This window comes from Athene noctua, chromosome 2, assembly GCF_965140245.1.
Source record: "Athene noctua chromosome 2, bAthNoc1.hap1.1, whole genome shotgun sequence".
In the NCBI taxonomy this organism is placed as follows: Eukaryota; Metazoa; Chordata; class Aves; order Strigiformes; family Strigidae; genus Athene; species Athene noctua.
In genome coordinates, this window is record NC_134038.1 from 6,323,602 (window position 1) to 6,611,959 (window position 288,358).

The 288,358-nt window shown below is 42.1% G+C and overlaps 2 protein-coding genes across 2 annotated transcripts; both read left to right on the forward strand.

The window, feature by feature from the left end:
- The first annotated feature begins 5,620 nt into the window (after nucleotides 1–5,620).
- Nucleotides 5,621–223,730, forward strand: COL22A1 (collagen type XXII alpha 1 chain). The gene is made up of 64 exons (XM_074901126.1): nucleotides 5,621–5,717; nucleotides 10,480–11,046; nucleotides 49,744–49,818; nucleotides 68,524–68,635; nucleotides 77,531–77,654; nucleotides 79,684–79,959; nucleotides 81,025–81,105; nucleotides 81,698–81,811; nucleotides 82,391–82,435; nucleotides 87,680–87,733; nucleotides 88,525–88,560; nucleotides 111,147–111,200; nucleotides 112,525–112,578; nucleotides 117,519–117,572; nucleotides 120,414–120,458; nucleotides 125,175–125,228; nucleotides 127,047–127,100; nucleotides 127,803–127,814; nucleotides 128,853–128,888; nucleotides 130,554–130,583; nucleotides 131,484–131,537; nucleotides 132,455–132,508; nucleotides 142,326–142,379; nucleotides 151,594–151,647; nucleotides 152,008–152,061; nucleotides 153,035–153,088; nucleotides 155,478–155,531; nucleotides 155,958–155,993; nucleotides 159,939–160,001; nucleotides 161,249–161,302; nucleotides 162,348–162,389; nucleotides 164,251–164,283; nucleotides 167,606–167,659; nucleotides 167,953–168,006; nucleotides 169,147–169,200; nucleotides 171,227–171,280; nucleotides 172,863–172,916; nucleotides 173,901–174,005; nucleotides 174,524–174,568; nucleotides 176,705–176,782; nucleotides 185,201–185,236; nucleotides 186,144–186,197; nucleotides 194,727–194,771; nucleotides 195,219–195,266; nucleotides 197,183–197,296; nucleotides 197,476–197,529; nucleotides 199,699–199,752; nucleotides 200,495–200,548; nucleotides 202,264–202,317; nucleotides 203,621–203,674; nucleotides 204,498–204,551; nucleotides 205,633–205,686; nucleotides 206,285–206,329; nucleotides 209,531–209,584; nucleotides 210,554–210,607; nucleotides 212,563–212,616; nucleotides 215,570–215,641; nucleotides 217,386–217,421; nucleotides 217,742–217,786; nucleotides 218,092–218,271; nucleotides 220,412–220,478; nucleotides 221,863–222,045; nucleotides 222,412–222,489; nucleotides 223,439–223,730. Exons 1-64 carry the CDS (start codon nucleotides 5,621–5,623, stop codon nucleotides 223,624–223,626), a joined length of 4,809 nt encoding a protein of 1,602 aa, XP_074757227.1. The 3' UTR covers nucleotides 223,627–223,730.
- Nucleotides 223,731–231,895: 8,165 nt separating this feature from the next.
- On the forward strand, nucleotides 231,896–232,696 carry LOC141958280 (uncharacterized). The gene has a single exon (XM_074901127.1). It carries the CDS (start codon nucleotides 231,896–231,898, stop codon nucleotides 232,694–232,696), a length of 801 nt encoding a protein of 266 aa, XP_074757228.1.
- Nucleotides 232,697–288,358: the final 55,662 nt, after the last annotated feature.

Here is a 288,358-nt window from a genome sequence, read left to right on the forward strand (position 1 = left end):
TGTTTCTAAGGCTGCAAATTGGAGCATGCAAACATTAGGAAATGCCCATGCTGGGTTAATCCAGTCCCCCTTGGACTATGCTTCATGGCTCTCTAAGACGCTTGGTTACTCTCCTCTGTATATTTTTTCCCATTCAATTCCTGTCTCATTCTGTCTCCTAGACAGATACCTGTCACTTAGGAAATGGCTATTTATTATTTTTTCCCTCCTAATATTTCAGTATGGACTTTATTTCTTGCACAATCAAACTTATTTCCAATTGCAGCAATATTAATCATTCACGGGCCTTGGTAGTTCCAGCACCAAGTACTTCAGGGCAGTAATAGAGTTCAGCTAAGGCAAACTGATGGGTTTGTATGGTCTGCTGATCTTTTCCCACCACCCTATTTCATCTTCTATAAAGCTGACAGATCACTTTGGCTAGCATTCATGCTAACCATCTCTCTGTGTCTGATCGGTTTTTTAGGGATTAGGGTAGAAGTTGATCTTGAGACATGATATTTCAAAAGAAGAGAAGAAATGTCTCGGCCCCTGCAGCCTCACTGGCACTTAGAGCAGACGTCGGAGAGCTGTTTGCCAGCAGGGTGCATGAATGTCCCCATCCAGCACAATGTGGAGCTGCTGACAGCCTCCTCCTTGATTTCAGCAGACTTTGGATCAGTTGTAGTTGAACAAGGTACCTCAGCAACAACTCTTGTGTTAGCAGAGAATTTTCTGCCCTATTATTCGCACGGGTTTTGAAATAATGCCCACTGCAATCAATGGCCCTCTTTTCATGAACTACAGTTGGCTTTGGATCAGGCTTGGGAGGATGCATATCTTCCAGAAATGCCATCGGATGATTTCTTTAAAATGCATCGAACAAAGATATATGACCTCATGGGCTGATCAAGGGGAAGAAAGTCCCATCTCTCTTTTACATGGTTGGCTTCCTGCTCATATCAGCAATAATTTAGATAATTAAATTGCTTAGTTCAGTAGTTGGAAGAGACATGATCAACAAGCTGGCTCTACTGAGCTGTCAGATATATTAGTGTTCTGGGATTTTTTGTTTTTCTTTTTTTTTTTTTGGTGTGTGTGAAAACTTGTATAATTGGACACTGTCTATTTCACCCCAGGTTAACTTCTTCTTCAGAGGAACATATCAAAGACATTTAAGATCACATACGAATGCCAGCATAGTTAGAACATTTTATGGCATACAGTGATGTTCAGCAGCAGCAGATGAATGGATGAAATTAAGTGCAATAATAGTATCAGCCCACCTTGAATTTAACAGTAAGACGAACAGTTCACTGGTATAATTTAGTAAAATGTAAGTAAAAGCTCAGATATGTTAACGAGCAGACTAAAGTCAGTAGCTGGACATGCTTTTTACATTCAGCCTTAAATCACTGATCTTTGTACTGTCCCTGTAGGGTCTTTGAACTTTTGCTCACCTGAGGTAGAAACAGTTTTATTAACTCACACTCCTGAAATGCTCATCTTACTATTGACTCCAGTTTTGTTTTGTTTTGTTTTATTAATGTTTGTGACTGAGTCACACCTCTGACGGATGAAAGAGATCACAGAAAGTGTTCTGGTTTTTTCCGTCTGTAACTCACATGGTTTTTGCTGTTGGTGACATCTTTCAAACCAGGACAGAAGAGCAGTCTTTGGAGAGGCTGAGACAGAGAATAGCCAGTGCTTGTGCTTAAATGGCTTGTCCTAGAAATGGCGTCAAGTTTGCATCTCTACCACATTCTTTGTATCCCCTTCTTTTCCCTTTATTTCTCCAAGATGCCGTTTCTAAACAGTTTTGCATCTGTTATTTCATATAAGTTTTTCCTCCGTGTCCCCTGAATTAAAATGATGCAACAGCATTCTCTGAGAAATAAGGTTAGAACAAAGTCATTATATGTCTCTTCAGGATCAGGCTCTGGCAGGGCAAAGAATGAGCAGAATAGAAAACACCATTGTCTTATTTGCAACAGACAGGGGTTTAATTTTCTAAATAAACTGATGTCAAGATATTCTTTGACTTTGGTTCAGTCAGGAATAAACCCCATGATAAAATGCAGCCCAGCTATATGGTTTCGTTCTGGATATGTATGCGATTCTTGGAAAGCAGAGCCCTAGCTGTATTCCCAGCCTCAAGGGATAAAGGTTGAGAAGACAAAGCAGCATCTCTTAAAATGTAGGAGTTCAAGGGAAGCTCAACAGTGAACAAAATATTAAAATGTGTTTGAGATGAGAAGATCCAGTTGTCCTTCAGCTTTTTTTAAATTCTGCTTTTTATAAGCATGTTTACTTATTGTTCAAAAGTAGAGAGGCCTTACCATAGGTGCTCACTGACCTAAACCTCTGTACCAACCTCCCTGAAAAAGCCATACTGAAGTTGAAGGTTATATAGAGCTTGTGTCTATCTTCTGTATATTGTTTGTTCAGCTGTGAGGAAATATGAATACCTTAGTACAATGCCTGTATTTTAAATATTGAGAGCTCACTTTTAACATTTACTAGTGTGCTTCTTAGCCTGGATGCCATTCCCACATTATGTTTGCATGTAGCCAGAATTATTCACTTCTTTTTTTCCCATCAAACTATTAAAAAAGGACCTCAGACACAGAGCCCGCAGTTTGGTAATAAACTTGGACGTCATAGGATTTGTTAGTTCTTTTTGCAATATCACTTAATACATCTAAATGTGTCACAAGGGAATTTCAAAGTGATGTTTGTGAGACAAAAAGAAAAGAGGGGGTATTTTTAAAGGATGTGCTTTGACTTAGGCCACTTTGAGGAAATTATTCCCACATTATAGGCTGAACTAAAAATAATAATAATAAAAAAATTTGTTTTGTTGGACATTTGGAAATAGGGTCAACTAAACAAAATTTCTTATTCCTGGATCACTCTGAAGCCTTAACAATTCGACTTTTGGCTCCTTTTTGACCCTTTTTCCTGGAAGGGGAAATAAATGTTAATCAGCTGCTGTAGTCTCAAACTGGGCTCAGTCTCACAATGACAGACTGAGGTGGGAAAGAAACCAGTGTGGAAAACCCATTACAAAAAATGCTTTATCTCCAACCTGTCTTCTAATACCCCTGAAGACTTCCTTGCCATGATATGAGTCCTGTTGATGTGAATGGGGCAATTTTCTCTCACTGATGTATCCATACATAAAGCAGCTGCAAATTAAGAGACTTGGTTCAGTTCTTCATGTATAAAAATGTAAAAAAATGATGTATTTTGGCCTGAATGAAAGAATAATCTTGAGCCACGAATATGTATTAAAGCCACCACAGGTAATCATTATAGATGTTAAGCAGATATTCTGATTTGACCTGTTTTTTTTCCCCACTGCTTTCAATCTAAATGCCTGTTCTGGATGCCTTTCAGCATTCATAATGCAGCAATAAGCTCTTGAAGGGTTTTGGCAAAGAGCGAAGAGGAATGACCCCTTAGAGACTCAGCTCTCGGACCTGGTCGTGTCGGTAGTCCTTCTGCTGGGGCAGAAGTCATGCGTGTACCAAGTGAGCCACGACCACCAAGCTCCCTGTAGCGCCACATATGCTGCCTGTCAAGCCAGTGTTGGTCCATTCCGCTGCCGTTCTGCTGACTGACACCAGCTGCTGCTCTGCTCCTTTTATCCTGGCCTCATGTGGGTTAGCAGCTGGCAAAGACTGTTTTTAATATTGTATTTATAAAACTTTGCAGCCGTGCAAGCCCAGACACAGAGAAAGGACTTTTTGAGCTCTCAGCACTGGCAGTGCAGAATGCCGCATGGCAGATCTGGTTTCCCATCTCTCACTGCCGCCACTAACCAGCTCTCCCATCACTAGTGCCAGAAAACAACATTTCTGAAAAAAAATACACGGGAGGAAAAACCTCGGGCTGAAGCCTCCCATAGCTATTTTAAGTAATGCTTGTCCTGATCCCTCTGCAGGCGGCTGCCTGATCCGTGTTTCAGTAATGTACTTATTTACAAGGAAATTCTAACTACTGTAGGGCACAGTGATATTTTCATGCCCTTTTTACCCTGCAGCCTTTCCCAGCTGGCTCAAACCTGAGCACCTCACTGTCTTGCAGGGACACCGTCTGGCTGAGGTGTAAACTACAGCACCTGCTTGTGCCCTTTGGATTTAGGGATGGTACATGCATTAGGATGCTTTTTTAATTTTTTTTTTTTTTCTTGCATTTATGTTCCATTGCTGGCAGATATTTCCAATTTTTATTTGCAGGGTTTATTATATGTATTGTTTTTCTCCTTGTCTGCATATGATGTGGACATTTGAAAATGTAGGAGCCTGTGTTTTGTCCTGGAAGTAAGGATTTACAGCTCTGTCTCTACAACTGCATGAGAATTTCCCCTTTTTATTTCCTAAACCAGCATGACATGCCCTTTGTTTCTGAGATACATGGTAGAGATAGGCCCAACATTTGACTGATCAAGACTGGTTTTGCACAAATTCTGACACCACCATTCTTTTTGTCTGTGATTCCCGAAGAACCCTATTGCACTGAAAAGAAATGCAGTGATCTAAAACATACAGTGCAGCAATGCAGCAATGATCTAAAACATACAGTGTCCTCTTCATGCCTGTTTTACCCGGCTATCAATAGCAAGAAGCTGATGTGCATGTTAAAAGACAGAGGAAGTGGAAGTTCCCTAAGAAAATGGATGAAGAAATCTGCATTAAAGAGGAAAACACAGATCTGGGAGCTGGGAGAGAGTTTTCCAAAAGGATTCCTTAGGCAGTAAGAGCTACAGAGTGGAAACTGTTCTATCCTCTGTATGTGTACACAATGGATACACTGCAATGATTTTATGATCTAATAAAACAACAGCAATAAGTCAATAACAATTTTTTTTAAAAAAGAAGAGAGTTGATCTAGTGTTAGAAAACAAAGCTAAATTTTTAACAGTCCAGGCACTTTGCCTGGCTTGTTACAACACTGACTGGCTTCAGTCAAGGTAAACTCAAACCTTAAATTGAAGATCATCCACCTGAGCTTTTGTACTTCTTTAAACTAAATAGCTGAAAGATGTGATTTGAAGCTGCTGAGTTTACTCCTGTAGAGAGGGACTGATGGCAACAAATAAGTACATGAAAACAGCCACATATTTTTAGCGTTTGTCATTTCTGAGGCTCCAGAACTGAAAACAGCAATGGGTGAAGTGGCAACCAGTTGTGTGTGACTTGCAGTGGTTTGTATCTTGGCACTGCTTTGTGTATCTCCTAATGATGAATGCATGGGAGGGCCAGGTCAAGAATGGTTTCCACTCCAGTGCATTGATTGTGTAGTTGGCAGTGGGCTCAATTAAAGTATAATAATCTGGTAATGTCTCTCCTGTTTCCATTCAGGCTGCTGCACACTGAATAGAGCTAGTGAAAGACTATAGCTTTTGAAAGTAGGTGAACTCCTGCCTCTTTGTCTGAGTGGTTTGCGTCTAGTCAACTAAAATGACAGGCAGAAGAAACTACTCCCCAAAACGTTGCTCCCATGATTTGCGTCATTACTGCTGTTTGCGTTTCTATGAGATAACACTTGCTCTTTATTTTCCTTTCTAGGCTACAGATTGGATTGCTAGCGAGCTCCTCACCACGGAGAAAAGACAAGCTGATGTGAGAAAGGAGATATGGAGATATCCATTATGGGAAGATGCCGTGTGCCCCATCTCCTGGTTCTTCTCACATTCGTGTTCAGCAGGGAGAGAACTGAGGCACAAAGAGCAGGTATGCGCTGTTCGGCTTACTGCCTCGTGCTAAGTAGCTGCTGGAGTTTTTTCATGGCTGAGAAGAAGCTATTGTTCCTAGGAGGAAAACAATAAAAAACCCAAGCAAGACATTTACTGCTGAAAAGACATAAAATAGACCTTCGGGATGGAGAGAGCTCAGGGATCAAAGTTATGATTTACCTAGGGTCTCTTGTTCTGCCGCAGGCTTAGAAAGGTCAGCTCAGCTACCCACAGCAAGGGGAGCAGCATAGTTTACGCTGGATGTGATTTGTTTACCCCGCACTGGCATGAAGATCACTTCTTCCATTGCCTTCAGTAGGTGTCACATTAGACCTGGTCAATCTTCTATCTGTCTGAGACTTTTCTAGTGAGCTGAACAGGGCCAGGGCACTGTTCATACCCTCTCTTGGTTCATGCTGTCTAGTTGCGAGCGTGGTCCCTGGCTTGGCTTTTGGTCTGTGCTGAGGAGCACTTCTCCCCCAATGCCACTGAATGCATTAGAGGATGGTGCAGCTGAGGGACTGTTCCTCCAGGCAGTCTTGACAAGGACATGTTCTTTTTTTGAGGGGTAGTAGGAAGAGTTGAGTTATTTGGCTGTGAATTATGCTACACCTCGGGGACAGAAAATGATTCTAGACCCACACAGTTTCTTGGTATAAAAGCCCAAGCATACTTGGAGATGGAGGCTTTCTCTCTCTTTTTCTAGGAAAGATGCTATTCTGTAGGCTTGGGTAATTTATAGGAAAGAAAAGGCTTTTTTAGACCTCTCAGCCTAAGGAATAGCCGCTTTACAGTTTTGTTATGTGATCTATATAAGACTTTTTGGATGAAGTTTAACAGAAGGTACTTAGTAACCAAACAAAGTGAAATCATGTTTTTTTCTGCCTGTGGATCAGTCACAGGAAGAATATGGTGGTATCACCTATGTTCAGTCTGTGACTTCTTTAAATATTTTGGGGCTTATGGCTTGTTTGTGAACTATTTTTAATAGCAATATTGCAAAACAGTTGACTCAGTGTCTGGGTGGATGAACACAACTCCTGGAATTATGCTTCCAGAGAGTATTCCTGTAATTGTGAAACTGGAAGTTCACTTTCTTTGAATTATCTCCCATATTCCCTTAACATTAACTGTTTCTGCCGGTAAACAATATTATTATAGCCTTCTTGGAAAATAATCATTTTTGTCCAACAGTGGACATTATCGTGCTAAAAATGCAGATTAATATTTACTAAAAGCTTGCCTGCAGTATTTCATTGCACTGCCATCAGGACTGTAAGCAAAGAATCACTGACTCTAAGAAAATGATCCTGAAAGATCATCTTTTTCTTCTCTGCAATACTGCCTGAATAGGCATCACTTTTTATACCTTAACCCCTCCTTTGTTTTAAGGCTCATCACCCTTGAACACAGGCAGGATTCATTCTGTCTGTTCTGTTTGTTTTTAAATTGCAGTCATCTCACCTGCTGAGAGTCATTAAAATAAGCAACAGGAAGGTCTCTACCTTGTGAGTTTTATACTCAAACCTTTATATTCTCTATTCGCAATTAATATTCTTTCAGACAGAATAGATTAATATGATAATTTGAGGGGGGGAAATTGGAGATTTCTTGCTTACCTTTTACTGTCATATATTTTATCATTCGTATTCTGCAAAAATCAAGCAGAACTGCACTTGACAGTCTTGCCAATACACACAGATGTAATGTAACTTACATCCCATAATATAAAATGATATACAACATCATCTCCACACTCTGATTACCTTTAAGATAGTTTTTCCAGCCAGACCTTTCTTGCTCTATGGTTAGAGACAAGCATTCCCTCACTCAAAAAATGCCGTCACAGAACACGATCCTGTGTGGACAGGTTGTTTCCAACGTGATCCCATGGATGAGTTGTTGCCAATGTGATCCCAATTCCACATCCATAGGTTGTTTCCATAGACATTGAAGGAGCAGCAGCTCCTGGAATGCACTCTGCTACAGAAGTTAACACAGAAACAGATGATGCTCATTTTTCATCATCACCTGCACCACACCGGGTGTATATTCAACCACTCTCACAGCCATCATGCAATACCATGAGCACCATACAGTGTTATAAAGCCTACCTATAATGTCCTTACTCTTATCTGAAGGCAAATTCTCATCATGTGGCTGAGCTACCTACATTCTCCAGTGCAGTGGGCTGTTCTGGGATTCCTGTCCTCTTCAGGGCAGTTGCACAGCCCCAGGATGATCAAAAGCACCAGAGCTAATTTGCGAACTGTAAGGTCAAGTTTGGATATGGGAGAAGACTTTGTGTCCTTCCTGTGGCTCAAATGCTGGAACTCAGTGAGGAAATATAGCAACAGCATTATTCTCCCCACTTTGGGTAGGATGATTCATATTTTTGTGAGCTGGCTGCCAAGCAAGAGCTTGACTGGATGAACTGTGTATGGTACCTCCCTATATTTTGGTCTGTTCCAGGGAGAAAAGTCCTGGTCCTCAGCTACTATCCACATTGGGTGTGTTTACATCAGTGCTTTAGCTCTGGTCAGGCGTGCAGCAAGGAGAGATGACTTCCTGGGGGATGGCAGGACAGGGTCTCACCAGCCACCGCCTGTCTCACCACCCCCAGCCAGGGAGAAGGGAAGGCTGCGGGATGATAGCCAGGCTCAACTGACAGTCTAAATTCCCAGACAAGCTCATAGTGATGAAGCAGGTCCAAGATCAAGCCAGAAGCATGACAGACAGTCAGGGTCCAGATCAGGTCCAAAGACAGCATCCAGGGTCAGCCACACCCCAGGCAAATCCACAGAGGTGAGGCAGGTCTGAGGTGAAGCCAGGAAATCAGTCTATGGTTCAGACAAGGGACAAAGTTGAGAGCCTCATCTTAAAAGCAGCTTCCAGGGGAAGAAGAGATGGGTCTTTCTTGAATGTTTCCAGAAGAGCTTTCTGAGGAACTCACCTAAGGTCAGGGAGCCATAGCATCCACACCCTAGAGAAGAGGTTTACTCTCAGGGCCCCGACAAGGATTTCAAACTTTCACAGGGAATCTTCCAAGCATCTCCACTTACTGTGCATCGGTTCATATCATAGAGCAGTCCTGGACTGACTTCTGATGAAACTGAATGACAAGATGCCCTTCAGATGCACATATAATGGGTCCCAGTCACTGATGGACATTTAGTTGCTGGGACCTGGTTGGAACTAGTCTGATGTGAGTGAAAACATGCAAACCGTACAGTGGGAATGTCACTTCTTAATGTATGGAGAGCTGAAATGTCCTCAGTGGGCATACCCTGGAGTTATGTGTTCTAACAAATACTCTCAGATTTTCTAATCAAGGTCAGTCCAGGTCAGAGCCCAGAGGAGTTTATTAACATGGTTGTGATGGGAACAGTTGGGGGGAATCAGTGTTCTGCAGTGAAATAGGAGTCAACAGAACAGATCTGCTCTCAGTGAGTATGGGTAGATGTGTGCTACTATTAGCTACGCAATTAGGTCAGATCCTGGTAAAGCAGTAGGATTTAAAGGCAACTGCCAACAGTTTAGTGTCCAGATAGAAAATCTCCAGTTCAGTGGAACATAGAAAAACTCTGTTACTCTGAGAGAAATAAAGTGTCACAGGCACTGATATGGGCCAGCTCTCTGTCCTGTATCATGTTATATGTGCTCTGTTCTCCACATGATTAGTCAGATTATTTTTTACCATTGGTTCAAACAAGCAGTTGCACTTTTGAGATGACATAAGAAGTACTGGAGAAACAATAGTTGGTGGTTGTGACAACATAAAAATTGACTTTGTAGAGCAGCTTTCAATCTTAAAACTCGTAATTTGTTAGGGATTATGGTCTATAATAGTGAATTAAATAAACATATGTGTATATATACTTCTTTTTTTTTTTTCCAATTGAGGCATTATGTTGATAAATCTTTAGCATCTGTGGGACATTTATAAATCTACTGCCTCCTGGTTTGCATATATTCAGAAACAGCTCGAAAACATCTCCTGGGACATCTACTTTCTCAGCAAGTGGTTGACAAATATATGGCCCATCTGCCTTCACAGGGCAAGCAAACTGCCATGAAAATACGTTTGCCTTTTGGATTACATAGGCTTCAGATTACAAATATCATGGCTGGAGGCAAAAGGGTGGTTGTGGGGGTAAGTGAACTCTTCCCTTACAAAGCAACTGCCCTTTGTTGTCAAGGAAGCCATCCCAGTATTCAGTGAGTCATCCTTTAGTCAATAGTCAATGGCAGGGAGCCTCAAAATGAAAATAATCTTGTTATAAACTTGCTTCACCAACATATCATGCTGAGCAAAAGAACTGCTTCTAGCTAAGCATAAATAAATCATAATGCTAATGAAAGAGGGAACATGAAAGCTTCACTACTCGTGGTCAGCATTGGCCTAGGCAAGGTCAGGACAGGTCTCTTGATCTGCCAAGGTCATTTCAGAGCAGTGCCTCAGCAAAGGCACTGCAGTGAAGTTTGAGGAAAATAGCTTCATATGCAGAGGCAGTTAGTAGTGTAGGAAGAGAAAGGCTTTGCATTTCAAAGTGAAATGTGTGCTGATCTGTAGAAGTCCTGAAACAGATGAGGCGAATCACAAGGAAGAAAGGCTGAGAATCTGCACTTTCCCTGCAGGATAGGGAGAGAGTTTGATACCTCCTATAAATTGCTCTTTTGGAGCATGCCTAGGGAATATTTGATATGTCTTGTACTCTTCTTTCATCTTCCCTTAGCAATATTTTCTGCCACTCCTGCAGGTTGCAAGAATGTTCATTATGACCTTGTATTCATCTTGGATGCCTCCTCCAGTGTCGGAAAAGAAGATTTTGAGAAAGTTCGGCAGTGGGTGTCTAATTTGGTGGAAACTTTTGAAATTGGCCCAGACAAAACCCGTGTAGGTGTGGTGCGATACAGTGATCATCCAACCACAGAGTTTGACCTGGGAAAGTATAAAACCCGTGAAGAAATCAAAGAGGCTGCACGAAAGATTAAGTATTATGGGGGTAATACAAACACTGGAGATGCTCTCAGGTACATCAACACCTACAGTTTTTCCAAAGAAGCTGGCGGGAGACTTAGTAATCGGACTGTTAAAAAAGTGGCTATCCTTTTGACTGATGGAAGGAGCCAGGATTATGTCTTGGATCCAGCCTCTGCGGCCCATCAGGCTGGGATTAGGATCTTTGCTGTGGGTGTTGGAGAAGCCTTAAAAGAGGAACTTGATGAGATTGCTTCAGAACCCAAGTCTGCTCACGTGTTTCATGTCTCTGATTACAACGCTATCGATAAGATTCGGGGGAAGCTGAGAAGACGTCTCTGTGAAAGTAAGTAGAGCTCCCAGTTCTTCTACACAATTAGAATTGTAATACATTCAGTTAGCATATAGGTGTGAAAAGCTGTGATTGTTTTCTTTTATACTTATAATTCTATGTTGATAATTCTTTATTTTAGAGTCTTCCACTCTGTAAGATGTCATTTTACTACCTGGTGATGAAGTGATCACATCTGGGTTGTTTTGCCTAAGTCAGTATTAAATACAGGTCAGCTTCCAGTTATCAACTAGAGAGCAAAATGTGAATTCCCTTTTGGTTTTGATATATTTAAATTACTTTATAATATTTTGGACTACTGAAGGGTGACATTTATACTCAGATTTTGATTTATTTTGTATAGGAACTTCCCCCCCCCCCTTGTTTTATGACATTGTACTGTGAAGAGAGTGCTCTGGATGCTGCTGAGAATGACCCTTTAGGAAGCAAAAGGATACTTGTGTTTTTCTGCCTTTCAGTATTCCAGCTCTCATGGCAACTGGTGCTCACTAGTGCTCTGGTCATCAATCACATAAACCTTGGTGACGTTTTGAATGACTTTTAATGGAGAACAATGTGTGAAATTCACACGGAATAAATGAACTTTGAAATTCCAGCCCCTTGGTGAAGAAGACTGTAATGGCATTATGGCTGGTATCTCCCAGCACTTTAATGGGAACAGCAATCACATAACCCTTTCTCCTTCCATCACTGATAAATAACTCTCTTGTTCTTAGTGCCTACATAAAAGCTACCTGGTTTTGCTGCTTTTTGCACTGTGAGTTCTTTGGATCAAAATCATGAGACACCACTCTGGTTCCTACAATAGTTGACTCCCCGTGTGATTCTGTGACACATGTCAGCATTCCAGTGACCAAGTCTGTAGACTGGCAAATTGTGTTACTGTCAGGTTTCAGTAAGGTGCCAGAAAAATAGCAGGCCTTTGTTATGAAGCTCTTTTATTGCTCTCTGTGACCTCCATTTGCAAGAAAATATGTGTTAACATAATGCTCTGGGCTTCTGGATGCTTCTTAAAGAATGGCTAGCACAAGCAGGTATAAAGCAGCAGTATCAAGGCGTGACTGCTTTTTTGCAGCCTGAATAAAAATGAGTATGGATAGTGTAATCCAAATTATGGATATATGGATAGTGTAATCCAAATACAAGTGGAAGTCATGGTCGATACTGACTGTAAGCTATGCAGACTGAAGGAGCTTGGTCTTTTTCCCTGAAAAATGTAATCATATGCACAACTAGGGTGTAATAAGGAAGGGTAAACTCTTCTGGTGGGCAGTAACTTCCTACTGCAGCTACTGAACACTCACAATGTGATTTTCCTTCGAAATTCTATTACTTTCCTTTTCTAAAGCAAGTGTTTTAAGTACTTTGTATCTGGGTCAGTGTTTGTCAGCTTCTCAAAAAAATCATTTATCTGTCTGTCAGAGTATAATGCCATTTGTCTGTGGCTTTCTGAGGCCATACTAATATCCACACGTGTGGGCACACCACTTCTCATTAGATTGCAAAGGATTACTGGGAGCATCCTTCATCCTGAGGGGTAGCAGTCACTCTCCAAGGTGTTTATATCCACCTACACTAGTGGGTTTGCTGGGTAGACATAAAACCTTTAAAAGGGTAAGTGAAAGGTTTAGTTTTATGAGATACAAGGAGCTTTTAAGGGGAAAACATACTTGTGGTGAGTAATCTTGGCTGAATGCCAGGTGCCCACCAAGCCGCTCTGTCACTCCCCTCCTCAAGTGGACAGGGGATAGAAAATATGACAAAAGGCTTGTGGGTCAAGATAAGGACAGGGAGAAATCACTCATCAGTTATTGTCATGGGCAAAACAGACTCGACTTGAGGAAATTAATTTATTACCAATCAAATCAGAGTAGGATAATGCAAAATAAAAACAAATCTTAAAAACACCTTCCCCACACCCCTTCCTTCTTCCCAGGCTTAACTTTACTCCCAGTTTTCTCTACCTTCTCCCCCTCAACGGTGCAGAGGAATGGGAAATGGGGGTTGTGGTCAGTTCATCAAACTTTGTGTCTGCCGCTCCTTCCTCCTCAGGGGGAGGACTCCTCACACTCTTCCCCTGCCTCCAATCGAAGGCTGCTAAATGGATTGCTTTCAGTGTAAGGACAAAGGGAATCAGACAGCCATCAATGAACATTAATAAGGAAGGCATCAGAGAGGAGGGAATTAGTGGAACAAAGAGCGAGTGGATAATGTGCACATAGTGAGGATCACTCAGGCAGAGATGTAAGGATGCTAACAGTGACAAGGGCAACTGAGTATCCAGGTGCATGGGACACAGTGTATGCAGGTGGATTTGAAGAAGTGGATGCAGGTAGAAAGAGGAGTTATCAACTAGGCAGCGAACACAGGTGCAATGGAGTGATTTCCACAGCAATAGCAACTCAAGAAAGGTCTGCTGTGGCAGTTCTGAGGCAGTGTTCTTCTGAGCCAAGAACTCTGGTGAGATGGTCTAACGTCCCTAGATCCTTCATTCCAGCCTTGATGGGGGACATCACGTTGTCAGTGTCTAGCCTCAGTCCCTCTTTCTGCAACTGGAGCCCAGTTTTATCCTGCTGGACATAAAAAATAATTTGTTCTGTTCCTCTGTACATCAGTCTTTTCTCCTTGGAAGGCTGTTACATATCTTCCCAAAGTCTTTTCTTTCTAGATTTAAAGCAGGAAAACTGTTCATTGGCAGAATCAGGCTTGTCATACTTAGTTATTTTATTTATTGTTTTGCATGCAACATGTTTTTAATAGGTATGATTAGATCAGGTCTAAACAAACAAGAAATTCTTGCTGTCACTGAAGCCAACACTGAGAGCACAGGTGTTAAAGTAGAGATCAGGCAACTTTTTTGTTACTTGGTTACATGAGGTGGAACTGTTTCTGGGGGGTGAGAGAGGGCTGGTGGAAAACAGGACTAAGTGGTTTCTTGTGCTTGTGCTGCTTTTAAATTTCATGTTAACACAGTAGGAACAGGAAAGGAGTTCACTGTAGGGGCTATGCCTTATATACATATTTAGAAGGTAAAACTTTTAATAGCTGTTGTAGTTAACTTTCTGTGGTTTTAATGACAGCACTGCATAAAGTGGGAACATACGAACCACCGGGTGGGTGGAGGACGTGACAAGGGCACATGCCAAGCTGCTATGTAGTTTGTGCTCATTCTAAGACAAAAGCATATATTGCCACAGCCAAGCTAGTGTTTTAATAGATATAATCCTTTGTGAGCTCCTGAGAGATGCATGAATCAAAGAGCGGAAATGGTAGAAGATTTTTTCTTTGATGAGTCTTCCAGTCCTTGTACTGCTGTACTACTGAAATGTGAAGAATCATGAAGTGTTTAAAATACTGGATTTCATGCCAGCAGCTGTTCAGAGTGACTTGTCTCAGGTCTCACTGGACGTCTGTCCTAGACTCAGTCATTCCAATCTTGCTATATTCGATGGAATTTGTTGCTAATAACATGACATTAAGTGCATTAATAGCATTTGAGCTCTCATTTGATCTTGTGGAAGTAAGCATAGCAGAACTGAAAAATAACATGTCTGCTCAGTGGGACGTTGTGGCAGTGGGAGATATTTTTGCCAAACATCTCCATTACATTCTGCACTATAGTTAGCAGGCAAAAACAGGAGATGCTTTCACAGGAAAGCAGGAGAAGTATATTCTGCTAAAAATTCCAGAGATGCTACACGCTTCCTAAATAGCGTTTCTGCTTATATGTTGTAGAGATAACAACAGGGAGCTATGGAATATTTAAAAATATACTAGAATCTGCTTCTGGTAGGTAAATAGTAGGTTTATGCTCGTCAAAGAGAGCTAATTGCTTTGATTTCAACCCAGATGTAATTTAAGTCTGGATTTGATAAGTTAGTGCATGTACAAAGTTTTCAACATGGCTTGAAACTGGTAGCACTGGTGTTTAACACTATCATCTGACATTTCAGCCTCAGTGATGAAGACTTTGCAATGGTGACCTAAAACACCCGTACCTGCTCAGAGGGAATTGTTTCTTAAAAACACTGATTGCAGTGCTTTGGGTGCTGTAATATTTGAGTTGATTCTGTTATCATTATGCCAGCCAGGTGATAAGATACAGTTTGCAAAGCTGAGCAAAATCATTCTCCAAAAACATTCTCACTCTTTACTGACTCCGTAATGCAGAAGCCTGTGAGTTGGCACCTTCAGAGTACATGGTGTGTCTGTGCGATTACTAAGCCTCTGCTCTACTGCAAAAATCAGATTTCACAACTTGGAAATAAATTTGGCTTGAGAGGTACAGTCTCAGATAAGATTTAGGTGGGTTTTTTTCTACAGCTAGTAATAGGAGAAAAACAAGCAGATGTTTTCTGAGGAAGTACCATAGGAGTACTGTGCTCTGCTTTGGTCTATATCCAGCAGTGACTTTCATGTATAATGTAGACGTTTCTACAACCAGTTTTTAGTTGTCTGTGAGCTTGATGAGCTCCTTGCCACGATGAGTTCCTCTGCCAGTATGTGGAAGACCAAAGGACTGTGTCATCATATGAATCTCAAATGCTTTGCAAACACAAGGAGCTGAAGCTGAAATGTTTCAATGACTGGTTGGTACCAATGGTTTGTCATTGATTTCAGTTGATATAGTGAGGCCTGTGATAAAATATCAAAACCAGTCACATGTTCAGATGATTCATAACATATTTTTTTTCTATTTGTACATGTCTTTGTTGACTTTGGGTTGTGTATGCAGTGCATAAAATATAAGTCTTATTCTACCACTGTACTGTTTCTGATGCAAAAGGGCTTCCAGCCTTCAAGGCAACCCCTTGAACACCATTCAGAGTAATAGTCTAGAAGATTTACAGACATCTTTTTTGAAGTCAGCTTTGCTCAAGTTCATGGTATGTTCACAGAAGAACGGCAAGCTGTTTCTTCTTGACCTTCAAGTGTTAAAAATATCTCATGCACAGAGACCATGACAACGGGTAGGCATCTGAATTGCTGTATGTTGACTGACAGTTCCTAAGGGACTTATCGATATAGTCCAATCTCACATGCATACTAAAATAACAGATCACATCAGCACCTAACAGTATTTGCCTAACTGTTGACCTCCATTTTATACTTCCTGTTGAAGTCTGAGATTTCACTGTAAAATCATTCATTTCTATATATCTTTGCATTAGACATCACGGAATAGGAAGGGAACTTGAACTAAACAAGCTGGCAGGGGTGAGAATATGAAGGTATTTTAATGAACTCAGTTGTGGTAGTTGTTTTAATGCTTTTAGTTTGTTGAGCAGAATTTCTGGACTTGGGAATTTGTAGACTGATTTTACTTTCATAGATGGAGTATGACTCTATTTGGGTTCTTCAAAAGTTCAGCTGTAGTTCCAAGCCTTGCTTGGTCTTATTGCAAGAGCTCTTTTTCATTGTTGTGATGGCTTGTAGAGAGCTCTTACAAATGTGAACATAGCTTCTTGCCATCTGGCAGAACTTGGTACATGCCACAAGTGCACCTATACATTTACTTGGAAAAATTTGTGGCACCTACCTCCATGCTGAATGGAGAGAAAATTGAGGTGTTTTGGAGTAATAACTGATGCCTAACAGACTGGTTAAAGTCTGATTAGCAAAATATGTCCCATGAAGATAATCTAACTCTTGTGCTTCAAGCTCATGTATACATCACACCTGTCACAGGCAGCATTCTTAGTAGAACATTCCACATTTGGCTGCTTAAGAGTATACCCAGGCTAAGTGCAGCTACGAACATTTTGATTCTCACTTGAAAATCTAGTCACTTCCAGATGGTTTTGGAAGTCTGTTAAAAGCTCAGCAGACAACTGCTGCATTTTTAAAAGCTGCAGCTAGGCAGTGATCCAGCTGATATCACCTCTGATATCTCCTGTTGCTTCTTGATGCTCTTCTCCCCCAGCTGCAGTGGTGGCTTTCTCAAACTCTGTAACATCTCCAACTTCTCACAATCTCTCATGTCACAGATGACAGGATGGCTGGCTAACTGCTGTTTCATGTGAAGGCATAAAATGCCTGTGACAGAATTTCCAACTGATTTAACTTTTGCTTGAAAGAGAAGGAAAAAAAAATCACCTTTAATGGATGATATACTGGGAGGAGGTAAAATATTTAATGTGTTTAGTGGTGATGACATTACACAAATTTCTTCTGCCATGGGATATGCTGAAGGACACCCTGGTGTCTTGGATTATGGCTCCAGGAAGCATAGCAAAGGTATTCTTTCTCTCTTACAGCATTTTTTGTTTTCAAATCAAATGCTTAAAACTCTCAGATCTCATTTTCCACTTGATCCAGTCATCACCAGCTTAGAGCAAGATGGTTCCAGAGCTGGTGTCTGACAGGCAGAAGTCCTTGAGCTCAGGGAGTGTACAGTGGCTTCTGGTTGGTCCTCAGTTCCTCCACAGATCATGTAGAAGTGGCTGTTTACCCGTATCATGACTACAGTTCTGTTCTTCTACTGTGTAATCTCCATATAATTTAAATTTTACATGCCCAAAGAAGGGCAGCAAAGCTGGTGAAGGTTCTAGAGCACAGGTCTTATGAGCAGTGGCTGAGGGAACTGGCATTGTTTAGCCTGGAGAGAAGGAGGCTCAGGGGAACTTTATATCGCTCTCTACAGCTACCTGAAAGGAGGTTGTAGTGAGGTGAGTGTTGGTCTCTTTTCCCAAGTAGCAAGAAGTAGGACAAGAGGAAATGGCCTCAAGTTGTGCCAGGGGAGGTTTAGATTGGATATTATGAAAAAATTTTTCACTGAAAGCGTTATCAAGCATCATAGCAGGCTGCCCAGGGGAGCAGTTGAGTGACCATCCCTGAAGGTATTTAAAACGTGTAGATGTGGGTGCCTGGGGACATGGTTTAGTGGCGGACTTGGCAGTGTTAGGTTTATGGTTGGCCTCAATGATCTTAAAGGTCTTTTCCAACCCAAATGATTCTATGATTCTAAATAACTCCCTATTTTGCTTGAAACTCTGAAATGAATAGGTTAATTCTGAGATTAGCAGCAGTGCTGTTTTATGACCAGTTGAAGCCAGACCCACTGCTAAAAAAGAAAGTTGTATGGTTACTAACTTCTTTCTCCCATCGACCAGCGCAGGCATTTATGTGGCTCCACCATGAGCTACAGCAGGTAGCCAGTGAATGTTCTTGTTTTCTTTCCCAGATTAGTTTTCACTCTGATTTAGTTCACCATGCAGCCACATGGACATTTGCTGTTCCAGGGGAGGAACAGGCATGAGGTGAAAACAAACAACTAGGAGTAGGAGGAAGACCTCAACTGTGTCATTTGATACAATGCTTGTTCATGTCAGCTTGATGACCATTAGCTAAGGACTTCAGAAAGCTGAAGACGATCCTCCATGTGCTCCCACTGTGAATTTGAGCCTCTGCTCTGCTGTCCTCTGGTTTAAGTGTGCACAATGTGGATTTCTAGGCAGGTTCTTCCCATTCAAGCTCCACTTCTAGGCTTCAGCACAGCTTGCTTGCCTTGAATAAACAGCATTTTAAACAAAAATATCCCACTGCATACGGATCTCTTCATGATTCTGTTCCATTTTCCTTAAATAGGCTTTTCAGTATGCATAATTATTGCTGCTTTACTACTGACTTAGCTTCTGGTTGTTCAGGGGTGTAGCTGTAATGACAGAGCTCTCCCTCCTTGGACAGGCGCTGTCTCTGACTGGGAGCATCTTGCTGGGAGTCATATGAGCAAGCTGACCACCACCTTCACTTAGATAGAGACTGTCTGTCAGTGCCTCCAGGCAGCACTTTGATATTTCTATGATCCTTCACCCCAGTAGATTCTCTTCCCCAGAACAGATGTTATCTCTGTTAAAGTTTTGGAAAGTGATTTATTGATTTATTTTTTTTTACCTTGTACATTGGAAAAAGCAATGTCTTAGACATTGCCTTCAGGTGAGGAGAAAATTCAGCCTTGCAGCAGCTGTGGCCTGATTTCTTCTTTTTGCTTAAGGGATCAAAAGCATGAATCCAACAGCCAGCCAAACAGACTTTTAGAAAAAAGTATGTGGCAGAAAATGGTGTTTCTTCTGCTCTTATACAGCTGAGGAGTCTGTTCCAAACCTGAAGCTTCATACAGACTGCTGGGAACCTTAATAAGGGACTCTGAAGGTAGAAACGTACTAAAATGAGATCAATTAAACCTTTTGCTCTTGCCTTTCTTATCTCTAGGTTCTTTAACAGTTATATACAAGTAGTAACATCATAAAGCATGGACAAACACTTTACATAAAGCAATGAATCTCTGGACTGCCAACAATCTCTTGTCTGAAATCACAGAATCTAGCTGAATGATAACATCTTCCCTACCTTGTAATAGTTTTTCTTGCATTTCAGACAAGAAATCTCTGTGAACAATGTTTGATGTACAGTAAAACTAATTGTAAAGGCAGAGAGAAGATTAGACTCATGACAAATAAAAGTAAGTCCCAGACATTAGAAAGAAACATTGAGACAATCAGGAAAAGTATGGGTCTCAGTGGCAGGAGAAATTACATCTTATGAAAAAGTAATGTGGCGTTTAGAGAACAAAAAGAGGAAAAATATGGTGTCTATGGGAGCCATTTCTAAATAGTGTAGGAATGAAAGAGAAATACAGAAATAGGAACAGGCAAAAAGCCGGAACATATTGTCATGTGCTGAAAGTTATTAGTAGCTTGTTTTTCAACACCGCCTGCAGCCCTCATTGATTTTGCAGGAGCTGTGGGTGCTCAGCACTTTCAAAATGAGGCTGTGGAGCCCAATACTTATCCAGCTGCAATCAGAAGGAGGCTTTCTGCCTGCTCTGGTGGAGTCCAAATGATGGGGTGAAAGACAGGACTCATCCTTAGGGCAGCACTATCTTCGTGTTTGCTTTCTGATGGACTGATAAGGAATTCTCAGTAGAAAGGATAACCTCTGAAGCTGGGCAGATGCTCAGCAGGAGACCAGGGCAAGGCACACAAAACCCTCTGAGGTTTCGCGTTTAGTTACAGGCTTTTCTGTGCAAGAAAAACAGAGAGACGAGGACAAAACCCTTTCTGTGTGTCCTTCACAAAGCTAAAATGTTTTAAACCTCAGCAGCTCTTGTGCTGTCAGGGCTTTCTTCTTCATTAACAGGCCCTAAACTGACCTCAAACTGAAAGGACACCCCTTAATGTTCTAGGACTGCCTTTTTTTTTTTTTTTTTTTTTTTTTAATTTTTATTTTTATTTTTGACCACTTTATGTAGCAATTCCAATAAAAATCCAATGGTATCTTTCAGCACAGGCTATAGATGGAGGTGGACCATCACCTGCCCTGGATGGGTCAACCTGTATATTAAAGATTTCCTCTGCTCTCCCTTAATTTGGGGATGTACTTCTATTTAGGTTATGGAAAGCCAAGTCTGGAGAGTTCTGTGGAGGTATAGTTCCAGTTCTGTGGGTGGAGCTGGTAGAATTTACTGCAAATGCTAGAGAAGTGTGAATGTTTGTCAGAGCATGCAAAAGCCCATACAATGCATTAAAGGTCCCATCATAGCATTTTATAATTTTCCCGAACCCCACATTTTCTGATGAAATTGATGTTTCTGTAAACCCTCTATAGCAATGGTGAGCTTGGTCTCTTAGGGCTGTCTGTTGCTTTCTTTTTAACTTCTGACTCTATGTATTCAAGCCAATGATGAAAAACTACAATGAGAGCTGTGGATCCTAATATTCCAGGCATTGAGGGAGCTTGAAGGTACCACGGGGGGTGCTGGCTCTCATGGGAGGGAGGGACACAACTGTTGCTAGTCACAGACTGCCTGTGACACTTGGGTGAAAGTTTAGCACAAAAACTCTGGCACGGATAAATATCTACTTTCTCATCGAATAGCTTCACTGGAAAAACTGTGACCTTTCACAGGACTGAATCGAGGTATTAGCATCACCTGAAGGTTAAACTCATTTTTGGAAACAGTTTCAGAGGCAGAAGTGAACTATAAGAACAAAACTGTGCTCGGACCTAGATAAGCTGTCACATTGCCACTTGAAACAAAATGGGCAGGACCACCTATTTCTAAGATCTGGGATGAAACCATTGCTTCCAGTTCTGCATCTTGCTGAGCTGTTTTTAGAAGCCCGTGTTTTTTATCCCTGTGTTCAGGACTGAAGGAAAACTTGTCATTTAAATTTCTAAAGGGCTTATTTTGCAGCTGTAGGTAGATCTCTGATACATATAAAACTTGTGTCGACCCTCTGCAAAAGAGATCTTCATATTATTACTGAAGTTCAAACTCAAATGACATAACCATTTCCCTTTTCACCCTTTGTTAATATGAAGTGGTGCATCCTTTCGTCTGTGGAAGTTTGTAAAGATTCTCAGCCCTTTCTGCTACTGAATTACAACTTCTCATTTTGCTTTCAAATGAACTGAGCCAACAGGCAAAATGGAATTGTAATGTACTGGTCTGCTGAGAATATTTCTTCCCCAGTGGTAGAGCTGCAGTATGATTTAGCTGGTGGTCTATTTTTGTTAGTAAATTGTAGGGTTAGTGTTTCAATCCCATCAAATTCCCTGCAAGTTACACCCAAATACCAAATTCCTTTTCAAATCAGTAATCTTGTTTATAAGGTGAAACAAAAGCAGTGGGAGCATTCTGAACACCTAGGAGAACTGCTTTTTGATAAAGTACTAATTAGGTTCTTTAAAATGCAAATAAGAGATTGTAGCAAGCTCTGCTATATTAATGTAGTAACAAATGATGGAGAACAGTTCAGAGTTCTGCATAAAATGCCTTTTGGCATGCTCTCCATTTTGGAAACTGTGAGTACTACTGCTAATGCTGACTAGAAGTAGGGAGGGTATCTTTCAGGAAAAGTAGCTCAATTAGATACTGTGGGTTTTGTCACTTGTTATCCTAAACTGTTCAATAGCAGTCTCGTGTGATGTCAGGTGGGTGATTTGAGCCCAGAGGGCAACTGAGCACCATGCAGCCACTTGCTCACCCCTTCCCCCTCAGGAATGGGGAGGTAAATATAAAGTAAAAGGCTTGGATATCGAGATAAGGATAGGGAAGGATGAGTCACCCATTCTGGATACAGGTAAAAGACAGACTCATTAGGGGAAGAAAAAGAACATCAGTTTAATTAGAACACTAACGACCACAATTAACAGACAGTGAGAAGCATTTCCACATGTTAAACACACCTTCCTCTTACCCCTCCCTTCTTTCCTGGCTCAGTTTTGCTCCCAGTTTCTCCACCCACTCCCCCCAAATGGTGCAGGGGGGCAGGGAATGGGGAGTGCACTCAGTTCATCACCAGTTGTCTCTGCAGCTCCTTCCTCGTCGCGGCAGGGGGAGGACTCCTCGCGTTCTTCCCCAGCTCCAGCATGGTGTTCCATTCACAGGAGACAGTCCTCTACCAGCTTTCTCCAACGTGAGTCCTTCCCACAGGCCGCAGCCCTTCCCGAGCTGCTCTGGCGTGGGTCCCTCCTGTGTGTTGCAGTCCTCCCAGCGCTGAGCTACAACAGCGGGGGCTTCTTCCCTCAGAGTCCCAAACTTCTTCAGGTGCAGTCACCTGCTCCAGTATAGGGTCCTCCATGGGCTGCAGGTGAGCATCTGCTCCACTGGTCACCTCCAGGGGTGGCAGGGACACAGCCTGCCCTCTCTCTGTGGGCTGCAGGGGAGTCTCTGCTCTGGCACACCTCCTTCCCTCATCCTCCTCTCTTCCTCTGACCTCAGTGTTCGTGGAGGTGTCCTCCTCGCAACCCCTCCTTCCAACTCCAACTCCTCCTCCCAGGTTCCCATTCTTAAATATGTTATCACAGACGTGCAGCTGATTTGTGGAATACAAACTCTACAAATAGTTAGAAAGCAGGTATGTTTACTCCAGCACCGGGGTGCAAGGGGATTTCTCCACAAAGCTTGCACACCCGGCACATTTTACTAAAGACTTATAGAGTGTGAATATAGATACCTATTAATTGGATTACATAACACAAGCATACGTATGCATGAGTAAGGCTGGGTTAATTCGAAAGGCTGGTGTCAGCGGTTTATGTTCTCTTTGCACCTGCCCATTGCCTCCTGGTGTGCATCTTTGGGGGTCTTTGGGAGGAAGGCCTATAGTCTTTCTCACCTTGTACTTTTCCTTGGAGCATGCGCAGATTTTCTTGGCCAATTTCTTGAACAACAAGAGTGATTTCAGCCGGTTTGCTCATTCTATCTTATCTAAAAGTACCAGTGTATTGATTTCTACAGCCCATATATGGCTATCTATTCATTAAAAGACTAAACTATTATAGTTAGAGCACATCTGCTTTACAAGGACAAGAAACATATATTTGTGGAACAGTATTTCTTGGTAAGTTTCCACAGAAAACTGCTCTGTTTTGAGGAACACGGTAGTCCTTGGTAAACTTCCACAGAACGGTCAGGGCAAGCAGGATTATTAAGCAATATTCAGAAATTATTATAAGTTGCTATAAGTAATTAAGTTGCAAAGCAGGTGATCATTTCCTTGTATCACAGCCACCATCACTAACTGGCTCAGTCTTGGTCAGATGAGGGTCTGACTTGGAGCCAGGGGAGATTTAAAAAGCTTCTCACAGGGGCCACTGCTGTAGCACCCTCCCCTACCAAAACCACACATAAACCCATCACATCAGGTTTCAAAACTCTGTTCATTTCCTTACAGCTTAATAGTCAACGTTTAGTGTCAGTTTGGTTATAATTTCATCTGTACTCTAGAAAATAAAGAAATTTATATATAAAATAGACACATATGGGTGTATGTGTGTGTGTAAAGGCATATATTTCTCTATATATAAACTCTGGAAAATAAAGCTGTGTCCTTTCAGCCTGAAGCATCAGTCTTTTTTTTTACAGTGAGGTAGATAAAAAGCCATAACACGTTAAAGCCCTAGTGAAGATGAAATACGGGACATTTTTACTGCACTGTAACTACACACGATCAACCCAATCCACCACCTCTGGGCAAGACTTCGTTTAGCTACACTGCAGTAGAAATCACTGTGCTTTGTTCCTCCAGGGTTTTATAGCAAGATGGATGGCATATATTAGTTATCTACTATAAAAACCTCTCAGTTTTGGCAGTGAAGACATAACATCTCTGTGAGTGGCTGCAATACTAATATGACAGAAGTAGGATGGTGCAGTAGAATTTTAGTCTCTAGTGCTAACACTTTCTGGCAAATGACTCTAGTAGCTTGAGGGTGTTTCTGAATTTAAAACAGATGTTGGATCAGAACTGAGATCCATAAACTGAATTAAACAAATGTTGGATCTTAATATTCAAGTATCTTCAGTGGGATCCATATCATCTAACTGCAGTGGACTGGAAGTTATTTGTCTAGACTCTTTTGATAGTCAGTGGAAAGGAATAGACACCTCCAGAGAGTGATTCATCCTTTTGTAAGAAGACTGTCCAAGACAGGTGGTGGCATGATTCAACCTCTGAGTGCCTATCTCTTTTCATTGACTTTTGACAGAGCTTAGATAACTTGCTCACACCAGATTCCTCATTTTGACAGCCAAAAGCAAAAGAGTTTAATTTTTCTCCACCGTGTTCTGGGAACACAATAATATTTAGTTCCTTATGGCAGTAAATCAGTCTGTTGGGATTTACATCACTGATGCAGATACAGGCCGTTGTGGTTGCAAGCTCTGCTGTGTGTGTTGCATTTCTCATCTGACGCTGCAGTATTTGTGCAGTTGCAGGAGACAATGCCAGTTTAGAGAACTATTGTCAACTATTGCCATATGTTTTGGGTCAAACACTGTACTGCTAAATTTACTTCATTCCTAAGGGACTACTCCTGTGAGAAGAATGGTTTTCTCTCCCTTATCTTGGGCTTCTTCCTAAATGTTGTGATAAACTGGCCCTTGAAGTAAAGTGCATGGTGATGCTACCTGGTGCAGTCTTTTGACTCATTATAGCAAGGAGATAATGCTTTAAAAAACAACTAATGGCTGAAATACAATTAAGAGAAACAGAGGAGGAGACAGATATTTTAATTAATGTTGTTGAAAGACACCTTTCCTGCAAATAGCCCCCTTTTTTTTTTTTTTTTTTTTTTTTTTTGGTGTTAATTGAAGCATGAAGGTTGCATCCTGAGACAGGCCTGCAAATCCGCTCCTGCTTAATGATCTTTCTGCTTTTCACTGTAACAAAGTCAGACCCCAAAACAAACTGTACTCTACTGGAATCAAAATGGGAAGGATGCCAGCTCAGACCAGCTCTCATGTTAGCCAAGTCTGTGTTACTGGTTCATACCGGTTGGCCTCCCATACAAACAAGCTAAGAATTCACTTGTAGGACACGGTGAAAAAACCCTGTGGAAGAACTGCTGGTGCATCCTGTGGGTTTGGGGCTAGGAACTTGAGTGGAAAGCTGGCAAATGACTTTGAACCAGGAGAGTTCCTAAGGATGGGTTTAGATAATTAAAAAATCTTAATTCGAGTTTTTGATGGTTTCACTGTGAGTGCCATTCGCAGAAGTGTCCATGTGAAACGGTGGCTCTGTGGTAGTGTCTGCTGGAGGAGAGCATGGCTTGTTTTGAATATTTTGGCTCTTGCATATAAGCATGACACACATAATAAGGATCATGATAGAGAGGGGATGTGTTCAGGGCTAACAATCCCAGGGGACTGAAGTGATCCAGACCAGCCTTTGAGTCTCAGATCCCTGAAACCCAGTCTCAATGCTCCCTTGGTGTAACAACCCTGCACAACTCCAGCAGGGGTAAAAGAGGTCTGCTTGGCACTTTGGAAAAGTCACTTAGGTGTCTAGATTAAGAACCTTGGATATCCATTTTTTCCCAATTCCTGACACTATATTTCCCTACATATATTGTCAGTGCGCAGCCCCAAAAAGCTTTTTAGAGTGAAAACACTGGGCGTAAAGCTCGGGCCCTAGTCCAGCTTATTAACAACCTGCAATCATGACTCCCCTTCCAGAGAAACGACACCCATTCTACACTTGTGGACCCATTAGTTCAGAGCTCACTGCTTTAATGAAAAGTATAACAGAGTATAAAGCCAGAAGGAAGTCATCATTATCTCAGCTGTAACGCATAGGCCGCAAGACTTACTTGAACTGTGTGTGTGCAACATCTCATGAAAAAAGGAAAATGTCCTAGAAAATTTACTGTGTTAGTTACAAATCAATATATTTGGGGAGGTATCTGCTAACTGTTCCTCCAAGCTATCAGAGCTCAGTGCTGGAATAATGAGTCAAGCATGTTGATTTTTAGCAGATCTGTTTAAGGACTAGCGTAAGATTTGCAGAGCTACAAATCTTTCAGAAATTCAACATCATTTCCATTAGCTGTTCCTATTTCTCTTAGCAAGCATAGCAGCTGATGCTTGTCTTGTTTACCTATCTAATAAACTGTTCTTTGACACTGCAGTGGCCTTGATAGTATGAATTAATATTAAGTAAGAATTAATTACCTTAGGCTAATATTATATTTATAATGTATTTATCACCAACTGAATATTTACATGCTCACAGCTTTATCCTGTGGGACACTGCACTTTCACACAATGTAAGATGGTACACGGGAATCTCTTTAATTTATGGCTGGTTCATAACCAAGGACTTTTATCATCTTTAATTAGCAGTTTATCCCAGTGGGTCGTGTTGGGTTTTTTTGTTTGTTGGTTGTTTTTGGTTTTTTTTTCCTAAATCCTTTTGAATATCATTATTTAGTTAAAAATACTGTCCTGGGTACTTGCTGGCAGCACAAGAATATAGCATAGGTCCTCTAAACAAATGCAATTAGTGGATGGATTGCTACACCCTGCCACCACATTCAGCTCTACAAACTATTTTTGAGTTGATTACATCTCTCAAGTAATTTGGCTTTGGAGGTGGATGTGTTTATTTGTTTTACAGCAGGGGTCCTGTAATAAAGAAAAGTCTCAGCTTTTTTCTTTGATTTTCAGGAGCACATGCCTTGATCATAAAATGTTATGCTGTGCTGAAATTTCCAAACGCATCTCTTGGTCTCACAGGAACAAGAAAGTTTTTCCTTGTTCAGATCCTATTTCAGATTGTTTCCTTTTTTTTTTTTTTTTTTTTTTTTAGTTCTTTTAACATTCATGGTCTTAGTTTAGATTATAACTAAAGCAGTAAGTTTTATTTTGGGACTCTCATCTGGAGCATGGAGTAGTTTCACTCATCTGTGTTTATGCTCAGTAATATCTCACTGCTAATTTTTTTCTGTGAACTAGTAGTGTAGCAAGATAATAATTGTTTAATTAACCAAACATCTCAGTAAGTATGAGACCGTGATTTGCCACAACTTTGTACAGCTATTTACATAAATTCTGAGTTATTTCTAGTGAATCCAAAGGTTTTCTTGAGCTCACACAATAGGGCAGTAAAAGATCTCAGAAAAAAACCCACTTTGTTGAGCTGATTTAGATGTGGTGCAGTTCCCTTCCTTATGGGAAACTCTGAGGATTTTCCATAAGTTTGATGTACCCAAGCAAAAAGAGGATGTGTGTTGGGGCTTAGAGATCCTGGTGTCATATCTAATGTCTTCAGTCCTCAAATAACTTTTGTCCTGCTAGCAGGGAAGATAGGTGAAACAGCTTTAGAAGTTCTTAGGAGATTGTTCCTCACTCCCAGCTATGTGTGGAGGTACTGCGTATGGTGCAGGGGAGGATGACCCTACATCTTCCTAGTGTGCTCAGCACAGTCCAGCACTCAAGGTGGACCTGATGGACCTGGCCTGGTTCTGTAGGTTTCTGGATGGTGTTTCTGCTCATATGTCTTCGACTGCTGATTGACAGGCATCACCAGTGTTGTGCCAGGACGTTGGTGCAGTTCAGGAATGATGCAGGAGTACTTGAGGCTGTAATTGTGCGAGGCTGGCCCTTTCATCTTCTGTTCTTTTCTTTTTTCTTCTCAATAATTGTCTTCCCTTCACCACAAAATGTACAGGAGGAAAACAGCTTTTCAGGAAAAGTGTTTTGTACCCGTAACTCTGTGCTGTGGTGGAATGGGAGGAAGAAATGCCAGGAAGGGCAGATAAATTTATGCCAATAAGTTCACAGTCACAGAGGTTGGTTTGTCTGTGGTTTTTCTCCCCCCACCCACACTTCATTATAGCATAAGCTTCCAAGTAACCTGCTGTCACCAGAAGGCAATGGGACTGAGGGCACCAAGGGCACTCCCCTCTGCATCTTCTTTGCCCAGGGAGCCACTGCCCGTCATTGTGTGGTTTCAAACTGAGCGGGAGATGAAGTGTTGATCATGTCACTAAGTGGAAGGTGCTGGCTGGTCATCTGATTGCAGATATGGGCCCTTCCTGGTGGTCACTGGTGGGGGACTCCACATCCCCCATGGACTCGAGCATCCTCCACAGTCCTACCTTGAAATTAGCTTCTTTTGATGTACAGGGTCTATCCAGCATCCTTTCTTTTCTCCTCTTCTGCACTCAGTTATTTTTATAGCATCCACTTTTTTTTTTTTTTTTTAATGTATATATATGCTTTTATTTATATATATATATTTAACTGGAAGTGAATCAAGTGATTTTATTTCAGTAAATGCAAATAAAATGTAGGGAATGGAAACCACAGGGCTGGCTAAACATGCTATTCATGCTGGGTGGATCTGTGCTCCCGCGGGGGGAGTGGAGTGTCCTAATTTCAGAATAGTACAGACGAGTTTTCATTAAATCAGTAGAAGTTTAATTATATAATTTTGGATGGGAAAGTGGAGAATGTAGACATGTATCTGCAATGTATCTATAATTATATAGTAATGACTGTAATTTTTGTTGTGTTTTTAGTGGTGGGGATTTTTTTTGACACGTTGTGGATGATTTTCCTAGGATTGATAGGATTTATGAAAAAGTAGCTGAAGTCAGTGAAGAGAAACTAGTGTCTGGGCGTTTTCCTGTTCTTAGGCTGAGCTTTTCATGTCACTTTCTGTCTGAAATGTCAGGCTGGATGCTAAGTTTGATTCTCCCTACACTTTTGGGTTTATAGCTGAGGAGGAACTGTGCTAGGGTGATAGCGTGGAGAGGGTGTTTAATGTTATCTTTAAGAGAGGAAAACGTAACACAGTGCTTACTCGCCTGCAATTCTGCTTAGCAGCATGTAACCTTCCCTGCTGGATACACTCATTCAGCTATGGCAGCTCTTTTCAATGAAGGTGAAGCATAAAGACATGAAATCCAAATGTGGGAGGTGGATACTCTCTTAGTTAAAATGGGCCAGCTCAGGAAGTGATTCTAGGAAGGTACACCACCACAACATTAATTCAAGAGCAATTACATTTAGCAGTTTATCTATGTGTATAAAGTAGTTAATGCAAAGAATATATTGGATCTACAAGTGCAGCTTTATATTTGTCCGGACTGATACTTTGTGTTGAAAACTTGGGCCTGCTCAGTGTTTGTGCAAGGTGTTAAGAGATTCATGGTGCTGTGGACATGGTGCCAGCACTGCCTCCAGTAGAGATCCATTCAAACACTGTCCTGTCCTTAGCTGTTGTTTGCCAGCCCTCCTTTCAAATCAGGAGAGAAGGTGTGCCTATAGTCTAGTCTTGTGTCTCTGTTTTCTATGCACAAGTCCAAATTCATTCTCATTCAGTAGTTACAGCAGGTGTGAATCTGCCTCATGGTTAAAAGAGTTGTTTCTGACTGGGGATGAATCTGGCCTTTCATCAGAACTTTGCTGCCCAGAGATAATGCTGCTGTTCTCTATGCTCTCAGTGTTTACTAAAATGACTGTAAAGTCTCTCTGGAGATTCTCACCTTTAATATATTTGGAGAAACATGATCTCAGTAACATTCTGATTAAAAGAATGGACACTGTGGGTTTTATATTTATCCTAGTCTAAGGAAACAGTTTAAAATATACTCCTTTAGAACAAGACTGCCAGTCTGTTTAGTGTGTCACTCTTTGCTTTGGGCTGAATCTGAATCTTACCTTTAAATTACTCTTTTGTTTGGAGTTGTAAATGACCATGCACTGACTTACTTAGAAAATTCATGCCACATAAAAAACTGGTATTGCTAATGACCAAAATTCCCAAGGAGAGATTAATTTCCAAACAAGCAGGTATTGCTGTGGGACATGAGAAGTCTGATGTCTTGTGCAAGAGACCTTGATGCTGGTTATAGTTTTCTGTAGCTGTAAAATCTGTGAATCTGGCAGAGAAACGAAAAACTCTCTTTGTTGAGAGATCACCAACATTATCTGAGCAAGCGTAGCTTTTTCCCAGAAGAAGAGCCACCACAGCATCTCTCAGACTCTGAGCTGTCAGGTCCTGGTGGGAGGGACATTTAAATCTCTAAGTGTGTATATGTATAGGGTGATTTGCAGCATCTTGGCCCTAGCATGGGTGGAAGATGGGAAGAAGTAAAACATGGAATACACATCCTTTGATTAGAAAGCAAACTGTGCTTTAACAGAGATGATTAGAGAAAAATTGAAGACTTTGTCCATAAGGCAGTAGAATGGTTTTCTCGTATGATGGCCTGGAAGGCTGCCAAGATGTTTCTCAGTAACTAATTCTGAGTCATTTATGGGCACAGAAAACAACGCCACATATCTAACACTTAACGGGGAAAAAGGGCATATGCTCATGCTGGTGATCACTGCAGAAAGCAAACTCTTGCTTTCCCATGCTGTGTCCATTTTGTTCCCCCTGGCTTGTCTGCTTCCCAGAGAGGCAGTGGTGGACCAATTCAAGAGGAACTGGCCTTGGGACCGATCATTATAAAGACAGTTTCTCTGTGAAGCTATTGATGTGATGGCTTGTGGATGGCTAGGAAGGAAGAGATCCAAGATGGAACAAGTCTACCTTTGAAAGGACTCAGTCCTGCATTGTCTTACTTCTTATATGAAAATTCCCTCTTTCTGAACACCATATATCATATAAAAACTGTCCAAAGAAGTGCCACTGTGTAGGCCTTTGTAGGATGGAGTCACTACCGTCTGGAAGGCATTCTGCCTGTGTCTCCTCTTGTTTCCCAAGACAGCTACCACTAGTAGCTTAAGGCAACGTGCTGATGGAGCTTAAGCTACCAGTAGTAGCTACCATGGGTACATAAAGACTTAACATGTACTTGTCTCCTTTGTGCTAACTGAGCCACATGTCTGCTGGTTCTAGATAGATCAGAGTGAGCTCTGGGATTGAGGTAACCACTTTAAATAAGGCATCCTTCTCTGTGGATGAATACGATGAGGCGTAGTGGTGGATAACCGGATTCTGTATGTGCATGCACAGTGGAGCAAGGAGAAATGCAACCCAGAAGGATGTGCTGAGTTAACACAGGTCCTTGGAAGCTACACTACTGCTAGTATAAGGCCTGGGCACTGTCCCACCATAGCCCATGGGACACTTGGTGGGATGGGTTCACTCTGTGCTAATGAGCTTCTTCTAAACAATGACCAGACATGGTTCAGGGAATAGCACAGTCCCAGGCCAGGAACCTTTCCCTAATAGGCAGTGGGAATGTGGCATCCTGTTTTTGGATGGATGGGAGCGGGGAGAATAATTTGGCTCTATGTTCTTGACCTTTTGGCCAAAGAGTGAGTTAGGTTTGTATAGAAACATAGAAATGTTGAGCACTGTAAAGCAGATGGGATGTTTGAGTGTGGAAGCATTGGGCCATACTACACTATTCTGGGGCATGGGTGGGGGTTCCCTCAGCTAATCCTGAATGCTGTCATTGTTCTTCCTTTAGCAGCACAGCTATCAGGTTTGTAAGTCGTCCTTATGCGCATCACATCCTTCACGGTGTCTTCTTCTATGTGGATTTGGGGTTTTGTACAGTGAACTGCGAAGTCTAATCTGAGATGTTGCTGGGCTGAGAAGCTCAGTAAAATACAAAAGCTCTGAAACCTCACGGCCAAAGCCAAGAATGTGATGTATATCACTGTAAGGGTTTCTCACTGTTTACCAAGCCAAGGCTGTTTCTGACCTCTCCATGTGGGGAACTTGAGGCATGCTGCCTTTCCTGCCTCCTTCCTTTGCTCTCCAGTAATTCTGCGTCAGCCTTATCTACATTAATGTCCATTCACCTGAATGTTTCTGTATCCTCAGAACGAGTTTCGGGGGCTAGCAGCCATAACAGGACACATCACTCTTTCATAGCAGGCCTTGGTCATTAGGGATAGGGCTTAGTTTGTGGTGTCCTATGTTGTGCTTTTAGCTTTGTTTCTCTGCTGTCAACAACAGCAGCAGTTGGGTGTTCGGAAAACAAAACACCCAGCTACATTCTGCACTCATTTACATTGATGTAAATCCAGATTAATTTCACATTAATGAATGAGTAACTAAGCAAGAGAGTTGGCCTATCACCACGCTTAGCATTAATTAGTATTTTTCTTACCAGTGCCTGCAGAAAAGCCGATCTGTTTTGTATTCTGATCTGAAAAACACCCTCTGGTTTGTAGTAATTTTCATCACCAGCATGTGTGTCATTCCTCTGGGTTTCCACAGCTGCTTAGAACATCCTGTTGCAGGACAAAATAGTTTAGCCAAGCTGCTGGCACTCAGCAAGTGTGGGGCGCGGAAAGCTAGGCTTGCTCTCTGCCATGGGGACTTCCCTGGAATTCATGCTGGCCTCTGTTTGCCCATAGCTGGTTTTTGTGATAGCCATTTTTCATGCAAATAGACCAGCTTTTGTGAAATTCCAGCACAGACCTGTGTGAGTGGCAGCTGTGCTCTGCAGTAAGGGTAGCTTTCCCTTTGTTGGGAAGGTTGGTACTTGCTCTCGGTTATTCAGAGACTCAATTAAAGGAGGAGAGCTGTGGTTATTAGTTGTGCTCACTGGGGCAGAGCACAATGAGGTCGGCTCGGTGTGCGAGGGAACCCCCTGGATGGTTCAGACAGCTCAAGCCTCCAAAAGACCCAGGGGGAAATGGGGAGGGGAAGACGACAAAGCTCCGGGTGCTGGTGCCAGGCAGGGACACTTGGACTAAACATGCCATATGCAGTCCCGCTCTCTGGAGGGGATGTGGGGCAATGCGTGGGAATGGTGCTGGTGCCAAAAAATCCTGGCAGTGGGGCCTTTGTTCATTGGTGGTATTTGCTGAGCTGATGGATCCCGTTTCCATTGCCCTGAAGCAGAAGGTGGCAAAGGGCCAACTGGTCCACACTGGGACTCGTGGGGTGTGTTTTGGAGTTATTTGAAGTTTTTTTTAAGAAATGGATTAACTTCCTTAGCTCTATTTTCCATCCTCTGCATTCTCCTCTCGTGTATTCGGCATAATTTTTATAATGAACTTATACTTTTTGCCGCTTCATGCTTTTGGCCACTCTAGCTAATGGTAATTATACAGAATATTTATAATCTTATCAGAAAGCGCTAATGAAATGCTTTAATGTGTCTAGCTATAATCTTCTAGCAGACTTCAACATTGTTTCTTCCTTCACATACAAAGTCCCAGCCCAGTATGTGCCCTGATACACTTCTTCAAGCACAGACTCATTCTCCTGTGATCCTCGTCCAGAAACAATTTCTTCCTCAGGTCAGCACATAAAATATCAGCTCCCCAGAGTGGTACCTCTTCAAGCCAGGCCAGGTAAATGTGCACAAACCTTCAGAACATTCAGTAAGGCGCAGGTCTCTCTTTAAGAGGGGAGGAATCCAGCCTGCAAAATGTACCTGGTAGCTTCCTTAGGCATTGGAGTCCCAATGATAACATTAGCTCCTCTTCCAGTTCTCCCTCTATGTTGGTAATGTTTGCAAGCCAAACCTCAGTGAATAGGCAACTTCCCTAGTAAGTAAAGCTGCTATACGGTTTGCCCAGGAGGGACAGAGGCTATGATCTAGGCCAAGTAACAACTCTGCATTGATCACTAGTTGCATTGCTGTCTAACTCCTCTGTAACACACACCCACACAACTTCCCCAGTGCTCCTGGATATTATGGGCAACTGGGAATGATCCTTGGAGAGCTTTGTTTGCCAGGTGTTTGTGAGCTCTTCTGGCAGTGCCCTCTTTGTGTGTAGAGACACATGAACACCCCAGCCAAGCTCTGTCCCTGCTCCTCTCTGCTTTTGTTTTGCATCGTGCCCAACACACTCTGTATAAAATATGGGAAATAACCACTAAAGTGCTCCAAGGATTACTTCTCCAGGTATCGACTATGCTAGTAATAATCTGCCTCTGTGCTAATGCCAAAAAGGGGAGTAATGTCTGAGATAATAGATGTGATAGGGAAAAAAAATAAAGCAGTAGAGCCTGCTTGGTTCTCAGTGCCTGTGTGGCTCTTTGGTGCAAGGAAAGCGTCTTTGTTTTAGTGATGTACAAAGGCGTAGTCCAGGGTGCTTCTGAAGTTGCATGACTGTGTCCACCCAGTGCTGTGCTGGAGCCAACTGAGTTGAGCTGGACTGAGGAAAGACACGGTGGGTTGTGCTGAAGAGGACCACAGTGGATCCCCATGCCAGGTGATGTGGAGTGAGGTTGGGGAGCTGACTGTGAAATCCCACTTCACAGCTACATAGCCACACCTGATGCAGCAGTTCCCAGAATATACTCTGCAGAAGCGTCACTTAGGAAGAAAAAAATCCAAAAGGAAGAAAAGGAATTGTTACTTGGTCTACATTTGACATGCAGGTTCCAGGGGTCCTTGAAAAAAAATGAGGGGTGTGCAAATTAAAAAAAACCCAAACAACACTGAACCTGTGGGAATTAGGGCTTTAAAATATGCAGTGACTCTGCAAGGACACCTTCTGGAGATTGGTTTCACTACAGGAGGCATTTGATGACAGCAAATGTGTCCTTTCGAGTCCACAAGAGCTTTTTCTGAGATTGCTTTCCTTCTCAGACTGGAGAGGAGTGTGCAGGATGAGCAATTGCTGGAAGCTGTCCTTCAGGACTCATCAGAGGCTCTTGAGCTGAAATACTGTACTTCTGTCTGCAGTTTTTATTTTATTTCTGATTTAAACATCAGTTTCAAAGCACTCTTTCCTAACTGGCGGCAAATAAAATTATCTGCCTCCTGCACCATATACCCCTATATGCATGGGCTTGTGGCCATTACATTGTGTAGAGAAAGAAACCTCTCAGAATCGGTTTGGGACCTCTTAATTAAACACCTGTCATAGGGAAAATGCTAATCCATCAAAATGGAAACTTCCTAGGAAAAGCCAATTTGGATAAGTTTTTGGTGATGAAGACAGATTGGGAAAAGGTTTTGAAGTTATTAAAATGTCCGTTTTTTGGTTTTTTTTTCAAAGTGAAGAAGTTCTTTTTTCAGTCCAAATTTTCAATTACTTAATATATTATAAAAAGTCAGTCCAAACCATGTTCCCCTTCAGAGAATCAGTGCGCTTGGCTCCCTTAGAGAGGAACCATGGGGACGGGTACAATTGTGCCAAGTTTGCAGGTCCTCTAGAGGCACCGATTCTCTCACACTGTGGTGCACCTTTTGTAGCTGTGTAGCTGAAACTTTTACAGCTTTAATTCATCCTGGCATGTCTATGTGGAGGCTTGGGTTGTATTGCTGGCAGACTAGCAGAAGAATAGCACAATTTGGCTCCAGGCACATGAATAAGATGGCACAGGTGTACTGCAGAGTGTGGCAGTCCTGTATTATGGCACAGGGCTTGATAAATGGGAGTTTATCTGGCACAGGTAGGCTCTTAGTGGGGAATAAAGACTGCAGAATCCAGAAGCGGGGCTGGAGCTGATGATTGATACTCACATGCTTTCTGTCTCTTGAATCGTTTCCGTTTTGTACTCTGGGTTGATTCTCTCCCTCTCCTCTTCTTGCAGGGTGGTCTTGTCTGAAGCATCATTTCAGCCCTCTTTTTACTCCTTAAAAATGAGTGATTGGAGTTTTTGAGTAGGGAAACCTCTGTTGGGGGGGAGAGGAAGAGGGAGAATGCATTTGAACTATGTGCATCTGGCGCGAGGAACAGAGCTCAGGTTGTGCCTGCTTTGATTTATAGTCCCCAAACACTTGCTTTCCAAGCTGCCGTTGTCCCATCCTTTGTGTAGTGGAGAGAGGAGGGGGCAGGTGCCCTCACAAGAACTTCCCACTTAGTTGCTTTTCTTTCAGCTGCTTTTAGGCTTCAGAGGAGAGATTCCTGCAAGTGCCCATGGGAGTGAAGTGCCCGTATCTTAGGCAAACCTTAGGAAGTTTGGGCCTGGTGGCATGTGTGGGAACTGGCAGGTGGATAAGGCTATTTGGATAAAATTAGTATTGGACTGAAGTGATCTTTCAAAACATAAGTCGGAAGTGAACCCAGTGCTTTCAGCATGGCATTTTTTTAAGTGTGTTTGAGAGCTGTAAACCCCAAATATCACAGAATCACAGAATTGTCTAGGTTGGAAAAGACCTTGAAGATCATCCAGTCCAACCATTAACCTAACATTAACAGTTCCCAACTACACCAGATCCCTCAGCGCTAAGTCAACCCTACTCTTAAACCCCTCCAGGGATGAGAACTTTGCCACTGCCCTGGACTGCAACCAGGCAAACTGCAGAGTTTACTGAGGTTCATCCAGGTCCTTCTGCCTGGATGTTAATTTATCCTGCTTCTTCTAAGAGGAAAGTAAAGTCACTTATTTATCTTAAAACCCCCTCTATTTTGCAAAGGTGAAGTTACAATTCTTTGCAAAACAAAAACAAGCTCTTAACCAGAGTCATTTTATATTTGTATGGAAATTTCCTTGCTTTGCTCTTGTGATATAATTATACTGCTGCTGGTTAGAATCCCAAAGCCACTGTTACAGTGGCCCTCAAAAATACTCACATGGAAGACGATACTGTTCAATTTGAAGTTGTATAATTACACTAAAAAAGTAATGTCAGTCAGAGTCCCTCTTAAACATGTCCTTGACCTGTAGTTCTCTCTTGAAAGTTATTTAAGAAAAACTAGGGTATATTTATTGATCAGCTGAAAAGGCATCAGCTTTGAACCAGACTGAGTCTAATTCATTCACTTTTGGAACTACTGCGAAGTAATAGAACGCCATACCTGGATTTCTTGTTATTATTCTGGACAAGTAATTATTTTTATAGCAAGTTTACAAATAAAATTTCAAGTCTTCATGGGGTTTGCTTTTTTAAAATCAATTATAAACCCTAACTTGGCATCTCACCATTCTGGCAGTGCTCAGATTAGGAGACTCTACACTCTTGTCTCTTGTGTTGTGGCACGTGGGAGGATAATGGACAGACTGGCCTGTGCCTCCAGCCAGCAGTGGAAACTGATGGCTTCAGCAGATCTGTAGCTGTACCGCTCCGCTGGGCTCATTTGGGAAATGTACCTTTCATGAATGCCGAGTGCAAGTGAGATTGATGGGGTTTTATAGCAGAAATATTGTAATGTTCCTATTCAGTGAGAGCCAACCTGCCGAAGCTTCGCGCTGAGTTTATTTTTAATCTCGGTTGTTTCAATTACAGGACTAACATAGAATTGCTACTTTATAAACCAAATGAAGCAAAAACACCTTACTCTCTCGTGTCAATAGTGTTTTACAACATTTGAGTCCACCCTAAAACAAGCCATTGCTACAAGAGATTTAGCATTTTTTGTTACTATTTCTACCATCTCCCTGTTGTGTAATTTGCTGCTGGCAAAATTTTGCTTCCATATTAGTTGTTTAATAGCACAGGAATAAAGATAAGAGAGATCTGCTTCTGTTAGTGGAGATGCTTCTCTATTTCTACAATCAACACTTGCACGTGTAGTATTGATCCTTTTAAGTTTTTAAAGGAGTATAAGGCACAGATGTTTCAGCTCAGCTCTTCATACTGAACCATAGAAGTCTCGCTTGTTCATTACATTGGTGGATATTGGAATTGATCCATGCCCAGTGGTGCAAAATCACCTTGTTTTGTAAAACTTCATGAGTAAGAAGGGGAGAGAGAACAATGGAATTTTTGGATGCTTGGCAGTTCTGCTCCTGTGAGGTAGTTATCAGATTACAGTTTCCCTGGAGTGGTCTCTGTGGCCATTCACAGACGGTTCATCCTCATCTACAACCCTGGTGAGGCACCACTATATGCTTATCTTCTTTCTGCACTTTTGGGATCCTCACTTTGGTAGGTGGTGTAGCTTTGTCTCCCCACAGCCAGGTGAGTAGTACCTTTAATCCTTGTTCTTCATCTGAGACACAGGGGCAAGCAGGAAACTTGCTCAGCCTTGTAGCACCCTGCACTCTCCAGCCTAGGAAGTACAGGCAACAAATGCAGCTAAAATTGTCCCAAGTTGCCCCGTAGCTGGGTCAGGAGTGACATGGTCCATCTGTTCCCATAGAGCAGCCACTGGGGAAGGGCCTGTCTCTGTGGCTGCTGGCTCTTGGAGGATGTGCTCCAACTCAACTCCATACTGTCATCCTGTTGAATGATAGGTCATCAGCATGAAGACATTTTCATGGCAATTTATCTGCTAAAAGGCAATGATTGGCCATGCAAGAGAAACCCTGTGGTTCATTAGGATCAAGCACACTTTTCGTGATGAAGCTTCATCTCTTTCCCAAGATGGGAGAACCAGAGAGAAAGGGGTGGACTCGTGCCCCAGAGTGGCAGTCGGTGCACAGCCTGGGTGGAAAGCGTTGCAGCTGCTAATTGCTTTCCTCAAACTCTTGTGCTGTTTGCCGACAAGCTCCTTGGCACGCAGTCTGTGTATTTGTTTAGGGGCAGACACAAGCAAATTAGCTTGGAAGTGCCGAGGCCTGACGCTATATTCATAGTTCCCATAGTGCCATTTATTCCCTGTGGGAATTATGTGCAAATTAATTCTGTATGCTGCTCATTTAAATGGTGCTAATTACATTAGCCCTCTTGACAATATACGTCTGCTGTCAGCTGTCCAACGAGTTTCTTGCATTTATGTGGGTATGTTAGAGAGGTAGAGGACATCAGTGAATCCTGCAGTGTAGGTATCTCTTGGAAAGATGAGTCCTCACCAAGATTCAGGAGCTTCTCTAGGAAATTTTAAAGGACATCTGAAGATGGGCCACGGGTTAGAGTATGGGATCAACCTGGAGATATGGCTGTTGGGCTGTTCAAAATTCCCTGTGTTGGTAGGGTTTTGTAGTTGTCACTTCATGTGTGCTGCTGGGGGGTGAGTACCCATAGTAGGATGGTCCCTTTTGGAATCAAGATCTAGAGCATGGGACAGTCAGAAATGAGAAATAAAAAAGGCAGTGGAAGGAAACAAAAGAAAAGACAGAAGCTTGGATTCAGGGTAAGAAGGTGGCATAAATGCATAGCACAGCCTGCCACATTGTGGGGAAAACAGTATTTTTCAAATTTATGTGAACAGTTCTGGTGCAAATGAAGCAGGGCAGGAAGCAAAGTGCAGGAAAAGAATTTAACAATGTTTTTCTTTTTTCATTTTCAAAAGGACTTCAAGTGTTTTGCAAATGCCAGAACTCCCTATATTTCCCTTGTCCCTACTTAAATAGGATACAACATTTCTTGGCTGTGCACTCAGCCCCTTTCCCACTTTCTTGTTTGAACTGCATGCATTTAAAAATTGGTGACCTGTGACCATAAAATGAATTTAGTATTTTTGCCCAAGAGGCTCCTTTTGATCTTTATTACAGAGCTCTTAGCAAAGGATGATATTTACAGGCTGTATCTAAACTAGTAACCGTAAATGTGGCCAGAAGCATTCCTGGGCAATGTAATACCCTTATCTGCATCGGTGTCTGGCACATTTTGGCCCAAGTGACCTAATACTTTCTTGTAACATTTTTAGGGCCCAGATGGGTATTTATAACATACCAGGCAGCAGCTGCCTTGTTTTGGAGGCTAAGACCATTTGCTAGCATAGACGTGGGCTCGAACACGCCTTGGCCTTAGGAGGCACCCAACCATGCCTGTTTTAATTGGATAGGTGTAAATGTGGTGCCTTTGGTAGATATCTAACTTGGGAACCATGTGTCCTCGTATTCTGCTGTAACCAATAGGAATAGGTTAGCTTTTTCAGGGGTAAATCAGGGCACCTGAACTGGTTTTCTGCTCTGAATTGCCCTCTGAAGGAGTCAAAGAAGAGCATCCTCTTGCCTGGGACCTTACATGTACACTTAATGAATGCTCTCGGGGGTATAATACATAGTAGTGGTTTTGCTTGCCCTCTGTGTGGAATGTGACATCTACTGAGCAGTGCCAGGCACTGAATGTGTGGTTACTCGAAGAACCACATTTTCTGGCTGCTGTGCTGATAAAAGGGGAGAGAGCCCTGCAAATACAGATATCTACACTCCCACTGCAGTGACTTGGGACCTACTCAGCAGCCAGGGTTTGTTTGAAAAGCGATTCAGCTGGGTGTTGGTGCATTTTTAGAATAATGTTTTAGTGGAAAAATGTGACAGCCTTGGGATGCTATGAGGAATAGGGTGGGCTGTAGCTCTGTTTGCTCAGTCTGTGAGCTGTGTTGTAGGGAGGGTTTATTATTCCCTTCCCATTTCATCATAAGCATTTATGAGGCTCATCACTGTGGTGACAGAGTGCCTTGGTGTGCCAATATGGAAACCTCATCCAGAATCAATGCAGGCATTATTTGAAGGGGAAAAGGCAGAATCCACCTTGGCTGCAGCAGCCATGAATGGTTGATTTTCATGGCACCGATGGACTTTAAAATTCACAGTGTGAAGACAGAGTGTGATTTCAGAAAGGAAGTGAGAATTTCATAAGGCATTAAACTGCAAGGTGGAATCATATAATTGCTGTGATGCTGTTTTACCTACACCTTGCTACCAATTATAATGTTAGTATTGAAGCAATTGCAGTATCATTACACTGTCAGTGCCACTACTGTAATTGAAAAACATGCCATTTTTTTTCCTTATAAATTTGTTTCCAAGAGTGGGTGGCACTTTAAGGGTCGGTTCATTTGCTGGGAAGGAACATCTGACAATTTACATTTGCAAAAAGTATTTGGTGAATATGGTCAGAGCATGGAGGTATTCTTTTAAAAGAAGTATTTTTCAAAGAGTTGGGAAAAAAAGAAAAGTTTAAATGTTAAGGCTTCATAATGGTCTGTGTACAATGTTTTATTAAAGAAAAAAAGAACAAATAAAGGTAGTGCTATATATAGGAGTCACTTTCGCCATCAACTGACTGCAGGGAGTTAAGTGTGCTTAAGGAACTGCTGCACAGAGAACTGTCTAAGTAATTGAAGAGCAGAGCTAATGGGGTCTGAGAAAGCTCCTCTGAGAAACTACTGTCATGAAATCTTTTTAACTTTAAGAAAAAAATTTCTAACCAGGCCTTTCCCCTTTAAGTGTAGGCTTTGATGGGAAAATTTGTTTCAGTGTAGAAAAAGTTTGCAACATTAACCACAGAAAAAATGGAGCATGCCCCCCCCCCCCATTCCCCCCATCCCCAATCCTCCAAATGTCTCTTTCTTGCAAGGTTATTATTGTTTAGCTCTGAAAAGCACACAAGATTCAGAGTTCATCTTTGGAAAGTGGCTAAAGAAAAGTTAGTTATTCCTTGCAAATATTTTGAAGTCTGGTCTAAAGTTTTGGGCAACAGCTTTTAATTGAGGCCTGCATTTGCCAGATTATTTCCTTGTCCATGGATAGAATTTATGGTGGGCTAAAGATCGCTGTCAGGGGATGAGCCAACTCACATGTTTAGGTTGACAATATCACGTTTCTTGAGAGAAAGTGGAGACTTTCTGTTGTGAGAATAGAATAATGATGGAGATGGAGGGAGTAGCAGAATTTCTGGCAATGCACTGGATGCTGCTGAGATTCTGGAATCCTAAAATTCTCAGTTTGGGGAAAAAAAAAAAAAAACAAACAACAAAAACATGGTAATAAATAATGTTTGCTTTAACCTTCTTGTGTTTCTATTCTCACCTCTCTACTTTATTCTTGTGTAACTTGACAGCTACACGTGTTCAGCATTTATTATACACAAGTCCCTGGAGGAGCCCTTGGCAGCTGAGGGCTTACTTATTCTTGAAAGAATAAAAATGAAAATAAAGAAACAGTTCAAGCAGAGTCCTAAGGACAAAAGGATGGATTGCTGGCAACTGGGTTTGTGTTTAGCACTTTACAGGGAAGGTTTCTCAATAGAAAGGCCTAAGGAGCAGCAATATCACACCATTCCTGGGCAGGGATCACTGTAACAGACAGGATGCCGCGACTTCAGCAAAACTCTCCAGGTGATGGAGTTGCTGTCAAATAAGTGGTTTAGGGAGCAGCTACTCAGATTAGACTCTTGGACAAGGCAGTTCTTCCAATAGTTATGTTCTTCCTACAGTACAAATAGAAGCTGAGATTCCTAAACTTGCGGGTGAAGGGGGAACACCATGGTCTGTCTGTGTGGGCTCCTGCAGCGTGGGCAGTCCCCCCACGGGGTACCTGCCCGCTGGGTCTGGCTCAGTTCCTGCTCAGCCCCAAGGCAGGTGTACGCACAGACTGGATCTGGGGTTCTCAGCAGAGAGAGAGCCTCATGTCCTCCTCAGATAAAACAGTCCAGAGGTGGAAAAAGGAAATATCAGAAAGGAAAAAGCGCCTTATGGTTTCAGTCTGTCTCCATTCAGTTTCAAGGGAGAATTTGGCAGATGTAATAGCCCACTACCTACAGTGCAAAATAATTTTTCTTTTTCTTTCTTTCTTTCTTTCTTTCTTTCTTTCTTTCTTTCTTTCTTTCTTTCTTTCTTTCTTTCTTTCTTTCTTTCTTTCTTTCTTTCTTTCTTTCTTTCTTTCTTTCTTTCTTTCTTTCTTTCTTTCTTTCTTTCTTTCTTTCTTTCTTTCTTTCTTTCTTTCTTTCTTTCTTTCTTTCTTTCTTTCTTTCTTTCTTTCTTTCTTTCTTTCTTCTTCTTCCTTCCTTCCTTCCTTCCTTCCTTCCTTCCTTCCTTCCTTCCTTCCTTCCTTCCTTCCTTCCTTCCTTCCTTCCTTCCTTCCTTCCTTCCTTCCTTCCACCACTCCCCCGCCTCTTTCTCTCTGCTCTTTCTCTTTCTCTTTCTCTTTCTCTTTCTCTTTCTCTTTCTCTTTCTCTTTCTCTTTCTCTTTCTCTTTCTCTTTCTCTTTCTCTTTTCCCTTTTTTCTATCCTAAGTTTTTGACTTAGCTTGGAGGCAGAGACTTAAAGTATCAGATCATTCACATTGTTCTTTTCCAAACTTGCAGCCCTATTATTACAGTTTCACGACAATATGTTATTAATGTTAATTTAATGCTAGTGCAAGTTCCTGAGCTGACATGCTCTTCTGACATGTCTTTTACAGTGCATATACTCTGTAAGACGTACTGTCTCTTATAATTTGAAAATATTTAACAGCTTCGAGATTTTTTCATAGGGAATATTCTAAAGGATGATATATAAAATTCAGGCTTAAATCACTCATTATCATCAAACATATCTCAGTATGATTTGCTTACAGAAAAGGGTGTTTCTGCAGTTAGATCACTTTCAGAATACTCATTGTGCTTCCTTGAACAAGAAGCTCATACAAACCAAGTCAGTTTGTTTAGTGCTGAGGAGCATTTCATGGTTATAATTCAGAGGAGGATTTCATGGTCATATGAAACAGGACAGAAAGCTACACATCCTTCAGGTTCTTAAGCATATTTATGATGGGAAACACCTCACTTAACCTGCTTTAAAATAAAGCATCTTTTGCAAAAGAGATACTCAAGTTTTGTCAATTTTCAGTGCAGAGAGCGGTGCATCCCATCCTAAAACTGGTGTTCAAGCCACCTGTAGAGGATGCTAAAATAGCTCAGAATAGGTAAGAGTTTCTCAGTGCCCAATGTATTGCATCAGTTTTTGGTGTGTTCCCTCTGAAATGAAGCATTGCAAAGATCACAGTCTGTCTGTGACTAAGGGTACCTCCTGAGGGTGTATTCCTCAGGATGCTGGAGAAATTAAGCCTTTTGGGGTAATTTAAAGCCTTTCCTGTCTATGTTGTTCTCTAAAACACCACTTAGAAGAGGTTATTTATCTTTCTGACTGTAAAGAAAATGTAGGGAGAGTAGTCTTTCTATGCAAATGGTAAACTTTGTAAATGCTGATCCTAACTATCTGCTTTCATCAAAACTAATTAATACACAACCAGGTGCACAATCACTGTAAGATGTGTGAGAATCTTTTGAAAGCCTCCCGGATACATTTTCCATAAGCAAATGTCCCCAGTCTTTGGAAATGATATAATCCCTCTTTGACACATACACAGTATCTATTTTTCGTGGAGATTCAGTGGTCACTATGACTACAATAATTTTTTCCAATATTTTCTATTACTCATTTATACGTAAGTAGCTCCCACAGCAGACATCTTACCCAATGTACCTCTGTTGCAGAGGACCTTGTAGGTTGAAGGACCTTGTAGATTGGAGCAAGGAAGGAGAGGGATCAGGGTGGAAAAACAGAGTCCTTGATGTGACATGTGCATCTCCTGCCAGTTCTGTGTCTGTGGTTATCTGTAAAGATCACCTCAAGAGCTGGGCATGTAAAAATATGTTGTCCTTGAGTCAGCAACAAGACTTGTGGGAGGCTGAACTGGATTTTGTCTTCTCTCACTGATGTAGGATCTGCAAACTGTTCTGAACAATTTGGAGATGTGTGAAAAAAAGATTGAAAAAGGAGGCTACAAGTTTCAGATGGTTACCTTGCATTGAGTAAGTCATCTCCTGTGGAGTCTGTCTCTAGAGGAAGGGAATGAGGTTGTAGGTGACAGCCCTGAATGGACCTTTTGGTTGTAATAAACAAGTGACTAGGAGAATTTCACCAGCCATCCTAACAATACATACAGTCATCTTCAGCAAGACAGGAATACTAGAGCATAACAATTCTAAAAGAGAAGATACCTGGGAATCATAGAATCATAGAAGAGTTTGGGTTGGAAGGGACTTTTAAAGGTCATCTAGTCCCACCAACCTGGAATAAGCAGGGATATCTTCAACTGGATTGGGTTGCTCAGAGCTCTGTTCAACCTGACCTTGAATGTTTCCAGGGATGGGTAATCTACTACCTCTCTGGGCAATTTGTGCCAGTGTTTCACCACCCTCACTGTAAAACATTTCTTCCTTATATCTAGGCTAAATCTACCATCCTTTAGTTTAAAACCATTGCCCCTTGTCCTATCACAACAGGCCCTACTAAAAAGTTTGTCCCCATCTTTCTTACAAGGCTTATAGGGGCCCCTTTAAGTACTGGAAGGCTGCAGTAAGGTGTCCCTGGAGCCTTCCCTTGTCCAGGCTGAACAACCCCAACTCTCTCAGCCTGTCCTCACAGGGGAGGTGTTTCATCACTTTGATCATTTTTGTGGCCTCCTCTGGACATGCTACAAGAGGTCGATGTCTTTCCTGTGCTAAGGACCCCAGAGCTGGATGCAGCACTCCAGGAGCAATCTTGTGTGAGGGGAGTAGAGGGGGAGAATCCCCTCCCTTGACCTGCTGGCCACACTTCTCTTGATGCCGCCCAGGATACAATTGGTTTTTTTGGGCTGTGAGCGCACATCATCAGTTCACATCCAGTTTTTCATCCCCCAGTACCCCCAAGTCCTTCTCAGCAGGGCTGCTCCCAATACATTAATGCCCCAGCCTGTACTGATACCGGGGGTTGCCCTGACCCATGTGCAGGACCTTGCACTTGGCCATGTTGAATTTCATGAGATTCACATGGGCCCACTTCTCAAGCTTGTCCAGGTCTCTCTGGATGGTGTCCCATCCCTTAGACGAGTCAACCATACCACACAGCTTGGTGTCATCTACAAATTTTTATACATACAGCTTTGTTGTACAACACTAATTAAGGGCTTTGAAATGATGATGATGTATTGCTATTAAAAAATGAAAAAAAGTATTTATATGTATAGCTATGGACGAGTTTGCCTGAGCTCTCTCACAAAAAAGTAATAATTGACATCTAAGCCAGTGAATAAAGTATAAAAGAATGGGAATTAGTATGTATACCCATTCGAGGATTACAATTTTATGAGAAAGAGGTCATCTCTAACAAAACTGATTTCTTTCTGTGGAGAGTTACAGTTTGGTTGATATGGTAACTACCTAGATATAATACATTTGTTCTTAGGCATTGTTATTGCGCATTGAATGACATTTGCATTAAAAAGTAACACTCTACAATGGATTAAGAGCTGATTGATCTCATGTAGCAGGTGTCAGTGGAAACTCATCATTTCTAGTGCAGCTATAAAAGCGATATATAGCAGTTCTGGTGTTAATAAAATTTTCCGTGAACCACATGGACATAAATGCAAAATCTTTGCTGATAAAATTTGTGGATAAAGCAAAGGATTGACAGAGTATTATATAAAGTTGAGGACAAGAAAGCTGTTTTAAACAATATGTATTTAAAAGCAACTGCAACCTCATATAGATTTCAATGATGTGGGCAGTGAGGTTGTAACAAGGAGCAGTGGCTGAAAGCTGAGGTCGGTCTGTTGTATCTTCTCTTCCGCAAATCTGTAAATGTTTACAGATTAGTAGAGTTGTAGCTGCAGTGCAGATTTTATTACTCTTTCTGCCAGTTGTGATGGATGCTCATAGCTGCAAATCCTCCGAGCACTGAGTGTTTGCTCAAAGATTGGCCTGACAGTAGCAGAAAGAGTAGGCATAAACACTCTTCTTTGATGTTAAAATGTTCAGCTCTACCAGGGATCTCACAGAAAGGCTCCAAAGGAGAGGAACAGCTTTTCTCTTGCCTTTCCTATCAGTATACCCCTGGGTGTAGCACGAAACGTGATCGCCAGTTGGGACCGATTGATGTGCTGTCCATCAGGCACACTGACCCTTTGGACACAAGTAGCCGTGCTGCTAACTTGGATGGTAAAGCACTAACCCGTTTTGTGCCTCTGTGAATTATTTTGTAACTGGAAAGTGAGCATTAAAATAATTTTCTTTAATTTGTGATATATTTATGCTTGTGCCTTAGATGCAGACAGGAAGGGAGAAGCCAAAAGGAGCACAGGACATTCGTAAAATGAAAACCAAAGTGAGATCACAGTTCTTTAATAGGTAATAAAAGATTTAAAGGACACAGCTGAAAGAAGAGAATAATATTATTAACACTGGCTTTTCTATTTTTTGTGGCAGGACAGTTCTGCACCAAGGCCAAGCACATGAGTTTGCTGTATAGTCCTGGTTCCAAAACAGCACTTAAAACTAGGAAGATTTTGCTAGCTCATGCTTCCTTGCTAGGATGCCATGGTTCTTTCTTAATCGGACCTGGCGGAGGGTGGGTGATGTCATTAAAGACTGATGTGATAATTTATATATCTATAATTCAGACATTAGCTCCCTGTTGCCTGAAGAGGTGTACTGGTATTTCGTTCCTCCCTGTTTATCTCTCAGGAGTCCTGGGCAGCAAAGGTGAATGACATTTTGTCATTTTATTCATGCCTTCCATTTGTTTAGTCTTTATTTGGGGAAACTTTGCTCATTTTGATTTCTTAAGTGCCTTATTTTACTGTATAGCCATACATCTGCCAGTTCCAAGACTGGGGCTCAGAAGTGCTATTTACTGCACTGACTCAGTGCCTGTAACCAGAAGAGCCTTTGTTGTTAACAAAGCCAAGATTTAAAGGATCAATATAACACCTGCACAGGGCTTCTGACACTTCTAAGCAAATCTTTTGTCAGTACAGCTTAGTTTTGAATTGGAATAGAGGTGGCCTAACTTTGGCTCTTGCAAGTCTTAGTGGTTTAAAAATTTTTCAACTTTTAAAGTTCGCCTAGCAGAGGAAAGCTTCCCTATTGTGTTGGGAAGTTGTGCAGACCTCTGATGGAGGGTGAACTACCACATGGTTTCACCTGTCTAATGTTAAGACATAAGAGTGTTTGAGTGAAGTATCCTGGCTTTCAAAGCAACAGGCATCAGGGAGCAAAAGAGACCTCTGGCTAAAATTTGCACAAAGTGACCCTGTGCATTAATCAGTATTGGCTCCTGGTGTTGTAGGAAAAAAAAAAGTGACTACTATGAATTTTATGTGTAGAAGCAGCAGCCCTAAAGATGGTCCAATTAAAATCTCACATGCTCTGGATAACACACACTTGCATGAGTGATCAGGTTTTGGTCTCCCCCAGTGCTGCAGCAAAGGGGTGACTGAATAGGTTTGACTGCTTTTGGTTGCTGTGTTGGCTGTTGGGGCTTCTGTCAATGGCTTTTACATTCCCCTTACTTTCCACTGAGATGAGAGTGCCTCATCTGCAGCTGATAATCTGGACCGTAACTTCATTAGCACAGTAATGCAGGAAATATATCTGATTTCATTGCTAGGCTTAACAAAACATTGTGGAATATTAGATTTTTTACTGAGAAGCAGGAAGCAGGAAGAGAAAGATAGGGCTGGCAATGTCCTCAGAAAAGTCATTTTTATCTCATGATTTTGGATGTAGCTTCACAAACACTTCAAGGTAAACCTGCTGTAGAAGGCTTCGGAGAGTCGTGTGAGATTATGCCCCATCGGTAAGGGCACTGCCTGGGCTTGGGTCACCTTCAGCTCCTGGCCCCTATCCCTTAGGGAGCAGTTGGCCCTTGCTGCTCCTTTACAAGCACAACAATTAATGATACTGAAGGAATAATGAAGTAAACACCAGGTGGAGATGATGCTAACTACCATATGCATCAAGATGAATACTGCAACTGCAGAGAATATGTGTATTATCATGTCTGCAACCAGGCAAATGAAAGAATGGGACTTGACTGTCCTCACCTGATTGGTTTTTAAATCAGGGAAAGGGCATAAATGCGTGGCTGTACAAGCTGTGAAAAGTCAGGGATTCATTTTTATATTCTCATTAAACTGATTCCTTGAGCTACCTCTCCTCATTGTTTACAAGTGTGCAATTACCTATTGATCTGGGAAAACAAAGCATAAATAAATGTTACTTCAAAGATATGGCAGGAAAGAGGTAGATAGGTAAACAGTTCTCTGCAGAAAAGCATTTCCTTGTGTCTGTGTTGACACTCACTGAGAGCATGAGAAATGGCTGACAAAGGCTGGGTATTTTCATGACTTATTTGAAACCTCTGTGTAGGGGTGAATATTCTTCAAAATTTTAGTCATATTTAACTCTGCTTTCTGCTTGAGCAGACTCAAGGAGCAGACACAAATTGTCATGGTCCTGGAGGAGTAATAACAGGGAATCACATGTAGTACAGTAAGATACAAGAGGGTGGGCTTCACATTTTGTCTCTGACCTTGGTATGACTCAAGTCACTTCATCGTTCTGTGCTCTGGATTCCCTTTCCTGCTTTAGCACTTCATGTCTGCGGTTTTTCTGGGTAGGAGCTGTCCTTTCTGAACAGTTTGGGCAGCACCCCAATGTCAACCGGGCCTTCAGAACTTCCCTTCCAACCTCAGAGTGGAATCATATTCTATATTTTCATAGGCTTTTGTGACTTTCATGCAGTTTTAAAGACCGGTGAAGCAGAAAAACCCAGAGTGATGACCTAGCTGAGGAAAAGGCTCAGCTCATCTATGCTGTTTGGCTTCTTGGCTGGCCAGTCAGCAACAAGTGGCTTAAAACCAAACATAGTGTATTGGGTCTCTTGCCAGCATGTGGTTAGGGGATAGGATAGATGAAGGATATTCAGCACATACAGAGACTGGGAAGAGAATTATCGCTGTAGGACCATGTACAAGTGTTGGATTTTTTCCAGGAGACCAGCCTTTGTTAGTTCCAAAATTATTTTTGTCCTGGAAGCTTTGTTAGCTTCTAAAATTATGTGTTTACTTGTGATAATTCTGTACTGGTTCTTTTGCTTTTCAGATGTCCTGTGCCCAAATGTCCACGTGGAAGGAGATCGATTCAAACACACCAATGGGGGGACTGATGAGATTCCAGGTAAAGAGACACACTTTTCTGCTGTACATCTGGGAATTGAAATAGTATAACTGTATGTTTCTAGTGTGATGTTCTGATTCATTACCCCTCTCCTAGTTGGAATTTTCTTAATCCAACACATATTCAGTGGTGGAGAAGTATATTAGAAACTGCGGGGCTGGAAAAGAGTTATCTGTTGACAGTTGACAGAAAATTAATGGTGAGCTTTCTTTTGATATGACAGCAAATTAAAAAGCTAGTGGAGATTAGTGCAGTAGATAGAGGAATGCAATAAGTCTTGGAGATTACTTTTTTTTTACCACTCCACATTTGATGGAATTTGATGTCCATTAATATGATCCACGATTATTGTGAGATGTCCAAGCACAATGGAGATTACCACTCAAGAAATGCTTATATATGTGTATAATAATAAAAAATATTTTTTAAAAAAGAAAGTACCAAGAAGAACTATCTTTTCTGAAACACTGGTGAAATATCAAGATGAAAGCCAGTGTGCTGATATCTCTGCTTTTCTGAGTGCTGATATATCTTTCCAGCCAGCTGAAGGACTTCATCTGTCAGATATATGCGGGGGTTGTGCCTCTTTTCTAGCCCCCCAAGACTGTTTAAGCTGTTGGCAGAGAAAACCTGCCCATCAAAGATGTACTAGGAATATCTGTGACTCACCCAAGAACATAAGTCACTGCAGGGGGAGGCTGGAGGTTCTTCTGCAACTTGATTATGAGTAGAAATGGTCAAGGTCCGACAGCTCTGCTTACTCAGAGTTTTTTCATTGGGGGATTTTCACTGCCTGCACAAAGTATCAGTTCCAACTGTGCTGTCTGTAGGCAGCTTATTTTGGCTGCAGTCTGATTACATCTAAGCCTGTGATAATGCTGGGTGGTAACATCTTTTCTGGTTGTTAGTCCCAAATACCCATTTTCAACTGCTATTGCTAGGTCTTGCATTAACGTGTTCTGACAGTCTCCCTGTCACTGGGCTGTGCAAACAGTGGAGCTATTCAGCATATAGCTCTACTGATTCTGAATGAACCAATTTGCAGTGGAAGCTGCAGCTCAAAATGAGTAGGAGGATAGTGTCCCTCCTCAGATGATCATCTTCTATGTGATCCTTCCCAGAAGAATGGAGTTGCAAATGACTGCCTATGTCTAGTTTATCTGAATTTTAATTCAAGTGCTAAATAATAGACTCTATGCTTTTATCTGACGTCAAAATATGTCTTCTATTGAGCAGTGTAAAGGACAAGAATCCCAATTCAGGTCTGGCTCAAAAGTCTTTAGTAATGTGAGGTGTAGATTCATATATATATGTATATTTATATATGCATATACATATGCTCTTCTGTATAGTTTTTAGCTTATTTTATTTTTACCTTCAAATCCCACTTCCCTCTTAGAAAGTAAGTCAATATTTAGCATTTTAACTTAAAAAATTATTTTGCTGTCTTAGATCTGTAGACTAGTTAAGGTTGAAAGGGTCTTAGGGAAATCATGTTGTCCAATCTCAAAGCAGGGCCTACTTCAAAGTTAGAACAGGTTGTTGAGGACCTTGTACAGTTGAGTTTTGAGTATCTTCAAAGTTGGACGTACCATGGGTCCTCTGGGAAACTGTTCCAGTTTTGGTCATTATCACACTGATTTTTTATTTTTTTTTTCTCTAGTATCTAAACAGAATTTAACTTACTGCAACATGTCTGTTCCCCTGGTTGGACTGATAGCATAGGGCTGTCACTTATTTGACCTAGGGGAACCTCTGTTCACTGTACAGTGTAAACATTCACACAGTCACTGTGCCATGCAGTGACTTAATATCAGGATTGTTACAGTATTTAATTAGAGTGACATCTCTGGCCCCTCTCCGCCAATACGAGAGGATTTGTAGAAGGCTCCTGATTGCTCCTGTATGGTGAGACAATAATGATTTCTTTCTCCTCCTGTTCCTGGTAATTAAGCCAATGTACGCCTCTTTGGAAAAAAATAAATGGATATTCTGGGTCTGTTAAGGGTCATTGTGCTGCTGGAGGTGGGTCCGTATAGGACCAAAATGCCGTTCCACTCCTTATGTACTCCTTACATACTCTATAGCATTTTCTGAAGACTCTGGCCCCTGGGCCCAATTCAAACAGAAAATTGCTGCCTTCTCCCAGCTAAGGTAGCTGAAAAATTTATGTTGACTTAGTGCGTGGTGTTTCCTCTTCCAAAAGGGTGTTTGGTGCTGTTAGTTGTTGCTGAAAAGCTTTTTTTGGTATTCTGCCCCAAAGAGGACAGCACTCCAGTTCTGAGGAGCATCCTGCTTCCTGCTCCCTCACGCTTGTGAGCACAGTTCAGCTCTGGGATTTCTGTGGGGTCACTGGTGACAGCCCTGAAGGGGAGGCTGTTCCTCTGCTACCCAGGTCCTCATATGTTCAAGGATTTGAAGTTAACACCTGTGTCTTCTGCTCCGCTTGGAAGCTTAATGACAACCAAAATTGATCCTTGCACCGTAGGCTCCTCACACACAACTTCATAGCTACATCTTGCACAAGCTTATTTCTAGATGGATGCAAAGTACAGCACCATGGAGTGGAAGTTGCAGTAAATTTCATTTTAGGGACAGGGAAGACTGGGTTAAAAAGCTTCTCAGATTAAACACCTCTTTCCTCTCTTGGACAGACAAGACATCAGAATCGAAGGTAAGAGGGACAAAAGTCTTTCTGGGGATGTTTTTTCATATATTTTTATTGGTTAAAATTCACCGGCAGATGACACAGGCAGTTGTTTCATGGAGAACATCACCAGCGTCAGCACTTTCTCGTATACCCTACCTACATACAAGTTATAGCCTGACCCCACTACCCTTAAGTCTGTGTCTGCAGTTAAATGAATGCGAATTGAGTCACTCTAGATTAGTAGAAGTAAAAATAGAAGCTAGATCATAAAATGAGCTATTCAAGTACAAACTTTGGGAGATGAAGGGAACCAGTGGTGTGACTGAGAGATGGAAGATGTGTGGGATTTTGTTAAGTCAGATGATGAGAGTATATATGAGTGAGGGTAGGGAGGATGGCTCCATGCATAATCAAATGAATAACTGCATCAAAAACCACATTATGAGCTGGAGGGGAGCCAACAGAATAAACCGATACTTTCTTTTTAAAAGGCAGGTGATTTTTTTCTTTAGATAAACAGAACTAAGTAAATCTCATCTATCTGGACTTCAGCAAGCATTTGTTGGAGTACTGTATTGAAAGTCACTGCTAAAGTGAAAATGGTAGAGATTAATTATTGTTGTAAAGTGAGCCAGAAACTGGCTAGCAAAGAGATAATGATCAAGTTCCTAGGAAAGGGAATAACAAGTCAGAGCACAGACAGTGGTGGACCTCTTCAGGGTCCAGTTTTAGGTCTGATCTTCTCTGGTTGAGTTTCCGCTATATAGATTGGGATCAGAATATTGTTCAAGGAGGAGCTTATTGCCCTCAAAACCTGGGAGTTTTTCCAACTGACTTGGGACTGTTAGTTTAAACGTCCTGTTATGGTAGGTATGGGTCAATAACAGGACTTTGTGCTATAAACTCATACTCTGGAAACTGATGATGTCTTAGTCCACATGTTTGTAAGTCATAGTGCTGTACAGCTGGGGAAAAAGGCAAAGATCATTACTGGATGAGGTAAAGTAGGTCTTGTAGAGATAGGGAAAAAATCATGAAAGCGGACAGGGTTTTGGTTACTGCTTATCTAGAAAAGTGTGCTCAGACCTCCTCAGCTCAGGAAAGATGGATTCAGCCTCCAGGAGCTATTAGTGTGTTCAGGAGCCAGAGAGACTATTTTCAAACGGGAGATTAAAAAAATGGGTTTGGTTAATCTTGCAGTGTGCAGGTGGAAAGGGGAGATACTATTGCTTTCTGAAAATAGATCAGGGGAATAGCAGAAGGGAGATAGGGGAATCACTCAAGCTAAAGGACAAAGAGTATAATAAGAAATAGGTATCAACTGTTTAAGAGATACATTCAGGACATGACAAGAGGTTTCAAACTGTCAAAGATATGAAGTACTGGAACAAATGGTGAAGACAAATAAACAGTGATGGACCGTCATGAGTCCTCTCATAGCAGAGGATTGTACTCTATGACCCTCTGGTATGATAGCATTTAAATAAAAAATCACTATCTCTAGCATTCAGTAAGGGCTGCCACAGTGAAATAGGATTGCATGGGGTAAGAATATATAGGCACCTTTACTGCTGATACAAATTTTGGCAGTGAAGTGAAGCAGCATCTGCTTAACAGTTCATAACACATGAATTCAGAATGTAAATGTTGCTGCATGCATCAGAAGTCACACAGGGAATTTTGAAAGAAAGCAAGAAATCAGGTTAGAATGCCAGGATAAACACGGTTTCTCTTCCAGAAAGTCTGATATTTTAAAGCAATGCTTGACGACACTTTGAACAAAGTTCTTACAACATCCTTGTAGGTACCATGTTTTCTTTTTATCAAGTAGAGAAATGAAGACAAAAGAGGCTTTAACTCATCTGCCCTGAAGTATTCAAAATAAAACCCCAGTTGTAATACTTATCTCTTAGATTGGTTTGGTTCCATCAGCACTTAACAAAGGATCATGGCCTACTATTAATCATGACCAGGCAGGAATACACCGTGATAACATTTTACACCCTGAAGATGTCCCCCTTGTGTGTTTTTATGAACCACTCTATTGCACTGAAGCCACTCATGAAAGTTATTGAAAACGAATTATACTTCCTGAGTTTTTAAAACTTCACATTTGAATTATTTGTATTTTAAACTAGACCTGCAGGACATGGGATTTGATTGCAGAAATCTGGATGATGTCTAGAATTAAAAATGGCCTGAGCTCTAGTCCTCAACTTTATCCACCAGAGCAGATAATACTCCTCAACAGATACTGACTGCTGTTTTCAGAGGGAATCTGCCACAGAAGTAAAGGAAGACTTGAAATGATATCCATAAGTGCTAAGCGAAATTAAGGATACTTCCAACCACTACATCACATTATACATCTCATACAAGCCACACTGGATGGTGTTAACGGGGCAAGGAGGGAACATAAAAACCATGACTCTTAACTCCTAAGTAGTCACAAAGGCTGTATGTATGAAGAACAGGAGAAATTGCATTATGTCTTGTACCACAAATAGACCTCAGCCTCTAACTCTCTTCCCCATCGCAGAAACCTCCCTGCGCAAATGAGCAAAGTGCCAGTGTATTTATGACCTCTGTGTTTTTCTGTAGCTCTATAAAGGATGTTTGGGCATTTTACGATAGAGGCACTGGTTGTAAAACTAGTATCCTACAATTATAGACTGCAGTGGCTGGGTTTAACTGTCAGCATGTCTCCAGTGTCCTGTGGTTTGCAGCACAGGGTTCACATTCCAGAGATGCCAGTGACTCACCAGCTAATTATAATATCCCTGGGACTATTTATATTTGCCCAGTAAAACACATGGTAGCAGGAGGAAATTGGAGTGTCCAGACTGTTGAACCTGCAGAACAAGCACATTAGACCGATGTCCTCTGGGGAACATTTTTGAGGTGCCTATGTGATGGGCATTTTTACGTCCCTTTGCACTTGGAAGTCTGTATTGCTCCTCTCAGACTCTTCTTGGGAAGCCCCTGAGACACATGTGGAAAATGCACAAGTAGCTGCAGAAATAATAGTGTCGCTGTCTGCAGGCACTAGATGCACAGACACAGCGGTCACCAGCAAAGTCTGCACATACGCAGTGACAGTGAAGCTGGCTATTCGTGTGGGCACCAGCTACTCTCCTCTCCATCCTCGGTGTTAAACACTTATAGGCAGGACTCGATGCAGCTATTATGTTTATGGGAGTTGGGGCAGAAGAGCGAAGCTTTGCTGTGCCATGGCACAGGCACTTTGCTGTCATTTTTTCAGTGACCCATCACTAGGCAATGACAATGGGGATAGGTCAAGAGCTTCTTATCTCCTCCTTCCCTCCCCAGTTGCCCTAAGAAGTCCCCCATACAAAATTTCATAAAGAGTAATTAGCACTGACTTGAGTGCTGGTGTTCTTCATTCTCTAAGGATCTGGAAAGCTGAATGTTAAGTGGGGTTCCTGAGACACATACATCTGGCTATAGTTGCTGTATATCACAGAATCGTCTAGTTTGGAAAATACATTGAAGATCATCCAGTCCAACCATTAACAGTTCCCAACTCCACCAGATCCCTCAGCGCTATGTCGACCGGACTCTTAAACCCCTCCAGGGATGGGGACTCCACCACCTCCCTGGGCAGCCCATTCCAACGCCCAGCAACCCTTTCTGGAAAGAAATGCTTCCTAATATCTAGTCTAAACCTTCCCTGGCGCAACTTGAGGCCATTCCCTCTTCTCCTATTGCTTGTTACTTGGTTAAAGAGATTCATCCCCAGCTCTCTGCAACCTCCTTTCAGATAGCTGTAGAATCCATGAGAAGTAACAGGGAAAGTAGCAGCTGACCTGTACCTATAGTCCTAAGAGTCATTTCAGTCTCCTGTAACCTGGAGAGAATGTCTGGACTTGTGCCATGGGGTGGACTTGTCCTCTGGGCTGGTAGGTGGGATATGTTCAGTGCAGGTGACCTTACGAGTCTCTTTTAGCTTTGCTTTCTAGGAGTCTCTCTACTGTGCAATAGCTAATCTCATTATAGCCAAGATCATTGCACTTAAAAGATCTTTGAAGTTTTTCAGAGGGTGCCAAATGATTCATCCGTGTTCAAGGATATTTTAATATCCAGTAAGTCCAAGAAAATGAGGTCAAGCAATCATCTATGGCTTCTAAGTGTAGTCATTGCAGTCCTATGGGCTAGCTCTAACCTGCGCATTAACCGTGTGCTGTGGCAAGCCCAGTGTCCAGGCCCCCCAGTTATCCAGCATGGGGACCCATGGTTGCTTCTTTTGGGCTTATGTACTGCTACAGAAACCAAAGAATTGGGAAGTGGAAGTGTGCACCCCAACAGGGGGTAGGGTGCCACCAAATGTGCATCTGGATTAGAAGCCTGGAAAAGCTTCCTGCAGAGTACAAATAGCCCCGTTCTCATCAACAGAGCTGGGTTGAGGAGTTTCTTGAATTAAAACCCCATGTTTTAAATTAATCTTTTTCCTAGTATGGTCAGAAATGTAGCTATTACCCAACATTCTGGATCTCAGTGGACTTCTGGCACTGTGAATGACCTGACCAGCGCTAGGCATCAGATCTGCATTGGGGCAGGTAGCCTGGCTGAGCTGCTTAATGGCAGTGTGAAACGTGGAGAACAAATGCTGAAATTACTTTAGAGTCTGCTACTGCAGGAAGAAAACTGGTAACAGCTGAGAAGTCCCTGTGAAAGACTTTCCCTGGTCTGAATCCCAGCAGCAACAAATTCTGACTTCTGCATTCACATAAAAGACTTAGCAGGGGTTAACCATGCACAGGAATGTGCACACTAAGCATTCAGATCTACCTTCATATTAAAAAAATAAAAATAAATCTACACCAAATGCTTTTTTTTTTTTTCTTTCTTTTAATGTAGCAGTATTTACTTTCTCCCAGAAGTTAAACAAGCCTTGATTTTTTTCTTATTCCAGTGCATGTGAGCTTGATGAAAAGGAAATAAATACAATTTTTAACTATTTGTAGCCCAAGAACCAACCTGTCCTTTGGCTATAAGAAGGGTAATACATTGACTTACCATGAGGTACTTCCAGGTATTTCTCAGTCCAAATACTTTAGATTAATTCTACTTCTGAAAGACATGCATGCAAAAGAGGGGCCTGGATATACCATCCCATAAATTCTTCATCAGTGCAAGCTTTTTGGCCATTACGCACACATGATGAGAAGAAGGCACATATACAATTTCAATAAACACCTCCTAACAATTAAATCAGCCTGTCTGATGTGAATGGTCCCTGAGAACAGCTCTGGCCAGGTTTTTATGTACTTACATATGTCTAATTTGTTTTGTACTGATCATCAGGCATAAAGCAAGCACTACAGTCTCTTAGAGAGCAGTCCCTACCTGCTTTCATAATAGGCCTTGTTTGTAGCACCTGAAATTAATGGGAATATTTTTATTTTCATGAGTAGCAACTTGATGGTTTTTTTTTACAGCCCGGGTAGTAGCATTACAAGGAGAATCTAGTAGGTTATGTCTTAGTAAGGTGTTTTTCCTTAAATACCTTTTCTTACCCTAAAAATAATACTAGCCTCTTGTATGAGCAAGCAGTAAGAATTGTTGGTGGTTATGTTGATTTCATCAGTCCTGCCACTCTGCTCTCACAAAACTCATCCATTGACATTTTTCTCAGCTATACGCGTAGAGATCTCTTGGGTGCTACCACAAAACCTTTATTCAAAGAAGTCTAGAGTCCTCCCCTCTCCACTGTTATCCCAAGTGATGAGTTTGCAGTTATGCCATTTTATGGATTTCCAGAGGAACACAGAGCACCTTAGGGCCCGAGGAACTCAAGAGAGAACTTCAAAATAGAGGGACTAATTAAAATCAGAACGTAATACAAATACTCCTGGTAAGTTCAGCTGGTGCAAGACTATCTGGCATACAAGGACATCAAAGGAATAATGAACCTCTGTTTAATCTTGTAAATCACTGAAGCAGGAAAGGAGCTGAAAGAGGGCCCATGGCACTAAGCCAAATGTCTATCACTGAGAAAATGGAGAATGACTTCAGCACAGAAAAGCCTTCAGTAATGAGGCAAAGAGTTCTGTGTCAAAACCAGCTTTCAGTGTTGTTCAGTATGCCACTAGCAACTGTCCGAAATCTGAGAGGCAAAAGGGTAAGAGTGGACTGATGTAAATAAACAGAACAATTCATCAAATTAAGTGATGTGTTATTAACGTGAGATCAGGTGTTGCAAGGTGCTGCCTCAGAGGCAGCCAGTGTAGACATGCATTTATTTCCTGCTTTTACAACAGGCTGGGGATCAGATTACAACAGCCCATTCCACCAGGTGGGATGGCTATAACTGTGTATTCATTTATTTACTTGTAATTTTGACCTCTCTTTCTCTCATACTGTGTGTTTGGACTCGTTTTCTTTCTGGTTTTATATCCCTTGCATCTTTCCTGAAGTGCTGTCTTTCCCATGTAAGGGTACCAAGCGCTATGCTGATGTCAACTTGCTCTTCTCCCACAGTCTATCTGTTTTTGACTGAAGCTTTAGGCTGATGTTTCTGAGGCAGAGTGACCCGTAGTTCAACCCAGTGACCACCTGCTCACCTGCCTCACTGCCTTCTGATGCTTTGCTTGGTTTCTGAGCTGTAAGTGTGTCACATACCTCAAGCAATGGCCCTGACCTCGATAATCCCAAATGTGGATTCGTGCTTGAGCTGAGATCAAGCTCTTTTTGTGATCTGCATGGGATTCCTGTGGTGCTGCTTTGCAAGCACCAGGAAAATGTATAAATTGTGTCTCCCAAGTGTTGCGATGCAGAGGAAGCAAGCCAAGGTCAGTACACCAACAGCCTGACTGGTGGCATCGTGTACTGGGGGTAAATCAGGTTTATTACTGTTACAGAACTGAGACCGTCTGAAGGGTCCTCTAAGCCACTTTATGGAGTGTCACCTAGAAGGTAGTAGGCTTTCTGGAATATACCTTCTTCATGCTGGTGTAAGAGCTGCTCGGTGTGCTTCAACAAAGCCTCATTATTAGCTTAAGCTCTTAGCTGTTCTTTCCTCACTGAAATCTGGTGGATCTGGTGAGAAGGAAATCAGACCAGCACAAAGTACTGCTTAAATCCCAACCATAACATCTGTGGAAGAAAGGGCAACTGGTTAATAGCAAGAACCTCTTTAAAACACTCCTGAGGCCCTTTAATCTATAGGCTTTGGCAAATTTTATAGTTCCAAAATTCCCTTGCAAGCTGCTTGTAAAATATAGCAAATTAATTCTTTTAATGGCTTGTGCAACCCCTTTACTCACCACACTACTTCATGCAGGGTTTGTGGGCTGCCAGTAAATCTCTCTGGGTTGTTTCTCCAGAGGTGCAGTCCTTAATGCTCTGGGAATAAATCAGATAACCACTGCTGGCTGATGATGCTGAATCAAACCGTTGAGCTGGGAGTGCTAGATGTGGGGTGAATTATCCATGCAAAAAATAAGCTTCTGTTTTTTCTGTCTTTGATGGAGAGGTGAACTAGAAGGGAATAAAACAGTGCGAGAAGACAGAATTCTTATCTGTTGTAAGTCTTTGGAAATCAGTTCTTTCGACAGCCAGAGAGTTAAAAAAAATTAGTCCAACAAAAGACTTTCTTTCAAACCCCTTTATACAATCATTCGCAATGAGACAGATCTAAACCCTATCTTTGCTGCAGGACTCTGACCTTACCTGTTGTCTAGATTATCACAGGCAAACAAGTGACATCTGTGTGCCCCACAGGGATGCTGGGACAATGTGAAGATACAGTGTCTGATTGCTTTGACATTGACTCCAGGGTTGTTATCATAGATATCTCACCAACTCAAGCAGCTGGTCATCAAGAAAGAAGAAAAGGACTTTCTGATTGCCTCCTGCCAGCATGCCAGGAAGACTAGGACATTGAAGGATGATAGCATCAGTATGCTCCTCACCCCCTCCTAAATACTACTTCTTGTTGCCAAGTGGAACTGTGATTGGGGCAGTGATGTACTGATATGGATGTAGGTAATTTTAATGTGGTGGAAGAGCCTTGGAGATGGAGACTTCAGTGAGCTCTTAAAAATATCCTTAATATCTGATGCTCTGTCAGCTCTTGCCAGGATTTCCTTTCCTGTGGAGGAAGGAATGTCAGGAACAGCAAAAAATGCTGTAGCAGATGACGGATACTCTAACAATAAGAGCAACACATGTTGAATAAAGTAGTAAGTCTCCCCTTCAAGGTTTGGACATCTTTACTTCAATCCCAGCCCTGAACTGAGACACATCTTGGTTGTCCAGAAATAGCTGGTTTCAGCCTAGAGCATTGTGGAAGATAAGGATGACAAAGGATATGGTAGAAGAAAAATACCCCTCACCTACACTCTGACTTAAAGTAACCAATTGCCAGACATAGCTGGTTAAATGCACTATTTAACTTCAGAATATGGCATGATAACTTTTTTTTTTTCTGTTATTTTTAATTATATATTAGCACAGAAAGTACCTAAGACAGGTAACAAAACTGAGGACTACTTGTAGTAGTAATAGCCTTGCAGACCATACTGGAGGAATTGAAAGGGATGTTCAGGATCTAGTGAACGTGCAGGCTCTTCCTTGTCAGCACAGGCAGTCCATGAAAGCTTAACTTTCAAGACTGCAGAAATGTTAGGCAAGAAAATTGATAAGATCTTGTATTGGCTAAAAGACTCCCGAGTGATACTGTTCTTCCTAGGAATTTATACACTCCTCTAGTCTACCATAAAGTTTATTGCCATTGACCTCCCTCTAGTAAAAGTAACATATGCTGTTTTATCACAGGCAATACAGATTGCTATTTTCAGAAGTCTCTGAGAACCAGTAGCTGATGACAACCTCCCTGACCTTGGTTATTGGTGATACTCCATCAATACATTAACAAGGCTGATAGCTGAGAGTTTAAGCAAGACCAGAGTATGGAGCATTTCCTGCAAAAGCTGCTTTGTTTTATGTTAGTGCTTGTGGCTGGAAATCGTCCATAATAAACATATTCCAGACACATCACCTGAGGCTCTGATGGCCAGTGCCTTTACTGATTCTTCTCTCAACTGCTTTCCACAATTGCATCCAGGCCACTCACTCATCAAAAACTTTCACAGTTAGAAGTAGCCCAGAAATTTTCCCCCTGTGGGTGTTACCTTGGGCTCCTTGGGAATGCAAAGCAGGGCACTTTTCTCAGAAGGTTTCTTTAGGCTAAAGAAGAAGTTAATGTCTCTGTCCTACTTTGAGAAGACTTTCCAAATGTGCACACAGCAGTGTTTTCTATTAAAATTTTATTTTGTTGCTACGGTTTACTGGGTTTGAGTGCTCTTTTTATTTTGGGGGATTTCTTGCCCCTGAACACAGGACAGACAGGTAAATGTCAACATGCACGCTAGCTGCCACAATGCTGTCCATATCAGATCCTTAATGGAGTCAGGCAGAAATCCAGCTCATATTCAGGGCAACCAACCATGGCCCGTTTAGTCTGGTCTTGAAATAATTACCTCGAAACAAAAGTCATAGGACCACTGGGCAAGTACAGAGCTGTTTGATCGTCCTTTGGCCATGCTTTAGGATGTGGTTAGGTGCAGTGTGGAAATCACACACAGAATCACACAGAATCGTCTAGGTTGGAAAAGACCTTGAAGATCATCCAGTCCAACCATTAACCTCACACTGACAGTTCCCAACTACACCAGATCCCTCAGCGCTGGGTCAACCCAACTCTTCAACCCCTCCAGGGATGGGGACTCCACCACCTCCCTGGGCAGCCCATTCCAACGCCCAACAGCCCCTTCTGGAAAGAAATGCTCTCCTGACATCTAGTCTAAACCTTCCCTGGTGCAACTTGAGGCCATTACGTCTTGTCCTAACACTTGTTACTTGGTTCAAGAGACTCATCCCCAGCTCTCTGCACCCTCCTGTCAGGGAGCTGTAGAGGGCGACGAGGTCTCCCCTCAGCCTCCTCTTCTACAGACTAAACCCCCCCAGTTCCCTCAGCTGCTCCCCGTACGACCTGTGCTCCAGACCCTGCACCAGCTCCGTTGCCCTTCTCTGGACACGCTCGAGTCATTCAATGGCCTTTTTGTAGTGAGGGGCCCAAAACTGAACACAGGAATCGAGGGGCGGCCTCACCAGTGCCGAGTACAGGGCTCAGATCCCTTCCCTGTCCCTGCTGGCCACGCCAGTGCTGACACAAGCCAGGATGCCATTGGCCTTCTTGGCCCCCTGGGCACACTGCTGGCTCCTGTTCAGCCGGCTGTCAATCACCCCCCCAGGTCCCTCTCTGACTGGCAGCTCTCCAGCCACTCCTCCCCAAGCCTGTAGCGCTGCTGGGGGTTGTTGTGGCCCAAGGGCAGCCCCCGGCATTTGCCCTCAGTGAAACTCCCCCAGTTGGGCTCAGCCCATGGCTCCAGCCTGTCCAGGTCTCTCTGCAGAGCCTCCCCACCCTCGAGCAGATCAACACTCCCACCCAACCGGGTGTCATCTGCAAACTGACTGAGGGTGCCCTCGATCCCCTCGTCTAGATCATCAATAAAGATGTTAAACAGGAGTGGCCCCAACACCCAGCCCTGGGGGTCACCACTCGTGGCCAACTGGATTTAACTCCATTCACCACAACTCTTTGGGCCCGGCCATCCAGACAGTTTTTTACCCAGCAAAGCGTGTGCCCAAATCCTTCTTGTAAAAGAGAATCTGATTACATATTACAGCTAGATGATGTAGAAGTTGTCCAGTGCCAAGTTTTGCCATCCTGTCCCTGTGACAGGCAGATCTGATGGTGTTTTCTAATTCTGGAAAAATGGGTTGCTTCCTGTAAGGGAGTTATTACTTGCAAGTAGAGAGGCATTTGGCTGATTTGATCAGTGGGGCAATTCATAAGAAATTGCTTTCCAAGCCAAGTATGCTGTTAGGAATCTGAGCTTCTTTTTCAGGTCACTATTTTAATTTTAATGTTAATGGACTAGGGTGTGCTACTTTTCAGGAGATGCAATCATGTTAGAGGGTTTCAGTGGCCCCATATTATTATAGTAACTATAATGAAGTAGGAGGCATGATCAAAGAGCGTTATTCATCTTAATAATTGCCATATTTATGGTATTACTGATTAAATAGTTTATAAGCCAATTGAGAAAACACACCTGCCTTGGTACACAAAAGAACACCTTTCAAATCAAATCAACTGAGAACAGGAAAGTCCTACCCTTTCATCCTGTGCTTGAGCATGGTGCAACAGGTAACAGTAGCTTTGTCCTTGCTAAATTATGCAGGAATATTCTCTCCCGTTCACTTGTGGTGAGGACTGTGAAGCTGTGTGTAATATCTCATCTTCCCTATGGCACTGATAATGTGGTCCCTCCTTGGTGGTGAAAAAACCAATGGACAGCCCAAATTTCTTCTGTCACTCCAGCCCAGGAATGCTGTACGACAGACTAAACAGCCAGCGAGATGTCTGGGGAAAGATCTAAGTGTCTGTTTCCACTGCACTGTTAGCAGCCAGCCACTGCCAGGTGAAAAATCCTGTTCATGTGTTGGAGAAATTATTACAGCATTGTCTCTTTTTTAAGTTACCACTGTGGTTCTAGACTAAATTAAAAGCATCATGCTGTTTCCCTCACAATCCCAGTTCCAGTCCTAAAGTCAACAAGGGAGCATACTCAGTACAAAATGCTTCCAGGCACATGAAGTAAACAAAATAATAATAATGATAATAAATACTATATATATTTTCTTGTCCTTCAGCTGGAATAATCTTAGAGGTTACTTTAAAGGATAATTTAATTTGGAAGTTTCCCTAGGTGTCTTTTCTCCAGTCCCACCTGGGCAATCTTGACTAATTTCTCAGCTTGAATGACAGTATTTTATATTTGTTTGTTTCTTCTCCCACTTAGAAATGGAGTGGTATCTGTTTAAAGACACTCTTACAGTGAACGGTCAGGATAGCAAACTTAAGATATTGCTAGTCTGAATTTAAAAATCTGCAACCTTTATTCAATCCTGATGGCAAATGAGACAATGTAAGTTTTGTGTCTTTGCTTAACATTTTTTTCCTCTTTACTTCTGCTTCATTCACTGCACAAAATGGATAGCGTTCCCTACAAGTAGAGTATATCTCACCCAGCTTCTGCAATCTGAAAATTACTGTCTGTATGGGCTCCCTTTCTGCTGAATGGAAGAGGTAGGCACTGCCAAGTAGTAATTCAGTCTGTCTTTAAGTAGGTCTGAGACAGATGTGATGAGTTGTCTTCTTAGAGACTTCTATATTTATCTGCTGACCCACAAGGGAACCGAGGCAACCTGCATACATCAAATGTCTCCTTTTCAGACAGCTAAAATTAGGTGAGATGTATCTCATCCTCAGCATAGTTCTTCATTGTTTAGTGTCTAGCCCAATGCCACATTTTCTGTAATGCTATTACAGAATCACAGAATCCTTCAGGTTGGAAAAGACCACTGGGATCATCGAGCCCAACCATCAGCCCGACTCTACAAAGTTCTCCCCTACCCCACATCCCCCAACATCTCATCTGAACGACCCTTAAACACACCCAGGGGTGGGGACTCCACCCCCTCCCCGGGCAGCCCATTCCACTGTCTGAGCACTCTTTCTGTCAAAAATTTTAGCCTAATGTCCAGTCTAATCCTTCAGCAACCAGTGTCCATTACCTCCATGGGATTTGGTTGGCAATGGAGGATCTAAGAGTGGAGGTTATCTCATCAGCTATAGACCTTTACTGGGTGAGTTTAGCATGCAGCCTGAGCATCCTAAGCTCTCTCTATGTCACTGGAGAGAAGCACACACTTTTGCATCTGTTTTAATATGAGATTAATCTTTCTCTAGAAGTGCCCGTATTTGAGTTCTCTGTGCCTAACTGAATGAGAATTGCTGTTATTGCCCTGTCTAGAGAGCTGCTATTTAGGCAGATGAACCCCATGTGAAGTGCTCTGTGAACATGGATTAGTTTGTTTCATAGCTCCCCCTAAGGAAAGTGGAGGCAATATCTGAATTTGACACAGAACAAATTAATAGTGTTTTGCAAACAAAACCATTTGCTGATTTTAAGTGTGGACTCTGACACAGCTAGAGCTTAACATTCCTGTGGACCTACATGGAATTTTTCAAAGAACAACTCTCATTCATTCTTTAATGAAAAATATATCAAGAAATGTGTGATTTGCCAATCCACAGCCTGAATAAGGAATATCCTATTATGATTTACCTGTGTGCTTTGTCCAGTACCAAATGCAAATGAGATATTCTAAGTTGTGCGCGTGACTTATTTTCATTATAGCACGTTCTGTTTGCAAAATAGTTTAATAAATTTGCATGTGTTTCATGGTGTTACTTAGGCTTTCTAAACGGCAAGTTAGGAAATCTCAAAAAAAAATATTTTTTTTTGATTAAATCTTACTCTTAACTTGTTTCCACTGGAAAAGCATGCTAATGTGCACACCCTCGCAGTTGCTCATGAAGTGAATATTAGCTTGACTTGTCAGAGAAAGATGAAAGCAAGTTTGGGTCTGACCAAATGATGGGAAAACTTAGCAAGAAGTTCTTGTCACTGTATCTTGCAGTTGTGTACTTTGAGCAATGGAGCTTTACAGGCTCCAGGAGGTGAACAATACTCCACAGCTTGAGGACTCTGGTGACTTGTCATTGCAACGTCACTTGAGCAGCTTTCAGCCTTCACCATCCACAGAGTCCTTATTATGTCCTTACAACGTATAAAAGTGGCTTATAGGAAAGATGGAGACTTTTTACCCAGTGAATTGTTAACAATTTCCTTTCCAAGTCAGTGTGATCTTTTCTTACCAGCAACGTTCCACTGCCTGCCTCACATTTTTGCGGTTGGTGTAGATGAGGAATGTGTACTGCATGGTAAAATGAGCTATGGGAGAGCTTATATGGACAGGTCATACTGGTTTTTATGTGATAGCCAGGAGGGAGCTCTCGTGTTCTGGTAGGGTCTATTTGCTATGATTTGTAGCTGCAATCGTGAATGATTACAGTATGTCAGAAGGCTGTATCATTAGAGCTGTTGCAGAGGTGATTATGAGGTGGAGCCATGAGGCCCAGGAGCATCTTAACTGCGTTATTTGCCCTCCTGAATGTCCAGTAAAACTTGAAAATTGAGTGGGCAGGAGGGAAAAGCTGTTGACAGCCAGGAAAGTCACTATAATACAAAAGACTTCAACTTGGCACCAGGCAACCATTTAAGTCTTTGCAAACAATTAAGATTATATTTCCCCAGAAAAAACTATTTCTTCAGAAAAAGTTCCATGATGGAAGCTTTATGTTTTATTTGCTATCTGCTGTCACATCTTGATTAGTCTGGGGACTGGCCCACACATGTTTATTGCACCTATTTATTCACATAAATTTGAAGAATAATATCATTAGGTAGGTGCCTTTTCCTGTTGCAGCTGTTTTCAAGCCCTGCAGTGACCTTCAGCCTGAAAGTTTCATGAGGGCAACTAAGAAACCCAAGAATCTTAGGGCCCAGTTTCACCACACAAAAATATTTATTTATCCTAGAAAAGATTTAGTAGATCACTAACTGAACAAAGCTAAAAGCACTGCCATGGTTTAAAATTAGTTTATCAAAATAGGCTTCTCTAATATCACCAGATTTGTGTGCTGGAGTGACACACACGTGAGTTAGCATGTGTAATTGTGCATGTGTGAGGGAGTGAAAAGGTTGGAATAGCCCAAATAAAAGAAAAACACAGATTCTCTGCTCAGTTGCTCACAATCTGCTTTTTGCAGTGTCATTGCCTCGAACTCCACAGTGTGTTTGTTTCTGGGAGCGGCTGTTAGTTTGGATGTGCATCCCGTGGAGCCAGTTTGGAGCTAAAAGCAGGATGGTTGCATCCACACAGCACTGCACCTTCAGGAACTAGATGCGTTCAGGAGTGTGGCACAACTGTACCTGCACTGCCCCTGGCAGGGTTTAGCAGCTGGGACTTCATGTCACAAAAGCATGGATTCGTTGTGTCCGGGACCATATTGACACTGGAGCTGAATATACACGTGTGTGTGGTTTATGACTGAGCTAATAACTCTTATCAGAACACAGTCAGAGGCTTTACACGAATATCTGCATTCAGGTTTAATAGCTCATGATAATGATGAGTTGACTTGACTAAGAATAAATCATATTAAAATGATATGAAAAGTGTATATAGTCAAGTACCTTGGACTAGCAGTTTTCATTAAAGCGATGTACTTATTAGAGTGGATTCAGAGGAGGACCATGAAAATGATCAGAGGGATGGAAGACCTCTGCTATGAAGAAAGGCTGACAGAGTTGGGGATGTTCAGCCTGGAGAATAGAAGGCTCCAGGGAGTCCTTATTATGGCCTTATAATCTATAAAAGTGACTTATAGGAAAGATGGAGACTTTTTATCAAGGCCTGTAGTGACAGGACAAGGGGCAACAGTTTTAAATTGAAAGAAAGAAAGAGAGTAGATTTAGATTGGAGATAAGGAAAACAAAAAAATTATGATCAGGGTGGTAAGACAATGGAAGAAGTTTCCCAGAGCAGCTGTGGCTGCCCCCTCCCTGGCAGTGTTCCAGACAGGTTGGACGGGGCTTTGGGCAACCTGGGCTAGTGGAAGGTGTCCCTGCCCACGGCAGGGGCTGGCTTGGAACTAGATGATCTTTGAAGGTCCCTTCCAACCCAAACTATTCTATGGTTCTCTGTTTCTATGAATAAATGTTTCAGTCTGCACCTGTGCATTTTTCTACATAGGGATTAATGAATTCTACAGCATTCTCAGGGTGTTGTGGCAATGCAAACAATAACTATTGATTTCTGGAGAACTCTGTTCTAATCTCTCCAGGACATGTTGCAGTTTGAAGTTATGCTTGTTTCTCAGTTTTTGGAATAAACAGATTAGACCATGTCAGAATTTTGTTCTGGCTTTTCCCAACAAGAACGAGGTTAATCTCTGAAGTGATGTGTTTGTGGGCTAAGATAACTACCTAATTACAGCTGAAAACATGTCCCACTGCCTGATCAATGTCTCGTATTTACACTTCCACTATGGACAGGATTTAACCTGATGGATTCGTTCAGTGTGAAACAGATTTTTGGAATGAAAGAAAATGGAATTCAGAGCGCTTATGTACGACTTGGAAGCTTCCCTGTTGTTCAGAAAACTGAGTGAGTACCCTGTTTTTTCACTTGATTTTCATCCGAGCCTCTGCTTTACATTATTTTGTTCCTCTAGGTTAACCTAGAGCAGTTGTCTAGTACCTACACATATATAGCTGCTTTGATTGGTTCTTTCAGTTCAGCTGGCACAGAATTTATAAAATGTGGTTGGGAGCCTCCACACCAGATGCTCCATCCTGGTAGAGTGTGAGCTGGTTTTGGTGTATCTCAGTGGTTGTGAGGAGCAGTGTCAAGATGTTCACAAAAGAATTTAGGGCTTAATAAATAGCTTCTAAAAGGAATATTTGGTAGCACTCCCATTGAGATATGTTTTTGCTAATCACAAGAGACCAGTTCCTAGTAGATATTGTTATCAGGTAGCTAATATGGGTTTTGGCCTTGTAAAAGAATGAGCAATTTTTAATCCTGTGTCAACATGGATTGAATCCTTGGAGCCTTTTATGACCTAAGGCTGCCAGTTGTGTCAGAGTCTATCAGAACAGTTTCTCTTTGTGTTGTCATTTGAGTCCTGCTAGCATTAGCCTTGAAAAGAGTGAGTGCAAAATTTCACCGAGAAACCATGAGCCATAGATTGAATTGTCATCATTAACATTTTTGCAGTAAATTTCTCTGTGCTGGTTTGAACTTCAGCTTAAAAAATCGATAGTAATTCTTTTCCTTCTTATGGATGAAGGCTGGTATTTTTTATTCTGTTTTAGACCCCTTACTCTGCTCACTGCATCTTTGAGGTTGTCCTGTGACTTGCATTTACTTGATTTCACAATATTTTTTTCATCCTGGAGCCAACCTGGCTTGATTTGCCCTTCTCCTCTCCCCCTCTTTCTCCATATAAATGCACAACCCTTTAAAAAAAAAAAAAAAAAAAGTAAAAAGATGATATACTGAAAGGAAAACTGTTTGCTCTAAAGTCCATAAATGATGTCAAGTCTCAGGGTAAGTAAATTCACGATCCAGGAGAAGGCCAGCCAACTGAAGACACCTTGGTCTTGATAAGCAGTATATACATAACTGGGAGGGGGGATAAATCTATTTTGTTTGGCTCACAGTAGTCTCTGGGTAGAATCTCTGCTTGCTGCAGCTTGTAACAGCTAGTGGTAGTGTGCTTTATCATTGTAAAGCATTACCACCAAGACTACATAGAAAGAAGCCCTTGAAGCGAGGAAGCCCAGTTTGAACTTAAGTTCTGGGAATGATGATGTACTGAATCTGAGCTCTGGGTGATGCTGTGACAAATAGGACTAGAGCAATCCTTGGGTGTATAAGCAGGTACTGTCAAGTAAGAGCTGACTATCTCTGTAGTCATATAGAATGGGTTGGGGTGGAAAGGGACCTTAAAGATGTAGTTCCAACCCGCTGCCATGGGCAGGGACACCTTCCACTAGCCCAGGTTGCCCAAGGCCCCGTCCAACCTGGCCTTGAACCCTGCCAGGGAGGGGGCAGCCACAGCTTCTCTGGGCAACCTGTGCCAGTGTCTCACCACTGTCACAATGAAGAATTTGTAATGTCTACTCTAAATCTACTCTCAGTTTAAAAATGTTAACCCTTGTTCTATCACTACTCTTCCTGACAAACAGTCCCTCCCCATCTTTCCTGTAGCCCCTTTAAGCACTGAGAGGCTGCCATAAGGTCTCCCCGGAGCCTTCTCTTCTCCAGCTGAACACCCCCAACTCTCTCAGCCTGTCCTCACAGGCGGGTGCTCCAGTCCCCGGAGCATCTTTGTGGCCTCCTATGGCCCTGCTTGAGCAGGTCTGTATGCTTCTTATGTTGGGGGGCCCAGAGCAGGACACAGCACTGCAGGGGGTTCTCATGAGAGCAGAGTGGAGAGAATCACCTCCCTCGACCTGCTGGCCATGCTTCTCTTCAGGCAACTCGGTCATCACTGCTGGGGTGCTATGTCAAGTCTTTGTTTCCCTAATTCAGTTTGAAAGTTTAAAGAACTGTGAAGCAAGTCTAATAGCATGAAATTAAAGAAGTGCAGTGTAGTCAGGTAAAATTAAGAAGCGGTTACCAACTGAGGTGATTGTTCTCTGCCAGAATCTCTGGGAAATAAAAATTTAGTAAAGGGTCTTTGGTGCTAGGGATAGTGGCAGACTAAAGGTCAGTGGCTACCTGTTAACGACATCAGAAAACAGTATGGAAGAAAGGTACGCTTTTAACAATGAATGTAATTAACCACTGGAACAAGTTAGCACAGATTACAGAGAGTTATCTATTTGCATTCCTTTTTCAAATTAAGAGTCGAAGTACTTTGTTATTGTTTCTGTTGTTGTTTTCCCAGGAAGACTTATGGAGTGAAGCCAGACAACCAGCTATGATGACTTGCACCCATTTATTTGTTGCTGTTGTTCCTAAAATAAGTAGAATATTTTATTGCCCAGGACAATAAGAAGTAAAACATCCTTAATTGATAGATGGAAATGACTAAGCGTACTTTTTGAATAATTAACTGAAACATGGAATTAAAGAAGAACTTTTATATTTTCAGCTTTCTGTATTTTAACTTTCATACTCCAGTGGTTTGGGAATGAACCCATGAAAGGTGTCTGCATATTTGGTTCATTTTAGCCTTTGGATGTCAGGATTCTGAGATGGTGCATATAGGGTCATTGCTCACAGAAAATCAAATCCTTTAAAGCTGCACAAAACTGATAACTGGAATAATAAACAAAACAAAAACATCTGTCCTGTCTTGCAGATAACCTCAAGCAATGTTCAGCAACTGATAGCAACATCTCATAAGTATATACAAAATCATTAACTGAGTAATATATGTAATTCACTTTATTATCTGCTTAAAGCATTTGTATCCTTTTATATAAGCACTAGAACTTTTAAAAAGTGACAACTTCTCTGCCTGGGATATGTACCTATTTATTTTCCAGTCTGGAGACTACAACTATGAACTTTCTTCCTTTTTTTGTGGTGAGGCGTCCTGTGATGGTTCTGTGAACAAGCAAACAGCAGCCAGGAACTTGTCTGCAGTCAATACCCTGGTCACTGATGGACTTACAGGTCTCTATAGCTGGCTGAGGGCTGGTCCATAAATGTGGCTGGTGCTTCTCCTCACTCCTCAGGTAACAGGCTGTCTTATCATTTGCTCACGGTTCCTCAGTGGATCTTCTGGCTACAGCTGTGCCCCATATTTCTGGTTTTGGGTACTAGGTCTTGTTTCTCATTACTGTTTTCTTGGCCAATGCCAAGATTTTGACTCACTATCTTGTTCAGTCTTCCATCTGTTTCTCTTAGTCCTGACTCCAGAGCTTTCCTTCTTGACATATCCATCCCTCAATTTTGTCTTACCCAGTCTAGGTCCAGACTGGCTTGGTCCTCATCTCAGCTGCCACCTCACAGAACTTCCTGATGCCTGACCTAGCTTCTAGTCATGTTCTGTTTGCTCTTTATATTGGTACACTGCTCTCTTCCCCAGTTTCCGAGTCTTGGGTTATTTTGGGCATGAATACCTTGGTGTATTTGGCCGGGGACTCTGTCTCATGACATCAACATTGACTTCAGCTACGTGCCTTGGGTTTCTTTGTGAGCCCTTGCCTTAGTGTCATCATTTGTTCTGCTCCACAGAGAAGAAGATTCTACACAAAGCTACCAACTCCTCTGACACTAAACGTGAAACCTGTTGAATGCTTCCTTGTTCCTCACTTGTTCTCAAATGTATATTTCACATGAAGAACAGCAGAGACAGCTAAGATTCTTCAGCTTGGAGAATAGAAGGCTTGGAGGGGAGCTTATCCATGTGTATAAATTCCTGATGGGGAGGAAGCGAATAAGATGGAGCCAGAATCTTCTCAGTGATATCCATTGAGAGGACAAGAAGCAATGGGAAAAAATTGAAATCAGGAAATTCAATCTGAACATAAGAAAACCCTTTAGACTAGATGATCTCAAGAGGTCCCTTCCACCCTCAACGGTTCTGGCATTTATAAGTCAATGTTCCACCTTCCCCCCTCTCTGCCAGCCCTGTCTTTCCCATTCTCTTCCACCATACCAGAGGCAGCTGTTAGTCCTGCTCTGTGACCTGTCCCAAAATTTCTCATGGTGCTGGAGTTGGAAAAAGACCAAGATACTGTGCTGAATTCAGGGATGAGACACATCATTCCTTTCTCTAAGAGAGTGGTGAGAGCAGACTCCCAGCTGAAGGATCTTGCTGTGGCCCCAATCTGATCTCATGACCTCTATTGCCAGACAGGTGCTTGTCATGTAGAAGAATAAACATGTGTATCCAAATCTGCTGTGAAATGAGTAGATATATATCTATTAGGAGCACACCTGAGGAGTTCTTTCTAGGTTGCTTCTTAACTAGCCAATGAAACAGGGTAAATTCATGGACCCCAGAACTAGACCCATATAATTTGTGCTCTTCACCTCTTCATGTGTTCATGTCAAGTTAGTTTTGGCTGATGTCAAGCAATGTTATCCCAGACAATGCCTGGGCCTGGTGTGGAGGATGAAGCATGCCAGACACTGCTGCCCAAAGGCAGTTTAGATACAATCACTCTCTTTGGGAAAGGAGCATTTGGCTGAACTGCACTCACAGCTAGTGAATGGACCCTGACCATTATTTACTACAGTGGATGTAGAGTCTCTTACTTTTAACAAGCTGAAGGAGATTAAGCATGACTGAGGTGGAATGACTGAAGGCTTTTTTTGGTCTTTTAGAGAGTAAAAGACTGAGGGGAGAACTGGTAAACATACAAAAGACTGCAGCAAAGAGTGGAGAACAGGTTGTTCACATGGTTCCCTGTGGAAAAAAAGTTGTTTCAGGAAGATTAGACTGCAACAAATGAGATTTAGGATAGACTTTTTCTGTAGCATGTTTGATAGTGAAGCACAGAAAGAAATTACCTGGAGAGGTTGTGTCTATTCCATCACTGAGGTTTCTGAATTAGAGGCAAAAAAAATGTCTGCCAAGGATGTATGGGTGGAGTTGATTCTGTGTTATGAACAGTCTGATAGCCGTTTCTTTTCCTTTTGCCTTTTTTTTTTTTTTTTTTTTTTTTCTTTTGGCTGTCATTTTAAGAGCCTCTGGTGATGTGATGCATATGGAAATGAACAGGCTTTCTCCAAGCTTGTTTTGCAGAGCTTAGTGACTTACATTTCACATTAGTAGTTTTTAGCTGTTGTAAAAGTGGTCAGATTTCCCAAATACATGAATTATGCTCTTCCTCACTGAATGCAGACACCCTGTTAATTGTTGATAAATTCAGTGTCTGAAATCAGAACTTATTTTTCTCCATTGTGTTATTATTACAAATGTAGGATCTCATGCTGATTGTCACAGATGTAGGCTCTTGTGCCAAGCAAAGCATGTAAGGAGTCTATACATTGAAAACGGGCAATGGCTAAAAGAGCCTGGTTATTCCCAATTTTTCTCTGTGGAAATTGTGATTCGCCTGACCTTCTAACTGGGTTAATTAACTCTTAGACTAACCTGCAGCACTGGGGGATTCTCTTGTCTTGTAGTTTTATAAGAGCCTCTTCTGCAATCTATCCTGTTGTCAGAATTATAGACCAAGGAGATGGCAGAGTGCTCCCTGTAGGTACCAGGCATTCAGCAAAGCTCCATAATATGGATCATCAGTTCAATTCAGCCTTGAGTGAAAGAAGGAAATAAAACATTTCTGGGGACAGCAATTCCTGCCCTTGGATTCCTAAGTAAAGCTGAACTTCTAGATGGAGCTCACTTTTTAGAGAGGAAATGAATGAAAACTCATAAACAAAGCTGTTATTTATGCGGTAATACATCTCTAAAAGATGCAGAGACCAAGGACTGAAGAAACAGCTTTTATCATATCTTCAGAGCAAGGAGAGTGTCTTTAGATTTTCTTTTGGCATGAAGCCTTTCTCTGTTGGGAACTTGCAGCCAGTTCTTTGGCACCTTTAGAAATCAGTTAAGGGTGACAGGTAATAGGTCATTATAGCTTTCTATCAGTTTAAATCTAGCTGATGGGCCATTTGTCAGCCTCTGTGTGATGAGATGTGGCCAGACTCACAAGGATACTTAGGTACCTAACTTCCAGTTATTTCTGTGGGCATTAAGCATTTGAAAAGCCTCTTTCAGTTTAAGCTCACATGGTCATATTCCTGTTCCCATCTCAGAGTATCCAGAAACACTGTCTTAGCACAGAGGCCAGCAGCGGTCTCTTCCAGATTTGGTTGTGAGTTGTCAGGCCCAAGGCTCAGCGTGGTGTCTTGGGGCATTAATTTTAACCTCCCTGCTCTGCAAAGCAGTGATGCTACAGTTACAGCCACTGCCTTTAATTCATGTTTGGAACCAAGCACACCTCTATATGCAGAGTTGAAAAATACATTAGAGACAGGCAGCACTGAAAGCATGTGTCCTGCTGCTGTTGATGTGATGACAGCAAATGTAGTATGGATCAGGAATAGAGCAAAGCACCCCCAGAACTGTAACTCTGCTTCCTTGTGCTGCCACTGGATTAAATGAGGAACCATTTCTCTGCTTGCTTTTCATTCAGGAGGAGGTTGGAATTGTTGGTGGTCTGTAGCTAGGAGAGTAATTCAATAGTGCTGTCTGTGCCCAAAATGTGAATCAGAATCCTAAAGGGCAGGACAGAGAAGGAACTCATTGAATCCTGTTGTGACAGTGAAGATAGGTGGTGAGTGAGTGAAAGTAAATGTCCTAGGCATGTATGCTGAAATGACAGAGGTTGAGGAGCTCAGGCACAGGGAAATGCTCTCACTGGCAGCACTCTCATGCGGAAACGTCCATTTTTTTTGTTCAAGAGCATGGAGCAGTAAGCAATGCCTTCTCAGCTAGCAACATTGCTGAAGCTTCTTGCAAGGGTGTAGGAAAAGAGACCAAACTGTCAGTGATGTTAAAAGCTGGGGCATGCATCCTCAACTTTGACAAGCTTGGACACAAGGAGTGCAGAAAGGCATTTTGACGGGAAGTGTGCACTAAGGCATGGCAGTGGTGAAGGAGACCTGGCGGGGTGCCTAGTTGGGAGGGCTGATGTGACTGATCTGACTCTCTCTTGCCAAACACCCTGTAGACTTTCTTGGTGGCTTTCAGTGCCCTAGTCATGCCAGTTGTATTCTCCATGGCAACTATGCCACAAGACTGACAAGCTGACATGCTTCTTGTTCTGTGATGAAGGGAGGGAGCATCTGGCTACTTTGTGTGCCATGGGAGAGGTGGGTGCTGGTGTGAGGTGGCTCTGTGACCAGGGAGGGCTAGTTTGTGAATAGCTAGTACCAAGAAGTGAGACAGCCTTGTCTGCTCTGTTAAAGGAAGGATTTTGTAAAGGAGATGGTGGGACCCTGGTTCAGTTTTCTCTAGTGTTGGAAGACTTCAGTGTCTGTGTCCCCAGAGGCAAGACCAGCTGTGCATGGGCATTTTATATGGCAAAAGCCACAGCGGTGAATGAAACCACAGTGTTCTGAATTTTTAACTTGGTTAAAAAGATAGGAAATTCAAAGCACAGATTAAAAGATGACTGAATATTTTGCAATTAGGAAAGTTTGGCTTTCAACCTTTGCTGTAATTGCAAAACAAAAGTATTTTGGAAATCTTGAGGACTTTTCGCTTCAAACACCAGCAGCCAGTTTTGTGTGCCCTTGACTGTGCCAGTTCCTACATAGTGATGGATTATGTCAAGTATTCCTTAAGAGAATCTCTCTTCATTGTTTTGCTCTTCATTAATTGCTGCTGTTGAGTTTTGTTTTCTAATGGGTGCTTATGCCTGACTGCTCAGATGTCCTGAAGCAAAGATGTGATATTTAGGAAGGGTTTATTTAGGAATGAGGCTGGCTTGGGCATGGGGAACAACAAAGTTAACTGAGACTTCAGCTGGGAAAAGAGATGGCTTAGAGGCTTTATAAGCAAAGTTTGCAAACTCGTGAATAGCATAAAAAATAGAAAAAGAATGAGTTCGTCTTGTTGCCCCTTTAAAGAACTGAGCTAGGTCCTGAACAAACAAGAGGAGACTCGTTATACAATGGGTAGCAGAGCTGTGTGATTCCTTGCCAAAGGATGTTGTGAATGAGTTTACCTGAATTCAAGGGGAGACTGGAGAAATCCATACAAGATAAATCCATTAAAAGTTATTAATATAGAAAGTTGTCTCTGAATTTTACCCCTAGACTCCAAAGACTTGGAGGTAGAGGGGATGTGTTTGTTCTGTTTGGTTTTGTTCTTAGGCATCCTGTAATGGATAGTCACAAAACAATAATGATACTAGGTTAGTTATCCCTTCTGCCCAGGCCTGCATGCTCGTGTTAGGGTATGTTTTTATCTTGGGGCTGAGTAAAACAGTGGTGATTTTGGTTACTTCAGACTTATGCATGGATCATGGTGTCACACTGAGTAAATTCTGCCTAATGTATTTGCAGTGTTTGATTTGAGAAGGTTCTTCTGTCCTCTGAAGTCATCAGCCAAGGAACATCTTCCACAGGCCTGAAGTGTAGTGCCTGTTTTGGGGCAAATATTAAAATATTTGTTGCTATAATTGGATACATTTATAGAGGGTTTCAGGTGTGCATGCCCATTCTTAGATGTCACAGGTCTCCAGTGCATCTGGACAAGAACAGGATGATTTTCAAGTTGCATGAACTGAAGCATCAAGTGGAAAACAACTGTTTTGACATGATGGATACCAGACTGCAGATTTTCACTGTTTCTTAATTTGAGAGCTTCACCATTGGAATGAAAAAGGGCTCCTCAAGGACAGAACCACCTGGAGGGCACAAACTCACATTCATCTGTCTGCAGGCTGCCAAATGCAGCAGATTTTGTAGGAACTATATGAAACTTTGGGAAGAGTTGCTGGGAGATACCATGAGTTTTAGAAGTTCTGCACTTCACTGCTAAGCCTGATATACTCCTTTTTTTTCCCCTCCTCATGCCAGGGATGTGTTTCCACAAGGTCTCCCTGATGAATATGCCTTCGTAACTACCTTCAAATTCCGGAAGGCTTCCAGGAAAGAAGATTGGTATATTTGGCAGATTATTGACAAGTACGGCATACCACAGGTACAAGGTCCTTTGCAGCCAGAAGAACAGCCTTGTTTCTCTTTTGTTGTGTGAATCAGCTTTCTTACCTTAACCTCCCACTCCTTTTCCTTGTGGAATAGTGAAAATCCCTTTACCTGTTTTCAGTTCATTTTACTGGAAATCCTTTACCTTTAATTCAAACCTTGAGGGAAGGTTTGCATAGACCTTGATTGTTGTTACCATGCAGATAGATGTGTTTGTTGGAAAGGGGGAGAAAAATATCCAATCCTTGCTTTTGAAACCACTTTGGGGTTTTTGGTTGTTTCGTTCAGGTAGTTCTGTTTAGGGAAAATATTTTGCCTCTTGGGAAAAGGTTTGCCACACAGATGTACTCCAGAGCAGTGAGCTATGTCAAGTTTTGCACAGACTTCTAGATATCTTACAAAGTCATGATGGGTTCTCTGCATAGGATATGGATGTAACCCTTGAGTCCTGACTGCTGCAGAATTTATCTAATAATTTTTGTCAAATACTCCTATGTTTTCAGAAGAAAAATACTAGGAGAGTGTAATAAAGGGCTGTCTGTTCCTATACGGCATGTTCTTAGCAGCATGCTATAGTTTAGGGGTTCGAGTGTGCTTGAAGAGGGAGTGGTTAGGATGGGCTGTATGTTTTTCTGCTCAGTACAAACATGGTGCTGATGGCATTTGCCCTTAACTCTAAACTGGGCTGTCGGCATGAGCTCACATAGCCAGGTGACTCAGTATTACTGCTTTGGGACTGGTATTTGAATGGATTTTGGGAACTCACAGTGAAGGATAGATACGGTCTGAGGACTTATCTAAGTAAGTTTCAGACAATGGCAAAACGTTTATGTGAAAATTATTATCAGCTGCATTTTGTTAAATGAAACTATTTATTGTGCTATGTGCATTCCTAATTCCTGTGGAGTGAGAATGTGTGTATCACTCAGTATTTCTTGGAGACAGATGAAGACTTGAACTGCTTAGGTGTGGAGAGAAAAAAAAAAACAGTTCAAGGTTATCAGTAATATTTTGAAAAGTCCCTTAAATTGTGGTGCCAAAAGTGCCTTAGAGGCTCATGAGCCTTGTTTCACATAAAGTTGATAGTGGTTTGGCCACTACCTTGCAGACCTGCATAGCTTACAGACTGCAGACGCTTCTGAGCTAATGCTGATCTGAGCTGGCATTTCCAGCCAGCACGGTGCTCAGCAGCATGGAGATGTTGGGTCAGATCTGGAGTCAGCCTACCCTGGGCTGCTTACATCAGACACAGCTCGGTGCCGATGTGGTCAAACCCCTTCCAGCTCTGCAGCTTGCCGATGCCCTGTTTGTTCCCTCTAGCTCTGTGCTATGCTGCATTCCCTGCTGCTTGCTTATAACTGCCTGACTTTGGTAAAAAAAGAAATCAATTTGTAAATTAACTAGAAGTATAATGTCTTCAAAAGCCTATTTTTGTGTGCTCCGTAGCTTGCAACACAGTGGGGGCGTGTAGCTGTAGTTTTTTGTTCAAAGCATCTGAAATAAAGTGTGGGTGGTGCTACAGCTCAGCAGACTGCTTTCATGCCAGGCAATAAATTATTTGTCCATGCCCCATGGCACCGTTGAGGACATGTGATGGGACTAAAGAGCACAGAGCCTGCTGGGAAGTAGTGGAGGAGTGCACAGGACGGAGGGATCCAAACAGGTTCACCTTTATCAGTCTGCCTTTGGGGAGATGCCCCTGACATGTGCTACCACCCAACCATGCCCAGGCATTTCCTAGGAGACATCAAGGTGGCATGTCAAGGGTTGTACTCACAAGAGAAGGCTTTAGATGGTCATGGGTCTGCACCCAAGCCTGTGCCCTGCCCCATCTTACTTATTAGAACAGGTTTAGGCTCCCTGTCCATATCTCACACAAAACTCTGTCCTCTGCTCTTTGCCTGGGCTTCTCACCACATGCTGTGCCATCCCTGACTTTGGGGTGTCAGTCGTGATGGAAGGCAGGCAGGAGGAAGGAGAAGGCTTTGTACTTTCTTAGCAAAATCACTTCTGTCTGCTTGCAGGTTTCAATCCGACTGGATGGAGACAACAAAGCTGTAGAGTACAATGCCATCGGGCTCACCAAGGATGCTGTGAGAGTGGTCTTCCGAAATGCACGAGTCAGCGATCTTTTTGACCGCAACTGGCACAAAATTGCCCTCAGCATTCAGTCAAAGACTGTCTCACTTTACATTGACTGCAGACTGGTACAGGTGCTGCCTATTGAAGACAGGGAAAATATTGACATTCAAGGAAAGACTGTGATTGGCAAGCGCTTGTATGATAGCGTCCCCATTGATGTAAGTACTGTGTGTTCCAGTTAGAGCTGGGGTAATGTTCAGCATTGGGTTTGAGCATGAGAATGGGGTTTTGGGGGTTATGCTGTAATTGACCCCTTTCCTGAAGCAGCATCACTGACACGTTACTTGTGTTACGTAGCTAAGACAGATTGGCGTCTCATCATCTGCAAGACTTGCTGTCTTTTTATGTGAGACTGACAGTATCTCCATAATAGTTATTAAAAATGAGAAATCCATTTCATCTTTCTGTCTAGTCCCAGAATGTACTATAGTTAAAATCAGAGACAAAATCATCCACAAATACCATCAAACAGGGTACTGAACTACAGATGTAAAGGTCTTTTGCTGTCGGATCTTGGCATTATGAATATTTCCACCTGTGATAGCAAGAGATGGGGAAAAAAAAAGAAAGCTTGTTAACTCAGGAGAGACATGATATATTCTCAGTTCCTCAGAAAAGATACCTGATACAAAATACTCTTGCTCCAATTGAACTGAACATGAGACTTGCAGGTTGGACCTGATTGTCCAGTATCAGTGTCAACCTGATATAAGTTATGCATGATTGTTTGGTGTTTTGAGACTTCTGTAATCTTTCTTAGTTGTGCAAAATGGATGGAATGTGCATATTAAATGTGCTAATAGCATTTCTCGCACAGGGGTAAATGGTCAGAAGCTGCAAGGCACAACAGGAGAAAAACAAACTTTATGTCTCGATGAAATTCTAGGAAGGATAGAGGTGGTCAGAATATGTCTCCTCAGACAGAAATTTGGCCAGGACATGGGGAGTAGCATGCCTCCTTATTTGCATGAAAACCTGCACCAGAATTTTAATAGGCATATTCAGGGTCTCATTAGTTCAGCACTCTTGGAGCACGCTGAGATATTTGTCCATTATTGATAGAGAGAGAGAGATATTGACTACAGGATCCATAGAATCACTATGAAGTTAGCCCCGTCTGGTTTTTGTTTGTATTCATCTGCACTGTTTGTATCCAAGCAAAAGGACATGTGGTCTTTAATAATTCACTGTCTCTGAGACTATTGCCTCACTTTGTCTTCTAGTTTGATCTTCAGCGGATGGTTATTTACTGTGATTCTCGGCATGCTGAGCTGGAGACCTGCTGTGACATTCCCTCTGGACCAGTAAGCTTCTTTTTGTCATTCATTCATTTTCACATCAACACTCTTTGTTGAAATCTATTACATAAATCAGGGAAGTCTGGGCAGTTTGGGGTTATAATTTTTTTAATGATGGTGAATGAAATAGCTATATAGTTGGTAATGTAGCAGTGCCAGAAGAGGACTGCTGCAGAGGGATGGGTATGAGGAATTTGAAGTTTCCAAGTTCCTCTTTCCTTGTGAAACTGTCAGGGGAAACAAAACCCTGAAGTGATGATGGAACAACAGAAATGCAGCATGAAATATTCAACATATTTCCCACTGGTTTTATTTGGGAAGAGCTAAAACAGTGCCAGTTGCTGCTTAGTTTCCTGTGCCCAACTCCCATTAGAAACTTCCACCCTCCTTTCACTCTTCTTCCCTTGGTCTTGGTTAAAGAGATTCATGGCTGTTTTTGCCACCTTTTTCCCTATTGCTTGAATGAATGGCTTTTGTGGGATTTCGTTCCTCACTAGGACTCATTTAGCTGTGCGTATGGCAGTAATGCCTATGTGGTTTCTCTAAAGCGGGTGGAAGAGGAATCTTTCTAGAAATGACCTTGGGTGTTTGGGTGCAGTGCCAGGTCACGGTCCTGACGGAAGCGCCTCCCCTGGAAGTGAGGCCCACTCTTGGCAGTGAGCAAGTTGGTCATCTCAAGACTTTCAACTGCTCCTGTCCTGCTGGACAAAAGGTGAGTGTTGAGATGAGTTTGTTTTATTTGAGACATGCTGGATAGGTTTGGAAATGACACTGTGCAAGTGAGTTATAAGAAGGGCTGTATTTATTTGATAAGTACTTTAACACCTAGAGGTGGAAAGTACTACGTAGAAAGAGCCAGGCATGTGTTATTGATAGGTGGGATGTCTGTAGATGTAATGGCAGCCTAACCAGGTGTTTTCTCTTTACCTAACTGAGTGAATTTGATTGTGCTGGTAGTCTGGTAACAACCTTGAAATCAAAGTTGTTATTCTTATCCAGCCCAGTTATGTGCATCCTTCTTCAAATAAAAAGGAAGAGATTCTGAAGGTAGATATAGCCACACTGAAAAAATCTCATACCTTTTAAAAGCAGTGTGCTTGCTTGTACTGGCTGTGACTGGGATCTCTGAGAAGCCAGCTTCATTGCCACTGCTCTTGAGGGCATGTCAGTTTTAGTCTGTTCTCCACTAAAAACCAAAAACATTTTTTGCCCTCAGTTGTTGTAGGATTGAGCCCCTTGCTTTGTTATATAATGAGAAGATCATTCTGACTAATCATGTTTTTTGTCTTAGGGGGAGAGAGGTCCAATTGGCCCTGAAGGTCCTAAAGGTCAAAAGGTCAGTAATATGTGCTCATTTATTTGGTTAATAAAAAAAACAACAACAAAAAGTTTCAGAATAAGTTCAGGAGTTGAAGATTTTGAGAAATCTTTTTGAGTCAGTTTGGCATATGACTGAATTCAGATAGTTTTGGATGAGCCCAGGACTGCAGGAGCCTCTGGCCATCTTATATCTTTGCTCTAGGCTTGCATTTGAGCTTCTCTGTGGCTGCTTTGCGTCATTCTTAGAGTAAGTCTGTTCTAAAATCTTTTCCTGTGGATTCTAAACTGGCATTTTCTAAGTCTGTCTTATTCAGTTTGTCATGTACAGCTTTCATAAGTCAGCTGGAAATCCATGTGCTGCTGCTGTGCTGTGCCTTGCTCAGCAGTACTAGATATCCCTAGGTTATCCCTAGCAACCTCCCAGTCACACTCCTCAAAATTTCCTGAGACTAGGGTAAAGGATTAGCCACAATGTATTATCCTTAGCAAGACTGTCTGAGTCATTGTCTGATTGTTAATATAGGCCACATTCCTCAGTCGTCTTCTTCCTAGATAATAGGGTAGGAGAGTGGTTGTGATGGCTGCTTCAAGTTTCACAGTGCAGCCTCTATGTGATCCTGCGTATTCTGCAAGCCTCTTTGACATGCATGTTTATACAGCACACACACATTTTCCTTCTGTGCTTGGTTACAAATAGAGCTGTGAGGCGATTGACTTCAAGGGAGCACTTGCACTGAAAGAAAACAAAGATTCACAACATTGCTGAAGAGGTGAAAGCTGGTGGTGTTGGTGATTCCTAGTTTCACCACGTGTGTGATTAAAAAGATGTTTGGGAAGAATTTATATTCAAACCTATTGCCATCTGAATCACTTCCACGAATTTGGTCACTGAGTTTATACCTGTTGAACAAATGAATCATACCCCACCAAAAGTTACTCAGTTATGGAAGACTGTGAGAGGGGAAAGGAGAAATCTCTGGGTCTTGGAAGGTCAGACATCCTCGGCAATGTTTTGTGGATTTTTTGGCAAGGCTTGGTCTGCTCTCTGCAGGGAGAAGTTTTGGATGATGAGGAGACGTGTTAAGAGTATGTTTTCTGCTGGTGTAAAAGAACACGAGTTCATTAATGTTCAGATGTGCCTGACTGAAACTGCAGAAAATGTTATATAAATAGCAGCTTTCTATTTTAATCTGTGACAGCCTAAATAATGATGGTCTCTTTTGAAGAATGGCAGAGCCATGACTGTTGTGAGGAGGTTGCAGAAGGACGATGAGGATAATAATAAAAGCACCCTGGAGCAACATCCCGTTGTCTTTGACCACTTTGACAAGGTCTATGTGCTGATGAGGATGTCTGTACTGTCTAACATGGCATGCTGCTGGGCTGCAGGAGATACTAGTTGGTTACAAAATAGTGTACATCCAAGTACAGCATCAGCAAGTTTTCTGTAACAGATCCTGAAATGGCTGTCCCACTGCTGTAGGTGGGCTGCTGAAGAGCTCTGCAGATGTCTGTGACTTTTCCCTGGCTGTAGTGGTCCAAGACTCAAGTACAGCTGCGGCAAGACTGTGTCACAGTCTCAGGGAGCTGGGGATGATGCCGTTTAAATCCAGGCTCTGACAACAATTTGGTACAAATATGATGATTTGAGACAAATTACTTAGCTTCTCTATTTGCTAAATAAGGCAAGTAATCAATTTTGCTCCTGAATTGCAAAGATGTGATTAAATAACGTGTACCACCCTTGAAAGCAGTTCTTGCATAGTTATTGCCAAGGACCAGCTTGTCACAGTCTCTTCTCTATGTGCAGGAACAACTATCTCTCTCCTCTTCTCTCTCTGCAACATTACTGAGCTACCTGGGCTAAAATACTGGCCATGGGGAAGAAAGTGAATGCTATTTACAACTCTCCAATATTACCACTTGGTACTTTATTAAGACTAAAGCCCCACAAAACTATGAGTGGCTTCTGCATTATGTGGTTTTAAGTATCCATACTATTTTTTAGGAACATTCAACTTGGCTCCTCATTTCTAAGGTGCAAGGGTTGTGTAATGAGGAGGGCTGTAAAGGATTTTTAAGATTTCTGTTTGTTAGTTGAATCCAAGAGCTATGGCTTCAAGAAACACTAAAAAAAAAATATTGCAAGGTCTTTACTATACTCAGGTTTGATTAAAACATGCTAACAGGTGAGTACAGCATAAGACCAAGCATTAATTGACTAAATGAGAGAGGTGGGAGTAACCAAATGAATAAGGAAAGAAATTATCAGAAAAACGTGGAAACAGAATGAAGTCAGGACTCTTAGTCAAACTTCATCATTTTCTTTATAGACATCATTGCTACTGTGTAGGTCTTATTTGGGATGAATTGCAAAGTTGAAATCTACCCTAAATAACTGAGGCCCAAGGGATATTCAGGTAGGCTGCAGGTATTTGAGAATTATCCAGAAATATTTTATAGGCTGATAGTGAGAAATGCCCTGTAAGAGACTATGTGGCCATGTATGAACCCAGGAAAGCAGCTGGTTCAGAAAAACAGCACACAGGTGGTGGGAGTCACCTGAGAAATGGGTCCCACCATGGGATACTGATGGGGGCAGAAGTCAGTGTTAAAAAAACAGAACACCCGTTTTGCTCCCAGACAGGCATCTTTGGAGAAGTTGACAAAGGCAGGAGAACTAGGAAGTTCCATCTCTAAGCTAAGACAGTTTTTGGGTTTAGTCTTGTTTTGTTTTCCCTAAACCAGTAGTAGCTGATGGCTTTTTCATTCTTTATCCAAAGAAGGAATAATGGCTAAGTGGTTCTTCCCATTTTCTTTAATAAAAGGTCAGTTTGAAGGTCTGTTAAGTAAAGTGAATGTGGCTGTTGTCTATCTGAGATGAAGATGTAGAGACTGGTGTTCAGGCTCTGATATCCTGAGCTCCCATAGCATATTCCTTCTTTCAGGGGAGGAGGTTTGGACAGACTTTTCTTACGGTACCATCTGACCAGTGGAAACATTTGCAAGTGTATAACCAGTGTGGGAAGATAATGAGTTTCTGTTCCTCTCTAATTTAAGTCTCCAAAGGCAGGGCAAAACAGGAGCACTTGCTGTTATTAGAAGAAGAGAAAAAATCCCTCAGAGATGAACACCTCAGCCTCCATTACCCATGCTGCCAAACCGAGGGTAATGCATGGAGACACAGCACGCATGTTTTGGAAGCAGATACAATAAAGGATGGTACTGGGGAAGAGGGAGACGGGAAATAGCTTTGGAAGAATTGGCTAACATGCCTGAAGCTGAATCCTATTGATAAATTTTAGATGCTAATGACAGCCCAATCTAATTTATTTTCCTCCTGCACTCAGTCTGCGTGCTGTGTTGTTTGCAGGCAGCCAGGCTGGCTGGTTGGGGCACTGAGATGATGGTCAACAGGCTTCTGCTCTCTTCCAGCACTGCTATCGATCCGAGTTTTTTCTCTAAACACTTCTCTCTGAGATCTTTTTTTGTCCATATCATAAAAATGACATTGCTTACCTGCCTTTGGGAAGTTTGTGAAGTCCAGTGTATTAGACATGCTCTAGCAGGATGGGTTTTTTTCCTCCAAATTAGAAAGGAGTTTTGGTGTACTTTACGTGACTTAAGAGACAGTTGTGTAAAAACTTTTATGAATTTTGCCACAGCCGATTTGAATTGACTGTGACATTGGTTTTGCATATATTCTACTTGCTCTATGAGATTTCTTTCTTTTGCACAAAAATGATAAAGAAAGAAAAGTTCATATTTCCTGTGCTTTCAAAACCCTACCTTCATCTGGGGAAGAGAAAGCCTGATCCCAACAAACGTTTCAGTGTCTGGTACAGCTAAGCACATTTTTTTGGGGGGGGCATAGACCAGGACAAATTGAGTAGAGCCACAAAATGAAATTCTACTGTGGTCCATGTGGGGAGATTTGGGGAGTGCAGGCATCATTGGATTTATTGCTGCTGTGGTACTGGAGGGTCCTGCTACAGGTCTGAGACTTTTATAGCTTGATGCCATGTCTAAACAGAAGTCCAAAGTGCCTAAACTCCCTACAAGCAAAAGATAATGAGAGGAGCAAATAGGTGAGGACATTATATTTGTTAGTGATGGATGGGGAGCTCATCACAGCATGTTTCTGGTATATTCCTTTTGGGTAAGAATCAGGTAGGAGCTAGGTAGAGGCATGTGGGCAGAGCCCTCTGCTCCCTGGCAGCTCCTGCTGCTACAGGAATTAAAGGAACTTTAATTAAGTTAAAGGAACTAGCCTTAAACTAGTCTCAGTAACGGGTATATCCTCAGCTCGTCCTTCTTTCAATTTTGTGACTGCAGAGCAGTATGTGAAAATGATTTGCAGGTATTTTTTCTGCACTTGCTGATTTTGACACTACTTTTAGCTCTCTGTCTGATGAATACTTATGAAATGATGCATCTTCTTTGATTCTTTATCCCTTTCACCCCTGTCCTGTTTTGGAGACAAGTGAAAAAAAAGTTTTGCTTGGTTTCTGATTGACTTTTTTTATCTTTTCCTCCTTGTGTATTTGCCCCTCCAGTTTTCATTACCCACTATAATTTGTATGTTTTCAGCTGTCTTCTTTCTGTGTTCCCTCTCTCACAAGCAAGGAGAGTGACTCTGTGTGTATTGCATGCTTCTGTGAGGGAAAGGAGTTAGCTGATCATGAAAATCTAGCATGAATAAAAACGGTGGGTTTTGACTTTTTTTAAAAAATAGCTCTAAAGTATTTAAGTATTTAGAGGTTTATCTTTTCCACATTTAAGGTGTGCACCTTCTGGGTCTTATGCAAACCACCTTTCTAAGCCGTTCCTGGCTTGATAGAACATAAGGACTTCTGAAGCACCTCACAAGAGAAAGCTCTCTGCCTTGCCAGTGTACTCTGAAGGCCTCTAGCAGTATTTTCATATGAAGAATAGAATATAAAATCAATCTGAGAACTTGGACATTCAAGTCAATATAAATGCAATGAGGTACACCCAGTCCTTACAGCAGGAGCTGTAATCTTGGTCATAAAGACTGGTGGGACCAGAAATGTCCACAGTCTCAGTCAAACCCTTGTTGCATTGCTTCCCAAAAAATCAAAGCAATGGAAGGCTGGCCACAGAATACAAACACTAATGTGATACACTTCACGGATGAGTCCAACAGGAGGGTGTAAGAGGAAATCTCATTTGTTATTTCTATGACTGTCAAGAAAGGAATTAACTAACTTTGTGGTATTAACACCCTTTCTTTTTCAAGGGAGAACGTGGCAGCCAAGGGCTTCCTGGACTCAGAGGAGAAAAAGGAGAGTCAGTAAGTAAGAAATACCAGAATGATTTTATGTAAGAAGATGGAAATGCAATTAGTTGTTTTCTCCATTATGGTGAGAACTTGCTCACAATGTCAATGATGTGCCCTGTTGAATATGTTCCCTCTGCTGTGCCTTAATCACAGGGGAAAGCTGATCTTTCTGGCAGACACTGTCATTTTTTGGAGGGGGGGAAATAGATGGGTTCATCCCTGGATACAGCTGATAACTGACTTAGTGTTTGCCATCTAATTAAAAATGTAACTTGGTTATACTTGATTATAACACAGCTGCACATCTAATGGGGACAGTATGAGGCAACTGAACACAAAGAAGATGCAAATCTCTTTAAACTCTTTTACATTCAGATGACCAAGATACAGCTTTCCCCAGCTGCAATTAACGCAAATGCCAGACAGAGGTTTCAGGCGAGAAAATCTTTAACCCTATGTAAAATTCATTGTAATAAGGGTTGTTGTCATCCTTGGTTTTGGAAATGAAATATTAGACGCTGCCCCAAAGAGAAAATAAGATGTTTTCTTGACTGAAGTAGGAGAATTGGGGTATGTTTTCTATTTTATTTTGTCTCTGAATTACTAAAAAGGAATTATGCCCAATGAAAATTACTTTCCCTTTAGTATCTGTCCTGTGACTTGTGTGTGTATATATATATATGTGTGTGATAAATATGGATAGATATATCTCAGATATATAACAAGGAAAACGTGAAATATATATTTATAGTCATTTGACCATGCTATCAAATGTACCTTTTCCCCTCCTCTTTCATTTCTAGGGCAGACCCTATGGCAGAGGAGAAAAAGGAGAAAAGGTAAGTTCTAATCCTTCACTAGACTAATTAAATGATTAAACTTGCTGTTGCCTTCCATAGCTTGAAGGTTGCTTTTGGAGTACACAGAATGCAAGAAGTGCGATACAGTTAGATCTTTGTGGGGAACTTTTATATTGTGTTATGCTTCCTTCTGCAGAAAACCTTTTGCTTTTCCTCTTTGTGTTCTTTGAGTTTCCTTTTGTGCATTGGCCATGTAAAATGCTATCAAATTGAAATGATAATCTTTGCTTTGTGTAAGCAGCAGTGAGCTTGTGGAGGATAATGCAGTAAAGCAACTGTCTGGAAGGATGAAAAACAAAGGGAAAGTATAATTTTGAGTTAATTGAATTTTCAACAAGTTTAAATTTGAGTCATGAGGAGACTGCCACACTGTCTCTTTTTGTTAGATATTTTCATTAATACCCTGAAGGACAAAAGCCAGAGTATTTTCTTACTGAAAATGTTAGGTAGGACAGAGTATTAAGATTTGGAGGTTAACACTGAGGATACAGAGTAACCACTGAAAATAGGTAGGTTATCTATCTTGGAAAATGCATTCAATGGGAAACAAGTAGCATAACAATGTGAAACCAGTAGCGTAACTGGACTAATTTGCATTAAAAATATGTCAGTTTCCAGGCAATTATGGCTGCAAACTTCTCATTCCCCACAACAAAATGAGGCTGCAGGCCTAGACCGCAGAGGTGAAGTAGCTCTTTCTTTCTGTTGCTCCATATCACACCTGGCTGTGGATGTTTTTCTTATCACCAAACTGAAATTTCAAGTTGTGGAGAACAATGGAAAAAGATTGACAGGAGGGTCTAAGAGATAGATGGATGTATTAAGGAAGAAGTCATGAAAATGAGATTAAGAATCTGTGGAGCTCTTTTCCAGGGGGTCTGTGGCTACCTGATTGCTCAGAGAATTTAAAATAATATTGGCTTGTGGTCTGAAAGGAAGAACGCTTCACTACTGAGAACATGGCATTTATGGCCATTGCATCTTCTTATTTGTTCTTTCTATGATTATGATATATTGATTGTATATAGTGGTGATACATCATGCGAAATTACAGTCTAAATGAGGGTTGTTCATGGCAGGAAATATTATTGAGCCAGGCTAGAGACATGGGGGCCATAAAGCACACATTTCTGCATCCATCTTCCTGCAGTCCTCCCACTGACAGCCACTATTTAGCCTTTGAGACTCAGGATTCAGCCTTTGGAAACCAGCTCATGTTTGGCAGGTGGTGAGAGTCAGCAGTCTGATGGGAAACATGAAGTTTACAATTTGAATTGTGCTGCAGTTGAAGCAAGTTCTTGTTTTCTTATGTTTTGATCTCTGCAGAAAAGTGTTGGAAAACATCACTCCATCTGTATTATTGTCATGCCTAGAAAAATAGGTCTGCAAGACTGGATTGGAGGAGAAAAAATAAAAAGACCCCACAGTATGTGCAGAAATTCTTTGACGGGGATAGCCAAACAACATTGAGTGGTCCGTACAAATGTGTAGTTACGGACATCCCTGAGTTTGTGTCCAGCTTGTTTCATTTATTTGGTACTCCTGCCAGTCAAGGCAGTTTGTCCTCATCTGTGGAGGAAATGTATTTGGTACCTGGTGTGTTTGTGCCCCATGTCTGCCCAGTGGCTGTGTCACCACTGTTGATGATGAAGAGAGAGCAAAGATATATCAACTGTACATTGTTGGCTTGATTAAAAAGGGAACCTGGGGGTATAGAATATCTCAAGTTGGAAGGGACATGTAGGGATCATTGAGTCCAGCTCCCTGCTCCTCACAGGAGTACCTACAATTAAATCATATGACTGTTGTCCAGATGCTCCTTAAACTCTGACAGGCCTGGAGCCGTGACCACTTCCCTGGGGAGCCTGTTCAGTGATCAAGCACCCTCTCAGTGAAGAGCCTTTTCCTACTGTCCCATCTGAACTTTCCCTGACGCTGCTTCATCCCATTCCCTTGTGTCCTATTGCTGGTCACCAGAGAGAGGAGATCAGCATCTCCCCCTCTGCTGCCCCCCTTGAGGAAGTTGTGGGCTGTGATGGGGTCACCCCTCAGCCTTCTCCTCTCCAAGCTGAACAAGCCAAGTGATGTCAGCTGCTCCTCGTAAGTCTTGCCCTCAAGGATTTTCACCATCTTGATTACCTTCCTCTGGGCACACTCTAATATTCTGATGGCCTTCTCGTATTGAGGCACCCAAAACTGCACAAGTACTCGAGGTGGGGCTGTACCAGTGCCACATGGAGTGGGACAATCACCTCCTCAAAAGGCTGGCTATGCTGTGCTTGATGCACCCCAGAATACAGTTGGCCCTTTTGGCTGCCAGGGCTCACTGTTGACTCATACTCAACTTGCCATCAACTCAAACCCTCAGACCTCTTCCTGCAGGGCTGCTTTCCAACTTCTTATCCCCCAGTTTGTATGTGCAACCAGGATTACACCATCCCCGGTGGAGAATCCTGCACTTGTTCTTGTTGAATTTCATACAGTTGGTGACTGTCCAGCTCTCTAGTCTGTCCAGATCTCTCCATAAGGCCTCTCTACCCCCAAGGTGGTCCATAGCTCCTCCTAGTTTAGTTATCATCAACAAACTTACTTAGTGTAAATTTGATTCTTTCATCCAGATCATTTATAAAAACATTGAAGAGCACTGGCCCTAAAATTGAGCCCTGGGGAATGCCACTGATGACAGGCCACCAGCCTGATGTAACTCCATTTACTATAACCTTTTGAGCCCAACCCATCAGCCAATCGCTCACTCAATGTATTACGGAGTTGTCTAGCTGTGTGCCGGACATTTTCCCCAGAGGGATACTGTGAGAGATAGTATCAAAAGCTTTGCTAAAATCCATAACCAGTGATATCTTCTGGCTTCCCTTGGTCAAATAGATGGTTGACCTTGTCACAAAAGGAAATTAAGCTGGTTAAGCAGGACTTTCCCCTCATGAACCTGTGCTGGCTGTGACTGCTGACTGTGTTGTCTCTCAAGTGTTTTTCAATAACTCCCAGAATAACCTTCTTTGTAATTTTACCAGGCACTGAAGTGAGACTGACAGGTGTATAGTTGCTAGGGTCTTACCTCTTACCCTTTTTGAAGACTGGAGCAACATTTGCCAGCTTCCAGTTGACTGGGACCTCCACAGACTCCCAAGACCTTGCTGCCATGCCGCAGCCTGTTTACTCACCCTGGTCGTGGATTGCTAGTGCTCCCCAGGGGCTTCTTGTATATGTGTGGGGGGCTTCGCTGCCATTGCTCCTGGTCCCACTCAGGTCTTCTCATTTGCTGTGTCATGAACTGTGGGCTCTTGGTGGGTCTCTCCACTCCCTTCAGGTTCCTCTGGTTCCAGAAACCCCTCTGTGCACCATGCTGGAGCGCTCCACAGCCGACACCACGACACCAGAGCTGCATCAGTGATGTATTTGTGTGTATAATTTTTCCTGAACACAAAAGATCATTTTCAGGTGCAAAGGTGAACCCTCAGCAGCAGAAGGGGATAGGACTGTAAGTGGGGGGGGATCAGCCATGCAGGCAGCGTGCATACCGAGGATGGCTATTGCATGCAGGGGCGGAGTACCTTGTCTGTGTCTTGACATCAGAAGAAATGCCTACAAGAGGGAAGTAGCCAGAACCACAGGGAGTTGGGGTGCAAGTGCCTGCGGTGCTAGTTACCATCTATACGCCTGAAAAAAAGAGGAGAGCCTATGAAATTAAACCCTTCCCAGATAGGAGAACACCTGAAAGGAGAGGATTCACATGGCATTCTCTTTGCCTGCTGCATTGCAAAGACTGCATGAGCACAAATTCTTTTTACTCTGGCTGTGACAGCTTTATGTTTGCTTGATTTTTATGGGTACAGGCCAGTGCTAGGAAACTGGATCAGAGATGCTGGAATTTGAACAGCTGCGGTCTGTGCAATCATTGCTGTTCATGTGCTGTGGGCTCCTTCATAAGGACACGGCTCACATCCTAAGTGTTGATAGAGTGAAGTTATCTCACCTTTGAAAAGACTGAGATGACAAAATTACTATTGTCCCCTCATAGTATTGCTTTCCAGCTGTGCTAGTGCCAAACACCTGCCAGATCATGCTGTTGCCAAGTATTGTGTGTAGGGCAATTATGTGAGGTCTGAGGCATTTGTTAGAGGGCAAATCCTGTGCTTTTCCAGGACAGCAGAGGCACTGGCCTTGCTTCTTCAGGCCATTACCTCATTATATCACTAAGTTGAAACCAAAATGATGCTTGTTTTAGAATACATAGCATGCCAAGAATGTCATTAGTGGTAAACCAAAAGATAACAGCAGCTGTGGCTAAAAACCTAATTCATGTCGACGTGAGGTCTTGTGTGACTTTGAAAACCAGGAAATTCACTGTGATGGCTCAAGCAACAGCCCAGCATGTTTTTCCAGGCCTAAATATCTCAGCCTGGTAGAGAAAACTTTTTATGAAGAGAAAAATGCATGTGCAGACCAAGTAATTGTGCATAGATATAAAAAAAGAGAATAATGTAAGAGGTGCTCTTGTGAACTGCTCTCAAGTAGGTTTCCTGGTTAGGTGTGATTCAGCTGCCACTCCTCCAAATTAGATCTTAAATTTCCACTGTTGACTGTCATCTTTCAGCCCTTGGAGTGTTTAACCCCTATGGCATTAGATGTAGTCTGTCATATTTCTGCTCATAAATCTGTGTCCCTTTGCTGTGTGTTCATTCGGTGGTTTTGCACATGCTTATGCTTATGAACTGATTATTAAACACGGGCAAATACCCAATTCTATAACATGATCACCATAAAAGGCAATGTTTTGGCTTTGTTCTGTAGGTTATTCAAATATTGCTAGATATTTGAATATTTGCTAGACCAGATGGCCTGTTCCTGCAAGGGTTATAACTCAAATCTTCAAACCTCTGTTGATCCAAGAGGAGTAGGTGCAGGAGAGAAGTGAGAACAGAAGGAACAGCTGTTGAACATTTTTGAGGATGATTCAAGCAAGACGGGGTTTCAGTGACTCTTGATCAAAGTCAGGGTAATCATGTTTGACAAGGGAGGTTCTGTACAGTATGAGGTCTGCATTCCTGGGGCACAGCCATCCACATCGTGAGCTGGCCTGCCTTTCTAATGCCTCCATACAAAGTTTAACTTCATAGAATCATAGAATCATAGAATACCAGGTTGGAAGGGACCTCAAGGATCATCTGGTCCAACCTTTCTTGGCAAAACCACTGTCTAGACAAGACGGCCCAGCACCCTGTGCTGCTCAATCTTAAAAGTGTCCAATGTTGGTGAGTCTACCACTTGGGGAGATTAGTCCAATGGCTGATTTAGAAATCACAGAGGTTTTTAAAAACTGATGCACTTGTCTTGCAAAGTACGGAGTATTATGCAATGGTGCTGAGCCACCTTTCTAGCATCCTAAAGGCCAACAGTAGTGAGAAGACTCCACAGGTGGCAAGTCGCTTAGAAAAGTGATGACTTTGGAGAGGACATGATGAAAACCTGTATGGAGATATCAGTAGGAATTTTAACTGTTTCTTCAGTTATATAAGCTAAGGGAAAGCAAATCAAACTATCTGGTAGCAAGTTTAAAATGAACAAAATGAAGCTGCTTTTCATACAGCAGGTACTGGAGCTCCTCTTCGCAGTCTGCTCTGGAGGTTAAAATCTTGTGGGTTTAAAAAGGTGCATGTGTTCATTAAGGAGAGAGACCTGTAAACATCTCATCAGTACAAAGACATTATCTCTGCTTCAGGACTTCAGCAAGTGATAGCAGTATAGTAGGTGAGAGAAGTCTCCCATGAGGCTGCTGCTGCAGATGGGATAGGAGCTAGCTAGACCTTTAGTCTGACTGCTGGTAGCTGTTATTGGTCTTTTGAACAGCTCTTGACTATTCCTAAGAGCCTCATTATTCAGAAGGGGCCAAAAGTTTCCATAGTCCACTGAGGGCTTGGGCCAACAGTTTATAGCTATTGAAGAGTAGGAAACATAAGAAAGGTGTCATTAAACTATTGGGTCAAGTGATCACTACTGTGATTTTCCACAGGAAACCAGTCTGTTGGAGGAGAAAACTAACCAGAAGCACCCACCTTCTGAAGAGGTGGTGGATGAAAGTTTCATTATGGCTTACACTGGGACTTCTCTCACTAATGCGTTTCCAAGAATATAGAAGCTTTCTTTTAGTGCTTTATCTGTTTCCCTTCATGCTAATAATCACACATGCAGCAGTGAATATGAGAAACAGCTTCAGTAGATTAAGTCTATATTCTCCTAACAGTGTTTTTTTACATGGTAATGACTTGCTCTGATAAAAATGCAGAAGGATTATTATAGGATTTCTTATGAGAATAAAACCTCTGAAGTGGCTTGGCTTATTACAGATGCAGTGACTACAAGACCAAGCACAGAGAAGAAAAGCAGGCAGATAGTTATGACTCTGGGCTAGGCTGCAGGAGACTCAGGCTTAAAACTTTACTCCAAGAGGTTTTGTTGACCTTGGGCAAAGCAGCTAGTCTTTATAAAATGTAAAATAAAGCTGGAGAACCAATTTCCTTCAAGGCTTTGTATATCTTGCCTGCTAGATCCTTTAAACAAAGGCTTTGCTTCCCCTGTCTTCCAAATTGGAGTTATCACCATTTTTAGGGCTTCTTGAAAAGCTGCAGAAATCTACCCTGTTAGATAGAGTCTATCCACGCAGAGCCCTGTGCTCTCTGTCTTTGCCCTGAGGCAGCTGAAAGTAAGAAAGATCTAACCTGAAAGCCATGTAACTTTTTTCCCCCAGTGCTGTGCTGTCAGAGGGATTTAGCAAATTAGCACGAGCACAGTGACTCTGGGTCGGGCCTGGCTAGCATCCAGTAACTTGGGGTACAAGAAAATGGGTGCAGTTCTGCCTGAAAAAGGTGCCACAGACATAGCTGCAGTCTGATACTGCATGCTGGTTTGATGGCAAAGGAGAACTTTTGCTTGGATATTTTTAAGAGATGTATTTTGGGACCAGAAGGGCTTGACTTGGTTGCAGGTAAAGGTCAGGCTGGAAGTGGTGTTTTAGACATACAGAGCTATAATAAAGTTTGAGAGTCAGGTCCCTGAGTGTCAGGATGCAGCAAGGACCAGCTGTACCGCAAGTGGAACGGAGCTGGAAACAATACCATGTCTGACAGGGCAGGGACCTCACCAGCCAGGGCATATCCCAGAGCACTCCAGCAAGGGAGCAGGATGGGTCAGCAATGGTAGCCAGGTTGAGCTGAGTCCAGATCACCAGACTGATCCACGGTCATGAATCAAGTCTAAATCCAAGCCAGGAAAGTGGTTCTGCAAGTCCAGGTCGGGATTATCAGGGTATGTGGCCAGGTCACTGCAGCTTAGTTCAAACAAAGGCCAAAGGTGGGAACCTCTGCTTAAAAAAAGCTTCATTGCAAAGGAGGGGGACCAACCATCTGAACTCCTAGAAGCAGGACATGCTCTCTGAGCACTTACACAATGTGGAGCCTGAGCTTTCACAGACTAAGAATTAGTCCTTATTCTTACAACTTCCAAATAAAACTAATTGTCCCTCCAGGAGATTACATGTGTCCTTTCCCTGCTGAAACCTTGAGTTGGGTGCAGGGAAGGTGCTCCATCTAGGTTACAGGCTGTCACATCTCGCTCAGATGAGGGAGACGAGTGACTCAGATTTGCAAATCCCCAGTGGAGTGGACAACAAGTCTTCAAGTCCAAACATTTGTTAACTACCCACAATGTACTAATTGAACACACGATAATTGTCTAAGTATATAGCAAGTTGGGTCAAGCAATACAATATGCCTTGAATTTCTTAATGGGAAAGGGAAAAGAGGGAGATAGAGGGAATGGGGCAATACTGATCACCAGTCTGGGTTCCTGCGCTGATCCTGACAGTGAGGGTTCCAGGAGGTGGCAATCTTCCAGGGGGGGAGCCTTTCTTTCCCCCCGCTCAATTTATACAGACTTTCCTTGGGTCCATCCCCTAGGACGACCCATATACCTACGTATCCCATGTGTGGGGAGGGGGAAGGTGCTGCATGGGATGATATAATTAGCGTGATTTTGTTAGTCTTCGTTAGCATATCCAGGGGTGTTAGCTTTAATATGCATTTCATGGATAATGAAGCAAAGTTCATCCACTGGACAGACGGCCCTTGAAATCTGACCAGGTGCTCCAGAGCAGAGCTGTCCTGTCTCCACAGGACTCCCCCCTTTAGCTGCACCCTGTGTTACTGGGGCAGCCTTATCAGCTCTGACCTCCACAGAATGCACCCTGTGACTCATAGTTTTGTCTTGGGAGTGTTTGAGGCATTTCTTCGATCAGCCTCAACTGTTGCTTTCCCTGGCTGTTTTTCTTAGTTTCTCACAGGCCTGGTTTCTTGTCTCTCACACAGGCCTTGTTTGGGCTGCTGTGGTGTTCAAACATTGTCACCAAGTCCCAAAACTCTTAAATGCCACCCAGTTTACCTAGGGCTGGTGAACTGAAAGGTGTCTCTGAGAGTCTAAGGAGGCAGCAGGAGACTTTGTGCATCAGCATCCAGGTTGGGGGGCCGTGCTCTTTCAGCCAGCACATCTTGACAGTAACAGGATGGGAAAACATCTCCAAGTTTAGAGATTCTATTGAGTTTGAAATTTGAAAACAAAGCAAAACCCCAACTGCCCAGTAATTGCTGTTCCTTGGAGACAGTGGCTGTGCAAATATTGCCTTCTCGGGGTTTGGTTCTTAGCACTCAGATCTTTTTACTTTATTGCAGAATAAAAAATAATGTGAGCATAGCTCAAACTGACCTGGTAATGAAAAGTGAAAGTGCAATATCTGCAGGTTTTTTTCTTACTATTTTTTGTGCTGGGAATCATCTCTCTCAGGAACCATTCCTGGTTACAGACTTCATCTGGTTAAGGTCACTCAGCAATTAACTTCTCAGTCCAGCACTTAAACATCTGTATGATAATACCTCATCTACTTCCTAAGGCTGTCATGCAGCTCACTGGAGTCGTCTGTATCTGTCATTTCTTTTCTGAATCTTCTGGTTAAAAGGTGAGGCATATTAATGTTAGTATCTGCCTTAGTACTCTGAGTATGTTTGCATCCTCTTGTGTATGCAGGCAATTTCAGTTTGCTCGTTGAGTATTTTTGAGTCCTCTTAGCTGTAGTTAAAGTACATTCTGCACAGCTAAATAACCACGGTTTGATGGAGTTCTTTTTCTTAACAATAATTAGAGGGTTTTAGATAAATTCTGTGGTTTTCTGTGACCCAGAATAACAGCTGCAGATTGTAATAAACAACTCGAAGCCAGATCACATACTAATTGTGCATCGTGACAGCTTAATTCTCCGCAGTGCAAGAATACTAGTAACTTGGGGTTTTTTCCTTACATAAACTTAGAGAAAATTTCTTCCTTTTCAGCACTGGCCCCTGGCTGGCAGGTACTTTGCTAGTATATAATGACATCTACTGGCAATCAGAAGTTTTCAAAATCTCCAGCACTTGTTTCTTTAGAGGATTTCTCTGCCAAGATCCACTGGCAGTGTGGAAAGGAAGCACATGAAGAAGATTTGCCAACTTTGTGCTTCTTCTGATAGAAGAGGTGGGGGGAGGAAAACGGATTGCCTTGATCCTGTCATTGATAACTGTTGTTTGAATGTGGGATGCTCTTGAGAGTGATATTGTGGTGGATAGATATGGATTAGCTGCCTGTTAGGTGCAAAATAAAAAAAGCTTTCCCAGCAGTCTGGAGCATACACTCTGAAATGGATCTTGTATCCTAATGAATCATGGAGAGCTGAAGCATTAAACAAAGCAAGTTGCTATCACCAGTTTATCAAAGGCATCCTAAGTGTTCCCTGCCCCTCTTCCTGCTACATGTTTTCTCATCTATCTAGTTAAGAAGCCAGATTTTCCCCTTTCCACTGATCAAAGCTGTTGCCAAGCTGCGTTTCCTTGTTCATGGCTGAGAAAGTGCAGGTGCCTTTTTCATGGTCTCTCTGGAGGTGCAGGTGAGGGCAGGTGAGACCATGGCAGCACTGTGTTTCATGCTGTTCTTTACTTGCCCAAGTACAACTCTGAACATCTTTAATTTCCTCTTTTCAGTCTCTCACCCTTTTTCTTTAAGCACTGCCTAGAGATTTTATGTCTCACAAAGTCCAGAAGTCCTGTTGTCTCTGGTGTTAGAAAGATGGTCAATTGTGTGTCAGACCCTGCTGGTAGTAAACACCCATATTGTAGGAAGTACCAGATGAGGAAAATGTGAGGGTTTTTTTCATGAGAAATCTTTCCTTTCCTGGTGAAATGGTGAGTCGACCACTAGTGGTTGTTATTTCAAGGGAATCTGATGTGTTTTGTGTTGTGAGTGGGTTTGGGTCTCTGGAGACTCAGTCTGAGGCTTTGGCTCTATATCCTTGACTCCATAGGGGATCTTGTCTTTAGCTCTTCTCCTTCTTGTACCCCAGTGCTCCCATAAGTAAAATGGGAAGAATGATCATAACCTTTGTAATGCACTCTGAGATTAAAAAGACCTAGGGAGGAGCATCACTTTATGAACAAATATGTCTGGTTGGACCAAAATAGTTTATAATCTTGTCAAAGACTTGACTGAGCAGCCTCAGGTATGTTTGGTGGCTGGCAGAGGTGTATAACTGCAAGTTATAAGTAGGTGGTGATAAGACTTCAGGCAGGATGCTGTCCTAGTTTGGGCATGACATTTCAAGAGATATATGGAGAGATGTTACCCATTGCAGAGCACAATGTGAAGAATGATCAGTGATTTTCATATTTAACCAACAGGGAAAGTCTGAAAGGACTGGACTCTATAAGGAGGGTAGAAATCATGGACTCGATGATGTGGTTAAACTTGAGGAAAAGCATTCTACGTATTTCAGTCAGGCGCTGGAAGAGACTCCAAGGGGTGAATGTGAAATATCGATAGAATCTTAGAATGGTTTGGTTTGAAGGGACCTTAAAGACTGCCTAGTTCCAACCCCCCTGTCATGGGCAGGGACACCTTCCACTAGCCCAGGTTGCCCAAAGCCCCGTCCAACCTGGCCTTGAACCCTTCCAGGGAGGGGGCAGCCACAGCTTCTCTGGGCAACCTGTGCCAGGGCCTCACCACCCTCACAGGGAAGAATTTCTTCCTTATATCTAACCTAAATCTATCCTCTTTTAGTTTAAAAGCATTATACCTCATCCTATCACTGCACTCTCTGATAAACAGTCCCTCCCCAGCCTTCCTGTAGTCCCCATTTAACTATTGGAAGGTCTCAATAAAGTCTCCCTGGAGTCTTCTCCAGGCTGAACAACCCCAAATCTCTCAGCCTGTTCTCATAGGAAGAGTGTTCCATCCCTCTGATCATTTTTGTGGCCCTGCTCTGGACCCGCTCAAGCAGGCCCGTGTCTTTCCTGTGCTGAGGATCCCAGAGCTGGACACAGCACTGCAGGTGGGGTCTCACCAGAGAGGAGCAGAGGGGCAGAATCCCCTCCCTCAACCTGCTGGCCACGCTTCTCTTGATGCAGCCCAGGATACAGCTGGTTTTTGGGGCTGTGAGCGCACATTGCCAGTTCATATTCAGCTTTTCATCCATCAGTACCCTCAAGTCCTTCTCCTCAGGGCTGCTCTCAATCCACTCATTGCTCAGCCTGTATTAGTGCTTGGGATTGCCCTGACCCATGTGAGGACCTTGCACTGGGCCTTGTTGAACTCCATGAGGTTTGCACAGTCCCACCTCTCCAGCCTGTCCAGGTCCCTCTGGATGGCACATCCCTTCCCTCCAGTGTGTCACCCACACCACACAGCTCGGTGTCATCGGCAAACTTGCTGAGTGTGCACTTGATCCCACTGTCCATGTCACCAACAAAGATGTTAAACAGCACCAGTCCCAACACCAACCCCTGAGGAACACCACTGGTCACTGCTCTGCGCTTGGACATTGAACTGTTGACCACAACTCTTTGAGTGTGACCATTCAGCCAATTCCTGTTTCCTTCTGGAAAGGGCCCATATTTTCCCCAGTCTTCTTTTTATCACTGACATTCCTATAGAAGCTTTTCTTGTTGCCCTTGACATCCCTGGCCCTTTAATTCTATCCCTTTAATTCTATCAGGACTTTGGCCTTCCTAATGTGATCTCTGTATGCTCAGACAGCTTCTTTATATTCCTCCCAGGCTATCTGTCCTTGCTTCCACCCTCTATAGGCTTCCTTTTTTTGCCTTTGAGCTTGTCCAGGAGTCCCTTGTTTATCCATTCAGCCTCCTGGCATTTTTGCCTGACTTCCTCTTTGTTGGGATGCATCGCTCCTGAGCTTGGAGGAGGTGATCTCTGAATATCAGCCAGATTGAGCCCCTCTTCCCCCCAGGACTTTATTCCATGTTACTCTGCCAAGCAGATCACTGATGGGGCCAAAGCCTGCTCTCCTGAAGTCCAGGGTAGTGAGCTTGCTATGCACTCTCTTCGCAGCTCAGAGGTTCTTGAACTCCACCATTTCATGGTCACTGCAGCCAAGGCTGCCCTTGAGCTTCTAAGTAACAGCAGATGTTTAGAGCAGATTGTCACTGGAATTTGGAGGACCCCAACACACTACTCTTCTGCCCTAATATGCTCATCTCAGAGCTACTGAAATTTTTGAGGGGTGTGTGGAGATCTGAAGGGTCAGGAACTTCCCAGAAGTAGAACAAAAGGACTTAAGAGATTTTTCTCACAAGACAAAGTAACAACAAGACCAGAACTATTTTCTGTGTGCTATTTAAAGATGTAAGGACATAAATGAATCAATGTCATGATACATGACTGGGTTATTTTTCTACTTCAATGAACACTTTCCCTCTAGCACTGGGCAAGCTGTCTGATCTTGAGCAGTGGCAGATGCCAGTAAGGAGCATCAGCTTGTACTTTGATACAAGGAAGTTTACAGAGCAGAGCTATTATGTTTTTCACTGACAAATGTATGTTTAGTTGAGGACTCTCTTGCCCCAACCATACGAACAAGAAAAACTGGAATTTCAGGAACTACTGGTTGGATTCCAACCCATTGTAGTCTAGTTTATTTCTCAGATTATTCCTCTGTGTAGTACGATTGTGGGACCAACTGATGCCAGTTATCTTTTGACTCCTAATCGGTATGGTCAATCATAAACAGATCTGCAATCATTTTGACTATTTCTTAATTTGAAGAATTCAGCAACTGATTGAGCAGCTCTTCTAGCTGTTGAACAAAAGTATTTAAAACACAACATCTCTCCCCTGTTCTCTATGCAAAGTAAATGCTTTCTGCAAGTAAGTACTCCACTTGGACCGGTCTTGATGTTATAGGTCAACCAACAGTTGAACAGTTGCCAAAGGTGTCTGACCACCCCAGTCCTTCAGAAATCCCTTATAGAGTGAGTGAAAGTATATCACGGTGGTGATGCAACTGGTATGAAGCTAATGAACAGGATCTTGGGCACCAATGACAGCTTTGAAATCTTTAGGATGTTTCCAGACTATTCTGAACTCTAGTGACCTTGATCAGGTTTATGAGTGACTATGTTGCAAATTAATTGCAACAAAAAATTGTTTTACCTTTTGTTTTACGTTTTACCATTTTGATGCCAAGGTGGAGCATTGGATTTCTTCAGAGAAAGGTATCTGTTCGTATCCCTGAAAAATGATGCACCTGCTCTCCCCAGAAGAACATTCAGTGAGTAGGGTCATATGGTGAAGGGTCAGATGGTAGTGTCCATGATGTTTGTGATAAGGTTCAAGGGTTCAGAGACCTTTGAAAGACAAAGTGTCCTGAATTTGTACTTTTTGGGGACAACTGACTTCTATGCAGTGCATTAAATAAAATCTCTGATATGCTTGCAGTACAAAAGAACACCTGTAACTATCATTTAACCAGCTGTCTTCATACTGGACTGGGTTTCCTGATAGACTAGCCAAACTTTCTACTGACCCCTGTGTATCTTGTCCACATGACCTTTCTGTTTATTAAATCAGAATATAATACAGAGACCCAACAGAAATTTTCTTCATTTCTTAGAATTAACTAAAGTGAACTCCAAGTTGAGATGAATGTCTTATTTCTTGTGGAAACAGAAGACAATGCCAGTTTTGGTGTGAATTTTGCCAAGATATTAATAGGGGTTTAGCATCATAAGACTAATAGAATACTGCATCTGAGCATTGGAGAATGTCAGCCATTTGTCCTGCCTGTCTGGTCAGCAGCTTTTGAAAATGGAGCTGAGTGACATATATCTACTGCAGCTCTATCTCTCAATTGATCTGCAGATCATCCCTGGCTTTTAATTAAAACTTTGTCTTTGCCTCATCACTCTAAAAAAAGACAATATTTTTCAAGAAAATATTTATTTTGTATATATGCTGGAGACAAAGCTCTGAAATCTTTCATTTCAGCCTCCTGGTAGCTCCTGAATGGAAAAACCTAGAAAAGAAAGATGTTACATCCTTCAGACCATGTGGTCTCTTGGAATTCTTCTCAGGCATTTGAACCTGAAGACCACATTCAACCTGCTACACCTCTTCTGTCCTCCTTCACTTTTCTCATCAAACAGTGAAATCAGTTAAGTGTGTGACCAGGGACCAGCAGTAGGCCACCTACCCATGGTCTTCTAGTTTATTCTTTGTCAACATCAGGTTGCCAAGTTAGATGCAGGACAAAGAGACAGGAAAGAGCAAGAGTAAACTTATGGTTAGGGCACTGATTTAGGACACAAGAAATCTGGAGTGAGTTTCTATCTTTGTCCCAGACTGTGACCTTCCATATGTGTTCTGCTCAGTTGTACCTCTGACTTGTCACCCTCGTGAGATGAAAGCAATATTACAGTTGCTATAAATTCCTTCTCATTTCACAGGGGTGCTGTGAAGTTAATTAACAAAGGAGAGAGGGGTGTGTTAATGGTGAAGTAGTAATAACACTGCACTGTTCAATTTTGCTTCTGTTTCCATTTTATCTTGCCACTTTTCTTCTGTTTCTCTTCAGCTCTTGCTATTTTGTCTCCTACCTTGGATATAGATCCCCCGGTTTGCGCAGCTGTCAATATGCTGAGTGCATGATTCATGGTGTTCTGCTTGGCAGATTTTTGAAGGTCTCCCAATGACACCTTTATTGATGTTTTGTGATAGAGTTAGAAATTTTTATTTCATTTTAGAATTAGAAAAGTGCCACTTCTTTGTTATATGTAGACCAGTTTGGAAGAGAAAATAAAATATATAGAATTGATCTTAGAATGATCTATCTTCTGTCATCTTCTCTGTAAGCTGAAAGAAAAGTCCAGTGATTTACTCAAATTTGACAGGCAAATGAGAATCTAACCATGTGTTTTGAACTGATTTTTTTCCCATTATTTTCTTGTTTAGTTTGCTCTCATTTTCATTAACGTAGGCCACAACCCAGAGTTTGAAATAAAATATGTGATTATAGACTACAGCTGTTCTCGAGTTGGAAGAAATATTTGTAAACTTGGCAGCTGCTTGAGGAGCTGCAAGTGGAGGAAAGAAAAGCAGTTAAACTTGAGTAGATTGCTTAAAAACAACACTGAGGGATTATTACTTTGTGTGCTTTTGATGTCTCTCTAGGAGCAGGTATTACTGAATTTTTGTATCTCTGTATCTTTCCATATACCTGCAGATCCCTTCCTTCTCTAATGTAGGTCTCTCTTTTCAGAGAAATTCTGCTATGAGGCTGGATATGGCAAAATCACTGTATTAGTTATTATCACTCTGAGGAATCATATCATCTAACAATTAAAGTTATCCACTTTGTAATTTCATAGTTATGTCCATTCAGCCATCTGAGGATCTACATGGGATGTAGATATAATTTGGTCACAGACCATATGCATAATGTTCAGGCAATTCTGCAGGGTGGCGAGGCTCAGTATAACCCAAGTGAGGTGAATTGTTGGATGATATGCAATAAATGAAACTATATGTGCATGTGATGAGCATGTCGTGGAAAGTTTAAAAAACCCCCCACCCTTCATGATCACGGAGGGATGACTAACCTATGCCTGGTGTGGTCTGGCAAATCCATGTGACAGTGGTGTGCCAGGATCCTTGGTGTACCAGGATCTTTGCTCAGTTGTCGAAATGGAGTAACTGCTGATGTACACAAGCTGATAAAGGAACCTCTCTGGGTGTGTCTGTACTTCCCCAGTTCACCTCTGTATTTTTAATGGATAATACACTTGAGGACAATGGGAATATCTTTATTCTTCATGATGTCAGTACTCTGAAGCAGCTGAGATTTGCCTGTGCTCTGAATTTCCTCATGATGTGGCATTTCCTTTGTCCATTGGATCTGGACACACCATGTACCCATGCAAGCCCTGCTTTGAGACCCCCCCAGAAGGACAATAGTGTTTAGGCCTTGCTCTGTATCCCCTGTGTGGCTCTGGTACTTCCATTAAAAAATAAATACAAGCAAATTCAAAATGCTATCCTTTTTACTGAATTCTGCCTAAGCTTTTTGTTTTAGTATGGCTCAAGAAACCTTGCTAATTTTCTTGGAGAATTTATATCAATTCTTTGAGGAATGAAAGATGGAGCTTTCAGGATGATTTGTCTAGTGCTACATCCTTAGAGCTTTCAGTATTCAAAATTTTAGGAATTTCCTAAGCCCAGCTGCCACATTTGTTAATGCACTTCCTCACAGGTACAACTACCTACACATTCAGTTTTTTCCACAAAACTATTGACAAGAAAGCCATAGGTCACCCTACCTATAGCATAAAACTATTCCAGAAATTGTGGACTAAGCCTAAAGGAAGCTGCCTTAGAAACTATACTCTGTTGCCCTCCTCTTCTGCCTTTGCTGCTTCTTCCCAGTTTCCTGAAGAGCCTGATCCTTGTTGCCTTCCTATTCTGATCCAGATGTTTCTCCAGAAAGGGACAGCCTTCAAGGTTCAGATATCCATAAAGTAGATGGGTGGCAGTAGAAATGTGTGGCATAAATAGGTAGGTGTGGTTTACATCTCACCACCAGAATCTCACTGAGTTGAAGCTGGGAATGCAGCCAGCCTGTGGGTATATAGTATTATTTTTATCCCACTCAGTGCCACAATCAGGTTTGGCCTTGGTACAAGGAATGCCATAAGCTTTTCTTCCCCAGGGCTTGGTGCCAGCTGCCAGAGCCTACCCGTTCTCCCACTGTGGTGCCTGGATCCTTCAGCACAGAACACTTTCAGACCATGTCTTCTTGGCAGCTATTTCACCTTCTCTCTGTCTCCACTGTTTCTGTATTATATTTACACATTGCTTGCAGTTTTAAACTGAGCTATGGAGCGTAGTGACTGTCATTTAATATTTATTCATACAGTGTCCAGCAGAGTGACCCAAGCAGGGAACAAATGAGGCGTTGCTGTAATGCAAGTAAATAATTGTAGAAGAACTACTGAAAGGCAAAAATATGGCATTTGTAGAAATATGTAGTTACCTGTGTGCTACATAACCTCTGGATATTCACAGTCTGTGTCAGTGTATAACTTCAGTGCTTGCAGTACCTGCCTGCTTCTCTTGCTCGGCCATACCTGCTTCTGTGTGACCAACTGCGCTTCACAACCACATGGCAAGAGAAGTCCTCTGGTTGCTTTAGATCAGAGGGCAGCTTGACAAATCTAGGTTCTTCTGATGGATATTTTGTCAACGGTGAATTAATGAAGATGCTTATTCTCTTGCTAACTTTGTTGGAAATGTTCAGTTAAAGGCTACTGGCTGTGCAGCACAGAGGATGAAACTAAGCGTAGTGGATAAGAGAAAGACAACACGCTCATGAGTCTGGAAAAGGGAAAGCACTCAAGAAAATTGACTGTAACCTCCCCAGCAAGAACTCCTCTTGAACAATGTTGTTTCAGACCCCTGTGACTTCTTCTTTGGCCAATTTTGTCATACTCTAATTGCAACTTTCCCTGGCTTTAGAAAGAGTTTTCCAGGATAGATGCCCTGGCAGAGTCCCTCAATCCACAAGTGCTGGAGAGAGAGGTGAGCTCTTTTGCTAACCCAGCTACCCAGCTGACCTGACTGGAGGGGTTGAGGGGAGGGAACAGACACCTTTTGGGTTCACCAGTACACCCTTAGGTCCGAGAAACATGCTGAGCACGATGCTTGGGATTTTACCTGACGAAAAAAAATCTGGTGGGCAAGTGAAAAGATGATTGTTCTGCAATGCAGTTCATGAGGTTAGATAGTTAAAAAAAAAAAAAAAAGAAGAGTTGCTTGGTGAAGTAAATTGCTCTGGCAACAGGACTCTGTTCCAGTTAGCTTCATCCTCTGTGGGGGTTTTGGCAAGTGGCTGTGAGCTGAGAGTGCAAGCTGTTGGTTGCTTTTCCATCCCTGTCTGTCACAGCTACTTTGGCACTATGCAAGCACAGCAGCACCGATGCTCTTGTGCTTTCTGCTGTTTTCTGCTGCTCACTCCTGTAGGTTACGCAGTTTACTTCGTGAACGTGAGCATTTTGACACAGTAACACAATCTCTTCTTGTACTTTTACTAAGGCTCAAACATCTGCTAAACCTACCCTTACCCTGATGGTTTTTTCTGCTCAGTGAGGAATACAAAGCATCTGACCAGGGTTAATGGGGGTTCAGTGGAATGAGCAGAAGTAGGAGCCCTTTCCATTCTGTAGTCTGGTGGGGCTCAGTGGTGGTTCCCCTGGAGATGTTAAACCTGTCTCTAGAGCCTAGGTTGCTTCTGTGCAGTTTTCTCCTTTGGGAAGAACTGCTAAAGCTGTTGAATACTAGAAGATTTCTACTGCAAGCAGGAAAAACTCTGTAGCTTTATTTCCAGCTCTGCCAGGCTGATGTGTGACGTGGAGCTGCTTTGGGTTATGCAGCAGGACAGAGGTGATGGCAGTTGAAACAGGTGAAGAAAATGTCTTTAGTGAGCTCCTTATAATACTGGGCCTTGCTGGATCACACATTCCCAGAGCACGGTGCATTTCTGAAGCCTTTCTTCCCTGCTTGGTGACCCTGGTCAGTGGGTGGCAGTTCAGGCTGACCAGCTGTCTCTGGCACAGATTGTCACCAAGTTGGGCACATTCCTGCAAATGCCCATGCAGCCTCTTGGCTGTGAGGGCCAACGGATCTGCTCTATGCTTCACTTCTTTGTAGGCAGCTGCATGAGAGCTGTTAAAAGTCAAAAGGGTAAAATCACACTGCTTTAGTTAATAAAAAAAAAAAAAAAAAAAGGCAAAACAAAAAGCTGTTTTCTCTTCCTGGGATGCTATTGGCCTAGGAAGCAAGTTTCCATTTGTATGTGGGGAATGAAGTGACCTTAGTGTTGGAGATTTTCAACACCAAATGGGATAAATGCGAACAACTTGCTCTGAATTCACTGTTGATGGTGCTTTAAGTGGGAGTTTGGACTTGAAACTTCACAAGGTCCTGTCCAGCATGAATGACTCTGAGCAATGTGCATCAGACTTACTGACTGATGCTCTGATTATTTTGTTCAGCTGTGGAAGGAGTTGCTACTTCATGGGGGTGGGGGGTGGGGGAAGAAAATAAGCTAATTAACCATATTCTTACTTTGCCTAGAAAAGACACAAATTCTCCTACCTATGGTGCACACTTTGCCATGGAACAGCAGTTCCTTCAAGTTATATTGACCTCTTAGAGCAAATGATTTCCTTAAAAATCACATTTGCTATTTGATGGGTTTTCTGTCTCATTAGGGAGCCATTCAAATACAGCAGATCTAATTTTTACCACTAGCTGCATTGCAAATTCTAGACAGAGTGCTTCGTGAAGGTTCAGTTAGCAAGAAATGTGATTATAAAAGTATCTAATGACTTCAATTTGCATATACAGTATAGATACTTTCCAGATACTGTCTTTTATTAACCTTTAAGTGCCAAATATACCTAGAAATAAATAAGTCCAGATTTTGTCGTACTGTCTGACATTGACTAGAACCTTGTCCTATGAACACATCCATCTAAGTCTGCTGGACTACTCATGCAGGAAACAAACACCACAAAGAAGACTGAGAATGGCAGAATTTGGCCTGAATTTATCTAAATATGTAGTAGTCCATATTTATATACAGGCAACTTAGGAATATGTGCACCAACTGCTTAGCCACTTTAACTCTCTTTCAACAGGATTCTTCTATGTTCTTACATTTTTTACAAAGGCTGGTGGGGAAAAAGCTCTCAGTCACTTCGTTTTGCTTTGTGGTACATCAGTTGCCATCAATGCTAGTGGCTTTACATCCCACGTATGGATGTCCACTGTTTCAGGTAGCAGAGGCACTGGGAACAGGGCATTGAAGGACTCATGCCACACCTCCGGTAAAGTCCAGCAATGCTGGAACCTGCGTGCTGTCAGTTCAGAGCACGAACATGCAGGACAGACATAGGCAGGCTACTGGATCACAACCAAGTACCCCACAGCAATGGGCATAATCCTGCTCCATTCACAGAATTCTGACTGAAACCTGCTCTGAATCTTTGGTGAAGTTACCTGTTGACTAGGAGAAGTACTTATTGATAAGGCCTGAATGGAGTGGCTTGCAAGGTTACATTTTGGACTGGTATGAGCAGGTAAAGGGGAAAAAATTCCCACATTTGTGTTTTTCCAAAAATTTCCATGCTGTTGGAAATTTGGCCTGACAGTAAGCTGGCCATGCCAAATCTCGAGTCCCTATGTTTTGAAATGTGGCAACAGGAGAGTTTCTCAGTTAAATGTTTCTATGCTTCAAATTTATTTAACAAGTATAGGTCTCTAATCTTGTTCTTGGGAAAAGGCTGGGTTTGGATGGTATTAACAAAAAAAAAAAAAGGGGGGGAAGGAGGGATCAGCCAGAGGAAGAATGGAAATTTGAAAATTAACCTGTTCAAATATGGGCAAGTTACAGGTGAGCAAGGTGGAGAAGCTGGCCTCAACTCTCAACAGGTGAAAGCTGTGCTGTCTAAAGTACACAAATATACCACAGAATCATATGGCATTTCATATCAGGTATATTTTCCATCGGTATTTTAGGGTGAAGAAGGTCCTCCTGGATTTCCTGGATTGAAAGGGGATAAAGGAGAAAAAGTAAGTTCAAGTCTTGATTAATTATACTGTGAAAGTTTAAGTTTAAACTATTGTGTAAGGCTAATTAAAACAGACCCTCTTTTAAGTCTTTTGTTTTACCTGTTTTCTTGTTTTGTGTTAACGTATTAAGAAAAGGAGACTATGCTGTTATACTATTTTTCAGCAAATTGCACCTTAAAATCTTTAAACCTGTTCATGATTCTCATCCACATTTGACAAATGTGTGGAGAACTCAAGGGCATGGACTTTGTGTAAACTTTGTAAAACTCTAAAACAAGAGTAGAAGAATGAAACAGAACAGAGATCAGTGCTAATGCCTCCACGGACAGAAGCACTGGTGTTTCTTCAACATAAGACATGGAAGGCCAAAGATTATCATGTCCTTTCTTGCACCAAATTTAATAACTTTTGAATTCAGATAATCTCTATCTGCTTACTGTGTCATAATTTTAGAAAATAAAATTATCCTGCACCTGCACCAGGCTTGCCCTGTCAACGAGCATTTACTTTGGACACATTTGTCAGATATGCCTTAAACAACATTTACAGAAGGGATTTTAGGAATTTCAAGTTTTTCCTGTGAAGTAACAAATGTTCAGGACTGCAAGGCAAGATCCTCCTCCAAGTAATACTTAGCAAACCAGCTCAGTTTAACCGGAGCCCAGAGTGATAGTTTGCAGTGCCTATGTCTGTTTCTCATCTGAGCCTTTTTTACAATACATTTAAAAAGAAAGTGCTGCAGTGCCTAGAAGTAAAAATACCAAGCCAGTTCCTCACTGTGCACACTGGCTTGCTTGTTGTGTGTCTATTGTCTTTCCATTCTCTTATTTGTTCTTTAAATTGCCAGCTGCATGCAGAAAAAATTGCCTTTTCCCCACATTTGCTTCAGTCCCCATTAGCTGTGGTGCTGCCAGCCTCAACATATTTAGTTCCTTTTGTCCTGGTGCATAGGAAAATTTAAAACGTGGTGCCTGGTTTTCTGTTTCTTTGCTTTCTACGGCTTTGTACATTCACAGCTCTGAGACTTGCATCCCAATGGCCACGGTAGTTCCTGAGGACTGCTTGAGTTTTTCAAAGGCTTCTTTTCTGTTTGCTTTTAGGCTGATTACTTCTGTGCATTATAGCTGTGTCTAGAGGCTTCTGAGATTTGGGATGGATGCTGTACAAGCAAGGAGTAAAAAAAAAAAAAAAAAAAAATTAGTATTTAGTTACAAAACACCAGTTTTTTGAGGCAATGGAATGGTGGACAGAGAGGCTGAGAGGAGATGATATTAAGATGACTCAAGGGTTACATATCTAATTAGCTGCAGAGCTTTTATATTAATTTATTCTTAACTCATTTAAGTGGCCAGGAGTGCCTAGTTTCTCATTAACAGCTCATCAGTTGGCCATAGTGTGTTAATGTCAGTAGCAGCTCCTCCAGAGACTGTAAATAATAAATATTTGCTTTGAAATGATTGTCCTCATTCTTTATTCTTGTCTTGATGCGTTACTCAAGTCCTTGCACTTACAATGGGTGTTAATATTGTGCTGATGATAATTCTTTGTCGTTACAGGGGTCCCTGGGCTCACCTGGCCCCCCTGGGAAGGATGGAGCAAAAGGAGAAGCCGTAAGCCTTTTTATTCCTCCCGTGTAATCCTTGCTTTTCAGTGCAAGGCAGGCAGTGGAAATCAATCTGTATTGAGTGGAACATGTCTTGGGGATTTGTATGGCCATTTTAGGAGCAGCAGAAACAAATGGTAGGAGGTTAAGAGCCTCAACACTCTCCCTCGCACATTTGCAGGGATGGCAGGTGTCCTATGGATTAGCCATCCTGGGAGGCTCCCGGGATGGCTCTGTTACCATTCATTAAGATGGGAAGCGGGGCAGTCGTGGCAGCCTGTGGTTTGGGACCCGCTGCTGCGGCTGTGTTGGTTAATAACTGCAGCTGCAGAGCCTGGCTGTTTGTTTTAAGTCTGGCAAAGAGTCATCAGATAGTGGAGATGACATGGGGTACAGAGGACTATCTTGTGCTTCTACAAAAGACAGAGGTTAGAGAAATAAGTGTCTTGGTCACAGAAGCAAGGACATGAACTCCTTTTGTGCACTGCTAAAAGCTAAGAGCAAACGAAGACGTGCAGGGTTAGCTCGGAGAAGAATGCAGCATGCCAAACATTGCCTTTAAGAGGACTACAGTTGAAGCATAAAACCACAAACACCTTTTCCAGTTTCTACATAAATGTGGTTTAGAGCTTTCCCTCCTTTCCCCTGCTTGATCACCATCCCTTTGAATTATCTTCATCCCGATGGTGGAACTTTATAATCTCATTCACTGTCCCTTTGTGGAAGCGACTGGAGGAACGGGCTTTGAAAGGGCAGGATACACAAAAGTAGTGATATAGAGCAGAAAAGGTTTTTTTCCTGTTACTTACATCCTGTTTCTGCTTTGTGCCACAATTGTCCCACTTTGGAAAAACTGTACTAATTTTCTAATAGCTTCCAGATCTGATGCAACTCCATCACATCACACGTGACATGGCCTGGGATTGAACAGTGACATACTTGGGCTTGCAGAATTTCTTATAGGATGTGTTTATTGCACTGAAAGGTCACTGTTCAAGAACAGATACATCATGTTATCTCCAAGGAATCCATGTTTGTAGACTGTAGTTGGTGCAAGCTGTTCACAATTTCGGGAATTAATTTCTTGCTACTTAGGTGGTTGTGTCTGAAGAGCAGATAAACAACTGCTTCAGCTTTCAGTTTGTCTCTTCCTGATTTTATTTTTGCGGAGAAAGCACAACGCAAACTTTCAGATCCTTGGATAATGGTACTCAGGACTGTAGATATTGGAACTTCCATTTCTAATGCTGTATGTAATGACTGTTTTGACCCATCGCAGCCTTTATATATAAAGCATTAGCATTTACCACTGATATTGCTGTCACTTGCAGGGTGAACCAGGACAGCCAGGAGCTTTTGGACTGCCTGGGCCAGCAGGTCCAAAGGTAAACTTTCCATTTCTTCTTTTCACGGGCAGGCATTTTTTTAACTGACTTTTTATATGTGTGGATTGCTTGAATTACTTTTTGTTTATGACTTTTGATATTCTCACTGGTGAATGAAGAAACTCAAAATGCTCATTTTCATCAGGACTCTGCTAAGGTACTGGCAATTAGGCAAGGTATGTAAAAAGAAGAAATACTTTTTGTTCAATCAACAGCATAGCTGGAGAAGGTGGAGAGAACATGTTTTGGGGCATATTAACCTTGTTTCATGTCTTCAGTAAGACTTCCCAACTCTCACAAATATTCAGGTGAGAATTATTGTCCCTACTCTACAACTGGAAAAATAAAATAATCATGGAGAGATCCTGGCTTGGATATTTTTGCCTATTTTGGGAGCTTTACTTTTGCACCAGTAGACAGTGGCATAATGATACAGAACTTGAGACAATGCTTATATCACTGGGTTTTCTTCAAACAAGGTGCTTCTAAATGAAGATCTGGTGAGACAGCTGTGTCAGAAATGTGCCTTAATTCTGAAGCCCTTCTCCTGAGCAATTCTTTAACCTCCTTTCAAAGTCTCAACTCTCCTTGCCTTGTTCTCTGGTTACTGAGGGGATAACTACCCCTCGGGTGTTTTCAGTCTTGTTATAACACAAAATAAGATGGTGCACTAGATTGCCAAGTGTGTTTTCAGGGGCATCATGTACAGCAAGTTCAGCTCAGCCTATGAAAGGTGCTGCAAGGCCAACAGACTGATTGCCCAAATTTACTTCACCCAGTTCTGTTCCTGTGCAAGACCTTTGAGCACCACATCTTTCTGGAAGAGCCATATCTAGTCATCTAAACCTCCCCACAGAGTTCACTGATGCCTTTGTCCTCAAATAGGAGTTAAGTACCTGAACACCTTCCCAGATGTAGTCCTGACTGCCAGTTGTCTCTGTCTAGAGAGGACTCTAGGAAGCGTTTAATTTATATAGGTCCTTCTGGGCTCCTCAGCTATGGAGAGGCCCTTTCTTCAAAATGTCTTTTCTTTTTGTAGAGGGAAATGTTCATCATTTCCTAAAGTCTCCTCAGGAGGGTATCGGAACTAATGGTGTGCTTGTGGATTAGCAGAAATACTTGGCAGCCATCCCACGGTTCTCTGCGGGAGCCATATTGCCTTCAGCAACACGAAGGGGTTGAGTGTGGAAGCTGCATGGCAACATGTTCAGCAGGGGATAAATGACAGCTGCAAAGCAGGGCTGGGCTGAGCTAAGTGGAGGCACTCTGGATATTGTTTTCTCCTTCAGTGGGATTTGGGAGTGGATGAAATGAACTGGATTCCTCATGCACAAAAACCTGTCAGCTTCATTTCTCCTATCGTATAAATATCTATTTACATATTTTCTCTCTGTCCTACATGTTTCCCATAGTGGAATTGAAAACCAGTAGACTATACAATGCTCCTTGTGGTATGAAGTTCCTCACCTTTGCTTTGCAAAGCTTTTACAAACCAAGATGAAATGAGGCATCTACATCTATTTCCAGGAGGGCTTGATCCTGGAAAATGCTCTGTATTTCCCACATCGAGCATGTATAGTTCAGCCGAGTAAAGAGACAATGCTGAATAGAATTTCAGCACTGTGTGGTGGGCAGGATAGGTGCTTGTGGGGCTGGACCTAAAGACATCTGACTACACAGCGCCATGTGCTCTCAGGAAAGAGGTGAGCTTGGATAACCCCAGCCTCTCAGCTACAGTGGCTAAATATAAAATGATCATGTGCTTTCAGTGACTTTTATTTACTTCAGTGGGTGCGCTGGGTATATGCAATGTCCTTCAGCTGGATTCTGGCCTGAGCTGTTTTAAGGAACAATCATGACTTTGCTGACAGGGCTTTAAAAATATGAATCCACACTCCTTTACTCTTTGGTAAAAAGCCCAACCACCTCACCAGTGTGGAAGGAGATCTGTAGAGACGGGCAGAGTTGGCAGAGAGGTCACATCTCCAACTACTGTTGTAATGACTGTTTTTTTTCCAGATCACTTTTTAAAAATTTTTATCATCAGCATCAATACAGTGGTTCTGGGCTCTACCCCAAGCTCCATGGAGAGCTACCTTGCAGTTTCTCTGGTTGATTGGGATGTGGTCCTTCCTGGCTCAATCCATCTTCATTTGAGTCAAGCCAGGCAAGCGCAACGCATGCTCAGCAGCTGTATGTGCACCCCAGGAAATTCAGCCCCCTATTTATGTGCTTGGTTGAGGGATTTCCAGTCTTTTGCCTCTGTGGGAATTTCCATAACTTCTTTGAAGGAGGTGCCTTGCAGCTTTTACAGACCTCATTAATTGTGTGAAGCTTCCAGTAGCACAGATAAGGGTCCTACAGACTTCTGGTAATAGGATTTAATTCACAGAGGTACCGTAATGGATGATGAGCCCATTGAAGAACATGTATGGGTTACAAGAATAAAATGGCCTTGGTATGTCATCCCTGGCTTTACTGCTTTTGCTGCTCAATGAAGTCACCAGGGGAGATTGTTCCTAGCTCGGTGTCTTCATCATCAAAATGTATGGGGGTTTTGGTGGTTTTTTTTGTTTGTTTGTTTGTTTGTTTTTTTCTGGTTTTTCATCAAACTTGGTGGGTAAACTTCATTTCTCACCAAGAAGGATGTATGATCTTGCTGGCTATGAGCTGGTGGAAACAAAGAAGAGCTCTCAATGTCAGCCTTGTGCTAATAAGTGTTGGACCTTCTGGTTATGGAACATGCCGTGGTGGGCTAAGATGGCAAGAAATATCCATTGGTCAGTGGAGAAAGCTCCCATATAAATATGTGGGACCTGGCAGGCTAATTTCCATGGAGTAAGTTGGTCCAGAGAAAAAAGGCCATAGCTCAGGTCCCTCAATATATTTTGTAGCAGTGAAACAAAGCTTGAATTTTTGAGACCAGGCCCTTTAGCCTATATAATTCTGCAACAAATATTCGACCTTTTCCTTCTTTTTTTTTTTTTTTTTCCCTGTATCTTTAATAACAGGTTAATGAAATTTTTTGTGGCTGTCATTGCTATGGCACTGACATAGCTATAGCATTCCCATCTGAACTGACAGTTATCTGCACTTGATAGAAAAAACAGGGAGAAGGGAAAAAATCAAGCCTTTGAAATATAAAGTATTAGGTAAGAGTTTCATTTTGACAAATTTCCTTGTTTGCTTCAGCTGTCGAAGGTCTCATACTTCTCTGGTTTACCAGACATGATCTCAGCACAGACCTTGAGTGGGATCAGCAAGTCTTCTCATCCAGACAAACCCAGTTTCTCTATCTATAACTTTTGCTGAGTATTATAACCATGTTTTATGTAATGGTACTGAGTTGGACTTTGATAATTTGGACAACTTGGAACTGGCCTCTGTTTCTGTAGGGGTTTTGCCTAGACTTTGATAGTGGTATTTTTCTGCAGGCTGAAGGGAGAGATTTAAGTGCATGCCATGCCTGCTGCTCTCCCTCTGCCATTGGAGGACTTGCACTGCTTCTTGACCTTGCAGAGGTCCTCAGGTGCCTGATGTAGACATCCCAGAGCCACCTTTGCTTGTTCTTAAACCCAGCTCTTCTTAACCTGTTTGTGAATCTCCCCGCTTCCTGAGTTTGCCATGTGGTTTGCTTGCATACTTAGCACAGGTTCAACCACTTTACAGCTGGGCTGATGAGCTGAACACAAGCTTCAGGAATCAGCTTTATCTGCTTTAACAAGTCAAGTCCTCTCTGGCAGAGAGAAGGAACAGTTTTGGCAATGCACTCCGTAAAGCGGTGGTGAAACACTAGCCAAGTACATTCCAGCCAGTCTGCCAGGTCTGTGCTTAACTGGCTGCTCCAAATGACATTGTCATTTGGGCTAAGGCAAGTGTAAACAGTGGTGTGACATGACCAGCTTCCTGGGCGCTTGCACTGGGACAAAAAAGTGTCAGTTTTGCTAATAATTCACTGCAAACACATCTTGCATTTTTAATTATATATTTTTTTTTAATAAGAAACATCTCTTAATATGAAATGTATAAATGGTTTAAAAATGAAAACTTGATCTCTTTTGAAGCCTTATCCACTACAGCTACCCAATACAGGAGTTAGCCAGATGAGGGGAGGGGAGAAAGGAAATAAGTGAGAATATAATCAGTCAAATAGATGATACAGGATGCCAAACCAGTTCTCATGGTCAAATTTTCAGGCCCAGGCTGTCTCCATAGGATGGCTCTGAGGGCTGGGCCTGTTCAGCTGAGGATCCAGACCATTTGCAGGCATTGTAAGACACAGAAAAGCACATAGTGAGAGTGCTCTCTGTCTCAGTTTACCTTCTCCAGGGAGAGAGTCAGTGTGCAATCAGCTGAAGGAGTGCTGAGAGGTACCTGATCCCCTTGTATTTCTCCCACTTATGCTGAAAATAAACATTGGAGAAAAAAGTTCTAATCTGTTTCTTTTCATTTAATCTTCAAAATATATAACATTTTGAAATCTGTGGTTCATTTATGCTGGGATATGGCCTTTGCTACAGCATTTGCAGCAATGTATGCTTGTGCTTTGTTCCACCAATACTGTGTTCAGGAGCCAAGACAGGGCTCAATCACCCTGCACACAACAGGCAGGCAACAACTGATGTTGCTAAAACTTCTGAAATAACGTGTAGAGGAACCTGCATGGGACAGTTTGCCTTTGTAGGGCAAGACTGAAAGAAAGATAAAACTTGATAAGGTATGAGCGCTGGGGACAGAAAAAAACATTGGGGTGTCACTTAGGGTGAGTAGCTGGAAAGTCCGACACTGCTTTCTATGTTAGTGCTGAGAGTCAAGAAGCTTCAACAGCCCCCTGTGAGCCTAGGAGTGCAAAAGACATTTCTGAATAACTGTTTTTGTTCTTTATTTATTTATATGTGAAACAGTTTCTGGTGTTTTACTGTATCTCAATTCCTTGCCAGGGATCCGAGGGAAAACAAGGTCCTCCAGGAATTAAAGGATATGTAGGTGCACCGGTAAGTCATGTGAAATTTTTACCACTCTAGAACCTTCCTCTGTTCTTTCAGTGTGTTCTATTCAGCTATATATATTTTTTTATTATTAAGCAATATAGGGTATGTCTGACCACTTAGCCGTACTATGTCCAAATAGTGACATCTTCTTGACTTCACTGAGTTTCTTCTGACTTCTTTAAATGAGAATAGACCTGTATCCAGGATAAAGACATGTCAGTAGAAATTACTTTGTTACTGAGATAACACCTGGTGATTTTGTGATGCTTCCACTGTAATGTAATTGCTTTGGTCTGTGTTGATGCACCATTTATATGGTGCTCAAAAAGTTCAACATAACACCAAGAAAAAATTCTCAGCAAGTTTCCAATCATATTTTCAAAACTGTCAGGGAATAGCCTTTGGGCTCAGTGGACAAACCTGCCTTGAATGAACAGACAGCAAGACCAAGATAAATCAGATTTTATCAAGTTAACATCTCTGTCTTGTGGTTTCACCTTGGTAATTATGGAGGCAGCCTTTAAGCTGGTGGTGCAAAGGCTGAATGGATTTTCTGAGGTTTCAGGACCCAACTTGGTTGGGGCAACCCCTGCTATCAGTACAGGCTGTGGGATGAAGGTATTGAGAGCAGCCCTGAGGAGAAGGACTTGGGGATGCCGGTGGATGAAAAGCTGGATGTGAGCTGGCAATATGCGCTCACAGCCCCAAAAACCAGCTGTATCCTGGGCTGCATCGAGAGAAGCGTGGCCAGCAGGTTGAGGGAGGGGATTCTGCCCCTCTGCTCCTCTCTGGTGAGACTCCACCTGCAGTGCTGTGTCCGGCTCTGGGATCCTCAGCACAGGAAAGACATGGGCCTGCTTGAGCGGGTCCAGAGCAGGGCCACAAAAATGATCAGAGGGATGGAACTCTTCTCCTGTGAGGACAGGCTGAGAGAGCTGGTGTTATTCAGCGTGGAGAAGGGTCTGGGGAGACCTTATAGTGGCCTCCCAATCTTAAAGGGGGCTTATAAGGAAGATGGGACAAACTTTTTACTAAAGCCTGTTGTGACAGGCCAAGGAATAATGGTTTTAAACTAAAAGAGGGTAGATTTAGCCTAGATTGAGGAAGACATTTTTTATAATGCAGGTGGTGAAACACTGAAACAGGTTACCAAAAGAGGTGGTAGATGCATAATCACTGGAAACATTTAAGATCAGTTTGGACAGGGCTCTGGGCAACATGATCTAGTTGAAGATGTCCCTGCTTATTGAAGGGGAGTTGGACTATGTGACCTTCAAAAGTCCCTTCCAACACAAACCGTGCTATGATTCTATATGACTGTACATCAGTGTGCTTTAGTGGCATACCAGACGTACTTAGGCACTGAAAGATTTCCTTGAGCTGGCTGAGGACTTACTTTACCACTCACTACAAGGGGGTCCAACGTGTTCAAAAGAGCTTGAGCACTTTTGTCTTTGCACATGTTCATGCCATTTCCCTGCACAGTCAAAGGCTGAAGTTGTATTAGGCTTGAAGATGATGAAATTAATATGGGGGTGGCATTACCTGCCCATATGAAAGATTCTTGCAGTATTAATGAGGTGAAAGGACAAGCTATGTGAACACTTCCTTTCTGCTCCTTGAGTCTCCTTTTTGTGTGAGAAGCAAAGCACTCACGTGGTGCACCATTACTGAAGGTCCTATCCATTTCTGTCATAAGACTGTCACTTGGATTGGGCTGTTGGGAAGGAGCAAGGCAATAATCATGTACTCATAGTTATTAGTGCATTAAAGGAGTCATCTTTTTAAACTTCTTGCCATTTGCTTTTTGGAAATAGTAGGGTTATTTCTTCGCAGTGTGGGAATCAGTGCAGGCTTGGTTTGGGTTGTTAGAGATGGATAGATGTGTACAGAGTTTGCTCACAGTCAACCATAGCCTGAAATCTGAAAATCTTAATTATCTAAATCATCCTAAGGACTGAATAAACTCAGACATGTAGCTCTCATTAGCTTGGAGGTAAGCCTCCACTATAAAGTAAATTGAAGTTTAAATACAAAGGTATTATTGGAGTAAGAAACATTTTAAGCTTTGGCAACTTCAGAGAGTTCACTACTGACTGAGCATATTCATCTGCCTGTAGCTATTAGTTGGTTGCACAGTTGCTACAATAAAGGTAAAATACAAGATGCTTGCCGTGCCAGGGGAAGGTGAAATCTGTTCCTGCCCATTGAGTCGATTGCCTGTGTTAGCATCAGTGTCTTTCATCAAGCTAAGCCCCAGCAAATGGTTCTGGTGTTCCTGGGAGGAGATGAATTATGCAGTCCAGATGAACACTGCCATCGGATTCAGAGCACAAAAATATGCTTGGGCCTTCAGGACAGGGATTATCTAGCACTTGCCAGTTCTCAGAGGTACCTGCTGTCTGCCTAGCTACCTCATCCAAAACCACCAGGAATGGGCATTCTTGCTTGTTTATGCGATAGGTTTTTCCATCAGTATCGTCCTCTACCTAAGTCCTCATTGTTTATGAGCAACATGAAAAATGCAGAGCACTGGTTGTTTTCCAGACCATCTGCAGCTGTGGTGTGTTCCCTGTCCCTCCACACTGCTGTTGGCAGGAGGGTTGTGTGTCTGCAGGCAAAATAATATTACAGACGTTCTTGGGCCCGCAGGTCATGCCTGCTCTGTAAGTCTGCTTAGACCACGCTTGTGGCCAACTTTGAGGACTGGCAGCACGGGGAATGTCCTTGAGGTTCACTTGAATAGACTGTGCAGATGTGCACAGAGATTTGCTGGCTAATTAGAGGAGATAACTATGCCTCGATTTTGACTGAGCTTTATAATCTCTTGCTTTTTATTTTTAGGGTCTACAAGGAGAAAGAGGAGAAAAGGGAACACGAGGAGACAAGGTATTCTTGCTGCATGCTAGGAAGAGCCGGTCTGCTCTTTGCCTTTGCCTTTTAGGTGGGGTGGGCTGTACTGATGGTGGAGTTTCCTCACTGCGCTGTACCTCCCAGTGCTGTCTGGGTATCACCTCCCATGGGCATCCAGGAGGGCTTCATGGGTCTCTGCTGTCTGCTAAGCACCCATTTAGGGACTTGTTGCTGCGTGTAGCCCAGGGATGGAGGAGAGAGAGGAGGAGTGGTGTGAAGGTGTGCCACTGGTGAGATCTAGTGGGGTGTCCACATTGTGTGCACCACCTGAGAGTTGTGAAGGACCACTGACTACTGCTGACCATGTCTGCATCCAGAATTTCCACATCTCACTGCAGTTGCTCAGATTATGCAAATGCCTACGTTTCTGCCTTCTCCCATGATGATAAGATCAGTAGTGATAAGTACCAGGTAGTTTCTCTGTTAAAGGCTTCATCCAGCTGGTGCTGCTTCCCACTACTCTGCTCTCTCCTGTCTGGGAATAGCTTTACAAAGCACAGGACTCTCTGGGATTCATGTTTATGATTCAAGAAAGAGACTAAATGCCTATTATACCTGGAATAAGCATTTAAAAGGAGAGCTGGGCAGACACAAAGCCTTTATTATTTGAATCTGCACATTGTGTTTGGAGAGCCCTCAGATGTGCACACCCTTCTGCTGCGGATCTGCCAGGCAGTGCTTGAGGCTCCCCAGAAATGCCATCAAAAACGTGTTTCACTGTCCTTGCCAGGTGCTAGCCCACTCCTGCACCCCAGCAAGCAGCTGGAGATGGGGCATCACCAGACTGTCAGTCGGACCCAAGTCACCCCTTTTCTCATGCAGGCAAAACAGGCAGCAGGACCTTTCTTGCCAGCTCTGAGAGGCTTACAGCCCCGAGCAATGTCCTGTCTTGTTTATGTCTCAAGCTGGTCCTGAGACAGGAATATTTTCGTGCTGGTCTGGCAGATTTACCTGTGTTTAAGCCATCTTTAGTGATATCTTAGTGTGTTTGTGCAAAGGAGGGAGTTATTAGCTTACTAGTGTGGCCTTGTTCCCATTTCTCAGTCTCCATCCCCTTTTGCAGAAGAAACCCAGAGATTTACACCAAGCTTTTGCCTACTGGGAAAAATGATCAATAGGCCCTTAGTGTGAGATACTGTGTTTTACTTTACCATGTGTTAAGGTGTTTGTTCCCAGTGTCCATTTTGCTGTTTATGATCAAGTAGCCACAACCATGTTTTGTATTATCTGTCCTCACTGGTGCAGCTAGAGCAAAAGGCTGGATCGTGCTTTATCTTCCTCATGCTTTTGCTTCAGCCTTTTGCAGGACTGGCTCGGTGTGTTGTGTCTGGCCAGTGCCTCCACCACTTTTCCGGAGGCGAGCTTGTCTACTCTGCTGGAATATTTGGCTCCCGGAAGAAAATCCATCTTTCTGACATCACCATGATGGGAGAGGAAGCTGGAGCTGTGTGTGGGCAGGCAGCTGACTAAGCTAGAGGAAGATTAAAGTGGGGACAAAACGAATTAGGTTTTGTTTCATTTAAAGGATATGCACAATTAGATCTCCTTTTTAAAGTTGTGTTTTTCTTCTTTTTTTTTTTTTTTTTTTTTTTTTTTTTTTAATTTTATCTGGAGCAGTCAGATCTCTGCTACAACAATTGTACTTTGATTTTTTTCCAGGCTTTAATGATGGTCTGAGAGCACCCACTGCCATTGCTTAACTTCTACCAGTCAGTACTACTGTGAAAACAGGGGGCGTAAATTCGGCGGGCCAAATATTTTCTTGTCTCCTCTTCAGTCTGTAACTTGAATACTGACACCTACGCAACCTGCATTTCTTTGTGCCTGAGGAGAAAAGTGTTTATTATATCAGATGAGAGCACTAGCCCATGCACTGAGTATTAGTCAATTGAATCTGCACCTTACTATCAAAAAAAGTCTAAATATCCCATAATGCATCTTGCTGATACATTCATATATCCTGGGACCTCAGATGTAAATATTGAGGTTTTTATGGTGAGGTTCCCAAATCTGGTAGTATCGGTTACACCTGTACTTTAGGAGAGCCACTGCGCAGCATGAGTGATTTCTCGTGTCCTTCTACATCCACTGGGCTCACTGTAGACCCCAGAACTGACCCTGCAGAGATAAGCTGTTCCCTGACAACATAAGCCATATAGGTATGTGATTCTTGGCATGTTAATTTATGTACAGCAGTTCAACATGACATGGGGCATTGTTTTGGCTGCATAAACGTGCGTCCAACCTGTAAATCCTTTTCTTGTATTGGAGAAAAGCTTGTGTAAGGGGCAGCAGGGCTGGTCTGCTGCTGCCAGGTCCCTCTGTGCAGTGGGTTTGCTCTCCTTCAGTCTTTCCCAAGGCCCTGGAGGCTCTTGGGAATAAATTTTCCAACAAATTATTACACTTTCCAGCTGGTAGAGGTCAGAAAACATCACTAAAGTTCCGGTGGAATTGGGATTTCCCTCGGTTGCTTATGACTCTTCACCATTTTGTTTCACTGGTTAAAAGCAGAAAAAACAGTAGAGCAGAAGGAAATGGAGTCTTAAAGTGAAAATTTGAGAATAAAACTTTTATTGTGTTTGTTTTCTTTTGGAAAAAAACCCCAAACCCCATAACTTTTTCTAAATAACCTTTTTTTAAAGAATGGATAAAATAATAATAATAAAAAAATTATAATGACATATTTTTTTTTAAGAAACAACTGAAAGCACCATTGTTTGAAGTGTTTTCAAACAGCTTTATTGTATACATTTACACAAATAATACATTTGCCTTTCCCAGCCCCCATTGCTAGCAGTGAGAACATTGACACTTTTCTGTTTTGGCAGCTGAAACAGCATGTGTGAAGTACTTGTTGCTGCAGTGTATTGATGTTAAAAATTCTTCTGAGAATACACTGCACATTTTGTCAGCAATCCACCAAACTGTTGCTTACTGAAAGTCTCAAATCCAGAATACTTGTAGTTCAGTCGGTGCAAAGGAAACCATTAATAATATGGAAACTATTATCCCAAAACCAAGTAGATCTGGATGTCTGACACTGGTATTCAGCAGCTTTCTGTAGGGTACAGGTATCTCTAATTTCATTCCTTGGATATGTAATTTTGAAATAACATTTATGTTACAAGACCGACTTTATAAAGGGGAAAAAGAACTAAATTGATCTGCAAATTCATTTCTTACTTGCTGAATCAATGTAGATCCAGTGCTGTGTGGGTTTGCAGATGAGAGGTCTAACAGGGATCCTGTGGGATAGTAATCAGAATTAAAATGTCTGTAACCTTAAAAAAATAGAGTAAAACTAATATTTTGCTGTAACTCCTTGTACTTGTAGAATTTGTTTTTACATGCACATTTATGTTAACACTCTTTGTGTGTATTTGATAATTTATATTCAGCTGTGTGTGCAGGATCCAGGCAAAATCAGTGTTTCGTTTTACAGAGGTTTAAGCATTTTACAGAGTAAGAGAAAGTCCCTGTTTCAAAGAATTTTAAATAAAAGAGGCATGGACAAGGGCCACAATCTGCAAGAGGGGAGTGAAGTTCAGCAGGAGTGTGTCATTGACGTAGTCATCATCTCTGTAAAGGACCTGGATTATAAAATATGGAATGTGTAAAGCTTGAATGTGGAAATACAGTGGAGGTCAGAGTCAGAATTCAGAATGATCTTGAAAACATAATCCCCCAAAGCAGAAGATGGCATTGAGAAGGAGCAGCTACAGGATGCTTCATAAGTGTAGGACAACAAATTGCACAATGCTACAGGTTAGGAACAACTGATTAAGTAGCTGTCCTGCAGAAGGGTGTTTAGGATAAATTAAATGTTATCCTGGGATTTAAACAGAAGAATACTCTATAAGACATGAAATAATCTTTCTACTCAAAGTTATCCTCAGCTCTGTCCAGTTTTGGGCACCTAACTACAGTGAAGATGTGGAAAAATTGGTCAGTGCACAAATGAGAGCAACAAAAATGATCAGAGGTCTGAAAAACATACCCATGAAGAAAAGTTGAAAGTATTGAGGTTGTTTGGTCTACAGAAGTTTGAAGGGGGAGTTTTATAAGTCTTCAAACACATAAAAGGCCACTGTAAAGCTGAAGGGAACAATCTGTTCTCTGTGGGGTATTAGGGAAAGATATACTAGTCTCAAACTGTAGCAGGAAAAAGGCAGGTTTAGGTACAGTGGAAAAAACATATCTTCTCGTATTAAAAATAAAGTAGTGGAATAGATTGCCTGTGGACCTTGTGGGCTGTCCAAGTCATATAGAGTGGACCCTGTGGACTGTCCAAGACATATAGAAATAGATTAATTGTTCCCCCAGGTTACAGAAAGCAAAGGTGAAAAATGAAAGGTTTTTCTGAACTGGGTAAAAATGAGCTATTGCTGGATTGTGGATTCATTATTTTTGTAAGAGCTATTCTGGTCTGATGTTCTCCTGGTGCAATTTGTCCAGTACACATGAACCCACCTCAGCAGGCAGAGGAAGGATGCCGACGTTGAAAGCTAGCACACACCTGCTTCTGGTCTCAGCAAACTGTAGTAAGGATGTGGGGACATTAGTCTATTGGGCTGGCTTGAATTTCTCTTCTTATTCTTCACTCTTGGAGCAGAACACATGGACATCTCTTGCAGAATGGTGACCTAAAACGGCACAGATTTGAGTTATAGGGGTTCTTTGTCTATTTTCCAGGGAGAGCGAGGCCTGGATGGGTTCCCTGGAAAGCCAGGTGTGGAGGGGAAACAGGTACGTGGCAAATACTCGACAACTGAAGGCTTTTATTTGGAATGAGTTGAAGTTGACCCTAAAACTGAGACTTATCCTGGGTGGGTGCTGAGTCATGGCAGGACCCCACTCCATCAGCCGTTTTTGTACTCCTTATTCTAAGGATCTTTGCTGGCAGTTTTCTTTTTTGTTGTTGTTGTTTGATTTTAGAATTAAATTATAATGCAATGTACACTTAAAGGAATTGCCAGTCTTTTAAACATGATAGGTTAAGTGATTGTCTTAATTTTTATTAGAGGCATAAGGAAGCACATGTGAAAATTCCATTGTTTAAACCTGATTTTTATGGACTTTTTCTCCCTTACACAACATGAAAGGGAGAGAACTGGATTTAATATATTTGGTTGTTTTCAATAAGAAAAGCTTGGAACTATTTACATTTTTAAGACAAGATGAAATCAGGAAATGGTCTGAAAGATCAGTACATTTCTGCTGATTAGACAGATAATGCTTTGCCTAAAACTGCTGTCTGTAGATCCCACAAGACTGTTTTCATTACTTGGGACATGATACCTAATGAGAAACATCCTTTACTCTCAAGGACCTTCTGGTCTAAATTACAAAGGACAGAGTAAGAAGCAGAGGCTAAAAAGTGATTTGCCAACAGCCATGCAGCTAATCATTGCCACCCATGAGCCTGAAGCCTCCAGGCCTCTGTGTCTCCATCCCATTCACTAGCCCTGGCTGTTTCCCTCCCTGGAAAGGACCATCTGGAAGCATGTTTTTGTAGTGGCAGAGGTGGAGGAGCTGCAGGTCGAATCCTCAGGATAGTTCGTCTTCAGATGGTTGATCCTGCAGCTCACACAGACAAAGCAGCTGCTGGGGTTTAACCTGAACGTGCTTTACAAGCACAGCAGACACGTGCTGCCCGAGTGCCTTGCTCTCGCTCCTTCAGCAGAAGGAGTTTCAACTTGATTTTGTTGGGAAGTATTTTTGTTTCCATATCAGATGTGTCTTTTATATTTAGATGGCAAGGTATAGTGTCATTAACAATTTTAATCTTTGTTAAATCTGCATCTTCCTCTCTGTGAGGTGATAGACATTATTGCACTAAATGTTCTGCTTCTCCAAAGGGGATTTGACAGTTAATCATCGCTTTCTCTCTGCTCTGCTCCTCTGCCACAGCTTACCCTGTACAGAGAAGTATTTGTCTAGTTAGTTTTTATCACTATCCTTATAAGATGGAAATATTTTTTGGTGCTAGATGTGGCATTGGAATCACAATGAACTATGTTCACTATGCCCATTACATTGTTTACAGGACTGGTTTATACTTGCTGCGAATGTAGATGAAGTGAGAAATTGCAGAGGGATGTGAAGGTGGATGCTGATTGTTTACTACATCTAAGGAACAATTTCTCCAAGTGACACCCTATTACAGAAGCTGTGGTTTTCTGAAGTTTTTTTTTTTTTTTCCTGTTTCATGTCTAGACTCCTAGCAGCGGGCAAATCTTCATGCCTGAATTTTATCCTAAATTTTGTGTTTGATGCTGATGTACTCCCTGAACTGCAATTCTTCTGAACCAGCTGAAATTGAATTGCTGTTATCATGACTGTTGTGGCATCTCCATCCTTATTCCCCTTCCTCTCTACACAGCAGAGCTAAAGCAGCCTTGTGCGTTGTATTAGCTCCTACCCCAGTGCAGTGGTACATAACTGTTTGTGATGCTGATACCCAAGCCTACAGTCTTATGTTTCTCCTGCACTTTAAAGGAATTGCAATTGATGACCTGCAGTGTGTAAAACAAAGATTTCTCTCTCTGTTTTACCTGTTTATAGGGCCCTGCTGGCAGCCCGGGCCCTCCAGGTGCCAGTGGGACCAAAGGAGAAAAGGTGAGTTGAGACTGGATGCATGGGAGGGGCTTGGACAAGCATTTTTTAATTCCTCTTTGGGCCCTCAGTGCTGGAAATATCAGGCCTAATATTTATCTCATTGTACATAAATGAAGCTTTTAAGAATTTAAATGTTTCACCTTTCTGACATTGCTTCAGTCTGAAATGGGTGTGAGTGTTAAATCGTGTCTGGTTATAGCTCCTCTACTCTTGGTTTAACCCTCACAGTGGGAGTAGAAGAAAGTAGAGAGTAGCTTGGCTCAGGAAATCTTCCTCACCTAAGAAAGGTGGGTAGAAATGTCAATATATTTGTGTAGATGCCAGTTTTCTGATCCAGGAGATGTAGAATTGACTCAGAAAGTGCCACTCAAATGAGCCCAACACTCTTACCTGCAAATTAATTATTCACTGCTCTCAGCAGCTATTTTGACCTTATTACCTTACAGTTGCTAGAATTTCCAGGGCAGCCTTATGTTTCCCTCTCTGCTAGAGGTGATGTGCTTTTGGTATTTCCTGCCTAGTTCTTTTCATGAGTGGAAAGGCATGCCCAATTCTGGATTTTCTTTCTCCTTTTCTCCTCCAGATAAGGCAGTGAGCCTTATCCAAGAATGCAGACATCAGAAACAAATCTCTCTATTTCCTGTTCCTTTCCCACTCAGATTCAGCAGCTATAGGTGAGGTTTCAGAAGCACCTACAAGCAGGGCATATCCACTGTGGTGATAAGCAACAGCAAGATCTTTGTTCTCCAGGATATGTGCAGTAGAGAGCAGTCTTGAGTTCTTCATCCATATCTCTGAAGTGACTGCATCTGGTGCTTCCAGAAAGTGTTTAGTTCCTTGCTCCATTACTTTCAGTGCAACTAATGTGTGTCTCTACAGTCCTTCTGCCATAGTATGGACTCTGAAATAAATAACAAATTGTAATTAAACGTGCCTTAAGAGGAAATGGCATGAAAGACATGTTGGGTCATTCAGAGACCTACGTGAGTAATGAATAAACAGAGTGTGAAAGGAAGCTATATGATAATTTTTGCGTTATCCTGTACCTAAAGTAAAGGAGATACCTTCTGGAGGCTTAGTCTTAAAGCATAATAAATGGTGGACACTGCTGGAAAAAAATGTGCTGGAACAAACTGATAGCCTCGATGGCAATAAATCATGCGAAGAGGGTGTAGATCTCAATGTCCTTCAAACACTTACAGAGTGATTCTGCTCTATAAAATGACTTGGGGAAAATAATAGTATTTATGTGGGGTTTTATTAGATTTTTGCAAAGTTGGGTTTGTTGTTTGTTTTTTTTGTTTGTTTTTTTTTTTTCCCTCATTAACAAACAAAACCATTTTGACCCCTAAATATCCATCCTGTAGTCTCTGTTAGAGATCTGGGCATCAATAAGGTTTATTTGTGTGGTATGTGTACACCAATTACAAGATTTGTGAAGCTCACATTTATGCTCTGGTGCATCCAGCGCATCATTCATTTTAAATCACTAAATATCATTAAAATCAATGTGTGGCATCACAGTAACACAAAACACAACCAGTTTCTGCAAGTATTCATCTGGGAAAACAGAGTTAATTGGGATTGCATGTTCATATCTATTAATTATGGGCTGGTATTGAAAATAAGAATGTACAACAGCAGTTGGAAAACATTCTCAGAGTTTTGCTTTTGTTTGTTGTGTTATGCATTGTGCTATGTTGTGTTCTGTATTATGTTATGTCTTTTCATTTCTTTCATGTTTCCCTGCAGGGTCAGCCAGGACTTCCAGGACTGCCTGGCTCTTCAGTAAGAAATTTTTTTAGCTTTCTTAAACATTGTAGGACTTCTCAAACAATGAGAAAGAAAGGTGGAAGCTGGGGGCAGGATGACTTTACTGTCTGAGAGATGTTCTTAAATGTTTTTTCAAAAATAAGTGAAGTTTAAGGCAGTAAAGATTTTTGAAGAAGGCAAGTGATGCATTCCAACAAGTTGGTGCACTGCCACAATTTGGAGAGATTTTGAAATGTGAAGATGAGGACTTGAAGAGTCAGTGAGAACATTGCCTCAAGTACATCAGAGAGCGCAATACTGTGACAGGACTGTGTGGTTTCCAGGACAGTTCTTGAGTCAGTGCCTAGTGGCCTTTGGAAAATAGAGTCTATGGAAGTTATAAAAGCAAATAAAAGTTCAGAATTGAGTTGAATTACTGATTGCCTTCCTCATGGGCTGTATGTGAGAGTTGGGAGGGGAGAAGAAAAAGGCAATTTCTGATGAGGGAGAATGATATTTCACTGTATTATGTCTGAAAAAGTCATGGTGAAATATGAGACAACTAAGAGATGATGTGCTAAAATCAGGAAGGTAGCGATAAAAAAGCAAAACGAGAAAATAGCAGAGGGGCGTGGATCTTTCCTGTGGTACTAGATTTACATGCCTTTGTGCACCCCTCTGTGTTCAGCAATGTTTTCAGTGGCCCCAGAGATGACTAGCAGGGATGTAAGGATGTCCAGAGGTTAGTATTGTCTGTATGGGGGGGTCATCTCTAAGTGAATGGAGAAAGAAAATTTATTGCAAAGTATGCAGAGGAGAGGTCTAGAACTGAGTTCTGCAGGGGCTAGTAACAAAGCAGCTGGGGAGCATCCCTTTCACTTTCCAAAAAAATAGGATTAAAATTAGGAAACAGCACTCTTGGTCTATTGGTAGAAAGCATTAAAGGGTCACTGATACCAGCAACATTAACTTTAGCACTGTGCCAAGGAAGGAGTGGGTGCTAAAGACAAGAATGGGAATCCCTGGTAATCATGAGAAAGGCAGCAATTTCCTTACCCAGAATGAGGTAGAAAGGAAAGGACCAGAGAGAGAGCGACCTCTGGAAAAAAGATCTGTTTGGATAAGAGCCTTTTACTGTCCTGCTTAAATGTGAAATTAGTGACGTGACAGTAGTTGCCAAGAAACTTTGCGAGATATGTATAGAACCTGAAAATGAGCCTAAAGTTCCAGGAGGAGGGTAGAGAACAGGCTGAGAAGACTGGCAGCTGTCAGTCACAGCCACAGTGGCTTGCATCGAGAATCTGAAGTAAGATCTGAATCATACACATATTGAAAGTCAGCCTACTGTTTATGTGATGCCTTTTTCATTCAGTCTGACTGTAATTTAAAATAACACCAGAACTGGGGAATTTACTATCTTATTTATACCAATGAGATAATGAATTAAGTTCTCACTGTTTATACAGCCACACAAATCACTTCATAGGTAACTGAGTGAGCAAACCTTGTGTCGGTCTGAGCTGTTTAAATAGAAATTATCCCTCAGGCTGCAGCAGGATTTGAGGAGCTGTAGCAGTTAGCATGCATCTCGAGGGAATGGCGAGGGGAGAAAAATACACTGTGGAGGACCATCACACCCCTGGCACCTCCTGTCTTATGTTTCCTCTTTTTCTCTTTTATGACTCTGCATTTTTATTGCAGGTACATACTGAAGGCCTAAAAGGAGAGCAAGTAAGAGAGATTCAATATCTATTCTTCCATTGCAAGGATGCTTTTATGTAGTTCAATTGCCTGTTAGATTAGATGTTGCTTTAAAATAATGCTTCAAAAATTAAGGTGGATAGGGTTGTGAGGCCATCAAGAAACAAGTTTTCCTATTTACTGTGAAGAAAACAAACAAGAAAGGAAAAAGGGCAATGTCCTGGTCAGGTGCAGTGAATCTGACGTGAATGAGAAGTATAAATTGGAGAGTGAGCTATGCAATTCTTTAAATCCAGGGAAGTGTTAATATGAAAGTTAAACTGTATTTGAGTTTTATGCCGAGTTTGTCTCTGAGCCTGGGTGCTCAAATATGGGAGAGACACACCTGTTGCTTCAGTCTGTTAGTCCTACATATGAATAAAATATATTTAAATTTTGTTTTTGTGTTGGTAGGTGCATAATTTGTATTTAACTGTTATTTAATATAATGCTATGCATGATATAAATGATACTTTAAAGCCCTTCACAGCTGTGCTGTCTTGGGGGAAATGCCTGTGGAAGCTGTTTGTGCAAGAATTGCTTTTTTTCCACCACTGAACCCCAACCCACAATGTTTTATTGAAGTATTCAGGCTAGCCCAGTGTCTTTGGTAGAGCTACTACCTTTGAAAACCAAAGAGCCAGTTATGGATAAATGCCTGCTGAGCGTAGGTGGATCAGTCTGGGTGCAGTCTAATGAGTGCTGATAATTCAAGTAGCTGAAGGATTAAGGAGAAAACCAGCTGGTCTCTGCACTGGTTCTTCAGGACCTCTGAGGAAAGAGGTGGTATAGGTCTTGTAGAGATGACCAACAAGACTAATGTGCCCATTAAATTGTTCATACAGATGCTTTAATACTTTTTTCTAAAAAAATCCCCAAACATTTCTGCAGGGAGAGCCTGGGCCACGAGGACCACAAGGCCAACCTGGACTTCCTGGACCTCCAGTAAGTTTTTTTCCCTTCACCTCTTGCAGTTCCCAGAAACTGAAACTCAGACTGGTGTGAGCATAGCGCAAAATCTTATAGATCATTCAGGCACTAAGACTTTAAACAGTGCCCCCAGCCTCCTGTTTTCTTCACTGCTGAGGATGGCCACTCTGAACATATGGAGTAGCACCCAGGACATGGGCAGTCATCACACAGAGGCAGACTTTGCCTCAAGGCTGTTGTCATGCAGAACCTGATTGTTTTTCTATTTCTAATGTTCTGAAGAGCTGTGTGGGCATTCAGCACATCTCAGAGGCACGCACTGCTAACTTGGAAGCTATCATGTAATGAAGGTCAGAGAATGGTTGCTGTCAAAGGGCTTGGCTTTATGGCACAGTTCTGGCTAAATATTTTGTGGATGAAAAGTAAGAATTGAGTACGTGTGATTGTGTTTCAACACAATTTTTACAACATGCCAGCATTCTTACTTTTGTTTAATTGCAGCTTATTCTAGTTATATTTTTATAACCCAACTCAGCAGGATATCTCAGTTCAGACTGTCACTGCTGCCTCATTTGCAAATACTCTGTATTTCCTCATTTTTAAATTGTTTGTTGTGTTTCACTGTTGATTGAGTTTTGTAAAATTGATGGCATTGTGAAGATGCGTTACTTAGGTAAATCTGGATTTAATTATGTAATTTAAATATAGTTGTGTGCTCTGTATTTAATCAGGGCATTGTCACTTTTCTCTATCCTGTTTTCTTATTCTCTTCTGCTCACAGGACAACGTAATTATCAGGTAAGAGTTGTCTAGGTAGCCATGCAGTAACGGTAGCACAAAACAGCTAGGAAATGGTTATATAGTTCATTAGTTTTTCTTACTCACTTAGCTTTCTAAAAATTTTAACTTTCTAAAACTTTCCTCTTTTAAAGGGAGAGGCTGGTCTGGAAGGCAAGCCTGGAGTCCCCGGTTTACCAGGTCAAAGGGTGAGTTTCTGGTTTTATTTAATATAAGTCTCAAGAGGCCGGGCACAGATTTGTTACATGAAGTTAGGTATTTTGTCCTACTTTACATATGCTTTTTTACTTCTTTAAGGATCCCGGAGGCCCAGATCCTTTCCTCTATTCCTTCTTTATGGTCCAGCAATTTTCAGTACCTCTTGGAGTCCACAGATTGTATTCAGTGTCCCGTGGGACAATAGGAAAATTTCTTTCTTGTCATTTGCTCTCTTGCCTTTATATCTGCTCCTTGCTGCCAGGAGGATTCTTGATAGGACTCTGAGTGTGCAGAGCTACTAGTAGTATGGACAGGTTGAAAGTTCAGAGAAATGCTGTTGTCCTGGAAGTCAAATAAATGCAAAGACACTTGCAATACTTGTTATTTTCTGTTCTGTTTGGTCTGTACTCACCCACAAAATGGGAGCTGGTGTACCATTCTTCACCAGAGGCTTAGATAGTTTCCTTCTGTTAAAAAAAAAATCGATTTTTTCTGACTCAGAGTTATGTCTTGAAATATTAAAGTAAAAAGTAAATTTCATAGCGGGCCTGATATTAAATGAATGCTCTGAACCTGCCTTTCCTTGCTTCAACCCATTCCTAGGAAGAACATCTCCCAAGACAACAGATGAGTGTGGAAGTGATATACCTGTTTAACCTTTGTGGATACAGTCTTCACTCTCAGTATGACTGTTTGATGGGTTTTTTAAGTAGTCACAGAGACTTGATCATAGCTTAAGCTATAGAAGAGATCATGGGGGTTGCCTGTAATGCTTTGCACTTGAATCAGCACCAGTGCTGTTAAAAGAGTGGGTATGAGACTGCTACTTGTGAGCATGGGAGGGTTATGGGCAAAGGACAGTACAGGGAAGAAATATATACCTTGGTATGTGGTTTTCTACAGACTTTCCATTGAATTGCATGATATTAAATTGAGCCATAAGTGTCTTTTAGGAATCTTCTCCTTGGGAAGGTGGGACATGCAGTCTCATGTTAATGCCACAGTGGAAAAGGGCATTTACTTGGTTTTTTCTACTTCTTTAGTCTTTAGAAAATTCCACCTTATCACTTTAACAAATAACTCTGCTGTGCTTTACTTATGAGTTGACAAGTTTTGAATTGTCCTGGTTTTAAAGCCTGCTGTGAAACATTTTTTTCTTGAATAAGATTAATAGAACACATTAGCTGGGTAAAGGACAGTGATCTGTCAGGACCTGCAACAGGACGCAAAATGCTCCTGCTAATGATCATTTGATTAGAGATGTCATTTGATCCATACTGTCTTTGAACGTTTCCCTAGACTCTGTTGTGTCTAGATCTCCTAAGGGTCTTTATTAGTCACCAGCCATCTTAGGTGGATAGATATATATTTTTAATTAAAGGCAATTATTCAATGACTGAATATGTGAGATGAATCAAAGTCCTGGGCTTGGTGGATCCACATGGATAAGCTATGTGTGAGAGAGAGAACAGATTAACAGATACTACTGATTGACCATTAGTACAATTCTTGACGAAGCACAAATATAAAACCAGGCATTGATTACCATCTTACATATATTTCTCTAGACAGGCTTAGAAGTCAAAATGTCAAGAGCAGAAATCTCATTTGTTTGAGTTTAGTTTTCAATGACTGCATGTATGGCAAGGGCAGGCTCTGAAGGCACAGCTCAGAGCTATAGCAAGCGCTCTTGCACACACCCAAACAAAAAGGGTCTTTAGCAGCATAACCAGTTTCATTTGTGGCTCCAGCCCTGGCTTGCTGTAAGGCTTGGCTTGTTAACTGGATATTACGAAGAAATTCTTCACCAACAGGGTTATCAAGCACTGGAGCAGGCTGCCCAGGCAAGTTATTTAAAAGACATGTAGATGTGGAGCTTAGGGACATGGTTTAGTGGTGGCAGTGTTAGGTTTGAAGTTTTACTTGAACTTAAGGGTCTTTTCCAACCTGAATGATTCTATGATTTGATTCTAAGACATATCTCTTCATCTCTGGAGCCTCTGTCAGTAGGGGTAGGAGTGTAAGGCTGTGCAAGTGTGTGAGCAAAACAAAGAGCCAGAGTTTGTTTAACACTGAGCACGTTCCCTAGCACACCTTTGGGTCATGACAAGTAGTTGTCTCCCACAAATGTCCCTGCATTGAAAGGTGACTCTATCTGGCAGGCTGGGTGACAAAGGCCATCCTCATTTGTGAGAAGGAGAGTTTAGCTGTATGAACACAAGCTCCTGTGCTTTTGCGCGTGGAGCCCTGGCCCATTGTATTTAGTATAGACGTAGCTTTTTTTTGCTATGGTAAGAACAGAAAAATCAGACATAGCTAGAGGCAAATCTAAGACTCCTTTTTAACAGACCTGTGTAGAACAGACGAAAATCACTAACCATCTGCTTGCCTGATCCCTCTACTGTTTTATATGGGTGGGATTTCAAGATATGATGCCACACCAACTGGGCATCATATTTGAAAATTTGCTTCCAGAGGTACTTTATAAATATTTTGCACTAATATCTTGTAATGTAAGGAACAGATTACAGTGCAAGATTGACTTCAGATCCTTTTAAGTATCATACTGTAATGGAGCTGAGGTAAACCAGTTACTGTTTTCCAGTATGATTCAACCTCAGTTCTGCAATCTAGTCCTCAATCAAAACGTAAATGAAGCCAGCACATGCAGAGAGTCTCTGTTCTGACACAGGGATGCAGATGCGACCATTACTTGGAGTTCTTGGAAGACTGCAGTGCTTTAGTTAGCTGTAATACAGCTGGCACAAACTACTAATGGACTAAAAATGTGTTTGGAACCATTTCATAGAGGAATTCATGTCTCATAACACAGTCCACTGGAAATGAAGGATACTGATCTGTGCAAAGACAGAGGCAATGTTGGCTGGTGTTAGAAATATAATGCAGAAGACACCTACACAGTGTGTAGATTTCATTGAAGATGACATACTATGCCAAATACCCTAGTGACAGTTTGGCTGACAGGAATAGGGTCATACATCTTGGAAAGTTTTCTAGGAAAAGAGGAAGTATGTTATTCTTTTGGCCTGAAGCTGCCATTCCTTTTATTGCTGAAGAAATAAAAGAATACATGGGATAGCACAGTTGCCAGTTAATAAAGCATAATATTCAGTGAGTCACCATTTGTGTTATAGTAAGGAAAGGGTCAGCTGAATTTCTTAAGATGGCTACTGCAAGCTTAATCTTTCATTTAAATGCATTCATTATACTTGCATCACCCCTGCTTAGACTGCACATTTCGTGGAGCAGTTGCAGTGTTCTGGTAATGTGTGGTACAAGTATGGCTGAAGAAGACACTGTAGGACCTAGAAACAGAAAGGTTCCTGAGCTGACTGAAGAATGTGATAGAGCATCTTCCTAATGTTTTCTTTAGAAAAAAAAAAAAAAAAAAAAAGAAACCAGTCGTGTTTGGGGACAGAGTGTGAAGAGAGTGTTGTGCTCTAAAAAAAGCTGGTGGTATAATTCAGATCTGATTGCCAAATTTATCATAAGCTAAGCTTGCTTTATATGAATGTCTCCCTCTTGCACCCTATTCCCAGGAGCTCTGATATGGATCATGTTTTCAATGTAATCGTAAATGTGCACTCAAAGACATAGCTCTTTAACATGGAAACCTAACAGGAGGGCTGCTTATATTCTGGGGAGTAGCCCAGTAGTGGAAACAAACTAAGAGCATAAGCTGGGAAGACAGATCATCTTTCGGGCATGTAAAAGGATTCCCCTGTTAGCCTGCTTTAGTTACAGGTCTTGAAAGTGGTTTATGGGTACAGAAAAAATGCACAAAGTACAGCTCAGTACATCTGCTGAACTGCTAATCTGACAATTCACATCCATTCTTTGATCCTGTCTGGGGACAGGAGAGAACAATTTCAACCCAAACCAAGCAACTGGGTTATGTTCATTGTATTAGCCAGCTGCTTCCAAGTGCCTGGCACCTGATGTCTGTATTTTGATAATGATGTGCTCATATCAAGTTGATGCTCGTTGGTGACCACCAAAGCCACTCGATCACTTCCCCTCTTCAACTGGACAGGAGAGAGAAAATATAATGAAAGGCTTGTGGATTGAGATAAGAACAGTTTAATAAAGGAAAAGCAAAAGTTGCGCACGAAAACAAAGGAAACCAAAAGATTTTATTCTCTACTTCCCATGAGGAGGTGATGTACAACCACTTCCTGGGAAGCAGGGCCTCAGTACACACAGCAGCTACTCCAGAAGACAAATGTTGTAAATAACATATGCCCCCCTTTCCTCCTCCTTTCTCTTAGCTTTTATTGCTGAGCAGAGATCCTATGGTATGGAATATCCCTTTGGTCAGTTTGGGTCAGCTGTCCTGGCTATGTCCCCAGCCTACTGGTGAGGGGGGAATGTTGGAGAGACGACCTTGATGCTGTGCAAGCACTGCGGAGCAGCAAACACTGGTGTGTTAGCAACACCTTCCTGGCTACCAATACAGAGCACACACAGCAGGATGAGGGCTTCTGTGGAGAAAATTAACTCCATCTCAGCCAGTGGGAGGAAAGAAGCTTTGCTGTTCTCATCCATCCCATTAGACCTTTGAGTGATAGACAGTACTCTCTCTCTGATTATACTAAAACTACCTGAAAAAGAGATAGAACTCTGAGAGTCCGGTTTCATTTTAGGGTGGTTTTGTGGTTTTTGGTTGTTTTGTTTTGTTTTTTTTTTTTTTTTACCTGCTTACTGTCTTCCTCTTTCTTCTGTGAAATTGTTTCTGCTCTTCATTTTTTTGACACCTGATCTACTGAAATATTTGTTGGAAATAAACCCAACTATTTTTTTGCTTGATAGACACGAAAGGTGCAGTTGTATGACACGGTCCTGGAAAGCATGCGGGTCTTTGGGTAATCCAGCCTAAACAAAATGTTCTTCTGAAGTGTGATCCACATAGCTTGGATTTCAGGAATTTGCCTCTTACTGAAATAATACAAGTTCATTCAAGTAATTGAAATTTCAGAAGGGACCCAAGAAGAAACATTTATCCTATAGCAGTGTTTTCCACACAGGCATGGGAGAGCAGCTACCTGGACTCATTCTGAATTTGATGTGCTGTACTGCAGTTTAGTTTTCTAAATTTACACTGTCAAAATTTTCCCATGCTCAAAGAAAAATCTGTACAAACCAAAAAAGATACAAGAGTCTCATAGGATAGTAAGAGTAGACTTATGGGGAAAAAAAATAAAGGAAAGTATCTTTTTAAAATACTAACCTTTAATAAATGTCCTTCCCCATGTTTAAGATTCCAATGTACGTGAGCCAGGCAGATAACTAATAATTATTCCCCTTTTTTCAAGTCACTTAATGCACAAAATAATTTATGCAAAGCACAGAATGAGAGTGAGTTGGATGTAAAATTTTTAGAAAAATTTTACGGCAAGACCCTTTTTTGTGAGCTAATTGCAAAGTTTGGTGTCACGGTCTATCAGGTTGGAGGCAAGAAGAAAGTGTGCAGCTTCAGGAGTGTGTTACAAAGGGGTGTCTTCTGCATCTTTAATTCAGCTGTCATGTTTCAACAGTTTTTCATGTTTCATGTTCATGTTTCCACATCCCCTGAATTCTTGTTCCTGAAGTCAGAGCAGCACAAGAAGCTTAACAGACCTTTCTTGATTCTTTACAACTAGATTACAAGGCGGTGAGTCTCAGTAAATGCTACATGTTTGTTTTACAATAGAGCCTGAAGGATCCTGTTGAAACTGGGGACTACTGGGCTCAGTGCACACCTTCCACCTAGAAGAGATGTGTTAAGAGCACTTGCCAATACACGAAAGGTTTGTTCCTGTTAGCTGTCAGGGGGGACATACGTAGATAGATAAATTATTAAGATCTCTGGAGAGCTGCTGAACTCTTTGTGTGTTTGATGGCAGCACAGAAATACATGTATTTGACTTTCTCCGTCTTGACCCGTCTCTCTCCTGTCTGAGTGGGTTGTTGCATATAATATTCCTGTTCTGGGCAGTCAGAACTTGAATGGGCAGTTAAGCTTCAACTCTTATTTCTCTATGTAAGAACTCCCCTTGATTTGAACCACCTTAGACTCGCAGGGTCCAAGAGAAAGAGATAGTTGATTGGTATCTCCAGGGGAGATGTGTAAATAATCCAGGAGAGAGAAGAGGAATATATTTGCCCAGCAAACTAGGTAGTTTTTTTGGAAGGAGTCAGTCCCAAGGTGCAATCTCTCTCAATGTCTGGAAGTCCTTCTAGACCGCCTTTGCCTTTGTCACAACAACCCCAATAATCACCCATAAACTGGCCAACCTTGATGGTGTTTGAAACTAGGGAGATGCTCTAACTTCTTAATTTACTGTCATCATCTAATGCTTATAGAGACTGTAAAAGGCTGGTGCCTTCAGGGAGCTCAAACTGGATTTCTTCTGGTTTCTCTAGTAATATAGATGTAAAAGGACAAGGCTGAAGGGGGAAATCCTAGCATCCCATCTAGATTACAAAGGAAATAGTTGGCATTTATGCTAGCAGTCATATTTAGTCACAATTAAGGATGCTTCCTATGTACTTCTACCAAATCTATCCCTGTTCCTGGGGCCAAACCTCAAGAGAAAAATATGCTATGAAAATGTATGACCATTCTGGCCATTGGACAGCAAGATGAGAAACAGTCTTGGGCTATGATACCTTTAAAATTTTCCCTCTAGCAGTGTGGAGCCAACGTTTTCCTTTGGTTTCCTGTCTTCTGTATGGTAGAGATCTTTCCAATGGATGATTGTGTTGACATATGTTTGTGGGTGCTTGAAATGTTCAGATGACATGTTCAGCTGTGCAGAAATCGAAATATAAGCAAATTAACATAAAGTAGGAAAAAGGGATTGATGGCATACTTTAAATCCAGAGTGAAGTTGTAATTTTCAGTAAGGTAAATGTATTCATTTCCAATAAAACATACATTTTTAACTGTGCTATTGTTCAAATTGCTGATGAAGGCAAATAACATATTTCTTACAGTCAAAGGATACACATTCTTACACACTTAGCTGATTCTTACTATAAGTAACAGAGCATAATTGCTGGTTTTCACTGTCATATTATTAGGCGATGTGACATTTTGCTGAGCTTTGCTCTCATAGGTATAATTTTTCCTAGCAAGTATTTCTGTACTTTATAGGCAGGCTGCAATATTATGGAACAAATTGGTTGCAGTTTGATTTTGGCTAACCTCTGAGTGGCCAAAATGTCCCCTTCACAATGGGTAATTACATTCTCAGCCTCTCTGTCAGTATAATTATATGTTGCTTTAAGGGATTTCTCAGTGTTTTGAAAAGTGCCAAAGTTTCTTAGCATTACACCCAAGGAAAGGGTAGGCTTCTCTCGCATCTCTCATTGCTGCAGCAGATGAGCATGCCTGGCCATCAGTATGGAGACAGAACAATTGATGCATACTTGTCACAGGAGGCAAAATATGTCCTTCCTCCACCTTCTCGGCTTTTCAGATGGGTTTGGAGAGAAGGTGGTGTTGCTACCACCTTCCTCGGGTATCCCAAGTAGTATATAGGTGGAACCAAGTTTCCAGAAAATGGCAGTTCAGCAAACTGTAAGTAGGTGATGCCCTTAAGCTGTAAAGCTGCTAAAGCCACACCCTTGTGGACCTCCAAAATAAGGTCTGTGTGTACTGCTCACATCTCTTAACTTGCCAGGTTACAAGACTCTTTGGGATTTTGTTGGCCTGAATGCTAATGTGTGTATCACCCATTGTGGTTTTGGACAGAGCACACAATGGGGTATGTTCATGCTCACCAACTCGCGATACCTGATTTAGGGTGACTACTTAGGAAGCTAGTTCCACTATGCTTCTTCAAAGGGTTATTAAAAATGTTTATATCAGGTTCCTGCCTCTAATGGAGTCTCTGAATTAGAATCTAAGGAGATGCATAAACATTGCAAAGGGAGGTACAAGGTGGGTTCTAATTATGCTCAGTGACCAATGAGGTTGGTGGGACATGAAGGAATCAGTTACACTGTGTTGTATGTTTGCCTCAGTGGAACCAGCCACCTTAATGCGAGGCTTCTGTTTTAATAGGAAGCTGGAGATGACATGCAGGCATACTCATCTCCTGTCTCTGGCTCCACACAACGCATCCTGTAAGCTTTACTCATAAGCTTATTTATTTAAATGACTATTTTAACAGTGTCCTTTGCATGGTCACCTTGGCAGTTGGCAAAATGAGCATCTTTACCTAGAAAACTTACGTTGAATCATGTGGTGACATGAGTCCTTCAGGTTAAAAATGGTCTCTTTTTAGCAAAAAGTGATGGATGTTGAAAAAATAGAGGGAACACTCATGAACAGTGCATGTACTTGAGTATAAAATGGAGATTTTTATTAGTATTAGGGTCCTGGAAATGACTACTGACTCCCAAGGACCTCATAATCAGTCCTTTAGTTTTCTTCTTAAATTCTTTTGTATATGATAGCAGCTTTTTTTGTCACAAGAAAAATAAGGTAAAGATCAGATTCTGACACACCAACTAATGAATCTCAGTCAAAACTAGGGAAAATACGATGAAAACTTGTTTTGTTTGTGATGTTTTAGCTTTTTCATTCATTTAAATCAGCAGGAAGCTATTATTTATAGGTGTTATTTCTGAACATACTTAAATTAAGAAAAATAAAGGGAAAATTATATATATGACTCTTACACATCTGTATGACCAGTGACATCATCAGTGACATGAAACCTGCTTAATTATAATATCCTCCTAAAAGGAAAATCAGTTTGGATGAAAAGTAGAAATGGGGGAGAAAAAAAATCACTTCTTTCAGATATTTACATGACCCCTCTTATATCTTCCTTGTATATTACTAACAACCTTGAAGAATTAAGGATTCAGTGTCTGTTACACATCAGAAAAGGATAGATTGTTTTTACAAGAAAGTTGAGTCACAAAATATGTGACTTGAGCAAAGTAACACAGCACGTCAGCTGTTGAGAAATAAATCCAACCTCTGCCTCAGTTGCAGTGCTTCATGCATCCTTACTCCATCCTTTCTTCCTGTTTTTTCTAGTGTAGCACTTTTCCCTGTGAACTATTTGGGGTCAAACCTATGGGGAACATACGTGCCACAGCATCTATATAGTTGAACTTTTCTCAAGGGTATACTCCAGGTCCTGGCTCATCCTTCCCTTGCACTAGTGAAGCTCTCTTGTTGCTCTGGAGGAATCTTTTTTTGCTTGCAGAAGAGTCAGTGAGCTCTGTCCCTTGGTGGTAATGTCAACCCTAGTTAGAAATGCCTCATAGATTCCTGTTTTCTTGTTTAGAGATTGTGAATATTTTATATTCATCCATGCACCAGAGTTCTTAATTATTTTCTTTCTTAATGCAAGAGACAGTGCAAGGAACACAAGGGACACTACTTGAAAGTACTTTGTTGGGGAGGGGTGAAGAGCTGCAGCACAAAAGGTGCTTCTCCTCAGTATGTGTCTACACACGGTACCTCCCTTGGCTGCGTCGCAGCACTGTGACTTCTCTGACCCTCTTTGGGCATCACGCAGGTGGGACTGCAGAGTGTGAGAGATGCCAAGATGTGCACGAGACCAACCCTTATCCTGGGGGGGGGGGCTGTCACCACAATATGAGAGATACAGACCTGTCAACCTGGAGTTTCACATCCAAATGTTGTGTGCTGCCTTCACTTCTATCCTTCGTGTTTTGTGTACCCACATGACGGTGATTTTCCAGTTTTATGGTGAAAGACTTTGGAAAACCAGCAGCTGTCTGCCCCGGTGTCTAATACGTGCTCTTCTGTTGAACACACAGGGTAAAAAGGGAGAGCCAGGATTCCCAGGAATCAATGGTCTGATTGGCCCTCAGGTAAGTGATGATTTCTTCATTTTCACATAATATGTGAAAAAAAATATTTTGTGGCAAGAGGTGACTTGGAAGCGCAATGTAGCACACCATGGCCTTGTTCTTTCCTTATCTGCACCATCTTTGAAGTTGGTATTTCTCCTTTAAGAGCCCAACAAATCTAACCTGTTGTGATTGAGAGAAGTCTGCCTGTCTGGCAGCAATTACTTTTACCTTCTGCAGTTTTTCAGCATCTTTGAGCAGGGGTGTAAGGAGCTGTTTGGTATGTGATTTGCCCATTGTGTGTGCACAGAGCACTGTCATTGCAGAGGGAAAGAAATGGTTTGTGTTTTACAATATTTAGGACAGTGTCTCAGCTAATTGTTGGCTGTGGGAATTGGCAACTGCAGATATACCTCCTGTGCTGCAGTCTTGAGGGAAGAAGCAGTTTAAAAGGTATTTGCTGTTCAGAAAGCACACTTCTTAGAGTACAAGTCTCTTTTTATGACTTCAATACTCATATTTCCACTTGTTATAGAGGGATAGGTGGTGGCTTACTGAGGAAGGTAGAGACAGGAGCTTAAAACTAAGTGTTTATTCTCCCTGTGAGGAAGGATATCTTAAGTTAATAACCCCTTAGCTCCTTTTGTTAAAGCTTTTGGCAAGATAGTGCTCCAAACTGCACCATCTGTAACATCATAAGGGCAAAGTAGTGCTGTGTATGTTAAGCATCATCAGAAAGGATTTGGCTCCACTTTGGATCAACCCATTCTGTGCTGTATTATAATAACACTGACACTTGCCTCTGGCTTGGTTTCTGGCTAACTTTGTAGCCAAACTCAGCTGATCCGAGTTACTTTGTAGGGTCACCCCTGCAATAAGAAAAATATCTGCAGGAATGTCCTCAAGCGTGAAAGATGCAACCTCACTTTAAGCTGAGCACTCAGGAGAAAACTGAGCATTTCATTCATTCCCTTTTCAACAATAAATTAACAAACTGGGTCTTTTGGCTTTGGTGTTTTGATTCAATAATTGGTTAAGTTTTGGGTAGGAATGAAGAACCTCCGTTACTACAGCTGTTGGTGATGTATTGCAACAAACAGCACACTGCTAGACAGCAGATGCTGATTTTTCATTTATTTCCTCTGGCAAGCTATGCCCTTGTAACCAGGAAACAAGATCTAGAAATGGTTTCTCTGGCAGACGTTTTGTAATGAGCTGTTCCCATGTCTGTGGAGGACATCAGAGAGGCAATCCAAGGGCTTGCGACCCTCTGCAGGTGAGGGCCCTTGTGTCCAGCTGGGAACCTTGCCCTGCGAAACACCACTTGATACTGGTTTACATAATTTTAAGACTTTTTCCTTTGGTACAGTATCTGGTTTGCAAGTATTTAATCAGCAGCCTTCAAGACGAATGAAGACAATATTTCTAATTGATTTTAAAGATACTGTTGGTTTTGGTTTTGTTCGTAGCTTTTTTTTTTTTCCTATTAGATCATATTAAAAGGTCCCCCCAAGCCTTATGAACCACTGGGAGACGATTTTCCTTGATTTTGGGTGAAGATTTTTCTCCATGCATTATTTCTGTTAAATCTGACAGTATCCATCCAAACAGTGTCACACTTGCTCAGCTCAAGTTTCCTACAACTTTTAAAAAATATATATATATGCATGTGTTAGCGACTTCATAAATGTATCTGAGCAAACTGCTGACATAGCATTAAGTAATTTTCCTTTCAGCACAGTCTAAATAGTTAGCAAATTTTATGTTAAATAAAACCACATATAATGCTACCCCATTCAAGGAATACTTAAATTGACTGTTCCTCCAAGCTAACGGTAAGAATGGAAAAATATTGTTCCTGTTCTTGCAGCGGCACTCTGTTCTGGACTTACTACTGCAGATTTCCAGATTTCTGTTTGGAGAAAGTGCTTACATTCAGTTTGCCACAAAACTACTTTTCAGCTTAACAGCACTTTCTGTAACATTAGGGTTTTTAAGCACTTTATCAGCATTTTATTTTTTTTTTCTTAAGCAAACTATGCACCAAAAATACCCAGGAAAAAAAGTAGTTTCCTTATGCTGTAGTTACATGAATATTCTTCCAAGTCATGTATGAAACTCTCTGTCACCTGTTCCTGTGTTGTCTCCACAGCATTGAAGGCCAGCTGATTTGGATTGGCCATACACAAACTAGATTAGAACACTAAAATAACCTCCCTTTCCTCTGCTGTTTTAAATTTAAATATACTTTTGTTTTCTGACCTGATTCACTCCATTGATAGTTGTATGGGTAAAATGGAGTGAATATAGAAGCTGTAGAAGGCACATTGTTGCTGAAAGACATAGAAAAGACAATCTGAAGTTGTTGTTGGCCTTCGTCAAGGGAAATATTTGCTGTTGTGCTCAGTTCAACAGAAGTCACAGAAGGATCAGGCAGCTGTGGAAGGGAACCAACCTGAGAGCTGTTCTGGAGCTGGGTCAGCAGATCCAGTGATGAACTGCAGTTGAGATAATGTCAGTCCAACTCTCAAGGACCATTGACTGGGTGTGGTCATATTTGAGAGTTAATTTAAGTGTCAAATCCTGAGCAGTAGCCAGGAGGCAACTTCTCAGCTAGCCTGCAGATGTTTTGTCACAATAGGGTAGCCCTAGTTTTGCCTCTCTCCTTGCACACACCAACTCAAACTAAATATTAATCCAAAAAGATTTCTAAACATTTTTTTTTTTTGTTCTAAATCAGCTGTAGTGGTGAACCCATGTGCTTATTTACTCCATGTCGTCCAGCCAGCACCCCCAAAAATGAGCATTTTTTTTCCAGTGACCTTTTAGAAATGGTGCATCTTACAACATCGTTAAGCCATAGAGTAGACACTCTGGGTCTTATTTCCCCTCTGGATATGAATGATTTTCCTGCAGCAAGGACACAGACATCTGAACTCGTCATGTGTTTATCCTGTTATTATTTATTTGTACTATTTTAGTTTCCTTGAACCTTAATCATGGGCCAAACTTCTATTGCAGGAGGCGGTTGAAATGCAGACTGAAAAATGAGCATTTCTATAAAGCACTTTCAGTTGAAATAGATGGATGGGTACCAAGCACGGGAAACAACAAAGCTGTGCATTTCTGCATGGTCACCTGAAATCTCGGTATACATAGATGTGTGTGTATATATTGTCTATCCCATCATCTGTTGATAGAAAGAGTTCAGAGAAGGGGCTGAAGGCATTTGATGAGGTATGTTTGCAAAAAATCCTTTTCTAGGCATGAGGGGGTATCCTAAGGAGGAAGGAGATCTGCAGTTAGGCTGTATACACTAAATGGGCCATGTAGGCTGCATTCACAGGCTCCCTAGAGAGGGCAGCTGATGCCCCTGTGCTAGCAGAGGGCTCAGACACTCTGAGCTGTATCACTGAATTACCAGGGCTGGGAGTCAGCTCCAAATGCAAGCATTTGTTGGGTTAAGGTTAGGCTCCTGTTGATGAAGATCCAGCTAATATCGTCAGTGGAGTCTGAAGCTCTCCTAAAGCAGATTCCTGCAATCGGTGCACTGAACCACTCTAGATTCCCCGAGCTGAGCAGGTATATGCCGTCCACCCGTGAGACAACAAAAGAAGTCAAAACTCTTTGAGTTTTAAACAAAAAATGCCATACCTCACACTTGCAATATCTCTGGGCTGTAATTGAGATTTTGCCTTATACAAGATAGCGTGGTGGTAAAACTAAGACCTGTGAGGAAGACCAGTACAAGCTGTACCTTTTATGGTTGTGGCTGGCAATGATTTAATTAGCACAGACTTGTCCTTAGGGTGTAAGCTCAAGCTGAACTTTCTTAACTAATTCAGGAAATAAATGATATCCTCTGAAATGCATGGTATCCTTAACATCCTTTCTATAATGCAAGTTAATACTGCAGAATGTAAGAAAAGGATACAGGCCCCAGCTGCAAAGCTCAGATTGAATTCAAACTATGCCAGTGCCGCTCAAAATTGGAAGATATTGCTCAGAGCTATCTTTAATAAGATCTATACCTTTAACAAAAAGAAAGAAAGAAAGAAAAACTCTTCACCGGTGCAGATCACTAGTAGTACTGAAACAAAAGAACATAAGGGAGGGGTTTTTGCTGTTTTTCTCATTTGCTGCACTGACTCAGGAATCCAACTCAAAGCGAACACATAGGGAAATAAATCTTCCTCTGCAGACAGAAGAAACCATGTCCATATCTTATAGTAAGTGATGAAATTAAACAAATACCACCTTTCACTGGAAGCAAAAAATTCTCCTGGAGAGACTGCTATGTACAAAATCAAGTTTACTCAGTACTTTTACAGAGCTAGAAAGACAGTTCAGAGATTTTTTATTGAAAAAACTTTATTTTAAAAATTAATGTTGGTGCTCTAATTACAATGTCACCTGGTTAAATAACTGGAGACCGCATCTACTTATGAATTACGACACTATCACTGAAGCTGACTGTAGAGCATGCATCGTAGGTAACTGTTCAGATCTGGTGGCTCTTTGGGCTTTTAGGTTTCAGTGTCATCAGAAACAAGCTTTATCTTTATTCTCTTATTTTTGTCTTGGTTTGTAAGGCAGGATTTAGGCAGAGACACCAATATGGTGTTCTAATGCAGCATTACTGAAAATAATTCACAAGAATTGTGCTGGTAGTGCCTGGGGTGAGGAATGAAGAGCAGATTTGAGGAGCTGATACCAGAAACCACTCAGATGCAGTGGAGGAGAAATGGAGAGCTGAAGTAGCAAGGGCCATAGTGAGACACATGGACTGCTCCACAAAACTAGCTGCAACAGCCTCGTTCCTGATGGGAGAGAAGTGGAAACAGAGGGGGAGACAGCGCCAAGCCAACAGGAAGGGTCTGTGGGGACTCTGAGAGGTGAAATTGCATGGGGTAATTGGAGACAAGCACAGACACTGGAAGGGAAATGGCTGTCAGCAGCATAGTTACGTATTTTGCCATCATTGTGGCAGCAGACAGGATACTCCTGCATGTCCTGGAGGTTCTTCTCCCTCATAAAACTGGTGCACTCCATAAAAAGCCCAGAAAACGGTCTGTTTTGACATGGGTTAAGGGCTTATCTCAGCCTTTCTCATAGTATAAGAGAATCTAGTCATCAGCATGGAATATTATACAGAAAATATGTCTGTGCAAGCTTTGCTTCCAGAGACAGATATCTGGAAAAGTCATCAGACTTCAGTTTCCATCTTGGAATGGCATTTGTTCACCTCATTCTAAAACACAGCCATCCCTTCTTTTATGGAAAAGAGATTTAGGCCAAGCAGCCTACTGATATAGTCACAGACAAGGTATTTGTTCCTTTCCAGAGCTTCCTTAGGGAGTGAAGAACTTAAATCTTAATAGCTCTGCCTTTTCCAGCCTGTCTTTCAGCAAGGTACACACTGGAAGAGAGCATCCTTTAGTAGATCCTCGAGGCCAGGCACAGCTGTTCCTCCAATATGGAGAGTGTCATGTTTCTTTCCTGTGAGCTGTCTACTTTGTCTAAGGAATGAGCTGGATGAAACACAAGCCTAAAAAAATACATCACCCTCCTTGATTTTAAAGATGTCCCGCCCCACGACACACACACACCACTCCATATATTATTTGGATTTTAATGAAGATTTGAAAATTTTTTGTTTCAAAACAACAGTCTGAAAGTATATTGGTTTAAAAATTTTTATAAAAGATCCATGTTTTGCCTTTGTTTTCCAAACTGCGTTTGACTTTATTTAAGTCAAGTTTTAAGTTTTCATACACCAGTTTTTTCTTCTAGCATGTAGGAAGCACACATCAGAGTCTTTACCAGTCAGAAAAAAACACTTCATGATTACTTTCTTCTAGATCAGAGTTTTAAAGGGACAACAGAGAAGCTGTGGCTGCCCCCTCCCTGGAAGGGTTCAAGGCCAGGTTGGACGGGGCTTTGGGCAACCTGGGCTAGTGGAAGGTGGCCCTGCCCATCGCAGGGGGGTTGGGACTAGATGAGTGTTAAGGTGCCTTCCAACCTAAACCATTCTATGATTCTATGGTTCTATGAACACTGGGGACTAAATCTGGGACAGGGACTGTCATCCATATAATTCATCAAATGATCACTGAAAAAGGTGATCATTTAAATCAGGTACTTTAATCTGAATTCAGTTTAAAAAGGTAAGCAAAGAAAACAGATGGCATGAGATTTTGAGGGTTGAGCATTACAAGTTGTCCTGCTGCTGTTTTATGGTGTTTTTTGTTTTGTTTTTAAATCACAAATAATTGGTGTCAGTTTGGTCGTTTCTATCTACTTAGAAAGAATAGCCCTTGCTCTGAAGAGTACTCAGAAATCAGGAGAAGGGCTAACAGAAATTTATATGCAAGTGAAACTGATTTGCTCTGGACAGCAGCGAAAGGGCGGGCTCCACAAAGGACATGTATGATGTATTTCTGCAGCTTTCATGTGATCATGCCATTTTATTTCTTTGCGTCCCAGTCATTTGCTGTAGCCCAGGCTGCAGAAAGCCAGAAATCCAGTAGGACAGTAGATGTACGGTTTTACGCAGTCAGCTGGAGCAGGCTGTCAGCATCCTCTGCATCTCCCAGGGATACTGGCAGTCATTACACAAAATTGTTCCTTCTACATCCATCTCAGAGAGGCTTTTATCAGAAGAGCTCTCCATTAGTGGGTGTAGCATTTGTTGGTGCAACATGTGGTGAAGCTACCTGAGTAAACCAGTCTTGGGCATGACATCCTGGATGATTGCTCTCATGAAGAGCAATTAAGTGAATTATTAGTGGCAATTTAGGGTAAGGATCAGTGTGCTTCCATTTCAAAGTAGTTGCATAAAGTTATTGTGGTCCAGAATATAGAGTTTAAGAGAGTTATTAGAAATTGTCTTGAATAATGAGAATATCAGGAGTTACTAGGAGAAATAGCTGGGATGAGAAGGATGTAGCACCTCATGTTTCAGGGATTACACGTGTTACTGACAGATGCTTGAGTGAGGCTTTGCTTTTAGGTCAGACTGACCCCTGTCTGTGCTGTATGGGGTAATTTGCATCATACCTGGGGATGCTTGGGCTGAGACTGAGTCCTGACAGGATTTTCACCTCTTGATAGAAACTTCCTGTTGTAGGGCCATGGAGAATATGTGTTTCATAGTGGGAGGTGGTTCAGTTATTGGCAGAGAGAACAAAATCAGGCAGGAACCAATGTAGTTGTCAACAAAAGTCTGCAAAGTTAAATTCTGCACTTTCTTTCATGAATTTTGGCATAGTTCACTGGATCAGTCTGGCTTTGTTTTTCTAAAGGTACCTTTGCCTTCTTTCCCAGTACTGCACTCATTCTTCATGGAAACCCCTTCTTGGGACCTGTATCTTCAGCAGGGCGTCTCAACAATACCATCTAGAGGTGAAGCAGGACCAAGCAGAACTTCCATGGCCCTGCTGTCTGATATCACTCCATCCAGTTGTGTCTACAGTGTGTTATTTTCCCTTGTGCTGGGCTAATTTGGACTGTTAATTCCCGTCTTTGAATGGCAAGGCCTTTTTTAAGTGATGGATGGTCTCAACCCGGAGTTTCCTGATAGGACTAGAGCTCCTTAAATGCAGGACCCTCCTGCAATAACATCTGAACCAATGACCCTAGAAACCAATGCGAGGCTCCCCAGGAATTATGTCAGCAGCATCAGTGCATCCCAAAGCACATCTTTCTGGGGATTTTTTAGTTGTGCTTACATTTGAGGCACTCTCTAAATGCTGATGTTGGGATGACTCCATGTCTGTTCTGAGCTGCTGTGACAGTAGATCATGAGAGGCAAGTGCATCTGCAGGTCCCTTTTTTGGTCGCTTTGCCCCATCTATTGGTGAGAGGCTGTCTTCTCTTCTGGCTGAATTTTACAAGTGTACTCTGAAAAGACCACTCATCTGTTACTTTCTCTGTCAAACTATGCCACAAGTAACTCCTTGTCCTCAGTTTTTTACACCATTTTCTTCTCTTCAGCTACATTTTTCCTTAAATGTGAAATGCTAATATTGATCCATTACTCATAATACCTTAATCACAAAAGATGTGCTTAGTGATATTGAATGGTGACAGAGAAAATGCTGACTGGCCATTTTCTATCTTGTATCAGTTGCTCAGTTTCAATTCTTTACACAGAGTTTGCACAGGGGAAGGGGGTTGTTTGTTGGTTTTTTAAGTACAAAGCCACCAGAACTCCCCTTATGCTGAAAACTGAAAATGTATTAAATCATCGTGTTAGAAAGACAGAAAGACACAGTCAGGGTAAAATTTCAAGTCAGTCATATATCCATTCCTCACATTCATCCTCATGTTATTTGCTTAGGTCCTGATCCAAAAAATACATGAACACATGCTTCATTCTGAGCATGGGAGAAATTCTATCTTGTCTACAAAGTGGAAGCTGGAAGTAACAAACACCTCTGCATCTCAAGCAACCTGTTAAGATCTGTCGAGTATAGAAACAAATTTCTCAGCTAGGAAGCCAAATTTAACAATTTGCTCAATACACGAAAATAAATCCCTCTGAAAATCAGATGGCTATTGCGAGAATATTTTCCCTAAGAGAAACAGCTGTTGCAGGGAGATGAGTAAGAAAGACTGTTAGGACATTTCCAACTGAATGTGTGCATTGAAGTATGAATTTGTGAGGATGTTTTACTATCAACAAGGTTAACATAGAGCACTAAAATGGCAGTGCATTTGTTTAAAACACTTGATTTACTACATTGTTTCTCCATACTCCTGGATTCATATTTTTACACCCGCCCTCCAAAAAAAAAGCCCAAACCCCAAGCCTGTTCTATTCGTTAGTTACTTCAGAGATCTTTTTGCAGAGGTAGATTGTTCACTTTGAGTCAACATTAATCAAGATTAAATTAGATTAGATGCTACAAGGAATCCCACTGGACAAGCTTTGTGTTGTACGTTACCATTGATGGCCTTCAATTCCTCTGTCTCTGGTACTGTAGTGGAGGATGGAGCTCAATTTATAACAATAGTAATTAGTGGCTTAAGCAGGAGATTCTGTTCTGCTGGTGAGCATGGTTCCCTTGGAGCTCAGTTTGGCATATTGCATTTTTTGGGGTAGAAGTTAATGAAATAAAGCTCAGAGATTTTGCCCATTTCAAAGAGGACGCCAACTGCACAGAGAAGGACCTGAGGCTTACGGCCCCTATCAGAGAGCTTGATAAACTGGTTTTGCTTCCATCTCTTACAGGGACCTCCAGGGCCCCCAGGCATTGCTGGACCCCCCGGACCACCTGGAGCACCAGTAAGAAAACAAGCTTGGGGTATTTTGTTTTATATTAAGGAGAAGGAAAAACAGCTGGGGAGAATTGTAGGTGATGGGTTTCAGTGGGAACTGAGTTAGAGCCTCTGGCAATGTGTTTTTTATATTTTCTCACTGAAAAGCCACAGCTGGTCCTAGAGGACAGCTTTTCTGTGCTGAGCATTGGAACTGGGTCAGTGCTACCTGGGGATAAGTCAATGTCTACAGGACTCCCCATGGCAGAGACCCAACTGCTGTGGAAGGGAAAATTGCATTTAAATCGAAAGCAGTAACCTTCAGTGAGGTTGCTGCAAAGGACAGAAAAAGACAGGGTTTTTTTTAAATTATTATTTAATTTTTCAGGGACTGCCAGGAGAGATTGGAGTTTCTGGTAGAAGTGGACCACCAGGACCAGCTGTAAGTGTGGAGGAACTGCTTCCTTTGCCTCCATGCTCTCCCTGACTTTAGATACTTTAATTCTCTTTGTCTCGTTTTCTGCAGCTTGTCTGCACACAAGGTTTTAATGTGGGCTCCAACGCTGTCACCTTTAATGCAGACATTAGCCTCTGTCAACTTATATGAACAAGAATTTTACCAGCTGCAGCTCCACTATTCCTACACACTGGGACCATGCAGTTTTCTTTGTGTGATACATTTCAAAAGTCATTTTGCATTTGGCAAGACACTGTTCCTCCAAACCTGGAGTTTTCTGCATTAGGCCAAACAACTGAAATTAGAATCTCAGATTTAGCAGAGCATAGCAATCTCTGTTGGCTGTTAGATCAAGAAAGGTGAATTATGAAAATGTGAGTATTAAGAAGTGCCACCTACAGCCTGCAGTGTTTGGGGATTAACTGACACTTGAAAATGGGACAAAACTTTTTTTGATATTTTAAATGCATTACAGGAAGTAATTTTAATTCTTAACTTGCTGAACAATGCTGTCACTATAGGTTGTAGATTTAATTTTAAGAATCTGTGTATTGTATAAGAAATTACCAATATTTATAAGGATAAATAGACTTTAAAAAATATTTATAGCTACAGATAATAGAGACTTACAGAGAATCATGAGTAAAAGCATAATTTTTAAAGTTATTTAAGAAGGCAGTTTATAAAATCTCTATACTGTTGTTTCTCTGTAACAACACTGACATCCAGTGGTTATTCACCAAAATTGGGATACTGGGAAAAGGGCTGAGCAGGTATGTGCATTGTGAGAAATTTTGTATGTTTTGAGTCACAGTAGGGAAAAAGTAAAAAAAAACGCATGAGATGATTCTTCTTTTCTTAAACATAGGTTAATGGCAAGAGGGATGAACTTATGTGCTTATGATGAGCTTGGTGTTAAAGAACAGGCACTTACATCTTACAATTTTATCTTGTTTAGGGGTTGCCTGGCAAAGATGGATTAAATGGGCTTCCTGGGCTTCCTGGTCAAAAGGTTAGTGATGCCACTTACACTGGTAGTAAGCTACTTACCTGGGCAGCTTATCTGGGTGAGCTAGTGTCACAAATGAAAGTATTAATACAGTAAATGCTTTAGCAGTAAATCAAGATTTATTAATGACCAAGCAGTACTTAATTATTAACCAGTTTAAAGATGTACAAAATAATCTGGTAAAATATGTTATGATTGAAATAGGTACTTAACTACAATTTGAAGATAGCAAAATTCACACTAACTTACTGTACGGTACCTTAAATCTATAATATATACACACACATTCACAAATACAAAATGTACAAACACACAAACAGACAAAAGTCTTTGGATCCAGTAAAATATGTATGTCGCCACACTCGTGAATATAACTGTGTATACCTAAACACACCAGTAAGCAGAGAGTGGGTGCAAGAGAAGCTAGCTCAAAGTTAAAATTTCCTTTTGCTTGAGTTTAGAGTAAATACAATGCATCAGCATTCCTCGACGGGCGATAATTGAGACTCCAGCGGGTTGACTTTGCCCTGGCCTTCTGTCAGCTCTATCAGGGGATGGTACCTCAAGGAGTTAATGCCTGAGAGGAGTCTCACAGGCCGATGCAGTCCAGGAGAGCTCAAAGGGTTTCACTTGGGGCCGTTGTTTATAGGGTCCAAGATAACTGGCATTTGTCAGATACTTACCACTCCAGCCTATCTGGACAATGAGGTATTCTGGTGTCCTACACCAGTTGTGCAAGAACTTGATGGGTGTGCAATTCTGTTATTGTTCTGCCAGGCCGTTAGAAGGTGATGGGCTGTTGTAATGTTCCCAAGTGATAAGGAGCGCAGAGCCAGGCTTGTTAAAGGGGTGTCTTAATGCCCAGTTTACTGCCATCAGCAGTAATTATCTCCCCAGGTTGGTATGTGGCCCAGGAGAGGGGAAGGAATCAGATTAATCACCAAGTGACACAGGAGGAGAGGCAGATGGGAGTGGGGTGGGGGTGTGTGTGGAATTGCACCACCACAGCTAGCGAGTGCAAGCAGGAGGGACAGCAGATATTCAGAGCCAATCACACCTTCACAAATCCCACATCACCAGTGAAGGTCCAGGGCCAAGTCAGCTGGTGTGCGTGCACTGTACTGAGTCATTATGAAGATGGAGTTGGTTGTAAATACAACAGGGATGAGACATCGTCCCCCAGTCTGCAACTACTGCATCCAATTCGGCACAGCTGAGCAGTGCAAACAGAGAAGCTTCTACTATCACCCAGGAAAGCCAGTGACACTGTCAGGTCAAGGCATGTGTCTAAGGCACAAAGAAGAACGAAGAATTTTGAAAGTCTCCAAAGACATTCCTTTCTTTCCTTCCTGAAAGGCTGGAAAGAAGATATGACATCCCCCTAAGGCTTCTGTAGGTCTTTGTGGCAGGAAGACGGTTCTTCATCATTTCCTACTACTTATGCTCCATTTGAAAGCTTCTATAAGTGTCAGATTGGGAAAAGTTGTCTCCTCTGCTGTCTCTGCAGTGGGAGAAGGGAGGTAGGAGATTCAGAGGTAGGAGACACTTTGGTTGACTTGCCATCACTCTGTAAATAAATGTCAAAGAATATGAAGGCTAAGCTAGGCTTTGGGGACGATGACACTCTACTGCAATAAGGACAACAGCTCTTAGCCATCTACTAGACTTCATTGGCAGCAGTCTTCTTGTCTCTGATACTTGAACACTACGACCCCTTCTTGTTCCAGTATCACACTACATTTATACTTGCCTCTTTCAACTGAGTGCACTGAGTGCTTGAGCCCAGGTCTAGCAAAGTCCCCAGCTCTCATTTACTGATGAATAAAGATGAAGAATTTGGAGCCTAAATCAAATTTCTGGGGCTAAATAAATCTTTGGATCTATCCACAGCCCTGTGTAGTATCTACTGCACTTCCTAGCTATATAGCACGTTTCAGCTCTTAACCCACTGCAGTGTCCACTCTCCAAGCTGACACCACCCTAGTTGAAAGATCAGTTTAAAAGTATTTACCTAAGAGGCCCTGTGGCCAAGGTCTCAATCCCACGATTATTTATTTTTCTTAGTAGAAATAATGTAGACTTTCTAAGCACATATATTTTGAAGAAACTGAATTAAAGTTTTGCTTTTCAGGTAATTCGCTATGGACATCTTTAATGTAACAGTGCTTGACTTTCTATTATTCCAGAAATATTCCAGTAGGGTGATCGTTGCTGGAGATGTGATTGCAAACAGCACAAGAATGGAAAAACATTCCAGGAAACATTCTCATGTGGCTCTGTTTACATCCTTAAGCCAATAGTGAGGATCTGAATCAAAATATTCCTCACCATTGCCTGTAAATGTGCTGCACTAGCAGAGGAGTTTGTATATAACGTCTTGTGTTCCCCGCAGGGAGAACAAGGGGCAAAGGGTGAGGAAGGCTTTCCTGGAAAATCTGGCCCTAAGGTAAGGAATTTTATTTTATAGTTTACTGTAGCTGTTGAGTCAATCAAGTTTTCAGAAGGTCTTATACTGAAGTCAGGAGAGTAAGATTCCTCTAAAGTTGGAGTCATAAGAGGATGAACAGGTGCAGCTTATTGCCCTTCTGAGTTCATGGTGTTTCCAAATACCAAACATTGTTTGATGCTTCTCTCTCAAGTTTACATGCGTAGGCACATCCGACCTGACCCTTGCATTGGCTCCTGTGGTCTGGGTTCCCAAGCCATCAAGAAGGCAATTACAGTGCCTTATGAGAAGCAGGTAGAAGAACATGGGCCAAGACCATAGGGGACACACTTTACTAATGAGAAAGTACTAATGAGGAAGCGTTACTGCTTCCTACATGAAGGGTCAGGTCCTTGCAATGTTGAAGTTTTGCTTTTGTTTTTCCAGGGTGAACCAGGGAGCCGTGGCCAACCTGGTGAGCAGGTGAGCAGGAAAAATAGTCTTAACAGCAAGGCCTACCTGTCAGCACAATATAAAGTGACCACGTGAAATGACAAAGCCATTTTCCAGTATTGAGTTCTATGCAAATCATTTACATCTGTGATTGACGATGCAACAGATGAGTGGATGAGACTCATGGCTGGACAGAATAATGCAAAAATTTCAGAGGAAAAATATGCTAAATCCAATTTTTCATTGTATCCTGGAAAATTCAACCATCTTGTTCCTGGTGGATAGGGAAGGAAAGAAAAGCAGAGTGACTTAAAATTGTGCTGGTGTTCCTTCACACCTCACATTAACCCAGGGTGCTGGTTCTAGAAGATGTGGAACTTCTCTGTAACTATGTGATGTAAAGGATGATGCTGTAATTTCTAAATGGTAAATGCTTGCTAGGAAATAACCCAAATGACTGATAGAAGTTACACAGTTATCTTGGTCTTTTTGTATTGGGATTTGGGTTTCAGCTGACAACTGCGTGAAGAACCAGGGAAATGTCCAGTGATTGCCTAAAGCACACATCTGTCTAGAACCCAGTCAAGGCCATTAACTATAGATGTTCATGTTGTCATCTACATGCCAACTTTCCAACTGTTGTATGAAAATCTGTAGAAAGAGAAATCTGTATAAAACAGACTCATATTTAGGCACACATCTTAGAATTTTGGGGTACAAAGTATATGCCAGCCTCAGAGTATCAGAGCCTCAGTCTTTTCTTACTCTTACCAGTCTCAGTCTAATCTTCTGCTACAAAGATGAAATGGGAGATGGTCGTGACCTCTTCTCCCAAGATGTTTTGTGCAATAGAGCAGAACATGTACCACAAACTGGCCTTAGATGGGGTATGGGAAGAAGCTGTCCATGAGGAGTCTCATATAGCAGCTTTCCATAAGGGGTGGTTCTCTCTCTGTGACCATTTAATTTTAGGAGTTGCTGACCATTTTTCCTATTAGTCAGAGTGTCATGGTCAGCCCACCTGCCACTATGTACCCTTGAAGGAATAAGCTTCTGAGTCCAAGGTACAAAGTGAGGTTTATTGGGATAAGGCACTTACTAAGTGGATAACAAATACACCACCATGTGAGTGGGGACTGTTCTGCTTCTATTCCAAAATTCCTTATAATCTACCTAATGGGTATCACGGAGTTCCCAGGAAAGTATCCTTACCTGGCATCCCAAGTAAGGGGAGATCACCATGGTGCAAGCGAGCCATTCCTCAGGAGCACTCACATCGGGCTCTCATGGATCCATTTCTATACCCTTCCTTGATGGTTCATATGGCCACCACCCAGTGGTCTCATTTTGCTGTCACTGGGCAAACAAACTGCCAGGCTTGCAGTTGCTGGGCAAGCTGGGGATTCGTTGTTGCCAGGCAGATTTGGGGTCAGTGCAAGGCAAGGTCAGACCCACAACCAAAGTGTTGCCATTTGGTCTGGATCGTTTCCCCACACAGGGTTGTTTTGAATTCTGATACCACCTTACAAAACACTTGCCTCTTTCTCCATGGTGTGGTGTTCTTCACAGATTTCACAACTGTTGTCTTGTGTGTCACCTAGTCATAAATTAAAATATTGAATGGTGCAGAACCTTAGAGGACTTCATATGTCCTCTGAATTTGACAGGAAAACAGCTAATAACAGGTGTGTGAATGTAGTTTCTTCAATCAGTTGTTCACCATCCTCCAGACACCGTTCTTCTATGCTGTATTTCTGTAGTTTGCTAATGAGAATGTCATGCTGGCCATGTGTCAGATGCCTTAGTAGTGTCAAGAGGCATCACATAAATGCTTCCTTGTCTGCTTGGTTATCCTGTCAAGGGAGGGAACTGGGTGAGTTTGAAATGATTGGTTTTTAACAAATCCATACTGGCTGTTTCGTATTACCTTTCTGTCCTTGAGCTCATACACATTCATTGACATTTTGCTTCAGTATCTTTCCAGGGGCCAAAGTTACACCACATGTTTTTATTTTTCCTCTAAATTCTCCTTTTTTTCTCCCTTTAACGTTAGGACCTCTGTTTGTCTTCATAATCTCTGGGATCTCACCATCAGCCACGGTCCTTCAGTGGCTCTCATAAAACACCACTCCCTCTGTCACCAAATGTCACTGTCTTCGGAATTCTCCAAAGGTCACTCTGATGTTCCTACTCGGTCACCATAGCATCTTGTTTCTCACCTGATTTCTTCTGCAGACTCTTTGCACCTATATCATGATATTTTGACTCTTCCCATACTTCAGAGATAATATCTTTAAAGTGGGAATCACCTTTGTTCAGTATTCATGTAGCACTTAGGACATTTGTGTCCTGTCCATGTCTGAGATAATTTGTGATACTGCACTACAAATGCAGATAGCAGAATAATTATAAATAGGAAACCACATGGTTATTTTCAGATGTCAAACTGGGTCAATCTGGAGCTAAATATAGTTGATACTCGATATATGTAGAACGCATCACATGACACAGAGATCATAATTACTCCAATAGCAAGTATTATAAAGTAGCAACTCAAAGGTAAAGTTCAAACAGAAAGAAATCCAAATGTGCAATAGCACCTTGAAATGCTGGGGTTTCAACCCCAAGCCCCAAATTAAGGTTGACATGTGGGTGATTCCCACAGCCCTTCCCAAAGGGGGGTGAGTTTCCCTTTAGGCTTCCCCCCAGGGTGGGGCAGCCTTGCAGACAGAGCCATTGGGTCAGTGAGCCCCAGGGGTCCCGCAGTGAGTAACCCAAGGTCAGGTGTCCACTGAGGGGTAACAGCTGGGACCCCTTGCAGGAGGGGCAGTGTCTGTGTGTGAGGGGGATGTCCTGTGCAGAGTTCCCTGTTGGGGAAGGACCTCCCGCCTCCCTGGGACTGGGCTCCACTCAGGTCTGGCTTTTGTAAACGTGGGCTGTGTAGGGATTCAGTGTGTGGCTTCCTTGGTCTGATGTGTTTGGCTGGTTGACCTGGTTGTCTCCTGTCCCTTCTATGGGAGACTGCATTTCACTGGTTATCCCACCCATTGTTGGTTGTGTGGTGTTGTTGTTGGGGTCAGTGGGATTGATGTCGATTATGTATAATCTGACTGACTTGTCTGTATCCCCAATGCTCACCCCTGTACTGACCCTTTTGCATTAAATACAATTTGGTTATTGGTTCATCTTTATGCTGGCTGTGTCCTTTATGCTAGTGTTTTTACCTTTATGCTGGCTGTGTCCTTAATAATTGGCGAAACACGCCTCTAGAAAGTTCTAGATGTGTTTGTCCAGCATCTGTAATGGTCAGATTAATACAGTGCAGGTTTTGCATTTCCAGACTACACCAGATCATTAAAAATTAAATTAAAAGTTAGATTTAATCTTTTAGCCCGCTTTTTTTTTTTTTTTTTATTTTTTTATTTCTTGGTCATCCTACAGAGCTGCATGAAGAAAACTGGTCCTAAATTCCATGGTGCCAGTTAACAGTGTAACAGAAAAAAAATAAAGGTCTTTGCTGCTGTTTTAAGTAATGATTTTCCAAGAATAAGAAATTATATGTTAATCAAACTAATCCCACTCCCTCTCAGCAAACTACATCTATAATCAATCCAACGAAAAAACTGGGGCAGGTTCTGGCCTAGAGCATAGACCATATGTATTAGGGTGTCACTAGGTATCAAGAAGAAAAAATCTGCAGTGATGAGTTCAGAACAATTCACAGTCTAGTATCAGACACACAAAGAGATAGCTAAATCAAGGTTTCATCCTTCCCAGCCCAAGGGCACTGTGGCTAGATTAGCCTACTCTAAAGAGCAGATGATGCATTTTTTACTGACAGGAGTAAGAGAACAGTTTGATCCACCATACTGCCTTCTCGTTCTTAATTATATTTGAAAGTAAAGGGGTTTATTAGTAGAATCCATGCTTGATGCCTCTTCCTAGATTTCACACACTTCTTTGTCTTACTTTCAGGGTGAAGCAGGTCTTCCTGGTCCTCAAGGTTTACCTGGACTGAGAGGAGAAAAAGGAGATGAAGTGAGTGACTGAGCCATAGCTTGACTTTTTTTGACATTTGGCACCAGGAGGACTTCTCAAGTGTCCCTAGATGATGTTCTCTTTTGGTGTGATTGCTGTGGTGAGCAGCTGATTGACATCCACAAAGGTTACCAAGTACCCCTTCCAAAAAGGGACTTTACTGCCTAGTGACTGTTCCTCACTGCAGCAGAGGTGCTAATGAACAGTGTCTATCTGAAATGCGGAAGGTTATGACTCATGAGGCAGTAGAAGAGGTACAGTGGTCTTTAGGCCTTAGTTTCAGAAATACCTGCCTGATTTAAGATGATTTAAAAAAATTAATCACAAAAAAAAAAAAAAATCACAGATCACCTGTGTCACTAAGCCTTGGAGAAGGCTTCAGATGATTGAATCATTTTCTGATTCCTGGTGAAGTCCAAGTCCTGGTGTTTACTCCTGCCCCTGGATAGCTCCAGACCTCCAGAGGCATTGACATACTGGGAAATAGTTGGATCAGGGGCATGACAGCAAATTTAGCCATGTAAATGAGGCCTGTACTCCTGGTTTATAACTGACTGCATGCTTTAAAGTGAGCAAGAAGGATCTAAAATCAGCTGAGGTCTTACCATTTGTTTTGCTATATTATATGTTTTGTAGAGCATAGGATATAGAATATATTCTCTCTATGTATAAAATTGTAGAGCGTAGGATATAGATTATATTCTCTCTGTATATAAAATTATAGAAATGTAGGTCACGTAGCTCCTATTTGAATGCAGGGTAAATACATTTTGTGTGTACACTGTGAGAAGTATTCACATCCTCCTTGTTAAGCATGTCCCATTCAGATGACCAGGTCACCTGGACCAAATAGAGGTAGGCACCAGTGAATGGATGATTCAGGAATCTTTAACATAACCAAAACTGGTAGTATGAATGTCCGCTTTGGGTCTTAACTCCTATTCTGGTGCCTCTCTTGTCCAACTAGAAAATATCTGGGGTTTATAATTGCATCAGGCAGTAGGATCTTCTACATGCAAGTTGATTTAGGATTGATGCTTTTCTTTCCATGAACTTAATTGCTATTCTTTGACTTTTGAAAATAGAGTAGATTTTACAAAGCCATCTCCAAAATGTTACATTTTTAATTGCTTGCACCACACTTTGGAGGACAGGTAAGATCAGCTGAAAGTGTAAAATATTCTCCTGAGACTGATGCAATCGAATCAAAACATGCATATTTCCTGTTTTGTTTTCCCTGCTTTTAGGGAGAAAAAGGTAAAGATGGTCTCCCAGGATTGAAAGGTGAAAGAGGAGAAAAGGTGAGTGATGAAATGAGCATGCTCTTCCCTAGACAAGTGAGGAAAAGAGGCAAGGACACAAAGACAAGTGACAGAGGAGAATATCTGAGGAAGATCAGAAACATTAGAGATCTGTTTTCTGAGAAGCAGCAGAGAAAGCTTTGTGTGGGACAGAGACAACCATTTATTGAGTAATACAAGAAATAGTTAGCAGTTGATGAAATCTAAGGACAATTTCTTTAATTCAAGGAAACTGTTTTAAAATTGCCTGGTAGGAATGAGCCTGAAATGAAATTCTAAAGAACTTTTCTGTGCCTGTCTGTGATGCTAGAACAATAATTTAAGGAATGGTCTGGGCTTCTACCATCACAATACTATTCATTTTGGTGAAAATGAAGGAACTAGACAAAGGTGATGTCCAACAAAATTTACATTCAACCACTGTGAACATGAAGGTGAAGATGAAGCACTGACCTTGCAGATGCCTATGGTTGCATAGTGAAAAATCTGCCCTCATTATAGTGTCAATAGCCATCAGGAAATGGGTGCCACTTCATTCTTCCTAGGATACATCAGCCCGAAGTTTACCAGTGGCTTTCACCATCTGTCGAGGGTGAGAACTGGATTTAGAAACATATTTTTAATAAAGAGCAAAGCTTTTTTTTTCCATCCACAGAAGTTGTTTGTCTAAAACATATTTTTCAATCTGGAATTTTGATCAACTTTACCTTAAAATGCAAATCAAACAATATCACTCCTGCACTGGATGGGGTAACACTAGAAATTCATTGACCTGTGAAGTCAGATCAATGATAAATTTATAAAGTGATAAAGACAGCAAAGTGAGAATCCTCTATGCAACAAAGCAAGGACAGCACAGATTCTGGCCAGACCAATGGGATAAATTGTACCCGACAAAGTGCTACAGGATTTTCACTGTCACTGAGATGACAAGTTGTTGTTGGCTTACATCTCATCTGGTAACGTTGCTTCTTCTACTTGATAATGTTGAGTTTTATTTGAGCATCTTTTTATATCCTTAGTTATATTTTTCTCCTCTCTCTAGGGTGACACGGGTTCGCCTGGACCACCAGGCTTACCTGGAACAGTAAGTAAGATTGTGTTCTGTGCTGTAACAATATTTAAGGCGTCGTCACACTTCCTGCACATAACTTCTTCAGAAACAAAGCTTTGCAAGATCCCTACTTCTCTGCAGAAACTGTAGGACCCATTTACTCTGGGGTTATCTCCCTTTGCTTCAGGAAAGCAATAGCAAGGTGTATTTGGTCCTTTTATTTTTGGGGAAGGTTGTGCCCTCCTCTGCCCCTTTGTAAACAGCATTTTTATATGCCCTTGCCTTGTGGTAGCACTTAAATTGAATTTGTGATTTGTTTAGCAGCTGTGGGAGCTCTCTGAAGAAGGTCACGACTGAAAACAGGGAGTGTGTTCATACAGATTTTCCAGGGTGAGCTAGATTTTTTCCAACTGAGACCTCAGGATAAGACTGGTTCTGAACAGATACCTGTGAACAACCTCTTGTCTTCTTGGGGAACACTTCACTTTCTTCCAGGAAGAATACGGGGTTCTGCTTCTCATTGACATGAACTTAAGGGATGGAGGATTCAGCTTCAGCAATGCTGTAGCCTCCCAGAGCCATGCCATGCCACGCTGTGTTGTAACCCCAGAAAGACCCTCACATCCCAGAGTTCATTCTGGGTTCAGCACTGGATCCAACACACAAACCAGTCATACCTGATTGCTAATTAAAAAACCACCCAAACAAACCAACCAAAAAACCCAAGAAAACATCAATTTATTGTTTTAAAAATGAGCCTGCAGAATTACTTCTGGGATCATGAGCATAATTACAAGGAAGTTCACTACAGGCAATTAAACCAGCATTCACTAACTGTAAATACATAAACCTCACAGTTCCCTTCAGCAAAATCTGAGTAAGCAGCTTGGAGTAAGAACTAGGAACAGACCTGTTGTTGCAACAGGAGGGTTTATCTCAGTCACAGATCCTCCAAAAAATGGCAGTTTTCCACTTTTCAGCTCTGCTCACCACCACTGGTTACAGCTGCCACAGTCACATTATGGACAGAATTTGAATCGAGACCTGTTGGTGAAAATCAAGTGCCTACAGACCTTCATGTGGCAAGGGAGGAGGTGTTAAAATTTATTCCCTGACATTAGCTGGGCCTCTTTAGTCTGTGACACAGGGTACTTCATGGTATCATGTAGGAAGACTCCGTGCGTATCACGCAAGAATGATCCAGTCACAACACAAAGGATCAATCTGTCTTAGTCAAGACAGAGAAGGCAGCTTACAAATACAGTACAATATGGCTAGATATAGAGAAGATATGCCTGACTGCTCAAGCTTCCCGTGTTTGTAGGGAGAAGTTATTTCTATTTCAGCTGTATGATTTTGACATATCCTCATTTCATAAAGGATTAATTTTATCAGTTTTGATAAAAGATACTGCCTCTCTCTACAAAACTTGATCCTTTTTTTGTGGCTAGTCCTTCAGGATAACTACTTAATCCCTAGGACAACCATGTTGAGATGTGTGTGTCTTGTACATAGTACAAAGCAGAGAGAGAACACACCAAGCTCAGCCATGGAGTTAGGAAATTTAGTAATACTAAAGATGGCTCCAAGTGGGAAAGTCAGCTGAAGATTGCGCTCAGTAAACTTGCTAACAAGGTTAAAGATTGATTATTTTTCCATGGCAGTGGGACATACAGGATGTTTTTGAGTTTATGTTCATATTTCACATACTCTAGGAAATGTCTAATATTTGTGGGCATTTTTCCAAACAGCCAGATGTTACAATGAGTTGCTCACTTACAAACTTACTGATGGATATATGGAATGTATAATCTGTAATGACAAGGAGAATACATAAATTATTGCATTTCAAGGAAAATAGGCAATGCTTCTTTTAACAATCTTTCTCTTTCAGACAGCCTTCTTTACCCCACACCCTAGGATACCCGTAAGTAACATTTCAAATAAACATGGCCTCTGGCTTATTACCTCTGGTATCTGATAGACACACAGCACCTTAGTATTTTCCATGTTATTTAAATGCTTTCAGTCAAGAACTTAGCTTGAGTCTGGTTCTGGGCAACTTCACCATTGTAACCAGCCATGATGAGAAGCACACAGCTGTCCTGGTTACAGCAGCATCCAAGCCAGCTGTGGCTGGGACACAGCTGTATGCTGCCCCAGCCTCTTAAATGAAGAGTGCTTACAGCACATAGTGGGAAATATCTGGCATTAAATAGGAACACACCATTGGTATGTGATTAAGCTTGTTAAGGGTCAGGAGGCTTTATGGCATATATTAATGGCAGAGGTATGCTGTAAGTGCCATTAGAAAAGAAAGTGCATGTGCCGTGTTCTTCAGAGGCTGAGGAAGGAATGTGAGGTAGTACTGGAAATAGAGACAAGACTTCTTTGGTTCACTTTTTCCCTTGGCTTGTAGTTTGCTGTTATGTTGTAAGGAAATATGCAGAACAATGGCATCTTCCATGGTCTTTGTAGAGCTACAGTCACGGAAGGAGTTCTCTGTTTTGCTTTGAGCACTTTACTCTTGTAAATGAGCTGCAAGACAGTAAAGAATAAAAGGACTGAAGCGTGTCAGCATGTCAGGTCGCTGGGATTTCTCCATGTGCAAGATGAACATGGTGATACTTGCTGTAGCAAGGTCTGCATATTGCATTGAAAGCTTTGGGAGGAGAAGGGGCAGTGAAGATAGTTACCTTTGGTTTACAGCTTTACAAATTAAGGTGTCAGAAGGTGGTAGTAAGCATTAGATGAGTGTCATAGGTTATGTTCCAGAGGCTGCAGGACCAGCAAGGTGCTGAAAGTTGCTGTGCTCTCTCCAGAACACAATACCTGCCATTGGTTTCCACTGAGTATGTGGTGTATAGTACTAGGGAGCAATTTACACAGGCAGACACAGGAAACAGCCTGGATAGCAGGCAGGAGAACTATTACTCTCTTTACTTGTTATTAATTAAAATCAATTTCATTTAAAACACACCCTAGTAATTGTCAGAAATAGAAAATCTCTGACCTAACGAGTTTGAGCTCCCATTTACCCACCACCACAGCTCTACGTGTTTTGGGTGCAGCCTGTACTGTGAGCTCTGCAGAAACTTGCTGATGCAGCAGGGCAGGAGGGAGGGATCAGCTTCCATGGGGTGCAAGCTAGCCAGTTAAAATAATTTAATATTTCTTGGAGATGGAGACAGTGAGAACCGCAGTGGTGGTCAGGTATGATGGTTGGGAAGAAGCAAAAAGCAGTAAACCAAGAGATGGCTCCTTACATCGCTTTCTGTCTCCCACGGCAGCTGGGCACAGATGAGCCCCCACTGCATTTGCCTTCCTTTAAGCGGCACAGAAATGACTAACACATTAACTGACACTACAGGAGGACACTGCTGAGAGCAGGTTAAGGCAGCTGTAAGCCCTCATCTGGCCCAGGTTGGTAGCAGCTGTTAGCTGTCACCACAGCATTTCTGTTCACTGAGCTGTAGGAAAGAAGCGGGTGGCAGTGGATTAAGTCCAGCTGCCAGAGGCTGAGGTCTCCACAATGTGCAGCACTAGCAGACAGTGTTAACAGTCTCAGCAGATAGTCCTGGGTTGGGCAAATTTTGAAGGACTCAGGTGAATTTGCTGGCAGATTGGGTTAAGAAATGCTGCCTCTCTCTGTGCTTGTGGCTGTACAAGGACATTAGACTGGGATTTTGCCAATTTTACATAACCATGCAAGTCAAGTATTGAGGAAGAAGTGGGAGAAATGAGAATATATAAAAAAACCCCTTCTTCCCTTGTTGAGTTACTTCTTCCCTTTGCGGTCTCCCTCCACTACCCCTTTTCCCTGGTAACACGTGCCCTTATTCCCAAACAGTAACACCATCCCTGCCTACAAATTTATTGTCATATGGCTGTACTTTGTTGCTCTGCTCTCTCAGAAATGATTTCGGAGCTTGAAATATCATTACCCAAAGCAGCGTCCAGGCACAACCATACAGGTTTATTGCACAGGACCCTTTGCTTCAACTACTTTAGGTGGTGCCTTTATCTTTCTGAAGGCCACTAGATGGCATCAGGGACTGCCCGATTAAAAGTTCATTTAGCGGCGTGCTATTTGTAGAGTAAAATTCCTCCTACTATTTATCACAGATGATAATATTTATTCATAATGCATAATAAATACAGACATAAGTAATATTTATGGAGTTACATTTATTTTGTCTGTTAGAGAATCATTTGCAAATGGACTTTCAATTCCCAGGTGATGTAGAAATGATTGGCAAATAGCTGATGTGAATAAAATTCAAGCTTATTTGTCTTTGGCTCTGCATTTTGACTGATCACTATTCCTTGCATGTATATGTAGCTTAAATCACTGATGCTCCTACTCTTCCTTGATTGCATAATTGAAACACTTTGTATGATAAATAATGAATAAGTAATGATTGCTGTTGCCTGAATACATATGTTCATATAAATATATAAATATGAATTTTCATGTAGTGCCTGGTTTATTCCAGCTAGTTCCATAATTGTGTGCTTTTCAATTTAGAAAAAGCAGAAACATGGACTTGTTATGTTGTAGAGCTAAGAACAAAGCTGATGAACTTCTGTCTGAAAGCATCGTCAATTTATTGTAAAGAAGAAGAACAGGAATAAATTAATGCTATTAGTCAGTGATGGTGGTGCATGAAATAATGTACTGACTTTGCAGGAGGGAGCAGAATTTGCGTGAATGTATGGAGTTGTTAACAGAACTAGAGATCAGGAAAAGCTGCATAGTGCCCATCTCTGAAAGTGCTCAAGATGAGCCCCTGAACACTTCTCTTATAGGTGGGATAGGGAACTGTGTGTGGGGGGGATAATTTCCCCAGTTGTAGGATGGCATTAGGTCTGTGGCCCTGCAGAGAGGTAGTGCAGTGGTGCTGGTGCTTTTGCACCATTTAACCTTTTAATACATTGGAGCTGAATTGATCAAATTTTTGAATGGTAAATTCTTTAATGACTGTTCTCTGGTGTAAAACTGTTATCTTTTTAAATTAAACATTTTTGCAATTATTATCATAACATTCCGAGAAGTCTAGACAGTGATCTCCAGTTCTTAGTGGTAATAACAGTTTTGATTCACTGATCTCAAAATTCTTTAAAGAAGATACTGTATGTCATAAATTGATAACTGATTGAAAGAGCCTTCTTGCCAAACAGGACTAGTGTGACTTCCAGCCATGGAAAACAGCTTTTATTTCTCTCTATGTCTTGTTGTTTTATATCAGGGTGAACCTGGACCAAAAGGGGAGAAAGGAGATCAAGGAGCAACTGGAGAACCTGTAAGCAGGGGTTTGTTAGACAGAGCTTGGCTGACAGTAAAGTTGTACAGGATTAATTAAGGGCTTTTGAAGTGATATGACCCAGCTAAATTGTGTATTTGACTCCTCCATTTGTATTCTGGACTGTTCTTGTTCTGATTGAGCCCCCCAGAGAGATGGAGTCCTGTGCAGTCACAGCCTCTGTAAGAAACACCATTTATTCTCTTAGTGGGGGGAAGGAGAAACATGTCCTGCTCAGGAGAAGAAAGGAGCCGTTTCCTTCAGCTCCTTCACCTCTCCCTCTGTTTTTGCAGGGATTGCCTGGGGTCCCAGGTGAACAAGGTGTCCCAGGACCTGCAGGAGTACAGGTAAGAGGCTTAGCCTTGAAGAAAATCTGTGACATGATCAGAGAGGGGTGATTTCAAGGTCTATATGGCTGAAAATAATTCTTCCCCTATACACCAACAGCCCATTTCTCCTTCCTCATTGTTCTAAGTTCAGGGACTTCTTCAGAGGTATTTACTTATGCTGGAGATCAGGACAACATGAGGAAAATCAAAGCAGAAACACAGCATCTCTTTAACGTGATCAGTATTGTCTGAGAGACTCCTTCCATCCTCAGGATCCTTCAAGAGGGCGTCTTGTATTGATGCCACTGACCCCCAGGTCTCACAGATAGGTTACTGCAGTACATTGCCAAAACATTGCAGAGCATTCAGATTCAACCCCAGCCCGTTTGAGCTTGAATGCACTATGGCTCATGGGAAATGTGTTATCTTCTGCAAGTTTCTTAGCTCACGCCTATTATTTCCAGTCATCACTGAGGTATGTTTTCATGTCAGCATGGGAGGACGTCCACTCTGCCACCGTCTGTGCTGTATCCAAGCCATATGTCAGCTATTACTTGGGCATCAACAGCTTAAACAGGTTAACAGCAGTCTTAGCATTATGAAAAAAACAGTAATATCATGCAACTTTAAACTAAAATCTGGTAAATGGGGGACTGTTCAGTGAGTAGAGTCTGTCTTGCCAAAATCCTTTAAAAAGAGCTACATGGTATGTAGGACTGGGACAAGGCCTCCAAGCTGTCATCTGTTTTGACCATATCTAAATGGCTATTTTTTGTATTTGAGAACTCCAGGCAAAACTTCCTCTGTGCAGGGAGACCATCACAGTTGAGCTGGAAATGAAGTAGTTGGTGGGCCCGAGGATAGGAAGGAGTTTCACCCAGATGAATGCCTGCAAGTTTCAGCATCCTGTGCTGAGAAACAGCCTCTGGGCCGATCAGTCATTAGTAATTCTTCTTATGTCTCAGGGTTTTATTTTTATATTTCATTTTCTCACTGCACAGAGAACTGGGAGCCATTTCCTCAGCCGTTAAACTCCTCTGTGAATTGATTAACAAAAACCATTGCCTGGTGCACGTTCAGGCATCTTGAAATGTTTCTGTCTGGCAGGCAGTCTTGTCCCATCTCTAATCAGACGGTATCTCTCTTCTTTCTGCACAGGGTACAAAGGGGCAGAAAGGAGCCCGAGGAGAAGCTGGAGCCCCTGGAGAGTCTGTGAGTAACTGCTTCCTTTGCAGCATTTTTCCCTGACAGTTACACACCTGAAGGGACACTGAAGTCAATACTTTGCAGATTTGCAATCCCAGGCTGCTTGGGGCGCAGGGCATGTCCTAAGCTGCAGCTTGTAGAGTCACTGCTTGTGGGCAAACAGGCACAGCTGCACCATACAAATCAATGCCCCAATCGGCCCAGCTCTAAACTGTGCATCTTTTGTTGTCCAAGTCTCTCCCTGTGTAACAAAATGCCCTCTTCTCCGGGTGAGGTGCCGGCAGAGCTTCTTGCTGCACTGCGCTATCAGCCCAGCCCAGGCAGCCAGCTGGTGCAGGGAGCTCACGTCTCAGCAGCAGCCTGAATTAGTTGTTGAGCACGGTTGTTTTTAGGCTTCTTAGTCAGTTCTACTTTCTTTAATACAGGCTCATCAGCAGAGGAATCATCACATACCACTTTTTGAGGCATGTCTTGTAGGGAATGCTGCTATTGTCTGACTGTGTGCTAAGGAACAGCAAAGGATTCAAGTCCTGTTTTATTATCGTGAGAGCATATAAGCCTTTTGCGGCTGAATAAAAGGCCACATACTTTCTTTGCAAGCAGAGAAAGAAGACTGAAGAACTGTTTGAAATAATGATTGAGAGAGAAGATGTTTTTGTCAGGGTGAAGGAGGAAATAGGAAATCCAAATTAAGCATCCTAGAACACTGAAATTTCTTCTCCACCTTTGTGTTCATGGTTTTCCTTCTTGGGCTTGTGATTAGGTGTCATCTCTAGCAGTGTTTTGACCCTAAATTCTGAACTGCCTGTCCCCAGCTCTCTTTCACTCTTTTTTGAAGGACTCCTTAATAATCTTTTTAGGGAAAAAAAAAAAAAAAAAAAAGGAAAGAGTCCTCCTTCCACCAAACAGATCCATTGGTTTTATTTCTTTGTATAACCTGGTGGCTCAGAGGATACTAATGACAGGGAAAGGTATATGCAGGAACCTTCTTTTTTTTTTTTTTTTTTTTTTTTTTTTTTCCCATCCTTTCACAGAGTGCAACTGCTCCAAATGTTTCTATTAGCTCATAGACCAGGGACTGTAAATAACACAGAAATGAGGAAACCTTTAACTCTTTTCTAGTGAGCCAAAGGCAACAGATAGGCATTCACTTTGTGAACAGCTGTGCTGTGGAAGATTTTCATCATCTCCCGTTTGCATTGTCCTTGTGCAAGACACTACAGCTCAGTGCTTCCAGTAGAAGGGGTTTCTCTGTACTCTACTCAAAGCCAGATGATTTTAGATAGTCTCTCTGGTTTGCCCTAAATGGATTAGGTATGCTAATAGAAATCCTTTTCTTTGCAAAGCTGTGATGACAGGTGAACCCTGGCCAGTGCAGGGTGATGAGGAACTACAGAGGTACCAGCTTTAACCTGATACGGTCAAGTATAGAGGAAAATATCTAAATACAGCCTGGTAACCCCAGATATACACCTCTGTGGGGACATTAATCCCCAGATAGATATCCTCTCATGGCCCCCATTTAATTTTGGGGACAAACATGGGCTTCCCCACCCTAAACAGCAGACAGAAAAGACAATTCTGAACTCTAACACTCTGAGTGGTTTGTGCTGTTCATCTACTTAGTGCAAATTAATGTTTTCAGGTTTTGTTCCCCAGGGTAGAGAAAGGTAGAACTGTCAAACAAAGCATTCTTTTTTGACCTAGATTTTTATTTTAATGATAAATCAGCATACTTTCCTCTGTTCTTTTGATATTTCAGGCCCTGACTTTTCTTCCAGTATCTCAGCTAGATTTAGGATTTAGTTTGATGGAAGGTAATTTTAAGCTCCTAAAGAGAGTCTTCATCCATTTTGTATTGTTTGATGCTTCTTTACACTACAAAGTGTTTAGCAAAAATGCTATTTTTTGCTTTGTGCTTGTACAACACCTTGTCTGACATGAACTCCAATGTCACTTGGAACATCTTGTTCCTATGGTGGTAAAAGTTGTGAATTACATACGCACACAACATTTCATTTTCTTAAAACAGGGTGTGACTGGACCAGCAGGGCCCCCAGGTCCAAGAGGCTTGCCAGGAAATGTGGTATGTATGCACCAGTGTATTCATTTTCCCATCTCTGCCCTGATTTCTTTATTTAATATGTTTAGTTTTGCCTCCCACAGGGTTTACTATCAGGGTCAAAAGGCTGTGTTTCATTACACTTTTTTTATCATTGAATTGAAAGATCTGGAGGCATCTGGGAATGGTGTATCCGTGAAACATATTCTCATATTCATTTCTAGCGAGAGGGAGGCATGGAGCTGCTTCGTTCCTCACCAAATAGTCAAAAGTGATTTTTGCTGCCAGCTCTTCAAGAAAAAAATTGCGGTGTTTATTGTCTCTGCTTTTGTTTCATTTACCTTGTTTTCATTTGTTCTTTCCTTCTGAAAACATGACCTTTTGATATAAAAAATTCAGGGTAAACTCCCATTTTTATTATGAAAACGTGTAAGCATTTGATCCTACAATCAGAACGTTGAAATCAATATGGTGTCCTCCTTACCTCAGGAGGTGTTCATCACCATGATTAAGTTGTGCATGACAGAGCTTTTCATGTTTGCAAAAAAAAATCTTTGGACTAACTCTACTCCCTGCTCCACTGGTGTAATTTTGTTCCTGGTGCCTGGGGCTTCTCTGGGCTTACACGGGAGTAAGTGAGAAACAGCAGTTAGAGCCCATGTTATAAGGTATTCAGGCACAGTGGTTTAGCACAGACGGCTCTTCAGGGCAGAGTTCATTACCTGGGCAATCCAAGAAAGCTTAAATTTTCTTTCTACTAATTGTTAAAATACATTTGGTTTAATTGTATTAATGTGGTAATTTAATTTCAAACTGAAAGATGAAAATGAAGACCTTTTCCAGTTTCATATTCCTTTAAGCAAACTTCTATACCAGTAATACAAATGTATTGCCTCTAAAAGCTAATATGGTTGGAAGTAATTTTTACTGGTGCAGAAGGGAAAATAAATATTGCATCCATCCTGTGAGGTCAAACCAATCTTACTGGTGCCAAGATACCATGTCACATCTTAAAATAGAGTACTAATCCATAATGTGTTTTGGTGAGTTAGGAATTTACAGTATTTAATTTGGAGCTCTAAATCATCTATATTTTGACAAGGAATCCTTTGAGATTTGCCAAGACATGAAAAGGATTGAAAACTGAAATAGAGAGTAAAACGAACATAGCTGCATTTTCCAGTGTATACCTTTGGAGCATAACAGCCATAAAAAAAATTAATATTGTGAGACTTTTGGCTTCTCTGATACAGATGTGATGACTGGGAGTTTGTTGGTAATGGATTAGGAAGTGCTGAGGATTTCACAGAATGAAAAAAATAGTTATTGGTAGAATGAGAATGCATAAACCTGGGATTGGCTCAAGTTCTGCTTTTGCTGCTCAGCATTTTTTTATATTAAATAAAAACCTAACACTCCTTTAATCACTTGATACACAGTTCTTCTGTGGTATTCTCTGGATTACAGGTTGTCTGTACTGGGAAATGTAAAACTGGTACTAATCCTTGAGGTTGTTTGTACTGAACTCATAGGTCTAGCCATTTGTTTTAGGATCAAATACTGCCTACAAAGAAAGTTTTAAGCTTTAACGTTCTTTTCTCTCCAGGGTGTGCCTGGAGACCCTGGACTACCAGGAAAGGAGGGACAAAAGGGAGAAAAGGTGTGTTTTGTTCTTTTTTGTTCTTTTTTTTTATTTTTTTTTTTATTTTATTTTCTTCTTGGGCATTTTAAGTAACCTGAGACAGAAGCAGTCTGAACTGGGAAATTATTTCATGGGTTTGTGAATGGTTAAGTCACATGGGCTCATTAGATCTTCGTGTCTGACCTCCTCTATTACACGTGCTAGAAGGTTTTCCTTATATTGCAACTTTTTAATTTCCCTGAAAAAAACACCGAGATACAGCTGGATACATTGAAGTCACTGCTACAGATTTTGCTGTGATGATCTTCTGTCCTCATTGCCTGACAAGAGCAGGGATTTGGTGTTTTAAGTACCTCCTACTCATCACTGTAAATCCAAAGCTGGGAGGAAAACTGGCTTTCACGGTTAGGAAACTGAGATGTTTGCTTTTCTGATAAGCTGTTGTGACTGAACCATTAGTTCAACTTTCCAGTGCATCCTCACTTACCTTTTGCCTTCATTGCCTAACTGTTATGTCCCATCTCTTAGCTAGCCAGTGAGCTTTCTGAGGTTAGGGGTTTGTGATTTGCTTATTCGTTGCACAGTGCCCAGCATGCTGGAGTCCTGGTCTTTGTTTACTGGAGTAGGAATGATTAATCAGAAACATGGCCCCATATATGCATATATACTGGGTTTAAAAGGGGATGAATCCCAACCCCTTCAGTCAAATCGTCTTCCAGATAACTGCAATCTAAGTCAGGGTCATGTATGGACCAAGGGCTCTTATATAGCTGGTTCCCAAAACATCTTGAAGTCTCCTTTTACTTTCCTTAAGGAAAATTACAAATGCTTTGAGATTGCTGAAGGAAAAGGCTTCCTGTGAGAGAGCATTTCCTATGATACTAAGAGAAATACACATGAGAAGACTAGAAAAAATGCATATCTTTCAGTCCCTATGAAAGACCTGAGACAGGAATAGTCTTTAGTATGCTGCTAAGAGTTTTGCTGGATTGTCTTCTACAGGGTGATCCTGGAAAAGAAGGAAAAGTGGGTTTGCCTGGGCCAGCTGGTGAGCCAGGGCCTGCTGGAGAGCCAGGTTTGCCTGGTAAGGGTAAAGATGGAGAACAGGTAAGTGCTTCTGGCAAGCTTTGGCTTGAGTAGTTCAGCGTGAGATAGACGGGCATGATTTCTGCAGAATGGCAGGTCTGTGGCAGAGTCAGGCTGCATGGTCACAAGTGCTCACAGGCTGGCTACCTGAAGACATGAAAGGACTGGCTGTGCAAAATGCTGCAGATCGCAGTGCTGCATCCAAAAGGGAAGAGAGAACTGAAGCTGTATTTCTGAACATTAAACCCCCTCCAGTGTGCCATGGTGGCCACTGAAAATGGAGACCTCCACAAGGAGTAACTATTGTCTTTGTGACCAGTACAAAAATGATTACTTTGGTGGAAGTTCCCTAAAAGCATTTAATTCTAGCCAAGTTAGCAGATTATTTAATTTGCTTCTATGTAATCAATAAAACATTGCCAGACGGTGTGAGACAAGGAGGAGAGTAGTGGGGATGTTGCTGTCTTGATTGTCTCAAAGTCCAGGGTCCTGTTTGACTGCACGGTGACTGTTTTCTGGTTTTGGCTCTGTCACTTTAGGGGCAGAGAGGCCCGCCAGGTTTGCCAGGACCCTTTGGACATAAGGTGAGCATGGACTTTACTGTGGACTGCTTTTCTCAATTGCTGAGAAAAAAGTTATGGTGAAAACATGGTCTGTTTTTCACTGAAAAATAGAGTTTGTGAAGCTGTCACTCAAAACTGCACTTCTAACCTTTTAGGAAGTTCCTTTCTTTATGCCCGTAGAGGTAAATATCAAGATATGAATTAGCTGTGTTCATTTTCCACATTTAAATTTTATTCCAGCATTATGTGAATTCAACACAGACTAATGCACATTTTCAGGGAAACTGTGAATTGGGACCTTTAATCCGTGCAGCTAGAGAGAGACACATTGCATAGCTAGAGGGTGATCTACTCTTGAGACCGTCTGTCAGCCCCTCAAAGAGCATTCCTCCATAGCACTCATTTTCTTCACCTCTCTCCAAGGAGGACGTGAACTATTTTCCAGTGGGACCAGATAGTCCTGGTTTGTCCTCCTATATTCTAGTTAAGGCAAAGACTACCTAGTTGATGAGGTTAAGGACACCGATTTTTTCAGATAAGGTAAAGTTTATTCCGAGTACACAGCAAATAGAGAGAAAAAAAAAAAACAAACAAACAAACCACCCAACAAAAAACAAACCACAAAACCAACCCTTTTGCTTCTGAGAGCATCTGGATTGTGCTTGAATCTTCAGTCAGACATGTCAAAAATTCTCCTCTTCAAAATGTCCTGATCTAGATTGGAAGAAGAATAGCACATTGAAACAGATTCTGTAAATGATATAAATAGGAATATAGAAGTATGACACTAGATCCAGCTAGGTCCCATATTTCTGAAATAACCACATTGCTGTGGAATATTTTCATTTTGCTGCATTCTGTATGAATGCATTGTAGTCTGTTGCATATATATTTGACAGTTCAGAACACACACACAATAATAGACTGAGAATTAATATAAAAGTCAGAAAAAAACCTAAAAGAAATCTCATGAAATATTCTATTCAATATCAACACAAGAGGGTAAGAATCTTAATTGTGCATGGGAAAATATTATTGAACTTTTTGTTTTGAAGTTATGTTCTTGAATAAAATATCAGATAAGGGATGTGCTGGAGTTTTTGAACTAATCAGAATACATTTTTTTTCTCAATGTCCTTACAGTATTCTTTCTTTGTAATATAAGATTAGTAAAGAAAGAAAGAGAGAAAGAAAGAGGAGATATTGCAGTCTGAATTTTGGGTGGGCAGAATCCACGGGTAACAATTTTTCTGTCATGCTCCTCTATAGATGGAAATAGTGTAATAATAAATAACATAAATAAGGTTCATTGTTATAAGTCTACTGCCAACGTGAGACTGAATCTCACAACTGCAATACAATCCATAAAAATCTTATTTGATTTCTCCCTATAACAAGAGAACAGACGTTAAACTTAAGTACTGCAGCTGAATTATTTCTTAATCTTCTGCCTGCAATGCCCATTAGACAGTGTCAAGTAGTTGTCTGTGCTCTACAGGTTTTACTATTGAAAATCCTGTTTTCTATAGGGGAGGTCTCTCCTTTTGTAGTATAGTCCTCTGGAGAGAGTTGTAGAACTGTTGAATTATTTTTTTACCAAAAATTGTTCATACAGTTCTGTGAGGAGGCCTATGTTGATGAAGAAAAGAAAAATATTAAGATGTAACCGAACGTCCCTAATTCTGTTGTCCCTGGATAATAACCTGCATTTAGCAATGTCTGCAGGTTAGCCATCTACCATAGAAACACAGAGAAGGAAAAGCGCATTATGGTGCTTAGCGTTTCCCTAAGCCAAGGAGAGTGCCTAATACCCTGCAGGCAATTGCAAGTGCTGGAAATGGGATGCTGTGCACTAAATCAATTAAAATACTTGTAGAGTCTGTGTTCACGCTCAGTTATGTGATGTGGCACACACTGGCCTTGTGTGAGTGTTCACAGCGGTGGGCTGGGGCTTGTGTGAATGAAGGGGGCAGTTTTCTTGGCATGGCATGACGGTCACTGTGCCATGTCCCCATGGTGCCACAACCCGATGCTGTTCCATTGTGGGTAGGATCAGGTCAGGAGGCACCAGTGTTATGTTCTGTTGTAAAACCTGATTGCATTTCAGCCCATTTCCTCAACAATGCACAAAGCCTTTAACTTCTTCCTTTCTTTCAGGGCGAGAGGGGAGCTCCTGGCCTCCCTGGACAACCAGGAGACAGAGGCGTGCCAGGAATTGGGCTGGCCGGACCTCCAGTAAGTAGCAGGCCCTTGCTGCAACTTGTAAACAAGACAAAAACTTACCTACACCCTCTGGGGAACACGTTGCCTGTGCTCAGCTGTGTCAAGAGCATGTGGGACATTTTATCCTCTGAAGATACAAACCACAAACTAGTCCAGAGGCTGCCATTCATGACTCAGATGTCTACACGTCTGTTGTGAGAGCTCTTGATGCATTTGGTTTAGTTGACGGAGAAAAGCAGAAAAGTGCTATAGGAGTGATTGATATCACTGTCTGTTACTCCTGACTTGTCTGCATCATCTTGACACGTTGGCTGTGGGTGTGAGTCGAGATCTGTGCTGAGCCAGCAGGTCTGGTCTGCTGGGCAAACGTAACCTTGCTGGCAGCCTTTTAGAAGGGATGAGTGTGACACACACATGCCCACATCAGTGACATAGTCAGCGCTCTGGTAGGGAAACAGAAAATCAGATTTCTTAAATTCCTGTGCTCCAAGAGACCCATTGTCCCCATAATTTCCCACAAATATTTAGTTGGACCTCATCCAGCTCTGCCCACACCTCCTGCTTATCAGTAGGCCACAAGATGTGTCTGGGAGGCTGCTTCTGAATTTGAGTTTCAATTTTCATATCACTGGGGTTTGATCATTCCAGTACTTGTCATGAGCAACTCTTCTTGGGATGAGGGGTATTTGGGAGTGCTCTGACTATAGCTCTGCTCAGAATCCTCCAGATATGCACTGAATTTGCAAGTGAAATAAGTTTAGGAGGAAGTAAACTTTATTCCTGGCTGTAATTGCTAAAGGACAGATGAGATCTTGCATTTTTTTTGCAGCCCCATTATACTGTACCAATCACAGTCAATGTTTTCATTCTTTGGTTATCTAGATATGTTTCTCAATTAGTATAGAAAAATTATCTTGAAAAGATAAATCATATTGCTATGTAATACTGGTTGAAAAATACAGTTTGGGCTGCATCAAGAGAAGCATGACCACCAGGTCAAGGGAAGTGATTCTCCCCCTCTACTGTGGTCTCATGAGACCCCACCTGGAGTACTGTGTTCATTTTTGGGGCCCCCAGCATAAGAAGGACACAGATCTACTTGAGAGGGTCCAGAGGAGGCCATGAAGATGACCTGGGGGCTGGAGCAGCTCCCCTGTGAGGACAGGCTGAGAGAGTTGGGGGGGTTCAGCCTGGAGAAGAGAAGGCTCCGGGGAGACCTTATAGTGGTCTCCCAATACTTAAAGGGGCTACAGGAAAGATGGGGAGGGACTCTGTAGTGATAGGACAAGGGGTAATGTCTTCAAACAGAAAGAGGGTAGATTTAGATTAGATATAAGACAGAAATTCTTTACCGTGAGGGTGGTGAGGCCCTGGCACAGGTTGCCCAGAGAAGCTGTGGCTGCCCCCTCCCTGGAAGGGTTCAAGGCCAGGTTGGACGGGGCCTTGGGCAACCTGGGCTAGTGGAAGGTGGCCCTGCCCGGGGCAGGGGGGTGGGACTGGATGATCTTTAAGGTCCCTTCTAACCTGAACCAATTTATAATTCTATGATTAATATTTGCTTTTACCGTGCTGAATACTATATAAGTTAAAGCAGACTGGGTCAATCTTGTTTCACACTGTGTCTGTGTCATGGCCTTCACGGTCCTCACAGGGTTACCGATGATTGAAGATTTGCTGGGTGTTATTTGTTATGATTTATCTAAGGAACAGTGATGTTCTTGCATTTCTTAATGTTCAGTCATTAATACTAAAATTAAAATTAAATTAGCAAATGAGTATCTGGCTTGTTTGAAAGTCACTAGGCTGTGGATAATTTTTAATTACTGATTTTTACTTTCAGTACAGGGGTAGATGAGTTCACTTCTGCATCCTGATGTACAGCAGATGACAAAATTATTCTTCACTGGGCTTTAGTATACGCATATCCACGAACACAAAAGACTAAGAACTTGATTCCATATGTAGACATGACTAGTCTTACACTAGAATATTACTTTTTTCAGTGTTATCATTGTTTGACCACTGTCAGGATGAGTAGCCACCTACTTACCACACTATTCCAGATTGAATTGTTTTTAGTTATTTAATCTGCTTCACTAAATAGATTGGATTGGTGGGCCAACGTCAACAGGATGAGCTTCAACAAGGCCAAGTGCCAGGTCCTGCACTTGGGCCACAACAACCCCCTGCATGGCTACAGGCTCGGGGAGGGGTGGCTGGAGCTGTCTGGGAGAGAAGGATCTGGGGATTCTAATTGACAAGCAGCTGAACAGGAGCCGGCAGTGTGTCCGGTGGCCAAGAAAGCCAACGGCATCCTGGCTTGGATTAGAAATAGTGTGGCCAGCAGGAGCAGGGAGGTGACAGTCCCCCTGTGCTCTGCACCGGTGAGGCCACACCTGGAGGGTTGTGTCCAGGTTTGGGCACCTCACTATGGGAGGGATATCGAGGTGCTGGAGCGAGGGCAGAGGAGGGCAACGAGGCTGGGGAAGGGCCTGGAGAACAAATCCTGTGAGGAGAGACTGAAGGAGCTGGGAGTGTTCAGTGTGAGGAAGAGAAGGATGAGGGACCTCATCACTCTGTGCAGCTCCCTGAAAGGACATTGTAGAGAGGTTGGTGCTGGGCTCTTCTCACAGGTCATTAGTGACAGAACAAGTGGGAAAGGCTTTAAACTGCAACAGGGGAGGGTCAGACTGGACATCAGGAAAATATTTTTCACAGAAAGAGTGGTCAGAGAGTGGAATGAGCTGCCCAGGGAGGGGGTGGAGTCACCACACCTGGGTGTGTTTAATGGTCGTTCAGATGAGATGTTGGGCGATATAGTGTAGTGGAGAACTTTGTAGAGTCGGGCTGATGGTTGGACTTGATGATCCCAAGGGTCTTTTCCCACTGGAATGATTCTGTGATTCTGTAAATACTTTTTAAAAACAACTATTACGGTGGTTTTCTCCACTGTAGATTCATCATAACCTCAGCTTCAGTGCGAAGAGTCTGGAAATTCAAAACCACTCTATAACCTTGAATCCATCAGGCTTTCACAAAGAATAAGTCCCACAAAAAAAAAAAAAAAAAAGTCAGTGGAGCTGCTTCATGAATTAAAAGTGTCAGCCTATACTCTTTTTAGTGATGTGACAAAATGTGTATATATTGTGTGTAATACTTTCAGATTCAGAGCTGAGAGCCAGCAACTCTTTTTAATTGGAGTCCTCACCCTGTTTCCTCCTTTGACCTTAACCTGTCTTGGGTTTTGCTCCCTGCATAAAAGTTATATATAGATGAGGGTTTTTTTACATTGTCTGCTGAAGTATTGAGTCTATGTCAATGGCAACTGGAGTGCATGGAGCTGTGCCAGGGATGAATGAGGAGCTGACTGAGAGCTTATGGGTCAGGATTAAAGGGAGGGCAGGGACAGGTAACGTTATAGTGGTGGTCTGGTACAGGCCACCTGACCAGGAAAACTGAGTGGATGAGGCCCTCTATAGACAGATAGGAGCAGCCTCATGTTCACAAGTCCTGGTCTTCAACCACCCTTATATCTGTTGGAGGGACAACACATCAGGGCATAAGCAATTCAGGAGGTTCCTGGAATGTGTTGATGATAACTTCCTTCTTCAACTGATAGAGGAGCCAGTGAGGAGAGGTGCTGTGCTGGACCTTGTTATCAACAAGGAGGGGCTGGTGGGGAGTGTGAAGCTTGAGGGAAGTCTTGGCTTGAACATGAAATGGTGGAGTTCAAGATCCTTAGGACATCAAGGAGGGCACACAGCAAGCTCACTACCCTGGACTTCAGGAGAGCAGGCTTTGGCCCTGTCAGGGATCTGATTGGCAGAGTAACATGGAATAAAGTCCTGGGGGGAAGAGGGGCTCAATCTGGCTGATATTCAGAGATCACCTCCTCCAAGCTCAGCAGCGATGCATCCCAACAAAGAGGAAGTCAGGCAAAAATGCCAGGAGGCTGAATGGATAAACAAGGGACTCCTGGACAAGCTCAAAGGCAAAAAAGGAAGCCTATAGAGGGTGGAAGCAAGGACAGATAGCCTGGGAGGAATACAGAGAAACTGTCTGAGCAGCCAGAGATCACATTAGGAAGGCCAAAGTCCTGATAGAATTAAATCTGGCCAGGGATGTCAAGAGTAACAAGAAAAGCTTCTATAGGAATGTCATTGATAAAGGAAGACTGGGGAAAATCTCTGCCCTTTCCAGAAGGAAACAGGAGATCTGGTTATAAAGGACATGGAGAAGGCTGAGGTAGTCAGTGAAATTTTTGCCTTAGTCTTCACCAGCAAGTGCTTCAGCCACGCTACCCAAGAGGCAGAAGGCAAAGGCAGGGACTGGGAGAATGAACTGCCCAGTGTAGGAGAAGATCCTGTTTAAGACCATCTAAGGAACCTGAAGGTTCACAGATCTGTGGGACCTGATGAGATGCATCTGCAGGTCCAGAGGGATCTGGTGGATGAAGTGGCTAAGCCACTATCCATCATATTTGAGAAGTTGTGGCAGTCTAGTGAAGTTCCTACTGACTGGAAAGGGGGAAATAACGGGGGTTACCATTTTTAAAAAGAGAAAAAAGGAAGACCCAGGGAGCTAGAGGCCCATCAGTCTCACTTCTGTGCCTGGCAAGGTCATGGAGCAGATCCTTCTGGAACAATGCTAGGGGATATGGAAAATAAAGAGTTGATTTGTGACAGCCAACATGTCTTCACTAAGGGTAAATCATGCCCGACAAATTTGGTGGCCTTCTACAAGGTTACAGAGTTGGTGGTTAAGGAAGAGCAACTGACATCATCTATCTGGACTTGTCCAAAGCATCTGACATTGTCCTTCACAACATCCTTGTCTCTGAATTGTAGAGACATGGATGTGATGGATGGACCACTCGGTGGATGAGGAATTAGCTGAATGGTTGCACTCTAAGAGTTGTGGTCAATGGCTTGATGTCCAAGTGGAGAGCAGTAACGAGTGGTGTTCCTCAGGGGTCAGTATTGAGACCAGTGCTGTTTAACATCTTTTTTGGCAACAAAGACAATGGGATTAAGTGCACCCTCAGCAAGTTTGCTGACGACACCAAGCTGTGTGGCGTAGTTGACACACTGGAGAGAAGGGATGTGCCGTCCAGAGGGACCTGGACAGGCTGGAGAGGTGGGACCGTGCAAATCTCATGAAGTTCAACAAGGACAAACACAAGGTCTTGCACATGGGTTGAGGCAATCCCAAGCACAAGGACAGGCTGAGCGATGAGTGGATTAAGAGCAGCCCTGCGGAGAAGGACTTGGGGGTATTAGTGGATGGAAAATTGACTATGAGCCAGCAACGTGTGCTCACAGCCCAGAAAACCAACTGTGTCCTGGGCTGCATCAAGAGAAGTGTGACCAGCAGATCGAGGGAGGGGATTCCCCCCTCTACTCTGCTCTTGTGAGACATCAACCTGCAGTGCCGTGTCCAGCTCTGGGGCCCCCAATATAAGACAAACAGGGACCTGCTCAAGCAGATCCAGAGGAAGCCATGAAGATGATCGGGGGATGCAGAACCTTCCATATGAAGACAGGCTGAGAGAGTTGGGGGTGTTCAGCCTAGAGAAGAGAAGGCTCCAGGGAGACCTTATAGCGGCCTCCCAGTACTTAAAGGGGACCTAGAAGAAAGCTGGAGAGGGACTTTTTATAAGGGCATGTAATGATAGGGCAAGGAGTAATGTCTTTAAACAGAAAGAGGGTAGATTTAGATTAGATGTAAGGAAGAAATTCTTCCCTGTGAGGGTGGTGAGGCCCTGGCACAGGTTGCCCAGAGAAGCTGTGGCTGCCCCCTCCCTGGAAGGGTTCAAGGCCAGGTTGGACGGGGCTTTGGGCAACCTGGGCTAGTGGAAGGTGTCCCTGCCCATGGCAGCGGGGTTGGGACTAGATGAGCTTTAAGGTCCCTTCCAACCCAAACCATTCTGTGATTCTATAGATTACGATTTATATAACACTCAGCCATAAACTGAGTATTAGCAGAGTTATGTCCTTCCCAACTGAACCATGAGCAGAAAAGGGGACTGCTTGGAGAAATGGGTGAATCCACATGCTTATGCTGAATTCGCCCAATGGATGCATATGCTGTATAAGTAGAATAGTTTTGCTTTTGCTCTGCTTTGCTCTGTTCGTATTATTGTGGGTTTAGAATTATGTATTTAGCCTTTGCTTGAGCAGAACATTAAGGCATTTTGCATGGAGGACTGTATGAGGATTAGTGAATTAATATGCCTGAAATAGAAACCAAAGGGAGAGAAGTCATAGTGTGAGCCAATTTATTCAAACACAGCCCCAGAGATGTGAGGTCAAGCCTTGTTTTGGGTGTGTTTGGAATTCCAGATTGACTTATCGATGCTGGATATGGCTACCGCATCACTTATCTGATGTTCCTATAGAAATGGATGCCTTCTAGTGGCTCACTCAGTTGCACTTTTTTAAAGCTGCATCCCCAACGAATACTGTGTGCAAGCCTGATGGACTCCCTGGTTTGACCTCATTTAAAGAGCACACTCGTCCTGTGGGATGCTTTTCCTTGTGTTAGAGGTAGCTGAATACAGTGGTTTTCAGGACCTGGGGGAACTGTCCTAGCCTAGCTCAGCAGAAGGGTGCTGTGGTTCTGTGTCCCCAGGTCCAGGTGGTAGTGAGACTGAGGACATATTGCCAGTGGGTATATGCATATGTGATGCACACACACACACGTGCATGCATGTGGCCGTGCAGGGAATAATGCCTTTGCAACACCCATAGAAACCTAAAGAGCACTCGGAAACATGAGCAAGAATGTCTTGATCCTGCTCCTCCTCGCTGGCTGCTGAGGTTTGAAGGCCACTGTTGGAATACATACATGAAATGTTGATCTTTCCAGCAACTGGTCTTGGACACCTACTCTGCCCTGTACCCAGGACTCTGCACTCCAGTGTCCTCCAGTTCCTGGCACCCAGACCTGAAGCCCCCTGGATTCACAGCCTTGCAACCCAGTTTCTGGCACCCAGACCTGTCCTACTCATGAGCTCATCTGGCTTGAAGCTCACAAAGATTCAACCACATGAGCTGAGATTCATGAGCTCACTCATGCTGAAGAGTGTTACAAATAGGATTTAATGACAATATAGTAAATGGGGTTACATCAGGCTAGCAGCCAGTCACCAGTGGCGTTCTCCAGGTCTTGATTTTAGGGCCAGTGCTCTTCAATGTTTTTATAAATGATCTGGATGCAGGAATCAAATTTACATTGTTTGTTGATGATAACTGAACTAGGAGGAGCTGTGGACTCCCTTGAGGTTAGAGAGGCCTAAGAGAGGGGTCTAAATAGACTAGAGAGCCAGGCAATCACCAGCTGTATGAAATTCAACAAAAACAAGTGCAGGATTCTCCACCAGGGATGGTGTAATCCTGGATGCACATACAAATGGGAGGACAAGATGCTGGAGAGCAGCCTTACGGAAAGAGATCTCGGAGTTTGAGTTGATGGCAAGTTGAACATGAGTGAACAGTGAGCCCTGGCAGCCAAAAGGCTGACCATCTCCTGGGGTGCATCAAGCACAGCATAGCCAGCCGATTGAGGAAGGTGATTGTCCCACTCTACCCGGCAGTGATGGGGCCCCACCTCGAGTACTTGTGCAGTTTTGGGTGCCTCAGTGTAACAAGGACATCAGACTGTTAGAGTGTGTCCAGAGGGTGACCAAGATGGTGAAAGGCCTCGAGGGCAAGACTTAGGAGGAGCAGCTGAGGTCACTTGGTTTGTTCAGCTTGGAGAAGAGAATGTTGAGGGGTGGCCTGACTGCAGTCTACAACTTCCTCAAGTGGGGCAGCAGAGGGGAGGTGCTGATCTCTTGCTGGTTTCATAACACATGGAATTGTTACGAAGCAGCATCAGAGGAAGTTCAGATTGGACATTAGGAAAAGGTTCTTCACCGAGAGGATGGTTGGTCACTGGAGGCTTCCTGGGGAAGTGGTCACAGGACCGAGCCTGTCAGAGTTCAAGGAGGGTCTGGATGATGCTCTTAGTCATATGCTTTATTTGTAGGTTGTCCTGTGAGGAGCAGGGCTTTAGAATCAAATGATCCTTATTGGTCCCTTCTAACGAGATATTCTACGATTTTCTGACTGTGGTGATGAAGCTCAGTGTTCAGACAAGCATCATGTTAGCATACAGCTGACCACTCTGATCCCTTTTTCTCTCTTCTTTTCTCACACTTTTTCCTCCACGATCCACATCAATTTCTTCCTTACTCTGCCTTTGATCCTTCCCCTAAACGTCCTGCTGTAAGCATTGCAGGCTCCAACAATGTCTTTGTGAGCAGCCTGTCAGACTTGCTCCTTTCCTTCTCCAGTTTTTGTTATCTTGGTGCTTCAGGACCCACCCTGATCAGCCAAGATGGGGTGTTAATTTTAAGTGTTTTGACTGCTGCTTCTTTTCTGTTTGCAGGGCCCTGTGGGACCCCCGGGAGACAAAGGGCCATTGGTACAGTATGTCTTTCTACCTACACCCGGATTTTATGGGCATGGATCAGCCACATTAACTGAGTTCCTACCAGTGATTTCATGAAGGCATATATCATTAGTTTATTTTTGCCCAAGGATGGCAGGGCCACAGGGTGGCTGGCCCTCCAGTGAGGACTTCTCTTTGTGCATTACCAGCTACTTGTCTGATATATTGAGTTGTGAGAAAGAGTTGATCAAGACTCTTGGAATGGTGACAACTTTTTCTTACCTGTCAATAGTCCTACAAAAGAAAGAATGAGTTACTTGTTTAGAAATTAATTATAAGGAATATAATTCAAGGCACACTGCTATGCCTTATAGCCAAGGCTTCAAGGGTTTAAAACAGGTTTTAAGAATTTTTCTTAATTAAATATTAAAGAAAACCCTGCATTTCAGTATTCAACACTTAGTTCCTCAACATGCCGTTTTACAGGGATGCAGTCCATTGGCTTGAAACAAATAACTGTGTACCACGGTCTCAGTATACACTGGCATGGATTTCCAGCATGACAACCAGTCCTATCCAATGTTCTAGCTTGGTTCTGAGGAGCTGGACCTTCTTTTCTCCTCTACAGTCCTGTGCTCAGTCATATTTTCTCCCTGTTCATAAACTTGCCTCCTATAAAAAGTCTTTTTTTACCTTTCCAGTCAAGGTATGAGAGACTTGACTTCAGTAATGCATGTAAAGTCCCTTGAGGCACATTGTGATAGTGAATGTGAGATTAATTATTTTGTTTCTTAAACTCTCTCATAGTTGTTTAACTGCTAGTTGTTTGGTTTTGTTTTTTTCTCAACAGCTGTTGGGTTGAGAATTTCTTCTCTTCAGCTAAGAAGCACCTCATAAGTACTGTTCACGTTATTGGGTTTGTCTGTTCTCTCCCTACCAGGGTCCCCGTGGTGTACCTGGTATCCCTGGACCACAGGGGCCTCCTGGCCAGGATGTAAGTAAAATAAAAGTGTTAAGTGCTCAAGAAATTTGCTAATGCTCGAATCTCATTTCCCTTAAAATTGTGTTCATACTCAACTGCAGTTATTGAGCGTTACAAGCATGGTCCAAGGGAGATGATTCATAGAAGTGGAGCTCTTACAAGTTAGGATGTCGTGGGGGAAAGAGTTAGTCTAAGCTGTCTCAGGGAAAGCAGTTGACCTTACCACTGAAACATTTTAAAATGACACTGGAGAAGGGACTTGACAGCCTACACTGGGGAATGATCCCACATTGGAAAAGGATGGTTGTAAGCTGTCTAGGAACTTCTTAGAAGCTGCTGAGATAAGTAACCTGTAATATTTCTATGAAAACAGGGCCACAGCTGTTAAAAGCTCTTTGTGAGTTCATTTTGCTGCTGCTACTGTGCATGAGAGATGACATTTTAACCTCTTGGTGCGTTGTCCTCACTCCTGTCATCTCAGTGGGTGAGTCATGAAGCTGAGGGATAGAAAGAAATGTGGCAGAGTCCCAGCTGGAAGGCTGACCCCTCTCACTGCCTGCCTTTGTTGCCCTGTTTAATCAGAAAGAGAAGTGGTTTTTTTCTTCGTTGGTCAGCCAACTCTGTCACGTTGAAACGAGTCCTGGAGGAAAATCAGCAAGGAGGCTCTGAAGATTTTGAAAATCTTGATCTTTGGTTTTGTGCCTGCTGAGGGAATGCTGTGGGGAGGAGGCAGTGGCCTGTAACTCTCCTTCTCAGTACTGCTTTATGATGCTCTCATGTCTGAAATGGGTACCAGTTTTCACAAAGTCCATGGCAGCTGATTTTCAACCTTAGTGTGGCTTTATTAACATGCATCAGCTGGCCTAAAGGGTGTACTTTCTTATGGGATGGATCTCCTTTCCTCCTGTAGGGTTTGGAGAAGAAGGTCTGGTTTTCTTCCCACCTACTTTTCACATGACAAGTGATTATGGCCAGGGTGTTCCTCAACAGCTCATGACAGTAGAAACGGTCCTTTGCTTCCATCACTCTGTGTCCCTGAGCAGCCACAGATTCAGGATTGATTGTGTCCTGCTGACTGACCCTAGATTTCCTCACCTTGCCTCAGATGTTTGAGATTTTTAATCAAGAGGTTTTAAACAGGGGATTCAATAGATGGGCTTATTATAACTTTATTGTGTGAGGAGAGTGCCAGAGCCAGCTTTTCTGAGTCTTTCTGGCTCAACTGAGATCAGCATTGACTGGTCAGCACAGAAAATTACCCAAATAGAACTGTTCCTTATGGTACTTCTAAAACACATCCTCTATTACACTAACTGTTTTAATTGCACCCAGATGTCTTTTAGGAGCTCTCTGTATTCAGTTGATGACCTGTTAAGCAATTCTACCTGCGTTTCAGGAAGTGTAAATGTAACTACTGGGCACATTCCAACATTTCTTGATGTAACAGCAGGGATACTTGTTTTGATAAGATCAGGCATTTGCAGTTTTTTGATCTCTACTTTCATTTATGACTTGTACAAAGGATTTTTTGTTCCGCTTTTGCACTCTTGTATTTCAATGTGGTATTCCTGTATTCTTTGAAGCATGCCCATTTTTGTTCTCTGTTGTGTTTAAATAGTATGTCATCAGTTAGGAAAGCTCTGATTTGAATTGCTAATAAGAATTTGCCATGCAACTCCCAAGCCATTCAGTGGCAATAGCCTTAATGACTTGTCTCAATGTCTTGTTTTTTGCTGTGGCCTTTGCAAATATAGTCTTTTTTTTTTTTTTTTTTTTCCTGAGACTGAATAATTCTCTTAAATCATATTTACACACATTATGTTATTCTCTGCATTATTTTTTCCAGTTGCAGACCCATCAGATGCTCTTTTAAGTGTCTACTATAAGTTATGTTCACTGATACTGCAAATCAGATTTACAGTTGTATTTTGGGGGGTGGAAGAGTCAGTACTTCTTTTGCAATAACTTTGGCCAGAATTATCTCCTGTAGCTGAATAGATTGTTTTGGGTTTTTTTACATGACTACGTTCTAGCTTCTTTTTAGTGCCCTGAAATCATGTGCCATATTTTTTGCAATAGCACTGTCCAAGGTCACGTTTTGAAACATCTGTTGGCAACTCAATCAAATATCAAGTTCTCATGACAGTGTATCATTTTACTAAAATTTAGGTTTTGAAAAACCTTGTTTAGGTTTACAGTAGAGTTGTGCTGGTTTAGTTTTGTTCTGTTCCTCGTAACAAAAGGCTTGGTGTTTGTTTGTCCTCTAGAGTTCACTATGTCCATAAATCCCTACAGATTCTCTTCTTCTGGGATGAAGCTGGGGCATACTGTCCTGTCCCATATATATTATTTTCTCATCTTTAAATTCACTTTTTTTTTTTTTTTTTTCTGATTAACTACAGCTCCAATTCTTAAAGCCTGAAAAGTGCTTTCTCTAGGCTTTTTTTTGTCTCTGTTTATCCCTGTAGTAGGACTAATTTGTTCCATAACAGGACTACTACATATTGCACCTACTTTCATGCCCTCATTTACTTAAAATATGACTTGCACTTGCTTTTGGGGAAACAAAAAATCCACATCACATTTCAAGCTGGCAGTGTTCCTGTATTGAATATTAAAAAAGCGGAACTTTAAGTACCTTCTTTCAGACAAATTGGCCAGTCTCATATTCTAAGAGTTACAAAAAATATTCTGCATATTAAGTGATGTTATGTGTATGCCCATCTCCTGCAGCTGCTCCAGACCAGGTCCCTCCTGCCTGGTGCCCAGGATCTGGGATCTCTGCCCAGGTGGAGGGATGCGGCTGCTGCTTTTGCCATTGCAGGTTCAACCAGTAATGAAGCTGTGCCTGAATCCCAGAGATACAGACACGCATACACACAGACACAGAGCACACTGACATGGCTGATCACACAGATTGACACAGACAAGGTGCTGCCTTCAACAGCACCTACATACAGGACTGACATACAACATAAGCACAGACAGCCAGGTGCCCTCCTCTTCACCTGGGAGAAACAGAAGGTCACTGGTGGTGGCATGTACTGTGCACCCCCCCACCCCCCCACCCCTACTCTGCATTCACAAACACACACATATTTGCAGATCTCTCGAGCACTGGCCCAGCCTCTCTGTCCTGGCACCCCTGCCCAGATCCCAGACCCCTCTACCTGCCCCACGGGTCCCCTACTTGCCTACTGGTCCAACCTGATGCTCATTGCCAACATGCAACAACCATACACTTGTCCTTCATGCACTCACACAATCACAGAATCATTCAGGTTGGAAAAGCCCTTTGGGATCATTGAGTCCAACCATCAGCCTGACTCTACAAAGTTCTCCCCTACCCCACAACCCCCAACAGCTCATCTTAAACACACCCAGGGGTGGTGACTCCATCACCTCCCCGGGCAGCCCATTCCACTCTCTGACCACTCTTTCTATCAAAATTTTTTTCCTAATGTCCAGTCTGAACCTCCCCTGTTGGAGTTTAAAGCTGCTCTAGACTCCCCACAGGCATACCAGCCTGGACGCCCGCTCACCTGATACCTCAGCCTGGACCCAAGTGCCCCTGGTTGTCAGCTGGTCCAGTTGAAGTTTTCTGATGAATACACACCCCCTACACACACACCCCAGGGCTGGAGAAGGCACAGACACTTGCCCCATGCCAGCTGGCACCAGGCACAAGGGCTATGATCTGAGGTCCCACACCAGCCACCGTTGTGATACCCCTCACTTGCCTTGCTAATGCTGGTCCCCCCAGTAGGTGGTTTTGGGAACACACAGCATTCCCACAATGGCTGGACGTTAATACCCCTGCGCTCACTCACTCCAGTAGCTAAAAACAGAGGCTGGGGGAGCCTACACCCCCTGTATGACTCCAGTAGTTGGCACCAGTTTTCATGCACATGCAGTTCTCAGAAGAAGCTGGCACTTGCTCCTTGCAGCATGCATACACATTATGCAGAGAGATAAAGAAAAGGTTTAATAAGAAGATATAAAAAGATAGGACACACCATGTCGATCAGGTGCAGGACTCAGACAGACAAGTGCACTGAGCAGCCCCATTTTACGCATGACCTGTCCCTTTTATACCTGTTTCTGTGTCCCCTTAGTTTGTTCCTCTCTGCTCCCCCTTCCCCTGCACATCCCCTTGTGTATCTCCACAGCTGAATCAGTTCCTGCACCCCTCCCAGTTCAGGGTTCCCCCCAGTTTAGTCTTACCACTTGCAAAGTCCAGGTTGATCTTCCTGGAAGTGCAGCCTGTGGTTTCTTGATAGCCCATCAATTAATATGAGTGGCAAGGTTTGTTTCTTGTTAGGTCTGTGTCTTGCTATATTTTGGTTTTGATTTCCTCCTTTTCCCTTAGTTTCTAAATTGACAGGGTCCTGGATCAGATAACCTTGCTGGAATAAACCTTCTCACACCCCCACATGCCTTCATCAGTTAGTGTGACTGCCCAGTTTGGTTCCCATCACTGCTTCCCTTATTTGTTGGTCAGATTTGTGTCCCTGTATGGTCTTATTTATGGCTTCCTCCTTATTTTCCCTGTTGCATTGAAAAAGGTCTTTGACCAGATACCCCTAAAGGAGCAGACATTCTCTGACCAATACCCTTAGAATACACATTTTTCAAGAAGCATCAACTCTCCGCTGTCTGCCTGCTGGGAGATAAAATGTTTCTGTTCAACATACTTAGTTCGTTAGGTTAGAAAACAGTCTGAATGAGACATGCTCTTGTCCTACTATTAGCAGTCAGGGCACCCATTTAATAGGCTCTTTCTGTATTTTGATTATCATCATTTTAATTAACATAAACATTGAATTAATAACTTTTAAATTATTTTAATTATTTATAGTAGCTAAGTTCCAGTATTAGTGGGAAGTTAATCTTCCCCTGCATTTATTTTCATAATTACAAAAACTTTGTGGATGCATTACTACTATCAATTCTGAAAAGGAGAGTTTTCCATTCTGGGGCTGATTTTCCCATATAGATAGAAGGACAGTTCCAAGTGTTTATTTTATTCACACTTCCAAGTGTTTGTGGGATTTTTAGGGTACATACATCCCAAAACAGAGTACACTTATTAAACCTCCTATTGGCTTTTTATTCGTGGCACTTATAACCTATTTAAGCTATTGCATTTAAAGTTTAATTTTTAGTCATAGAACTACACCACCATAAGCCTATGTGACTGGTTTCCTTCTACATTTTCTTTTACTTTTATATACATCACTTACCTGAGCATCATTTTTTCAGCATGTCATCTGCACAGCTTCCATCAGTTCCCAGTTAGGGACCGTTCTTGTGTGTTAGATTTTGCAGACCAATAGAGTACTCTGGATCCTGTTCATTATACCTCCTCACTGCTGACATCTTTTTAATGCACTGGTATGCTGTTCCACTCATTGGATATTCTGCTTTGTGCCAGCCACTGTTGGCTGCAGATTCCTGAAAGTGTTCAAACTTTATGAGCTTTCCAACACTGGTTGTTATTTGGGTCTGTACGTGTTCCTACATCGTGTTAGCAGTGTTTCTTTTCAGTGCCATGCAGGTTTTGGGGAAGACTGTTTTAAGTTGGTGTTTTGTGGTTTGTTTTTTGTTTGTTTGTGTTGTTTTTTTTTTTTGTTTGTTTGTTTGGTTTTTTTTTTTTTTAATTATTATTTTCTGGCTTTCTCTTTTCTAGTTTTCTCCTTTTAGTCAGTTTGTCTGATGCAGTTATACCCTCTGTGCCTTCCTTCTAGCATTTTCATTCTGCTCTATGAGAGACCTGACATGCTCTGAGCAATGTTTGCAGCCTGGCCCTTGTTATCAGCTTTTTCTACCTCCATAGTCCAGAAAATTTTCCTCTGCTTTGGATTCTGCTTCCAGTTGCCTGTTCTCTAACAATGCGATATGCTGAAGTGCCATCATCCTACATCTGCTTGGTTCATTTCAGCTCAGACATGCATTCTTCAAAGGACACTCTTCTTGCAGTCTTGTACCTTTCAACATTTTGACGTTTCCTGGGGATGTAGCAGTTTTCAAACTTGCCAGCCATGGCACATAGCTTAATTTCTTATCCTGTCTTATTTGCACCCTGTTAAAAACATCACCAGCTCCACATCATAGAGCATTCAAGAAAATAGTTCCATCCTTTTTTGTCTCAAGGCAATCTGATACCATGTGGATGTCACAGCAATGCTTAAATCTTCACGAGGATTTCAGTTTTAGTTACTCCCTTCCTATGTGTCTTTTCTCATAACTAAGAAGTCTTTTCCTATACTTCAAATAAATCTTCTTTAAATGTTCTAATTCCACCGCTAGTACCATGTCATGTTTCAGATCCCTAAACAAAAGGCTGTCAGCAAGGCTTATGGTAGAAATAGTTTATTTATAGTTCATGTTAAAAGTCAGCATGAAAGACATTTCTGAATTGTCTTTTCTGTGTTGCTTTCTGATCCAGGATGATTCTCATGGCTCAAGTCTTTGCGTTTTATCACACTCCTTAAAGTAAGTGCTGTGTGAGTCTTCCTGAACAAAGCAGGTCTGGGAATGTAAGATCTGTGTAATCATCATTTAGGCAACCCTCTTCCCACTTGCAGAAGTGATTGAGAACCACAGCAGATAGGATGCCAAAAGCATGACCTGACAGTTTGCATCTGTGAAAGTGAAGGGACTTTGGGAACTTCCTGCAGTCTTCTGCATGCACATTGCTGCTCTGTGGAAGAAGCCAAACTATAAATGTTTATAGTGTTTTCTTATATTTACTCAATTCCCCAGAAGGACGGTTGTGGGGAATTATGTGCTAAGAATATCTTTCACACCTTATCTTCTCTTGGTTCTTGCCTCTATATGGTTTAGTTCTTTAGGAAACAAGCTTTCATCCATGAACTTCAGTACTACTGAACTACTTCACTTTAGCTCCACTTCAGTTCATGTTTAATATTCATCTCTTAGAAAGTCAAGGGAACTGAAGGGTTGTTGTTCACCCAGAAGTGTTTAATGTGGATATAGAAAAAGAGCAATCAATATATTTTCTCATTTTCTCTCTCCTCTAGCAAGACGTATGGGATTTAACTTTTAAATGAAATACAAGGATGAAATTCAAGTTTGATCTATAGCTGTAATTCTGGTGTAGCAGGTTATCACAACTTTGCCTGTGTGCACACACTGCACTTAAGTCATTTATCCCCAGGTAGCCAACTAACTCCCCATCTTGTTGTCTGCATAAATAATAAAATAAACTGAATGGAGAAAATGGACTGTCCTGAGACAAGGTGATTGACAGAATGATTAGTCCCCTTCCTGGTAAAGCTTTTGACCAATTTTTAAAGGAGATTTCCAGATGTAGAATTTGGATACTCTCAGACAGTCCCGTAGGTAGCCCCAGCTAAGCCTAGACCAATTGAAACCCAGTACTTCTATCTTCAGTGTGTTGATTAGCGTCCTGGGTGGGGAATCTGGCACCATCCCAGAGACCTCTCCAGGTGGGTTCTGCTGCAGAACCAACAAAACTGAACACAGATAAGATGCTTTTTAAAAGGTCAGTAGAAAATGTTCCTGCAGATGCAAAAATAGTCACACAGGACAGCCTGTTGTATGTAGTTAAGATAGGAGATATTTTGTATGTTCTTTAAGATACCCAATATGGATAGAGCATGCATGTACTTGAGTGATGAGACAGGGCGACAGGCCAACTGAACACAGGAATTTAGGAGAGAATGGTTTGGGGAAATCTCACCCAGTCCAATTTAAAACACCACTGCAAGGATCCTTGCGATGTGGATTTCTGTCACCATCTGGACAGTGACCAGCTGTCCTGTTCAAAAGATTTAGCTTCCCATGTGATCATTACTTTATGCAAAGACTCAAAAATAATCTTCAGTTTTGTCTTGGTTTGTTTGGTTTTTCTTTGTTGTTTAGTTGTTTGGGTTTTTTTTTTTGTTGTTGTTTGTTTGTTTGTTTTATGAACTAAAGACTTGCTAATGACAGGCAGGAGATGCTAATTGAGCGGGGATGGGGAGGGAGCGTGTGTTCCTTTTCCAAACCGACTTCCTGGACCTTACATTCTAAGGATGCTGGTCATTTCTATGCCTTCATCTCATGAAAACTGATACCAATACACCCCCACAAACAAAGAAACAAAGAGGTTCATTCCTATTACAAGTGCAAGGGACCTGTTTTGCAGGCTTGTGCAAAGCAAGGTCTTGATTTTGCATGTTACAAGTGTCTTCAGGATTTACAGTTCCATCCTTCACACTACTGCAGTTCACAGTTTCCTGTGACCAGCAGACAAGCTAAAGCAATTTCAGTCTTTGTGTAACTTAAAAGAATTTAACAAGACTACATGGTAGATAAGTGAGTTTTAAGAGGGGTTCAGGGGATGTTGCAGACATTTAAAGGAGTTTACTGTTTGTCACATGCAAGGAGCAGTGGTGCTCAGTGTCAGAAATTAAAATGTGTGCTAGTCCAGAGCAGTGAGGAGAGTGTGGGAGCGACCAGGGAGTTACTGTATGATAAATTCACATTTTTTTTTTTCTTTCTCTTGATCTGTAGGGTCTACCTGGAAATCCAGGGGAAAGGGGACCTCCTGGAAAACCAGTATGTAATTTCACTTCTATACTATATCTTCCTTTTAACTCAGTTTCCACCTGTACACCTCACCTCAGAAGTGCTTTTCAGTGCACTTCCACTGCTGTTTTTCCCAGCAGAGCAACAGGAAAGACGCTAAGAACCACTAATGGGTTATGATAAAAGTCTCTGTGACGGCTTTGGGACAGTATGAAAATAAATGGATACTTGCATGTAAATAAAAGCCAACATTTTAAAGGCACTTTCTTAGCGCCACTATCCAGTACCCTCAGCAACAACTCTTCTGAGGTGTGATGAAGTGCATTGATAACGTAGGGCAGGAGGTACATGTTTGGCCCAGTGAGTCCTAGGCAGGGTAAGGGCAACCAGTGAGAGTCCGTAAGCATACTCAGGAAAATTTCTTATACCTTGATGCCTTTTAAAATTGCCTGAAATAATGAATTTCTCATTTCACAGGGTTCCTCACCTCTGCTTTCTCCAGAGGACATAAATCTCTTAGTAAAGGTAATCGACCTTTGGTAATGATGGGAGTTTATCTGTATGTTGGATTCAGACCTGACTAACGCTCTGTGATGGGAAAGTGTCTGAGCTGCAAGTGAAAAAGTTGCCTTTATACACTCTGTCAAAGCTTGAAACTTGCAGGTCTCCTACTTGCACTGTTATTGGGATACTAGAGCACATGCTGGAGATCAAATTCCAATTCCCCTTGACCACCACCAATGAAATGACCTACAAAGATCTTCATAACATGGTGTATGTTACAAAAGCTCTGAGACTTTTTCAGCTTTCTGAGGCATGCATTCCCAAGGAGAAATAAACTTTGTCAATTTGTATTACCTAAACCAGAAAATGGAAATAATTTTAGTAAAATGTCTGATTTTTCACATACACCTTCAACAGTGACTGGAGTATTTTTGAAGTCTGTTTGTGTGGTGCATCTAAAAGGATGCAAGTAATTAATCCCAGATGCATCTATGCTTCAAAAGTGATAATCTGTCTGTCTACCTTTCCATGTAGAGATTTGTCTGGGAAATAAGTCAGTATTTGATAGGTGTTGACTGCAAAATCTTTACAGATTTACATAGGCTGAGTTGGGAGATTTTTAAGCAGTCTTGGGGCATGGCAAGAAATCCTTTCTTATTGATAAAAAGAAACTAAAAAATTACCTTTTTTTTACCAACTCCATTAACAAAATGACTCTTTTAAGAGTGTTACTGTGAAATGACTTCATTGAAGAGCTGTCTGTCTTAATGGAGCCAAGTATTTTTCTAGAGATTTCACTGCATTGTATTGTTTGGGATTTCTAATCAGGACAATAGCAAGAGACTGATTCTTGGCTACAGGATGTAATTTTGATGTTCCTTTGTTTTATTCCTTTGATTATGTTACGATTAAACACACTTATATGCCTTGTGTATTGTTTCTGCTTGATATTGTTTTTACTTCACACTTGGTACAGCTCTTGGTAAAGCCGCACCTTCAAATCCCAGATGAAATTAGGGCTCTGTTGTTCTGCATGTTTCTCAAGCATTTATATTGTAAGTAGATAAATATGCATGTAGGGACTGAAACTTAAAATGACAGTTTATGCCATAATTTTGCAACAAATCACTGACAAAGTTGGGTGTTGGGGCAAGGTCTCCTAACTCTCAGCCTGATGATCTGTCTGTTGTGCTACACTGTCACTTATAGGCAGATTCACTCCCCTTTTGGTGAAGGGAGTCTGCCTTTGGAATGGAAATGGGATACCCATGGTATTTAATTTCCTGAGGATATCAGGAACGTAAAGACTACTGAGATGATGCTTCAAAGAGTTTTGGAAGGGGAGAGGTAGTAATTCTCCAGGACATAATTTGGCCAGGACATTGTGACATTCACTTGGTCTTCATGAACTCCATTGGATGAGTTCTCCTTGGCCACACTAGCTGCTGAATAGAGTTTCTCTTGCAGAACACCCTTTCTGACGTTGTGCTGCACCTGGATTTTCCTAGCAGTCTTCCCTCTGAGCAGTAACCCAGGTCTTTCAAACTGGTGTAGACACAGTTTTCTAGTAGTCTTGTAGTTTCAAAGCAAAGTTGTTCTTGGTAGTCTTGCTTTATGGCTCTCTGACCTCCATGTTAGAAAGAGTTTCTCCTTGGTTTCTTGATCCTGGATGATAGTTAGGACCTGTCCAATTAGAACTGATAAGAAACTCCCCATGGGAGCATGTGTGAGCTCAGCTACTGACCCTTGTTCTGCTTCATACTGCTCTTGTTTCAGTTCTGTAAGGCAAAGTAACCCAGATCCTACCCAATGTAGTCAAACTGCAAAGGCTTAGGGATTATATTAGCACCACACTTCCACATTCGTAATGGATGTCTGTAGGGTCTGATAAGTGCCTTCAGTCTATCGTTAATTAATTTCTCCATTTTGTCTCCTAGGACGTGTGCAGTGAATGCCCTCCTGGCCCACCAGGACTGCCAGGCATCCCAGGTTTCAAAGGCGATAAAGGTCCTCGAGGCCCACCAGGTAGAGATGGACAGGATGGGAAAATGGTAAGCAAGCTGGGGAAGTGACCATGCTTTGGATGTTATGTAACCTTGTTTTTCTTATAATATTTTTAGGTAGTTGATTTTTTAAGTTCTTTTTTTCAGCAACCTACTGAATCTTTTCTAGATGTCTGTGGAGTCAATGAATTTAACTAATGTTTCCTTCTACCTCTTCTGCATTGCAGGGGAGCGCTGGTCCCAGAGGTCCTGCAGGCCCACCTGGGCTGGATGGCCCAAAGGTTCGTTGATTTTCTTCAGATGTCTAATGAAAACTTATTTGTGACTAGCTAGTACACTGGCTGAAGCAGGATCTTGGTGGCATCCATCTCTGTGTAAAGTAGGACTGGTCCCTTGTATGGGCCCTGTACTGGCAATTCACTGGAGTGCCACATGCCCTCAGAACTGCACAGCTCCCCACACAAACACCGTTTCACTTCAGCAGTGTCTCCTACCGCGCCTTTGTTCATACACAGACACAAGCACACACACAAGCGAAGGGCCTGATTCTTGATAATTAATTTCATTACACTGATATTTTGATGACAGATAAGGATTTAGGGGTAAGTTTCAATCCAAATCAGATGAGGAAGACATGAAAGCCTCAGCAGTAGCCACCTTGCCTGTTCATCTCCTTTGAATTCTGTATGCTTGGATCGCTGAAATTAAGGGTGGTGCAGTAGGCTGCTGGGCTCCATATACACTATCTGCCTTGGTGGTTTTATCCACAGACTCTGAATGTTTCCTGAAACATGCTATATGAAGAACTTGTTTGAGCTATATGCTTTCTGACAAATGATCTAGGGACACAGGCCAACATAAAACTTCCAATGTCTGAAAGATTCCAGTAATGTCACATTTGAAGCATTTCCTATGAAGAGAGGTCTGTCATCAGTCTGCTCACAGTGCCAGTGCCTGGTCACAATCAAAACCTTTACAACAGCCTAATGTGAAATAAAATGAAACAAATCAATGGAGAGAGAGATAAGGTGATTTTCATGATGTACCACGGTTTCTTCCAGACTTCCCTGCATTACTGACTTACTGTCTAAACCAGCTTCTGCTATTTTAACATCTTTGTATTTGCACTTATTAGAGTATAGGACAAGCTAATAAAGATTCATGAATTAATTTTATATCTTGCAATTAAAAGTGTGGTGGGGAGAGTGGTAGAGTCTCAAAAGTAAATATAGGGTTGATCAAAATGAAAGTATGTTCCAGGATAAAATTTGCAGAAGAATTAGTAACCCATAAAGACAATAACTGGCAGAAATGCCAAATGGTCTGAGACATGCCACGTCTGCTGCTTTCTTATATGCTATGAGAAAACAGAGATTTGGGCAGCAAGAATGAATGTTTAGGTGAAGTAACAGGAATAATTTTAAACTGTGCATATGCATAAAACAAAATCATGCAATCGATAAATAGTCTAAGCTGTATTCAATAAAAGGGCAGTTTCACAAATGTTAAGAGAAAATACTTAAGACCCCTGAGAAGGAGCAGACACAAAGACAGTCTTTGGGTCTTCCACTCCAAGGATCCTCCTAACGTATTTAGAAAGGAGTCACAAAGAGATCTGCACTTTTGAAGATGTAGTATATTGTCCTTACCAACACCATCCAAACTAGTATTAGGTCCCATTCTGAAACAGAGCAGTAGAACTGTGGGTCTTTGGTCATGAGCAGCTTCATGCCTTCTGGCAATATGAATTAAGCCACTTTTAATTAATAAATGGCAGCCCTTTCTCCCCCACTTGTCTCCTAGATCTCATGTAGTAAATCAGGGTATTATTCCCATGGACAGCAATTCATTAGTGTTCTGTGCATTGTTCATAATTTGTTCACCATCATCTCAGTATTTTTCACTGTGTGAGACTTGCCTTGCTTTAAGCGTTGATAATACAGACATCTACATTTGAGTTAGCTGCTTCTGTTGTCACTGGGAGAGAAAGAGAGAGAGAAAGGTAGGGGAGCACTTTCTGGGTATGAATTTTCTGACTGCACCTTAGAAATGCCATTTTTATTGCTGGTGTCTCTGAAGGGAGAGATTACTAGTTCATACTGTGGATGCCTTTTCTGGGCCAGATCATTCCTTACCACGATTTGATTTAGTGAAGTTCCTAACGACCTGTCTACTTTCTAAGGATGTGTAAGTCCTTTTCATGTCCATGAGACTACAACATTAAAAAAAAGGCTATTCTGGGTCTGCTCAAAGGCCGTTCTTCACATATATTCCTGGCTCCAACATTGTTAGTGAATGTCTAGGGAAGAATTTAAGAGGAGGGCAAACAGGACTCAGTCCTAATTTATGAGTTTTATGCTCAAATGTCCAACTGCTTTATGAAATAGGTCAAAAAGCTGATACAATACAGAATCTAAGTGACTTTCAGTGGCTTTTTTTTTCGTTATCAGGGTGCTAAAGGAGACCGTGGTATGACTGGGGATGCAGGAGAAAAAGGTGAACAGGTAAAAATAGAGTGTGCTTTCCTACAGTGCTGTCACTGTGATTGTTCCTTTGTCAATAACTCCTATAATGTCTGTAGAGGAATACCCTTCTCAGAGGCAGAGGAGGAAAATGGGAGCTCTTCATCACTGATAAACCTTGAATGGGCTGTCCTGAAGAGTGGAACTGTAGCATCCTCCACAGGCTTCCATCCCCATCTCCAGTATCTTCCCCTATTATCTGTTTCCTCACCTCTAGATGGGGTGCATTCAGCTCTCTGCATTACCTAACCTTTAGTCATTTCCACAGATAATGACTAGATGAGATCCAGGACGTCAGGTGTCTTTGGGTCAAAAAAATCCACTGTTTCTATTTGTCCTAAAAGATGAATGTAAGGACGACCTCTTTTAAGAGAGACTGAGATACTTCAGGAAAGAGGGAAATGGTCTAAATTAGAGCAGACTTTCATAGTTAATTTTGCCAAGGGCTGAGTCAATAGTTTAAGGTGCAGATCAGCACCTCTTCAATGAGATTTGTAGGATATTTTAGAAAGGTTTGGTTTCCAGCCTGATCTCCTGCCTTGTACAATTCCGCAGTATCTGTTCTCATCTTCTATTAGCATAAACTGAAGTACACATTAGAAAAAGTACACCTTAAATTTGTCTCATTTTGATGTTGCTTCACAATGTTCAATCGCCACCTTATAGTTTATGCAACTAGAGATGTGAATAATGTGTAAATATAGTCTCTCTTTTTGTTCTGCAGGGTCACCCTGGAATGCCTGGCTTCTCAGGGGCTCCTGGAAACCCTGGTCCACCTGTAAGTTCCTCTGTTGCAAAGATGGTCCTGTATTTTCTTTACTAATAAGGTTGTTGCAAGATCCATGTGCAAGACCCATCTGTTTGTGCATTGCATTTGCATTTTCCAGTGGGTTCCTAATGGTCCCCCGAGTGTCATAGAGTTCCCCACTCATGATAATTGCTATTTAATACATTGGCCACTTTTCACTGATTGCTTCAACTCACTCTGTAAATTGATGCTAAGCTTCAGTCACTCTCTTTATACAAGATAATGGTGATGAAAACTCTTCCACAGAGACTAGTTAGTGGTTTGTGTATAGGTGTTTTCTTATATGTGGGATATGTTCTCAGTCTAGATCCAGAAGATCTGAGAGTATTTTTCAATTTTCCACAGTGGTATGAGACTGTGTAATTTTACACAGTGGTATGAGTCTGGATTTTCTCCAGTTTTCATATCCTGTGGGTTACTTTTGAATTAAAGGGCCTTTTACATGTGTCCCTCTCCATTACAGTCCTTCTCATTCCTAGCTCTACTCTCTCCACAAATACAATTATGCTTCATTGTATTTAAAAAGGAGTGACAGTGCAGAAGCAGGGCTGAAATAACTTGGCTGTCCTGCTTGTGATATCACCACTTACATCCTCCAAGAGCTGGGACTTTCCCTGATTGAAGGAGTTTTCTTTCCAAACCACCTTTCTTTGCCCACAGTCATCACTACTCATATTGCTGCTTACAGTGCAGTTTGGCTCTGCCATGCTGGGGGTGTGCAGCCTTTGTCTGTTCTGGGAATCAGCAGAGTCTCTTCAAAGCTGAATTTACATTGCACTGACTAAATGACAGGAGGTACCAGAAAAGAGGATTAGCTTAAAATTCTATTGTCAGATGGTAGCAGTGCCTAAAGGATGCTGAATGCTTTACCACTGGTACAACACAGGGACCTGCTTTGTGGGTCATTTGTGCTCCCATGAGCATTATTTTAGGAGAAGCTAAAGACACGTTTACTGTATCTGTGTTAACCTCATACTGCCACAACCACAAGGTTGTTTCATAGAATCATAGAATCATTCCAGTTGGAAAAGACCCTTGGGATCATTAAGTCCCGTCATGAGCCCGACTACAAAGTTCTCCCCTACCCCACATCCCCCAACATCTCAACTGAACAACCCTTAAACACATCCAGGCATGGGGACTCCATCCCCTCCCTGGGCAGTTTCAGTAGGATTAAAACTCTTAAAATTGTGTTGCAAGACCCTCTGAATAGACTCAAAGTCAAAGGAAATGTGCAAAGTAAAAATGAGTCGGTCAAAGCAGAGCAAAGTGTGATGTTCCCCTAGATATTTTTTTTTCTTCAACTTCTACTGACTTTTTCCTCTCTCTGCATTGACTCGTGGCTCCAGGAGTTTGCCTGCCACAGAGTGTTCTTCAGACTGCTCCCATAATTTCTGTCCTTCAGAGTTATTTTTGTCACAAGATTGGCTTTTTCCTATTTGTCCCCTATTTTCAGAAGGAAGGGCCAGGACCAAGCTCAAATATCTGAATATTTCTGGCTTTGGAGGCTGATTGAATGCAGAGGTTGGCACTGCTTTTCTGTGATAAATGAAGAAATAATGGAATGAATGCTGAACTGAGTGACTGAAGAAAACTTCAGTGTTGCCAGCTGTGGTAGAGAGTGTGTTGACAAATGTACAAAATGCATTAATCACTCATGTTGTTTCTGCTTTATTTTTTTTTAGGGGCCAGATGGGGCACCAGGACCAATAGGACCAGCAGGAAACCCAGGAGACATAGTAAGCTCTAAACTGTGTGTTTCACCACCAGCTTTACTTATATTTAACTCTGTGGAGTAAAGCTGGTCTGGAACCCATGTAATGTCCTTTGAAAGATCCCCAAAATATTCAGCCTGAATCAACTCTACCACTGCAAGTAGGACCTCCACAAATAACCACAGATTACTCTGTGTTTGCAGTTTTGTTTATTCACCAAATGAAGTTCCAAATTAGCCAGAGCATAATCCATTCCATGGGACCTCTAAGGAGGTTTTTGTTCCTCTTGTCTGTCTGTCCTCACTGTTAACACCTCTTAGCCTCTAGAACAGGATGGCTAAATCTGTTAGCATGCTTCGTGACCCAGACTAACACCTGAACTGTGCATAGGGATCGTCAAAATGAAACCAGCAATGTGTTGAAGGATGTCACAGCATGGACTGCTCATATGCCAGGGCCTGAGACCATTCCCTGGCACCACTGAAAATTAGTTCAGATGTAACCTTTGAGAAGAACTTTGCTACTGCTGTTTCATTTGAAGGGTGTTCAGATGATACTTTATGCATCAGAAAACCCTGGGTGAGACAGGTAATCTGATTGATGCTAACTTCAAGTTGAAATGGAAAAAATGAACCTTCCCTGAGTAATGCATGCTGTTGAGCTGGAACAGTTTGAGAGTGTGCATTTCTGTGATTAATTTCTAGAGCAGTTTCCTAATGAGCAAGGTGCCTTTTGCAAATCCATTTCAACCTGAACTTCATCATAAGTGTACAGTGATGGTCCTTCTGATGGCTGTTTTGAAATCAGTGAGCACTCTTAGAAGAGAGGCTAGAGACTATATGGGCAGGGCAGCAGAACTTTCCTTTCAAATAGGAAAACTGAGACAAGGTTGAGACACTGTTGAAGACCTGGGATGCTGTTGTTCAGTCCTATAGAGTAAGGGGATTTCTTGGGACTGTCAGCAAAGACCTTATAACTACTCATTTGATAGGTATTAAATATAGATCTTCTACTTCCTGGCTGGACACCTCATGCAGGAAGTTAAGGACTAAATATTAAATATAATTGAACTTCAGAAAAAGATTACCAGTGATTTCAGTGGTTTCTCCATCTGTAGCAACTTATAACTAACACTGGATGTTTTATTTGAAAAGAAAACCCTTCAGTTTAAACTAGAAGGAATTCAAGGAAACCTTGTGTACTATGTGACATTGGCGACAAGACCAGCTTCTCACAGTTGTACCTTGTCAAACTCTACATTTGCTTTCATCTGATAGAAGCATCTGAAGAGCTTGTCTGACCTGCAGTGTTTCTGCTTTCTTTCCAGGGTAAAGATGGCCCTCCAGGTCCACAGGGCCCACCAGGGTTGCCTGGACTTCCAGTGAGTGCAGTTCAGCTCCTTCTGATTCAATACATTAAACTGTTCATAAACACATAGGTTTAGGTATCACATAGGTATCACAGAGGTGATATTTTTGAGGTGCTTTGAAAGCTATGCACGATCTGTAATGGTATCTGTCATCTTGATGCTATGTCCTTGCTCCAGGAGAGTGTGCATGCTGCATTTGATCATTTTAAAGCTAAATGTTAGTTGCCATATGAATTGAGTCTGCTCCTCATCTGCCTCATCATTGGAAGAAATACTTTAATGCAGAGCACAAAAATCAGCTAATAGCTCCAGTGTATGGGCACAAAAATTCATAGACTGGAATACGGTCTTTATCTGAATCCACAGTTGAAATTATTCTTTTGCACTGACTCAAGTTCATCTTGGGCATAGACTCTTCTCTTCTAGAAAATGTATTAGTACATGTTGGGTTTTTCTAATCTGTTTTAGGGATAGGGCCAGAGCTATTTCTAGTGTAAAGTAGCCTAGCTGAATGAAGATAATGGTATTATAACGATTTATAACAGCTGGTTTTAGAATCCTGATTTAAGATTGTTGGAGTGCTCACCTTGCTGAAAAGGAGGAAACCCCTTAGACTTGCCATTTTAGAAAGGGAAATGGTTTATGCTGTTGCAGTGGTGTAGCAAGGAGAAGTTTATGGCTGAGCTATAGAAATAGGGTAGTTTTGGAGGGCTAGGCAAATTTAAGTATGCCATGATGAAGCAGAGCTGTCACTGGGAAACTCACACTGACAAAAACCACAGCAATCTTCCATATTGACTTCTTCCTTATACCTTGTTTTGCATTTCATTTACAGGGCATTGCTGGGAATGATGGCAAGGATGGCAAGCCAGGATCTCTTGGGGAACCGGTAATGTAATTTAGAAGTGGTTTGCTAAGGCAATCAGAGCCTACATCCAGTTATTATTTTTTGAGCTGGCTATCTGTGGACTCCTTAGGGGGGGGGGGGGATCCTGTTTGCACATCTTCTTTTAACACCAGAAGGACTATATTGTCTTGAGCAATTTATAAGAGTCACACACTAGCAATCTTGAAAAGAAACTGGCTCCTTTTACATTTACAGCTACCATAAATAAACTAAAACTTAGTGATTCCACTTTTACAACTACCGTAAATATTGCAGAGAAAGAAGGTTGTCTTGTAACATTAAACCTAGTGATCCATTTTTTAGGTAGAAGATTATGGGGCATTAAAAGTTTAGAGAAGGTGTCTTTAAAGAAGCCTTTTCTAGATTGCTCTGTGATAGTTCTGTTGTCCAGCGTTTGAAGTTTTATATTTTATTTCACTACTTAGTCTATACTTGCATTAGCTGAGGGGAAAAATCTGAGTCATGAAGTTGTCAGCCAAAAGGAAATGTTAATAAACTGGAAAGTGAATGTTATTCCTTGCAACTGTGTTTTTTATATAAAGAATGTGCTTCCAGTATCTGGCATTGCTATGCTTTTTCTGTGACTTGTCAAATGGGACTTAGTGGTTCTGGGAAGAGCCAAGTTCCCGGTCATTAGGGCAACTGGTATGTGGAGCAGCACTTGTTACCACAGCTGCAGACAGTGGTGTGCTTGCATCAAAACACCTGGCTTCCATGTACAGGTACTGATTCTGTACGTTCTGAGTAGGTATTGGTGCAGTTCTGTGCATTACCCCTCCATACCCCTCCGACATTAAAGCACTGTAAAGATGCAGCAGTCTGGAGGTGTAAGCTGCCTTTGGACCTCAAAGGCTGCGTTCATGACAGTGCAGGTAGGGGTATGTATGGGAACGTCTGTCACTACTGTCCTCCTTGCATGCTTAGACTCCAGCATTCCTGGAGAAACCCTGGGCAATCAGAGTTCTCAGTGCTGTTACATATAAGGGAGAAGAGTGGAAAGGTTTCAACAGCAGAGGGATTGACCTGAGACTCTCACTAACATGTACATGGTTGTTTCCCATAGGGAAAGCCTGGAGAACCAGGGCTCCCAGGCCAGGAGGGTGCCAGAGGCTTACCGGTAGGTGCTGCTCTGAAGGGTTCAATCTAGTCACTTTTCTGTACTGTACTTGGGAAGCTTTTGTTCAGCAGGTGAGGTCCTTTGCTGGTGCAAACACATAACCAAAGTGCTGGCCTGGCTGAGGATTGTCATGGCATTGTGACTAAATAAATAAATACTCAACAGAATTCAAACATGGGCATTTCCAAATGCTTCATGCTTGGAGAAGAGTAGGAACCTTACCTAGAAGCTAAAGCACATAACCGCATGTCACCCCTTTTACCAGAAGGCATAATCACAGCTGTAGCCCATGTGTTCTGTTACATGTCCTCTTAAAGGATGGGAACAGTGAAATTTAGGATTAAATAACCTATTGGGTGGTCACACCAGGAACACACACACTACAATCTTGGTCTTGCAGCTTAAGGAGCAATGGAAAGCTCTTCCTGTGACATGGCCCTTCCTAATCACTCCCAGGGACATGGCAGCTCCATACTGACCAGTCCCCAGTAATCTTAGGCAAAATTGTGAAGGTTATTAAGTAAACATTCAAGCTGGAGTTTCCGTAGTGTTTCATGCATCAGGGTAATGGATAATTATTTATTTAATTCTTTTGTAGGGTTTCAAAGGACAAAGAGGAGACACAGGTCCCCCAGGTCCTCGAGTAAGTAATGTGTACCTCATGCACGACACTTTGGAGAAAGATTGTGTGAATTGAAGTTGATCTTTCTGAAGCAATAGGTAAAAATGATGACAGGTCTGGTTTTAACATGGCTGTTTTCAAATACAATTCCATGGGCCACAGCCGTGCCATAAAACCATAGGAGCTGTCTTTGTTTCCTCTGCTGAAGTTCTGATTCCAGGTAAGGTGAGGCAGCTGGTAGAGCTGAGTCCTCTGATACTCCCTTTGAGATAGCCCTTTGTGAGGAAGAGCTTGTGGAGGAAGTAAAGCTTGGAGGCTGTCATGAGATGATTGAGTTTTTGATCCTTGGGGAAACAAAGAGAGGGGCTAGTAAAACTGCCACCTTAGACTTCTGGAGGGCTAACTTTGACCTGTTCAAAAGACGGATTAACATAATCCCTTGGGTGGCTGCCTTGAAGGATACGGGAGTCCAGGAAGGCTGGACATACTTCAAGAGCAAAGTCTGAAAGGCACAGGAGCGGCTGTTTCTGTGTGCTGAAAAACAAGCAGGCAGGAAAGGAGACCGGCCTGGCTAAACAGGGACCTTTGGCTGGATCTCAAGAACAAAAGGAGAATCTATCGCCTTTGGAAGAGGGGCCAGGTCTCTCATGAAAACTATAAGCATGTAGTGAAGTTATGCAGGGATAATATTAGGAGAGCCAAAGCACAGCTAGAGCTTAACTTGGCCACAGCTGTTAAGGGTAATAAAAAATGTTTCTATAAATTCATTAACATCAAAAGGAGGATTAGGGAAAATCTCCCTCTGTCAGTGGATGCAGAGGGAAACATGGTAAGTAAGGATGAGGAAAAGGCTGAGGTGCTCAACACCTACTTTGCCTCAGTCTTTAGCAGAGGAACTGGCTGTTCCCTGGACACCCAGCCTCAGGAGCTGGGAGATGGGGAGGGGAAGCAGACTGAGGTCAGCTGCACCACTTGGATGCACACAAGTCTGTGGGACCAGATGGGTTACACCCAAGGGTGAGGCAGAGTTGGCAGGTGTGCTCGCCAAGCCCCTTTCCACGATTTACCTGAAGTCGTGGATAACTGGGGAGGTCCCACTGGACTGGAGGGTGGCAAATGTGACACCCATCTACAGGAGAGGCAGAAAGGACGACCCAGGAAACTATAGATGTGTCAGTCTGACCTCAGTGCCAGGGAAGGTCATGGAGCAGGTCATCTTGAGTGCCATTAAAAGTCATATAATGGACAACCAGGGGATCAGGCCCAGTCAGCATGGGGTTATGAAAGGCAGGTCCTGCCTGACAAACCTGATCTTCTACTACGACAGGGCGACCTGCTTATTGGATGAGGGAAAGGCTGTGGATGTTGTCTACCTTGACTTTAGTAAGGCCATTGACACCATTTCCCACCGCATTCTCCTGGTGAAACTGACTGCTCGTGGCTTGGATGGGCACACGCTCTGCTGGGTAAAAAACTGTCTGGATGGCCGGGCCCAGAGAGTTGTGGTGAACGGAGTTAAATCCAGTTGGCGGCCGGTCAGGAGTGGTGTCCCCCAGGGCTGGGTGTTGGGGCCACTCCTGTTTAACATCTTTATTGATGATCTAGACGAGGGGATCGAGGGCACCCTCAGTCAGTTTGCAGATGACACCCAGTTGGGTGGGGGTGTTGATCTGCTCGAGGGCAGGGAGGCTCTGCAGAGAGACCTGGACAGGCTGGAGCCATGGGCTGAGCCCAACTGGGGGAGTTTCACTGAGGGCAAATGCCGGGGGCTGCCCTTGGGCCACAACAACCCCCAGCAGCGCTACAGGCTTGGGGAGGAGTGGCTGGAGAGCTGCCAGTCAGAGAGGGACTGGGGGGTGATTGACAGCCGGCTGAACAGGAGCCAGCAGTGTGCCCAGGGGGCCAAGAAGGCCAATGGCATCCTGGCTTGTGTCAGCACTGGCGTGGCCAGCAGGGACAGGGAAGGGATCTGAGCCCTGTACTCAGCACTGGTGAGGCCGCCCCTCGATTCCTGTGTTCAGTTCTGGGCCCCTCACTACAAAAAGGCCATTGAATGACTCGAGCGTGTCCAGAGAAGGGCAACGGAGCTGGTGCAGGGTCTGGAGCACAGGTCTGATGGGGAGAGGCTGGGGGAACTGGGGGGGTTTAGTCTGTAGAAGAGGAGGCTGAGGGGAGACCTCATCGCCCTCTACAGCTCCCTGACGGGAGGGTCTAGAGAGCTGGGGATGAGTCTCTTTAACCAAGTAATAAGCGATAGGACAAGAGGGAATGGCCTCAAGTTGTGCCAGAGAAGGTTTAGACTCGATATGAGGAAGCATTTCTTTGTAGGAGGGGTTGTTGGGCGTTGGAATGAGCTGCCCAGGGAGGTGGTGGAGTCCCCATCCCTGGAGGGGTTGAAGAGTCGGGCTGACCCAGTGCTGAGGGATATGGTGTAGTTGGGAACTGTCAGGGTGAGGTTCATGGTTGGACTGGAGGAGCTTCAAGGGCTTTTCCAACCTAGACGATTCTGTGATTCTATGAAGTTTCAAGGATGTCTCTGTACCACATCCCTATGGTACGAATGGTGACATACAAGGTGAGGAATCCTGCTGCATTTGTCAGACAAGTATCAGCTCTCCTCTAAAAAATGCCTAAGAAATGCAAAATAATTTCTAGAACAAAACTTACAGAAATAAGAATAGAAAACGTCTCTAGCCCTTTGACTTAGCTGCCTGTGGATCATAAAAACCAGAACTCAAGTCCTACATGAAAAGTTACTCTCCTCTGTTTTCTGAGGAATACAGTACAAAAAGCTTCCTAGTGTAGAAAGTGGAATACAAAACTGAATATCCTTCTGCCTAATTCTGGCTTTTTACAGAGAAATAAAATGGTCTCCTTGCAGGAGCTTAGCTGAAAAATCCAGTGCTGGAATAAATCATCTCTTCCTCATTACGCTAGTTTCTGTGTCAGGAATAGGTTGGTGGTTTTCAGTGACTGCACTAGCAGTAGCAAATATTCTTCTGGAAAGCAGTGCGCTGCCTTGTGCATCGCTTACAGAAGACACTTCTGAGTTATTATTACAAGCTGCATGTCACATTTGATGAATGAGACTCTTGCTGGCTTTGAAAAAGTTTTCACTGAGCTCAGTCCGGTGTTGCAGAAACCCCACGCCACGTATAGTGGTCTTCCTGCTCTGTCTTTGACCTTGAGCTGATACTGCTTTCCTTTTTTGCTGAATTGCAGGGGGAGCCAGGTGTGACAGGTCCTGCTGGTCGTGAGGGGCCACCAGGGAAGGATGTAAGTGTACCGTTGTGAGCAGAAACTAATCTCCTTCTCCCTGACAAATGAAGATTTTAATTCACAGTGACCCTGACCTAAAACAGCTGCAGAAACTCCAGTAAAGGGTGAATTACTGCAGCGGTGCACCGGGAATGATTTGTGCGAAGATCACTAGGGTAACAAAGAATTTGAGGACTGTTGTCACTGCTCAGCTGCTGATGCTTAAATGTCGACTATATCTTTGGAAAAGCAGAGAAAGCTGCATTATTTGAATCCTGCATAGCCAGGAACCTGCTTTCTGCCACCCCTCTCCGAGCGGTGCCTCATTCTGCAGGTCCCACTGGGCCAGGTTCTGTCACACTTCCACTGCAAAAGCTGTACCTTACTGCCTGCGTAGCTCCACTGAAATCAGTGAAATACCTATGGAATAAGGCGCTGCTGCTCAGGGGAAAGAGAGATGGTAGAAACAGATCCTCTGACATTATTAGTGTCAAATGCAGTCACATAACAAAGTCCTGGGAGAGTGCAGCTGACGTGGGATCCTGCAGCAGATGCTGAGCAACATACCAAGCAGCTGATGTGCCATTGCCATGGGACCGGGGGAAGTGGCTTCTCATTTGCACCCCCTTTTATCACTGGAAAACTGCTGTGCTTTAGATGGTGCCCTAGAAAGTAAAATGGAAGACAGACCTAAGGGAACACCTCAGAGAAGACAGAAGCAGGTCTTAAGCCTCCCTCAAGAGAGAATAAAGTAGTCAGTTCTTGAGAAATACTAAGGAATATCAGTCCCTGAGAAATCCAGCTTTAAGACAACCTGATAGTAATGATTTCTGCCTGTAACCAGCTTCAGAAGGCTGGGTTTCCTCAAACATACTTCTTTAATGCTCTTTTCCCCTAATATGTGACCAGTGTAGTTTAGTAGGAACATTTTTAAATGCTTGTTGACTTGCCCTGTATCACTCACCAGAAAACTTTTCTTCATTTCAGGGTGATACTGGTCCCATAGGACCACAGGGCCCTCGAGGACTCCGAGGGCTGCCGGTGAGTTTTCTGTCCTAACAAGCCATTTCTGGAGGTACATTGTGTATAGTGGGAATATCCTGCAGTCCAGAACTCTGGTTTGGAAGAAGAGTCTTAAGCAAGATTCAGGTGATGTTTGATTAAAACACTTTGACTATTTTGAGAAAGACAAATCAGAATGATATGCTAGAAACTGACGAAGACTTATAGTAGTGCAATGAAGTAATGGTGGCTGACTTGGTGGGAAGAACAGTTTAATCAATTCCACCAGTACCACAGTGTCAGAGGTGCTCATATGCCAGTCCTACTTCTGGCATCTCACTCACTTCTCACGCGGCCATAGTTTTCAAAAGTAGACAATAATTGCAGGTGCCCAGTTTGAGATATGTGGGGTCCAGTTGTGATACGATTCATTTTTGTCATGCTCTCTGTAATTTATTTTTTTTTTTAAAAAGCATTATTTTATAAAAAGTTTTAATTTAACACCTGTAGAGTTATATTACAATTTCAGAGGAGAAATGGCTGTTTAGTTGACATTTCAGAAAGTGTTATTTGGGATGGCTGAGTAATTACTTTTATTAATTGCATGGGTTTTTCAATTCTTTTAAAAATCAACCTTTTCCCAGTTTTAATGCAGGTCTCTGTTGCTGAACCTAGGCACATTTTTAATATGTTGCAATGAATGATTTCTTTTCCTTCTCAGAAGACCTGCTAGTGAAACAGATTCTGCAACATGTTCCATAATCAGGGCAAAATGCTGATTCAGCCAGCAAAGCCAGGAGCTGGGGCAGCAGGTCCCTCTGAGCTGGGAGGGTAGGGGTTTAAATTAGTCTGCAGCAACATATGGAGAGCTGCTGTGTTTGCCTTGTAATTTATCTCATTATTCCTGTAATGCTGGCTTCACTCGCTAACGTGTCATGCCCCTGCACAACACTAGAAATTAACAGAAATATATGAGGAATCAGAAATTATCATAACTCCAGGACATACTCTTATTTGGAGAAGAGATACTTGGGGGTTTGTATGTTGTAGGGCAAAACATCAGTTTCTCTTGTTCTTCTGCTTTGTTTCTTCTCTAATAAGGTGCATGAGCCATGAATATTGCCAGTAAAAGGGCTGATATTTATGATCAGCTCCAACGCAGGAAAAAACATCTCTGCATGGAGTTTTGGAGTGAAAGAGAAGCAGGGTGCAGAATTTCATCTCACCAAACTTTAGTCAGTGTAGGTAGTCAGATCAGCTACTTTGATAAGGAATGGTAGGAAACAGGTCCTTCTAAAGGGTGATTTGGCTCATTCTGAGTTGTCTGGTTTCAGGGAAGTATTAAATGCCTCAAGACTTTAGAACAAATGTTTCTCTCCATTCCCCAGAAAGGGGAAGTCTGAGAGATTAAAAAGTAGATGCCTGGCCTCTGGACCCTGATTCAGATGATAGCCCTGAGAAGAAGATGGTAGGTAGGCAGTAATTTGCAGGACCTACTTCAGTCAGCGGAGAGAGGGAGTTTTCTAACAAAGGAAGGTTGGGAGGGATCTGGCGATATCTGTCAGCTAGTGCAGAGCACTCTAACATTGATCACTGAGCTGCCAAGAGGTGCTTCAAACATGGACTAAAGGGGCTTCTCTTACCACTAGTGACTTGGAACAGCCATAGTAGGTATCTCCATCCATCCCAGAGGATACTCCATATGATGTGGATAAGGGTGAGGAAAAGGTGAAGGACAAGGAGTGCTGGTTTGGTCATCTTCAGACTAGGGGATGTGGGTCCACGTCTCTCAGTTTTTGTCCTGAGATGGAGTCAGCGATGCAGTCAGGGATGCAGAAGTTATGGGGTCGGTCGGAAATAAGAGATACCTACTCTGCAGTCTGCCAAGAGAGGAGGTTGGACAGTGCTAAAGGAATCCCTGCTGGTGTAGCAGTAGGTGGACATTTTTAATTGTAGTATGCATTAATTCACTAACCTTTCTCCTTTTGACATAGGGTAAGAATGGATCTCCTGGATCTCCAGGAGAACCCGGCCCAGCAGGTAACCCAGTAAGTACCACGAAGGGAAACTCATGCAGCAAGCAGTCAAGTCAAGGAGAGGTGACTGATGAAGTGGAGATGGAGTGGATTATGTGTAACTGCTTACCATCCCTGAAGTTGCAGTGGCTGAAGACTTGTGATCTGAAAATCACTGGCTGGCCACAACATTGGAGGGGTTGGCTAAGTTCCTGCAATTGAGCTGCTAGCTGGGTCATAATTTTTCCCAGCAAAAGTTAAGCGTTCACAGAAAAAGGAAATGATTGATTACCTGGTATGAAAAAAAGATTGGCATGCCTCATCTTCACCAGTAGATTTAATTTTGCCAGGCAGAGCCTGTGCAGCCAACAGAGAGCTGTCACAAGGGGAGGGCCTCGGGGAGTTGGCAGACTGCCATTGAGGAACAGCAGCAGCAGAAAAATCCTCCCCAGGCACTTGGGGAGAGAGCAGACAGTGGGCAGTAAACCAAGATCAGGAAGCAGAATGAAAACCCCCTGGGGCCCTCCTGTATGGAAGAACAGCATGGTAATGAAGAGCTGTAAGGAGGACAGTGAGGAGTTGTTGGTTGTTTTTTCTTTCTTTTTTTTTGTTTTTTTTTCCTCCTCTGTTCTGTTCCTGAAAATCACTCAGTGTTCAGCAAATCCATGTACCTTTGTGTCCAGTAGCATCTATTGCAATGCAGGGCTCTTCCCTCTCTTTGTCTAGCTAGACATTACAGCTTGCTGGGCTGTAAGATTCATATAGAAACAAAAGCATAGCGGGAGAAATCTGAAAAATTGCAGCATGACTTCACTCTTCTTTATGGCCCTTGCAATGCCATAAAGGAACGTCAGCCTCGCCACAGATTTGTGCCCTGAGCATGTATTGCTTTGCTGCAGGGATGTCTCCTCCTAAATGGTCAAAGCCACACCTTTCTGCATGGGGAGGTGATAACTCTCAGATTACAAGTGGGGCAGGGGTGGTGCAGTCCCCACAGCCTTTCTGCAGTCAAGAATAAGTGCTACAGCTTTTTTCTTCTTGACATGAATTCTTACATTCCTGGGACTACTGCCATTGCTTCTTATCCCGTGGATCCCTGCTGTTGGCTTTTCAACCTTCATTTCTTCTTCTCATCACACTCACCCCTGTTCCCAATTCCTGTTACTGCTTTTTTGGCTTTCTCAGTATTCATCAGGCCACTGTGGCTTTAGGATACTCTGTGAGTGCCAAATGTGGATTATTTTTTTAATCATCATTGTGTTCTCACATTACCTAAACAGTCAGCTAGTGACCTGGGGACACACCACGCAGCTTCCTTCACAAACAGAGAACTACAGCAGTCTCTGCTCCAGAGGATTTAAAGTCCAAAAATAACATAAGAGATTGAAAAAGGATAAAGTCAGATGGATGAGAAAGGGGAAACAATGAGACAGTGTTGGTCAGCAGAACAGTCATTTCATCAGAATCCTTCTCTGTCATTAAAATTAATCCTTCCCTTTTCATAAAGTTTATTATGGGAAGTATTTCCTTGTGCTGTACACGAATCCATTTATTTCCAGCCTTGTCTGGAAATGCAATAATTTCCTTCACAATGTAGTGTGACAAGCTAATATATTTCCATTTTGAAAAAAGGAGAAGCAAGAAAAGTTATCGTGGCAATAAGGGTTTATTTTCCACCTTCACCATTGCTAACTTTTACACAAGGTAAAACCTGCCAGAAGCCTTCTCCTTTTGCATCTGCTGTTTGACAGTGCCCATCCCAATTCACAGGGCTTATGTTTAAGCTTTCAAACGGCAATTCAGTCCAGCCTCTGAAATCTCCGGAGCTGACTGCAAACCCCGATGCCATGTGTTTTGTGCCTGTCAGGTTCATTGGTGCTCACCTTACACAAGACGGGCTTAAAATGAAGATGAGTTTACTCTAAGAAGAAAAAGGGATATGTTCTTACTTAGAAGGTAGGGGACAAAGTTGTGAAAGAGAAGGTTAAAATAAGAGTAAAAAAAATATCAGAAGTGTACATGAAATGACACTGTATCATGAATTGCCATTTAAGCTGCCCTGATCTGTAAGAAAAAGGGATAGTCTGGCAGAGTATCACAAGAGATAAGTAAAAGGCAGACATTTTTTAAATTGAATCAGGAAATAAAGGCAAAAGAGCAATTCAGTAGCTGTCTGTTGATTGTATTCTCAGCTTTGAGCAGTATGACCACCTGCACCGTTTCCCTGTCGCTGCACTTCACAGCATTTCCACTCTGCAACACCACCTTATAAACCACGCAGTGCCAGAATAGCCACTGAACATACCTCCTGTCACTTCCATAATTGTCACTTCCTTTTCATCTTTTCACGGGGACCCCACACAGCTTATTAATAATGCAAACATGGTGTTTGCAATCTCCTTGTCTAAATTACTATGTTCTTCCTTTCCTTGTCAGTTTTGGGAGTCCTGCTGCTACAGTGAAATTTCCCAGTTCCAATGTATCTGTAAATATAGATTTGTCGTACGAGGAGCGGCTGAGGGAACTGGGGGGGTTTAGTCTGGAGAAGAGGAGGCTGAGGGGAGACCTCATCGCCCTCTACAGCTCCCTGACAGGAGGGTGCAGAGAGCTGGGGATGAGTCTCTTGAACCAAGTAATAAATGATAGGACAAGAGGTAATGGCCTCAAGTTGCACCAAGGAAGGTTTAGACTGGCTATTAGGAAGCATTTCTTTCCAGAAGGGGTTGTTGGGCGTTGGAATGAGCTGCCCAGGGAGGTGGTGGAGTCCCCATCCCTGGAGGGGTTGAAGAGTCGGGTTGACCCAGCGCTGAGGGATCTGGTGGAGTTGGGAACTGTCAATGGTAGATTAAGGGTTGGACTGGATGATCTTCAACCAAGTCCTTTCCAACCTAGTTGATCCTGTGATTCTGTGATTCTGTAAATGTATGCTCTGGAAAAGAGTTGTTGGAGAAGGGGCTGCTAGTGTCTATCTCATTTCTGTCCTAAGGGTCCTAAAGGAAATAAAGGAGAAAATGGCAGCCCAGGACTCCCTGGCTTCATTGGACCCCGAGGACCACCTGTAAGTATGTCTGGGGATGGATTAGACCCACTAGTTACCTGCTTTTAAACGTTGGACTGATGAAGATAGGACACAGTCATCTTTAATTAGGTAAAAGAATATAAGCAGGACATCTGACAGATCCAGAAGCCATACACTTTTCCTTCCAAAGGAAACTGTACTGCAGAAAGAGCATTTTTTCTATGGACAAACATCCATAATCTCATTTGCTGAGCTGGTACCTGTCAGTCAGCCCTGATGACAAGTTCATTAATTGGGCTGGTTCAATAGTCTTCTTAGCAAGGGTATGGGGTATTTAAGTTCTCAGAGTATATCTCTGTATGAACCCCAGAAGAGATAAACAGGAAATTTTTAAGAGCTGATAATGATATAGCTATTTCTGATATTTGCTGTTCCAAGGAAAATTACTTTGTTACCAATAACAGAGGTACATCACAATTAAAACATTCATATATCTCCCAGAGTGATCTAAAATACTAACTATATGTATGAAACTATCACACTGTTGAAATCCACTATCTTTAGCTCTTCCAAGGTGAGTAAAACATATTACATTCCACTGGAAGAATGGAAAAGGTGAATGTTAGGTAAATATTTTTGTTTCTAGCTCTGTTGTGACTTTAAATGAGATTTAAAGGTTTTCATGTGGTTGTAGGAGAGCTGAATCTTTCACAGTATGATTTTTTTTTTTTTTTTTATGATTGGAAAGGGAGTTTCATGATGAGAAAAGGAGAAAGAAATATTTATCATCTGGAAAACTAATTTAAAGCAGCAAACGTGATGGCCATTTAAAACTGAAGTGGCCCTAAGGAATACTTGAGTGAGTCTGATGCTGCCTAATTTGGAGCTGATGTAATCACACACCTGTGATTAGTTACATTACTTATGCATACATGTATAGATGCTAAGCACTGGCAAAGATGTTATATGTGATTCCAGGTTATGGGAAATATATCACCTGCATGCACACATTATAGATACAATCATGTGTATGGATTGTAAATGGACTATAAAGATGAATCTTTTAATTCATGAGATGGGAAAGTGGGCAGAATTTTAGCAATAACTAGTTTAATGTTTGTTTTGCTTTATCAGTGCATTTCAGAACTGCAGTGACATTTTTTTCACTGAAATGCTAAAATGCAAACCGTATTGCCTAATTATCACATTAGAGTATAGAAAAAAGATCCTAATAGGGTGCTTGTTCAAATTGAGGTTATTTAGTGTATTTCTGAAATACAAGGCAACCTTTCAGGCTCCAACTTCCTTTATCAGTGGCTCTGTATCCATTATCTCAGCTGGTGTAATACAAGATGGTACCTCTACTTAAAAAAATCACTTATAACTTTAGACCGTTATGGGTATAACATTGACACTGCTGTAGCTAAACCAGCCCAAGTGTACAAAGCTTTGTGAAATGTCTGTAAGAAAAAGGAATAAAATACATTGAAAGCAGGAACACCCTTTCAGTGAAACATCTGTCCTGCCTCAACTGGTTTGTTAGAAATTACTTCCTGTTATTTACATTTACATGGTATGTAGCTTTACTAAAAATGCTTTCTAAATAGTAGGATGTGTCTTCCAAGGAATGACCTATAGCAGTATTATAAGGATAAATCGTCCAAACCCACTACTGTGTAGCGGAAAATGTGGGCTCTGAACAGAAAGCAAGACTTGTGGCTATTAGGTAGGGTCTTCCAATTCCTTGAAATGCAGTGCTAAATCCACTCTCTGTATCTCTCAGGGAGAACCAGGAGAGAAAGGTCCTCCCGGAAAAGAGGTAAGTTAAATTCCCAGTTGTTTCAAAGTAGGGCTGGTGTCTTTGGAAGAAAACATCAAGGATGCTACCTGGGTTGCAACAAATTGGGTTTTTTTTGTTGTTGGTGTTTTTTTTTGTTTGTTTTTTGCTTTGGGTTTTTTGTTTTTTTTTTTTCTGGAATTGTTCAATGTTTGAGAGCAAACAGAGAGCTCTCAGGAATCTGTGGGATTGACAGGGGAATAAGTTTTTCCCAGGTCACAAGAATCACTGCAAAGGCATGTGCTTTATTATTTGCTGTTATTATGGATAGCTCTTTAATGCTCACCCTTATTTTGTTGCAGGGTGCACCAGGAAAACCAGGTGAAATTGGCTCCAAAGGAGAGAGGGTAGGATGGAGAATATTACTACTTATTTCATTACGTTGAAATAAAGAGAGTTATTTTGAGTTAGGGGCTGAGGGTAGGGGTCATTCAGAAGTAAAGCATGGCCTGTAGAGATCTGCCATCCTTCCCACCCTCCCAGCCCTCTCTTAAATCTTTCTCTGTCAGTAATAATTTGTGGATCATTTGTAATGCACCAGATGTTGTATTCAGTAACTTTGCCCAGCTCAGCTCTTTGTGTTTTGCTGTGCTTGGAAATCAGAAGTTTACCTCTTTTATTTCGTGATGGTAATGTCATTTTTTTCACTTAGGGAGAGCCTGGCATCAAAGGCGAAAAAGGCCCTCAAGGAGAAAAGGGCCCTCCAGGAGATCCTGGGATACCTGGTCATAAAGGCCATCCAGGACTGATGGGTCCCCATGGACCCCCAGGTGACACTGGGCAAGTTGGACCTCCCGGTCCTCCAGGTCAGCCAGGATTTCCAGGACCAAGGGTAAGATTGACAGAGAAGGGTTTTGTACGGGTTTTTTACTGCCACAGTGTGTGACCAGAAAAGTACCTAAGATTACAGTAAGGCTGATAGAAACCAGAGCAAGTGTGTGTTATAATGGGGAGTCAGTGTTGGTTTTATCTCTTAATACATAAAAAGCAGAGCTATAGCATATCTCAGGGAAGTGTTGGGGTGTTAGACTGAGCTTCAGGAGAGCTGAACAATCCAGAACTGTAGCCAGGGTGGCCAGTCCCAACACCTTATACCCCTAAAAGCCTAAATCAGGTCATGTGACTATGGCCATGGTCTAGAGTCTGAAAAAACTTCTTTCTATAAGGGTGTTAATGCAATGCATTTCATATGGAGGTCTTATGCCTTCCTCTGCTGTTGGTTGTTACGAGAGACAAAATGCTGAGCTGCAGAAAGGTCACTGCTCTGTTCCTGGAAATCCTGAAGTCAGCTCATCAGAATTCATTAAATCCTATTTTTGCTTAATAGTAACTTTTTTTTTTTTTTTTTTTTTTTTCCCCTAATGGGAAACAATCTCACTACTTAGAGTGCCTGAGGGTAATGTATGTAGAAAAACTACCAACGCTAATGAAGCTGCTATGCCTATCCCAAGGATTAATTTGAGATTACCTTGGAGACGAATAAACAGTGAAATAATCTCTGAGTTAAAAGCTGAGTAAATTTTAGACAAAGCATTTCTTTGTGTGTCTCGACAACATAGAGATTTGATGAAATCCAGTGATGATTATGGAGACAATGAAATTAATAGGGTTAAAACTTGAAAGGATAATTTGCAATCCTTCAAAGTGTGTTCCACAATCATGTTTACTTACTGGGACATTCACTAAGAGCCATCACAAATGGTTAGTACTTAATGAAAAAATTGTTTCTTTTGTCACCAACAAACATCTTTTTTTCATGAAAAATTTGTGTTGGGAAGAAGTCAGCAAATAGACCAACTCTGTACTTACCAGCAATGTTATTGGTTAAAACTGTAATGTCTCTTAGTTATTTAAGAAAATCTGCATTTCTTAATGAAGAGTAACTTCTGCTTCAGAAGACCTCATGAGGTTTTTGTAAACATGGAGAACATAGACTACATCCTTGTATATTAAAAGGAAAGGTGTGAGGGAAAAGCAACACTTTCATGCAAATAGCTTATACAGAAAAGAACACAGTCTTTAGGTTGACCAGAATTATTTTCAAAAGTGGCAGAAATTCAAAGAATAATTTTAGCCAAAAAAATGAAAAGTGTATTTCAAGTGAAACATTTAACTTTATGATTTACATAGGAAAACATTTGATCTTACTCATTCAAGTTTATTTTTTAAATCCAGCTACATTTTTGTATATTTGAGTTTATGCAACCACTTTTTTTATTCTTTTGGAAAGTGACACCCTAAAAAATTCTCCTTCCACTGGCCAAAAATGCTTTCATCATTTTTTCAGTTGCATCATCCACAGTTGTTCACATAGCTTTGAGTTTTGACAGCTGTTACAGCTGTTCAACAGCAACATCGCACAAAAGAGCTGAGAGATGGGGTGAAAGATACTGTCCCTTGGAGGCTGGGTAGGGGACCAAGGCTGGGCAGCCACATCCCCTGTCTCCCTTCAACAGACTGAAATCAGGCAGAACCTTCTACTCGTTTGGAGTAACGAGTATCATATATGTAAACTGGCTCCTGTTCATTGAGATGGGGCCTGTTGGCAGGCAATGCACCCAGTATGAGTGTTTATAGCAAGTCTAGACACCCAGCTTAACTACCCTGGGGTCATGTGAAATGCTGAAAAAGGATGTAGGCTTTCCACTGTGATCTAGCAGGATAGAGGATGTCTTCTGGTTTGATTTCTACTTCTTTTCCTGTGAGTGTATAGGAGGGAGATTTTCTCTAGGAAGGAGATGGGGACAGTGTCCCAACTCTGCCCTTTGAGCAGGCTCCCTGCTTACATTGTTGAGTGCATGGCTGGCCAGCAGGTTGGGAACTGTGGATGTTTTGAGTCCCTTTACATTTTCTTTCAGCCCTGTGTATGCTGTGGATGATGAAATGCAACTCACTAAACCCTTTGGTTTAATTTGCGCATCCCCTGTCTGTGATTATTATGTCTTGTTATTGCTGTGATTATTACTCTCTAGGGGGAACCTCCATCTCTAGAGACTTTGAGAAGACTCATCCAAGAGGAGTTATCCAAGCAACTAGATGGTAAGTAATCAGCTCTGGGAAGCCAGAAGATATATCTGAGAGTATGAAGAATACTTCCTATAGCTGTGGTGGCTCCTGAAACTCTTCTGCTTATGAAAGGCAATGTTGCAACAAGCCTGCCTGGAAGGAGGAATGTGTAAAATAAAATGTGCTTAGCAAGCTTTACCATTCCCCAGGCTTGATGATCCCAGCCACAGCATAGGGTCTTTCTCCCTTCTTCGACCAAAGGCCATTGCCTGTGGTAAGCAGCTCATGTCTTTTTGCTACCAAAATAACTGCTGTAGACTTATTCCTGCAGATACCTGGGGTGACATGGTAGAACAAGAGAAGAAGAAATTCAATCAGATTAATTTGGGGCCCTGGAAGAGAAAGTAATCAGAGTAGGATGTGAACTTTCCTTTGAGGTCCCAGCTGGAGAAGAAATGTTCCTGATTTCTGGCTGTGACATTTGATACTCATCAGTGTGAGAAGGGGTGGAGTGGATGTGGGCTGCTGCTTCTCTGAAAGTACATGACTTGCAGACCACTACTGACCCCAATCTACAGTGAAATGCAGAGCCGTAGTACTTCTCACACAGCTCTTGGAGCAGCTGACACATAGCTGCAGGCAATTTCCTCCATGCTAAAGATCATGGCTCAATGGAGTGATTTGGTTTAATGATTTGATTTACACACTCAGACTTCAAATTCCGTGCCAATCTAAAAGCATTCAAGAATTTGAATCAATGAAGAGAATTCTGTAGGATGGTTTTGTGATGCTGAGTATGTCTTAAGAGCTCTCTAGGCTGTTCAGGATCTTAATATGGAAGTGACAAGCAGTGTGCCTGCTTGGAAATTGGAGAATATGCTGATGCAGGGAGCTGCCTTAGTTACAGTTTCTGACTTCACAGCCAGAGATGGGTCCATTAGCTTTAACTCCACGTGTGTAACAGCCCAGAACAAGAAAAGTAATATTTCTCCCTACAGAACAGCCATGTAGCATCTTGTTCTGTGTAGCAGAAGCAGTGGGAAGAGGCTGCTTTTTTTCAGAGCAGCAATGATTCCAGTTTGACAGAAATCCACCAGCAGCACAGCTAAAGGAAGGGATATTTCAAATCCTTGGTGGACAAGAAGCAGAGGATGAGAGAAGTGCTTAGGATTAAGTACGAAGTTTAAAAGCCTAAAGCTGCTGAGAAATGAGGTTTAAGTAATTTAGAGAGGGTTGGGGAGTCATCATTATGGCTTATGGGGAAGGATTGTGTAGGGACAACAAATGGCTGGCCCAGAAAAATTGACCTTTGGCAATTTTTAAATTAAATGGACTTTACTAGGCCACTGGTTCTGTCTCTCCATCTCTTGAAGCACTGATCTTCTAGTCTAACAAACCCATTTCCTTCTCTTCTCAGCAAAGTTAGCCTATCTCCTGGCTCAGATACAGCCTGCACATGTAAAAGCATCCCATGGCAGACCAGGACCTCCTGGTCCCCCTGGGAAGGAAGGACTCCCAGGAAGGACTGGTCCTCCAGGAGAGCCTGGCCGGCCTGGACAGACTGGGTCTGAAGGGCCACCTGGACCTATTGGTCCCAAAGGTGAGTGAAACTTGGTGTGTTTGGGCAGTCCAGTAAAGGGATGTGTCCACCACACATTTTCGTCCACCTCTCCTGTTAGTAGCATCTAAGTGGTCCTCAAAATGCATGTGTTAGAAGCAGCCTCAGTCTGTTGAACCAGAGGTGATAAATGTGACCAGCAATTGTTGGTGTGTTCCACCTCTGACCAGAATTGGAATGGGGTGAGTTTCATGTCTACATAACGTCCCATCTCAGAGGATTGGCCACAATTAGTAACTGGTTTTAGTAAATATATTAGCCTCAATGCGGCTGAAAGACCTATGGTAGCATTCTTTAGTTCTGTAGATCATGCTCATCAGTTCATCATTCTTCTTTCCCTCTTTACAGGAGAAAGAGGAGCAAAGGGTGAGAAAGGAGACACCGGTGTTGGCCAGCGAGGGGAAATAGGTCCTCCAGGAATTCCAGGTGTGTTTATTCAGAACACCCCACAAACCACATCACTCAGAACCACTACAAGGACACAAGTCTCAGCCATATTAGATAGACAATCAGGATAACACAAATACAGCATACACAATTTCTGTAGAAAGCGGCCCAAAGGGAATAAATATATCAGTAGCATCATATCTAGCCATCTTTGTTTCCTCAGCCTGATGGACAGGTATAATGAGCCCTCTCAGTAACAGCTAGGTTAATTGACCTTTGGGACTAGTCCAAAGTGAAGCTTTAATTACTAGATACACTGTGAAGTATCCTATCTGCCCTTGCCAGAATTTTGTTGGGACCAAGCTGAACCCAGAGGTACAGGCAGCTTCAGCTACTATGAAAGGTCATATCAACACCTGTGCTTCAGGCATACAGCTCGTGCTTTACCTTTGCTGACAAAAAAAACAGAAAATATATTTTGTTACTAATTTGCAATTAGGAGCCATTGATCAGCTTTGCCTTTACCCTGCTTTGTTGTGGGGGGGAAACTATGGGAAGCCTTCATAAGTCTTGGTCTGCATTTGGCATATTGGCCCTGCATCGCCTTAAAATAGCAATGGCCCCACTATCCTTCGTTTGAATGAGTTATCTCCCAAAGCTGGCTCTTACCTGAAGCTTTCCCATCCTCACGTCCTCTCTCTGAGGGCTATGTGCCGTTAGTTGGCTCGAGCAGCTGCACAACTTCAACATGGTGATAAAGAGCAGCCATAGCAGTGTTGTACAGCCCAAGGATGCCATAGGGGGTGGAAATCTTCTTTCAAAGGAGAAACTCTTGTCACCTCCTTGTAGATATATGCTAGCCAGACCCAAATCTGTGGAAGCTGATTGCATCCCAGTTTGGCAGCAGAGCCATCTCCTGTGATGTTACACTGCTGAATACTACCCCCTGGGGGTGTCACTCACCGAGAGCATTTTGTTTTTATTTTAGGCCTCCCAGGGGAGCCTGGCTATGCCAAAGATGGGATGCCAGGACCACCCGGCCCTCCAGGCGAAGCTGGTGTGCCTGGTCAGACGGGTCCACAGGGACCTCCAGGAGCCAACGGACAGTGTGACCCCTCTCAGTGTGCTTACTATGCAAGCCTGGCTGCCAGACCCGCCAACGTCAAAGGGCCCTAGCATGCAGGGACTGTTCCCAGACTTGTTTTTAAAACTTGAATTCATCACACCTGCCCAGAGCTCTCAGATGTCTTCAACTGTGTTTCTTTCATGGGAGGCCCTCTAAAGCCAACAAATGCTGCCGGTCGGTCAGATTATTTTTATGAATTATAATAATTATTATTATTATTATCTTTGATGTGATATGTGAATTTGTTTTTGTTTTCTCTAACATCAGGGCATATTACAACATTAAAAATAAGTATTTTTTTCCTCTTTTCAAGAGCATACAGTATTGATGCATTGTGTAGCTGTTTATGCAGAACCATTCCGATGCCAAAATTTTTGTCTGTTATCTGGTTATTTTTTTCCAAAGCATTACCCCTCACCCTTGAAACTGAAATAAAATCCTGCACTGTGCAGCCCGGGGCATTAACTCTGAGACACAGGCTGATCACAGGATTGTTAGTGCTATCTGCATCCACAGGGAGGGGAGGAAGGCAAAGCCATGCCAAAGTGGGGCAAGAGGTCTCCAGCACGTTCACCTCACAATGGACAAACAGTTATGAGCAGCCAATGTGTGTTTTCCAGAAATTCCCTATTAAAGTTAATGTTCTTCTCCCCATAAATAAATCTGTATGCTATAGGAGCTACTTTTTATGGGACCATGTGGGATCTCACAATAAAGCCTGAAGAGACTGCAGAGATGATCTAAACCTCCTCACTGCTCCCTGTGCAAGAACTTCAGTACTTGGAGGGTTTGGTTCTACCAGATGGAGCTTAACTTCCATCTGTCAGGGAGATGCCTCTGCAAAAAAGCCACGATGCTTTCCTCTATCAGCTCAGGGATGCCAAATCCCCTTTTCATTGTCAGCACACATACAGCTCCCTACCATCTCTTCACCCAAAAGTCATCCAGAGCAGCATAGAAAATCTCCTGACATTAAAAATCTCAGCAAGCCAAGTGTGGCCCAACTTCACCATTTTGGATGATCCACTACGATTATAACATGGCAGCGTCGTGTTTTAGAGGGTATGTGAGAAGTTGTAGGCTGGTCTAGAAGAAGGTTGAATGAATGACCCTGATGAAGGGGTCAGAACAAGGGTCAGAACAAAGAAGTCTTCAGAAACCCAGAGGAAATATTATTTGAGGGTGAAAACAAAAAGTCAGACACTGACCCTTTTCCCCTATCACCTAATTGCCAAAATCAGCTTGAGACTGCAAAGAGAAAGTAAATAGGGGATGGAGTCTGAAAAGACATTCATAATAGGCCATGTATGAGTTTATCCCTCTGACCAAGACAATCCCACCCACAAAAGTGCAGAACTGAGAGGTGATAAGGCCTCAGATCTATGTGCCAGCCAGCAAAGAAGCTGCATTTTCAAAACTCTTCTGCACAAACCAGTTTGTACTGAGAGATCGAAGTAATGAACCTGACACAGGCACTAAGTGCTGAATGTGTTTGGAAATCTCATCAGGTCTTTTGGAGACAGGAAAGAGGCACCATGCCCTGCTGGCACGTTCACCATATGGCATGATGCTTCCAAGCTGGCTAAGCTGAGGATAAGCCACAGCTGTGTCTAACCACCCCACTTCAGACCCCACCGCTAAAGCCTAGAGATAACCATTTGCCAGCCTTAGAGTCTTTTTCTTACCCAGTAGCAGATAAAATTTGCCTCTGTTTTACTGAAAGATGAAATTAATTAACATGTTCATATGCCAGGGTTAAACAAAGTCTTTACTGTGTAGCTCTCAGTGGTGCTATTTTTGCTATTTCCTGTGCAAATAAACTCTTTGATTTGATTTTACTGTGTTTCTTGCTATGGAAAGACCACTCAAAGTGAAAATATCATGAAGTGAAAAGCTTACCACTTCTAAGTAACTCTCAAGGGTATATCTGTTACTGTACTACATCTTAGGTTAGCTTGCTATATTTTGGTATCAAGCAAGCATGCTGATCACATTCTATTTAATATCCCCATTTTACCTAGTCCAGGCTGAGTGAGATTGCATCCTTCCAGTGGTGAGGCAGAACACGTTTTCTATGCAAGAGATAGATACCTTTCAACATGGCACTAGACATGGTTTTGAATAACTGTGATGGCAATCAACAGGTTTTATGGAGGTCAAACATGCTAACTAGGCCATGTTAAAGTTCTGCTTGAGGGCAGGGAGGCTCTGCAGAGAGACCTGGACAGGCTGGAGCCATGGGCTGAGCCCAACTGGAGGAGTTTCACTAAGGGCAAATGCCGGGGGCTGCCCTTGGGCCACAACAACCCCCAGCAGCGCTACAGGCCTGGGGAGGAGTGGCTGGAGAGCTGCCAGTCAGAGAGGGACCTGGGGGGTGATTGACAGCTGGCTGAACAGGAGCCAGCAGTGTGCCCAGGGGGCCAAGAAGGCCAATGGCATCCTGGCTTGTGTCAGCACTGGCGTGGCCAGCAGGGACAGGGAAGGGATCTGAGCCCTGTGCTCGGCACTGGTGAGGCCGCCCCTCGATTCCTGTGTTCAGTTTTGGGCCCCTCACTACAAAAAGGCCATTGAATGACTCGAGCGTGTCCAGAGAAGGGCAACGGAGCTGGTGCAGGGTCTGGAGCACAGGTCTGCTGGGGAACGGCTGAGGGAACTGGGGGGGTTTAGTCTGGAGAAGAGGAGGCTGAGGGGAGACCTCATCGCCCTCTACATCTCCCTGACAGGAGGGTGCAGAGAGCTGGGGATGAGTCTCTTTAACCAAGTAATAAGTGATAGGACAAGAGGGAATGGCCTCAAGTTGTGCCAGAGAAGGTTTAGACTCGATATGAGGAAGCATTTCTTTGTAGGAGGGGTTGTTGGGCGTTGGAATGAGCTGCCCAGGGAGGTGGTGGAGTCCCCATCCCTGGAGGGGTTGAAGAGTTGGGTTGACATAGCGCTGAGGGATCTGGTGTAGTTGGGAACTGTCAGTGCTAGGTGAATGGTTGGACTGGAGGAGTTTCAAGGTCCTTTCCAACCTAGTTTATTCTGTGATTCTGTGATATTTAATTCCTGTCGTGATGGTGACTCCTCAGCCTCTATAGACTCTCATCACATGTTTCTGCATGTGACGTGCGTGGCATAGACTTCAAGGCACTCCGGTGCATCATGCGAAGGGCAGATACATAATGATGTTCTGTTAAATAAATTTCAGGGTCTTTCACCCCTGTGAGGTCATAGAATCAGAGTACTGGAAGGGACCAATCTAGTCCAATCCCCAGTAGATGAGGTGGTGCAGTGGTAGTCGAAGGAGGTCTAGGGGTATTTTTTGGATAATCCTTTTCATTGAATGTCTGTTGGAGCCATTGCCAAGAGTCTGTGTTAGGAACATGAGGGACACACCTGTGACTTTAACAGCAATTAAAAGAGCTGCATGGGTTAGGCACAGACTACAGCTCCGCAACTTCACCGAGAAAAGGGGATGCATCCTAATTCCCTTTGCTCTAGTATATTCCCTAGCATTTGGCTGGCTGTTCAGTCTGTTCCTGGAGACACCCCAGACTCTCTCTGTGCCCTCAATTCAGCAGGTTCTATTTGCCTGCTTTTTCCTACATCTTGTTTTCTCTCCAGCCAGCTAAATGACATTTACCAAGCATAATCTGTCGCTAGTGAGAGCAGCACAAGACACATGCTGCAGGCCCGGATCAAGACTTGTGTTTATAGCCACCCAGTTTCTATGTGTATAGTCTCTCTCTATCAGAGAGACTTCTGTAGCTGCCACAGAAGCAAGCTGGATGTGACTATGTCTAAAAAGTCACCTGTGATAAAAGGTAAGAAAGGAGAGTGTATCTGCAGGTTTTCTGCCCTGCAAGCTCAGTCACCAGAAGCTGCAACAGTGTTTACCTCAGTCTGTTCATGGGTATTTGCAGTCTTTGGGAAGGTGGCATGAGATTACTTTCCAAATGAGGTCTGCCATCTGGGCAGACAGTGAACCAGCAAGTACAGCCCTGGGCATGGTCAGAAGCTGCCTTCCAGAAAATGCAGATGCCTCTGTGCCTGAGCAGGTGATGGTGTGTGCTAGAAGGTGACAGGCAGATGGGTATTATCTGTCCAGCATCTTGCAAGGTGACCATGCAGGCAGAAGGTGCAGGTAGGGCAGAGACAGTGCTGACGGCCTCTCCCCTAACTGCTCCTGAGTCAGGGAGGGCTGTGGCTTTTGCATCACAATGCTCCTGTCTGCAACAAAGTGGTTGGTTCATCGCCATAAAGTTCGTTCACTGAGTCTGAGTTTTAAACACAGGAAAACGTTGGTATTTTTGTTGCTTTTTTTTTTTTTTTTTTTTTTTGACTGGTCCTGTGGTAAAAGAGGATATGCTGTTAAAATTGCATTAGAGACCCAGACAATGTATTATTTACAATGTATTATTTACATATTCAAAAGGTGCTAATAACACCTGAGTTTCGTGGCACCACTGTGGGTTGTTTTTTGTTTTATTTTTAAATCAAGTGTGTAAATTATTGCAATTACAGCAAACAGACCATTATTACATTAAAATTTTTGCCTTTAAAATAAATAAATTAAAAAACAAAACAACTGGATGGATTGGGGAAAATATTTCTGTGTGTTAAATTATTTAACAATTTATATTTGTTTTCTAAACAAATTTAACTTTGAATTAGCTGCTTCTTGGAAGCTGTAGCAGGGAATGGATTATTTCCCTTCTTTGCCACTTGTGAGTGGCTCTTCTCAGTGCAGCCTTGTGATGCTGTTTTTCTGAGCGGTCTTTTTCCCACCTCTTGTTTTTAATATGGAATAATCAAACTCTGTAAAGGTGCTCTGCTTTACATGTTTAATTAGAGATGTGTAATCAAAGCAAGACTACTCTGTTCAGGACTCAATCAAATGTGTGTGGTTTTTTCCAGATAGACAATAAAAATGCTGTAGCAGCTAAACCCAAGCTCTGTGTTCTGATCACAAAACTGGCTGGGAGATGAGCACAGCTTTTATATTCTGGGCAATTAAAAAAAAAATAAAATTAAAACTATTAAAAAAAAAATAGAGTTTACTGATGGCTTAATCTTTTAATATGGAAATTGGCCAAGCTCTGCCTTGCTATAGATTGCATTTTGGCAGTCTCTGGATCAGGACTTGCTGCCTAGGCATGGCTGGATATCACCATCCAACAATGTCTTGAGTGCCAGAGACACTGACAAGGAACTGGCAGATATGATGTAGGACATACGGGAGTCTTCCCAGATCTGCAGTGGGTGTCCCTAGGGGACATTATGTATCACAACAGATGATGTAAGATGCTGATGTCTGGGTACCGGAATCCCATGCTCACTCTCAGAGTGAGCTCACTCTTCAGACTCTAACTGTGGCACGTGCACTTTGGTGGCTCCAGTGTGAACTGCGGAGCCTGGAGAGCGATACAGATCATCCTGAAGTAGTCAGGTGAAGCACTCTGGGCTTAACTAGGTCTTCATGGATAAAATATCTGGTAGCTGTCTCACCTTCTACCATTACTGACTCATGTTCCTGTACAGTCCTTGTGCCAGGGAGTAACAAGAAAATTTTCTTAAAATTACTGCAGTAACTCAACAGTAATGACATAGACTAAGAAAACCTGACACTACCACCTTTCAGCCTCTGTGAACTGGAGTCCAGTGCTGCTGAGGGTTAAGGCTGCTGCTGCATGGCTTGGGGAGGAAGAGCAGCACAGGGACAAAGCGAGCCTGGGCACGAAGGCAGGCTCTGGCCCTGATACGCAGCCCTGCTTAGGGGTAAGCATCCATCAGAGACCATGAGGAGTCCTCCTTGCTGCTGTCTCTGCAGATCTAGAGCTGCTGGGGGAAGAGTCTCTGCATCAGCCACCCAGTTGCCTCCTGCATCCAAATTTCAGCACCTCTCTGAAGTCCTCAGGGTGATAAGGGTCCATCAGAGTCTGGACTGTCCTTTCAACACCTTTGTAAATGGTGTAGTTGAATTAAGAAAAGAAAGCCTGTTTAGCTTCATCAGTCTGGATTAAACCTGGAAGTCACAACATATATTTTGGCCCACTGACTTCTGAATGGAAAAAACTGATTGGAAAAACATGAAGACACGATGAACGGGAGACTGGTTTTCAGAGTTGCTTTACAAAGCAGATTTTTGCTGTAAGGGCTGACTTCTGAATACCTTGCATAGTCTGACTCAAGAATATCGAGGCTGACAATATTCTTATTGGAGTTTGTCTGAACTGAGAATGAGAATATCCTGCTGAGTCTCTAGGGAGATCACGTGTTGATAATACGGGCTCCCGTTATTTTACATTTTGGATCATGGACGTTATGTGGAAAGCACAAGGGGACAATTTGACAGAGGGACATTAATCATACTCTGACATTCCTGATGTGACAGCGATCAGCATCAGGAAGAAGGATGTCCTGCAAGATGAAGCAGAAGAGCATCTGCCACCTTGGTAAAGGAAGACCCAGGGTCAAACACCAGGTGTGAAAAATTTCAGCAAGCATCCAACATCACAAAAACCTCTCTCTGGCCATGGCTTTGGCTCTGCATGACATGCTGTCTGAAAGACTTAGGTTTTGATTTGAAGAGATAAGCATTTTTAAGCAGAAGGCAGCACACATGGCAATTCAGTTTATTTCACAGGACAGACGTATTTGACAATGTGTTCTTAGAAACACATTTTTACCCTTAGTAATGTGGGGGATGGCTTTTGTCCAAGTCTGAAATGACTCTCATTGAAATAATTTCTTCATCACTTTCTTGATGAGAGCTGAGTTTAACTTTAAGACTTATTTTTATAGTTAATTGTGAGGTCTGTCATTTCTGGTAAGCAATTTTACCTTACAGATTAAAATCTCTCTTTTTCTGATGTACATATATTTCAATGTTATTGTACCCATTCTTACTTATCAACAACTATTAGACTATCTCGAGTTCTGCTGAATCCTTTTCATGTAGAATGTCCACCCTTTCTTGACGAAGCTAGCACAGACTTCAGATGCCATTGACATTAATGGTGACCCTAAAGAACAAGACTTTCAGTGTCCCCAGGATCTGCTCACACTATTGTGTACTCAGCTGTGATAGCCCCAGCTCAATAGCTTGTGCAGTCCCTGTCAGGAAGCCCATCAGGCCTCTCTCCAGACACCAGCATCCCAGGAGTTTATAATGCCAAAGCAGCCTCACAGGCTCCCTGCAAACTCAACAGAATCCTGGGCTGAGGAGATCAGAACTGAGTAGGTTGGGAGAGTAAAGCTGATGTATCCCTTTTTCAGAAGACCTGACCTGGTAGACTTGCTTAGACCATACATCTAGCACATTGTCTTCTACCTTTAGTAGACTGTGGGATGCTGTGGTGACCTCTCTCCTTGAAAATAATTTGAAATAGTTGCCCTAAGCATTTTTCAGCTGAAAGACTAAGAATTAGAGGATGAAATAAAAGAGCTGGTCTCTCTCAGCCTGAGGCTTCAAACTCACAATTTTCTCCTTCCAGGAAAATGCCCTGCTCTCTACATTACACTCTGTGCTGAGTGGCTTGGGATAAACCTGGCATTTTTAGTCTCTCCCACAAAAGCTATGCCAGTGAGGAATAAAAATTTGCTTTTAAATATGCCAGAGCAAGTGGAGCACAAGTTATACTATATCTTTGTAGTGTGAGGGTTCATATGCTCAGCAGGAGGGAGAAGGACTTCCAGATTTCAAAACTGATTCTGTATGGTGTTTGCTGAATGTTAAAGGCAGAAACTGACTTGAGAGCAGGACCTGTTCATGGTTCCCAGCTGCCAAGCCACCAGCTATGAGTCTGTCTTCTTGTCCTGTTTACCTTGTGCTTTATCTTGTCCTGTTTACCATGTGTTTTACCTACCCAGCATTGCTGCTTCCATTACAATCCCTTGGGACTGACCAATGTGAATTCCTCAGAGAATGGCACCCTAGGTGCTCTCAGAAGGAGAGTGCTACACACAAATGTTTGAACCAATCTTCTGAAAATGACAGGCACAGCACTGCTGTTTCACTTTCAACACCGACAGATATTTGCCACCAGCAAACTGCCTGCAACCACGAGAGGCAACATCATAGCCTGGGAGCTGGGCTTTGTGTACACTGCTGAGCTGGAAGGGAAACACCTGATCAGGTGAGAACACCAAGTGTTTACTCAGTGGGATGTATCTGAGCAACCCAAATGCTCTGCATGTGTGTTGGTAACATGCTCGGCAGAGAGGAAAGCTGACGGAGGGCCTTGATCCACCAAAAAACTCAGAGATTGCTTGTGGACTGTGCAACAAATCATCAGTGACCATCTTAGTTCAACCAGACACAGTTCTGGTGGGACAATGTATGCAGCCACCTCTTTTGGATGTGCCTCTTCAGGTCCCAATCCACCCTGGAGGTACCTTACAGAGCATGATCCGAAGTATGAAGGGAAGAAGAAACTCAAGATCTCGGGCAGAGAGCTGTCATCGGTTCCCACACAGGTCTTCAGCTTGGACCAGCTGCAGGTCCTGGAGATGAGCCCAGAACGAGAGAGCTGCCTGGGGTACCGCATGGAGCTGCTGCCCCAAGAGATCAGCTGCCTGAGGAACCTAACCTGCCTCTATGTGGACTCCAACAACTTGAAGAAAGTCCCTTCTGAAATTGGCACTTTGAGTCAATTGGAGAGGCTCACTCTGAGCAACAACAGCCTGAGCTCGCTGCCCCCAGAGATCGGGGCACTTCAAAGGCTGCGCAGCCTCCACCTGGCCAACAACAGCCTCACCGAGCTGCCTGCACCCCTCTGCCAGCTGAGGAGCCTCACCTTTCTTGATGTGAGTGACAACAGAATAGGCACAATCCCCTCCAGCATTCGGCATCTGGAGAAACTAGAAACGTTGCTATTGCTCTTCAACTCACTGAAGAGCCTGCCTGAGGATGTCTGTCTTTTAAGGAATCTGCACACACTTTGGTTGGGAAACAACCTTCTACGGTCCCTTCCAACAACCTTCGGGGAGCTGGTGAACCTGGACTGGGGATACAACTACTGTTCATGCAATTTTGAGGGTAATCCACTGGAAAGTCCTCCCCCTGACGTCTGCAGCAGAGGCCCTGAAGAGATCAGACGCTATTTCTTGTCATTTCATAGGACTCAGAGAGACTAGGCAACTGGCGTCAATCCTCTTGAGGTGACTGAGATGGATTTATTCTCCACAAATCCACTGCATGAGCAAAATGTGTTTCAGGTGAAAAAGTCTGGTGAAATCACTCTTTGGAGCTCAAAAGCTTCCTTTCTGACGTAAGGTGATTTCTCTGGCAGTCTGGTTTTTGATGCTAGTATTGAACAGTGGTGTACACCTTTCAAAAATTCATTCAGGGACATCTATAAGATTTTTTGTTATTTATAGTCGTGTAGACCTGTCTCAGGAAGAGTTGCAGGCAAAAATCCTGTCTGAGAAAATGAGCAACAGCTAGTTTGAGCGGATAGAGTCAGGTAAACAACTGGTGGTATGTAAATAGCAATAATCTGTACTGTTTGCACACTGGGTTGTGCTTTAGTCTGGACTTGAAGTAAGTGCAGGCTGAGATTTCTGGAAGTGTTTAAGGCCTTGTGGACTTGTGGATTTGGCTTTGCTTCAGGTAGCCCAGAATCTCATTACTTTACGTGGTATTTTACATCCAATGCACAGGTTGAATCAGCTCAGGCTTCTGTCTGGCTTTATCCAGGTCCCACAAGGTATAATGCAAGTGATGTCTCCATTGCTTTGGCAGGACATAGCCTATTTCTCACCCTGTTTCTCCTGAAGAGCAGTTTCAGTGCAGGGCTGTCACACTTTCTGGAGGCAGCATGAACCTGGGGTTGATCTGCCAGTCTGTCCAGAGCAGCCCTCAGTGATACTGCTCCATGGAGCCTGGTGATGCGCAGGGGTAGTCCAGATATAGAGCATGCAGCACTAGCAAAAAAAGTTTCCACTTCTACCAAGGCTGGGAAAGTGTTCAAAGATATTAAAATATGAGTATGCAAACTTCCTGCAAGGGAACATTTCCGAGAACCCCTGTCTATAATCATAAAAGGCTTCATCAGTGTTACATTATGGAAATTTGCTGAGACTCCTTTCTGTTTCATTTTGCTCTCTCTTCTCCATAGCCTCTCATCAGCATTTTCCACCCACCTCTCCTTAGCTTTGCTCTTCATGAGCGTTTTCTCTGTGGCTACTCCTTCTGACATTATCTTTGTGTTTCATTATATTCTCATCAAGAGCCTCTCATTCCCCGATAAATGCTTTTCTTTGCCCTCTGTTTCCTTTGTTTCCTATTTCTCCTTTGGCCAACATACAGAAAGCTGCAGCTTTGTGTCTTTCCTGGAAAGAAGAAGGGCTGAGTCAGGCCTGCTGGGAGCTGAACATGTTCTTCCAGGGTTCACAGAGAAAGGGAGAGAGAAAGGGCTTGAGACTTTGATACACGGGCCATTAAGTCTCCTGTTCAGTCATTTTCTTCTCTTCGTAGTGAAGATCAGCACAAGGAGAACAGGAGATCTGAATCAATGCTGAAATTTTACTGGGTGACAAAAACACAGCTCTGATTATTCTTAGCACGAAATGATTTTTACACTTTGCCCATAAGTGTGCCCCTGACCTCTGTGAAGCTTTCAAAACAGCTGTCAATTTTTGGTGGCACAGTAACCAGATTCAGTGATAAATCAATGCATGGCAGTAGTGGGCACGCAATAACATCACACCAGTTTGTTCGGTTTTCCTGCAGCTGAGTATTTCTAAGATGTGTGACATCGGAAAGAAAGGAGTAAAGGGACTGTGTTGCCTTGCTCAGTTGGCTCTTTCTGTGGCAGCATGGGGAATCAGAGATGAAGGAGCGGGACAGTGAACTGCAAGTCTTTTGCACTGGATTGTTTTTCAGAGATTTGCAGAGGGATAAGGCGCTGTGTGTGAAGTAGCTCCTGAAGCTGGTACTAGGTCAGGTAGAGGGTGTATCAAGGTGGCAACATTAAAGATGTTGAAGGACTGGGGGTTTGTTCCTGTTTCTGCCACTGATTCATTCTCTGGTCTCAAACACATCTGCTGTCTTATTTCCCTGTTCCTCCCACCCCATTCAATATTTGCAGTCATCCTGCCTTTCTAAAGCGTGTCTAGTAAAGGACATAAGTATAAAGGCAGTACTAGCAGTGGGCACAAGTAAAAACAATGTCATTCCCCTCTTTTGAGACATGTGTGGGAATGAAATTCTAGTAACTGTGGTCTTTCTTAGAGGCTTGTGTCTCACACACTGAATCCTTCCAGGGCATCATCTTAGACAAATGGTAAGAGGGGCGATTTCTCATGTCCCATGTCAAACTCTTCTTTTTTTTTTTTTTTTTTTTTTTTTCCATACTGTGTAGGGTTTGGGCTTGAGGATCCATTTCCAATTTTGGCTACCTTTTCTTTCTGCTTCTTGGCCGGTGATTCCCAAAAGGCAAGCTGACTTTAGCTTGTTTGGGGAGTTTATAGCATCTCACAGCTTCCAATTCTGGTTTTGGCTGAACAGGTTTCACTAGTTTAACTAGTCCTCTTTTAAATAAACCACAAACATAACTTCTGAAGCCTGATTGTATCTGTTGATAATATACCTGTCATTCCTGGGAGTGAATGGAGCTAAAAAGGTGGTTAAAGCCTGCAAGAAAATGTAATCTTTAATAAATAGTGCCAATATCTTTGCTGTAATTCTCCAGACTGCTGGGATCAAGAGAAATTCTGATAAATTAATGCAAGTGAGAGCACTTTGACCATACCATCAAGCTGCTTGAGCAGACTGAATATGTTATTCAGCTAGAATAAATTCTGTCCTGTCACCGTGTTGTCTGTCACCTCTTCCTCTTCCTTTGTCCTGCTTGTTTCCAAAATCCCACTTCCCAAAATGGAAACCCCAATACTGCATATGCACTGCAGTGTTCTGGCATCCGTGTTAGTGGCATAGTTACGCAGAGCAATAACTAGATCTTTGTGTTGTCATTAAGATGGCATTAAAATCTAATCTCAAACTACTTATCCTGTATTTGTTGTACTATCCGTATTGTTGCTAAGCACCCTCCTTTGCCTGTGCTCATTAAAACTTCAGGCATTAGTATCAGAGAATGGCAAACTGCTAGGATATAGGCCCCTGGTGAAAAGACCGGGACATAATCCATACTTGGGGGGTGAGGGGGAGGGAGAGGGGGAATGTGAAAGCTGACAGTCAGCATTGATGGGAGTTGTGCATGCATTTTCCTTCACCCCATGCTGTACTGCAAACAGGCTGGTGTAGGAGAACAGCATTGTTCCCTGGAATTGCATAGGACTTTCATTTGAAAACTCTGAACTCTTACAGCAGAACAGTAATGAAATGTAAAAGCAATGAGTGAAAGAAAGCTCCTAATAGAAATTCAGGAGAATAATATATATAAGGGCAGAGGACTCTTTAATTTAACATACAAATGCATAACACTTTCACAGGCTGGTAGCTCAAGCTAGACAAGTTCTGACTACAGATAAGCTGCATATTTTTAATGCTGGAGAGTTCACCTCAGGATATGGCAGATTCTCCACCACCTGAAGTCTGTAAAGCCCACAGTCTAGCTCACCCGAAGGTATGACTGTAACACTCCACCTTGTTTTATGCAAAGTGAAAGTTACAGAGACTCCTTCTGTCCTTAAAGTATATGGCTACAATCTATAGCGACCATAAATCTAAGGGATCAGATCCCAACATTTACTTACTTCTCCCTCAATTTACCTCTCAGTGAACTTCAGCTTTTTAGTTTACAATGGCTACAGGCAGAGCTTGAAGAACTGAAGGTCACCGAGCCACGAGCGCTGATCAGAGGGCTCTTGTGTTGAGTGGTGGTGTCTCTGAGTTGGCAAAACACAAATGAAGTGGCAGTTGCTGTTCTTCTCATGCCTTTTGGAGTCAGCAGCAGATTTCCAGGCTCAAAAATGGAAGACTGGTCCTGAATTCACTTGGAGTTTAGCACTGACCAGTTTTCCAAGTCTTTGAAAAGCCTTTTGGTGGATCAATCAAATATATTGCATATTAGCAGACGTCACAGGAAACACAATTTTTCAGACCCCTAGAAAACACAAGACACTGCAGGTGGTGTCCTACACACAATGCAAACGAATTGGATATCTGAGAGTGCTGGGTTGTGAACATGCAGTTGTTGGGGATATGTCCCCAGAGGTTTTCTATGGGTTCTCTAGTCCAGGAGGGTATACATCCAAAAGGCCATCATCACTGAGAGAGGCCGCTGTTCCCGCTAGCTGGATGGACCCCAATGCCACCTGCATTTCTGCCTTCCTCTGTGCTCTGTAGTCTCATCCCAGAACTTGACAGTCTGACTTTAGAAATGATAATTTTCTGGTGATGCAACACTGAGTCACTGCAAGAGGCTCAGGTCTGACATGAATCCATGGGATCAATAGGTTTAATTATCACTGATTGTGTATGATCAGTCACTGTCAGAGGCACCAGATTCAATGGAATATGTTTTCCTACACTTGGGCAATGGTACTACAGGAGAAACAAAACAATCTATCACAAGCAAGTGCCATTTTGTTCAGCACATCAAATTGCAATGAAAGCCTAAGTAGCATATCTAATGAAGATCACTCTAAACCTTACAAAGAAAGGTTTTTAACTCCCCAGAGTGTTCTGCCTATGAACCAAGAGACAGGTAGTAAATGGTGCTTAAATAAATACTACATCCAAACCATAGATTTCATATGTTTGTTAAAGATCTCAGTGGTCGTCAAGAAGCTTTTTATTTTTCTGCCACCCTAGGGAAAGTATAAAATTCATTGCCATTCTCACTGCCATGCAAACAAACTTTCCTTGAACAGTTCAGGCAGCAAGAAAATAACAAGAAGGGGAGAGACTGATGCCATGAGCAAAGCCCAGATGGAATGGCCCACACTTAGTCTTTGTACTGAAACTCCCTGGGTTTTGCTAGAGTTAAGTGTCTGACAGCCAGCCTGGAGCTCACCGCTGCTGAGAGTCCCAGAGTGATCCCACATCCAGACATTTGGTGCAAGAACTCTATGAGGACTTGCATTCAGTAGGCTGCAGTGACTCTCACATCAAAGGTATTGGTTCAGCTGGAGTCAGGCCATTAGCACAAAGTTAGGTCAAAAGAGAAATTTTCTGAGTACTTTACAAGTCTCACTGTTGAAAAGTTCAAGCTGAAACTTCATCCTGTAATGTAAATTGGGATTTTTTTTTGTTCTATTCCCCAGGGACTTAGAAAAAAAATATTATTATATTCCTGTTTGCAACAAGTCTTTTACATACATTAAGCTTGTTGAAGAGATTCTGAAGAGACTTCTTAAAGTGAAACAAGCACTGAGCCTGTCAGTCTTTCTGTTCTGGCCATGTTTTCCACATCTCTGGTAGTGCTCTTCTCATCGGGACTATTGCTACACAGCTGTACTGAGCAGGCACATTCATAGCTGAATACAAGACTGCATCTGAAATATTTCTAGTGCCAAAGGAAGGACTACTGCACATCTTGAAACCCTGTTTGTTCACTCTTCTATGGTGGTGATTTCTCTTTTTCACAAACAATGCAGTTTGTCCTCTACTGTGATACCACACTTAGCTATAGAGCTGCTATTGGCAAATTTTGGTATTGGCGTGTTTGTATAAGCTGAAGTTTGTAACCTTGCACTTGTCCCTGCTGAATTTCAGCTTTCCCTTTTCCACCCCAGACAGGTTATACAATTCTTCAAAGTAATTTTGAATTCAAATCCTGTCCTCCTGTGCCTACAATGCCTCTGAGTTTATGCCATCTGAAAATTTAATAACCATGCTCTCTTTTCTATCGTCTAATTCATTAATGGAAACACATGCCAGGATTGGATCCAGAACAGACCTGGCTGAACTCCACTTTCTATATCCTTCCACTCTGACAAAGCACCACCGATAACCTTTCTGATATGTTATCAAACCAGCTTTGCACCCAATCGATCATTGTCTCATCTAGACCATGCTGCTGTGGCTTGCTTATGAGAATGTCACATGCAACAATTTCAAAAACCTTAGTAATGGTAAGGTTTGTGACAGCTATTTTTCCTTTATTCTTTAAGCCTGTTACATTGCTAAAAGTGGAGATTAGATCAGTTCAACACAATTTATTCTTGACAAATCCACACGGGCTACTTGTCCTTGCTGCTGCATGAAGCAGCTCCTGTTGTGACTCGCTATCTTGAACGTGCTTACGAAATGTACATTTGTTCCAGAATTTTTGTAAGGCTTGAAGGAGGGTGAAGATTGTTTCCCATCCATCTCTCTCAACAAAACCAAACCAAAATGTCTTTTAGCTTAAACTATGTATATTCCTTGCAGCTACCGTGACTCTTTGGCCTCTTGCAGGCCTGGTACTGTGTGAAACGGCTGTCTTTAGTACAACAGCCACTTGCTGCTTCAGCCTCAGGAGAAAGATTCAGGGCTGGTCAGGGACCAGGACTCCATTAGAGCTCATTAGGGCACAAGCACATGCAGGCTGGATTTGGTAGGGTCATGGCCAGTCCTGATGGGCTCTGGGTGGGCCCATGGTGGTAGTGGAGGGCTACAGCTCCCCTTGCAGTTTGGCAAATGCAGCTCAGAAACCTGTGGAAAAACATTAACTTCCATTTGCCTCCTTGGCTGCTGTGCAGAGGACTTCAGCCTGGTCACGGTTCAGGGAAAGGGCAATCACCGTGAGGGGGAAATGACACAAGTCTCAAGCTACCTAACCCATTTTGGTCCTGTCTTGTCAGCTGGGAGCTCTCCTTGGCTTTTCTTTCTGCATCCTATTTTCAAATAGATGTCCTTAATCCTATTTCTCAGGCTCTGAATGGGCCAGAGTAGCACGCAATTTCTAAGCAAGCAGCAGGAAACTGGCAGTTTTGATCCTGCGATAACCATCTTCAGTAGCTCACAGCGTGTGTCTGTGTGTGTTCCCTGTGCAGCTATGTCAACTAGAGGATATCTGCACCCTTCAACTTGTAAAAAGGGTGTTTCAGATCGGCCCAGACATCTTTTGATGTAGATGAAAGGAGGATTCCTTTTTGTTCTCAACACTACCTCTGGAGGTTAGGACGCTGGCCCTTTGCATTGGGTCTGTACGATCACAGAAAGAATAGGAGAAAAAAGTTAGCTCACATAGGCTAAATATCTGCCAGACTGATTGCTTCTGCATAGTTTTCACACATAAAATACTATTGCACTTCAGCTGTTCCTAGACATCCACACAGCAATAGCAGCATGGTTTTGTGTCTGGTTTCTATTTGCAAAGTTTCCTTTTCAGATGTAAATGGCATTATTCAGACTGAATAACTGTTTTTTGTTCCTAGAGCACTAATAAACCTAAATTATCCTTTATTCCTAATTTTTGTTTTTGCATTTGTGAGGTTCAAGCACTTTGGTCATGCCCTTGATTCCCTCTTCGAGTGTTTGGTGGTGCCGGGGTTTGCGCAACTGGGAAGAAAGTGTTGTGTGGGACTGAGAGAGCTACTCTGCAGACCCCTTTGGAGCTAATGTCTATCAAAAGGCTACTTGGCCTTCCAAGAAGTTAGACTTGATGATCCTGCTTGTTCCTTCCAGTTTTGTGCTGTTAGTGGTCTCTTTGCTTATTAGACAGTGTTGCTTTTTGGGAACATGCTAAACTGATGCGATGTATACCTAGACTGTTTCTATTTGAAAAGTTAAGGTTCTATTTCTTCACCTTTTTGTAATGTTGTTTGTACTGTACAGGCTGACACCAGTTCAGCACAGTTCTGACACATTCTGCACAGTCGTACACACTGGGATATTTTTTTGTTTCCTAGAAAACTTTTGATGATCTGACTGAATGGAACAAGAAAAGAAAATGAAAGAAGTTATAAGATGCCATAGGTACGTGTGCATGTGGATTCTGCATCCTCGTTCAACAGAGCCATTAGGCAGATGCCTTGTACAGATCCAAGTTCCTCACCCTGTTTTAATATTCAAAGCACTATACAGACTCTTCTTGATGTAATTGTGTTCATGCCAGACCTTCAGATGTTTCTTCAGAAAGTATAATAACAGACTGACATTATGCAGGAAAACTAGCACTCGCTTTATTTGAACTAGGTAGATTGTCACTGGAAATGACTTGTATTTCAGACTGGTAGAAAGAGTCAAAGCCAAAATTATCTTCCTCCTCTCTAGAGAACAGCACATAGAATGTTTTATAATTATTTTTCCAAATGAAATGTGCTTTTGCACAAGTCCTCCCCTCCCCTCTCCCAAAAATGAAATAAGAACAGTGTTTTATTTCAGAAGTATCAGAAGTTTGCCTTTAACTTTTCTTACTACATCTTACTTCCTTTTTCTTTCTGTGAACACTGCATGTATCATATGTTGGCAAAATATAGGCATTGTTGGAGAAAAAAATGAAGAATTTTTAATCTAATCCCTTGAATAGAAAGAGGGTGGCTACAGGCATAAAGTTAAGTTGATGTTTTCAGAGCTGGAGCTGTTGAGCTTCAGGGTCATTCAGGAGTCTGCAAAGACTGATTCCCTCTTATCTCCAGGATCAATTGCAGTCATTAGTCTTTGGCACTGATTGCAAAGAGGCCCTTTGGCAAATGGTCTCAAACCAGTTTCCACTGGGACCCTTCCATGTGACAGTAGTGCTGTGCATTGCCAGCCTTGGTGCTTCTTGGAGAAGAAATGACCAGAGGGACCCTAGAGCAAAGCTCTTCTCCAGAGGGATTCCCTGCAGTCCCAGCCTGCTAGAGCTGATGGGTGTTTCCTTTAATAGGATGCTCTAAGTTAAAAACTGTCCCCTGGGTAGGGTTGTTTATATATTTTCTGAAAATTGTCAGCAGCCTTCTGCAGGCATCTCCTAACAAATGGGTCCTGGCTTGACCCCACAGCTGGGGATCTGTTGTAGCAATAGGCTGCAGTAAGGTCTCAGATTTAATATCTACCACAGAGAAATCAACCGTCTCATCTATGGATCCCTGCCCTTCGGCTGAATCTGCAGCCAGAGAGGTCTAAAACAAGTCTTCAAACATCGAGGTCAAAAAAGTTTTGGGGGTGATATGGCGGTATTAATTGCACACTGTGGTGCTCACTGGCCATTTCTGTATGTGCTAGTCTATGCCTGTGATCCTCTGGTCAGTGAATATGGCTGAACTTGGTGTCTTCTGGCTACACACCTGGCAAAAAAATCCAGAGGGTTTAACCTGCTGGAAATGGTGCCTGGAAACACCATTCTTGTAGCACTAGTCTGTTGTACGCACCCTGAGCATGAAGGTCAGAGTTTACAGATGGATTTGCATATGCATTTTCCTGAATGTGAGACTCCCCCACCCCTGAAATTCCCAACAGAGTTTAGAGCCTCAAAAGATGGATTGTATCACAACAGGAACTACAGCACTAATGATTTTAAACCCAAGAAAGCTCAGAGTGGAACAAATGAAAACTGGTTTATAAACACAGTTCTGTACTGGCAGTGCAGTCCTTTATTTGAGATTTGTTGTCTCTCTGGTAATCTTTCAGTAGCTTCTGAGATCACAACATAGCACACATGGTACCCTCTGGAACAGTTTCTTTCATCCCTTATTAGTCCTGGCTGCCTGTCTCTGGAGGAAGAGCCACGCTGGTTCAGGTCAAGGGTTATCTTGGACCATCTGTACAGTGTTCCGTCTCTAATTAGGGCCATAAAAAGTAGCCTAAGGAAAAATAAGAACAAGGGAAAAACATTTAATAATACCTTCTTAATGCTTTGCTGGTTTCTGAGTATTTATGGTTCAGGAGAGACCTTAACCTGATGTAACTTCTCTGTTTAACACATAATCCCAGATCTCTCTTCAAAGTACCAGTCCAGTCTGCTTTGAGCCCACACAAACTTCTTGAATTCACACCATCTTTGCCAAGGATTTTCCTAGCTCTGCAGCCACTTCATAAAGAATAATTTTCTTTTGAGGTCTCCACTGCCCCCACTTCTTTGTACTCTGAACAGTCAGTCCCCATCCACTGTCTTTTTGCTGCTTATGAGATATGGGCACCTTCTACCTCCTGCCAATGCTGCAGCCTCCCTTCTGGCCATGTTTCTTCTCTTTCCATTCCACACGTCATCTTGAAATTTTTTATCTTTCAGATGCATTTATTTATTCTAAGGAAGGCACAAGCTTCTCCCTTCTTGATGCATTTACTTGACCAGGTTGTAGCATCACCAGAAAAACAGACGTCCTTCCTTCTTACTGCTCAACCACAGCCTTTGAAAGGAAAACAGATAAACAGCAGGTGAAACACCTGTTTCAGATATGACTGGTCTCACTGAGTTTTTTATTGTGCTTTAAGGAATCCCTTCATTTTTTTTTCTTTTTTCCCCAGCCCCCTCCACTCCAGCAGTTTTTCTTTGCTCAAAAAATGACACTTATTTTTGAGTTTAAAATGGAACAAAGACCATTTCTGAGTAAATATGTTAAATAAAACTAAACATATCTGGGGCTGAATTACAAGGTCTCTGTGGGATAAAGGACATTCCAGTAATACTAAAAAGATGCAGAGTCATCTAGTATGAAAATGCAAGCTAGATCTCTAGTGAAGACTGCTTTAGTTCCACTCACTTCTGTACAACTACAGCAATTTACTGCACTTGACCTTTAGCATGAGATTTAGAAAGGATATGTTTGATATTCTACCCTATTTGCAAGAAACCTATGAGACAGATAAGTAATACTGCCGTCTTTTCCAGATTGTTCCCTGAATAATTTCTTTGATACACAGTCAGAATTCAGAGACCTTGATTTCTTGCTCAGTGATCTCTTAGGAAGAGACAGCCTGACACTGAACAACACTGCATCTTGACATCACAAGCCAAATCAGTCCAGTTTTCAAATTCTTCCTTAAAGTCCTTCAAGAATTACACTGAGAATCAGCACAAATCTATTTAATAGGGGAAAAAAACCCTATGACGCTTGTTAAAATAGGTGAAAATCTGCCTATCCTGGAGGTTAGCATTCTGTCTTTGTTCCTCCAGCACCTTATATGGGGATCTATATTGGGAATTAGTTCTAAATTTCACATGGAATTAACTCTACAGGAGTCCCATCATAAATGCACCATATTGTCTGAAAAAAAGAAATGGATAATTTCTGCAGTGTTCACTGGCGAATGGTGCTTACGGTACATATGAAATCATCAGAGTGTTTTCTACTGGTTATTCTGGAACCTAGAATTTTTTCAACAATGTATGAGAAGAACATTGATTTAATTCTTGCGGTATTCATTTTATTCTAGAATTTCAATATAAATATCCAGATATCTATATATAGCCTGCCAGCATTATATCTGCCTTTTTTAAAGACAGAATGGGAATTGCATTTCTGAGAGCTTTAAGCCCTGACTTTGCTGGACCATCACTGTATTAGAGTACTGTAAAATATCTACACAGTATCTATCCATAAACCATCAGATGAAGATCCCATACTGGAAACTGCACTGAGAGGTCTGCAAATCTGCACATGACATGTTTTTGACAATGTTTCAGAACACCGATGATGATGATGAGCGCTGGGGAAAAAGGACCAGATTCCAGGAAAAAGCCTCTGAAGGGCAGCATTCAGGTCTTTAAGAAGCTGAGTTGCATTCATGTGGTTAAGTATGTAATTCCAGAAGCCAGTCTATGATACTGGCCACTTTTTATGACCAATGCTGATCTTGCCTACAGAATAATATCTCTCATTATTAATGAAGAACACAGGCTTTCTCATTAATCCTCCTAGTAACTTGCTGTTGAGTGATACTTACTGAGTAAATCACAAGTGCATTTTTTTTCATTATTACTTTGGGTGTTGTCTTTCAATCTTTGCCTCCTTTCCTACAAGTTAGTCCATGAGGCAAAGTGAAACCAATACTAACCTAGACAGCAGAGTTTCAGACTGGGTTTTGTAGCATCTATTGAAGCATGCTAACTTTTGTACATGAATAGCTTTTCCAAAATTGTGTCCAAAATGAAAATGAGATTTCACAAGACCATGCATCCTTGCATCTCTGTATTGCTGGTTTGCTGGTTTGGTTTTTTTTTTGTTTGTTTGGGTTTTTTCCATGATGCAAGTGAATTTTATACAGTGTTCAGTACATAGTATACTGTTGATGCATAAACTAGCTACAGACAACAGTGTTAGAGACAGCAGCAGGGACTGAGAGCTATGGTATTTTTGTGTGGAGAAATTCTATAAATGAAAAAAGTGCCATTAAAATGCAAAGCATGAATACATTATGGCCTCCTCAGCTTTCAAGGCTGTCTAAGGGCTCAGTAAATGTAATTACTTCAGTCACATGCTTTCTCCATGTCATGTTAAAAGAACAGAAGGAAGACATCAAGTATAGTGACTGATAAACTCCTTTAGTCCAGACTTCATTCATTCATTCACATGTGGAAAACCAATAGCCTACCAAAGTATTCTTTGCTGCCTTTATGGTGAGGTTATTAGAAACCAATCTAGAATTATCATAACAGTAAGTATTCTGGGCGATTATGTATGTGCTTCAATAGCCGAAGAGATAAGAACACCCTTGCCTCCAGAAATTAATATCAGCTTAGTACAAGAGTGTGGTCAGTGAGCATTCATGTTCACACTTGTCTGCCTGGGATAATGCTAAGGGCTTTGAGAAAAGAGTAAGCGGAGAAAAGACATGGAATTGTATAGGTGGGATTGCTGTTAAGGCTCTGCTTACTGGACCAAGGCTTGAAAAGTCATCAGGTAATGTGGTGGAGAATAAGTTCAGCACAGCAAGTGTCACAGGATGCTTGTCCTTATGAAGGGAGAGGAGTGATGTGTTGAATTAGATACAGAGGAAGACAAGGCTGATATTACATAGGCTGCTTGATTTATCTGCTGCTCACTCACCCATCAAAGGTATCTCAGGCTAGACTAGATTCTGTATGCTGGTCCACAGTAGCATCTCATTGTATATAGATTTTTCTGGCTGCTGACTGTTTTTATCAAGATCTCTAGAACAACAGAAAAAAAAAAAAAAAAGAGCAAAGGCAATAAGATTGTGTGCAAGTTATTGAAGAACCTTAAATCCTTAGGGTTAGCAACAGTATTTTCTATCCATTTTTTATGTAATGGCTGTGGAAGTTGTCTGGGAGCACCACAAAGTGTTTTCAGAAAACATTGCTTTTATCTGGTTGACAGTCTTCTATTTATAGCTGGCAAATATTTCCACGGTGCAGGTTTATGAGCACTCTGTAGGCTTTTGTATCGTGACTCAAGCTTAAGCCAGTTATAGCCATGCAGCAGGTTGTACGTGGGGCTTTTTTTCTGGGAGAAGCCATAGAGGATGCACCAGTTTCATTCTTCTCAAGAACAGAGCTGCCAGCCACAAGGTCCAATAATGAAGAAAAAATTGTGTAATGCCTTAAAAAGTCAAGCTAATAATTTGGTTTGTCAATGAATCAAAAAAAAAAAAAAAACCAAAAACCAAACCAAACCAGAGTAAAGCTACTCAAAATCTGTGAATCCCTTTGCTTCAATATATCCAATTATAATGATGAAGGAACAGATCCCAAGCAGGAAGTCAACAGTCTGCGTCTCAAACTGTGGGTACTTGCTGACTATAATCACTGCTGAAGAAGCAGCTATCTTTGTGCTCTGTCCTGTGGGATGCCTTACTCAGAGCACCAAAATTTTGTTGAACAGAGCTGGAGAAAAATGACATTGCAATATTTTGTTCTTCCTTGGATACAAAGCAACACTATACTTGTGTGCCAGTCAAACATTTTGAAAAAAAAAAAAAAAAAAGAAAAAAAAAAGTGAGCTCTAAAACTTAGGCAATGTGGAAGAGAACTTTTTCAATGCTGGGACAAAAACAAGAATGTGAGCTTTCAATGTCTCTCACTCAGAACTGCAGGGGTTTGCATGCAGTCCTTAATAGTGCAGTGAATATCAGCTTTTCTTCTCCCAAAGAGGTTAAGCTGTCCTAGCACCTTCTCTTATTCGGATCAGTGCGTCCTTTGCCACATGTGAACTGTCAGGTTAGATCTTAGACATGTTCTCTGCAGCCTTATCCTTCGTACCCAAGGCTAGCACATGCTAGAATTGTTCAGTACATACAGGAGGGAGTTCGAATTGACCACAGAGAGTGTCACTGACATCCCATGGGAGTCTGTATGTGTCTGAGATGGATTACATGATCCTGTCAGAATAGAGATGATAAGGGAGAATAAGGGGAATATTGGCACTATTTGAAATGTGTATCTTAGGCATGCCTTGCACTCTATCTAATGTGCCCACTGCTTTGGGAAACATGGGGCTCTTTTTTCATGTTGAAATAAACCCAAACTATAGAAGCGTATTAATAATTGGAGGAAATTTTTTTAGGGGCAGATATGTAAAGCTTGTGGGAATTTGTGAAGAGCAAAACAAAGTGTATGAAAACCTGTAGTGATTCTGGATACTGAGGTTTATTTAAGAACCAAAGACACAGGAGTTTTTGCCCTACTTGATTATCTCAGACTCAGGCGCTTTGCCACACAGTGCTTGTATTCACCAGGACTCATCTTTTCATCCCTGCAGGGAGGTGGCTGCTGGCCTGGGACATTTGGGAAGAAAGTCGTGTCCATCTGGTCTGTGCTGCTACTGAGTTACAACTCTTGGGAGTTACTGGTGAGGTCCCTGGGTGTCCCCCTGGACTTGTGTCCATGCATCTGCACCATCTCCAGGACCTCCCCCCACTTTCAGGATATTTTCTTCTGCCATGACCTTCACCTTGTTCTTTCCAGGCCTCCTGTTTCTTCTCAAGATCAATTCTTATTTTCAAGTATATTTCTTATGTTCTTTCTGGACTGAGAGCCCATGGTTTTCCCAGTTGGAATGGTGAAGGTACTGAAGCACAGTAATTGATCAGCCTCCTGTCTGGTGGTCATTTTTCATGTCTCTTTTCTGATAGAAGGATTCAGGATGTGTCATTTCTGTTTAGACCAGAACTCATAAAAATTTACAGCCAGCCTCTACCAGCTGAAGCTAACAAGTAGCAGACGACTTCTTGAGAGTTCAGAAGTTCAATTTCAGACATTTTCCATAAACACACATGTACCCAATTATCTGCCGTCTGTTGGCTTTCACAATTTAAGCTTCTTTTTTGCCCACGACAGGTTTATAATCTGAAAAAAAATGTACACATCACTAGATGAGAAGCGTTGTCATTCAGGATCTTTAAGGAGTTTTAAATTGTTGTCTCCAGAAGACATCACTGGAGTCAGATGATGCCATTTTTAAAATTTCTGTCTATGGCCTAATAATGAAGTGCCTCCACTTTTATCTTTTCACCGCAAAAACTGCTTAAATTTGATATTTTCATAAACCCTTCAGAGATAATTCAAAAGCAAACAACCCTTACTCTTCTTACCTCTAGCATCTTTTTCTCACTTTTTTCTCATTTTATTTGTCGGAGAGAGAAATTATTACAGCTTCTGGTTTGCCCAGCACTGTTCAGCTACAGAGGTGTGGTCTCTGACTATAACGCAGTCACTGCTGGGAGGCTGAGCCCAGAGGAGGTCCTGTTGCACACACACTTGGAGGGCAGAGAACTGGAGCAAAAGCAGAAATCTTTACTAATTTTGACTCTGACTATAGGCCATGTAGCATCTCTTTCATTTGTTATATCCATCTTTGGAAGTCTTGAAAATTATTAATTAATAACAGTTTTCAATATATCACTTTTTATCACTTTTCAATATATCAATTTTTTTAAGTCATATTGTTGTGATGATTGAGGGTGATACATTTCTGGCACGGAGTGATTTGTCTCCCTGCCCTGTCCTCACTCTTCATTAGCAATGAAGGCCACACTGTGTAGTGTGAAAGTAAACATTTCAAAGTTCATAGCTCAGCAGCTGGTGAGTCACTCCTGAGCCAAGGGGAATGTCAATAAGAAGAGATGCACTGTGAGAGGTCATTAGTTTCTGTAGCGAGATTCAGTGATTCATTATCAGGTCTTGCTGCATTTTAATTGAAAAGGTTAGAAAACTATGTTTTGACCTAGCAATTAATAACAAAAATAACACATTTTTGTTGAGTGGAAGGTCTTAGCTGAAATATTTACTAAGGTCTGCTTGTAGCCATTAGCTGTACATGTCTTTCATGTCTTTTATTTGTATCTGTGCACTAGTATTAAGAAGATGAGTCTTGTGCCAGGATTACGTTGGAAAGCTGTGGAAACACAGAACAGAGCAGTGGTCTCTGACCTGAAAAGATACTATCAGTGTAGAGCATGGAAAAAATCTAGGTGCGTACAGGTAATGGGGAAGTACAAGTGGAAAAGAAGACAATGCAGATCACATGGAAATCTCTGAAAGAGGCAAGGATTTGAGAAGCAGTCATTTAGGTGCCACAGGGGTAACCTGAGAGGAGGTTAGATTAAATAAGTGGATTAAATAAGTGCACTGGCAGAACTGAAAGAAGACTGACTTGTCATTTATTTAGGAAAGAAAAACATTTTTGGGCTTTTACCAATAAGAGATAAGAACAGAGAATAGGACTCTGTCTCCTCGAGAGGTCAGTGAAAACAGAGAGGAGGAGAAAGTTCTGTGTGGTGTTGTTGAAGAAAGGATTTTATTATGATAAACTGAGCTAGTAGAGCCAGATAGGGTTAAGATTATGCAAGATTTGCCCTCATTTCTGTTACTTGTAACTTTGCCAAACTTTAATTATCCTGGCTGAAATTTATCTTGCTGGGTGTGTGCCTAAAACTGAAGGGTGTGCATGTATGTTGTACTATTTCAGTCATTCTGAAGACTTGAGAACTGAAGAAAGAAATTATTTTTTCCATGTAAAAGATGCTAACCTTTTTTTTTTTTCTTTTTTTTTTTTTTTTTTTCCCCTCAAGAAACAATGATGCACAGAGTAGCTGAAAGTCCCATTGTGGATAATCTTAATGTTAGATGTGTCATTTTCTGTTGGTTCAGAGATATCCAAGCTTGTAAATCTTCTGGAAAATATAGTAGAGGCAAAAATCTCTCAAGACATGGACACTCTTGCACATGTTCCAGCACCTCACAGCATCCCCATATGCAGTAGCACCTGCACCTTCCATCCATAGACTGGCCAGGAGTTCTCTTTATTGACTCTAGGATTAATGAGTGTCAGCATGCACGTTAGTTATGTGAATGTTCATACAATTAAGTTTTAACATGCACAATAGGCTCCAGAGAAACCTAGAGGAGAATAGAGGTATCCAACAGCGCAGAGAGATGAACTGTTCTCTAGGCTTTATTGACTGACTGACCAAAACTCTGTTGGCTTAATAGAAGCTTGGACACCTACATGTAGACATCTATATGTAGGTACTTGAATCTGGAGCTGAATCCCATCCCTCCTACCTCTGGTAAACTGGAGATAAAGGGTGTTGACAGCAGAGGGTGTTGGCAGAGAATGAGTGTTGACAGCAGAAAGCCTATCATTTGTGTTGATGATTCTTTCTTGTGCAGGCACCATGATGGAGGATAAGAGATTCTGGCTAAAGCTGACAGTGGCAGGTTGCAAGCTAGCAAACCTGAGAGCAAAGCCCAAGGAGCCCAGATGCAAGAAGACATGGGACTGGGCTAGGTAGAATGGCCTGGGGAAAGAGGGGTGGAAAGGAAAGTCAGCTGGAGTGAAGAGGGGACTAAGCAGATTGAAACAGAGCCAGTAGGAGAGGGTTTTGCTTGATTGAAAGAAACTATTTCCTAGATAGGAGGATATGAGCAGCTTTTTTTTTTTTCCACAGGAAAATCAGAATAAGGCTCAAAGCGTGCCCTTGTATAACATGTAGCAGAATCAAATTCCTAGGCTTGAGAATATCTATGTCATAACCTCATTTCTTCAGAAAATGAGGGACAGATGGGGGAGAAAAATAACTTTTAGAACAGTGGTTTTCATTAAAACAAAACAAAAAGCCCCATCAACAACAACAACAACAAAACATTTAAATATCTTGGCAAAACCTCTTTCACACTTTCCATAGCCACCCAACACATGGTGCTGCTCCCAGCCAGCAATGATCTTGTGTGGGGATCATTTTACGGAATCTGTGCTTGTTTACATCTACGGCTGAAATCTGGGCCAGAGGCTGTGAAACGACACAGCACTGATCAACTCATCCACCTATCTCTCCATCATGTTTACACACAAATTAAACCTTTGGTCCATGTAAATCTATTTCTAAATCTTTTGAAAAGACACCAGTTAATTTGGTTACAAGTTAACTGTTCCAGCACAGCAAGGTATTATATAAGCAGATATTTTGCTGAATTACAGAAAAACTCATCAAGCATTTCTGGAAGCCCTGTAGTGTTTACCCAAACTTTAACTTTGGGTAGCTTTGCAGGATACTTACATTTCAGTGTTTCAGACACTCTGTCTTTCATCCTAAATGTAAGAAAGTCCCAAGTGCTTCAGCTTGGGGTTTTAGACTTGTGTTGTCGCATAGATGGATTTTCTAATTAGTATTTTGTAACGCCCAGGAGACCTGGTCATGGATCAAGAACCCTCTTGCATTAGCAGCTGTACAAACACAGACACAATGAGCTCTCCATCCTTGTGGATCGCATCCCTTCCCCTCTAATCAAATGTCGTTTTGTTGAAGTCAGGTCAAATTCTGTTGTCAGCTACCCTGGTGTATATGTGAAGCCACTTTGCTGTTATTTCAACGTAAACCAAGAGCAGAGTACAGACCAAGATTTTTTTCCCTCAAAGTAAATGCCCTTTGCCAGTGTAGAATTGCCTCCTACAGCAGAAAAATATCACTGAGCTCTGCTGCTTAATCCGTCAGGCACTGACAGTTAATACACTAAATGCCAGCAGTGCCAACTGGCAGCCTGTTCCTTGGGTGGATTAAACCAATTATTATTGTTCTCTCTCTTTCTGCTTTGTTCTCTCCCCTGACTTCCCAGGTCCTTCTGGTTTCATATGTGATTTTATATGGATGTGAGAGAGTTAAGTTGTCTCTGTGTAAAAGAGAGGCATGGAGCTGCTCAGCATGGTGCAGGCCTTCTGCACACGGCAGAGGTCCTGGTCTGCTGGAGGTGTTTGGAGGATGGCCTGTATGTGGCTTTCTGCCTCCCTGCCTCTTTCTAAACCAGATCATGGTGGTGTTTGCCTGATTCTAAAGACTGAACCACCCAGTGCTTTAGAGGGGTGTCTAGGCATGAGGAGGACACCCCTCATGCATAGACAGCAGCCCTCAAGGAGACATGCAGGCTCAGGAGACAGTCCTGAAATCTCTGTATGTATGCTCCTGCCTCTCTGGATGTTCCCAGGGTTGAGTCCGTGGTGGTACTGCTGAATGAGTGTATGGAGGTTTAGGAAGAGGTCGATTTCTATAATGGCTTTAGGTCTTCTTCCCACTTGTGGTCTAGAAATGAATTGTTTCCTACAAGAGATTGGGGATGGTGATGCAGTCTGTGATGGTATGTGCACAGCACTGGATAGTCTCACCCTGTCCCCCTTTTGTTCTCTTCACTATAAATCTTCAGTGGGCAGAAAAATCTTCCCTGTGTATTGCACTCCATCCACGTCCAAGCACAGATCTAAGGTAGCCCCACAATACAGGGACTCCTCACATGGCAGAAAGGTTTAGGCTCAATCAACATCGGGCTGCTCTAACCTGTTCCTGGCTGATGAACCTACTTCTCCACTACAAGCATGTCCATGGCTGTGCTAGGCACACAAGAATTTCGCTAGGCACACAAGAATTTCACACATGTTTGTGCATGTGTTTCTTAAAAAAACAGACCAACCTGCTGGGAACAGGCAAGTCCTAGATAAATCCTAGCAATTATGTTGGATAAAATCAGACCCAAATGGGACAGGCTTTTAATTTACTTCCCCCCCCCCCCCCCCCCCCCCCGGCTCCTTGGCAATATATTTATTCCATTACTATTGTGAATATAACATTTCTGTTTCTCTTGACATACCATGCTATGCTCAGAGACCTCCAGAGGAATTGCAGACAGCTATGCCACAGATTGTGCCAAAAATAAGGGTATCTGCTCTTTCATAGATCTTCTCGTATTCTACTTGGAATTACTAGTTATTCCTTTCCCTTCCCTTCCCTTCCCTTCCCTTCCCTTCCCTTCCCTTCCCTTCCCTTCCCTTCCCTTCCCTTCCCTTCCCTTCCCTTCCCTTCCCTTCCCTTCCCTTCCCTTCCCTTCCCTTCCCTTCCCTTCCCTTCCCTTCCCTTCCCTGCCCTGCCCTTCCCTTCCCTTCCCTTCCCTGCCCTGCCCTTCCCTTCCCTTCCCTTCCCTTCCCTTCCCTTCCCTGCCCTGCCCTTCCCTGCCCTCCCCTCCCCGTCCCCTCCCCTCCTTTTCTTTGTTGTGTAGTCATTGCCTCCTCTATCTTTTGGAGAACAATATATAAAAGTCAGTCAGTAAATCAATAAAAAACATTAGTTTTCACCTTTGTCATTGGTCTTGTATGACTGCTGTTTTTTCATCTATTACATTTTTCACCCACTGCACAATAACTGTGCTTTGTTATACTGTTGCTGATGTTTTTTGGTTTTAAGATACACAGAATGTCAGAACCAACCACATCTACTAAGTTTAATGAACAAGGTTGTGTTTTTCTCTCTTTAATACAGTCATATGCTTGGCTTTCCTAAACAGTTTGGCAAAAGAGGATTTTTAATAAATATAAACTTGTCTCAAGACTATGATCGGATGTCTCTGGGATAATTTCCCTATGCCTTAAGACAGAAATTCAGAAAATCATGTGGTGGCTGAATTCTTTGATGTATGATATTTTATGTAATATTTATAGCTGGTTTAAATAGTAATATCTGAAGAAAACCAAAGTTGGCAGAATTGTTCTGAAGCCTGAAAAAATACCTGCCTTGTATGGTGACTTCCACTGAATGGTACTAGAGCCTTGTTTCTTTTACAAATAAAAAAAACAAAGACCCCAGGATGGTGCTTTACTGAATGGATGAACGTATTTGCACTGGATGGTGCATAACCAGTTTATATTAAAAAGTTCCAGTATTCCACTGTACCTTTATTTCATATCTTCAAGGCATCTGTTCTGTAAGCATTCGGTTACATAACCTGTAGCTGAACTACAGTGTATTAATGCATTTATTAATGCCCCGCAGATCTGATGTCTTAAGGCCTTCAACAAGAAGAACCAGTCATATCTGTAGGTGCATTTAGATGGGAAGACCAAGGAGGTTACTCTCCAATGCAACAGTCTTCTAGAGCTTCCTGGGTATGGTTGAATAGAGTGTTTTAGCAGTGATGAATCATTGTGATTTAATGTAAGCCACACCGGGTCTTCCAGAAAGAATACCACAAACATTTTCCTGAAAAAACAGAACATACATGAATATTCCACACATGTGCTATGTCTCTTTGCCATGCAAACAGCAAACTGAGGGCTCATAACCAGACACACATCTCACAGCAGCATGAGAACAAGCATTTGACACTTCTGAAAACTTACTGTTATTTTTTTCATAGCCAAATGATCTTATCAAATAATATCCAGTGGTTAGATCAAGGATTGGAGGCTTGTTTTAGAACTGGTCCTAAGTACCATCAGCACTACATCATGACTTCAAGGATATGTCTACATTCTAGCTCCTCCTTTTCCTAGGAAAAAGCAGTATACCATATACTGCAGTGATGCAACGAGCCCTGCTGTGACTTCATGTCTTTCTTATACATGGCAGAAAAATGGGTGAGGAACTCCCTGATTCATGTTTTGGCATCAATAGTTAAGATTTCTCAAGAGGATGTCCTACCTAGAACTGAAATGTGCTTCACATATGCAGTATCTTGTAGTCATATTAAGATGACTAAAAATTGAACAAAAAAGTTCATATGGCAGAGGACTCGGGATTCATCCTGGACACTTTAACTTTACAGTTTCTACTTGTCTGCTCTGCATCTTAAATAACCACCTATGTGGAAAAGGTGACAGAGCAGGCAATGTCTTAGGAGATCCCCCTAAATTAAGCTGTCATCCGTTTAAGTTTACCCTCCAGTATATCATCATAGACTCATAGAATGCTTTGGACTGGAAAGAACATTAAAGCTCATCTAGTCCAACCCCCCCTGCCCCGGGCAGGGCCACCTTCCACTAGCCCAGGTTGCCCAAAGCCCCGTCCAACCTGGCCTTGAACCCTTCCAGGGAGGGGGCAGCCACAGCTTCTCTGGGCAACCTGTGCCAGGGTCTCACCACCCTCACAGGGAAGAATTTCTTCCTTATATCAAATCTAAATCTAACCTCTTTCAGTTTGAAAACCATTACCCCTTGTCCTATCACCACATTCCCTTATAAAAAAGCCCCTCTCCAGTTTTCTTGCAAACCCTCTTTAAGCACTGGAAGGCCGCTATAAGCTCTCCCTGGATCCTTCTCTTCTCCAGGCTGAACACCCCCAACTCTCTCAGCCTGTCCTCACAGGGGAGGTGCTCCAGCCCCCTGAGCATCTTCACGATCCTTCTCTGGACCTGCTCCAACAGGTCCATGTCCTTCTTATATTGGGGACCCCAGAGCTGAACACAATACTCCGGGGAGGGGTGTTTGCGTGTGTGTGTGTGTCTCACAAGAGTAGGAGAATCCCCTCCCTTGACCTGCTGCCCATACTTCTCTCGATGAAGCCCAGGATACTGTTGCCTTTTGGGGATGCAAATGTACATTGCAGATCCTGTTGAGCTTCTTGTCAATCAACACCTACAGGTCCTTCTCCTCTAGTCTTTTTTCAATTCACTCATCGCCCAGCCTGTATTTGTGCTTGGGATTGCCCTGACCCATGTGAGGACCTTGCACTTGGCTTTGTTGAACTTCATGAGATTTGCACAGTCCCACCTCTCCAGCCTGTCCAGGTTCCTCTGGATGGCACAGCCCTTCCCTCCAGTGTGTCATCCTCATCATACATCTTGGTGTCATCTGTGAACTTGCTGGGGGTGCACTCGATCCCACTGTCCATGTTGCCAACAAAGTTGTTAAGCAGCGCCAGTCCCAATACCAGCCCCTAAGGAGCGCCACTCATCACTGGTCTCCACTTGGACATCAAGCCATTGACCACAACTCTCTGAGTGTGGCCATCCAGTCAATTCCTCATCCACTGAGTGCTCCATCCATCAAACCCATGTCTCTTCATTTTATAGGCAAGGGTGTCATGCAGTACAGTGTCAAATGCTTTGCACAAGTCCATGATCATATGAACTGTGACAGCTGAGGGCTCCAATTCATGATCTTTTTAGATTCTAATATATTAAGTTGCTATAAGACTGTGACTTGGGGTTTTGAACCTGATTTGAAGACCACTTTATGAAGCACCTTGGTCTTTTACAACTTCTTCTCTCAGAGGTAGATGGTAGTATAACCTCTGTCTGGGTTGGATGTAAGCGGCTGAGCAGAGAAAAGTGAATGAAGGAAACTGAGGGTGTGTTAAAGCTATGGTACCAAGCTAACTAGTGACCTTCTCACTGGCAGCTTCAGGACTTTGACAGCAATTTGCAGTTGTTCCTCAAAATTGAAAGGTGAAACACCAGAGCAGAACATCTGAAGGATTTTCTCCAGGTACAGTAATTAGGGCATAATTAGAACAATTTACAGAGGAAACATGTACTGTTCCCTCCCTCAGAACACAGAGATCTCTTTTCCCCATGCATCCACCAGTGCAGGGGCTGGGCATTACATTGTTATTTCTTTCCTTTCTCTGACTAATTATTTAGGAGGAACTGCACAGAGAATCATGTTTTGGGAGAACAGAAACATAAGAAATCTGGAACAGGAAATAGGTATCTCTCAGAGACTGCTGTTGCCAGGTGTTGAGCCTTTCTCTTTGATCTGTCTTGAAGGGCAAGAGGCAGCAAGTTTTCCACCTGTGCCAGCTTTAGGCCTTATTAAACAATTTGAGTTCACTGTTTCCTGTAAATATAAGTAACTAAGAGTTTCCAAGGGAAATCCTAATTAACTGTGTTAGCAGCTAAGCCTGAAGGATCTCTTCCGTCGCACCAAGTATAGCTACTTCATTTTCCTCCTCTAAAGGTCGTTTTCCACCCTGAAGGTCATCATGTCCGAAGATGACTTCTTGTATGTTTTATGTATTGCTTTGGTCTTGATAATGGAGAACAAGCATTTATTACTAGTCCGAGACCTTCATCTTCAAGCTGATGAAGATTCCATACTTCCAGCTTTGGAAGACCAGAGAAATCCCTCCTATTGTCTAAGAGGATGAGAATCACCCTGTGTTTTCGTTCATGCTACAGCTCACTTCCTTTTAGGTATTTTTGATCCTATACAATCCTGTTGACGACGTTTGCTAAAATCCCTTTGACTACACAGCAATAAGAGCAGCTCACCCAGCCCCAAGATTAGCTCAGAAATTTTGTTGGATGCCTTTTTGATGCTTAAATGGCTTTCAGTGGAAACCCATACTTTCTATCAAGTTTTTCCTCGTCTGAAATATAAGGCAAAAGCTTTTTGGAATATATTTCAGGACAGCCTGAAATAGATTGTTCTAGCCCTTATCTAATTTTCATTTGAAAAACAGTCACACGTTTTCATTTTCCCTTCACCTCACCTTCCCTTCATTTAAACTGAGTGAGCTAAGTCCCTTTATGCTTCTTTCTCATTTCATCCCTTGCAGGCCTCTTACCACCTGTGATATGCTGCTTTGTTTCAGGCTATTTTAAAACTTCACAACTTCAATTTCTATGAAACTGAGCAAAATACTAGCATGATAGACATAATTAGCAAGATTAGATCAAAACTTTCCTTTCATAAGGAGATGATGTAGACAGAAATATTCAGCTCCCTACATTCTTCAAAATAGGCACCACTTGAACATCATAAGAGGAAGTTATATAAGATGGCTTTCTTCCTCTAACATGTTGCTTTTTCAGATATATAGCCCTGCCAGGCATGCTAAACAATGAAGCTGCACAGAACAGTATTGATTAGCATCTCATTAGTTTCACAAGTAGAGCCTAGGAGTATGGGAATGCTGTGTGTAAGCCAGGAGATGCTAATGACAGCTGTGAGCAGAATTAAGATGAAGATGGCCCGTCGTCAAACGTCACCTCTCAGCAGAGCAGAACGGTTCAGGTGTATATCTGGCTAATAAATGGGAACCTGTACTGAATAGGATGCAGGGTGGCAACCTGATTAAAACCTCTCTGGCCATCTGGATGACTCCACTGAATTTAATGTACTTAGAATCATACAATCATAGAATTATTTATGTTGGAAAGGACCTTTAAGATCGAGTCCAACTGTTAACCTAACACTATCAAGTCCACCCCTAAACCATGTCTTTAAGCACCACGTCTCCACATCTTTTAAATACCTCCAGGGATGGTGACTCCACCACTTCCCTGGGCAGCCTGTTCCAGGGCTTGACAACCCTTTCAGTGAAGAAAATTTTCCTAATATCCAATCAAAATCTCCCCTGGTGCAACCTGAGGCCATTTTCTCTTGTCCTACCTCTTGTTACTTGGGAAAAGAGACTGAGACCCACCTCGCTACAACCTCCTTTCAGGTAGCTGTAGAGTGATAAGGTCTCTGCTGAGCCTTCTTTTATCCAAGTTAAACACCCCCAGTTCCCTCAGCCGCTCCTCACAGGACTTGTGCTCCAGACCCTGCACCTTCTCCGTTGCCCTTCTCTGGACACGCTCCAGCACCTCAATGTCTGTCTTGTAGTGAGGGGCCCAAAACTGAACACAGTGTTCAAGGTGCAGCCTCACCAGTGCTGAGTACAGGGGTCAGATCCCTTCCCTGTCCCTGCTGACCACACTATTTCTGATACAAGCCAGGATGCCGTTGGATTTCTTGGCCACCTGGGCACACTGCGGCTCATATTCAGCTAGCTGTTGACCAACACCCCCAGATCCTTTTCTGCTGGGCAGCTTTCCAGTCACTCTTCCCCAAGCCGGTAGTGTTGAGTGGGGTTGTGACTAAAGTGCAGGACCCATCCCTGAGCCTTGTTGAACTTCATACAATTTTCCCTGGTCCATCAATCCAGCCTCTCCAGATCCCTCTGTAGAGCCTTCTTACCCTCAAGCAGATCAACACTCCTGCCTAACTTGGTGTCATCTGCAAACTTACTGTGGGCGCACTTGTTCCCCTCATCCAGACCATTGATAAAGAAATTAAACAGAACTGGCCCTAGTACTGAGGCCTGGGGAACACCACTTGTGACCAGCCGTCAACTGTATTTAACTTCATTCATCACCAATCTTTGGCCTCAACCATCCAACCAGTTTTTAATCAGTGAAGAATATGCCCATCCAAGCCACGAGCAAACAGTTTCTCCTGGAGAATGCTGTGGGAAACAGTGTCAAAGACTTTACTAAAGTCTAGGTATACAACAGCTGCAGTGTTTCCCTCATCCACTAAGTGGGTCACCTTGTCATAGAAGTTCAGTTTAGTCAAGCAGGATGTGCCTTTCATAAACCCATGCTAACTGGGCCTGATTGCCTATTTGTCATCTCAAAACTGAAACCAGAATAACTAAGGTAGGAGTCATATCCATAATACAACCACTTGAATCCAGATGACACAGAAATATGAATGTAGTGTTGCCACTAAGGCTGTTACAGACTGTAAAAGGCACACAGTAACAGTACCAAACTAAAATACAATCATACATGGGCCCCTTATATGTGCTGTCCCAGTGTCCCCAGGATGCACAGTTCTAGAATTAGTTTGTGATGCCTCACTTTTGCGTGGAAGCCACTTGCTCCAGGGCTGACACACTCAGACATCATAAGATGAGACCTGAGGAGATGACAGCCTGTGTAGTGTCACTCGTTTCTTTTTATGGTCTTTTTGCTCCTACGTCTTTTGCTGCTCTTGTGAAGCAGTATCACAAATAAGGTCACTTTATCTTACCACAGGAGGAAGAATTAGCCAATGCAGCATGTATTCAAAACTGTCATGTATGTCATGTTTGGATTATCTGTAGCCATCTAAAATTTAGGAATTTAGTCTAAATCAGTTTCTTGATTCTGTCAGTAGACTGTGGAGAGAAAGAGGTAGCTTCAGGGGATAAAATATTCCATGGTAAGAGAGGAGTCTAAGATTGGTTGGAAGACTGATTCTCTGGGGCACATATTTCTTCTGGCTGAGTTTAGCCTACCCACCATGAGTTTGGAATTTAGAGCCAACTTTCTGGATTAGCTTTTTTATTTTGAACACTATGCACAATTTAAGATAGTGTGGTGGGGCCGAGCCTACATTAGCCTACCTGGTAGCTAATGCCTGCTACCTCAGGCAGCAAGAGCTGTTACTGATGCTGTGGCATTTAACTACTTACCTCTTGGAGAAAGAAGCTGGGATATGGGACTGGAAAGGACTTTCTAAGTGACAGAATACAACCTGTGCTGCTGGCATCAAGATGGCAATTTCCCCTTTTATTTGATTAAAAGGGTGATTTAGTACCTCACCACTCTGTCAATAGGAAGCCCTCTTCTAATTTTCAACTTTTTTTTCCCTGTATAGAGCTTGCTTATACTAATTTTTGAGCTGAGATTGTTGGTTGGTTGGTTGAAGGAGCTTTTTTCCAATCCTGCCATGTTGTCTCTGCTCATCTTCCCCTTTGCCTGGCTCTTGCAGAGCAGGCTTTCTCATGCTTCTCCTAATCAGAGTAGCTGCACTGCTTCCACTTCTGCTTTGAATTTTTCTGTAACACAGAAGACCAGAATGCTGGAGTATGTAGGACTCAATGGAGGACATTACCTGGTCCAGTGAATAAGGTGGCATCAAAGAAAGAGAGGGGACTTGAGAAAGCAGGTGTTCATTTATTCTTCCCCTGGCCCCAACCCTCCTGTCAAAAACTGCACACAGATTGAGGTTAATAACCACAGAATCACAGAATCGTCTAGGTTGGAAAAGACCTTGAAGATTGCCCATCCAACCATCAGCCCAGCACTGACAGTTCCCAACTACACCAGATCCCTCAGCGTTATGTCGACCCGACTCTAAACCCCTCCAGGGATGGGGACTCCACCACCTCCCTGGGCAGCCCATTCCAACACCCAACAACCCCTTCTGGAAAGAAATGCTTCCTGACATCTAGTATAAACCTTCCCTGGTGCAACTTGAGACCATTCCCTCTTATCCAGAAAAGATAAAACAACAATCCAAGGAAGCAATGGTTTTTGCTTTGGCCAGGAAGGCAACTCTGACTAAAATATTTCAAAGGTGTCTACAATGAAAATGATGGTGTTATTTAAGTTTTAGTCAAAATTAACAACTATATTTTGTGGTCTTTTGATTAAATTTTGTAATGAGTTCATGTTTTTGAGAAGTGATGACAAGCCCTAAGTTCAATGCCTCTCTGCTATAGGGCAGTTACAGTGTGTGAGCTGTCATGACAGAGGGAATTTATGCTGAAAAGCAGGAGTCCTTCTTACTACCTCTCATTTATAAAAAAACAAGAAAGGTGATAATTAGGTCTATTTAGGAGGACTGGGTGAGCATCACGTATCTTTTACACAGGCCACTGACTGGGAAGTTTTTATTAGAAACAGATTTAGTTCATGACTAATCTGAACCATATTTAAACCATGACCTCACTCATTCTTTAACTGCTATCTTAATAAGATGCACTGGAGTGACGAAAATTATCCATATGCTTTATCTTCACATCACTTGTTTATATCTGATGTCTTTTTCCATGAAAAGTATCAGCCTACAAACAAAAATTACTAGACCTAGAAAGAAACCCAAGCTGTAAATCTGAGTCTTGTGGGGCCATAGTACATTATTTCATCTGGAAGCATTTCTTTCCCTTTTAGGTGTAATCATGCAGGAAGTTTAACATTAAAAACAACAAAGGAAATTCTTATTGATTTATACAACACTGTAAAGGCATAACAAAAAAGCAAGAAGTTATCCCTGAAGTGCATTTTAAAGGGTGTGCAATACATAGCAAATGGATTTTAAAGTAAAAGTGTGAAAAATGAATTAATTTAAAGTTTGCTCATGATACCTGAATCAAAAATGTGTAAATGAAGAAAGAGAGGAAGGAAAAAGCTTATGCAGGCATTCTGGAGTAAAAGCTTACTGCTGTGGAGAGAAGGAAACAATTAGAAATTGTTACATCCACAAAACCAGAATTTTGTAATGGATTCACAAATTTACAGAAGTTTATATCCTTAAATCTCATTGCCAACTGTAAAAATTAATGACTTGTTTAAAAGTCCAGATTCATACTGCTACATTTCAGATATTTAAGGGAAACGACTGCATGTATCTGTTTGGCAGATCTTTCTTCTATAGAAAGAGAAAGCCTTCAGAGTAATTTCCTGAGGTTTGAGTCCCTGTCAGGAGGACTCTGGCTTTCCTCTCTGGATGCACCGCCTCCTTAGAGAGAGGATGGATAGATGTTTTGCCACCTGATGCATTGAGTCTGGTCTTCAGTGTTACTCTGGATATTGGCTTTTCAGAGTTCACACAGGAATCCCAGATATAAGGACATCTGCTGTGAACTGAAACTAAGCATCTGATAAAGAAGGCAAAGTTTGTTCATTGCAAGACTTGGTATACAGTCAGATCAAATAACGCCCATATTGTCAGATTCTTAATATCATGTGTTTCCTAATGCAAACGGAGCCACTGGAGCAAGTTATAAAGGAAAGGGGAAAAAAAAAAAAAAAAAAAAAAGTTTTGGTAATAAATGGCTATCAAGTAAAACGTTTTGCTTCATCTGTTGGGCTTGATGCATGGCAGTGTGTTCCCAGTAGGCACTTTGTAGAGCTGGGTCCCTATTCTGGCAGCATCCTGACTTCATGCCAGAACAAGAGCTAGATGTCATCACTTGGAGAAAAGCTGGGAAAATACTGTCTTTCATTTAATCTCTTAGTGTTAAGGCTGGTGGAAGGATGGCAGAAATTGGTTTTGTTTTGAGGTACTAATGAGTCAGCTAAATGAGATGGGGAATAAATTATAAAACTGCTTAAAGGAGCTTGTTTCTGATGTGTAGAGGAAGATGAAATGATCAAAGGGAGCTCACTGAGAGCAATGCACCCAGCTTAGCTGCAGCTGGGTGAAGGAGCAGAAGGAAAGCTGTGGCAGCCAAAAAGCAGAAAGGAGATGAACAGAGGAGAGGGTTTTATCTGTGTGCACAGCCAAAATAAGGGAAATACAATTTGAGAGGGTTTTGTTAAAGAAAGGACTTATATAGAAAGGAGACATTTCTATCCTGGCTAAAATTAAAAGGCAACCACCTTAAGTAACAACCAGCTGAGTGCAGTTCTGTGGCAGAGGTAGGATGGAAAGAATGATCTGATAAACATGAGATCATGAGTCTAGATGTGATAATTCTGAAAAAGAATTATAATCAGCCTTATGGGGTAAAACCTTGATAAAGCATGCTTTCTAACACTTCCCCAGCTATTCTGGTGCAGAGCTGAGAAGTGGTTTTCATTCCCATGTTCACAGGACAATCACATGTAATAATTAGCCAGCCAGTAAACACCACATCAAATGGGGAGTAGCACAAACTACTCTTAGTAAGAGCAGTTCATAATGACAGAACAGTAATATCACTGTCCTCAGATATAAGTCAACGAGTACAGAGGCCTATTTCTGTTAACATCATATGGATGCTTGAAATAAATCACATAGGCAGAGGGACCAGCTCTGGAAAACCGGTGATGAATAGAGAGAAGGGGACAGAAGTGTAAGTAAGCCTTGCTAAGTGCTTGCTTTGGTGTGCTCGGTAAATATCTGCTCAACTGCCTTATTCTGAAAGGACCAAGGTTGCAGACACTCACCACTCTGCTCTTGAATGTGTCTAGAAGTGCCTCAGTTTTGGAAGTTCTGATTTGCTCATATGTCTGTCCAGATCAACAGTCGCTCATGGTGATCATCTACCCGTATCGATCAGGCTGGTAGAAAAGCTTGGAGCCTTCCTCACAGATCTGGCCTGGAACAAGACACAAAAAGATATGACACCCTTGCATCCAACAGATCAGTAGTTACAGCACTCACAGAGGCTTGGAAGATTTAACCTGTCCTTCTGTCTAAAGGAAACATAGAACCACAACTCCAAATCTAAGGCAAAAACCTTAAACGCTTGGTTTGAGGATATTCACAAAAGCACTAAGGAATAGCTCCCCTCCTCTAGTTTATTGAAGTGATTTCAATTTGATTTAAATAGTGATATATCCCAAGCACTAATACAGGCTGGGCAACGAGTGGATTGAGAGCAGCCCTGCAGAGAAGGACTTGGGGGTATTAGTGGATGAAAAACTGACTATGAGCCAGTGATGTGCACTCCCAACCTAAGAAAGCCAACCGTGTCCTGGGCTGCAGGAGGAGAAGTGTGGCCAGCAAGTCAGGGGAGGGGATTGTTCCCCTCTAACTCTGCACCTGTGAGATCCCACCTGCAGTGCTGTGTCCAGCTCTGGGGCCCCAAAATAAGAAAAACATGGACCTGCTTGAGCTGGTCCAGAGGAGGCCACAAAGATGCTCAGGGGGCTGGAGCATCTCCCCTCTGAGGACAGGCTGAGAGAGTTGGGTTTGTTCATCCTGGAGAAGAGAAGGCTCCAGGGAGACCTTATAGTGGCCTTCCAGTACTTAAAGGGGCTACAGGAAAAATGTGAGGGACTCTTTATCAGGGGATGTAGTGATAGGACAAGGGGTGACAGTTTTAAACTGAAAGAGGGTAGATTTAGACTAAGTGTAAGGAAGAAATTCTTCCCTGTGAGGGTGGTGAGGCCCTGGCACAGGTTGCCCAGAGAAGCTGTGGCTGCCCCCTCCCTGGAAGGGTTCAAGGCCAGGTTGGACGGGGCTTTGGGCAACCTGGGCTAGTGGAAGGTGTCCCTGCCCGTGGCAGGGGGTTGGGACTAGATGAGCTTTAAGGTCCCTTCCAACCCAAACCATTCTGTGATTCTATATTCTTTAGGTTAGGAGAGACAGAGTGTGCGACTGTTTTCGTTAAGGGTAAAACTAACCTTGGGACAAAAAAAGAGAAAACTTTTTCAATCTTTTCCTCACTGAGCACCTAAGGGAGGTTTTACAAATTAATGAAATATTTGGGGCAGGTGTGGGAAGTTCTGTGTAGTCACTGGGTTCACATAATCTTTTTTAGACTCTCAGTCTCCAAATAGTCCAACTTTAACATGAGGTGCACACTAGTTCCAAAACTACTTTTAGTATATCACAGGACAAAACCCTTCGGGCAGATTAAAGGGAGGAGATGTGGATTAAGATCAAAAGAAGCGGGGCAAGTGAATTGATCTTTGCAGTCTACCATGTGATTGTGAATAGCTTATTCACTGAATATTTGGATGAAAGGCATAGCTGTGGCTGTTCTAGCTGTGTTTTGTAAGGAGCCTGAGTACAGAAAATATGGTTATGGATTGCTTATGTTTCCCTTATGCTTTCCCCATGCAGATCTCTTTGGTAATACTGGATGAGGAATTGCTATTTTACAGGTCTTCCCTGGGTTAGATATGATGTAGACCCTCAGCTATTCTGACCTCTTAAAGCAAAAGTACACTGGAAACACTGTATGAAGCAAGTTAAGTGCCTGGAGCAACTACTGTTATTTCTGGCTCATCATGGATAAAACAGGAGCTAAAGAAGGATTCTGCAGCTCCTAATTTTGAGGGCTCTCATCCTGAAATCCTGTTGACTCACAGTAGAGCATATGCAAGCACTGTGCATAATGATGGGAATTAAATGTATCTTATATCCCACAACGTACAAGAATGTTGGAAGGAAACATCTGGGCCATTTAGTGCAACTCAGCACTCTGAACACCAGCAAAGATCAAATCACTGTTAATTAGATGAGTCTACAGAAGGTTTGGTGCACACATATCTAGTTGCTCTGATACAAGCGTGTGTAAACACATATGGTTGCATATGCAAAACGAAGGTACTAGTTCCTACAGTCTTTGTGTGCAAAAAAGTGATCAGGGAAGTTTTTGTTATCTTCAGCTCCTGAACTAGCAGGGAATTAGTTATTGGAAAGTACAACTCTATGAACCTAACAACAGCTTCTAGTTAATTATGGGTCTGGTTACACATACCTTAGCCATCAAAAAGATGATCACAGGTCAGCATCTCTGATCTACAGACACTGCGTCCTCTAGCCCAGAACCACAAAGCAGTCAATAAATGTGAAGGCTCTGCTCTTCTCTGAGGGTCATAGACCACAACTACAGGCCACATGAAGGCATGCTGGCCTGCTTTAGATTTGAAGCATTTCTTTCCTCTGAAAAGAAAGTCAAAAGACATCTGAGCCCCACCCTGCAAAGCAGATGTTAGATGGATCCTATCTAACTTGTAGTGGGTGAATAAACTGTAGGGGACATTTTTAAAAAGAAAAAAAAAAGAAGGAAAAAGGTAAACAAAAGGAAGCTGTGTGTGGTCTGAAAGACATTCTGGATTAGGGACAAGCCTCTCATTGCTACCACTGTAGATGTGTTGCACCTGGCATATATCACTGGCATCGCTGCACCTGTGCTGCAATGCCAGGGATATATATGCTGTCAGCTCTCTTACTTGCTTCTCTTGTAGTCTCAAACCCACTAGATATGCAGAAGAATTGACTGAAATCTGACAAAGCTAACCAACCAAACCTACTAACAAAACATACAATTTTAAAGTTTGATCTTTACGAAGTTTAATCTAATAGCAGCTAGAAAATAATATGCTTGAAGTTTAAGAACTAAAGTTAGCTGCATTCGTTTGTGCATTTCACTTGGGTTGCTAATCTTTCCAATAATCTAGCTGCATGAATTTTTTTCCTCCTAACAGGAAATGAGTTTTTAGCTTTACCTTTGAGCATACAATTGATTTCTCATCATACTGGGGTTCCTATCAACTTGTGCTAATTGGCACCCTAAGGAGTCAAATTAAAGAGGGAGGAGTCTTATTCTGTCGTTCCTGGAAGTAGTTACTACAGCGTAAGACTGGACCATGCTGGTAGAGAGGCGTGATTAAGGTAGGCTTTACAATGCCTTTGCTGTAACTGTTTTGAAGAGATATAAGGTGGGTCCCTAGGGATTCAGTATATTACAGTTTGCTCTGCCCTAAATTTGCTTCAATATGTTTCATGTGATTATTGATCTGAATGCTAAATTAATTAACCTCCGTTTTTAGCTGAGGATGTGAAGTATGTTTAAATTAGCATCATCAGGTCAAAGATATATGTGCAATGGAAGCCATTTCTGGAGTTCCCATGAATTGATCTAATAAAAGATAGTGTTTCTGCTTTACGTCTTTGGTTCTCACATGTCACACTTTATTTCTATATTCAGTCATGTCTCCATGGTAAGCCACTCTGAATTTTTTTTTTTTTTACTAAGTCAGTAGCAAGCTAATGGACAACAGGAAGGTGGTAAGTTTTAAAGGGAAGCTAGACATAATTATACACAGAGAACAACAAGAGATAATTTGATATAATTTATCTTCTACTCTGTACTTTGGGCTGATAAATAGTCATATACAATTGGTCATGGATATATATTTTGAAGTAATGAATAGCGATGTGTCCTTCAGCACCTGCAGTTCTCAGATACTCTGAGCACAAGGACAGTATGGTTTAGGGCTGAGAAATTCCAATTAGCCTGAGAGAAGCAGAGACCCAACCCCATTCATTTGAAACCATAGGGTAGGATTGAAGTGTCAGAATAAATGATTGGTTGATGTGAATAATCAGCTTTGTGAGCTGGGAGTCATCCAGAGCCCTTTATATTTGGAGATTCTCTTAAGCCCTACGGCATGAGATTTAACATCCTTTCTTAATATTTTGATAGGGCGAGTTATTTTAATTAAAAATTTTAATCATCAATAAAAATAACTGTGGGTACTCCTGATATCTATGTAGATGTTCTATCCCATTTAGAATTCTGTTATTTTTTGGCTTCGTCCCCATACTATAGCAATTAATTACAGTTTAATCACATGGTGAGTTAGAAATGACATTCCTTTGATCTGCCTTTCATTCCTCACCTCTTAATTTCTTTGAACATCTCTCTGGACTCATGAGAAAGAAAGAATCTTCTCCAGAGCATTCATTATCTTATATTCTCTTACCACATCCTGTCCTAGCCACTGGCTTTCTAAAATATGTAATTGCAGCCTTTCTGAGGTTAGAATTTAGAGTACTCTACAGTGCCTTAATGGATCACTCGCACTAGGAAACTTTTCCCCATCAACAGCAACCCCTGGTATACTACATTCAGCAGTGAGCTACTACATATATTTGAATGCTATGCTACTTTATCATCTTCATGTTTCTTTTTCATCCAGGTCGTTTCATTGAAAGGGATATAGGCATTCTGATTTATAGCAACACGGAGGCTGAGATTTTCCCCCATTTTAGATGTTGGTTCTTGTTGTCCGATTCACCTTGCCTAACCTGTTCACTACAATTTGTTATACCTTAGACTTCCCAACGTGCAGAAATGTGAGTGTCCTGGTTATTTGTTTGTGTGTGGTGACCTCTGACACAAACCTCCATTCCATAGCAGTACCCCACCAAACCCCCCAAAACTAACCAACAAAAAAAAAAAGTTTTAACCAGGTCAAATGTTTTAAGTCTTTCCATCCTTCCTGATTCTGTTCCCATGTGACTGGAAACCCCTTAACTAAAGCCATTACCCAGGAATTCCTTTTAAAGCATGTGTAAGATCCATCATTTCATTTGGCCTCTTCTTTTATGTAGGTGAAGATTAAAACTCTGTAGGTGTATTCCCAATAAAAAGATGCTGCTCCTTGCTGGAGTGGCCACCGTCTAATTTGGGACTGTTGGATAGTGGAATTACCATCATCCTGTAGCTATGGGATACTGAGTATTAATGATGTGTTTTCCTTTGAAAGCAGATGTTGTGGGTCTGGGCTGTGCCTGGTGAGGGATAAAAAACATGACACGGAGATATGTATAGTTCTCTCTAAAACAAAGAGAGCTCTTCCACGCTCTTTCTGGGTCTCATGTAAGATAAAGAGCCATGCTTCAGCCCTCGATTATGTAGATATAAAGGATAGGATGCACAATTATGCTAAAATAATTGGGAGTCTGAGACCTTGCTTAATGAAATTAAGGTAGAGATAACTGCCTATAAATATACTTGGAAGAAAAGAAAGGTAGCACCACAGAGGGAACAGAGGTATTTAAGCTAAATAATAATAGACTTCAGTAAATAAATATTGAAGGTTAGAAGGATTTATTTTTTTTTTTTTTAAACCAGTGAAAGTCCACATAGGTAAATCCTTCTGAAAGAACCTGGAAGAGGATGGTAAAGATTAAATCCTGCAAGGAGATTAAAAATAACATGTGCATCATGGATGTCTGTCCTTCTGCTTAGGAAAAAAAATAAACCAAACCCAATCTGCTTCTGTGTGACTTACTTAAACTTGAAAAGATAGGACAGAGATAATGGAGAGGGGACAGGAACACTTGGAAATTGTTTCGGGAGTAAAAATAGAAAGAAGAGCTAAAGGTTAAAAAAAAAATAAAATGTTTGAAATGTGATTCTTTGGAAATAAAACCTGCCCTCACAGCAGGGAGCAGAAAGGAAAAGCTCAGCACCTGAGACTGAAAAATGCAGGAGAAACACAACAAATGGCAAGTCCTTACGTGTGGTGGTTGTGTGGTTATATGCATAGAGGGCAAGAGGGTGCATCACGAAAAGTCACATTGCACAGGAACAGAGCAGCTGATACCATCAATATTTGCACATCACCTCATTAACACCAGAAGGCTCTTGCCAGGTGCTGTCTTGTTTCAAGGCTGGAGAGAAGGGCTGGACACAACCCTGTCACCATGGTGCTATTTTTATCCCAAAACAGAAGATTTCTGAGTTGGAAAGGACTTCAGCTGGCAAAAAAGAGCACATTCCTTTGATTTTAGGAAAGACTCACAGCAGCTCTCTGTATTCAGGTGCAACAAGCAAGCTGCCTGCTTGTTTTATTCCCCAGTACAGCTGCACTGTTCAAGTGAAAATGCACAACATCTTGTAAAAGACACAAAAATCCTGCTGTGTTGTTTGTTTGATTGTTTGTTTGTTTTCCAGAGGAATTAATCACTTATAACTCCAACTTCAGTTGTTAGACTCTCAGATTCTCAAACATTGGGCCTGAAATATAATATAAACTGAAAACAAAATAGTTCTGTTCCAGACAACAGAAAGATGGGGAGGAAAAAAAAAATAAAAATCACTTGAATGCCATTTTTCCAGGCTGACAATCATCATGGTCAGCTAAATCAGAATCTCATTATTGCAAAACGTAGTTATCTGCATCACTCAAGTAAAATTTTATTTAGCTACTGTCTCCATCATTTTGCTTTTGCAAACACCAGTATATTAAATACATATGTCTCTAAAGGGACCTTTGTTCCTTATACCAACATACTTGCTTTAAAAGGAAGAAACAAAACAAGCCCAAGCTTCAATATTATACATATAAACTATATGCTTTGACAGGAGCCACTACTTGCAGCAAGACAAGCTCACCTAATGCTGTCAGTGATGCTGTGGGTGTAGATGAATATGTATGCACATGTTAGGGATTTTAGTCCTTCCCACCGCTTAACATAATCTAGATTGTGGTGGAGCTTCTCCTATAAACACCCTGCCTTCTAAGCCACGTATCTTTATTTTTAAAAGACACCACCCAGAAGAGCAAGCTCACTGAAACTGGTAAGTTATTTTAACTGAGAAGAAAACAAAGATAGAGAAAAGCAGATTTGGAAAGAAAGAAAAGTTATTTTGCATTGGAACAGGATAAAGGGGTAAAGTAAGGGTTGGAAATAGATGTTGCAGATCAGTATTTTTCTCTATGCAAGGATACTTTTCAGATATCCTAGCTGTCTGTCAGTCTTGACGTTAGTTCATTATTGTACAACATTTTGGTTATTTTCTCCCTGTAATTGAAATGCATTGAAGACCCCTGTTTGAATGAGGTGTCAAGATCAGTTGTCAAAAACTGACTGTAAAAGAGGTGAAAAACCATATAATCTGTAACTTCATTAATGGTATTGTCTTCCCCATGGTGATGGCATTCTATTCTCACCATCATATTGTTGAGGCAAAGGTAACAGTTTAAGATATTTACTGATAAAATAAGGGAAATCCATGTTGTATGGAGATTCCAAAAAATTATTTCTTCTGTGCTGCATGTGGAAATTGAGATGTTCATCTCTGAGCTTTTCTTGAGTATCTTGGTATATTAGTATCAAAAATGAAACATTATGTAATAAAAACCTTGAAACTAATTATTCAAACAAAATGAAAATAATAATCTGTTTGTTTATTTGCTGATCCCCAGTTTTACTTTCCAGCTCAGTGGTTTGTGTAAAGTTCTCCTGTAAGTTATGGACTTGTGCACAATATTAGGCTAATCAGAGAAATTAAATTAGGCTTGCTAATATGAGGCTATTCTGACTTTTTTTTTTTTTTTCCATTCTTGTGTAAAATATTTATATGTTTGCTGCTTCTAGAGCAGCAGAAGCTATTCCAGAGAGTACCTGGGAAAGGAGGATTGCTGTAGCAGTAGATTGTTGTAGTGATTCTTTAGACACGATGCAGTTATCTCCACTTGGGATTGACTGGTTTGGGTCAATTAATAGGGTCAGCTGTTCAGATGAGTCTGAGTCAAGAATGAGAAAATTCAGAACTGTGGTTTTCTATTTAACAAGAGAAAAAAAAAAAATGAGACCAAGCTGGAGATAAAAGATCTAAGATAAAATTACTGTTGAACTCCAACCCTTTGGGAAAGGATGGTCAGCAATGAAGGAGAAGTTGATTTGAAAAGCCATAAGAGATAAGGGACATTGTACCTTTAAGAGGTTCCTGCAGCGTGAAGCTACAGGTTATGATCCTACTGCAGGAAGCTTTGGGGAACAGCATTGCAGGCCAGCTAAAATGGAATGAAATTATCTGTTAAACAACTCTTTGTTGCTGAACCCCACCAAGGAGCGCTGACGGAGGGAAGTACTCTGAGCAGAGTACTAGCTGTCACAGGCATGGGTGTCTGTGGAAGTGTGGTTGGTTGTTTGGGTGGTTGGGTTTTTTTGGTGTGTTTTTGTTTTTTTGTTGTTTTTTTTTTTTTTTCTGTGGCTTATTTGAATTTCCTGGAGTGATTCTGGGAGAACCATGTGGCACATTGTCCTGAAAGAATGGCAGAATCCTTTTCAGAAGGAAGAGAATCTGTGACCAGCCACTTTGTTTGCTGTATGGGCTGGCTCCCAGCAATGCTCACAGAGTAGCAGGATGCGGGCAGAGGCATGGGTGGCATCCATAACAGACCATTAAAATACTGTGGTTTTATTGTGGAGGGGTGCTCCTCAAGAGTCAGAAGACTAATCCTGCTCTCAGGAAAAGCAGCTGCCTACCTTCCCCTGGAGGAGAATGACTAAACTTTGCATCCTGTTTGACTCACCTGAAGTCTTGGCCTCTGTGGAGATTTTACATCTCATGTATCTGGCTCTACTGGAGTTTAGTGGTTCACCCATTCTGGGCGATCTCCTTTCCACAGACCCTTCAATGTGCATCGCTGTGGTTTCCCCGACTTGCAAGATATTGCACACACCCTTCTAATCAAAGGCAGTGTCAGGTTGAACTTGCTGGAGTGTTAGCAGAGGTTTAAACACAGTGAAATGTAGCGTGTGAAAGGAGAGACTTCAAAGGACATTTGAACCGATGAATGCTTTGAATTTACCAGAGATGAAGCTGCATGGTAAGAGCTAGTGAGGGAAGGTAGAAGGTTGTGGGTGTTCTGCTGGCTGTTTGTGTGTTTCCCCTCTGGGATGTCCATTAGTGATGAGGGCTGATGCTCTAGCAGTTCTGATCTTACTTTGCTCCTTTTAACTCTCCTCTGGAGATCAGACGTTCCCTGGTAGGTATTCTTTAGCTCTGTTGTCTCTCCTGCTGGTATTTATTTACAGATTCATTAAGTATTATTTTCCATAGTTAGTTTAATTAGGGACTCCTCAGATCTGATAGAAGATTGTATTAAAGCTTATATAATCCCTGCCTGTCTTATTTGTTTGCAGGCTAATTCTCCAGCCATGTTAACCTAATAAGATGTCTTTTAATATTCTGTTCCACCTGCGTTTCTGTCATCCTAGTGGAAAGCTTTGCTGGGAAACTCGTCCAGTCTGTATGCAAGGGGGTTGCTTCAAGGCCTTAATTTTTGCACTTGTTTTGGACTTTCTGCGACTTCACAGTAACACTGAAATCAGTGGAATGGACCCTGAAATTAGAAAGGTCTAGGCTCTTCCTAGAGATGGGCTCTAAACTAAGCACTTGATTACTTTTTTTTGATGATATTTTAATCTGGATGTGCACTAGACAAGATTTATAAGATGAAATCCTGGCATCTGAAGACTATTTATGACTCTGATAGTGCAAGATCTCATTTGCTCTCAGTCCTCTTACTTGGTGTTAAATGCTCTGGTGTCTGATTTATTCACACAGCTGAGAGATGTAGCACAGGACCTGCAAGAGCCCTGGTCTCTTCTGGAGTAGCAGCTGGGGGCTATCAGGGAAGCCTTGGGCATCTCAAATGGCATCAGACATCTCCATTTAACCAGCTGAATCCTACCATGAGTAAGAACCTGTCTGATGTAAAAGCATGACCTCTTTTGCCATAGAAGAATCTTGCATTAAAGCATATTCTATCTAAATTTTATAGCTCATATTTTAGATGGCATACACTGCAGAGAACAGTGATTTTGGTGTTTGGCACTTCTGGACACTGTTACAGTGACTAACAACCAACCCAGCTCTTCTGGAAACACAAAAATCTATTAAGCTACAAAGTTTTAACACTTTGACCAAAGAAAAAAATGTGTCAGATTTCCATGTTACTCGACATTTCTGTGCATGTCTTTTTAATTGAAAATAACAAGCAGTGATATAATCAGAAGACTATGTAAAATTCCTTTTTTATCTGAAGTTTCAGAAAAGAAAAAATCAAACACATGAAAAAATAATCTGAATAAGGTGGGGGAAGCAGCTGAAACCCTGTGTTTTTGATGGTTTTGTTTTTGGGTTGTGGTTTTGGGTGTTGTGTTTTGTTGTTTTTTTTTTTTTTTTTTGTTGGAAGGCTTTCCCCAGGCACTGTACTTTTAGATGCTTTGTTGCATAAGCATCTTGTAACACAAGGTTGGGCTGTGTTGTCATGGAAACTTTCAGGATACCTCATCATTTTGCTAGAAAAGACAAATTTCAGAGTGGCTGTCATTGTATTAATTTAGTCACAGGACCAGACTTCCCACTGGTGCTATCCCTTCAGTCCTCATTCTTGTTTACACTAAATCTTTTTTATGCTGTTACCGAGTGTAAGGGTGCTTGCATGTTCTTTTATGAAGCTGTCTTCATATGAATTCACAGGGCACAGTGCAATAAATTAGTGTGAAGAGAGATTTATGGCTAGGCTGAGAAAAGTGTGCAGAAAGGCTTTAGTTTCACGAAGAAAGAAATCTGTGCTGCCATTGCCAGAAACAGGGTTTACTGTTTGCTCTGTCATGTGGCACTGACCGCCTGCAGCCTGGAAAAAAAAACAAACAACAAAACAACAAACCATCTAGTCGCTGTCTGAGATAAACCCTGAATAGCACCATTATTTCTCTCTGCCATGATTCCAGATTCAGTACCGGGTACCAAAAGATCCCCAGCTGACATTGGAAGTGCTGAATTTGAATGTATTTAGTTGTAAAACGGTTTATGTGTGTTAGGCTTTCTCTGCACTCAAAGACTTGCAATACAGACATAAAATTGCCTAGCACAGTACCTAGTGTTAGGAAAGCTTCAGACCTCCAGGAGCAGTGGTCTTAAATTCACACAGGTGCCTACCTCTCCTTCAAATAGGATTTGCCCTGCAGTTATGCAACAAAATGGATATTACTCCTGGTGTCTGCAGGGTTGGCCTCAGGCAGCTGCTCACCTGAAAGGGTTTATGAGGAAATCAACATATAACTGTCCCAAGCAGCCTCCAAATATGATATTGCTTTGACTTGTCTCTCAACCTTTTAACCATCCTCTGCTCAAGTTTGCCCTGACATACACCCCAGACTTCTCTTTGGGAATTCATGAATCCTCCCTCACTCCATCCTCTGTTTCCCCTGCCCCAGCCTCGTATGCCCTTGGACCTTCATGATGCTCTTGCTTCTTTGTCTCTGTTCAGCCTGTCAGTCTCGCTTCTGCATGAAACCAAGGAGGTTACCTGATGCTGCTGGTATCAAACAGTTATGAGGAGTTTGCAGGAATGCAAATCTCTATCCGGGCCCTTCCCCAGGAGGCATGTGTAGGTGGAGCTGATAAATTATATGAAGCCCTCACAAGTCTATTTCAGACGATGTTGTAGAAAGAAAATGGACGTATTGTGGTCTGTGTTGCTGTGTCCTGCCTGCTGTCCCTCAAATTTTTTTCACCTCTGCAAGATATAAAGATCATGTGCAACCTATTTCAAGGTGATGTCCTGAAAGGACTGTTTGCCCCTGCTTATTTATTTTCATCTTTTTTTTTTTTTTTTTTTTTTTCTTTTTTCCTGTCCTCAGCTAGAGGAAAATCAAAACGTCTCTGGGTGGTTGTGAATTTTCAGTGCGCATTCTCATATCTTTCCTAGTCAATAGATCTCAGGACTCTGAGATAAAACACCCTCATCTGTTTCAGGGAGCAAGGGGGTTTATACTTTGGGTTTTAGCTGCTTAGTGAAAAATATCTTTGCTTTCCTCTTCTGAATTTTCTTCATTGTCAAAATATTGGGTTGGTGGTGAAAAAGCAGTAAACCCCTGACTGATTGTAGGGAGATAAAAAGTTCTCCAGTGCCAAGTGGCTCCTCCTTTCCTATTTTGCCTTCTAGACGTTTCTTTCAAACATCTCCCCAAATGCTTCAGTCCTCCCTTTGATCACCACAGCATCTCCCATCCTTGGTGGTCCTGGGGCTCTGTACAGATAGCCAGGGGTGCCCCATTGACAGAGCAGCAGAAAAGGATGGCCCCTGCTTGCCCCAGGGCAAATTATGTGGTGGGGCTTAGTACCATAGCAGGACCACCTGGTCTCTGGTACCTCCATGCAGAAAACCAAAACTTGTGTTGAGATAAAGGATGAGACACTGGAGTGATCAGACATAACAGCTCTGCAACCTCTGCTAGCTGTATTCAGAGCACAGAGGCTACTCATGCTGGCACAGATGCAAAGGGCAGGTTATGCACTGGGTGGTTTGGTAGCGATTGTTATGGTTGGAGTAACACCCAGAGCTTCACTAGCCAGAACTGTTGTCAGAAATAAGGGCAAATCTGCCTGCTAAAGGGATGATATATTTTATGAACTTCCCTGTGGTTCATCCTCCATTTCATCAGGGTGCTGGATCCATTTGAAATGCTGAGGGAAACATCGTGCTTAACACGTGAATCTAGGGAGACTGGCCTTCTTGAATCTTTTTGATCTGAAAAGATACATTGAGAATCTCCCAAGATTTTGACAAGTTGCTATTGAGTCTTCTGGTACCTGCTGCTGATATTCCCACACATAGCTTCCCACAAGTCTGAAATGGCCTCAGATTCCTAGAGATGCTCACATCCATGAGAATGAGAGTCAGGTCTAAACTGTCACACTGATTGCTTTTGTAGGGCATCTTGGCATTGCTTCTAGTCCCAGCTTAAGTCAGTGGGTACCTGTCAATTTATATTTCCTGGGAATAGTTTCCAGACAATGTTCTGTTCTGCTGAACAACTCCATCTTCATCTTTACATCAGTGTTCAGCTTCAAGAAATGCAATGAGGTAGGAAGGGAACTACCTGGTGTCTGTTCTGACCTGCAAATGTGTTGTAGTCTGTAGTAGTGAGAGCTCCTATAGAGTGTGAGTCCCTGCATTGCTTGTCAAAAATAACCAAGGACAAAGGTACTATGTGTTCTCTCAGTAGTAAGATGCAAAATCTTTCTAAAAGTGGGTGTTTACTCTTTATGCCTTTTTTTTTTTTTTTTTTTTTTTTGGTATATATAGGGATTCCCAGCAGAAAGTGTTTCAGTTGCTACTTTTCCAATCAGTGACACTATTTGTTAAGGCTGTGTTTTTCCCAAAGCCGTTGAAAGAGTTAAAATCAGGTATGCAGTAATAGAAGAGGACTAGTTATGGTTGTGGTCTCTGTGCAAGATGCTAGGCAGGTTATTTAAGGCCTTTTGAGATGATACTGTTGAAAAGGGTATCCTCATTTTAAATACGTTGAATTGTAAATGTGTTGTAGGTGTTCAGTCCCACTAAAAACCCCCTAGGTCTCAGAAAAGCTAGGCTGGGATAAGTGCTTGATGGTTATTTTAAGCAATCTTCTGCATTTAGCAAGTCACCATAAATCTTACTTAGAAATGCCAGTATATGCATTTATAAAATATAGACATGATAAAGCAGACTAGAGCTTTTAAGAAGTGACAGAAAAGCTACTTCTTGTGGCTCTTTAACGTGGCTCTTGTTGGTTTTCTCCAAATGCAGCACATTAGCCAAATTACTTGCAGTGCATCCTACCAATGCAAAGTGTGCTTGTGGAATAGGTAGAGATATTTCATATCACTAACAACATTCCTCTACAAGCAGAGATAAAAGTCCTTAAGATGTATAAAAACCTGCAGTAATCTCTTTGTTTAAGAGGTCTTTAAATCTATTTTATGTAGTGACTGACTAGAATGTCCGAATAGCATTTACATACAAAGAGCTTGGAAGGGATGGATGAAATGATTTTGTTAATTGCCCACCCTGCCTGGCACAGACGGGTGCATATATACCAGTTATATTTATCTGGCAGGTGTTCCTTTCCTCTCTGTCCTTTGGACTTCTTGTTCCCTGTGCTGTTACTCAACCAAGGCTTACGGAAAAAAACAGATAAATAAAAGAAATTAGTAAGATGCTTAAGCAGTCTGTACCAGCACAGCAGTGTGGAAGGTACACAAGAAGCCCTGAACATCTGACCTCTTCTTCAGATACTGCTGCATGCTTTGTTAGATAGGAAAGCTGAGATGGAGGAATTAAGATCATGGCAATTAAAGGATTGCCTCACTCTCAGAGTTCTTTATTTATCCAAATACAGCATTTAGGTAACATTGAGCTCAACAGTACCTGTGCAAAATGTTATTAATTTGATGTATGCCCTACTTCAGAGGCAGGGAAGTTCTGTTGACACATTTTTAAAGATTGGGTGCCACAGTATATTATAGGGAAGTGACTTGGCTTATATAACTGAAAAAGTTTGGCCTGGGCTAGGATTCAGAGCTGTCTCTTGAGCAGCGAGCAGGAAATGTTGCCATCTACCAAACTGGCTTCATGTCACTGGAACATGGCAAACAAAGCTGAAGATATCAGCCAAAATTGTTTAGAAACCCACTGTGAGCAGACACAAGTCCTGTGGCTCTCTTAAGTTACCTCTGCAAGCCGGTGGGTTACCAGAAATCTTCCGGAGTGGAAGAAAGGGGATAGATTCAGGTAGGATTTTAAGAGTTAGCTTTAGACACAAAGATGATGATGAGTGAGGCTTGTGGATAAATCCCCAGATGAGTTTTGATTTCATTAGCCAGTGGAATTGAGACCTCACTATGGACCGTACATATGGTCTCAGTGTCAACTTCCTTGCTTTTATTTCCTCCTTTCTGTTGTCTGAGGATATGTCTGTAATTTAGTGGGACAGGTGCTGTGGCCATCGATTATGGCAGCACATCAGAAGTCTGAGAGTTGCGTGTAATATGCCATTCTGCAGCTACACAGCCAGCTCTGCCACCTCATGTGGGTGAGGGTTTGACCTTGCTGTTCTGTTCTGGGATGCCATTCTGGATGCCTGAACAGAACACGCTGCACTTGGGCTCTGTGGATGTCCATAGCCTCTTCAGAGATGGAGAGTAATCTTATACCCTTCTGTCCATCAGTGAATGAAGCCAAAGGCTAGACACTTTGACTTCTACCACCTGAAATCCTGGGAAGATTGCCATAACACAGTTTCATCTTCCTTTTTTAGCTGTCAGCTTTACTGCCACCTGACATACCATTGTCCACCCAAGGCCCTCCAAAGTCTCCACCTGAGAGTCCTCAGGTAGTTAAGCTGGAGAATTAACAGTGAAATTTCGATATTGTGTTCCCACTTCTGCCCCTAATGATCACTTTTTGTATGTCTGTGTGTGCAAGTAATTTTAAATATCTGATGCCATTATGAAACACCTATCTGCCAAACTCGGTGGGACATCATAAGGCTCAATTAAATGTTTGCAAAGTATTCAGCCATGCTGAGACACAAGGTGCTGCAGAAGGCAAAATATTATTACAAATAAGGAGTCTCTCACAATCTGGGAAAATATGTGTCCACATTTAAAAATAAGTAAAGTCTCTAGTATAGTCACTGTTGCACTCTGCAAGCACAGTGTAGCTCACGATCTCTGAGATTCTCCCCAAAGGCAGGTCCTTGGTTGACACAAGAAAGTGTCTCATGCAAAGCAAATAAAGTGTGAGTGTAAGACAGATACAGAGCCAGAAGGTGGGATTAATTATGCTTTATTTTTTTGTCTGGCTGTTTTTTTTGTTTTTTTTTTTTTTTTTTTATTTTGGATGCTTGCCTCTTGTGGTCAAGATCTGAGCTATCTTCTTAACCTCTCTCTTTCACCAGGGGAGGTAAAGGAGTCCTTTTGCCACCATCCCCAAGGAGGTTTTGGCTCTTTCTTTGGAGCCATATGAGTTTTGTGCTAGATTGTAACTTGAAAGGTTTAGGCTTTTAACTGTATTTGTATATGCTCAGCTTGCCAAGCATGAGACCCATGGTTTCTGCTGTTCATTCACTTTCTGTTCTGTTACTTGTTTTGCATTCAATATCCTCTGGGTAAAGCAACTAGTACTTATGTGTCACTAAGTGGTAGCCATAAAGAAAATCAGCTATGCTTGTCTCTTCTATCACTAGAGGGGAGCAATCCTAAAGGCAAAAGAAGATGGTGTGAATCATCTCTAAGAAGAAAATAAAATTCCCATCTCCTTCTGCACAGTCTCGAGGAGTCATTTGTACTCCAGCACAATCACAGCCAGTGGGATAACTCTAGATATTATTACCACTCTTGCTTTTATTAGTATCAGTCTGGAATTACTGCCATATGTAGTGCTATTTGTCACAGAGAATAGATTACAAACATCACGATGGAACACCAGGGCAGATAAACCGAGGATCATTTGAGGCATATCTCATGTTCTCTTGCTGAGACAGTAAAGCTTGTTTTGATCTTCAATAACTTTAAGGTATAGAAGCCAAGAGGTTCATGTTACTTGGAAGGAATTAATGGAAACATCAGTATATAAAATATTTTCCTGGAAAAATGCTCCCTTTTTCCCCCAGGGGAAGCTATATGCTGTACATTTTTGGGAAATTATTGCAGAGCTAGCAGGTGATGGTGAAGAAGGTGAAAGTGGTGCTAGAAGACTGGGGTGATTGGAGCAGTGGTAGAAAAAGATAATGGCTAAATGCTGGGGTCTGTTAGAGGAAATTGGACTTGGACCAGTTAGTAGAGGCTGAAAAGCATTGAGACCTGACATGTCAGCAGTGATCAATGGTGATCCTGTTTGTCCAGCATAACCTACTTGAAGGAGACTCGATATTAATGGGGAGGCTTCCTGATGTTTACTGAAAATTAAACATTAACTTAATTCTAATTGTGTTTAATTAAAACTTCAAACCAATCTGCTGTCATTAGCTCCATCAGTCCTGAACACTTTTGTAGGACAGTAAAGTTACAGGAGAGATTAATTTATGCACTAATGCAAAAGCTGTAAATATTTTCAGTGCAGTCAAAGTATCTTAAATAGCACTTATGGCATTGCTCTTTGCTGTTACTCAGAGAAAAAGATTATGATTCATTTGAATAGGTGTTAAAAGCGTTTGTGCTTTTGGAAGCATTTGGAGTCGTGGTGATTTGTTCTTCTACCCTGGACTTAATTTTCCTCTTTCTTCACTAATGCCTGTACTCAATCATTAAGGCAAGAAATCTTGCCTGTAAAATGTGGGCAGGGACAGGTCAATAGCTCTGCTTGCTCCTTCATGCTTTCTCTTTCTGTTCTACTACTGCTGTTGCTTTCATTTCTCCAGAAGGGAGGTGGGACTCGGACTGGAAATGGTTGTGAAATGGCAGCTGTGCCGTGTGTCCTCACACAGCCCCCCACCTCTGCTTAGCCAGTTATTCTCTCCCCAGTTAGGGTTGGCCCAAACTGATTTAAAGCTACTCAAAGACTAATTAATCAGGTGAATTGGTCGTACTTGTAGCTCAATGCTTTCTGTTCCTCTCCCCTGATCTCCATTTATTTTGAGTATCACCTGCACGGTTTGGAGGTGAAAAGAGACCGACGTGCAAGGAGAGTTGGTGTTCTGGGGAGAAGACTTAGGTCAGGAGATGAACCTGCTGAAGCAGAGATGATGGGAGGAATTGGGATGGATAAACCTCAGACTGATGGGAATAATGGAGTATCAGGAAGGTTTGCTCTAAAAAAACCTGGAAACCACTTCACTAAGAATTTCTTCTTCCCATCTGGGATGTAGCAATATTTCAGTGGTGTGAACCATGTGTGGTTATAAAACATAGATGAATCTTTCTTTGAGAAATTCATAAGTAGACATCTTTTTATTCTGGTCTGAGTGGTTTTAGAAAGCAATCTTTTTGTGATAGATGAGTAAATAAATTTTTAAAGCTCTTTGAGTCCTTCACTTTAATGAGTTTTTTTCTAAATGTCTTTCCTATTAGTGTTCAAGTCAGCCTGCTTATACACTAACTGAAGAATGTTTTGTAAAGAGATGGATCCTATAAAAATGCTTTCCATGGTGTGTTGTGCATCCTGAATTTGGGTCTGATCTCAAACCATTTTAAGAACAACTTGAGAGTTGTTCTTGAGAGCTCATTGAATCAGAGATCAACTAGTGAAAGATTAACACAGACACATTGAAAAGAGATAGAAATCAGTGAAAGCAGAGATACCTATGTTTGTCTGTGGAACATTTTTTTAGAAGCAGCTACGATTAAATGCTCTCATTTCAGAGTTGTCAATCTGAAGTGTTAAAAATTCACAGAGCTAAATTATACTGGGTTCTTCTATCTTGACTCATTTTTTTTTAGGGATTACTTTTGAAAGATTTTTCTCTAACAATAAAAATTAAATATGCTACATGAAAACTGAATTTTCACTTCAGATGTCTGTTTCTGCAGTAGGGTAATTTAAGAAAAACAGCAAATGCTGTCAAGCCCAAAAAGAAAATGGCAAGTGAGTGGTAGTAGTACTGCAAAGTTACTTTGGATTTCAAGAGAACAATTGATAAATAAAACTGAACTTATATTTCATCAATGCTAACAGTGATGTGAAAAGATGTGCAAGAAAAAAAAAAAAAAGGCAATGAGACAGTGTCATAAAAATTACTTTATTGTGAAGTTTGAGGCTGACTTGCATGTTGTGTAAAAGTGCATCAGATATCCAGCAATTTAAATTCTAGGCTGACTACCTGCTGTACCTTGGCAATTTTAATCTGTGAGATTTGGACAGAATAGCTAAACTCAATTATTACTTACCAGTGGACTGTGGATCTGTGTAATCACAGCACTAACACTTAAACAAGCACACGATGTGCTGTGTACTAGAGATACTGTAAGCAAAGAGTAGAGGAATAGCTCTCAAAGTGAGTACATGCGTATACAGCCATGTGACCTGGAGTCTAGCTGGATGGAAGCTCACAAGTACTTCATAAAATGAGCAATCCACAGGAAGCTCAACCTCCTACTAAAGAGCAATAATTACTATGGATTTATCATCATAGAAAATCAAGTCAAAAGCTTAAAACTTGGTTCTACATATGGCTATGTAAACAAGTTACCATGAGGTAGTCTTCCACATGAAATTTGTCATTGTAATAAAGGCATCAGTACAGACTTTAATAAAAATACTTTTAAATTATAATCAACTTAAATAATTGTAATTTTTAATAGCTTCAGCTTCATACTAGTTTGACATGGCTATCTAATCTGTTTCAGACATCCTTTTATATTAAATGTCTCAATAATGGAAGATGGTGTCCACATTCCCATTACTGCTATAAAGATCTAATGCATAATCAATATGGTGTACAGTAAAAGAAAACCAATTATTAACCAATATGCTAATTAAAAAAAAAAAAAAGATAGAAAGATGGAGATTGCACTTGGCCATTTGTTTTGTGTGATTTAAATTCCAATAGATCATGTGGGGCATCCTTCAGGGTTTCTCTAGAGAAAAATGAATGGGGGAAATAAAAGGCAGAATGGCTCGGGAGGCTTAATAGCCTCTTGTCGGTCATTCACAACTGAAATCCAGTCTTATTTATCAGTGAGGAAAAGGTTTTATTGTCTTACATCTGCAAGGAGGAAGGGTGTGTCTCATGGTTGAGTTCCAGTACATATCAGAAAGAGCCCCATAAACTTGAACCCCTGTTTTTTGTTAGTTTGTTGCAAGCCATTAGTACAGTCACAACATTCCCCTTAACAATATTATTACGCAAAGCTCAGAAACTAAGGACGATGCTTACTAAAATAGACTTTTAAGAGCTTATCTGTCTTGGGAAGTTGTCTGGAATGACTTATTTGCTTGCAGTTTCTTCAGAACACTATTTTTGTGTTAACATATCTGTTTGGGACTGAACTTGGAGAAGCCTCAAAAGGTCACTTGGACCACGATGAGGATCACAAGATAAAGTTGGGAGTGAGGTACTTGACTGTCCATGCTGGGGTTCACGTTGCAACAGCTTTCCTGTACAGCACAAGAGCTGCCCGGGATGCGAGTGGGGGAAATTTGGTTTTGCCATAGCAGCCACAAGGAGGACAGAGTTTCCATGGCTATTCATTGCATTGTATCTGAAAGTAGTAAGAACCTTATTTGTTTCTCTCTGCATCAGAACTAAAAATGGCTCCTCTGCATTTGTGGGTCCTATTTGATATCATTCAGCTGTTGGATGCATCCTTACGGAAATAACAGTGGGTTTAACCTCATTCTCAGACTAAAGCTTGCATGCGATATACTCTATGACCATAAAGAAGCATCTCTGCAGTGGGAAATCTGGTAAAAGGATTCATATCTCCAAGTTGTTCTTGCACAGTTCTTCTTTGCATTATTCTGGCAGGGGTTCCTTTTCTGCTGTATCTCAATGATCTTGAGAAAGTTCTGTCTGCATGTTTAGTCCCATGCCACAGGCAATAGTCCTCTGATAGCCTGAAATTCAGACTTGTGTCATCCACCAGTTCTAACATATTTCAATATCTTGGGAGGTCCCAGTCTGTGTGTGGGATAAAAACATCTCCAACATGGGATTGTAACGTCATATGTTAGTGTTGCAAAAGTTCGTTCTAACAGTCTACACGTGCCTTAGAACAAGGCTATATGCAATACAAAAACAGTTCTTGGAAACTTTGATTTTAAAAAAGAAGAAAATAAATCCCTGCTTTTCACAAATGTACAGAACATATTAGTCACCTTGATGTAGAGCCTATTAATCTTTTCCATTGTAATTGCAAAATCAGTTCCCTCCTTGAACCAAAGCAAAAATCCTTCTCACAGGTGAAAAAGCATAAGCTTTAACAATATGAGAAAATTAATTTCTTATTGCCATCTGCCTCTGGGATGTGAAAAGGAAGGGGGTTGGTTCTGTATGGGCTCTGCCTTTGTCATTTAGTTAATCCTGCTGTGATAAAGTCCCACATCTGAAGTAGTGACTGTCAGCAGTTCCTCTGCAATAATGCACATGAAAAAAGAGGTTGAACAAAAGAAATACAAAGCCAAAAGGAAAAAAGAAAATGCAGAAATTTCACTTGTTATACTGTGCGACAGCTTCACGAACAAATTAAATGTCTGTTCTCATGTCCACTGCTGATTTTCTACCTTCGGGAGAGTTTCATAGGAAAGATAGTCCAGTGCTGTGTGGAAAAGCCTACGCACTCAGAAGATGGGAGTTTGACTCATTTCTGTGTCATGAGCTTCCATCATGATCTCTGGCTTTCACTGGCGCTGTCTTTCTGAGGACCCTGTCTTAGTTACCTTTAACCACAGAACTAGATTTCAACAGCAGACTTGTGTCACAGGCTGCTTTATTCAGTAAACACCAAGCCCGAGTATCCACGGTTAGTCAGGACACTGTAAAATGGAACTCTCCAGCAGCTGCCAGACGAGAGATTGTAGTGCAGGTCCCTGTTATGTGCATTTAAACACACATCCCCGTACATTATGTCATGTATTTTCCTATTGGTTGCTTTTGTATATCACACATTTATTCAAATTATTTAATCCGTGTGCTAAACATTCACTTAAATTCCAGATATCATTTATGTTATGAGTTTAATGTATATTTATTTATATGTAAGTCTTTTGGGGTACACCTGGTGTGACACATATGGTAGCTGGTCCTGCTTTTGATTACCAGCCTGCTAGCTCAGCACCATGCTATAGAATCATGGAATGATTTGGGTTGGAAGGAACCTTTAAAGATCATCCAGTCAACACCCCTGCAATGAGCAGGGACATCTTCAACTAGATCAGGTTGCTCAGAGCCCTGTCCAACCTGACCTTGAACATTTCCAGGGATGGGGCATCGACCACCTCTCTGGGAAACCTGTACCAGTGTTTCACCACCCTCACAGTAAAAAATTTCTTCCTTAACTCTAGTCTGAATATCACACACATTTCTCATCCTAGTACTTCCCTTGCTGTATCCTCCTTTCTGTGGCCCAGTTGTATTGGCTTAGCCCCCTGTCCCTCCGGGTTTTTGTCTGTATGCATCACCCTTCATTCAAGTATTTGAAAGCACATACTGACTACTAAGTGACATACCATATAAACCATACTGTGGCGGGTTAACATCAGATGGCCATCAAATACACCTTCTCTGTCACTCCTCCTCAGCAGGACAGGGGGAGAAAATAAGATGAAAAGCTTGTGAGTTGAGTGAAGGACAGGAAGATCACTCAACAATCATTATGGGCACTTATCATCATGGGCAAACCAGACAACTCAGAGAAGTTTATTTTATTGCCAATGACTAATAAAGATAGTAAAAAATAAAAACAAAACTAAAGGCACCTTCTGCCACGCCCCTTCTTCTGAGGCTCAGCTTCTCTCCTGACTCTTCTACCTCCTCCCCCTCTAGCAGTGCAGGGAGGTGGGAATGGGATTCCGGTCCGTTCATTGTGCTCATCTCTGCTGCTCCTTACTCATCATGCTGTTCCCCTGCTCTAGTGTAGGGTCCCGCTCATGGAAACAGTCCTTTACAGACTTCTCCAATGTGGGTCCTTTCCACAGGCTGCATCTCTTCATGAACTGCTCCAGGGATGTGACCCTCCCCACGGGGTCACAAGTCCTGCCAGCAAACCTGCTCCAGCGTGGGCTCCTCTCTCCACGGGGCCACAGGTCCTGCCAGGAGCCTGCTCCAGCGTGGGCTTCCCACGGGGTCACAGTCTCCTTCGGGCATCCCCCTGCTCCGGCGTGGGGTCCCCCCCGGGCTGCAGGTGGGTCTCTGCTCCCCCATGGAGTTTCATGGGTGCAGGGCACAGCTGCCTCACCACGGGCTGCACCACGGGCTGCAGGGGAACCTCTGCTCTGGGCCTGGAGCACTTCCTGCCCCCCTTCCTCACTGACCTTGGGGTCTGCAGAGCTGTTCCTCTCACATTTTTTGATTCCTCTCTCACAGCTACTGCACAGCATTTTTTACCCTTTCTTAAGCACCTTTTCACAGAGGCGTTACCAGTGTCTCTGATGGGCTCAACATTGGCCAGTAGAGTTCATCTTGGAGCCAGCTGGAACTGTTTCTGTCTGACACTGGGTAAACGTCTTGTGTGTTCTCACAGAAGCCATCCTTTCCCTCTCACTCCTGTTACCAAAACCTCATAAACCCAGTATACTTACACTAGTGATCCAACAGCTGGGTGTAATGTTTCATATGAACCCTTGAACAGATTCTTTTATTTACTTTTCTCCACATACAGGATGTCAGGAAACCCTTTCTGGTGTAGGTAGGAAGTTCAAGGTAAAAAATGTTATTAAAATGCATTTTTTAATCTCTAAAAATGAACATTTATTCTAGAATGGGTTTCTTTCTTTCTTTCTTTCTTTCTTTCTTTCTTTCTTTCTTTCTTTCTTTCTTTCTTTCTTTCTTTCTTTCTTTCTTTCTTTCTTTCTTTCTTTCTTTCTTTCTTTCTCTTTCTCTCTTTCTCTCTTTCTCTCTTTCTCTCTTTCTCTCTTTCTCTCTTTCTCTCTTTTTTTTTTTTTTTTTTTTTTTTTTTAAGATTACTTTATCATAGCCCCATTTTTATCTGGAAAATTCTTAGAAAGCAAAAATAAAACAGAAGGACCACAAAAATATATTTTCTTCTTCCATGAAATCTGAACTGATTTCTGAGACTATCATCCTTTGTTTCAGTTGGTACCCAGAGTCTGTACAGCTTGGAGGGAGACAATTACCACAGGCATCAAGGATTGTTCTGACTGTTGTGAGACATGCTGGACACTGAGATTTGAAAAAGCAGAAGCCGCATTACGCTCTAGGAAAACGAATGGTATTTTTGTCAAAGACAGGACAAGATCTTGTGACAACAAATCTGAACTCCAATACCAATGCTTGAAGATGCAGATCGTTCTTTATTGTTCCTGAAAACTGCCATACAAACTTGAGAGGAAAGGATCGTGAACATTTATTTTATAAAGCTCTTTGTATGAAACACCAGAGTCAGCTGGCCCAGCTGCAGTCTTAAATAGGGTCAGTATCATATCTCTTATAAAATATTTAACCTAGTCCAATGGCAGTTTAAAGAACTCAAAGGTAGGAACACACTAAGGAAAAAGGGCTTTCCCTGCTGCACTAAGTGAAAGGATCTAAAGTCATAGAGTAGCTCAGAATAGATGATTGCATTGTTCCCTCCAGTCTTATCTTGGAAACCACAAATGTCTGCAGTGGGAGATCTGTGACCTTTGCTAAACTTTGTAATTCTCTCTTAGCTTTAGCCTGAGAGTAGCTACTCTGCCATATTTGTTAATACTGCATTTAATTCTCCTCAAAAACCTAAGTCTGTGTCAACTGAAATTATATTTTTAGCAGAAGAGATTGCAGGATTCCTTTATTTACTGATGTAAAGGTTAAAAATGCAGCCTTTGTTAATCCAAGTACACTAAACTTTAAACGTATATGTGAATGTTTGGATGACAGTTGACTTTGGACGACCAGGTCTGCCAAGCACTGAAAATGTCTGCTTGCCAGCAGCTCTAGTTTGGGAGATAACGGCAGCAGGAAGCCACTTCTGTCTAAATTGGAAAACATCTGAGCTTTCTCAGAGTGCAGTGCCTCCTCTGGGAAGAATGGGAACTGGGAAGTGTCGTAAAGTACTGTTTAGCCCCATGGGTTTGGTCCTCACAGCAGAAAAGCTTTGATGCCTTATGCTTTGTAGTGGTCATGGTGACTGTGGGATCATGTCTAAAGTGTCTCCAACTGGAGCCCAGAAAGAGCTGAGCACTCTGTGCCTGAAAAAGGAGGCTTCCAGGATTACTGGCCATTAAAAATGATATAGTGTGTTTCCTGAATAAAATGAAATATGAAATGAAATAAAAATGAAATAGCAATATATATTGTTAAATTGACACTAGAATTGACTGAGGGTAGAATTCATGGCTGAGCACTGTGATTTAAACACATCTCCATTTTGTGCTCCCTCTGCTCAAGAGACTGTTTCTACCTTAACCAGAAAGAAAATATTGAACAGTATTATTTGTTTCTTTTGCTGGAAGTACCTTTCTTAATTTATTTTTAACCAGTTGGTGCAGATATTGTCCCTCTGTAAGGATTGTGTGAGGCAATAAATATCTGCCATGCAGACAGCCAACTCAGCCA

Bases quoted from the DNA above. Each gene is read 5' to 3' on its own strand.
- COL22A1 (XM_074901126.1), top strand. From the start codon at position 5,621: ATGGAGATATCCATTATGGGAAGATGCCGTGTGCCCCATCTCCTGGTT. The intron at 82,436-87,679 runs GTCAGTAATATG...TTCTTTTTCAAG, and splicing joins AAGGTCCTAAAGGTCAAAAG to GGAGAACGTGGCAGCCAAGG. The intron at 200,549-202,263 runs GTAAGTTCCTCT...ATTTTTTTTTAG, and splicing joins CTGGAAACCCTGGTCCACCT to GGGCCAGATGGGGCACCAGG.
- LOC141958280 (XM_074901127.1), top strand. From the start codon at position 231,896: ATGTATGCAGCCACCTCTTTTGGATGTGCCTCTTCAGGTCCCAATCCA.